Below are 288,358 nucleotides of genomic sequence, written 5' to 3'. Positions count from 1 at the left end.
ATGATGGAAAAACACAATAGGAATATGTACATTACCTAGTGATGTATATTACGAAAACTATAACCATATATATAGCCATGGTACAGGTCAAATATGAATGTATACATCTATCTGTAGAATGATATTTTTATAAAAAAGAACCAGTTCAATACCACTAGCTAACACTAACGCAAACTCCTATAGAATAAAAAAGGAGGTGGCACTTGAGAAATGAAAACAACTCACAATATATGAAAAAGTTTTTCTGGAGTGCTCACGGACAGCTGTGTAAATGCTGTGGCTGGTAGCGATCAATCACGGCGCGCAGAATAGGTTGTGTCAATATCCATGGAAAGTGTATAAGACCCCCTTGATAAGGGATAATCCATCAAAGCTCAAACAAAACAAAAGTAATTCAAGAAGAAACATGATATGACCAACACTGAATACAAGTATACGCCCATAGGGCCCATTTTACACATAAGGCAACACAATATTGACCCAAAATGAGAATGACCCATATATAGTACTATGGTGATGGGGAGCAACATGTCAAAAGCTGAAGAACATGTGTTTTGTCATTCAAACACGAAGACATCCTAATTTAAAATAACACCATGTGACAAAAAAAGGAGAAAGCAGAGGGCACACTGAAAAAAGGCTGCCAGATAGTTCCAATGTGTTTATGCCATAAAGGACAGTAGTCAGTAATACGGGTGGCTACAGCTCTAAAGGTTCAGGATAAATAAGAGCACGGTCACGGTATGTGTAATCATAACGCCACCCCCAATATAGCTCATTGGAGCAACAAGTCCTTCTCAGCCTACACATTGATTAGGGCGCCAGGAGGTCAAAAAGCCCATCTAAAACATGTAATATGTCGCAGTACAATGTACGCCTTTCCCCAGAGTCATAGTCAGCATACGGAAAGAGTCCAAATAAAACAAGGAGTATGGCAGTCACGATACGAGAATCCTGGGGACAATACTATAAACGTGGAGGCAGGCCATCATGGTAGTAACGACAGGGAGGCTGACAGAGATGGTACCAGAAGCTGACAGTCATGATACTGGAAACACTGAGGCTGACAGTCACGATCATACAGACAGGGAGGATCCTTCACTCTGGGATGATTCCATAGAAAAGGCAATAGTGAAGTACTGCCAGAGAGGGGTTGACTCTGCTTCACGCTGGAGGATGTGTGAGCTGGCAGTCAACAGTGTAGCGTGGACCCCACAAAGGGGGCAACTGGCAGTCAGGAGGGGTCCTGCACACCAGAGGAGCACGCAGTCGGATTCCCGAGACAACGGAAGCGGGCACTCGGGAGCCCAGAGACAAGGGATATGTTTGCATGCAATCAGGGTCCCAGAGACATTTGAACCTGATGGTCAGTTTCCATGGGGGCTGCATGCACGGAGTTGGTTTTTCTTCGAATCACACACTCACCGTTAATCTCCTGGTTCGGAACCTCGATCTGGTTAAAGCCCTTGGAAATGTAGGCTCTGCGGAACTCCGAGCAGCTCCTGGACTTCAGGTCCCCCAGGACAGAGGCGCTCATAGCCGCTAAAGTGCAAAGCAGGCGCAGGCAGACCATGGCGGAGGCGCTGGGACTGGCAGCCCGGTACACAACAACAGAGGAAACATTGGCCGCGCGGCCGTGAAAGTGAAAGTGATCTCAAAGCGAAAGACAAGCGGTCGAGTGGTGCTAATGAAAGACAGATGGCGGCTGCGCGCATGCACGCTCGCATGAACGCAAGGGCTAGGCCAGCCAGTAGCACTTTGAAAACTCACCTACTAAATGGCTGTCTGAGCAGCGCATGCGCTGGCTCATCGAGACCTAAAAAAGGATCACATTTATATAAGTTCAGGAAACGATTGAAAACCTGGCTGTTTTAACGGTGACTCCATCGTTAATTTCAACATCCCATCAACCTGAATCAGCGCCTAGACACCTTCGGGTATATGAAGCGCTTTACAAATATTTCATTTAATTTCATAAAAGGTGCCACTGAGTCACACCAAGTAACATAGCCAGTGTGTCCTGGGATCTAATGCAAGAAAGGAAGTGGACCCTTGGCTGCTGTCTGAATTGTAAATACAGTAAAAATCAGGATAGAGTGAGCGCCACAGGCCTCTAGGCCCTGGTGCCACATCACCTGCTGCACCAATGGAGGCTATGCCGCTGGTCATACCCCCAAAGAAAGGAGTGACGACACGCTTGTAATTGTGGCGATGCAATCTAAATTAGAGAGTAGGGAACGCGCAAGATCTGCATCCCCTTCTGTAATACTTTGATGCTTTAGGGGCTCAAAAAGCAGGCAGAAATGCCAATTGCACCTCTGGGGTACTATGTATAAATCAGCCCCCGGAGTATCAGCTAAGAAACTGGGTGATATCAAACTGAGGCCCAGTAAAGAGCAGGTCTTTTTAGGTCTCGACTATTCTATTCCGTAAGGAATAAATAGACGAGAGTATTGTGGGCCAAATAAGCTTTGAAACCATCGCGGATTACATCGAGTGCATGTGCACATGCACGCGCTTTTTACCATTTGCTCCCGAGCCGCCTGCCTCCCACTGCAAAGGGATCACCTCCCCCGCCAACTGCTTCACACTTCACGGCCGCCAGGCCGTGTCTCGCATTTCTCCTCCCCCCTCCCCACAGCAATGCCAAGAGCTTGTTTTACGAGCGTGGCCGCTCACTTCTAAAATGTTGGCTTCTTGTAAATATAACCTTTCTCATGCCACCTCCTCTGTGCGGTCCTTTCTTGAGGCATCTAAAAATATCTCCACAACTGCCGATAGCTGGCAAACTCTCCTGCCTGCTCAGCTTTCAGGCTTCAACTAGAGAGAGTAGAGGAAAAACATATCTGGCTGTTTCTTCTCTATGTGGGATTTAAAAGCTCCCTTGTTTTACTTTAAGCGCGAGGCGCGCATGCGGCCAATGCTTGTGTTAATTAGCGTGGCCTTAGCGCGATCGCTTTCACTTTCACGGCGGCCGCGCTTGTCTTTCAGCGCTTGTTTGTAAAGGGGAGAGTATGTCTTTTGCAACCTATACCAACTTCTGGGGTACATTGCCTTTTTCCCCAAAATCCCATCAGTGCCTGATTTCATTGAATGAGCAGAGCAAAGGGATTAACAAAGGTCACTTAATAGGCGTGGTTATGTATAGTGCAGGAAAGTGACTATCAGCTTTACTTTGAATGAGACAACGTCACTGCACCTTGGTGTAAAGGTCACTTCCGGGGTTGTGGTGATTTCTTTCGAACTTGTCGTGCCGCATACTTGGCTTTGGAATCTGCCAGAAAAGCTCTGGGTTGCGTGGAGTGAGTGGGTGTGCACGCCGAGTGCTTGTCTGCTGCTAGCGCTGCGGCCGCGCCATTTGATCTTGTGCATGCCCATCGCCCACTGTGCCTTATACCTTCAGGCACAACCCGCCTGAATTATATATGTATATATCCCCCGCTCCGCTTGGTTTCAAACTGTCGGTTTATTTATCTACTTTCAAGCTGGCAACCATCCTTCCTTGTCCTCTCACGCTTGACCGATCTGGACCGCGGTTCTCACTCTTCCTTGCCCTGGCCTATTGAACCTATATTTTCCGCTTCTGCCTTACCTCTTTAGGCACACCCGCTCCTTATTTTATATACTCCTCCATGCAGCCTAGGCTGGACAATCATGTGACACAGCGATTCCTCCTGTTCTGTTAAGCACCGTTGCTTCTCACATGCCCGGTCCTTTCTCTCCCGCCGTCCAACGAAACCACGAACGGTATGCACAGTTTTCATCCTCTTACACATTGCTTTTAGTCACCATCTCTGTTTTATCCCCTCTTTTTCTCTCCCTTTACCACCATTATAAATATACTAAGCATCCTGCCTTTAAAATTACTACCCTGCTCCTTTACATTTCCTGCAGTCATAGGCAGCACATTTCCTCCACTTGCAATAAAATTGAGTTCACCTAACGCCAAAGTTTACCACAAATGCAATCACGGCCTGGGGCTCTCCAACTAACATAAATTAACAAGTTGCTGTGACAAAGCTTCAGAGGAACCACACCAGCGATGCCATATAAACAGCAGGCAGCCACAACACATCTCCCCAACTTTGTGAGGAGGAACGTGGTTACAACTTCAGTGTGCGCTTCTTCGCAGCCATGCTTTTAAGGCAACTTTTCTGGGTGCGCAGGGCCCATCTGTTATTACAAAATGCTTTAAGTGCAACAGAAAACTACTACCAGGGCCGTGATGTCATTGAGTTCAGGGGCCTTCCATGTTATCACATGCTTTAGCATTATATTAAGCTACTGATTAACAGTGCCTACTCCTGCGTATTAATTTTGCGAGGGGGGACAGTGTTACGACTACAGTGTGCGCTCCTTCACCGCCATGCTTTAGTTGAAATTAGCTTTAAACTGGGTTATTGTGTACAGGAGGCTTACATAAAGGCGCTGTCACAATGTTTACACGCACTTAACTGACCTTGCGTTCCTGGCTTCCATTTACACTTACAATGTATATGTAACAGAGCACGGAACAACTTTGCGAGGTGGGACGGGGTTACGATTAAAACTGTTGAAAGTAGCTTTAAACTGGGATGTAATGTTATTGTCTAAAGTAGGCTTACATTAAGCCGTTGTAACAATGTTTACACACGCTTAACCAAGCAGTTAACATCTTTGCCAGCGGGGACGGGATTACGACTGGAGTGTGCGCTCCTTTGCTGCCATGCTTTTAGGGCAACTTTTATGGGCACGCAGGGCCCATCTGTTGTTAAAAAGTACTTTCAATTCAACAGAAAACTTCTACCAGGGCCCTTATGTTATCGCGTTCAGTGGCCTTACATGCTATCACATGCTGTGGCATTATATTAAGCTACTGTTGAACACTGGCTACTCCTGCGTATCAACTTTGCGAGGGTCATAGTGTTAGAGTTTGCGTTCTCTGGGCCCGGTATAACAGGAGGAGGGCATGTTCTTCACTATTGAAGTAAATTCTTGTGGGGCTCACATTTGATCTTAAATGTGGTGCACAAAGAACAGACTGGCCCATACTTTTAAATGCAATGTGAGATTAACCGTAGGGAGAAACCACATGTACATGTACATTTGTCTCAAGCTGCTAGGTGTGTGTAAGCCTAAATTTATTTTCTGCTTCTGAAAACTGGTACTCAGTGTCACCATGAGGGCTCCGAGATTCTGAAAACTGAGCTACACAATTTAATACCTCTGTGCGTTAATTATGTTCCTTCAACAAAGAGTTGTTTGTATTTGGGTTTTGTTGGTTAACAAAACAGTTTTTTAGGAGATACATTATAAGTTATACCTGTCATTTTTTCGGTGCCTTTTTTAGGTCTCGCCTGAGCCAGCACTTTCTTTGCAAGCCCTTCTTTGCCCTGGAATGATCTGCTAATGTGCATTTCTCTGTAAATCTCTTGGTTCTGATGCGTGTTACCTCTGTTTCTTTACTATTTCATCATGCTTTGCTGATCGTTAATCACTGTCATGTTATTTATCTAAGGCACATTGATGAATACAAAAATCAACAAACATTTCACACACCCTCACTCACCCTCACACACCCTCACACAACCTCACCCCCCTCACCCCATCACCCTCACACCCTCTCACCCCCTCACACACCCTCACCCTCACACCCCCTCACCCTCACTTACCCTCACTCACCCTCACACAACCTCACTAGCATAGCGGAACAAAGCATAGCATAATAAAACATAGCATAGCTTAACAAAAAAAGAGCATAGGATAGCAAAACAAAACATAGCAAAACAAAACATAGCAAAACAAAACATAGCATAACAAAACAAAACATAGCATAGCAAAACACAACAAAGCATAGCATAACATAACACAACAAAGCATAGCATAATATAACACAACAAAGCATAGCATAGCATAATATAACACAACAAAGCATAGCATAACAAAACAAAGCATAGCATAACATAACAATGCAAAACAAAACATAGCATAATATAACAAAACATGGCATAGCGTAACAAAACACAACAAAACATAGCAGAACAAAACATAGCATAACATATAAAAACATAGTATAACATAAAGCATAGCATAACAAAACATAGCAAAACACAACAAAACATAGCAAAGAATAACAAAACACAACATAGCATAGCATAACAAAACACAACATAGCAAAACAAAACAAAGCTTAGCATAACAAAATATTGCATAACAAAGCATAGCATAGCATAACAAAGCATAGCATAACAAAACATAGCATAGCAAAACAAAACATAGCATAACAAAACATAGCATAGCAAAACAAAGCATAGCATAATAAAACACAACAAAACATAGCATAACATAACAAAACATAGCATAACAAAACACAACACATAGCATAATAAAACATAGCAAAACATAGCATAGCTTAACAAAACACAACTAAACATAGCATAGCAAAACAAAACATATAATAGCATAGCAAAACATAGCATACCAAACACAACAAAACATATCATAGCATAGCATAACAAAACATAGCATAGCAAAACAAAGCATAGCATAATAAAGCACAACAAAACAAAGCATAGCGTAGCAAGAAATAGCATAACAAAACATAGCATAGCATAACAAATCAAAGCATAGGATAGCAAAATATAGTATAGCATAACAAAACAAAACATAGCATAGCAAAACAAAACATAGCGTAGAATACAGCATCACTCCGCACCACAACAGCATCACTCAGGGGCACCACAACATCACTATGCGCTACCACAGCATCACTGAAGGCCACAGCATCACTCGCTCGCCATCACAACATCACTCAGCGCCACCACAGCATCAATCTGTGCAACCATTCAACAACACCAGGTTCACATATGTTCTCTCAATGTTTAAAGCTTTATTACAAATGTAACAAAAAGATGTTAATATTTCACTTCTGTTCTTGGATTTTTGTCACAATAAAATACACTGAACATAATCTTCACAAAAGTTATTTACAAAACTTTAAGCTAGTGCCATTATAAATTACAATAACTTTCATTTAAGTATTAATTATTGAAGAAAAATTAAAAGCCATTGTTATTTGTAATATCAATACATGTAAGTCACGTAAATACAACACATATTGCATTACAAATGCTATATGTGTCACATTTGCGAAAGTTATAACTATTGGCATTGTAAATGACAAACCTATTAATTTCGCTATTTTCAAAAACAAAACATAAATAAAAAAATTGTCATTACAATACCTATAGCTCAAACTTTCCCAATGCGAGACCTATTGCATTGCAAATGCTTGTTGCTTTAGTGAGCATGAAACACATGGAGTGAGATCAGCAAGGAAAGGGAAACAGGGCAGTACAGTGGGGAAGGTAAGAAAGCAGGATATAGATCAAGGAAAGTGATGTGGAGGAGAGAATAAAAGGAGAAAAGAAGAAAACGAAAGGTAAGGAACGGAGTAAAGCAAGAGAGATGTAAATGAGAAGCGAAAAGGAAAAAACTGAAAAGGAGAAAGATATGTTCACATGAAGCCTCAATTTATATTTGGTGCAAACACACATTGAAAGGCACACATTCGCTCTCTAGTCTGAGCCCAGTGAGGACTGCCTGTTCAAAACCAAGGAGTGACTTTGTTTTAGGGCCATGTATTGGAGATATTGACAGTCACTGTATAGAAACGATTTTTTGTAAGAGCGTGACTTATACAAATATATAAAGAGAATATTTAGTCACTTACAGGTTTTCTTTTCATTGATTGTAAGAAGCTGCCTTCTTTTCAGAGGGGGATTGAATTGTGTTTTTTCTGGTTTGAAAATCATATAAGAAGCAAAAACTCTTGGATAAATAATTGTTGTTCGCACCCGATAGAACCAATTTATTTTGAACTTTGTTTTAGGGCCAGCTAGACAAAAATATGTCCTGACCCACCCCTTTAGGTCTGTGGAGAAGTACTTTTCAATTTGAGCCGGATATTGTAGGTGGGGCACTTTTTGTGGGGGAATTACACTTATGTTTACAGTATTTACCGTATTTGATATTTACTAAGTGTAAGAGAGGGAAAAACACACAGATCAGAAAGATGAGGGAAGAAAAGGACAGCAAAAACGTCACAATCGGAAAGCAGGATTTGCAAGTGTGAGAAAAAGGGACAGGGAGTGTCTGATAGTGGAATAAAGACTCCAAGCCTTCTTATTCGGAGCGTCAAGGGTTAATTGCTCCTGTCGCCAGCTTCCGAGCAGAGCTTCGGTTACTTGCACTCTTTGTTTCACAAATTAGGCACTGTCATGGGGGTTTGCCTTACTCCAAACCCAGCACCTTCCACCCCACCCGTGCGCAGGGACTGCAGGGCCTGCATTAAACCCCTGACAGCAGCCTTTTTAGTAGGGTGGCCAACTGGCTTGGGCACAAATTCAGGATGATGAGTGTAAAAAGTCAGGACAAGGGGTCAAAATTCAGGACAAAATTTCGGGGCAACAGGTATGCTTTGCAGATACATCTGTGGATAGTATATAAATAAATAGGCAAGGAACATAAGTACAAGTCACTGCTCCTGCCCTGTCACTTCTCCTACCCTGTCACCGCCCCTTCCTTGTCATTTCCCCTGCCCCGCCACTGCTCCTGCCCGTTCACTGCTCCTGCCCCTCTCCTGCCATGTCCCTTCTAGTGCCTGTCCCTTCTTCTGCCCTGTCCCTTCTCCTGCCTTGTCCCTTCTCCTGCCCTGTCACTTCTCCTAACCTGTCATTTCTCCTGTCCTGCTCACTGCTCCTGTCCGTTCACCGCTCCTGCCCGGTTACCGCTCCTGCTCATGCCTAATCATCGCTCCTGCCCCATCACTTCTCCTGCCCGTCACCTCTCCTGACCCGTCATCTCTCCTGCCCCATCACCTCTCCTGCCCATCACGTCACCTGCCCGTCATGTCGCCTTACCGTCACATCACCTGCCCGTCACTTTTCCTGCCCGGTCACTTCTCCTGCCCAGTCACTTCTCCTGCCCGGTCACCTCTGCTGCCCCAGCACCTCTCCATCCCCGTCACCTCTCCTTCCCTGTCACTTCTCCTGCCCCGTCACTTCTCCTGCCCCCTCACTTCTCCTGCTCCGTCACTTCACCTCCCCATCACCTCTCCTGCCCCGTCACTGTTCCTGCCTTGTTCACTGCTCCTGCCCCATTCACCGCTCCAGCCCCGTTCACCGCTCCTGTACTTTCACCGCTTCCGCCCGGTTACCGCTCCTGCTCATGCCTCATTACCGCTCCTGTCCCGTCACTTCTCCTGCTTTGTCACTTCTCCTGCCCCGTCACCTCTCCTGCCCCGTCACCTCTCCTGCCCCGTCACTTCTCCTGCCCAGTCACTTCTCCTGCCCGTCACTTCTCCTGCCCCGTCATCACTTCTCCTGCCCGTCACTTCTCCTGCCCAGTCACTACTCCTGCCCGGTCACCTCTCCTGCCCCGTCACCTCTTCCGCCCTGTCACCTCTCCTTTCCTGTTGCCTCTCCTGCCCCATTAGTTCTCCTGCCCTGTCACTTTTCCTGCCCCGACACCGATCCTGCCCGTTCACTGCTTCTGTCAGGTCAGCACTCCTGTTCATGCCCGATCACAGGTCCTGCCCCATCACTTTTTCTGCCCCGTTCACTGCTCTTATCCGTTCACTGCTCCTGCCCGGTTACCGCTCCTGCCCCATCACTTCTCCTGTCCCGTCCCTTCACCTGCCCCATCCCTTCAACTGCCACGTCACCTCTCCTTTCCTGTCACTTCTCCTGTCCCGTCACTGCTCGTGACCCGTCACCTCTCCTGCCCTATCACTTCTCCTGCCCTATCACTTCTTCTGCCACGCCACTTCTCCTGCCTATTACTTCTCCTGCCCGGTCACTACTCTTGCCCCATCACATCTCCTTTGTTCTCGCCTCTTCTGTCCCGTCACTGCTCCTGCCCTGTTCACTCTGTGTACAACATTGACAAATTATACAAGGGGGCAAGTTCCCCACAGTACTCTGTTTGGGGAAAGCACCTCTGTAATCATTAAGGTCTCACTGTCGTATGATATGCTAAAGGCAGAGGGTGGGCGCATTGTCATTTTGAAAGGGGATAATCGGCCTCAGTCCAATGACAATGGGCCTGTTTGTGAGAGCTCAGGGAGGGGCTGTTGCAGCCTCTGGAGTTCAACAGAGAAGTGCGAGCTGGCCCCTGAGAACTTTTAATCTCTTGGGGCTTCTCGCAGGGAAGGTTGTAATTAATGTCCAAAATTACGGACAAAAGGCATCCATAAAAGGAATGATTATGGACAACGAACATCACACCAAAATGACAGACGGTCCATGAAACTTACGGGCGGTTGGTCACTCTACTTTTAATTTCCATATATTTAGTATAAGGACGCCGATTTTAGCGGTAGCAGTGTATCCTTACAACTGCCTTAAATGTTTTTGGGGACACGCACTATCTGGGAGTGAAAGTGTGAAATGTGTTGCTACGTCATTGATGGCAGTGATGATGTGATATGTGAGGTCATAAGCAGTAGCACTCAGGAGGCATTATGGTTGCATAGTTAAAATAAATAGGGAATTTAAGTGGTCATTAGGGTTTGTATGGAAATTAAAATATCTCTTCAATACCACATTCTGATAAATTTTCTGGAATGCGCAAATGCTTAGTTACTTGGTGAGCGCCGATTAAATATTTCCCAGTTTTTATTTGATTTTTAAAGCCATAGCCCACCCACTTTTTTTTAACTCTTTCCCTGCCAGGGTGTGTGCGCATTCTCTCTCTCTCTCTCTCTCTCCCTCTCTCTCTCTCTCTCTCTCTCTCTCCCTCTTTATCTCTCTCTCTATCTCTCTCCCTCTCTCCCTCTCTTCCTCTCTTCTCTCTCTCACCCCCTCTCTTCTCTCTCTCTCCCCCTAACTTCCCTCTCTCTCTGCTCTCTCTCCCCCTCTCCCTCTGCTCTCTCTTCTCTCTCTCTCTCTCTCTCTCTCTCTCTCTCTCTCTCTCTCTCTCTATATATATATATATATATATATATATATATATATATATATGTGTGTGTATATGTACAATTATTTTTTTTATTTGCCTTGCTCCAGGCTTCACATCAGGACCTCAAGCAAGAAGCCAGTAGTGCACTATGCCCTTAAAAAAACGTTTGCTAACAAGAAATAACCTGGCAGATAACGGTGGGACGGAAAACCGCCCCAAAGGCAAACAAATTCTGAATGACTCACAGCGATTGCACTTGGGAGTGGACCCAATTGTGTCTGTAAAAGATGTGCAAACTATGAATAAGTTTAAACAAGCCTTGAGGGAAGTAAATTGTAACCTAAAATAAACAGACAGGAAGAACAGCCGAAAGGCATTGAAGAACACAGTGTTTTGAGAGAAGTTTTTGAAGGAATGCATGACATTGCATCACAGGAAAAGACATCTGGAGTGACTACATAGCGGCCACTACAGTGGGAATACTATTACTGTGCAAGTATGTTTTGATTCATTTCTATAGCTTAGATTCTTTAATATCCTTTAGACTGGATGGCTTGTATCCTTCTGTAACACCACACCAGGAAGCTTTTTTTAGGTCTTACCTAGCGACGCAGCGCATGCGTTGCTTTCCTTGGCGAGATCTATTGTTGTCGATTTCTTTGCCGAAGGGGGACATGTGCTCGCGTCCGGCAGACAGGAGATGTGCACGCGTACGGGTCGGCGTTTTAGCACAAATTGCGCATGGCGTGCTTTCGCTTTCCCTGTATGGGTCAGGTGCACACGTACAGGTCCAGGTCGCGGAGTTTCATCACAACGTGCTTTCGCTTTTGATTGTTGGATACTGTAAACAATGATGCCCGATTGATATAGGCTGGAAGGGTATTCCAAATCTTAAGACATTCACTGCATTGAGGTGGCTAGAGCATGATAAATCTTAGGGCATTCCTGGATAAGGAGGGTTGAGGGTATTCCAAACCTTAGGGCATTAACCCTGAGAGGTGGCTGGGTGGGCCTTTATAATTGAAGCAAGAATTTGAAGGCAAATAATTGTTTTGGTGTTGTGAATCTTTCTGGTGCTAGGTTTAGATTTTGTGACGAACATATAGGGATGTTCATATGTAGTGCTTTGTGACAGGCAATTTCATAGCTATTAAGTGATACAAAAGGTAACCATTTGACGGGAGCCAGAACAGGAGTGGTGTGAAGTAACTTCCATGGAGAGCTTGGGCCTGCAAAGACTGGGAGCTCCGGGTACTTTAAATGCTCCTTAAGCCTGAGGTAAACCGATCGCAGTGACGCCTCCTCCCTGGCAGATGGGAAAGCAGAGCCGTGTTAGTTAGTCTTACCTTAGCACCATGAGTGTCCGTTCCTAGAGTATTTAAGCAGCTCCACGAACTATCGCAATAAACCGCAACTTCTCTCTTTTGGAGCAAGGTCGTTCTTTCTGCAGGGCTGTCCCGGCGTAAGTCCAGATCTCCATGGTAACCAGGAAGCGTGCAGGCCTATAAAGTCCGGCCTGTCGGCCTCGAAACAAGAGGGTTTTATGAGGGTTGCTTTTGTTTTGTTTATGAGGGTCAATTTACACACGCACTCTATGATCCTTCCAAGAACTGTAACACGAGCAGCAGGAGTTTCACGTTTCGAAGAAGTCTTTCACCTTCTCACTTCCAATCTTTATTTTGTGCACCATTTTATCCTGGTACAACCTGTGGCTGTGGCGCAATCTCTTCCTGAGGTTGACTGGTCTTTAGGAAATCAAGAGATTCCACAGCAGGTCCTGACCCTAAAAGTCAGCTTGCACTTCAGTACTTTTCTATCGCTTAGACTGAATGAGTCGCGTCCTGGGGTAATATAGGTTTTTATTTATGTGCTCGGCTGAGCGTGTAAACACTAAACAATATATTCTACCAGCAAACAGTTCTTTGGCGTGACTGGAACCCATGCGACACTTCCATTGCATGTCAAACCTTGCCGAGGTCTCAAAGCAACCAGGAGTGATCGCTTGCCACAGCGCCATGTTAAATCCATTAGTAAACGCAATGAAAGGCTGTCACCACTTTCCGCTGGACCGCTCTTTTGTGAGTGGCTCACTAGATGACTTCAGTGTTTAGTTTGGATTATCGCATCTATGTAGCACTTTGTTCTTCAATGTAGTCCACTACAACGTGGGGGAGAGCGTGGTTAGCAGGTTGGTGTGTTTAATTTCTATTAAAGTAAGGGTCAGAGCCCTTCACAGGATGCCAGTGCAGCTAGCACCACCTTTTATGCACATGACATCGCTGCCAAAGACTGACTATTCCAGGCAGGGCCGGATGGGAACCCAAAGCAGCCCTGGCAAATGTTGCGAGACCACCCCTCTCCCCCCCATCCCCCACTACTGTGCATAGCGAGTGCAGCGAGGGAGCCTGAGAACTACAGATGGTGGCTGGGGAGTGGAGGGGTCTCCTCCCAAGAAAATCTGGGGAAAATTTTTTCATTCTACAACACATTTCATTATAGTAATAGTAAATGATGACCTGAATGTAGGGTGTCGGAGCACTTTACACCACACACATACAGAGACAGTGAATAATACATTTGTGTATCGGTGAATAGAAAATTTTAAATAAGTTAAATAAGGCAAAGGGGACTACAAGATGCAAAATACACATGCCATCCATACTGGTAGGCTTTTTTTTAAAGTGCTAGGTATGAAGTAGCACAAACTCAGAATTCAGCATATAATACTCGTTAGGGTTGACTTTAATAAACATTATTTATTTCTACACAAACAAACCTTTTTTTTAGCAACTTTAGGTTAATTAAAGTCTGGGGGAAAACAGGCCGTTCTAATCTGTACCATGAAGCTTGCATGCAGCTCTTTGATGGCAGTTCATAGATCACTGTGCTAAATTACGATTGTAACTTATGAACTGCACAGCAACTTTACACTTTTATTGTTGGACAAATACTTCTGAATACAGGGCCGGTCCCAGGATTTGCGGGGCCCTGGGTAGGATAGGAACATGCGAGGCCCCTCTAATTTACATAAGATGTAATGTCAAAAGGAGTGACGTCATAGGAAGTGTCAATTTTGGAAAAGGTGATGGACAGAGTTTCTGAATGATGCAGAATACTCCTACCCAGTTAAGAGATCAGGGCTTGATCCATCACCATTTTTTAGCTCACTGCACCATCCCAGCTCAGAACCTGGCTATATGCAAATTAGTCTGTTCCTGTCCCAGTGCATGATGGGAACAGGGCAGACCAAACTACCAAGCCAATTCTTCACCAGAAAGGAGACAAGCTACCGGGGACCGGTTTCTGGCATTTCAGCCGTCATCGGCCCGGCTTGCTTGAATCCTGATGGTGCAATGAGCTAGGGACTCACATCTGAGTATACCCTCCCACACTTAGTGTGGATAAAATCAATTTTGGAAAAGGTGATGGACAGAGTTTCTGAATGATGCAGAATACTCCTTCCCAGTCAAGAGATCAGGGCTTGATCCATCACCGTTTTTTAGCTCACTGCACCATCCCAGCTCAGAACCTGGCTATATGCAAATTAGTCTGTTCCTGTCCCAGTGCATGATGGGAACAGGGCAGACCAAACTACCAAGCCAATTCTTCACCAGAAAGGAGACAAGCTACCGGGGATGTATCAAGCCCTGATCTCTTGACTGGGTAAGAGTATTCTGCATCATTCAGAAACTCTGTCCATCACCACCCCCTTTTCCAAAATCGATTTTGTCCACACTAAGTGTGGGAGGGTATACTCAGACGTGAGTCCCTTGCTCATTGCACCATCAGGATTCAAGCAAGCCGGGCCGCCGACGGCTGAAATGCCAGAAACCGGTCCCCGGAAGCTTGTTTCCTTCCCAGTATAAGAATTGGCTTGGTAGTTTGGTTTGCCCAGTTCCCATCATGCACTGGGACAGGAACAGACTAATTTGCATGTAGCCAGGTTCTGAGCTGGGATGGTGCAGTGAGCTAAAAAACGGTGATGGATCAAGCCCTGATCTCTTGACTGGGTAAGAGTATTCTGCATCATTCAGAAACTCTGTCCATCACCACACCCTTTTCCAAAATCGTCATAGGAAGTGTCAACTGACTATTCATTTTCTGACAGTGTTGAAGCAGCTTTGCAAGAAGTGGATATCACTGAGACAGGTACCATTTGGGCAGCCATTATTGCGGTTTGCTAGCAGCATGACCACCACTTGTTAGTTTTAACACCATAAGCTTCACAGCGTCCGTTCAGCACATCCCATCTGTAAAATTAGCTTTAGAAGCCCCTCTGGGGATTGTAGTCCTAATGAGGTACATTGCCAGAAAGAGGAATTGTCCGGTGGACTACAACCCCTAAGAGAGAGAAGTGCGTTGAGTCTTCAATGCATGCGAGTCATTGGTGTCTGTTCCGTAATGGCAAGTGCCTACTAAACTGGGTATACCATCAGCCCAGCGTGATGCCAGTAACAGTACCCATGCTCCTCACCAGGGAAGGATACCACCATCGTCATAAATAAAACAGTATATAAAGGGCCCTATTGTGAATGTGTCACTAATCCGTGCAGAGTGCTCATTTAAACCTGCTTCACAGGAAGGGCCTTTCTCAGCTGACGCAGACTATAGTACTTTATTTCCCTGTCCCCTTGCCCCAGCCCTCTACTCCTCCCTGTTGCGAGAAAGTGGAGAGCCAAACCCGATAGAGAGATGGTTGCTTCCTGGTGCTTCACAGACGATCGCCTCGGCTTTATCGCATGGTCGAGGCGCATGGGTTTACGGTGAGTGACAACCAGTTTGTATACTAATAAGTGTATTGCTGCTCCTAAACATAATGATCCATAACTCCACTCCAACGCCCATGCACCTCTTCCTGCCTTACCTCTCCTGTTTCTTCTATTCCCCTGGTCTTTCTTCATTCTCCGGTACCCTCCTTTTTCTTATTTCTTGCTCCTCCTCTTTCTCACATTATCCTTCCACCCTCTGAAGTTGTCTTCCCGCCCTCCCACCAATGAGCTGCCTGCACCCCAATTCACACGTCTACAACTCCCATTAAAAGGCATTTTTTTCTTCCTTGTCTTATCTCCATCATTCCTCCCTATTGTTCCCATAATCCACCATGCCCTCTCCTGCTTTCATAACTCCCCCCACCTCCTTCCACTCACCCTCAGCCCCTCCTGCATTCTTTTTTTGATAAACAAATTTATTCATTTTACAAAAGGCATACACCAGCCAAATCACACCGTATTTCAATAGTCGTGAAGTACAGTCACAGAATCCCGCCACCCAGCGTACAGACATTAAAAAAGCAAAAATATATTGGAAACAATCAAAGCCCCCCATGATTAGACCACTCCCCCCACCCACTTCCCCCTAATTCTGCTGTATTTCTTGGGGCAACCACGTGCCGCATACATACATTTCTCCTGTGCGGCGCACCAGTCCACTCCAATTCGCCAACGCCCCACGGTTGGGGGGTCAGGACACTTCCAGGAGGCTGAAATGTCCCTTTTGGCTACAACCATGGCCATAGTGAGGAACAGTTTTTCATTGCGCGACCTGTCTAACCCATCAGTGATGCCCAGAATCGTGTGCTTAGGGTCGTGTGGAACCCCCCACTCCAGCACCTCAGAGAGTTCTTCCTCAATGCCCTTCCAGAATCCCACCAGGAGGGGACAGGTCCAAACCATGTGGAAGAAGTCAGCAGGATCTTGGCCACACTTGGTACAGGCTGAGGACGGACTAAGCCCCGCGCGATGAAGGCGTACAGGGGTGAGATATGCGGCATGTAAATAGTAGAGCTGCACTGAGCGCAGCCTACCGGAGGCGGTGACCATTCTAGGGGCCATAAGGGCATCCTGCCAGGCCTCTTCTTCCAAGGGGCCCACCCAGCCCTCCAATTGTGTCCGCAGTCGGTCCAGGGAAGTTGGGGTGTTGTTAATCAGTGTGCAGTAAATGCAGGAAAGGCCACCCTTCCCCAGGTCCACAAAACATAATCTGTGCTTTAGGCGGGCTATGATCTGGCAGCCGCGTGCCCGTTGCAAGGTGTGAGTGGAAGGCATGCCGCAGCTGGAGGTAGCTAAAGAATAGTGAATGATGCAACGAGTACCTGGTCTGAAGGTCTTCAAAGGAGTGCATATGATCTCCCACCCAAACGTCCCCAAGCTGTGCGATACCTATGCTTTCTTTTTTTTAATCTCCGAACACTTGCTCTCTTCTTGCTACTAAGGCTGCTTTTCTGGGCTGTATGTCATGACAACGCGGGCTTTACCCTGCGCTCCCATTACGACGCTGCTTTTACAACGCAAGTCGTTACAACGACTTGCGCTGTAGGCGCTGGATTGTGGAATAGTTTAATTTTCTATTCCAACTCCAGCCCAATTTACAGTAGGGAAGGTGTTGGAATAGAAAATTAAACTATTCCTTTAACAACAGCGCCCTCCAGCGCAAGTCGTGGTAATGACTTGCATTGTAATAGCAGTGCCGTAATGGCAGCGCGGGGTAAAGCCCGCGTTGTCATGGCTGTTTACCCTTTTCTGCATCCACTCTTGAAGGCCCTAAGCATTCTAAAATTCACGCATATGGTAAATCAGCAAGTAGCGTAATTCCGCTAAACAGTCATGTTTTGCTTGACAAGGTTATTTTATACAACGCCAATAGCTCTAAATCTTAAAAATGTGAGACCTGTTGCATTGCAAATGCTTGTTAAATTTAACTTTCAGCATTACCTAAGACTGCATGTGTCTTCTTGCTGTTGCCTCTGTGAGCTGCTTCTTCCTTCCCTGCCAACCTGAGCCCCTCAAGCTCATCTGTTGCAGCCCCTCCTCGTCCAACTCATGTTTTAAATTATTATTTAAACTCCCCCCCAACTTCTCTATTGCTCGCCCGCACTGATCCCGCCACTCATCCATATTTACTTCGCCCTAACCCCTTCTGCATCTGCTCGCTCCTCAATGGCTCTCCTACAGTTGGTTCTTTTTTTTTAAGCTATTTTTTTTAATCTCTTTTTCAAGAGCCCAGGAGTTGTAATTTGCTGCCAGACTGCCCCTTTCTAAAAAAAATGTGCTTTGAGCACTTTTTATAGTTTCTTAATTTGCTGCTCTTAGATGAGTCTATCAGCCTGATTCATCAAGCTGATTTGCACTCGCAAAGGGCCAGATTCTGAAAAACTGGCCCTTTGCGAGTGCGATTTTTGCATTTGGGATTCATCATCCCAAATGCAAAAATCGGTAATAGCGATTTCGCTATTTTGCGATGAATTACATTTAAGGAATCTCTATTTGAGATTCCTTAAATGCAATTCATCATCCATTTTGAAATAGCAATTTCGCTATTTCGGCCCGCTATTTACCGCGAGGTCAAACCTCGTGGTAAATAGCGAAAACTTAGAAAAATGCTTTTAAAAGCATTTTTCTAAGTTGCATGTTGCACACACACATGTCCTTTGGACATGTGTGTGCGCAACACCTGTTTAAATTTGCATTTAAGGGGTGCTACAGGGTGTCCTTTGGACACCCCTGGCACCCTTTAAATCGCTATTTTATTTGCGATTAGCAAATTGCTAATCGCAAATAAGGAATACTCCCCATTCATTCCTAAGGGCCTTTTGGCCCATAGGAATGAATGGGGAGTTATTCCTTATTTGCGATTAGCAATTTGCTAATCGCAAATAAGGAATATGTAGGAATCGCATTTTTTTTGCGATTCCTACATGAATCCCGTTTTGCGAGCCTGTAATAGCGATTCCTTATGAATCGATATGATAAACTCGCAAAACGGGTCGTTGATGAATCAGGCTGTATGTGTCCATCATAGCACAATAGCAGCCATTTTGATATTTTTTATTTACCGTTCCAACATGGTCAAAGGGAGCGCAGAGCAAAAAGGCATTGGCAAAGCCAATAGGTCATCGTATAAAAGGTGAGTTATGGCTTTACCAAAGCTTGTTACTCTCGCTATAACTGATCAAATATATTTATGGAAAATATTCTGCAAATAAAAAAAACATGCATGGGTGATGGTTGCTGAATCTAAGATATGCCTGTTGTCCCATACACATTGAATACACACTTGTGCAGCATTCAGATAATGTGAAACTCGCAATGAGACCAGCACACAGCTCAATGACCCTTCAGCACCATATGGATATAAGTGCAGCATTTATGCACCTACAGATAAGCATAAGTAACTACATGCAAACTACAGACCATTCTCCCCCATGGAACAAATACATGTGCAGCATTTATTTATAAAGTTTTGTATAGCGTTAGCTAGACCCATGGGTGTCAGAGCGCTTTACATACACAATGAAAAAGAAAAGATTGCATAACATCGCAGGACACGAGGATGCATAAAGATATAAGCAAAGACATAATACGTATGTATCCAGTGAGGGGAGAAGGACGCAGGTGGCTGACACAGTCGGAAAACCATCATCCTTGATGGTCAAAGTGAGTGGGGAGTCCATTAGGTTATTGATGCATAGCAAGGTTGCCTTGGTTAGTAAAGTATTGGTTGAGGAGAAAGAGTTTCAGGTCCTCATTTTTATTAAGGTATTATTGTCTCACAAACCCTTCTCCTTTAGCTCATTCATAATTTTCATTTCCCATATACTTATTGCTTCCATTTTTATAATACTTTCAATACAATCTTCATAGATGAGGGATACATCCATCTTCACTTTCCCATGTCTTCTGTCCTTGGTATCTGGCAGCTGTTCAGCTTTCCGGTCATCAGGTCACATTATGAATCCACTGAGCATGTGCAACTCATTGTCATCTAGCGCCATTTTCTCATTTTGTCATAGGCGTAACAGGCCCAAATGCACTCTATTAATAATAGAATCATAAACAAATGTTATTTTCTTGATCATGTAATTCTCACCATTCACCACCCACGTCTACTCTATGAGACCACATGTTAGTCCTTCTTGCGCATGTGTGAGATTTTTCCCTCTCAAAGCGAGTTAGTCACGTTATCTCCACGTAATTCTAGCTTACACATGCATGAAGCGTTTTACAAATTAAAGCGGGTTTTAGTCCCTTTGCGTTTTACTCTTTATTAATTAAGCATTCGTAAATCTTTCTTCCCATGTGTCTGGTGTGTATTAATTTCATCTCATCTACAGTTTTAACAGTTTTATCGGTTAATTAAAGTTAATGAAGGATTGCTCCGAGAAAGTTTCTTTTTCTCTAGCCCTTGCTCCATCAGTATCTGTGACTGTATGCCATGTTAAGGCCCCACAGACATATTATATAGTACACCCAGATCCTCACACTTGCCCATGCATTTGTTTCAAAGCACTCCTGCTTTTTGCTACCCCAAGCATGTTTCACACAATTAGAGTCAGGTTTACTCTAGTTCACCTGGTTCAGCATGTTGCGCCGCGGGCAATGGCTCAGCCCGTGGCGCTACCCCGTGGTGCCTTCCTCCTCCCAGGGGCTTTGCGGTGCTGCTCGGCTACCCGCTGTTTTCAGCATCGTGGTTACACTCTGCAACGCTTATGTCTAGTCAGGGACGCTGCAGCACCACGGGGTGGACTGTAAATGCTCATCAATACACAGTAGAACACCACAGCTCCAATTTTGGAGCTGGGGCTTCAAATACTTCTATGGTGCATATTTTCACTCACCATTTGTTTTGTTTTGCACGTTTCACTGTGGCTTCCAGTATATTCTCCTGGTGACATCTTGTTACTACTTCCCATGAGTCCTCAGGCTTGTTTCCCAGAGGGCCTTGGGAGGGTTTTTTTTTACCCTTTCCAAGATGGTGACCTTTCTTATTCCTTACATTTTCTTTTCCCTATCCAAGATGGCAACTGCTTATTTCCTGTTACCTCACTTCCTGTTACATCACTTCCTGCCTATGCGTATTTAAGGGGCTAAATCCTTCATTGCCTTGGGTTGCAACATACCTTGCTCCTGCTGGCATGTCCTTGCTCCTGGTGGTGACCTTTGCTCCTGCTTGGTGTATTTTTGCTTCCTGTTGGTGCACTTTTGTTTCAAGTTGCCGCTTCCTGTTCCAGTTTGGATTCCTTTAAACCTTCCACTCCTATTTGAATTCTTGTCTTTTTTTCTCCACTCCTTGCTGGTGTTTGCTCTTATTTGTGGGTTCTTTCCTTCCTTCCCACGCCTGGAGTCTGCTCTGGCTTTTGATTGTCGTCAGCACCGTGGCTACCAGAAAGGGTAGCCCTTACATCAAACAGAGCAGAGCCCTCAAGAACCAAAGTCGAGAACTTCTCTAACACGCCAGAACTGGTAAGAACATTACAAGTCGTGACACAGCATTCAGCTCAGCATTTACCCTTGCATCAACATGCAGTGAGTACAGGACACAGTTGGGTATCTTGTGGCTCCTCCTGTGAGTGAAGCAGATGCTGTAGTGCCTAGCCGTATGAACAACAAGCCATCGGTGGTGTGGGCCCTCCACTCTTAAGTCTATCTCCAGGAACTCGCCCTCCACTTCTTCGATAGCCAAGTTTGCCCTAGAGCCAGGTTGCCCCCTGAGCTGTAAGCACGTGGTCTCTCGTACCTTGACCACAAGGAGCTGCTGACAGGCAGAGAAGGTAGCACACAGGAGAGCAGTGGCAATGAGGATGTGGTGTAATGATCAGAGCCGCCGACTTTGGAACTGGGGAACCAGGTTCGAGCCTCGGCTCAATATACTGTGACTCTGGGCAAAACGCTTAACCTCCCACTGCCTACCAAAAAATGAATGTCATATATGCCAACTCTCTCAATTCAGGCAGAAGACTACGATTTTAAGGCTAGTCTCCCACCTCCCGATTCCAGCATCCAAAAACCTGATTCATTGTCAGGTTTCTGCAGACAGGGACAGGTCTTGTGTGACTCAGAGTATGCACTGCCAGTAACCTGCTCCTGCAGGACAGTGCACAACCATTTTGTCACGCTCTTTCTGCCTGCCATCGCACTTTCTCTTTGCTCCTGGCAGGTAAGGTAAAAAATCTTTTTTTTTTTTTATTTAGTCCAAGTATATGACAATGGACCTGATTCAGGCCTCAATAGAAGTCAATGGGAGATACACATTCTCCGGATTATTTTTAAAAAATGCCCCACTTTCCTCTTCTAAAATGTTGGCATATGTGGAATGCACCATTGTTTAATGTAACCGGTGCTTATGTAAATCGTTCCAAAACCTTCGGGTTGAGTTTGCGCTATATAAAAACTGCACAAACAAATGCTCTGTGTAAACCCAATGCGGCGAAACACGAATGCTGCATGGGGTTTGATACGGTGATATGCTTCTTCCTGGGAGTTCTTATGGGGCCAAATTCAAGATTTCACGAATTAACACAATTTATATTCCTATCTAGCATCAGTGCTGAAAAGTCGGCTGCTTGGAAGTAGCCTGTAGTAGTTAAAGATGACTCCACGGCTATGCAAGTGTTAATTTACACATTTATTTGGAGCTCAAGAGATAACGTTGGTGTTCCCTCTCCAGCCAGCAGGCAGCTTACTGGTATGGAACACGACTATGTCATTGAGGCATAGCAACGCTAGAACCATAACAGTAGAATGTAATACTTAAAGGTCAAGGTACCTTACATAGAAACTCATGTGAGGATAAACACGTCTTCTCTCCTTTACATAACAAAAAAAAAGAAAACAGTTAAAGATGAAGAATGACGAGATAAGAAATACAAATGAAATAATAAATACAATAAAATGCTAGATCACATAAACATGTGAAAATTTCCACAAACATAATCTTGGAGATATCTGGGTGGACACCAGGATCTTTGGGAAAAAGATCTAATAATAACACCTCTGAGACCATCACTAACCTCCCTTGATGGATCATTAAATGGTGTGCCAACAACTTCATCGTCACTCATGAACAAGTGAGGATTGAAGTTGTTATCAGTCTCCTTACATCCAAAACTCTCTCCACAACCTTTGTTTTTCTTGTAAAGAGCAACCCTCCTCAGGTTCCAATTTTCACCATTGTACAAAGTAACATATCCTTTATGAACAGTTTTCATCTTATATGGACCACGAAACTTGGTGAGCCCACCACTCACACAACCAGGTTTGACTTTTACAAAATCGTTTGGTTTTATGTTTCTCTCACACACTAAAGTTGTACCCTGGTCTTCTCTGTCCTGATTAAAAATGGCTAAACCCAGAAAGCCTGTCATCCAAGCTGGAATTAACTTGGTACTCGCAGAACATCCCCTCATTACATAAAAAGGAACCATCCCAGAAACTTTATTTTCAGTAGTGCGATAGGCCCACACAAGGTCACTGACCATACCCTTCACATCATGGAGAAGTGGAGAAGTGTGGCTCAATGCTTAGAGCGGCAGACCTTGATGCAGAACGCTGGCCAGGGACCAGGGTTCGATTCCTGCCTCAGCGGGTTTCTGGCTTAAATTCCTCTGACCGGATATTCTCGCCTCAGTGCCGATTCTAAGCATGGGTCCCACGCTGCAACTCTGGGCAATAGCTTGCTTAGTCTCCACAAAGGCCCCCTGATACACAAGGGATGCCTGGTTTCACCATGGGATGCCCAGGAGTGGACACCCCACAAGGAAAAGCCAGGAGGGGTTCCCTTGTGGTAGGAGTACAAGCGCCGGGATGCCTCCGGGTCACTGTTCGCGCTATACAAATACGCCACATTTACATTTACATCATCTTTATTTGTAACCGCCATCTGAATAACCCCTTTTACCATGCAGTTGGCCCTTTCCACAATGCAAAAAGAGATGTTCTTGTATGTACAATGCCACAGGATTTTAGATAATTGGTCACCTCATTAGAAATAAGTTGTGTACCATTATCAGTAATTAACTTAACTGGATAACCTTCTTCCCTGAAGATTTGTCAAGCACCTGAATAGTTTTTTTTTGTAGTGACTCACTTACGAATTTCACTATCAACCATTTTGATGTCACATCCACCATAACCACACCAAATTTCAAATCAATACTTAAGCAAGCTAATGGACCTATGAAATCTAAACAAACAGTGTGTCATGGTAAACCAGGATCATTGATCGTACCCCTTTCAGACTGGTTACCAACCTTCAACCTCTTCTCACTCTCAACACAATCAGCACACCTCTCCACCCATTCAGTCACCTGCTGGTCCATAGCAGGCCACCAGAAATGTTCTCTTAACCTTTTCTTTGTGAGTGACTAACCCATAGGACCTTCATGAGCCAGTTTGAACAAAATGAGTCTTAACTCCTGTGCGGGATCAAATTTGTCATCTTTCATTATAACATTTCCCTCCTTATCAGATATGGATAGATGATCCAAAACCTTTCCAAAAGGCCTCACTGCAATGGGCAAAGTACGTTCACGCCTGCCACCTTTAACAATTAGGTATTTAACAATTTGTAATCCCTCATCTCTGGACATACATTCTTTCTACCGATCTTTGTCAATTGCCCCATTGCACATTTCAACTAATTCTTAAATTGCAGCAACAGCGCCCTCACATTTAAAAGACTCAACTTGCATTTTATCAACTTCATACCAAGGCAAAGGCAATATGGATAACCCATCAGCTTGACAATTCTTCCATCCAGCAATGTATTCAACTTTATACACATATTCCTGCAGATGGGCAGCTAACCTTGCAAGTCCCGCGGAACCCTTCCCTGCACCAACAGGAGACAAGATCTTGATCAGAGGCTTATGATCAGTACGTAAAGTAAATCGTAAATCCCACAAATACATGCGGAAATACTCTGTTTCCCATACTGCAGCCAAAGCTTCTCTCTCTGTCATAGAGTAATTCCTCTCAGAATTAGTGAGAGATCTGGAAGCAAAGGCTACAGTATTTATACCTAAAGTGTGTACATGCGCCAGGACAGCACCTATGCCCACGTCACTAGCGTCAATAGTGAGAGCAGACTTCAGTCTGGTGTCAAATGGGGTCAGTACTTTTGCTTCACAAATTTCACTTTTGATTTTCTTCAATACACTCTGTTGATCATCAGACCATGTAAACTTACACCCTTTTCTAAGCAGTTTCTTAATGTGTTCAGTTTTTCCTGCAAAATTATATACAAATTTGGCATAGTACTTTATAAGTCCAAGAAAGGACCTGAGCTGGTCCTTATCTGTAGGCGCAGGGGCCTTCCTTATAGCTTCCAAAAGATCAGGTTTTGGTTTAATTCCACCTGCAGATAAAGTGTAGCCAAATACTCCACTTCTTCCACACAAAAGTTGCATGCTTCCTTCTTGAGAGTTATGCTAGCATCAGCCATATTATTCAAAACTTCTTTCAAAACTAAATTGTGATGGGGGCATGGCTTGGTAAGCCAGCATGGCGGACGTGTGCTGAGCGAGCTCCGTCCAGCCCGCCACAGAATCCTTGAAATATCCTTGCACTCCAATGCAGACTTAATCACACAACCGCCTCCGCAGCCCCGTGAAATGAGCGGCATCGCCCGGTGAGGTTTTGGATCTCCTTCGAGGCTCGAAAGGGCATAGCGGAGTGTCGGCTGAGATGGGACCGTAAGGGGGCGAGGCCTGGCCGGCTGAAGCGTCGCGCTGCCGAATCCCATCGCCGGAGTGAGAGAAGTGGTCTCAGCAGCGAGCATTGACGAGGGAGTGGAGGGGAGTGCCCGGAGGACGGCAGGCGTTCGGAGGCTCCGAGTAGAGAACTGAACACCGCTCTGTAGCGCATCCGGAGGCTGAGGAAGGAGGGGCAGCTCGGCTGCTAGTTCGAGCCACGGTGGTAAAACCCGAAGAGTGGAGCAGGCGTCACTGAGACGGGCCAACAACATATTGACCTTCAGGGAGTGCTCGTGCCGCGGGTGACTGCATCGGAGGCCCCCTTGGCAGTGCTGGGGGTTCGGGAGCTCACGGCCAACAGGACTGATGATACAAGGCCGACTTACCTAGACCCCTCTTGGCCTACAAACAACGTTGCTGCTCCGCATGTGCAGAGCTGTTCCACAGAGAGCCCCCTGGATGAAGCTGGGCCCCAGCAGGGGTTGACTTCTTTCCTGTTCCAAGGGTGCCCCCCAGGCCACAGGGGACACTCCTACCGGCAGTTGTTCGGACCACAGCGGTGAAATCTGGCCCTTCCTGATTGGTGCTGCAGGGGTGTGCAGACGGGTGGCAGGTGCCACGGATGAGATGCAATTCTGAGGGGACACAGGCGCTTGGGGGCCCCCCGTCAGGGACCCGGGGTGTAGTAGCTTTGGCAGTCAATCGGTGCTAGTACCACTGTGGGCCTTGGTTGGGTCTGGGGTGCAGTGGACTCCTGGCCTACGCGTTGACCCCCAGTCTAGGGGTAGCTCAGTGCAGGCTCCTCATCGGCCAGGTCTCACAGCTGGGCTGTTCATATTCCAGCGGCCTCCTCCGATCTTCAGAGGCTTGCGGGGGAGTCCCGAAGGCGGACATGACGCTTGACAAAGGTGGTAGTGGCCCGACCAAGCAAGGCCCCATCAATAAATATACTGGAGCGGGGGCAGTGGCTGGAGCGGCCGGAGAACAGCAGGGGTCAATGCCCGACAATGCAGCACTCATGGCGGCCATCACCCAATCCAGAGACATGCTGGATGCGAAAATTCGGGCGGTTGGTTCGGATGTTATGCTACTGAGGCAAAATGTGTGCAATGCAGTGACGCGCATTACGGAAGCTGAAACCCATATCTCTGGAGTAGACGATGATGTCACCACACTAAAAAAGAAAGTGGCTCCCATGGAGACCGTGCAGAAGGGGCTAGCGATGCGGGTGGAGGATACCGAAGGGAGGGCCCTACGCAACAACCTCCGATTTGTTGGGTTTCTGGAGGGCTGTGAGGGGGGCAACATGGAACGCTTCATTACACAGTGGCTGGAGAGCTGGCTCCCCCCAGAGACCCTGTATCGCTGCTTTCTTGTCGAGCGGGCCCACAGAGCGTTCATGCAGAAACCCCACCGGGAGCTCGCCCACGGCCAATTATTGCAAAACTACTGAACTACCTGGATCGTGATGCCATACTGAAGCAGGCCCGGGCCAAGGAGCCCTTGCTATATGACAACGCGCGCATCCTCATTTTCCCTGACTACACTAGGAAGGTACAGCGGCATTCATTTATGGCAGAGAAGGTCCGCTTGAGGGACCTCAAACTTTCCTATGCTCTCTTGTTTCCTGCCCGCCTACGGGTGGTTTACCGCTCCAGCACACACTTTTTCGATACTCCGGAGGAAGTATTCAAATGGACTGATGAGACGGTGCGGGTGCACACACCACCAGGAAAAGAATCTGATTCTTCTTCGAGCAAGATGGCCAAGAGGTGCCCCTGGGATCAGCTAAAAGTTACTGAATATTCATCGGAGAGACTATGATTTGGGGTGGACTCTTGGCCTGGCCCAAGCTGGCGGGGACGTGCCCAGGGGACATAGGCAGTGAGTTGGGGATCCATTTGACAGGGTGGCTCCCGTTCCCCCATTGGGGTTCAGGGCTCAGCCTCACCGCGACAGATGCTTCACTGTTTTTGAGGTGTACGGTTGGGGGTTTGTTGGGTGGTAGTTGTTCATGTTTGCAGATCTCACACTCGCTAAGGGTCCGAGTGTCTTCACATTTGTACCGTAAAGTCCCCATGTTGGCCACAGGGGTAGATGTCTGTCCTGATGGCTCATGCATCCCATAGGGGGCGGGAGACCCCAGGTACCCTTCGCATAGTTATTTGGAATGTGTTGGTGCTCTTGATAAAATTAAACGCTGTGCCATATTGCACCAAGCGAAGCGGGCTGGGGCTGATAGACTTCTGTTACAGGAAACACACCTCATGGCAAGAAGGTCCTCTGTCTTCAGAGATATGGGGTTCATCAGGTTTTCCACTCTGGTTTCACGGGGGTCGCTAAACTGATACACCGCAGAGTCCCCTATGTTCACGATAAACAATGGGCGGACACGCAAGGGCGCTATCTGTTTATTCGGGGCAGATCCCCTGGTGCTAGTTAGTGTGTATGCTCCCCCTCCCCTCAATGGAATCTAGTGAAGCGGCTTATGACCTTGTGGCCGGACATGCCGGATACACTATCTGTGGTTGGTGGGGACTGGAATGACGTTATGGAGGTGGCCAGAGATCGATGGCGGGCTGGGGGAGGTTCAGAGAGTGGTTGTCCCACAAAATTGCACTCCTTATCGAAGGGACTTGATTGGGTTGATACATGGCAATGTCTTCACGTCGATCGCCGGGAATTCAGCTACCTATTCGCGGTCCACGATTCCTATTCCAGACTCGACTATCTCTTTGTTCCCAGGGTGGTGGTGGGCAGGGTGATATCGCGTAGATTCTGCCCAGGGGCCTGTCAGACCACTCTCCGGTGGCCCTCACGCTCCTGATGGGTCATGGGCGCCAACCATTCAGATGGCGCCTTTCTGTATGAAATAGAACACTGTGTGTGATAGAGGTGGGACACCAGCCGATGTCCGACTAACACACTGGAAGAACATGAACAAAGAGAAAATCGTAGGCAATAACAGGTCATCTGATTATTTTGAATCATAAAACAGACAATCTTTTCTATACACATATGCATGAGAAATGTAAATCAAGTATGCATTTAGTGCATTCATGTCGACGACGTTTCGAACCACAGTAATAATCGGTTCATCCTCAGGACAGAGGGTAATTGCCTTAAAAGTTCAAATATACAGTAGTATCACTTTTATAGATATAAATATGCCATACCATAGAAAATTTACAAAATCAAAGGGAGACACAAAAAGAATGAGACATGTCATTAATACACTAATCCATTGATGCAGCTGCGTATAACATGCATGACAGATTGAATCATACCATGCCAGAGTGACGACGGCAGCGAAGTGTCTTCCATGCTACATGCACGCAGTGTGCAGAACTTGCGGAGTAACGTTAGAGGCTCTGCGTCCTACTAGTGAATCAGATGACTATGAATGGTCCAGGGGAAGATAGAAGGTGGTGCATAACTGTGTAAATAGCGGAGCGTCGGCGGAGTGCAGCGCCGTGGAAGTATGTAACAGTGCTAGGGGGGGGAAGTGCAGTGGTCACAAGGGACAATAATGCGCAGCTTACCGGTTGAGTGAAACTAGGGTGGCAAATGGACGGATGTTACCCAGAAAATTATATGCGGCAATGATCTGTAGAAAGATAATTAAGAGTCATCACTCTGGCATGGTATGATTCAATCTGTCATGCATGTTATACGCAGCTGCATCAATGGATTACTTGATTTACATTTCTCATGCATATGTGTATAGAAAAGATTGTCTGTTTTATGATTCAAAATAATCAGATGACCTGTTATTGCCTACTATTTTCTCTTTGTTCATGTTCTTCCAGTGTGTTAGTCGGACATCGGCTGGTGTCCCACCTCTATCACACACAGTGTTCTATTTTGTTGTGATTATTTTGTATTAGGGTAATAAACTGTCCGGCTGGACATTGCCCCAAAAAATATAGTTCCATCTGGTCTATATTCATCTTTGTCATAATTGTTCTTGCTTAAGGACCCTTGTTTCTGTAATAATAGTTCCTACCCATGGTCCTTAGCCTATTGCGTCCTGGGTTCCCTTGTTTTCGTTTAAATGCCTTTCTGTATGGCATCTGCAGAATGATGACTACAAGGAATACATGAGGGAAACTGTTGATCATAATCTGGAGGCCAATGTGGGGTCTGTCTCTAGCGCAGCGACTATGTGGGAAGCACTGAAGCTCACACTGAGAGAGGTGGTCATATCCTGGTGCGCGGCGGCTTATAAGGAACGTAGGGAGGAGCTGCTACGGGCAGAGGCAGGGATAGTAATACTTGAACGTTGGAGCCGGGAAGTGGAGGTAGGCCAATTCAGGAGGCAACTATTGCTGGCTCAACAGAACCATGCAGCCTTTTTTATGGACGAGGCCCGCCAGGCCTGGTTGGCGACGTGTAGCAGGGTGTATCAGTGGGGAGACAAGTCCAGCAAGATGCTGCATCGCCTCTGCCAGGGAACCTTCCATTCCCAGGCCCTTGGTGTCTTGAGTCCGATGGGTGAACCACTTACTGAACCCCTGGCCATCGTGGAAAGCTTTGCCACCTACTACGCAGACCTATATGCCCACAGAGAGTGCCTATTGGCCGCCGTCGTAGACAAATTTATAACTGACCTACCACCCAAAGCCGTATCAGATGAAGTGGGAAACAATTGGAGCTACCGCTGACGGACGAGGAACTGGGCACCGCCCTGGGGGAACTCAACCCCAGGAAGGCGCTGGGTCCCAATGGGTTCCCCAGTGAATTCTTCAGACACTACCTTATGCAGTTGGCCCCCCCACTTTAGACCCCTGGTAGAGGAAGCTCGGGAGCGGGGCACGCTTCTTTCAGATTGGAGACATGCGGAGGTAGTGGTGATCCATAAGCCGGGCAGGCCCCCGGAGCAACATGCCTTGTACCGCCCTATTTCCCTATTAAATGTGGAGGCTAAAGTACTGGCCAAGGCCTTGGCCAATCGCCTCTTACCTCACATCTCCACTTTGGTACACCCAGATCAGCCTGGGTTCATGCCCCAGAGGGCGACCAGGCACAACATTAGGCGAGCACACGTAGCACTGGCAGCTGTTTGACGGCTGGGGGAGCAAGTGGCGCTTTTATTGGCCGATATGTACAGGGCGTTTGACTCCCTGAGTTGGGTGTATCTATTTGCCCTCTTACACAGATTCAATTTGGGACCACGCTTTCTTTACTTTTTAGGTCCAGGACCGTAGGCTGCGCTTGCGCAGTCTCGGTCCGAGCTTTAATGTTTCTTAGTATGAGGGCTTGAACCCGCCCCTCTTCTCCATTGGCTGGCTTCCTACACGGAGGCCAGCCATTTGAGGAGAGGGGCGTCACTCCATTCAAGTCCCGTCTTTTTCCGATTCGGGGCGTCTTTTTTCGTTCTTTCTTGTTTTCTTTCTCTCCTCTTCCCATTGGCTGGAATTTTACCTTCCAGCCAATGGGAAGAGGAGAGAAAGAAAACCACGCCCCGAATCAGAAAATGACAATGCTTTCTCCGAGGCATTTCTGCCTTGCCTCGGAGAAACATGGTGGTTTCCCGCCCACCTCTCAGCCACAGAATTTCACACCGGCCGCCGTGGAAGTGTTCGAGCGACTCCCCCCACTGAGCCGGTAAGTTTTTATCTTGCCTCTGTTTCCCTGATTGTGCCCGTTTTCTTGTTTTCGTGCCTCTGTTTCCCTGCTTGTGATCCGGTTTTCGTGCCTCTGTTTCCCTGCTTGTGATCCTGTTTTTCGTGCATCTGTTTCCCTGATTGTGCCCGTTTTCTTGTTTTCGTGCCTCTGTTTCCCTGCTTGTGATCCGGTTTTCGTGCCTCTGTTTCCCTGCTTGTGATCCGGTTTTCGTGCCTCTGTTTCCCTACTTGTGATCCGGTTTTTCATGCCTCTGTTTCCCTGCTTGTGATCCATTTTTTCGTGCGTCTGTTCCCTGCTTGTCATCCCGATTTTTCTGTGCCTCTGTTCCCTGCTTGTTATCCCGGTTTTTCTGTGCCTCTGTTCCCTGCTTGTTATCCTGGTTTTTCTGTGCCTCTGTTCCCTGCTTGTCATCCCGGTTTTTCGTGCCTCTGTTCCCTGCTTGTCATCCCGGTTTTTCTGTGCCTCTGTTCCCCCGGTTTTTCTGCCTCTGTTCCCTGCTTGTCATCCCGGTTTTTCTGTGCCTCCGTTCCCTGCTTGTCATCCCGGTTTTTCTGTGCCTCTGTTCCCTGCTTGTCATCCCGGCCTGCTTGTCATCCCGGTTTTTCTGTGCCTCTGTTCCCTGCTTGTCATCCCAGTTTTTCTGTGCCTCTGTTCCCCCCTTGTCATCCCGGTTTTTCTGTGCCTCTGTTCCCTGCTTGTCATCCTGGTTTTTCTGTGCCTCTGTTCTCCCCTTGTCATCCCGGTTTTTCTGTGCCTCTGTTCCCTGCTTGTCATCCTGGTTTTCCTGTGCCTCTGTTCTCTGCTTGTCATCCCGGTTTTTCTGTGCCTCTGTTTCCTGCTTGTCATCCCGGATTTTCTGTGCCTCTGATCCTCCCAGTTTTTCTGTGCCTCTGTTCCCCCGGTTTTTCTGTGCCTCTGTTCCCTGCTTGTCATCCCGGTTTTTCTGTGCCTCTGTTCCCCCGGTTTTTCTGTGCCTTTGTTCCCCCGGTTTTTCTGTGCCTCTGTTCCCCCAGTTTTTCTGTGCCTCTGTTCCCCCAGTTTTTCTGTGCCTCTATTCCCTGCTTGTCATCCCGGTTTTTCTGTGCCTCTGTTCCCTGCTTGTCATCCCGGTTTTTCTGTGCCTCTGTTCCCTGCTTGTTATCCCGGCCTGCTTGTCATCCCGGTTTTTCTGTTCCTCTGTTCCTCTGTTCCCTGCTTGTCAACCCAGTTTTTCTGTGCCTCTGTTCCCCCCTTGTCATCCCGGTTTTTCTGTGCCTCTATTCTCCCCTTGTCATCCCGGTTTTTCTGTGCCTCTGTTCCCTGCTTGCTTGTCATCCTGGTTTTTCTGTGCCTCTGTTCCCTGCTTGTCATCCCGGTTTTTCTGTGCCTCTGTTCCCCCGGTTTTTCTGTGCCTCTGTTCCCTGCTTGTCATCCCAGTTTTTCTGTGCCTCTGTTCCCTGCTTGTCATCCCGGTTTTTCTGTTTCTCTGTTCCCTTGGTTTTTCTGTGCCTCTGTTCCACCGGTTTTTCTGTGCCTCTGTTTCCTGCTTGTCATCCCAGTTTTTCTGTGCCTCTGTTCCCTGCTTGTCATCCCGGTTTTTCTGTGCCTCTGTTCCCCCGGTTTTTCTGTGCCTCTGTTCCCCCGGTTTTTCTGTGCCTCTGTTCCCCCAGTTTTTCTGTGCCTCTGTTTCCTGCTTGTCATCCCGGTTTTTCTGTGCCTCTGTTCCCTGCTTGTCATCCCATTTTTTCTGTGCCTCTGTGTGTGTGGCTCTGTCTGTGTGTGTGGCTCTGTCTGTGTGTGTGGCTCTGTCTGTGTGTGCGTGGCTCTGTCTGTGTGTGCGTTGCTCTGTCTGTGTGTGCGTGGCTTTGTCTGTGTGTGTGCGTGGCTCTGTTTGTGTGTGTGTGTGGCTCTGTCTGTGTGTGTGTGCGTGGCTCTGTCTGTGTGTGTGTGCGTGGCTCTGTCTGTGTGTGTGTGTGCGCGGCTTTGTCTGTGTATGTGTGCGCGGCTCTGTGTGTGTGTGCGCGGCTCTGTCTGTGTGTGTGTGTGCGTGGCTCTGTATGTGTGTGTGGGTGGCTTTGTGTGTGTGGCTCTGTGTGTGGGTGCAAATGCAATAGGTCTCGCATTTGCGAGCGATTAAGCTATTGGCATTGTAAATGACAATGCCATTTATTTTGTAGTGTAGTTCCTATATACCCAATAGTAAGTAAGTAAGTAGTAAGTAAGTAAGTTTATTATGCATAGTTAATTAAAACCAGTGCAAAGCGTAGTACAAACAGTAAACATAAAAAAATAGACATTAAAAAATCATTAAGATTTGTACATTGTTATCGTCATTAAAAAGCATACACAGAAAACCCAGTCTGATTAGCAAGGAGCAATTGTCTTTAAGGCGGGGCAGCATATTCCTGTGAGTCCTGTAGGCCGCCTGCATGTTGTCTGTGTCAATGTTCAGAAGTTTTTTGCTTTGACAGTTTTTGCTCGATCATTGCAAGGAACTTAACGTATCTGCAATTCAGTTTCGTGTTCGAAGGGTTCAGGCAGGCGAGAACCGCTTGCCTTCTTGTGCGAGTTCCTAGCTGCTTAAGCTGGGCCTTTAAGAGCTGTTGACGGGCTGGCCGTAGCTCTTCGCAAAGGCAGGTCAGATGAAGTATATCGCCATTGTCTGTGTTGCAAAACGGACAAACCTCGTGCCCATTTCTCCTGAGCCGTGGAGGAAGATACTCTCCGCTGGGCAAAACCCCTAGTCTATATTTCAAGAACTTCAGTTTTGTTGTCTTAGGATAACCCTGGCTGAAGTAAGGTTGTGGTGTCAGCGTTTTATAAGAGTTTAATGACATCCAGGCATGGTTTCTTTTGGCGAATGAGGCCTTGTCCTCTAGTAAGGATAGTGTTTTAACAGTTTTCCAGACTAGTTTTTTAAATGGGTTGTGCCCGAGCTGCATGTCCCAAATCACAGTTAGATTAGTAGCCACCAGAGCAGTCTTCAGGTAGGATCTTGCCTGAGATGTATCCCTATTTTGGATGTCTTGCCATAGCAGCGAGTTTAGAGTGTTGGTGGGGGCCGAGCGGAGTTTGTGGCAGCAGTTGATGTACGCTCCCTGCCTGGCAAGGGCTTGCTTTTGCAATCCAAATTCCAGCCTAAGTTGGGCCGGCGATGTGTAGGACGGTAGGGAAAACATTGTTCTACAGGCTTTTGTCTGGATTGTATCCAGGTTCTTGGAGTCTCTCCCACGCAGCGCCTCACTGCCAGAGCAGATAGAGGGGAGTAGCTTAGCCTGGATAACTCTCAGATAGGGGGTTAGAATTGGCCCCATCAGTTGATTGGCTATGTTTTTTAGTGTAACGGCGATGCACGCCCCTCTCCTTTTTGCTTCCTGCTTTTGTTGTGCAAAGGTGCCATCTCTGCCTAAGTTGGGCCGGCGATGTGTAGGACGGTAGGGAAAACATTGTTCTACAGGCTTTTGTCTGGATTGTATCCAGGTTCTTGGAGTCTCTCCCACGCAGTGCCTCACTGCCATAGCAGATAGAGGGGAGTAGCTTAGCCTGGATAACTCTCAGATAGGGGGTTAGAATTGGCCCCATCAGTTGATTGGCTATGTTTTTTAGTGTAACGGCGATGCATGCCCCTCTCCTTTTTGCTTCCTGCTTTTGTTGTGCAAAGGTGCCATCTCTGTCAAAGAGAACTCCCAGGTATTTATAAACAAGTGCCGACTCTATTTTTTGACCGCCTAATGCCCATAACTTCTGAGACTTCTTCTTGGTGTTGATCGACATGGTGCGTGTCTTGCTCAGATTTATTTTAAGTTTGTTTCCGTGGCATAGCTGTGCATTTGGGTCAGAAGCTGCTGGAGGCCGATGTAGGTATGGCTAAGTAGCACAACGTCGTCCGCATACAGCAGGTTGCTCAAAGTTTTCCCCCCCAGCCTCGGGGAGTCGGAGTTGCATATGTTGAGTGTGTCTGATAACTCTGCCATAAACAGATTGAATAATATTGGGGCAGGCACGCACCCTTGCTTCAGGCCTTTGGTGGTACGAACTTTAGATGACAGGTGTGTGCCGCCTCCTAGCTTCACCGGCACCCAGGTACCAGAGTGTAGAAGCTTCATCATGCTTAGGATCGGCTGCGGTAATCCCCATTGTGTCAGTTTCCCCCAAAGTCTGCCTCTCTCAATGTTATCAAACGCTGCACTGAAATCGATGTAGCACATGTGCAGCGGCAGTTTTTTTGTTTTTGCTGCGTCGATCATTAGAGAGATGGCCAGAATATTGGTAGCTGTTCCAGTATTTTTCCGGAAACCGGTCTGGTTCAATGGTATTATCTGATTTGTGTCCGCCCATTGCGCAAATTTCCTCTAAGAGAGTTCCCGCAAAGTATTTTGCCTCATTATCGAGGAGGGCTACTAGTTGATAGTTATTAGGGTCCGTTTTGTCGCCTTTTTTTAATATGGGGACAATCGTCGACCCTCTCCAAGATTCTGGGATTTTGTTTAAGAGTCTTACTTCCGCAAATAGCGGTTGCATATTGGTAGCCCATTCTGTGATGTATTCCCAATAGGCTCTGCGCATTGGAATAACATAAACAATAGTGTAGACGTAGGACTGAGGTCGACTAGGTCTCTATTGAATATGTTAGACTTCAGTATGAATGCCAGCTAGCTCAGAGGTCACTAGAAACTTTCTCGAGTGAACAGGAAGGTATTAACTTTTCTGAATAGACAAGAAGGGATTAGTTTCTGACAACCGCATAAACATGACAACTTTGCTCCCCCAGAATAAGGAGTATATCTCCAGAGTCGCGGAAACAATAGATAGCTATTTCACTCAGTCAATCGTGCTTGCTTAGTTTCACCAGAAGTGCAGAGAAATAGAGAGACAGGCGTTTTCAATAAAAGTGGTTATTTATTGAGCAGTCTACTTTCTCAGGCAAGAGAAGTGAATTGCTACAATTGCAATACTTGTCATAAAGTAAAGTGCGTACAGTAAAATGAGTATTATGAAATAATACTGTAAAAGCATGTATATGGTTTCTAAGCCATAAGATACTTAAAATGGATAAAATACATAAAACGATAAAATAATGACTAAACGTACTCAACTGGTGTTTCTAAGATACGCCTTACCCAGTGTACCTAACCTAAGCCTAGTACAGGGAAGGAGTAGATGAGTTATAGTTTTTGCCAAGAATCTGAATCAAGAATTCTCTGTGGGTCTAATCAGCTCCGTACCTTGGTTATGGAACGAAGGAGTTCTTGTATCTCTCTCTCAGGACTCGATTTCACAGCAACCCGCAAGGGTGACCAGAAAAAACTGGAGCTGGATTTCTCGGCAGGAGAAAAGACAGCGTCTCTCTCAGTGCGTCAATGGGAGGGCGGCTTCCTTCGGCACTTGCATCAGCAGGGCGTCGGGCAAGTAGACAGCCGATCTGCTCCAAACCACCGTGTGTTGCTTAAGGCAGATGCTAGTATATTTATACCTGGAAGGTGCAGAGTTTGACGTAAGGTTGGACATAAGACATCACTAAGAACTCGCAGTTCTTTCAGGACTCCAGGAGTTCTTAGGACAAATCAATACAGAAGCAGGGGGAATTCCCGGGCTGCTGGTGGCTTGGTTTGTTTAAGAACGCGTTGTGCTTTCTAGGAGTCTATGGGAGTAGCCTTGCCGTATTTGGACTGCATTGGCTATGTCTTATTATGGGTAGGATTCTCTATGCCTATATAAGGGTATTATTTGATATAACCACATAAGGACATGAAATCGGGAATATTTACTAGAGTCCTAGAATCATCTACAACACCCACTCCACGTATAATGTCCATCATTACTAAATACTAAGCAATGTATAAGCATATCTAAGCATGTGTTTACCATCCCACCCCAAAATACATAAAATGCATTTGAAATGGTATATACACGAAAAATGAGTATTATTCTGTACGTTTTCAAGCAGTGGTATCATTCAGATAATGCATATATTGTACATTTTAGATTGTTGACTGAATGAATCACGAAATTTACATTTATGAAATGGCTCTTAATACAGAAGAGAAGGTCAAGACCATTTCATCACATAGTTATACAAGACTGTACATGTGCTAGAGACTAAGTATAAATATCGTCTCTAAAGTTTCTAAAATAGAAATCTTATTCTCTAAGAATAGTTCTACTTTAAGCAGATTATCATGTGCCAAAAAGGTAAATATTATGGGAACTGGAAAAAAATGAATTTCGCTCTCTGGGGAAAAATTAGTTCCAAAGTTTTTAGGTTCTGTTTACCAAAACTGAAGGCCGAATTCAGAGTTCACGGAACGCTGTGTGCTCGTATTTTCAAAAGTTATTCTCGTTGTTAGGAGAGAACATTAATTCGGATAGGCTGGCAAAAAATTTGTCTACAACAGTAGATGAAAGTTGGACCAAATCAGAAAAAGTGGAAATAGTGCATATGTGAGATGCATTACCGTCAGCGTTATCTGGATCAGCAATGTTCACAGAAGGTTGTACCTGTGTGCCGCTTTCATCTCGTACCTCACCGCCACCTAATCGTAATGGTGAGGTCTCAATGAATGCCATCATCAAAATGGGTAGCCGCTGGGGACAACACGTTGCATGAGCCGTTACCGAACCAAGCAAAGTATGGACATCCATAGGTACTGCTGATGGAAGTGTGAGACAGACGTCTAACACGCATTCTTCTCCGCATAGCAGGCATCGTAGAACAGCTAAGATGCAATCTTGCCAGATTGGTCTGAATGAAAGAAACCAAGTAGTATTCAGATCTCTTAGCCGAGCCAAGCCGAGGACTTTACTAATCCACTCTCGGTATTGTTTTTCTAGGATCGTGTCTTCCATTGTAGCCTGAGTTTTGTCTGTGACTTGACTTGCCATATCGGAGCAGAAGGAACAAAAATAAGATTCCTGCTACGAGTCCCAAGATGAGAGGCAGGCCGCTGAACACAGAGTGCACGAAATTCGGGAAGATGCTCAGGACTGCTTCAAAGGGTGCTAACAGTCCCGAAAAAATTGTCTTAAATACATGTACGATGCCACTGGTATCAGACATGTTTAAGATTTGGCTTAACATTTCTACGAAATGTACGGGGCAATTTGTTGATAATAATGTATGTATCTCTGCTGCTGTCCTTGCAACTTGAAGGTCATACGTTTCTCTAGGCGAGGTTAAAGGCACAGTTGTTTGTAAAAGAATAGACTTCATTCTGCTTAAAGTATCAATTTGAATAGAAGAGATATTCAAAGAAGACCATATTGCTGCATCCATGTCTAGCTTGTTGTTTGGATACAATACTTGCATACAACAAGTGACCCTGGAAGTAACGCTCACAAGTTAGGCCGTTCCTGGCACCACGTTGGAAAGCTGTCTGAAAAAAGATTCTATCTGTGTAGCAGGGGTGCCGTGAAGGTGGCATGAAAGGTTATTTGATGAACGTTCGCAGGCTCCGTGTAAGTTAATTCCTTGACACAGAAGTGTACTGCTTAGTGAATTTTTACAGTTGTTACCACTAAGGAATACCTCTTTCTTGCCCCCACTCCAACATCTATGTGTGTAAGGTAAATTCCAGGTTGACTTGATGTACATTTACCTAACCTTTCATACAGGCCTGCTGGTATATACTTTTGGCAATATAGAAACTGAAAAGTCGTTATCGGAATTGTAATGGTGCCATGTATTATCCATTCAATGACAGGTCTTTCGGAGACTGTCAATGGTAATCTTTCTAGTTTTTTAATGCTCAGCACCTTATAGTCTGCCCCTCTTTGTGCCAAAGAGATTTGTTTATCAGTAAGGTTATAGATAGAAAATAATGACGTTGTGTTTATCAGACGCCATGGCACGTAGCCTGAATGCAGATTTTGTAACGTCCAGCCTAACTGTACAATAGAACGTAATTGGGACTGGCCATGTTGTAACATTAACATATGTTGTTCTATTATATCAATAGCAGATGATACAATGCTGTCCACTGAATAAATTCTGGAGGACAGAGTCGTTAACCCATTGTCCACTACAGACAGTGATTTTTCCAAATTAATACGATCAATTTCTCGTATTTTTTCTGATGTTTCAATTTGCATTACTTTCCAAGCTTCGTTGTAAGCTGCGTATATACCGGCGTATATGAAACGTTTTTGACGCTGTTTGCGAGGTCCCAGTATGAAATCTCGCAAGTCGGCACCTTCTTTAAGTGAAGTCAAGTGTTGCTTAATTTCAGGTAGTGTGGATTTCTGTAGCCATTTGAGGCATAGTTTTCCTACACTATATGTTGTAATTATCCCTGGATGTTGTCTCTGGGAATATCTTGGGTCTGGCCTATTCTATTTGAACCCCTGTATAGGAGAGTGGGGTCTACAATCCTATGGTCACCCCCGATGTTTGCTTTTTGCTTCACTGGTTTACGACTTTCCCTGGCTGTGGTCCTGCTAATCAGACCCACAGCCTAGCTGTCTCTCTCTAAATTGACAACCATGTACCTTAGGTGCATATCTAATTGGATACTGAGTCACCTTATCAGTCCCTGTACAGTGTACCTTAGGTACCCAGGGCATAGGGGCACTCAGGGCCTACCAGATGCTGCAGCATGTATTATGCCACCCCTGGCTGGCCATCCAAATCTGACACAACTGGCTGATCAATCAGCTGGGGCAAGGTGGTGTAATCACCCTTTGCTTTAGATATAGTATCTCTATATCTAACCCCAAAATGGACACATATACTCCTATAAGTCACTCCTATGGCAGGCCTTAACAATCCTGGAGGCAGAGTGCTTGGAATTATGTGAGATAGTGCTCTGCCATGAGCTGGGCCTGTCTGCAGCTTTCCGAACCAAGTCCTTTAGCTGTTTCCATGATAACGCTATACCATATACTCTTAAGTGCATTATAATCCTCGCGGTTATTGCTAACTTTGGTATAGCATTATCAAAACATGTCAAGTAAGGTGTCATACGAATTGGAATACTACCCCCTCGCCAATTCTGGCGACGGAGGTAGCATTCCACCCTTCGAGAGAGACACGACATGTATGTAACTGTGAACCCCCGTTAAAGTTAACTGGAGCCTCAGCATCACAAAATGGATGCTGCCACCACAGAAACAAGTCTGACCTCCTGCTGCTGGGAGTCGTTCCAGCGAGGGAGGCTTGGACAAAGGGTTTCCTGCCTTGGGAGGTGCTAGCACCACCCCAGACAGGATTTTGTGTATTAGGTAGGACAGGGCTGAAAGGAATGAGACATGCCTGGGGCACACAAGGTGTCCCTGTGCATACACCGGTCTAAACCAGTTCCTGGGGCTCTCCAGCCCCAGCTCTGGCGCAAGACAGGACAAAGGATAGGGGATGTAACCACCCCCCTTCATGGTCCCATCCAGAGGAGGGACCTAGTCGTAGTACAGCTCCCTTTAGCCGGATAAAGGTAGGAGCTGGTCCCATTCCAGATTAGATTATCCTGAACAACTTTACAAGAAGAAACTCTGGACTTTGACGTTCTGCTCCACAGAAGACTGAAGAAATCTCCCTTGTGGGCAAGGAGTGTCCACCCTGCACAAGCAGGCACCATCAGCGTCTAGCGGCTTCCCTTTGTCGTCTTCCCTCGAGGATCCAGACTGCAGAGCCCGACGAGACCCAGATTCCCAGACCTCTCTGACCTCTACCTACATCTGTAGCACAGCTGAGATCCGTGGGTGTGACGAGACACGTGGGACCGGCCATCTTGAAAGAAGCAGCACTTCGCTCCAGCATGACTTCTGAGGTAACCTCGTCCAAGTGCTTTGGAGATTGAGAAGCCCCGACCCCGAGCAGCTCCTGCACCAAAGACCAGCCCTCCAGCATCCACGAGATCTGCGTGGGCCCTTCTGCCTGTTGGCTGCTCGAGGTGTTGTCTGGTCACTTGCCAACTGGCTAGTGACCTCCTAGACGACGAACCTTGAAATCTTCACTGCTGGTCTGGTTGCTCCAGACTGGCCCTTGCTCCCTTCCAAAAGAGGAGCCCCCCGGACCCTCTTGGTCCACTCCAGACGCCGTTTCCACTCACCGCGTGGGTTGCCTTTGCCAAGGCCTGTTGACCCCCAACTCCGGAGCCGACACCGCCAACAGCGAGAGCCTGCGTGGGACAGCTCGTGCCTCCATCCTGGTTGTCGAAGACACCACCTGGTCCACGTGGCTGCAGAGACAAGTGTCCACCCTCACCTGATCGCGACGACGAAATCTGGTTCCACTCCTGTTTCCACTCCAGTCACTGGCTAGTGACTTTGAAGATTGTCCCCTCTGCTTTTGGGTTCTCCTCTTCACTGATCCACCCTTGGATCACACCGGACATCTTCCTCCTGATCGCCTGCAGCATCTTTTCTTCTAGGCTCCATAGACTTCAACGCCGGAACCCGACACGACTTCGCACCTATGCACCCGCAGCCTGTGGGTGAGGTAACACGAGCATTTTCGGTGCTCAAGGGTAGCTTGACTCTCCTAGTGTCCAGTTCCACAGTCGTTTTTGTCTTACATAGTCAGGATTGTCCGTACTCACCTTTTACTTGAACTGTACTGTCCATAGACACTGTTAAGCATCTCGCGTGTGAGTACACACTCTGCACACGCGTTCCGTGGGCCTCCTATTACCTACCTAGAGTTAGTGTAGCGTGGTCCCAGCGATCCTACAGCCTCTGGACAGCTCCATTCCTTTTATCCACTTTCACATTCCACTTACTTGGTATATGGTTTGTCGTGCCCCTAGGGCACCATTGTAATTTGTGCAACTTAAACGTATTTTTTCTAAGAGATTGTCATGTGCTTAGCCCTCTGATCTCATAAAGAGTTCAGAGGTGTATGTTAGTTAATACATATATTGTTTATTTTCATAACAACCTGTGTGGTGTCCTTTCACTTGGTGTTCAATGGCATATATGTGGTAAAACAGCTGGCTTCACATGCCAAAAGAGTTTAGCCTAAGACTGCTTTGTCCATGCTACCATTAGGATAGCTGGTCTAGAAGGTTGACTTACAACCAATCACCATAAGGGTTGTTTGGACTGAAACAAGGTGATCACTAGCATTAGTGAGCATCATATATCAGGCCAACTTCTCACACCCTGTACTTTGTTCAGGAATCTATCGTGACAGTTATTAGTGTCTGTGAGCCAGATCAACCATTTGTTCCAATTAGGAAGTGTTCTGTTATGTTTTAAAATATGGGATACGTCTATCTCCACTTCTGTAGTGCTATTACTATCAGGTATGGGTATAGAGGGTTTGTTTAAGTCTTTTATCCTGGCTAGGCCAAGACAGGTCGTTTGTTGAATGGTGTCATTCAGGAACATTATTTGTTCTGGGATCATGAAGGCTCTGAATAATGATTCTAAACCTTGTACCTGCCATTCTATTGTACCCCAAACTGTTTTTGTCTCAATGTTGTTTTTCCAAAATTCAAAACCAAACGTAGACATTTTTTCATAAAAGTTTTCAGAATAAATCAGTTTAGTATTTGTCAACATGTTTTTCATTCCTGTCTTATTCATAATTTTAAAACAAAACGTTTCTGGATCAGTGATATTAAATCCTGAAAAGTATGGGAATTTTTCATAAAATGTTTTTGAGCTGCCTTTCGGCAGAGTTGGACAATGTTTCCCATTGATTATGCATTAAACCATTTCTAGGATTCGCTGATTTATGCAAATAATGATGCCCATAATGATTATAGCAATACATTTCTTCATAATTTGATGAACCTTGTAAATAATAATTTTCTGTATATTTAGCTGACATTTCTAAATCTGACATCATATTGTTAATATTTTCAAAGTCCCAATCATCAGAGAAAGTACTAGGTGATACAAAGTCACTTAAAGAAATCTTGAATTGATGTGGATATTTCAAGAGTTCAACTGGGCCATAGATGTCGTAATCAGTAGTGTCCCACGCTACACCACCAGATATAGGAATGGCTGTGATATTCACTGATGATAGTTCTCTTTTTTAATGTGAGATGATCTGTGAGGTTTTAGAATCAAGTTGATGTTCTGACTTGCTGTGTCCATAATACTGTATTTTCCATCAATCATTCTTCCAAAGCTTAGAACCAAAATGAGCCAGAGCAGGAGGAAAAGTACACCTAACACAATCCACAATTCAATCCACGGTGAAATCAGATATGTTTCCCCAAGTTGATGAAAGAGTTCTGTAATTTTGTCTTTGAAAGTTTTGTTTGCTGGCTTGTCTTCATGTTCACTTGGATCATCAGAAAAGTCATAAAAATTGATGAAGTAGCCAGATGCAGTTCTGTCAAGTGTTTGGATGGCATCAGGATTGTTAATAATCTTTGTAGTTGCTTCTTCCTTTTTCATATTAGCATAGTCCAAGGCTACATCATTGTAGACAGGCGTTTCTTGACGAACTGTTGCAATTTGAGTTTCAAGAGGCACAAGTTCCATGGCTTTATTGCACAGTCCTTTTATATTCTCTGCAGGTTTATCAAATGTGATTAGTCTCTCAGTTTGAACCTCTTGGATTGTAGCAAGATTTGGTCTTCTGCTACTTCTTGGGAGTCCACTGGGCCTACTACTTATTATTGGCCACATGGTTGTGGTTTTACCAGGTCGATTGATACAACTCTGTTTTCCCTTTTACCAGCAAGGGGCGGTAGTACGACTGATCTTGTTCCGCTGATAGCTAAGACAGGTACTGCTTTTCTGTAAGAAGGCCCAAATTTCTTCTTTTCCGCGACCTTTTCTCTGACCTGATCCCCAATCTTTGGAATCCAGACAGGTCTTGCTGGGACAGGTGGTTTTTCTTCAGTGGCCGTTGGCTTTAGCTTTGTGTTACTTAGACTTCTTCTCATTTAATTCAAGACCTGTAAAACAGCCAAACGATCTTTGATATCAAACGCTTTTTGTTCCACCACTGAAGTTTGACAATCGAGATCTTCGATTATCATTCTTGTACCAAATAAAAGTTCATACGGAGTGATTCCACCCAGAGAATTTCTTGGCAGATTATTAAGACTACGTTGGACACTTATTATATGCTTGACCCACCCATCATCCGAACCTAATACCCTCGCTGTTATATGCTATATGTCACGTTTTTTTCTCTCCACTACCGCATTTCCCTCAGGATGGAATGGACTAGAGTACCGCAATGCAATGCCCAAGCTGGTCATGGCCTCCTTGTAAGCTCGAGAGCTAAACGCAGGACCCTGGTCAGAATGTAGCATGCCAATTGCATATGTGCCGATAAAGACTCGCAAATCTTTTATAACAGTTCTGGCATCAGCCGAGTGCTGGGGCCACATCCAATTGAATCTCATGCAGGAATCCACTGTGACCATGATATATTTATAGTTGCCATCCTTTTGTAAGGGACCACAGTGGTCCAGGTAAACACACGCTAATGGTTTATCTGAGATCAGGAGGGGCGTCTGTGCTGGTCGTTTCACTGTTGATACTTTCATTCTTTGGCATATTTCACATTCTAGAACATAATTTCTAGTCTGTTTTCTCATACGTGGCCACCAATATCTTTGTTTTAATAATGATATTGTGGCGGAAACACCAGCATGTGCAGAAGCGAGCCCTTCATGTGCCGCTTAAATTAGTCCTAATCTGTGTTCCATGTTTGGAATTGCCCTATCCCCCACTCCAGGGATTACGGAAAAAGGAACATTATTCGCATCAGTTTTGTAAGAGTACTTTACTTGAAAGACTTTTGGGAGTGTCTTACTACTGTTTTTTATTGAAGCACTGACAGCTTGCATTATTTCGCTGTCTATTTTTGTTTTTGACCGAGTGATTGCAGCTACGGAAGCCGTTTGCACAGCCGCCTTCGCGGCCTCATCAGCCAATGAATTCCCTACAACGTGAACGCCATCACGCTGATGACTCAGTGTATGTATCACATGAGTCTTTTGTGGTTCTTTCTGTAAAAGAACTACTTGTTTCCAGAGCATTTTATGCTTTATTGTGCCACATTTTGCATCTTTGAAACCATTTAGAACCCAGTTCTGTAAGTATTCATTGTAAGACTGGACGCAGTAATATGAATCGCACACTATCAGTGTGGGAAATTCGCGATCGGCATTTTCAAGCGCCATTTTAAAAGCCTGTAGTTCAGCTCGCTGAGCTGTACAGTCTCCGAGTGATTACGTTTTTGTGACAATAGGTCGGAATTTACTATCGCACCAGCGACCTTTGACAATCGTGCACGCAGCACTATAGGCTTGTTTACCCCCAATTGAGGGCTGTGCTGATCCGTCTGTATATATTATACAGCCGTAATGTTCCAGAGGCAGAATTTCTGCTGGCAGAGGACATTCGTATTCGTATTGGAGGAATTCTTATGTTTTCAAGTTAGGATCAAATTCGTAAACTACATCTGATGCAGCAAGAGAATTAACCCATTGTATCCATCTCGGATGTAATGCTTTTGCATTCGGAATGCTTGCTCTTGTTACTGCTTCTAGTGCAGGTATCGGTGTAACGATTATTATGCGTTTACCTTGTGCCAGGGCTCTTTCTTTTGCTACAGCAGTTTGTACCGCAATTAGAATTTTTTTAGTGGAACTGAATTTCATTTCAGCTTGTGTGTACAAGTGTGATTTATAAGCTATTGGTACCGTTTCTCCCTCATTAGAGGTCAGGTATGTAAATCTGCATCTTCCTGGGATGACTCGGATTACAAGGTTGCGTTTGTTCGCGCGTGTTTGCAGTTTTGTTTTAGTTAACATTTCTTTTTTTAATGATCTTAAAATTTCTGTGTGTTTCCGAGTCCAATTAATTGGTTTGAAATCAGGTTTTATTAGTTCATAGAGCGGTTTAACCCTCTCTGCATAATTTAGAATGTAAGTTCTTCCGAAATTCAGGAAACCTAGAATTGATTGTAAGTTTTTCAGCGTTTTTGGGGCTTGGAGTACTGCACACTTCTCTATGCTTTTGCCTTCATATCCTAAAAATAGGACAGTGAGGTGGGCAATTCGTGACTTTTTAAAGTTAAATTTGTACCCTTCAGATGCGAACCCAAGTATTATGGTGTTCACTCTTTTCAAGTGTGTCTCCAGGTCATCGTCTGTTAGATAGATATCGGCGACATAGGATAATGCCTCATCATCATACATTTTTAGTAACTCTGTTACTCTGGCTGAAAATAATCCTGGGCTGTTCTTGAATCCCTGTGGGAGAAGACAAAATTGCTTTTGGGCCCCCATACTGGAGAAAGCGGTCAAATACCTGCTTTCTGGTGCTATGTTTTGACAGAAGAAACCATTTGAAATATCTAATGTCGTTTTATATTTTTTGCACACGATGTTATTCATCAGTGCTGCACTGTGTGAATTTTGTACTGCAAATGTTTTACAACAGGAGTTTAAGTGTCTGTAGTCCAATACTAGACGATATGAATTGTCTGGTTTGGATACAGGAAACAAAGGATTGTTCATTTGTGAGGTGCATGTTTCAATCACCCCCTGGTACTCAAGTTGATCTAAGATCTCCCTGACTTGTTTTTTAGCTTCTTGCTTAACAGGATACTGCCTTTGTGTAGTAGGTTGATTTTTTAACTGGATTTTATGGTGAGGAGAATCCTTATCCCATCCTACATGATTTTTATATAATGCAGGGGCTTGGGCTACTGCCCATTTTCTTGCATATGTGTATTTTTTATGAATTGGAATGTAATTTGAGAAGGCAGGCATAATCATTTCTTCGCCATGTGGGCACTCCCTGACAAACTCTGGTGGCCAGTCCTTTTCTGCTAGAAGGATATCATAACCTTTAGATAGGTTCTCCCAGAAGAGACCTCTTATTTTCGTAGTTTTGTTCCCCTCTATACGTAATGTTATTTCATATAATTTATGGGGTACACTGACTCTGGTGTCTGTAGTTTCCACTTGAATGTATTCATTCGTGTCCACTGTCTCCAGATTTTTCATCAGGATCTTGCGAGCTATGGTCACTTCTGCTGCGCTGTCTAGCATTGTCTGGGCCCATTCTCCGTTCTTGAGTTGTGTCCTCAGAATCCTCGGCATGTTTTACTTTAATACTGGCTTCCTTCTTTTTGGGAAACAGTAATTTTTTACTTTGATGAGCAGGTTCTTTGTTTTTGGACTTGACACGCTCTTTTTTATGTTCTGACCGTCCTCTTCTTTCCGATTTCTGTGAGGAAGTCTGAAAAGATTGAGAGGGACGTGTATTAATATCCTGATATCTGTCAGGTTTTCTCAAATTTTCCCTATTCCTAAGGCTATACCTTTTTTCAGAGGGCTCCCGTTGTGGAGACTTGCGCCCCCCGGTCTGGAGATCTACCTCTCCGTTGGGGAGACCTTCCTCTGGTCTGAAACTGGTTTTTCTCTGGAAGTGGTTTGCTTATTACCCTCCCACTTTTTTTAAGGAGTTATTAAGTTATTTTTAATGAAAGTATTTTCAGGATTTTCTGTTAGTTGTGGTTTTAGGGGTTTCCCATCCAAACTGTCTCTACCTAATTCTTCATAGGATTTTTCAATTATTCTGGCAAGTTCAAAAGGTTGTTCTGTTATATCTGTTTCTTTTAATTTTTGGCGGATTGCCACAGATGATGCTTCACCTTGTATGTTGGCTAGTAGTATAGCCTAAACTTGCTTAAAGTCTTTCAGTAATTTCATACCTAGATTTAAAGCAGGTTCTGGACCGTATTAATTTTGAATCTGTCTTAGTACGTCTGGTATAACTGCCATAGGCGGAACACCATGAGTTTTTGTGTAGATTGAAGCCAAGACTGTTCCCCAAGTGTCACAGTCCTCCACATGTGGTGCAATCCCCATTGGTAGGCAGATAGTCAGAATTCTGTGTTTTTCATGAGGGGTAGTATCAGGAAATACTGCCTCTATTTGAGTACTTTTTTTGAGCTAACCAGAACGGAATTTGTTTCCGTTTTGCGGGTAATTTACCAATGACTGATTGTATAGTCTGTGGTGTGATTTTATTTGTGTTCCCCTGGTGAGGGGTGTGCTGTGGAATTTTTATTGCTGGTTGGACTGTTAAAGTCCACATGACATACTGTACCAATTGTCTATGTATTTTAATAAGTTGTTTTAGTTCAACTAACAGTTCTCTGTCTAACATTTCTTCAATGTCCGGATGTGGTGTATAGCTGGCTAGAACCGGCCATGTGGCTCCTGGTCTACCTAGTGGACCGAGCCTGGTAATGTGATTTTGATGTTTTAGGGCGCCATTAAACCAGAGCTGATGCTCTTGGTAAGTTAGTGGAATTTCAACGTCCTTGAAAGGGACGTATTCCGCTGGTAGTTCCCCTGCTTTGTAGTAGTGGAACTCGTGTGTTACAGCATTTGCTGCTAGAAAATCTATCCATTAATAGAATACCTCTGTCTGCAGACATTTATGTGCCTCTACCACAAATATTACTGTACCACCTCTCGATGATACACCATTTCCTATAAATTTTATAGTTACACTCTTCCTTACATTTACCGGGATGTTTTTCGCATTCAGGTCATTTTCATTAAACCCTGTAACGTCAAACCCCAGTTGATTTGCATCTACTGCAGCTCCACCGGTTTCATTGTTGTCGCCGTTAGTTGACATTGTTTAATGAAAGTTTGCAGAGCAAGTTTCAAGGAAACAAAGATTAGGTGCACAATATTTTGGAACACTGTATCCTTCAACGTTGATTAAACCAAAAACTATTACATAGGAATCTTTTCCTACTAAGTTCTGGCGGATGTTACCTTTTTACCCACTCCAGACGTCTATCGGAGTTTTTGCAGGAAAAAGGGGTCTGTGTGAAAAGCACGACTGAGTTACTCTAGTATATTGCGTTACATTATCGCCTTACCAAACGTTGGGCGTCATGTAGTGTAGTTCCCATATTCCCAATAGGCTCTGCGCATTGGAATAACATAAACGATAGTGTAGACGTAGGACTGAGGTCGACTAGGTCTCTATTGAATATGTTAGACCTAAATATGAATGCCAGCTAGCTCAGAGGTCACTAGAAACTTTCTCGAGTGAACAGGAAGGTATTAACTTTCCTGAACAGACAAGAAGGGATTCGTTTCTGACAACCGCATAAACATGACAACTTTGCTCCCCCAGAATAAGGAGTATGTCTCCAGAGTCGCAGAAACAATAATAGCTATTTCACTCAGTCAATCGTGCATGCTTAGTTTCACCAGAAGTGCAGAGAAATAGAGAGACGGGCGTTTTCAATAAAAGTGGTTATTTATTGAGCAGTCTACTTTCTCATGCAAGAGAAGTGAATTGCTACAATTGCAATACTTGTCATGAAGTAAAGTGCATACAGTGAAATGAGTATTATGAAATAATACTGTAAAAGCATTTATATGGTTTCTAAGCCATAAGATACTTAAAATGGATAAAATACATACAACGATAAAATAATGACTAAACATACTCATATGGTGTTTCTAAGATACGCCTATCCTAGTGTACCTAACCTAAGCCTAGTACAGGGAAGGAGTAGATGAGTTATAGTTTGTGCCAAAATTCTGAATCAAGAATTCTCTGTGGGTCTAATCAGCTCCGTACCTTGGTTATAGAATGAAGGAGGTCTTGTATCTCTCTCTTAGGGCTCGATTTCCCAGCAACCCGCAAGGGTGACTGGAAAACACTGGAGCTGTATTTCTCGGCAGGAGAAAAAACAGCGTCTCTCTCAGTGCATCAATGGGAGGGTCGGCTTCCTTCGGCACTTGCATCAGCAGGGCGTCAGGCAAGTAGCTAGCCGATCTGCTCCAAACCACTGTGTGTTGCTTAAGGCAGATGCTGGTATATTTATACCTGGAAGGTGCCGAGTTTGACGTAAGTTTGGACATAAGACGTCACTAAGAACTCGCAGTTATTTCAGGACTCCAGGAGTTCTTAGGACAAATCAATACAGAAGCAGGGGGAATTTCCGGGCTGCTGGAGGCTTGGTTTGTTTAGGAACGCGTTGTGCTTTCTAGGAGTCTATGGGAGTAGCCTTGCCGTATTTGGACAGCATTGGCTATGTCTTAATATGGGTAGGATTCTCTATGCCTATATAAGGGTATTATTTGATGTAACCACATAAGGGCATGAAATCGGGAATATTTACTAGAGTCCTAGAATCATCTACAACAATTTATATGTTTTAAAAACAAAAACATAAATAAAAATAATGTCATGAGCAATGCCAATAGCTCTAACTTTAAAAATGCCGAGACCATTGCATTGTAAATGCTTGTTTTATTTTTTTATTCAAGCTTGAAGAAAACAACAACATAGTGACAAAAGGGAATAAACAATGGCTTCACATTATACATTCACACAACTTTGCAAAATAAAATCCATTCCAGCAAGACAAGAGGGAAGACAAAAAAAAAAGAAAAAAGGGAGCATGAAAGTAAGCAAAGCATAATTAAAACCAGAAGAGAAATAAAAAATAGGCCTAAGATTACATAAAACAATACTATCCTTTTACTTAGTTTCTAAGCCACTCCTACAGTGGAGCCCAGATCTTCTGGCCCAGCTTCCGCCTCCTTCTACCCCACCTCTGAAAGACAGCTGACTCTAAATTATGGAGAGCCAGAATTCTCGCTCTCCAATTTACAAACGTGGGAGCATCAGGACTAATCCACTCTGATGTTATGCAAAGCCGCACTACAGACATAGCAATGAACAGGAGGGCAGATGCATATCTTGTTCTTTCCAATGGACAATTATTCTCACAACCAAAAATAACAAGCTCTGGCGAGAGAACAGCTGAGATGTTAAATCTAGAATTAATAAACAATTCTACCTCCTGGAGAAATGTGGTGAGTTTAGGGCAATCAAAAAACATATGTACATCATTGGCGGCTGCCAGACCACATCTCGGACAATGATGACCCCCTCTACCTCCCCATTTAGAGATTTTGGTCAGTGTGTAGTAAAGATCAAATAATGCCATGTAGCATTGAGAGCGTAAGCTTCCTGATATTAAAACACTGTTTGACAATTCTAAAACCTGGGAAATATCCAACCCTGTCTTACCCAACTTTAACTCCCACTTAGCATTTTGAGAGAGAAGATCGTCGGGGAGGCCAGAGAGCAAGTGGTGATACAGTGTACCAATTCTTAATCGCTTCAAAATCAATTCCAACAGTAAATTCTTGCTAAATAAAATAGGTACTTGTTCCTTTAATTTATCTACATAACTTCGGATCTGTAAATATTTAAAGAATTCATGAATATTTAAAGAAAACTTGTCCTTTAAAAATAAAAAAGAGGCCTTAGACCCTTCACACCCTAAATTACCCAGAGATATTATTCCCTGTGACATCCACCTAAATGTAATCTGATCTTGAAAATTGTGGGGTAAGAGTCTGGCAGCGGTAAAAGGTGTATAGTAATTGATATTAGGAATCGACCATTTGCGCCAGATCTTACGCCAAACTGAGAACTTTGCTATGACGACCTTAAACTTGGTCTTCTTATAATAACTATGTTCCGGGACCCGCAACTAAATCCCCTTAGTATCTTCCCCAAGCCCTATTTCAAAAATGGAGGGTCTACAAAAAGATGGCAACAGTGCCCTACCACCAAATAATGGTGTGGCGAAATGCTGAAGAAAACCTGACCAGCAGTACAGCATTAGATTCGGCACAGCCCATCCTCCCCGATCACGCGAGAGGTGTATCCACTTGGCTGCTCTTCGAGGTTGTTGATACCCCCCAAAGGAATCTGTTACAGCATCTCTTAGCACGAGCAAGGCTAGATTGGGAGAATTCAAGCGGAATGGTTCTAAATAAATATAGGAACTTTGGTAGGACCAGCATTTTTAGAACATTTCCCCTACCATACAAAGACAAATGCAAATTATCTAGTCTTACCAAAGTAGAGTTAACAGAGTCAATAATAGGTACTATATTAAGGTCAGGAATATTTTCTACTGTGGCTGTAATTTTGACTCTGAGGTACAACGCACTTTAAACAACTGTAGCTTCAGAGGGGCCCATAGTTGCTGATTGGACACCATGAGTTTTGATAACATTAAGTTTATAACTTGAGAGCTGGCCGTATTGTTCTGCTAAGTTCTTAATAGCTAGAAAGGCTGCCGCTACATTGCTAATCAAGACTATAATATCATCAGCGTAAGCCAACACCTTTGAATTCTGATATATTGACCCTAACTGAAAGTAAGTTCAGGGAACTCTCGATTTTACTTATGAAGGGGTCAATATGAGGAGGAGCCAAGCTGGTGACCAAGATGGCTGCCTAGGCTCCCGGCTCCATCGACCTCCTTCTCCTGCCACAAGATCCTGCTAACTATCCTACGCCTACGCCCTGCCCCTGCATAGATGAGTCAAAACGACGCCTGACCGTGTGAACCCGAGTGATCCACCAGCTTTGTGGACGGAGAAACGTCGCCATTAAGATTGCGGCCTACACCAGTGTTATGGCTGGATTTTCTGATTAGATGGGATCAGCCCCTAGGGGCCCCTCCAACCCAGCCAGAACGTAACCACATCCCTCCTCAGGACCATCTATCCAGGCACCTGGGTACCTACCTGAGGATGGGGAACTCGCAATATACAAGCTCATATTATTAGAAACACCACTAAATCTATAGGGATACTAAAAATACTCACTGATTACTAAGGATATCCATGCCCTACACCACACTCATACCTTATAGTCTCGCGGCCACTCAGACCCAGACTAATCTACCCCAGGGCAGATATGACACACAATCCGGTGTGTCTACACATGGGCCTGCAGAACCCAATGCTCTCTTTTCCAAACGGTTTACAATCCGGCAAACCTAAACGCTGGTAATCCCCCTCAACGCTCTCACTTACACAAGCCACAATCCTGTGGGTATACGCGCTGGTAATCCACCCCAACGCTCTCACTAACGCCGTATATCAACGACAACCACATTCCTATGAGCACCTTCAGTTATATGTTGGGAAGTCTCTCTCTCCCTATTCACTAAGGGCTTGCTACTACAATATTAGGAGTTAGCCAATTAATATAATGTACCTCTTATCCTTGGCATCAAAGGTCCACTCGCTCCCTATTTATATGATTACCACTTACCTGATTGGGGTTACTCATCCATTCATATAAACAACAACCACCTAGAAGCTACATTTACCCTGATTGAACAAGAATACAAGGCACATTTCAGTTCACTAATAAACTGGGGTTTATTAACAATATAAACACCTACACAGATCTGTATTATAATAGACACATCCAGATGTAACTGACAAAGACTATAGATAGAACACACCGCTGCAAGGAAAAGGATTAGCAATACAATAGCTTAGGGAATAAAGACAAGATTAAGATGCAAGTGTAAAGTAAACTAATATGACAGGACCGATATCACCTGATTAGTGTGAAGTCTTGTTCTAGCTGTCATCTGGATTCCTCTCTCGTCTGTGCCTTGGCTCATCTCAGACTCTCTCTCCTGCACTCTTGGATACACCTCTGCGCTGATCACTTTGCACTGGACTCCTCTCCCCCACGAACTGTCTCCACCTTCCAGCTTCAATCTAATGGTTTCTGCCGCTCTAATGCTCTTCATTCCACTAGCTTGTTCCCTCTATTTTAAATGTCTCTGTACCAATGTCCAAATAACTCCAGCTGCTCCCACAGGTTAGTCCACGATCTCTCCTCCGTCTCTTCTAAAAGGCATTACTTCAGACTCCAGCTATTCACACCTCCTCCTGATAAGTAACTGCTTCTGACTGCTTCCTTCAGTTCCAGCTCACTGACTGTCTGTTTGTCTTCTCTCTGTTCCAAGCATGTCCTGTCTCTTCTCCTCTTGCAATTCCACTCCTCCAACTCTACCAACACTCTCTGCTCCTTCAATTCAACTCAGCTCTCTCTAGCTTGAACCCTCTCTCTCTCTCTCCTACTCCAACAGCTCCTCACTCTTCTACCACTCCAGCTTGACTCCTCTCCGCTCCGCCAACTCCACTCGACTGCTCACCACTCCTCCACCTCAACTCGACTGCCTGACTCCGCCTCTGCACTTCACTGATATAGAATGCTGTTTCCTCATGGAAAGTTCCAGCCAGCAGCTTCCTCCCACCAATCCCATGCACCAGGCTCCTTGCGCTAGACGCTCCCACAGTGACCAGTCTGCTTGTTTCGTCTAGAGACCTGAGCCCGGGAACAATTCCTGATTAGATTCAGCTCTGGCCGGTTCTCTCCGGTTCGCTTAGGGCGAACAACAGCTTTAACTATAAACTTTACCTTTACTCTAAAAAGCCTCTCAGCTCCCTCAAGATGGAGTCCCTCTAGTTCTAGGCCTGTAGGCCTGAAAGGGATGAAATACCCCTTAGCTCTGTCAGAGTACCTACATAAACCATACCAATGTGTCAAGTATGTCAAAGCCAATAGGCAATAGACAGGTTAGAGTCAAGAATAAGGGATCTATCATCATATTAAGCAGCTATCTTCTTCTAGGTCTGGAAAAAAGGGCTTAAAAGGGCCAACACAAGCTAAGAATACCTATCCTAGATGTGAGCAAGATTAAAGTCTATATCACTGCTAAATAGAGCCAAAAACCCTGCCAAGACAACCAGCTTCGGAGCCGGGGCCTCGAGTGATGGAGCAGCCGACTGCTAGTTGAACAACATCGGCCATGCGAGTCCGGGAGGGACTGGTCAGCCGGTATGGAAGTAAAGTTTTGCCCGATTTTAACGGTGGACCTCTAATCCGAATAGCAGCAACAGTGGAGCAAGATAATAACACAGCGGCTGCAGTCGGTGTGCCCTGAATGGAGGAACCCGGAGAGTGGACGGCCCGGACGTTGTCTGAAATTCGGCCCGATGGATACGGGCGTAAATCGGAGGCAACCCTAGAGTGTCCCCGCAAATCGGTGGGATCATACGCAGGTCGTTAATTTGCATCAGAGCGGGGACTTCACCTGCAGACGTGGGGCACAGAAGGAGGATGAGGTGAATGAAATGGCGCCTAAAACCGACCTGTGTACGACTCAAACCCGCTCCTTCAGAGGGACCGGAAAAGACCAAACGGACAAATTGGGACGATATATCCTGCCCGAGGGGTCTCCGGAGGAGGCGAAGATTGTCACTACCGGGGTAGAAGAGATGCCGCTGGCCAGGGTTGAAAGGACGCTCGGAGCTGTCATGGCGGCTATCGGTGGAATTCATTCTTCCCTGGGCTGGAGAGTGCAAGCCCTAGATAATAAACTGGTCGCCGTTACGCTTGAGCTGGGACTAATAAAAACGGACCTTGTTCAGTTGAATGACAAAACGAGAGCCATCGAACCCACAACAGCCAAACTAATTGATGGCGTCAACTCTATGAAACAGGAGGTGCGGGAGCTTCTGGATAACAAGTTAGCTGATTATGAAGGACGGGTACGGCGGAGTAATGTCCGAATACTGGGAGTCCCGGACGAGTCAGTGTGTCAAACATCGGCTCTGACTGCGGAAGAGCTTATCCGTGCTATCCTTCAGGCGGCTCATGCTGGGACTCAATTGCGGTTCGAAAGTGCGGCTCTAACTTCCTTCCCGGATTCAATTCAATTGGTTCGGAAACAACGCCAGGGGTTCTTGCCTGTGAAGAGGGAACTCATAGACAATGGGATTAAATTTGCTCTGTCATTTCCAGCTTGCCTCCGGGTGAAACTTGACAAAAACTTTTGGTTCTTTGACCCTCCTGAGGTGGCGGCAGATCGGCTGGGAAGTATCCATGCGCCTGATCGGGCGAGCCAAGGTTGAGAATGGTCGACCGTTTGATGACATTAGTGGACTTGGTGGCTGTGCGGGACTCACTTTATATTATCAGCAGCGGGAGGCGAGACAGGCGAACAATGATTCCCCTGATTTGAGGATTTTTAATATTTAGCTAAGTGGATCCGTAAACAAAGGGGAGGTTCAGATCTGGCGGGGGAGGGGGCCGGGGGCCTGAACGAGGGTCCTCCTCCACTTTCTATTTTTAGTTATTGTAGATTAGATGGGGCGACAGGCACACTGCTAGTTGGGGACGAGTGTAAGCTACATGCAGGGGTGCAGGGTGGGGGGAGGGGGTTTGCGTGCTTAGCCTTGTTTATTTTTTTGGTTTTATTTCATGCGTAGATATCCGAAGTTTATCCTGATTATGTCTTAGTATCTGGGGGCAATGCAACCTTTATTATCCTGATTTTATGGGTGGGCGGGGTCTGAGGGCTGTCACGCTTAGGGTGTATCGTAAATTGTTTCTGCCGCGTATTGTCGATTGATTATAAGCGTTGGGGTCTCAGCAATCCCACTTGTTGTCCTGCATATATCCTGATCTTTGAAATTGTTTGATTAAGTGTTCGTGACTGAATGTATTACACCTGATACGCCCTTATTATCTTTGTTTTTCTATTAATAAAAAGATTTATTAAAAAAAAGAAGGGGTCAATATATAGGGCAAACAGCAGGGGCGAACAGCAGGGGCGAGAAGGAACAACCCTGCCTAGTGCCCCTGCTGATGCTGAATGATCTTGATAGCGAACCTGAGACCGAAAGAGTAGCCTCTGGAGTGATATAAAGTGATTGGACTGCTTGAATAAATTCAGAACTGAACACCTTCTACTGTAGGACCTCCCATAAGAACCCCCAAGCGACCCTGTCGAAAGCTTTTTCGGCATCCAACAGGATCGCACCGAGGGGAGATTGTGTCGCTTGGGCCCAGTCCAAAAGTGCAATTACACGGCAGACATGGTCGCCGTCTCCCTGCCTGGAATGAAGCCGTGCTGGCGCTAGGAGACTAATGGAGAAATCACCGAAGCCAATCTAGTAGATAGAATTTTCGAATAGATTTTGCTATCTGTATTAATTAAAGATATTGGGCGAAATGAAGAAGGATCTAGCTCCGGTTTTCCTTTCTTTTTAACTAAAATAATGGTGGTTTGGCGCCATGTATCTGGTATACACCCGAGCTGTGCCCCTCTGAAAGTTGCTAAGAGATCGTCCCGAATCTCTGAACGAAACAAACTATAGAATTCCAAAGGAATGGAATCAGGGCCAGCAGCTTTACCATTAGCTAAGGAATTAATCGCCAACTCAACCTCATCCCAATCTATAGGGGCAGAAAGGACTTCGTTCTGCTGAACAGTAATCTGAAGAGTGTTGAGGTCCTGTAAGAAAGCCACGCTTTCTTTCCTACTTAACGCTCCTATACACAGATCTGACGGCGGCAGTGCGGGTGGCTAGGAAAATCTTGTCCACATTTTCTATCAGGCGGGGCACGAGGCAAGGCTGCCCCCTGTCCCCCTAGTTATTCGCATTAGCTCTGGAGGCTTTATCTGCATGGGTACGCATTGACGCGCAGATTCGGGGATTCGAGTGGGCACCGGGTCTGTCCGATAGGATCGCATTATATGCGGATGATGTCCTTTTCTTCCTTACAGTGGTGGACAGGACGGGGCCGTGACTACTGCACATCATGCAAATCTTTGGGGAAACATCAGGGCTACATATGAATCCTTGTAAGTCCACATTGTGAATTCTGGGGGACCAGACGGGTGTGGGAGCGTGGACGTTGTCAGTTCAATTGACGGTGGGAGAGGGCTGAAATACCTGGGTGTGTTCTTAATGGATGTCCCTGCAATCTCCTGGGAGCCTAATTTGGTCCCAGTGTGGGAACGTATCAGGGAGGATATTAAAACCTGCTCCCGGATGCCCCTTTCACTATATGGCAGAATGGCGATATTCAAGATGGTGGCGATTCCCTGGCTCCTCTATAAGCTGCAAAATCACCCTTATCGGATCCCGCCCCGATGGTTATGACAGGTGAATGCAGCGCTTGGGCAGTTTCTGTGGGAGGGGGGTAAGGTACGCGCGGCGCTGCACATCTGCCTCTTGTCCACCTACTGCGGTTGATTGGCGTTCTCTGACATTCTCTCGTACTACCAGGTCTCGCACTTGCTGATTCCTAATGAGTGGTAATATGGCGATAGGAGAGACCTGGCATATGCAGTCAAGCGACAGCTCATGGGGCGTCATTCGCTACATACCTTTCTATACTTGCCGCCTCTGCGGGGTTCACTGCCGCCGGTTACACAGGTGGTGTTCCTGATTTGAGGACAGGCCTTGAACCGGATGGGGTGGCGGAACACGCTGACTCAGGAGACCCCCCCCTGGAACAATGGGTGTCTACCCCAGCTGGCGGCTCTACAGGGGTTTCGGGGGTGGGACAATATAGGCATTTCAGTCCTGAGAGATGAGAGGCCAGATGCTCAAATCCTTCCAAGATCTCGAGAATGTTTTCCATATGCCACACTCCCAGTTTTATCGCTACTTCCAGTTTAGACATGCCCTGTCCCCTAGCCTGGAGAGTCTGGCATCACTACTGGAATTCAGCCCTCAGGAAGCAAAGGTCTTCGATACATGAGGGGCAAGATGGCGGACGCGATAGTGTCCGAGTGAGCAGCGCGGCAGGAGACTCTGCAAGACTCCGCAAGGCATCGAGATTAAAAGCGGCAGAATATAGCAGCGAATGTGTAACCAGAGATTGACCTCACTCTTGGGATTTCTGGAGAAAAAATAATTCAAATACTCACGGTTTGCAGACGGTTCTCGGACAGCTGCCGGTTCTGGCATGCGGCTAGATCCGTGGAAGAGCTACTCGCGTTTCCTGCAAGCAGCGTGGCAGCAGCGGGCTTACCCCTCCCCTTCCACCACACCTGGTCAGAGCGTTCGTCGAGAAGTGTCGGGGAACAGAGAACGCCAGCAACAACAGCGGTTACAATCGCTGCAGAAAAAGCTTCATCCTTGTGAACAGGCAATGGCACCAAAAAAACCCTATACTGCAGTACAAAGGCAGCAGAAGCCAAAGATAAGAGCAGCTACAGCGGCAACACAGGAGATTACCCAATCTATTGGGGAGTCGGCATCAACAGTGTTATCAGCAGCTGGTGCAGTGAGTACAACTGGCACAGCTTCTGTTGGAGCCTCATGTGAGAGTGTTTCTCAAAATATGAATAGCTGCTCTTTGCAACGAGGTTACCTCAGAAGCACTAATAGTAACAGATGCACAAAATTCGAATAAGGTGAATTCTGGGAGTTGTAGGCAAGGTGCAATTCCAAAAATACCAGGGATGTTTATAAAAAAAATCGGCAGTTCAACTAACTTCCCAAAAAGCCCTGATGTCACGAGTTCAATTAGAGATAAAGCGCCTGTTATGGATTCAGCTAATAATAATATAAATACTTTGATGAATGAAGAACTGAACCAACTTGAAGAGGCATCAGAACAAATGGGCTCAAGACTTCCTAACCAAGGGGAGGATATGGAATCTATAGATTCTGTGGGAAAATTCTATTCCATGACCGATCTTTCTCAAGCCTTAGACTCGGATGGTACAGAGGAACAGGAGGTGGAAAGAAGGGGTCAATCTCTGCAAGATTTTGAAAAATCTTTTTCTGATCCGGAGCAGAATGAGTTAAGTGAATCGGTAGATTCAGATCCAGAATAATCTCCTAACAGACTAAGACAGGATGACAATGGACCCAATTCATCTAGTATAAATAAAGAAGGACCTGAAACACCTGAAATAACATTGGAAATTCTATATCAGGTCATGTTACATCATAGGGAGGAGACAAGAACAGAGAACCTCCGTACGCAAGGGGCAGTAAGAAAACTGCAAAATAATCTGAGGACAGTAATGAAGGTATCTAATGATACAGTGGCAAGAGTTGCAGAGACAGAAACCAGGATATCTCAAATAGAAGACTCAATGGTTCAGCAAAATTCGAAAATAAAGGCTATGGAGGGGCTAAAAGAAGATATCAACTGGAAGATGGTTGATTTGGAAAATAGATCACGCCGGAACAACCTTCGAGTCCTTGGAGTACCTGAAGGAAATGAAGGGTCTAACCCCAGACAATATATGATAGAGCTCTTCACAGAATCCTTTCCTGATTTAAAACAATGGAGATGGGAGACGGAAATCCAGAGGGCTCATAGATTCCCTTTTCAAAAGAATCGACAAGATGCGGCTGCAAAACCTCGAGGTATCCTGATTTCATTGAATAACTTCCTAGCCAGGGAAGCCCTCTACGATCTGGCCAGGCCAAATAGAAAGCGCAAGGGCAAAGATATTGAATTTTTTGTGCGTCCTGACTTTTGTCACGCTACAGTTCAACTTCGCTGGCAACTACGCCAGCTTATACCCCAATTTCAGGAGAAAGGAGCACAGGCTTTTTTGTTGAACCCTGCAAAACTTAAAATAATTCATAAAGAACGCACTTATTTTCTAATCTCAGAGGAGCCAGCATAAGAGTTATTAACCTCGTTGTGAGCAGGAAGGGAAGGGAAGGGGGAAAGAAAAAGGTGGATAAAAATGGGGGAAAAAAACAAAAAAAAATCAGTTCTTTTTATTATGGTGGCTGGAAAAAGGGAAAAGAGGGGGGTCTGTAAGATAAAGATCTAACGTGTACTAGATAGTGTGGCGTATATAGCCCAGTGTATGTACAGGTACTATACTTAGTTAAAGGAGAAAATTTGACTTATTAGATTTATTTGGTATTGGTATTTGAGTTATCCCTCTATACTTCCCTATCAGTATCAAATTTGTTTGTTGAATCTTTCTATGATTATTCTATCACTATTACCTTTTTACAATGATTAGTACAAAAGAGGTATACTCTATGTTGATAATACAAGTATTTAAGATACTGGGCTAATGTGATTTCATTTTTTTTCTTTGGTTTTTTTCTTGTTATGATAGTCGAGTAGTAATAAACATGATGTGGAACCTAAGGTTGAGAGCCTCATAGCGCCTATCACATCATCAATGAGAGGGACTAATCAGTCCCTTTGCCCTGATAGCTTGGGGGAGGGAGAATGGGTGGGTGGGCTCAGGTTGAGCTCGGGGTGGGGAAGCTGGGTGGTAAAGGGGAAAAAAAGAGTTGCAAACAAAAACAGAAACTATCTAATATTGTATATATAGGAATTTTCCTTTCTTTTTTTGCTGAATTTGCTTGTTGTTTACATTTTTTGAAAGATATGAGACACATAGCGAGATCTGAGATGAACAGTGAAGTCTATGCTCTCACTAGCATTATATATAGGTTGTATGTGGTAGATGGAATGGAGAAAATATATCTATTAAATGGAAAAATTGAGAATCTATTCTTGGAACATATGTGGGATTAATAATAGAACAAAGAGGGGAGTTGCTGCACAGATTATACAGACTATGAAATTGGATATTTTATGTATACAAGAGTCACATATTACATGGAATGATAGAAAAATGTATGAGGATTTGGGGATGAAATTGTTAGTTTGTACTTCACAAGGTACAACGACCAAAGAAGTGGCAATCCTAATCAGAAAAGGTCTAGGGGTCCTAATCCGCAATAAGGCTGATCAACATGGGAGATGGGCAATAGTAGAGTTAAAAATTGATAGCAAATTTTGGACTATTTGTTCAGTATATGCCCCAAATTCAGATGATCCAGAGATATTGAACTTCCTAAATCTAGAATTAGCTAACTGGTCTCCATCACTAATATTTTGTGGAGATCTCAACCTTCATATAGATATAAAGATGAATGCACGAAACATTTTACATTATCAAGGGATAAAAAAAAATCCTTTAAATCTCTAAATACTCTGATAATGGATCATGGGTTGTTTGATGTTGCTCATGAAAAAAATCTCTTGATACCTGGATTCACATATTTTTCTTTTCCCCATAAAAAATCTGTACGCCTTGACTACTTTCTTATTAAAAAAATACTATTATGTGCAGACCCTCCAGGATATCGCGATTTCGCGATTTCGCGATTTGCCGCGAAATCGGCACTTTTTAAAAAATGCAGCGATTTTTGCAAAAGTGCCCGCGAAATCGGCACTTTTGTAGAAATCGCGGCATTTTGACAAAAGCCGCTATATCCTGGGGGGTCTGGCTTTTTGTGCCTAAACCAAATAGTAAGCAATAAATCGCCCCAGGAAAGAGGAGAGCTAGTAAAGGAAGGAGGTGAAGAAACGGGGGGGGGGCGTAAATCAGAGGGAAGAAAGCGCGACAGAAGAGGAAAGAAAATACTGGCGAGGGGGGGGGGGGAGGTGTTGGAGCCCAGGCAGCTCCGTCGCTCAGAGGCACAAGTAGGGGTGCAATCTTCACTAGCTCGTGGCCCACACACTGTAGGTCACGCAGGCATCAATGGTGTTCTGTTTTGCCCCCCCCCCCGCCCCCCCTCCTAGTGACGCCACTGCAATAACCCCCACCCCAGCCAGCCGATCGGAGTGCGGGGGGGGGCAGGAGAAGCTGCAGGCAGACGCTGGGCAGAATTAGAATAACATAACAATTAGCAAGTCAAAGGCTGACACTCAATTATCACCGGCCTCACTTCTCCCCTCACCCAGCTCGGCCCGGCCTGATCTATATCGGCCCCCGGGCAATCTTCTTACTGATATGCTAATACTGCCATTAGAGCACCGCTCCGGCCCATCAAAGGGCGCCGGGCTACAGGCCTCGGCCTGGCACATTTCAAAGCACCCCGCCCCCATCAAATGAGTGTCAGACATTGTGCATCAACCTGGAAACGCTCAGGTGGGCCATCCGTCTCAGTCCTGTCCATCGCCCCATGCGAGGCTTCCTTTACATGTAAGTGTTTTCAAAAGAAAATTGCCCCAGACTGACTTCACAGACTGCTGAAAGGCCACAAGAACAGCTTTTTCCAACCTTTCTGTCACAGGAGCACTGAGTCCCCCAAACCGCGCTGCAACAATCTGTGCAGTCCTCCTAGGAACAAAACAGCTGGTAAGTCACCTCATCTTGACACGATTGAGCTCCATCAGCGTTTTGCATGTCGGGATTCTGAGCTCATCCTTTTATTTAAAAAAAACTACAAGTCCCAGAATTCCTTTTCTTGAATTCTTAAGAGTCAGGGCTGACTGTATGTAAAAAAATAATTTCTTGAAAAAAACGCATCTTGTGCAGTTAATTCTGTCATTTTTCGTCTTCCAAAAATTCCCAATATATGCAAGTAGGAGTTCAGGAGGTTTTAATAAAAAGTAACCCCTAAACCAGAGCTTTACCACTACATTGTGGACATTCATTTCGTGTAACTGTCAAGCTGTAGGAAAAGGGAATTACTTAAACCCACAATCAAGAGTGTTTCTAAGGAGGAATGCTTACATTAGTATACATACACAGCTTCATGTTGTTAAATAACTAAAAAAACGAAGATATCTGTGTTTGTTGTAGGAAAAATTGACAAATAAAATGCCGCAAAATTGCCGCTAAATTTCCATATTTGTGCCGCTAAATTTCCATTTTTGTGCCGCTAAATTTGCTAATCCATGCCGCTATATCCTGGGGGGTCTGTATGTGACACCAAATTTGAGCTTTACCCGCGAATAATTTCGGATCATAATCCAATTCTAATTGAAATTAGAATCAATTCAACGACTCCCCAGGTTAGGACCTGGACTTTTGATAGAATATTGCTAGTGGACCCCCAGTATGTAGATATTATGACAAAATGGATAAAATAATTTTTTTATATAAATAGAGGAACGGCCTCGGTTCAAAATGTTTGGGATGCTTTTAAAGCAGGGATCAGAGGGGAGTCATTATCATATGTCATTAAAAAACAAAAAATAATGCGAGAAAGGGTAGATCAAGGTTTTAAAAATGTATTATTATGGGAAAAAAAATTATCAATTGCAATTATTCAAAAACATCCAACTGTAGACATTGAAACGAATTTAGCATTCTATAAAGCTGCTTTATACGAATCTTTTGCTTCAAAATTGGCAGGAATAATAGCGACTCATAGATCCCAATTGTACGAGATGGCTGAGAATGCAGGGAAAATTTTGGCTAAAAGAACTAGACAAAAAGAGGTATATAATACAATAGACGCAATCAAAGACGAAATGGGACATATACATAATAATCCTGAAGCAATTCTCGAAACTTTTCGACAATTTTATCAAAAACTATATAAATATAATGATGACTGTTATTCGTCACAGGAATGTATGAATTTTGCCAGAGCTAACACTTTACCACTCCTGTCTCATGATCAAATGTTAGCCCTAGAAGCAGTAATCTCTTGGGAAGAAATCGAAAATGCATTAACATCTTTAGCATTAGGAAAAGCCACGGGACCTGATGGCATCCCACTGGAATTTTATAGGGTTTTCAGAAATGTTATAAAACAAGACATACTTATCACTTTCCTCGAAGCACAGAGAGGCTCTCCACCGGACTCCTGGGCCCAGTCACTGATAATGACATTTCTTAAAAAAGATAAGGATCCACTAAACCCCGCGTCATATACATACAGCACGGAAACAGCGTTGCTGTCGATTACCGATGATCTACGCATGCTCCAGGACAAAGGAACATCAGCTGTCCTGCTGCTGCTAGATTTATCGGCAGCTTTTGACACCATCTCACATGAGATTTTGGTCGAGCGTCTGACTGGGAGTGGACTAGGGGGCATGGCACTGGCTTGGCTAAAGAGCTTTCTTTCGGATCGGACCCAATGTGTCACCATGGGCGATTTCCGATCCGAGGAGACCAGGATTACTAAGGGGGTGCCACAGGGCTCCTGTTTGAGCCCTACATTATTCAACATCTATGTGGCCCCCCTGGCTAATATCCTGAGAGCCTTTGGTTTTTGCCCAGTGTCATATGCTGACGATACCCAGCTGCTCTTTCCCTTTGACCATCTTACTCCAGAGGTATTACATTCTTTCTCTGAGGGGTTGAGAGCAGTTTCCCAGTGGATGTCTTTGAATATGTTGCAGTGCAATGTTTCAAAGACAGAGGTTATGCTTTTCGGTGAGGCTAAGATCTGCTGGGCTCCTGACTGGTGGCCTTTAGATCTAGGCCCAGTCCCCGAGCCTAAGCAGATAGTCAAGAACCTAGGGGTACGTCTGGAACAAGAACTCAGCTTGAAGCAGCATGTTACCAACATTGTTGGATCTTGCTTTCGGACCATTGGATTGCTGCGCAGAGTTTTTCCATTGCTTCCAGACACCATCAGAAAGACCCTGGTCCAGGCGTTGGTTATCAGCCGTCTCGACTATTGTAATGGTCTCTTGCTGTCAGCTAATGAGGAGGATCTGGATAGGTTACAGGTTGTGCAGAACACCGCAGCCAGGTTGGTTCTAAATGCCCCTCCGAGAACACCTTCAAAACCTCTACTTGCCAGGCTTCATTGGCTTTCCATCCGTCAGAGAGTTGTTTTTAAGATCTGTTGTACGGTCCACAAAGGACTTCATGGTTTGGGTCCCTCCTATCTGGCAGACAAGTTTGTGCCGCATGTTCCTTCTCGTGCTCTACGGTCCAGTGACCAAATGCTTCTCACGATTCCTAGGATCAAGCGGGTAAGGCAAGGGGGTAAGGCTCTGTCTGTGAGGGGACCGAGGATATGGAATGGTCTCCCTCTCCAGCTTAGGCAGCTTGAAAACCATCTGGCCTTCAGAAAAAAGCTGAAGACGTTCTTGTTCCAGGTCTAACCACACAGTTTAAGAACTAGATTGGAGCCAGGGAATTCGATCTCCTGCAGGTTCAGCAGTCAGATAGCGCGGAGATACTCCCTTGGGAGTTTATTCAAGCGCTCTACAAACCCGCAAAATAAATAAAAATAAATAAATAGAGACCAATATCTTTAATAAATACAGACAGTAAGATATATTCAAAAATATTAGCAACACGATTGTCAAAAATAATAGCAACAATTGTATCCTGGTGGCAACACGGGTTTATTCCAAATAGGGATACAGCAGATCATGTACGGAGGGTTGTAGCTATTATGGACTGGGCTGAGGGAACTAAGACATCAACGGGGATCACCCTATTGGATGCCGAAAAAGCATTCGATAGGGTGACATGGCCCTATCTCTCGGATCTGCTAATAATAAAGGGCTTTGGTCCGGGGATCACAACCGCTTTTAAAACTTTATATAGAAATCCAATGTCATCAGTTAAAATTGGGGCTATGAAATCAGCCGTATTTCCTATCCAACGTGGAACACGTCAAGGCTGCCCATCCTCCCCTCTCCTCTTTGCTATCTATATTGATATTTTTCTCAACCAACTAAACCAAGATGAACATATTGCTCCTGTGACTGTGGGTGGGATAAATTATAGAGCCCTTGCCTATGCAGATGATTTAATGGTACTTACTACGGATATTGAGAGGACGTTCCCTAGAATTGAAGAACTGGCAACAAATTTTGGTTCCTTTTCAGGATACAAATTAAATCTATCAAAGACGCAAATAATTTATGTGGGTCAAGATCCCCCGCCCCTTGATAACATAGTCTGTGAAGCAACATACTTGGGAATTAAATTAACTACTCCTATAACAAAAATTCCAGATCTCAATTTTGCCCCGATTTTGAGGAAAGCTAATTTAACGTTGGAGAGAATAGACCATCTGCATCTATCCCTATACGGCAGGAACAATGTGCTAAAAATGCTAATACTGCCAAAATTTATATATTTATTTAGAACAATTCCTTTGGAATTCCCGCTTGAATATTTCAAAGGAATTGAAAGAATGACAGGAAGATATTTATGGGGGTACAAGGGTATTAGAAGGGCATATAAAAAAATGATACTGCCAAGGGATAGAGGGGGATGGTCTGTCCCACATTTACTATTTTATTATCTCGCTACAATATTTCCGCGCATTGCACCACTAATTGTGGGCAAAAAAACTCCCATCTCAAACGCACATTCTCCCTCGATCTATGAATTAGTTCTAGGCTTGGATACTTATAATACATTTTTAAGAATAATAGAACCAAGCTACTACAAAAAAACAAAATTTAAGATTATATCGGCAGCTTTTAAAGCATGGAGAATTATTAAAAAATTGGTGGGGATTTCAAAGATTACAAGATACACTCCCCTAAATTCTCCGCATTGCTTCCCTCCCATATTCAGAGAGGCGGTGATGAAAAGGTGGAATAATAATGGTGTACATTATTTGAGTGATCTATACTCGGCCAATTCAAATACTGTAGTATCCCTTTCCGAACTACAACAGAAATTTAAAATTCCTCCACAAGACTACTTTAAATATCTACAGATATCTAGTTTTTTTAATTCATTGATGCCCAACGATTATCAAGGGTTAAAATCGATTTTGTTGATAGAGAGTCTGTTTGTTAAAAGAAAAATAGGTTATTTTTATAAACTTCTTATGACTTATCTATCAGATGATCTTTCTGTGATTCAACATAAATGGGAGGAAAAGCTGAGTGTAGATGATTTGATGTTGAAGGAATCAATTATAATGGCTAATAATATCTTGATTACAGGACGATCAAGAACCCAGCACTATATGGCAATGTTTGATCTTTATCATACACCGGAAAAAATCATGAAATGGGGGGGTACGGCAGGTATAATGTGTAACCGGTGTACGCATATGGGAGCAGATTCAATACACATGTTTTTCTCATGCACCAAATTACATGGTTTCATTGAAAGAATTACAGGGAAAATGATAACTCTTACACCAGAACTGATTTTATTTGGACTATCATCAGATACATTAATAAGTGAACAACAACATTTGATCTTTATCATATTAGCTGAATATCGAGCATGCATTACTCAGGAATGGATTAATTCAGTTCCACCATCGTTTTCTATGTGGAGAGCCTGCTTGCTAGCAAAATTTAATTTTGAATCAGCTATATATGCAACTAAGGGAAGGAAGAAGAGACAATTAGGGATGAAAATTTGGGCTCCGGTACAACAATGGATCCAAGGGGAAATGATTTAAAAAAAATATTCATTTGCGTAAATTTCTATAATATGATAATGTTGTTGTGTTGTGTCGATACATGTAACATGTAATTGTGTTATTTCTGTGTGTTTGCAACCTGAAAATTATTTAAAAAAAAAAAAAAAAAAAAAAGGAGGCAAAGGTCTAAATGACCAAAAAATCTCACAGATTTATCAATCCCTGGTTACGCATTGCTCCCCCACACTCCGGGGGACTGGGAGGGAGATGTAGGTACACTGGAGGAGGAGAACTGGACCGAGGCCCTGGCAGCCCCACTTGGGGCAGCCATAGCTATGAGACTCCGGCTGATCCAGATCAAGTATCTTCACAGGGTTTATTTCACTCGAGGACGCTGTGGATGGCAGGGCTGGCCACCTCTCCTATATGTCTTTGGTGTAGTCGAGAGGAGGGTACATTCATTCACACATTCTGGCACTGTACCTCTCTGGACCGCTTTTGGAGGGGGGTACTTACATGCCTGTCGGAGGTCCTGGGGTGAGAGCTCCTGTGCACGCCACAGCTGGCTATGTTACACGTCATGGAGGGGATAGGAGGCAACATTTACAAGCGACACCTCATGCAACTGGAGTTCACCCTGGCGAAACGGGACATTGCCAGGGCTTGGAAGGCGCCACGGGCCCCATCGGTGGCTGCATAGAAGAATGGACTGGACTGCTGTATGGGGCTGGAGCAACCCATATTTGTCGCTAGGGGTTGCCTGCGCAAACATTATAAGATCTGGAAACGGTGGGCGGACTAACGGGGACTGGTGCTGGACCCACCATCAGAGGCAGAGGTTCCTTCATTGGGATAGTTAATCTGTTTCGCCATGGACTATGGGGGTACTTTGAGTGGGGGCAGAGGGGGCCATCCTCCCCACTACACTTATAGGGCATGGACATGAATATGCGGACACTGTGCGATCAGGCGGGTGGGGTAGGGGTGGTGGGGAGTTGGGATATTCTTTTCAGTAATGCTTCTGTACGATTGGAGGTTATTGGGACAAGTTGAAGTCATCATATCTATATGGTTTGATTTCGCAACTGTCTCTGGGGTACCGAGCCTTACAATATATGTGTAACTTGACAAATAAAATGTGTTTAAAAAAATGTTTTAAACTAAATTGTGATGTTCTTTTGTGTCCCCAAATAGGAACACATCATCCTGAAAATGAACAACGTTCTTTGTACCTTTCAAAACTGAACCCATCATCCTCTGAAAAACTCCTGCAGTCGACGCCAACCCAAAAGGCATCTGGTGAACTGAAATACCCCCTCAGTAGTGATAAATGCCGTTAACGGTTTGGACTCTTTGTGAAGTTTAATCTGATGGTAATTGCTGCGTAAGTCTAATTTTGAGAAAAACTTCTAACCCTTCAAAGACAATATGAGATTGTTTATGTTAGTTAGGGGAAAATTGTCAACCACAATATTTTGGTTTAGGGTGCGCAAGTCCACATAGAACCTATAACTGCCATCAGGTTTGCCTGTGATCACAACTGGCAAAATCCAACTCAAAGTTTCAATTTGATCAATGATGCCTTGCTCTACCATTTCACCAAGCATGCGCTTCACCTCTTGTCTTGCGATAATGGGAACTTTTTGTACCTTATGCTGCATGGGAACTGCATCAGATTTTAGTATCATTTTGTGTACATAACCTTTAAGTACTCCAATTTCTTCAGAGAATAAATTGTTCATGCCATCCACAATTGCCTCTGTGGTAACCTCATCAACCACGATGACCTGGTGGGAAGCTCTAGAATTTATGATGATATTGATATCATATTGGTGTGCCCACCCTAAGATCGGTGGTCCACTTTGTGCCACATATGCTTTACCCTTCACACACCTGTCATGAAAAGCAATTTCAGTAAAAATATATCCTATTATAACTATTCTCTCACCCTGGTATCCCCCTGTGTTGATGTCTTAGGGGAGCAGGTTAATATCTGGCCACGTTCGTACAAACATTTCTTGAGGAATGATAGTGTAGAATGAACCAGAATCTACCATCAACTCAATTTCTTTTCCCTGTATAACAAAAATCGCTTTGGGTCTAGACCTCCTTCCAGGTGTAATCGTCATTTCATCTTCATCTATACATAGAATTGTATCTTCAACCTCAATGCCACTCATATTCATTGTATTCCTACAATCATTCTGTACTACAGCTACCTTGGGTCTGTTAAAGGTTTTACACATTTTAAAGAAGTGTCCCTTACGGCCACATTTTCTACATTACTTATCAATGGCATAAAAATTGCTTTACTAAGCAGTGTGATAAGTGCTACAACGTCTTGTACACATCTTCTCAGATGACTTGCCATTATCAGGATTTTTTGCAGGATTAATGTTGCACCTTTTATTAGGTACATTCTTCTTTCCTACTCCAATACTACTCTTACTGTTATTGATTGCTGCGACCTCATCTTGTTCTACACACGATACACTCGTAGCATTCTCTTTTTTTCCATTTCCTTCATACATACATCAGAATGCTCAACAACTTTGGCAATTTTTATGGCATTACTTAGGGTGGGGGGTTTTACAGCCCTTAACCTTTCATGCATTTTTTATTATGACATTGTACAATTAATTGATCTTTGATCATTTCATCCCTCATCCCACCAAACTGGCACTTGATGGACAATTCACGTTAACGTGCTACAAATTGATCAATAGTTTCATCACTTCTTTGGGGCTGGGTGTAAAACTTGTGCCTACACATAACAATGTTTACTTCTTTCGCAAACTGTTTTCTCAATCTAGCTTTTGCTTCTAGATATGCATTAGCTATAGACCTTCCCTCACAATCTGTTGCTGTTGGTAAATATTTAAATATGTGTTGTCCCTCTTTACCTAAAGTGCTTAAAAGTAATGCTTTCTTCCTTGCAGTCCTAAATTCCTTACCATCTAAGGCCCCAATATAATTTTCAAAAATCTCCACCCATTCATCCCACTCAAAGGTGGCTCTCCTAGTTGCTGAAGAAATAAGTGTGATGTGATTATGGACACCTTCATTTTGAAACGTTTCCACTATGCCTGTAAAGAAATGTAGTTAGAGACACACACAGGTATAACAATAGTATTCAATAAAAAGAAAAAAGAAAAATAATCACATATGTGATAGAAATGCCTATTTAAGAAAACATTTGAAGTATATCTGATACTGTTGACTCCAATGTTATCAAGCGTAGAAGTTCCCAAAGAAATCTGTTATTCCTGTTAGGTAATAAGAAAATACCTTTGTGCTCTGAATGTCAAACTTCTATTTCTTTAGGAAGTTACCGCACCAGTTCCATTACCGATGATGATCTTTATTTTAATTTGACAAACGGAGTCTGATGTGTAAATGTACATAGGAATTTACAATGTTTCCGACTTCCGCAAGATGGCCGCCAGGAGTGTCTTCATGTCTTAAGCATGTTATCTCAGAAGCCTATCCACAATACTGCATACGTCAGCACTAGCGTCAGCTTCTTCACTCTAATTGCTCAATGAAGATTCAATGACGGAATGCTGAGCTGCTCGCGCAACGGTAACAGGTAACGGCCTCAAAGCATTCAAATGTACACTTGCTTATCTTCAAGCTCCACAGAATGATTCAAAATATTTTCTTGAACTCCTGAATTATCCAAGTAACGCACATACGATCCAAAAGTCACTGACTGCACCCTTTTACGCTGAGAGACTATGACACTTCTCTATTCGTCAGCAATTGTGCGATGCAGTTAACACTTTTACGTGTATAATCCTTCACAAATCAACAATCCACAACTGGCCATGACAAAATTAAGTTAAACCTCAATGACATGCGTACTTTTAAGGTCGATTCCTTACTTTTTACATTGTACAGGTTTTTCTTCTGTACACGCATGGATTCTCAATATACCAACGAGACACTGATGGTCATTTTGCGCTCCGCTGGCTGATCGTCGCCATCTGTAGTAGTTAAAGATGACTCCACAACTTTGTAAGTGTTAATTAACACATTTATTTGGAGCGCAAGAGATGACGTTGGTGTTCCCTCTCTAGCCAGCAGACAACTGATTGGTAAGGAACACAGCTATATCATTGAGGCATAGCAACGCTAGAACGATAACAGTAGAATATAATACTTAAAGGCCAAGGTACCTTAACATAGAAACTCATGTGAGGATACACCATAGCCCCCCACTGTTCCACAACCTTCTGATGCAGAGCTTCAACTTTTTGGCTTTTGGATGTCGAACGAAGGACTGCGCAATTAAAAAAGAACAGATAATGCTGCCCCCCCCCCCCTTCTACCCAGCTCTATCACCATCTCCAATGAACTGACGAATAAAAACAACTATTTTCAGGTCTTTTTCTAAAAAAAGATTAGATTTGTTTTAATTTAAGATACCAGCACCCCAAACGTATCCAGTCTGTAATAATTTACGTTTGTTGTAATTGAATTACATTCTCTTTAGATAAAAGTCCTAAATAAAATGAAATATGTTGTTAGGTCAAGCTCGGGCAGCGTACGCGCTACTTTGCGAGGCTTGCTGTATGTGAGTATGGTCTACAAGCTCTTTCACTCTTCGCCATATTTTTCATTGGCTTGTATTATTGTCCTTTGTAAAGGCTGGTTTCTGATACATTAATAGGCTTGTTAGTCTCACCATAGTACCGCCTTATCTTCATTAGTAACCTCCCATGAGGATTGGCCCTTTTATTTCTGTTGTTACACATTATGTCTTATTTAGTCTGTAAGCATTATTTTCTTTAATGAATTTCTCCTACTGCGGGCATAACATGCTTTCCTGCAATATTCGGGGCACCATCCGCGCTTTCCCTATCCAAGCATCCCGAGACAATGGTGACTGCTTCTTTGAAATTAAATACGTCCCGCATTTACAAGAGTTTGAGCTATTGTCATTGTAAATGATGCCTTTTATTTATGTGTTAATTATCAAAACAGATAAAAGGCATTGTCATTTAGAATGCCTATAGTTTAAACTCTGGCAAGAGACCTATTGCATTGCAAATGCTTGTTTTAAAAGATGTGGGGCCAATGCAAGACAGTTTAGCTGCTCTGGGGATAATCAGGACAAATATCCCATTACATATTGGCTGCTGACCTCAAAGGCATTGACATAAAAGAAGGTTGAAAGACATATTAAGCAAAGAGCGGCCATTTTGGAATGGGTGACCATTCCTATATACATACAAGCACAAATAAAGTCCAGGGTCGCTACGGAAATAAAGCAAACGAACGTGTAAGAATAAAGATACAGTTCGAGTAAACGTGTTTAAATGTCACTAATCTGAATGTGAAACAAAATATTTACTTGTTCCAAAACTTCTTAGATTATAAATGGAAATTTTAACAAAACAAAAGGACAAAAGAGGTAGGGCTGATTTTACACTAGGACGTGCCTGAGGTTTATACGGCTTCCTCGTGCAAACTCTTACTGTGTACGGCAACTGCCTGTGACGTTCCCAAACTGGCTATTGTCCGTCCTCAGTGTCAGTGGTCATGCTGTCATTCAGAGGGGCGGGGTAGTTGTCTACTTCCGGTTGAAAGTTTCTCCCTTTTCTGCCCTCCCAGTCTGGACCGAGAGAGAAGCACCGGGGCGTAAAGAGGGCTGAGGTGCCAGGGTGGAGGTGAGGAGCAGGGGAGCAAATAGGGGAGGGGGATGGCATGAATCAATGTTATAGCAGTCCGGGCAGGGACAAACTGACAGGAGTAGAAGACAGGCTTGCATGACCACGGACTGACATGAAGAATTCGCTGAGGGATAGAGTGACAAACAGAAACAATTCACGGATGGACAGACTCAAAAACAAGAGAGGTCCAACCAGAATCAAACTCCGATATCCACCCAAAGCACAGCTGCAAAGTATTTAGATTCATTGCTTATGTATGACATTTCAATGCCTAGGTTCTCTGTGACAATGTAAGTGGCAGTTTATTGATAGTGGAACGAAGCAGACCTTCTCATAAAATGCGATACATTTCGGAAATGGCCAGCATAATTATGCAAAGCTCCGAATGCTCAGTAGTTCTAGAAAAATGTGGATCATAATTAACAATAATAAAGCCATTTGGCTACTTTTTCAAATGCATGTTGACTCGGTTTTCTTTTGATGGCTGCAAAAGGAAGTGCAAATGATCGCATCGGTGAAAAGCAATAACGCTCACCATTTAATACATTGTAAATATTAATGTGTTTTAGTGGTACAGATATCTAGAGAAAATTGTGCCTTGCCAGGATGCCTGTTATCAATGCCGAAAGCTAACTATGCCAATAAGCCAAAATCTATCAGGTGTTTGACCTAGCTGCATGGGCAACAAGCTCAACCAAGAGTTCTAAAGGTTTATTTATCATTCATAGTCACAAAGCCAGGATCATCATGCAGCTATGGCCTTCTGTTTAATAAAAGTCTCTGCAAGGCCTGGCTACACAACCTGTTTAATCAGAAAATGTGCCAAATCTAGTAGGAAAAATTGTATTTAATTAGCTTTGCAGACAGAAAATGTTAATTCAACCCCATTACAGCTCCCAGGAACTAAAATTAGCTTAACTAGAAGCGCCCCCCTCTCTCTCTCTACCCCCTGTTTTTAGAGCATGGCACATATCTGGTCACTGTCTGCCATGGACCGGATCCCACAAGACAGACTGTGTTTTAGCAGGATAGTCCATGAGCTTTAAGCAGTGTTGTCAGATTTTTAAAGCTTTCTATAGCCCAAAGCCAACAAAAAAGTAGCCTAATATTGCTACTTTAGGGAAGGAGGGGCAGGGACAGCGTCAAGCAGGCGGTGAATGCATTGGAATTGATGTTGCAGCAGTATGCCAAGTAAATATTTGTCTAATAAAGAGCTTTAACATACTACTTTGCTGGAGCGTTGTGTGTATATATTTATAATCTGGCAACTAGCACAAAGCAAAATTTTACCACAACCGGAAAAAATGTAGCCCTATTGTGAGTGGTCTAGCCCAATCTGGCAACACTGGCTCTTCCATCGTACACAGGCGTTGCGGAAGCAGCGAAAGTTAGAGCCCGGGAGCCTATGACCACGACAGCACCTCTGTGTGGTCTCTGAGCAGCAGCTAAATGCTAACAAAGTCGTGTTAGCTTCTGAAATAATTGAACTATATAAGGCCTAGCATTGAACTTTAGTAGTGCTGTCAATAATAATCGGAGCAGAAGGAAAGCTCATGTAGCATGCGTGATTATTTGGAAACCTGTGGCGATACAGGAAAATGACCTAATTTGCGTTAGTTTAACCCCTAATGCATTATACTTGACGGGGCTGCCAAAGACAGACAACAGACAGGACAAATCTTCTCAGAGACTGATGACAATAGTCCCATCAGACACAAATTGGTGGGAGCAATCCACTCTTGGAGCGAAATGCAAACATAAAGAACCACTAAAGACTGATACAGACATAGGAAAGCTCTGAAAGAAGCAATGCAGACAGACCAGAGCTATCTATCCAGGGACAAATTTATAGATAACAGTCTCTCCAGTGACGGGCAGGAACAGTTGAACCAGGAATAGGGGTGAGCATAATGTGTGTAATTTGCTGTTGCATTATTGCAGAATGTACACTAGATAATACAAAAATACACGAGGAGTATAATCCTACATTCAGCACAAAATGCACCTTTGTGTCCAAAAAGAACCACAGGATGCATTTGGCGCCAAGAAAATTGAGCTAATTGTAACATAACAGTAACACCAGTAGCTGCTTGCGCTGTGTTGCTGTGCTCTTGCCTGAGCATTTTTACCCAAAATTAAACAATCAGTGTAATCTAATAATTTTGGATACTTTTGCATCACAGGAGTAACACAGAATTACTCTAGTGTAAATAGAATTTCTCCCAGGCCTAACTAGGAACATACAGGAGTTATTCACCCACCGCCAAGCAGGAGCAATCTGCTTATGGGCAGGCATACAGAAACACGATCCCCACAGAGACGGAATGGCAGGCGCAAATAAGCCAGAAACAGGGTGACTGACCAAAGCAACCAAGAAATTCTAGCAGAGTAGAAGGGGGGTCCACCCAGGGACAGACCAACAGACTAGATCAATTCAAACAGACTGACATACAATTACAACCCACCCTGTAAAGACAAACATGAGCAAGCCATTCAGAGGCAGACTGGCAGGGAGCATTCCACATAAACTGGTTGATAGAGAGAGGCAAACCACCTGGTGACAAACTGAGAGTCAGGATCAGGCCACCCATAGACAGTAGGTGTCCCTGTAGGGGCAATCATTTTCCTGCCCTTCCAGGGGATGTGGTAGCTAAACGGTACTCTCTAACCTCCAAAATATGTCATTGCATGATCTGACCTTCACACTTTCCCCAGCATCACCCCAAGCCCCCCTGATACATCGGACATGAGGGTCTTTATGGGCTCTTCTGTCCTCTACTTGGCAGACAAAAGCTCATAATTTAATGCTATGGAGGAGTACCAGCACCATTTGGAGAGCAATCCGTATCGAGGAAGAAGGAAAGCTGGGTAGCTAGAAAGGGAAGGAAGAAATATTCAAGGGAAGGAAATGTTAAAGGAAGGATGGATGTCTGGTTGTTGAGTGGGGTAGATGGATGAGTAAGTGACAGGACATGGTCATGGATAGGTGAGTGGACAGCTGTAAGGATGGGAGAGTAAAGGGAAATCCGTGTGGAAGGATGGACGGATAGATAAGTCAAAGGGTGGGTATATGGGTGGATGGATGTATTGCAATTGAATATTTATTTAAAGATTTGGAACTCTAATGAGGTCCACAATAAAAAATACATTCAAATTATTACCTAAAATATCATAAAACATATACAGATTTTTCAACACATAGCAACTTCTGCAAATAGAATTTGGTATTAGCAGCAAAGTGATTGAAGTGACAATACATATCCCAGATTGTGCAAAAAAGCATCTAAGTAGCAGCCAATTCATATGCAACATACCATTAAAAAAAAAACCCATCTTCAGCTGAAGGTTAACTTGAAATTAGCATCAGGGAGAAAGGGATAGAAAAACATATCCTAAAATATGCTACAAAAAATAGTTGTTACATCAGATTCATGTGCAAAATACGCTCAGTAATCCAACTTCAATAGAGAAGAGAATTTTTTTAAGTTAGCAGCAAGAAAATGAACAAAAAGTGAGACATAATCCAGTTGAGCAGAAGGCAATTAGTAATCGAAACGTGTGCAAAATACTATCTGGAGAAGGAGAAAAATATTAGAATTCCACAACAGGGCAACAATCACGAGGGGAGCAGCCCAATTAAAATAGTATATATCGAATATTAAAACATATACAAAAATCCTTTGAAAAATTAAATAATTTTACACAGACTAATTGATTTTTCGAACAAAAGAGAAAATCACGGGCTGAAGCTACATCTTGAACACCATTTTGTATAAATATTGGCCTAAGCCAGCGACGCCGACTCAAAACCAATGCTGGGCATACAAACAAAACATGATCCAGGTCCTGAATACTCGGCTCACAAAAATGACACCTTTTTCCATTTTCTTGGACCAGTTTGCTGTTAAATCGTTTAAAGGTAAGAGATTCATGTGACATAGGATGAGCCAATGTCGAATTCCATGCTCTAGGTTCCATGGAATCCTACGTTGGCTCATGCTATGTTGCGTGAATCTCTTGCCTTTAAACGATTTAACAGCAAGAGATTCCGGGATGTATGGCTGGAGGCATGTATAGATAATGGATGGATGGATGGAGTGGGGAAAAATTGAATGAGGGATGAAAGATTGCACGGATGCCGGAAATTAGAAGTGAAATAATGGATACAAGTGGGAGCATAGAAGGGCAAAAGGATGAATAGATAGATGATTGGATGGAAGAGAGAAGGATACTCTTTTAGGGAGGGTTGGACCCACAGGTTTCACTTGTTTGGTACCATCAAATCTTTTGTTCAAAGTGGGGAATATTTTAATTTTCTTGCTACTCCCTGGAGTGACTCAGTAATTGTCACTTGCTCTCTCCCCACAGGCTTTGTTACTTGAGCAGCACCCCCAGTCCCTTCTGCAGGTGTCAATTTAAGAGCAGTCTTTAGCTGTCTTTCCAGGTGCTCTCTTATATCGGCAGCTTTACTACCCATGTGCAACAAGTTTCACCGTAAGAGCAGCGACTGACATTTGGAACATGCTGGACTGTATTTTTGTTTCATTGTTTGAGAACACAGCTTTCTTTGAAGGAAGGGTTAAGAATTTTTGGATCACTGTAAAGCCTGGTTATACAGATTTTTGCTCAATGACTCCAGATATTGTGTGCTTTGTTGTTGAGGGCCTCCATCACCTGCAAGGTGAGGGCACCTGCTCTTTCGTAGATTTTAGGAGTACAAACCCGTCCCCTAGAGCATTGGGGAACCTTTCAACAGAACAAGAGTTACTTATACTGATGTTCCAAAGTCAGAATCTTAAGCCTCTAGGCTATTTATACTCCCTTGTGAGATGTACAGCCGAGGGCCTCTGCTCTTGTGCGATGTGGAGCTCTGAGACCTCCTTTTGTGAGATTTTGTGGCGAGTGCCTTGGTTTACGTGAAAATATAGCACTGAAGTCCCCTTCTCTTGGGCGATCTGGTGTTTAGGACCCCTGTTTGTTAGATGGGGTTTTGAGGCCCCTTTTTAGGTCTCGCGCCTGCGATGCATATGGCGAAGCCATATGCCATCGCGCAGGCGCGATACTATAGTCACCGGCTCTGCTTCCCAGGAGATTCCCAATCTCCTGTCTCTCTGGGAAGCACACAAGCAAGCCCAGCAAGCCCCGCCAAGGCACCACGAGCCGAGAATGTGGAAGAAGGACCTGTTACAAGGCTCGCGCTATAATCGGCCACTGCTGCCGGCTCTGATTGTCTCATTACACAGGTGATTTACCCGCACTTCCTGCCGGCTCGAGGCGGCATATTGTTTACTCAGCGCATGTCACCGGCGCGCGTACATTTTGAAGCCTGGGTAAGGCAGCAGGAGATTCAAATGGGGAGAACTTAACATGCCGGTCCCAAAGTGAAATAAACGGAGCGCATTTACATTTTGTATGCATATCATGTTTGACCTCTCTTACTCATCTATAAAACATAAACTGTAATACAAACTGGGCATTGCATAACTCCAATATCCCTGGTCCTAAAGTCTGACATTTAACTATTAAACCATGTTTCCTACAAAATGGCATTCTCAAGCAATGAACAACGCCAGCCTTCAACATCTAGTGCAGGTTTGAAAACTCAAGGAGCGAGTCTGCTTTTTATGAGTCCAGTAGATAGTTGCTCTTCCTTGAAATCTCTGTTTTACTGGCCAGAATATAATTCGTGTTTCCTGAGCAGTCAGTGCTCAATTTATTAGCTTCAGGGGTGGAAAGAGAGATAGCATTAACATACATAAAGACAGACAGACACATACATACATGCGTGCACACGACTGAGAGAACTCCTCTGCTTTCTATGTGCAGTGCTGCTCTGCTAGGTGTCCTCTGCTGATAGTAGGAAGCATGCCAGTCTTGTCTTGCTCGGAGGTCTATTTAGCGATTTCATATGTACACTCTTTCAGGCCTTTTTCACAGCCCAAGCGCAGACATGAACAACCTCTGTTATCTGTAGAATACTACTTTTACGTTTTTTCAGAAATATATTTCAGGAAACACTGCACGAGCTGCATCTATGCAATGAACATTCATAAATTGTACAGAATGAATACCCATCGGTATATTGCATATAAATCCACTTCAAGACCCAGTCCTTTCGATCAGCTTCCTATTTAGCGATGAGCAAGGCAAAGTCAATAGTGGCTTACCCAAGATCACACAGTGGATACGAACTTGAATGTGCCTACAGCTCAGAATAAGCAGCTCTAAATTTCATACAGGGAACGTAAAATAGTTATTTTGCTTAATACGTACCTACCAAGAGATGCAAATGTAACCAGAAAGTTATAAAGTAAGAGAAATACACAATGTAATTCACTATCTCCTGTTTTCCAGAACATTACAAAGCAAAATGCGCTCAAAGTGAAGGTTTACCCTTTCTCTCCTTCTATATGAAATGTGGGCGACCCCCATTTTTTGCCTATCCTGCCTACTGTAGCATATAAGAGGCAAAGCAATTGTAAAAAGAAAAGTTTTCTTCTTTGCATACTAAATACAAACAACGATTTGTCTTTAAAAGGTGTCCGTTTGGGGAATATGTTTAGGCTTTTTTATGTTTTATTCAGGGCTCAAAATAAAAGCACAATACATTCCCTTTGCCGAAAAATGTTCTATACAGTGCAAAAAGAACAGTTGATGGACAGAATGCAGAGCAATGTCATACATTCAGCCCAGTACAGAGATCTGGGCCTAAATCCATCGTTTTTTTGCTCACCATGCAATTCCGGTTTGAACCCAGCCATATGCAAATCGGTCTTGACCCTGTGCCTCTTGGGAACAGTCCAGACCGAATTGCCAGGCCAGGCCCTCCCTGGACTAGAAACAAGCATCCTAGGACCGGTTTCGGGGTTTCACCCCTCATCATCCAGGACAGCTTGACTCCAGTGGCATGGGGAGCACAGGACCCACGTCTGGGCATACCCGTCCCAGTCGGGGTGACAAATGCAAAAAGTACAGTTGATGGACAGAATGCAGGTAGACTTACAGAGATTAGCATCCTCGTGTTGCTGTTGTCCCAGTTGTGGTGGCACCTTTGGCTACCATTGTGGTCCTTATAGTTACAGCTGGAAGTTATTGTAAAGGGTGTAGTCCTTTCTGAGCATGCAAATATTGTTGCAGTTGTTGTGTGTATGAAGGTACAAGGTTGCAGTTGTTGTGGCTAGTACTATGTGTTTTTACTGATTAGCAGCAGTTTGCTGCTGCCTGTGGGACTGGCTGTTGTGGCAGCTCAGCAAAGGGGCCAAATGTTGTTTCTGTTGTAGTCAAACAGGGCTGGCAGTTTTGTCACTGTTGTGATTTTTGCTATTGTGGCAGCTATTGTTGCTCCTGTCCTTGCTTTGGTTAGAACTGAGGATACAGATGTTGGTCCTGTTTACTGGAAACTGTAGTTGCTGCTGTTGTTTTCCATGTCGAGTTAGAACCTGTGGTAGCTTGCTGTGGTCTCTTCTACAGCTGAAGCCGTAGTTGCTGCGGTTGTATATGCCATGGTGGTAGCCATAATAACAGTTGTCAATGTTGTAGCAGCAGCTGTGGTCACTGCTCACTCCAAGGTTGTTGTTTCTGTAGCCCCTACTGTATTGGTAGATGTGGCTGTTGCTTTGGATGCACGCTGAAGTCAAGTGGAGTGTTGGAAGCAACAATTGAACCAGGAAATTCCCTAGTATGATCACGAGGGGCTACTTTCCTTTAGACCCTCTACTAATTCATAAACACAAATTTAATACCAGTTCTATCTCCATTCTGAGCTGGTGTCTGAAATGCTGAGAATAAATAATGGAATGGAATGTTAGGGTGTGCTCTGGTGTGGAAGGGAGGAGACAGCAACAGTTTGAGGGAGGAAATGAAAGCAACCCTGGCACACATGCTCAAACCCGTCCCACTGGTATTGTCTGCTCATGTGAGCTCTCTTTCCATCCATCCATTCTCTTTCTCCGCCCTCTCGCTATGATCACTTTCTCTTTACTTTCCCCCTCCCTTCTTCTCTTTTTGTCTCTTGAAGCCTCTCCACAGCTGCTGAAATTAACCTCTGGGAGCTGGAGAAAGTGAAAGGGGCACCAGGAGCTTTAAAAACAAGCATTTGCAATGCAATAGGTCTTGCCTTTGCAAACATTTTACCTATTGGCATTGCAAATGACAATGCCTTTTATTGATGTTGTAAAAACTAACACATAAATAAAAGGCCTTGCCATTTACAATGCCATTTACAATACCAATAGCTCCAAATCTCACAGTTGCGAGACCTATTGCATTGCAAATGCTTGTCATGAGAGCTGTTGCCTTAATGGTCCCTGCCCTTGTGCAATATGGTGATGAGGGTTCCTGCAAAATGTGGTATTGAATGATACTAAGAACTTGTGGGTTGTAGTTGGTGTTTAATGGCCCTTTTTAGGTCTCGCCTGTCAATGCGCATGCGCATTGAGCTTGCGAGACTATGGGGGCTTAAACAGACTTTAACCAACTTGCGATTCCATGGCGATTCCTTGCAGTGCCCGCCAAATTAGAAGCTCAATGCGCAAGTGCATTGACATTAAAAGCGCGTGCACATGAAAGCTACAAGGCTCCCTCCCACGGCAATCCCCAACCCCATCCGCCAGCACCTCCCCTCTCTCTCGCACCCACCCCCAGCCGCCAGCACCTCCCCTCTCTCTTCCCGCACACAGACAGGGTCGCATTCCTCCACAGCCAGGCTGCCATTTCTCATCCCCCTCCCCAGCCACCAGCTCCTCTGTCTCGTCTCCCTTAAACATGCACAACTCACACACTGAAACACACTATTTTTAAAACAAAATTCGACAGCCTTCGACATCTGTCCCCCAGCCCCCAGCCGCCAGAACCTCCCCTCTCTTTCCCCGGACACAGCCAGGCTCGCAATTCTCCTCCCCCTCCCCCTCTCTCTCCCCGGACACAGCCAGGCTCGCAATTCTCCTCCCCCAACCCCATCCGCCAGCACCTCCCCTCTCTCTCGCACCCACCCCCAGCCGCCAGCACCTCCCCTCTCTCTCCCTGCACACAGACAGGGTCGCATTCCTCCACAGCCAGGCTGCCATTTCTCATCCCCCTCCCCAGCCACCAGCTCCTCTGTCTCCTCTCCCTTAAACATGCACAACTCACACACTGAAACACACTATTTTTAAAATAAAACAAAATTCGGCAGCCTTCGACATCTGTTCACCAGCCCCGAGCCGCCAGAACCTCCCCTCTCTCTCCCCGGACACAGCCATGCTCGCAATTCTCCTCCCCCTCACCAGACGCCAGCACCTCCCCTTTCTCTCCCTGCACACAGCCAGCCTCGCATTTCTCCTCCCCCTCCCCATCCGCCAGAACCTCCCCTCTCTCTCCCTGCAGTATCACGGACGTGTCTTGTCTTAAACACGCATTTCACATCTTCGCATTGAATACTAAAACATGTTGGAAGCATCATGTTCTTAAAAGAATTTTTATTAACTAACACACATTAATTTGCATGGTACCCAAAAAAAAAAAAAAGATCTACATGTGTGGGAGTGAACGGCAGCGTTCAAATGCTGGTTGCAAGTTGCAGCCCGTTCCTTTCTGCTGATATTTAGTTTGTATCGAGTGCCAAGCCTGCGTACTTAAAACCAGGGCTTCAAACTGAGCCTGCAAAGGGAAGCCGCATTGAAAGCCCCCTCAGCCACCCACCCCCTCAAGCCACACGAAACAGATAGAGGGCTGCCATTGTTTTTTGATTTGGGTGGGCTCACCAGCATTTGAACGCTGGCTATTGGCATTGTAATTTATTGTTCATTATCAGACTCGCTAGAAATGTGGATCCTTTCGTACAACACACACTCCGTTCAGACCACTTCGCCACACCACAAATAACTTTTCAAAAACACATTCCCGGCAGCTTGCAACCACTCTGCAGCTTGCACGCATACACACAGGAAAACACAACTCACAGACGATACTTTACTGCTGATCAGATAACACAACTCACAGACAATACTTTACTGCTGATCAGTATTCATCCAGACTCACTAGAAATGTTGCTCGTTTAGCAACGGATCCTTACAACACACACTCCGTTCAGACCACTTCGCCACACCACAACAAAATTTTCATACACACATTCACGGATCAAGGGAACTTTCACACACACCCTCTATTACGTCTCCTTCAGTTGCATTTTTACGCACACACAACTAACAACACAGCTTCTGCTTACTTAACACTAACAACCTGCTAGACAGTGGCCACAGCTTCTAATTACACTTGGGACACAAATCTGGCACACAATCTCTGATTCATATGCATAGTAACAGACATCCCTATACACCAGGCGTACCTCCTCACCCACTCGGCATCTATCACCCACTAGGCATCTATCACCCACTCTGCATCTATCACCTCTGCCGCTTGCATCCACTCTGCAGCTTGCACCCACTCTGCAGCTTGCACCCACTCTGCAGCTTGCAACCACTCTGCAGCTTGCACCCACTCTGCAGCTTGCACACATACACACAGGAAAACACAACTCCCAGACAATACTTTACTGCTGATCAGATAACACAACTCACAGACAATACTTTACTGCTGATCAGTATACATCCAGACTCGCTACAAATGTTGCTCGTTTAGCAACAGATCCTTTCTTACAACACACACTCCGTTCAGACCACTTCGCCACACCACAACAAAATTTTCATACACACATTCACGGATCAAGGGGACTTTCACACACACCCTCTATTACGTCTCCTTCAGTTGCATTTTTACGCACACACAACTAACAACACATACTACATTACACGCAGAACTTATGGATTGCTAACACAGCTTCTGCTTACTTAACACTACCAACCTGCTAGACAGTGGCCACAGCTTCTAATTACACTTGGGAAACAAATCTGGCACACAATCTCTGATTCATATGCATAGTAACAGACATCCCTATACACCAGGCGTACCTCCTCACCCACTCGGCATCTATCACCCACTAGGCATCTATCACCCACTCTGCATCTATCACCTCTGCCGCTTTCACGCACTCTGCAGCTTGCACCCACTCTGCAGCTTGCACCCACTCTGCAGCTTGCAACCACTCTGCAGCTTGCACCCACTCTGCAGCTTGCACCCACTCTGCACCTTGCACCCACTCTGCAGCTTGCACCCACTCTGCACCTTGCACCCACTCTGCAGCTTGCACCCACTCTGCAGCTTGCACCCACTCTGCAGCTTGCACCCACTCTGCAGCTTGCACCCACTCTGCAGCTTGCACCCACTCTGCAGCTTGCACCCACTCTGCAGCTTGCACCCACTCTGCAGCTTGCACCCACTCTGCAGCTTGCACACATACACACAGGAAAACACAACTCACAGACAATACTTTACTGCTGATCAGTATACATCCAGACTCGCTACAAATGTTGCTCGTTTAACAACGGATCCTTTCTTACAACACACACTCCGTTCAGACCACTTCGCCACACCACAACAAAGTTTTCATACACACATTCCCGGATCAAGGGGACTTTCACACACACACTCTATTACGTCTCCTTGGGTTGCATTTTTACGCACACACAACACACTACACATACTAAATTACACGCACACCAAAACAAAGAAAAATGACAGCAAGTTCGAGGCACAGGAGGGATGGCTAGCTTTACTTTCAAAAGACTTGTGTCAAAACGAAAAAAAAAAAAAATCACCCCATTCAGCAGGCCTACTATTTCCCCAACTCCCTCTACAGCGCGATACGGAAATTTATGAGATTGTATCTATAGGCTTGCACCTAAAAAACTTTTCCTATTTTGACATCATTGGCATTACGTTATTAGAACCTTTACAATGCTTGGGAACAATAAATACATGCAAACATTTACTGTATGTCTCACACCGTCCAAGTCCACCCTCCAACTACACCCTATACCTACAATACCACCCTACAACTCTACCCTACAACTCCACTCTCCAAATCCACACATAAATAACGTCAGGCAACATTTATTTTAATACGTAAAAATCGGATTACACAATTGTAGCTATTAAAAAATTAAAACTTAATGCAACGCAAGGACAGTGCAGCAATTAATACACAAAAATAAAGAAAGGGATTGTAAAATAAAACAGTTCTTTCACAAAGATCATAAATGCACACAAAATAGCCAAACATATGAATACACAGCAAATAATACAACAGTTTTAAAGTGGACATAGTGAGCTAAAGGAAAAAAATTCACAACAGAAAGCACTTACTAAAGTAAGGTAAAATAAACAAGTAAACAATGCCAGAAATAATCAAAAACACAAACAAAATGCGTCACCACAAAAGCAAAAGACTCTGGTGTTGCTCTGACTGATGCTGCTGTTGCACGAAGTGTTTTGGCGGTGCTAAGTGCACAACCACAGGAACACCGTACACCAAAACAGCATCAAACAACATCAAAAGAGCACAACTCGACAACACAACAGCCAACGCACCTTGCCCACGCAGCTGTTCACAAAAATTTAGGGAAGTACAGAAAATACAAAAACATCCTAAGACGTCTACCCTTATGCCCATAAATTAGAAGCAACACCCTTATTCTCACTGTTGCATACATCAAAGATAGTTCACATACACATTTTGATCTAACACATACAAAGCTAAAAAACACAAAACACGTTTGGGAAAGAAAATAGACTGCATACAGTACTACAAATTCACACATACTGTGGCAAACTCCAAAAGGCTCACATGCACTCACCGTCACACTCACACCGTCAAAGTCCAGCCTCCAACTACACCCTATAACTACAATACCACTCTACAACTCTACACTCCAAATACAACTCCAGCCTCCAACTGTACACATAAATACCGTTAAGCAACTATTTGAATTATACGTAAAAAGCGGATTACACACTTGCAGCTATTCCAAAATGCGAACTTCAAGCAACGCAAGGAGAGTGCAGCTATTAATACACAAATATGCAAAAAGGGATTGGAAAATAAAACAATTCTTTCACAAAACGCATAAAATACACACATTACATCACTGTACATCCTCTTAATACATTGATAGGGAAAATAAATTCAGCAAATCCAAAAAGTTTCCTTTAATACATCGAGTACCTCAATAACATATAATCCGGCTACTTCAGCATCACAGGAAAAAAACAATGCAAACACAACATACATAAATATAATAGAAACTAAATAGCACTTCAAAGTTCAAACAACAGCTCTTGTACGTCAAATAACAAACACCAGCAAAAAATACATTACATTACAGTTTTCAAAAACATATACATTACATATCGACAATTGAAAACAAGACTTTAATTTACATTACATTATAAACATTTACAAATATTACGATCGAAAAAAAAATATCAACAGTTATAAAAATACACTCCTATTCATTCGTTAACTTAAAGATACTATAGATACTACATTACATTACATAAAAAAACACTTTGGAATAAATTCTTACCTGTCAAACGACGCAGCAACAGCACAGGAACAAGAACACGCCTTCCGCGCACCAACTTTCTCGATCTTCTGGGGAAGTCCACCGTTGACGTAAGCAAATCGGAACGCAACGTCAAAAACGTCGTGTTCCGATTGGCTACAAATAAACGTCAAGGAAACGTAAACACTCACAACACAAAAATAAACTAGAACGCTAACGTAGGGAACGTCAAGGTGACTCATTGCGTCGGCCATTTTTAAAATAATACATTTTAATACGGGACTCCACAGACACCAAAAACACACATAACACCACACAGTAATTAAAAAACACACACAGTTCTATTACATACAAAAATACACATAAGGCAGGACAATTACAAAGGGAAGATCTATCACGTTTTTTTTTTACACGACACATATTAAAAAATTATTATTAACATACACACTCATAACATCACCCTCACACCCCAAAACTCTCACTCCTTCACACACCTTCAATCACCCTCACACAAAATCACCCTCGCACACCATCACACACCTTCAGCCTCACACCCACTCACTCACCCTCACCCTCGCACACACTCACACCCCCTCACACTCACACACACTCACACACCCTCACTCCCCTCAAAAAATAACACCCCTCACAAAAAGCTCACACTCACTACACCGGACAGCCTCACCCACTCACCCCCCTCACACTCTCCCACCATCAACACCCCTCAGCCTCACACAGCCTTACCCTCATCCCCTCACCCTCACACACCCTAACTCTCAACCTCAACAACTCACACACACTCGCACTCCCTCGCTCACCCTCGCTCACCCTCACACACACTCACACCCCCTCACCCGCCATCACCCTCACTCCCATCACAACATCACACCCCTCACAACACTCTCACACTCACTACACCTCACACACTCACCCTCACACCCCCTCATACCCCCTCATACCCCCTCACTCACACTCACTCACACTCACTCACACTCACTCACAATGACTCACTCAGCCTCACACACCCTCACCCTCACACACCGTCACACACCCTCTGCCTAACACCTCTCACCCTCACTCACCCTCACACACACTCACACACCGTCACACACCCGAAGCCTCACACCCCCTCACTCACCCTCACCCTCACACACACACACACCCTCACCCTCAAACACCTTACACTCACACACACACACGCTCCCCTGACACCCATCACAACACTCTCACACTCACTACACCTCACACACTCTCAGCCGCAAACAACCTCACTCATCCTCACCCTCACACACTCACACCCCCTCACCCTCACACCCTATCACCCTCACACACGCTCACTCCCCTCACTCCCCTCACTCCCCTCACCCACCCTTACCCCCATCCCCTCAACCACATTCACCCTCAGTCACCCTCAAACACCCTAACTCTCAAACTCACCCACTCACACACCCTCACACTCCGTAACTCACCCTCGCACACCCTCACCCTCACACCATCACACACCCTCACACTCAATCATTCACCATCAAACACACACACTCGCCCTCACACACCGTCACACAACCTCATCCTCACAACAGCTCACTCACCCTCACCCACACTCACACCCCCTCACCCTCACACCCCTCACTACACTCTCACACTCACTACACCGCACACCCTCACCCTCACAGACTCACCCCACTCACCCTCTCTCAACATCAACTCCCTCAGACTCACACACCCTTACACTCATTCTGGCACCCTCACACACCCTCAGTCACCCTCACACACCCTCACTCCCACCCTCACCCACTCACACAACATCACACTCCCTCACTCACCCTCAGACACACTCACAATCACACAAACTCACACAACAACACCCTCACACCCCCTCACTCACACTCACTCACAATGACTCACACTCACCCTCACACACCGTCACACACCCTCTGTGTAACAACACCTCTCTCACCCTCACTCACCCTCACACACACTCACACTCACGCACCGTCACACACCCGAAGCCTCACACCCCCTCACTCACCCTCACACACACACCCCCTCACCCTCAAACACATGACATTCACACACACACGCTCCCCTGACACCCGTCACAACACTCTCACACTCACTACACCTCGCACACTCACCATCAAACACCCTCCCACACACTCACCCACCCTCAGCCTTGCAACTTGTCACAATCAACACGCCTCACACTCACACACCCTTACCATCATCCCCTCAGCCTCATTCACACTCAATCAACATCACAACACCTAACTCTCAGACTCACCCACTCACACACAATCACACTCCCTAACTCACACTCACACTCCCTCAATCAACATCAAACACCCTCACTCACCCTCACACACCCTCAACAACACACACCGTCACACACACTCAGCCTCACAAACACTCACTCAACTTCACCATCACACACACTCACACCCCCTCACACTCACACTCACACTCCCTCACACTCACAACACTCACGCTCACACCCCTCACACTCACATCCCTCACTCTCACACCACTCAAGCCACAGATACACTATGTCTCTCAATTTGAAGTTCGACTTCCAAAACATTCACTTCTGTAATCTTTAAGTGCCACATATGCAGATATCTATTCCTAGAACATACTGATCAACACACAAACATTTCATGAAGTTAATAGCCCTCCAATATTCATAGTTGATTGGTATTGTTCGATTTAGATTATAAGCGTAGACTGATATACTTCCGGCGTGAGGTTTATAATATTCAGGACTCGATGTTCTACTCAGATGATTAGCCATGAGTCATAAATTGTAGCTCACCACTTTTTGGGAGTTTATCAGGTACATATAAATGTTTTTATATCAGCGTCTATTGTTACATATGACTCGCAGTTAGATGCCTATGATTATTCCAGTTCTGCCATTCGAAATGAAACGAAGACGGTACTATGTACTCTATACATCCTAAAACGACATGTGGTACATATGTCACTCACAGTGTTATCTTCGTTGTGAGGTCCGTTTCTTATGGCGATTCTGTTAGCACAAACCGATTCCAAGATGGCGCCCATGATTACCCGTTTTAAGACTAGATTTGGGGGGAGGCGCATACCAAAACCGTTGCACTTCCGTCTTTTCAGACAGGAATTGTTTTAACCATTATACCCCACTCCCAATCCACGTGCCTTCGTGCGACTCGAACTTCATCGTTGAGTTCTAACATGTTAAGATCGAATAGGTAAGAACTCATTAGGATGGGGTCTCCAAACTCAATTTTCCGGAGCGATTGTACCAAAACTCCCCCAATGCCATTTTCTTGCAATGCAGTTCGCGGTCTGGATTTAGAAACTAGTTAACTTCTCCAGGAACGTGTAGTTTCTACGTATGGGTATGTGCGAATCTCCTTCAAATTCCTTAGACTGTCCTGCCTGTCAATGTTGTTGATTCCGGTCTCTTTTCATTCACATTGGATAGACTCATCGTATCGTCTACCAGGAAAACAGTTGTGTGCCTGCAGTAATTATTGCCAACCATTTGTGGATTTTGGTAGTTTTGGCATGCAGTTTTTATGTTGCACGTCTGTTTCTGCTTAGCATGGAGGGTTAACAATCATGGGGCAACCTTGAAGTGGTAATGGCAAGAAATTTTGCGTAAACTCTTGTTTGAGAGCAAGGGCGAAACAATGGTATCACGGTGTAGATAATCTTCACTTGGAGGTGTGCTGGAACATGTACACAATGCTTCAAATCATTTTCGACCTGGCATTTTACACCCCACATGGATACACAGCTACACATCTAAATTTCTTGTATAAAGATGGTTTGCATAACTGAATTTGATTTCTGCTCATTGAAGAAAAGTGCACATACCAAAAATATGTTAATCACTGGTTGAAATAAATGCGATGTACTCTGCAATAATAGTTTTGTGAAATACTGTCAAATTGTTGATATATTGTTTGATAGTTGTGCACGCCTTGTCCAAGTTGCCTACTGGGACTTGGCTTTTTCTCTCTTGTCACAAATTAATAACAAAAGGGGGATCGGCATTATATGTCAATGGCATTTTGATTGATCGGATCCAGAATAATTTATTCTATCCCCCAGTCAGAAGACTTGCATGTTCAACTAGGGCTGACTATTGTGCAATGGCATTGTCTGGGATTGGTGGTAAGTGGCCTTATTATAAGAGGGTTGACTTGACCTAACAGTGGGTGGACTTTAGTACCACTGGCAGTATGGGTGATGCACTTCCGGACTATCCCATTCCACATACAAATATAGGGAACCCATGGATCTGTATAAGTTGGAGGTGCATATGTGGGCCCTAATTTTAAGAATGTATGCTAATTTGGCCTCCAAGACTGGCCTGCCCAAATCGTGATGCTCGGCTATTATTGTTCCTGTCTTTCAAAAAAGGGAATAGGGCTTCCCCTTGCTATTATAGGCCCACATCTCTTCCGGACTCGATGGTCAAAATTGTTGGCAGGGTTGTAGTCAATAGGTTGATAACAATAAAAAAATGGGAGAGATGGAGGTACTGGTTAGGTTCACCCTCCAATCTACATGTAGTTCACAGAAAATCTCTAAATGTCAGATTCAAAAAACAGATTAAAAAACCTACCCAATGGAATAGGGATTCTCCACATTAGATGACACACGTTTTTACGTGAACAGTGTCTTATGAGAACTCTCAGGGATTCTGTTTTCACCATATCTCGCCAATCAGGACATATTCCACCCATCACCTGAATCAAGCACTGCAAAATTCTTCATAACCTCACTAATCAGGAAGGGACTCATTAACTTCCACCTTCCCTTCCTAACATATCCTGGCCTCACCCCATCACTTTGTCACCCACAGACCAATTGAAGGACTTCACAGCATTCTTATTATCATATCTAGACTTGTATTTCCATTGATGACACAAAGTTTGTGAGAAGGTGGCCTGGTATATGCTGTCCACTACTTAAAAGGGGCTCCTTGTACCAGTCCACACGACCCTTATGATGTATGAGGTCAAAGATAACCTTTAGAAAGCTATCCTAGTGGTAGCTGTGGAGAGCAGCCTTCAGGCTTAATCTTCAAGGAATGTAAAGCTGCTTGTTTAACCAGTATATCACATCCTGAATGACTAAATGAAAGGAGAACCATACAGTAGTTATATAAAAATATGTATTTATTAATTTAACACTCTCTATTAATCTCTACACGAGATTAGAACATTAAGCACAAAATACTTGATCAATAGAACATTCATAAGTAGCACAATACACAGTGGACTCCAGGGGTAGACCGAACCATATACTAAAACAAGCATTTGCAATGCAATAGGTCTCGCATTTATGTGAGTTTGAGCTATTGATATTGCAAATGACAATGCCTATTATTTTTGTTTCCGTTTCTAAAACATAAAAGGCATTGTTATTTTTAATGCCAATCGCTTAAACTCTCGTAAATGCGAGACCTATTGCATTGCAAATGCTTGTTATTCTTACCAACTAGAAAAATATTAGCTCACTAGCTAAGTATTTTTAACATCACTTTCACCACTCCACGAACTTTTCACTACACATTTCTTCACAAAAAGGGTCTCCTACGTAGTTCCGCAAGTCGCAGCACGCCCCAAGCACGAACAGCAAGTGCACCAGGAGTATTTTCCTGGTTCGAGGGGTCAGGCAGAGTTGCATTCTTGCCCCTAAACTTTTTTCTTTTGTACGTCAATGGCCTGGATGCTTCCCTGGTGGATAAGAGTAGGGACATGTTGATTGTGCGCGGATTGCGTGTCCCAGTTATTTTATATGCAGATGATCCGGTCTCAATGTCATGTGCATTGAACGGTCTTCGATCACGGTTGGATTTTCATTATGTCCTGTGACCTTAGGAATCCGAAATTATGCTGTTTGCTCATCAGGGAACGCCCATCAGTATAATTTTATTGTTTTCCTTATTTGAGCGGTAACTTTTGATGCCCTAGGGACTTGGGGCCCGTGTCCACAGCAGATATGTTCTAGGTTTTGTAATTTGGTGGTTGTTTTTGTTCAGCCTGGCCTCAAATATTGGCTCCAAGCCAGTAGTGGCTCTTGTTGAGATTTATTAAAGGTAGTGTGTACCAGTTCTTGCCAATTGGGATATAAGGCTGTCAAGCAACTACAAGACACATTCTTGGGGTGTTGCCAGGATCGCCGACTTATTCCATTTAGAAGGAACTTAGATTACCATATGTTGCTGATGCCATCAATCTGGCCCCTCTGATGTTATGGCGTTCCATCTGGCATAACCCAGAGGCTTCCCTGAACAGGAACATAATAAAGTACTGTCTTGCTTGTGACAGGGGCCTCCATATTCCCTGGCCTAGGTACATTAAGGTTTGTATGCCTCCTTGGAACATCTGGAGATTTTTTTGAAGGTCTAGTGACATCGCTGCAAGGGATACGAGCCGTCTTAAACTTGCATTTGAACCTTTTTGAGGCTGATTTCCGAAGGCATAAACGAGTATGTAAAAGAGTACCCCTGTAGTACTACTTCCCATCCTCATACATGCTTTTGTGACACCCTTCTTGGTGTGGAGCACCTGGGCGATGAACTTAGATTGGTATACAGGTATCTTTTAAGGGAGACGCGTGTCAAGTCATTGTGAGAGAAGTCCGCTTTGGGGTTGTGGATGCATCGGTCTGTCCGGCCACCTTCAGCTGATCTCCCATAAGACAGGCACTCGCTTCTTGGACTTTGTACCCAGTGCAGCACTCCTGTCCACTGCCCAAGGAATGCACACCCGAACAATGTAGTTTTGAGTTGAGAATTGTGGTGCTGTTTCCACCTTGTTTAAACAAGTATTATATACTTCTGTAGTTATTTATGCAGTTCAGACAGGTAGATGTGGGTACCTCCGCAGGGTTCTGCAGTATAGCTCAAATGAAGAGGAAGCCGCCCCAACTACTGCTTCAGAGAGAAGGGTATTTTAACCCACAGGGGGCACTAAAAAAGGCCCTATCCATGTAGTATACAAAAATCACTTAATCGCAGAATAGCACCATTGTTAGCCTTGGTCATAAGAATAGTTGTGACCGGACCAAATACAGTTGATGGGTAAAATGTCTGCAGGAGTTTGATAAGACAGAGACCCACAGAACAAGCATTAAAGAACAGAATAGTGACCGGCTGAGAATAGTGGTGGATATGAAACTGGAGTTGTTGGGAAGGTGGATTGTTAAGTGCGCCATCTCATTCGCTTTTTTTGTTTTTGCTTGAAACAGGATTCCCTCCTGCTCTCTCTCTCTGTAGACAATAGCATTACTTTCTATTTACAACTGCACACCTCTAGAGGACCTGCAAACATATTTTTTTCTGAATGTAACGCCACTCTTTCTCAAATTACATCAACAAAAAAGATGACTTTAAAAAGCTGTAAAACTGTATTCACCTAAACAAACTCACCCATCAATGCCCTAAAAAATTAAAGCCTATAGACCAGGCAGCACATAACAACTGAATGGCACAAGGAAATATAGTTTGGTTTTTAGTTGCTCATCAGTTCCGCCACGTATATTGCTGCATGAGACAGTCCATTGAAGCTTAAAACCCAAAGGCAGCAGGTAATCTCTGGTGACTGAGAATTTTGCTTGCTTTACACAGCTGTTGTCTGGCCCTTGTAAGAAAACAAGATGAGCCCCTCGTAGCATCCCAGGAATAGCATCCACTTACTTCACCCGGCTTCTCAACTACCAGCTGCTATCTATCCAACGATCTTAGGGTGAGCTGCCAGTGGGTTCTTTCGGAAGTCTGTGACATTGCTGAGGTACCAACTTTGGGTGGGTGAGGGTCCTGGTTTATGTGCCTCTTAACCACCCATTTACTCCTACCATGCTACTGAGTGGCATGTCCCAACTTCCCTGCTCTCCAGCTATATCCACCCTCCTGGGTTCTGGCTTAGTTGTCCTCATCTGGGTTCTCCTCTTGTGTTACCTCTTTGCCCTTCCAAGAGTCCCTTCACTCCAGCTCACAAGGAGATTAATATGACGTAGGATACAATAGTGATGCAGCCAAACCACATAGACTGCACCATGCAAGATATGCAGGACAATTGTGCTGAGCATTTTAGCATATCTCCTGCTAGAGTACAAAGCCCAATGTCACCTTGGAGCAGTCCATTACAAGCCTACATCGCCCTTTACAACTAGACCATAACAAAGTCTTAAGCCCCCCAAAAGCAATAGCTGTGGCAGTTTCAGTAGTTGAACAACGAGATGTCTTCCCTTTCAACTTCACAATCTCCTGTCTGACCTGAACAGTACTGCAAATCAAGACCCCACTTATGATTGAAATTGCCCAAAAAACTGCATTATTCACCTGGATAGGGGCTTGTGATCACAACACTACTCGGCTCGTGCGGGCTTCTGATGAATGGAGGCTGCTCATCCATGACCTTCCAGAACTTCAGGAGGCCCGCAGGATTAGTACACCAACTGCAAGGAATTGTGATGAACCTTGGTTGCCTTGGGGGGCGTGGCTAGACGCTGATGTAGAGAGCAGCAGACCTCCGAGCTCCTCCGTGGCCACCCTCCACAGCAAATTATCCTGTGAAGCTGGGGTGGCCACTGGCATTAATATAAGCAGCGGAAGCCCTGGTGCCTACCTGGGCGCAGTCTCGAAGCGCTGCAGAGCAGAGAAAAGAAGAAAACGGCGATTACTCTCCCTGCTCACACACCGTCTGGGACGCGGACAAAATGGCAGGCGCTAACGCCAAGGAGATCTCTGCTAGTAGGGGAGATACATGCGCTGCAGGAATCTGACGGGCAGCGGAGAGGAGTACGGGATCGAGAGAGCGGTGAGGGTCCATTGGTGAGGGGAAAACTGGACTGGAGGCGGAGACACGGTGAGGCTTAGGACGCGCTCCGCAGAGGTTGCCTAACTCTAAAATGGCAGCGCGGGCTGCTCCAGCCGGATCGCGAGGGTGATTGCGGCCGCTGCTCCCGAGTGGCGATCGCGACAACCTGGCCCTCTTTGTGCAGTCAGTGGTACCCTGCTTCTGATGCCTGGACTTGTGGCAGAGATCACACTGGTGAGGGCTCTTCAGGTGCAGGAGTAGCGCCCCGAGGAGGACCCAACCTAGCGGCAAAACCCAGAGGGCCTACCACGTGGAATCTACTATTCGCCACTGATGGTGCGGATTTATGTACTTCAAGGAGGCTGGTTGTGTGGCGCCTTGGGGGCTGAAGCTTGCTGATCTGAATGCTCATGGCGGATGTGCAGCTCCAGTGCTGAGCGCTGACCCAAGGTGCATTGCTGCCTTGCTACAGAGCCCTGAGAGGGTGCTGGAGACTTGCTACTGACCTGAGTGGAACTGCGGACTCGCTGAGAGACTGCTGCAGGACATGTGAACACCTTGCTGGGCATAGCACACACCTATCAAGTGAATGTGAGCCACTGAACCTGAACCCTTCCGATGTGAGACACCACAGAGATAGCGCTAAGTTACTGCTTAATTACTGATCCTCTGTTGGGGCTGAGACTGCGATCTTGACTGGACCGCCACTTTTGCGTCTCCTGCCCGGACCTCCTACAGACTGTGATTGCCTGGTCCACATATCTCCTGAGAAGGCACACAGGAACTGGAGGACTGACGGCACTGCTCCCACAGGTGTGCGTCCACACTCCACTTGCTGGCGTGCACTGTGTGGCTCTATCTTGGCGGTAGAAAAGGCACTGCGCCGCCTAACTGAGGAGGAGAGGACTCATAGACTCCCTTGGCATTGATAATCACTGCTGCCTGCGGACACCAGGATGGGTAGTGTCCAGGAGAAAGGGGTTTGAGGTCCTGCGGATAGAGTAGTCAGAGCAGCATACAGATGACAACGATGCTACCACCGGGGGGCGAGGGCCTGGACAATCCGGGGACCCTTCATTGGGAGACATCATGCAGGACATCATAGCTTCGCGGGAGGCGCTTGAGACTAGGATGGATGCCATCTGCTTGGATCTCACCCTATTGAAGGACGACCACCGAAAAACTCAGAGAGAGTGGCGACCAACGCAACCAACATTAAAGACATACCGGACATGGTAGCCACTCTGCGAAATTCGCTGAATGAAGTGGTGCATTGGGTCAAAGGGCCGGAGATGAGGGCTGAGGACAGTAAGGGGCCCTCAAGGCACAACAACCTCCGCATCGTAGGAGCTCCGGAACTCGAGGAGGGGGCTGATGGTCCAGTTCTTGGAAACCTGGCTGAAAACGGAGGTGGCACCGGAGGGTCTTTCTCCCTTCTGTGCCCTGGAACGTGCACACAGGGTCCCGGCTCATCCTCCTAAACCTGGGGCCCTGCCCCGCCCAATGGTGGTGAGACTGCTGCATTATCGAGGCCGCAATTTCATACTGCAGAGAGCCTGGGAGCAACAGTATCTGCAGATTGAGAACAGTAAGGTGATGATATTACCAGACTATACTAGGGAAGTGCAGCTCCAAAGAACCTCCTTACTGGCTGTTAAACGAAAGCTGCGCCATCTCAGTCTCCCCTACGCTATGCTGTTCCCGGCCCGCTTGAGGGTAACTGCAGATGCAAAAACACACTTCTTTCTCACCCCTCAGGCTGCTTGGGAATGGTTGGAAACCCGAGGCAGCAATGGCGCACGCTCGCCACAGGCAACCTTTCCTTGAGGACGGCTGTCCACCACATCGCCAGTACAGAGGCCCATCGCTCCAAATGATCGGCGCCAGGAACGAGACAGAGCAGTCTTCGCAGTGGCGGCCATCAGCCAAGGCAAAGTCAGTCCGACTAGCAACGACACTGACAACGAGAGAGGTGGAGCGGAGAGCTCAATATAGAGTAGAGCCCAGGGGCTCTCAGATACTGAATTCCGGACGTCGCTCCTCAGACAGCAGATGGAATGTTTGGTTGATCGGACTGCAGAGGGTATGTGGAAAAGATGGTAGGATGCCTGCTGTGACTCCTGGGCCTAGGGACCCAAATGATACAGTGTGGAGGGCTGAGTGGAGAATCTACAAGAATTACGGGGACCACATGGATGACTTACTTCTAATGGGGGGACGGGGGGGGGGGGGTTTGCGGGGGCATCGGATGTGAGTCACACGCCACCTTCTATTTATGGTTCTTTGTATGAATATTTTTGTTTGGTTAGGGGGCTTGTTCTTGTGTACCTGTCCTGGGGATTGGGAGTTGGGTAAAGTTTGAAGTTGGGGGTGGATGGGGAGGGTCAGACATTCACTAGGGAGTTCCTCTGGGGTCAGGACCTGGATTGGGAGCCATGGGTACCTCCGTAGGAATTAAAGTTATGTCTTGGAATGTAAGGGGGATGCACACTATTGGCCGGCGACACAAAATTCATGCCTACCTAGTGCGGAGAGGGGTGCAAATGGCACTGCTGCAAGAAACCCACCTGAGGAAGTTAGAAGGGGCGGCGCTACAGTGCCCATGGAGGGGGTAGGTGTTCCACACCAAATATTCGGCATATGCAAGAGGGCCCTTAGAATGGGTGCGAGCAGGGGTGCCATTCCAGTGCATTAGGCAGCTGGTCGATACAGAAGGCCGATTCACGGTAGTAACAGGGCGGCTTGATGGCCGGGACATTACGTTAGGAAGCATATACGCCCCTATTCTAGAGCAACCTGCTTTATTCACGCAGTTATCGCAGAAATTGGCGATGGTGTTGACGGGCCCTATACTTCTGGGGGGAGGGGGGGGTTTTATTGCATTACTGACATAGACCTGAACCGCTCTCACCCTCTGCTTCCTGACGCCCCCACTCATAGGATTGCAGAAGCTCAACTGGACTGGCAACAGCACTGGAGACTGACAGACACTTGGCTGGCCTATCACCCTGGGGAACGGGACTACTCTTATTTTTCAGCTATGCATGAGCTGCACGTCCGGTTGGATGCTATACTTTGCTCCCCTGATGTGCATCTGACGGTCCCATTGAGTGAATATTTAGCTAGCACAACCTCTGAATATAACCCATTACTGGTGTCCTTGAATTGGGTTCGAATTAGACCCGCACTCCCTAGCAGACGTCTCCGCCCCGAAACACTGGAAGACCATGTCTTCCGAACCACCATAGGTAATGCTATTGAGGAATACTTTCAACACAACACCAACACATCCACTAATCTACATAGCGAGTGGGATGCATTCAAAGTAGTGATACGAGGCAGTTGTATTGGGGAAGCAGTGGGAGTTCGTAAAACCCTATTGAATGATGTATAGCAGGCGTAACAACGGCTCAGGGAGATAGAAAAGGAAAGACCTGGACGGGAGGATAAACAGGAGGAACTTTTGGTGGCGAAAGAAGGGAGAGGCTGAGGTGTTTCGATTACAGGGCATATGCGGCAAGGGAGCACGCTGAGAGGGATAAATCTGGGGCACTCTTGGCTTGGCTGGCAAACCCAGCACGCAGAAGGTCACCGATTCTAGAGCTACACGGTGAAGGTGGTGCAGTATGCTATGGGCAGCACACTATCAACACACAGTTTCTAGAATACTACACTGCACTATATCACAGTCGGCTAGATCCTAGGGTTCTGGAGGAGGGGGTGTTTCTGGACATTGAACTGCCGCAGATTGAGGCGGAAGAGGCAGAGAGCTTGGGTTGGCCAGTCTGATCTGGGTGAGATCAGGGGAGCCATAAAACGTATGGCCAGGAACAAAACTCCGGGCACTGATGGGCTACCATCTGAGTTTTATGTCACGTATGTGGACCTGCTGGCCCCCCATATGTGACCGATCAAAGCAAGATGGCTATCTTCCTAGCTCAACAAGGGAAGCAGTAATTATACCCCTCCTCAAGCCGTACAAACCGGTGTGGGACCGCACAGCCTATCGCCCTCTTGCGATGCTCAATCTTGACTATAAGATTTTGAGCAGTGTCTTGCCCAGCCGACTGATGATTCATATGACAACTCTTGTGCATGGGGACCAGGCCGGGTTTATTCCTTCCTGGAATACGGCCATGAACACACGAAGGCTGTGCCAATTGGTACACGGGATGAGGGGGGAGAAGCATGCGTACTATCGATTGACATTGAAAAGGCCTTCGACAGTTTAGAGTGGCCATATCTGTTCAGGGTTTTGAGGGCATTTGGTCTGGCGAGGGATTTGTGGCCTGGACAAAGATTCTGTATAACCGCTCGACTGCCAGGGTTAGAACGTGGGGAGTGATTTCCGAAGCCTGCAGTGTGGGTAGGGGGACGAGGCGGGGCTGCCCACTGTCTCCGCTCCTGTTCGTCCTGGCAATTGAACCACTAGCTGTCTATGCACGGTCGGGGAGGTACTACAGGGGCTTGGCTGGGATTGGTCAGACACACTACATCGCTCTATATGCAGACGATCTTTTAATGTTCCTTGCCAATGCTGCTGAAGAGCTGCAGGGTGCCCGAGATTTGCTGGCTAGACTGGGGCAAGTGGGGGGGCTCAAAATTAACTGGAATAAGACGTGTCTATTTCCGGTCTATTTCCGGTATGAGGGGGTAGAGCTGAACCGCCTGAGGGGCTAGATGTGCGATGGAAAAGCAGCTGCTTGCCTTATTTTGGAGTCTGACTTCATCGTGAGCCTGCTGACTTATTCAAGGGCAACATAGGGCGTGCATTGAGAGCTACTAGGAGTAATTTTGATTTCTGGGGGACTTCTTACTTTATCAGTAGCGGGGAGAGTGGCGTTGTTAAAAATGATAACTCTGCCTCGTCTACTTTACAATTTTGGAGCACTACTACTCTGGGTACCTGGAAAATATTTTGTCCAACTAAACACTATGGGCACGAGTTTTCTGTGGGGTTCAGGGAGGCACAGAGTGGCGCTGAATACTATGATGCTCCCTAGACAGGAGGGAGGGTTCGCAGCCCCTGATTTTTAGGCATATAAAGCGACAGGATACCCTTAGGGTGACAGTTTTGCTCTATATAAATACACAAAACAATACAATATTACCATGCGGCCCAATTTCAATGGTTATCGTAGTGGATGGCGGGGAGGTTGAGGGTAGACACGGACCAGAGGGGTATGGACCTGGATCTTCGCCAACTTGCTTGGATTCTTCTCCAGCTGCTGTTGCGCGAAAGAGAGGTGCCGAGGGATCTGTGGGTAGTGCGACAATGCTGGAATAGAGCCAATATGAGAATTAAGGTGGGTCCCTCGTACGCGCCTGAGATTCCAGTATGGCTATGTGAGGCGTTACCACATGGAGGGGATTGGCAGAGGTTACGGGACTGGGAAGACCTGGGGATCTCCAATATTGGGGATCTCTATGAAGATGGTGTCCTCTACCATTTCAAGACCTCATGGAAAGATATGAATTGCCTGCCCAAGACTTTCTCTTGCATTGACGGCAGCCATTCGTAAACATTGGAAGAAAGGATTGGAGGAGCCACAGACCTTCCTCCCCTGTCAGTATGTGGTCACTTCAGCGGGGAAGATCAAGGCGGTTACCTGCCTGTTTGGAGAGTTACACAGGGGTCTAGAACTCCCTTAGAGGGGCTGCGTATTAAATGGGACCCGGAACGCGAGATTCCAGCTAATACAATTTTCTGTGTTCCATCGGGCGTTACTCACTCCTCTCAAAATCAATGAGTTTTTTGGATCCCACACAGCCTGTCCGCATTGCAAACTGGAAAATGCTGCTTTTGTGCACATGCTTTGGGAATGTCCACTGTTACACGGGTTTTGGGGGAGTTTCTGACCATACTAAAGGAGGTGACCGATAGGGATCTGCAGCTGTCTCCAGTTGTTTGCCTGCTACACTGGTTTCCCCACCCTACCCGTAACAAGATCACTAGTAAATTCTTAAATTTAGGATTAGTTCTAGCTAAAAGGGAGATTACTGGTCATTGGAAAGCGGTCACAACCCTTAATACAGCGCGATGGTTGCAGGAATTTATAAAGTGGGTGGATTGTGAGGGGATTTTCCGACTACAAATGGCCCGGAGAACCAACAATGATAAGTTACTGGAAACTGCTAGGGCTTGGGTAGCGATGGTGGCCCTGCTTAAGAGCCTGACTGATGAGGACGACTGACCTTCTGCAGGCGGGGGACTCACCCTCCAGACCTGGAAAATTGCCTCTGGTGCGCAGGTGGGACGGATGTTGGGTGAGGAGATAGATGTGAGAGCATCCCCCTGGCTGGAACCCTGATTAATGACTTTAGGATTTCAATAGGGTGGTAGGAATGCCTGCTGGGCGACAAGAGCGACATGGGGGAGAGCGACATGTCTGAGGGAAAGGGGTAGGAAGGGACAGATGGAGGAATAGGGAGGAGTTATTGTTTTTAGTGGCCTTAGTAGGGGAGAGGAGGAGTCAGAATATGAACAACCTTAGAGCAGCGTGGTCTTGACCTCCGTGATAGAGTTAAAGGTTGTAATGGCCTAGATAAATGTACTTTGTGGACAATACTACTGAAGAAGCTGGAGATGCAGACCTGGATTGAGTAGACCGGGATGCGACTATGACATACTATATCCTTGAACAGATACAAAGCTGTATACCTGAATGTAATCTGCAAAAGAAATATGGAAGCTCATGCGCTTTTGTAAAGGAAAACTGAATAAAGTTTTTTTTACAAAAAAATTAACCTTGGTTGCCTTCCACATGAGTCCTGCTTCCCGGGAACCCCCTGTGCCATTTTTTTTTATTGCTTAGCCAGGGCCAGACAGTTGACCCAAACCTTAATTTTCAATGCTTACTCTAGTAGTATTCCTGCTTTACACTTGAATTTCAGGGGACCCCCATAATAATTCGGCGGAATATCTTTGTGATACAGGCCCTATAGGTATAGACGATCCTAGAGAGGTGTTCGTCTAGCAATAGAGGACATATGTACCAGAAGTAAATGTACAAAACTGTTATTATGTAGTACGTGGTATTCCCTCGTTCTTAAACTCGTCCAAACATACCTCTTAAACAGAGGAGTCTCCTTTAGTTTCCAGTCTGCGCTATTTTTGAGTAGCTCTACTATTTAGACTTCTGTGTCAAAATCTGTGATGCTTTCTTGGGTTCATGGTAATTCGTTTATCAGTCCTGCATCTTGTGTGACATTCCAGGTCGTAGATGGTTTGTGTAATCAATGAACAGTGGTGCCAGCTTTGGCCTGTTAACGATGATGGATCAGAAAATAGCCTCACCTTCGCGTGGTGGTTTCCCTTCTGTGACTTAGAGATTTAAACTGAAGTAGTTTGCAGGAGAGGGCTCAGTGTATTTTAGCAATGTATGATATTTCATCACTCACAGGCTGTGGTTGAGTGTTTAATTTCATGTTTTCCTTCGTGTTCTGTGTCGTGACTGTGGTGCTTTCCGCGTGTCCGTAGTCTGCTACCTGTGGTCCTTTCTCCATGCTTGTGGTCAGATGTGTGTGTTGCTCTCCCTCTCTGGTTTGTGGTGTCCTGCTTGTGACTAGAGCCCATAGTGTAGGATTGGTGTCCTTGGTGCCATAGGAGGCAGGTTTGCCAAATTATTGACGGGCCTACTAGTTAAGAGCAGTGCCATGGAACAGGGGGGCAATATGACGAGCGTCCCTGCAGGGTGACCTTACACATAGGCATAATGGTCCATTGAAAAGCCTCTGGAATTAACCTGACTCACACCCAATAAATGAGCAACTTAACCCTTCATTGTGTATGGTGCCAGCCAACCAGTGCTGCACGCCCATGCTTGCCATCCCTTGAACTCCAAAAGCATAGACAAACTCCTAGTAAAAGGGGCGGGGGAATTAGTACAGGCACTGTGCATCAGTGTCACTTCACCACGAGAACTGTCACAATCATATTGTGTTCTTTATTACAGCCATAGGGTATGTAAAAACTTGGCAATGTGTATTATATATACATGTAAATATATATATGATTTACAGTGCATATTGTCATATATACACCACTTGCACGGGTCTAAGAGGTTTATGAGCATGTTTTGTTATTGGTTCTCTGAAGAGGCCTCATTACTATTTGAGCACTATAAAAAAGAAACTAGGTATTCTACCAAATAGAAAGGTGAAGAAAAGATTAAGTTGTTTTACTAATGGAAATCATTCCCATTTTTCACGTATTTAGCAGTTAACCTAATGAATTAATCAAATTGACGTTTTGAAACAAGATGTATCCTTGTTTTGTGCATTTAAAAAGAGCTGTTTTTCAATAATTAAATGTATTGTGCTTTGAATGTTATATATAATGCTTGAGTGCTAAAGGCAGGATAAATTAGAGATGACTTTAAATTGTAGTCTAGTATGTCTGTGAAACCATGTCTCCGTTCCCTTTGGAAATGCTTATCACTCTTTCAAATATTGTCTTTTTGAGAGAAGGCATCAGGCAATCCATCAGCCACACGCATGTTCACCCTCTAAACAAATTGAAATATCCTGGCCCACCTCTTGGGCACTTATCATACATTGCTGGTAGGCCCCAAATCTCACAAACAGTTGTAACCTGGCGCCTACTCCTGGTGCCCTCTGTTGTGCACTTCGTGTGCTCAGGTGCCCTGCCTTTGATGCTCTCTCTGTGCCCCTGGGGCCCTCTATGTGTGCATATGGTGTCCTGTCTGCCGATTGTGCAGGACGAGCGTTCATGGAATGGGTTACACAGTATGTGGTGCACTTCCTCTGTGAACCTGGTACCCACCAAGTTTACCTATGGGGCTCTGCCGGTCCTTGGTACTCTGCTTATGTCGTGTTGCACTTGTTGAAATGGATTGCCACTTGCCTATGTCTGTGGAGCACACGCTGTGCCTGTTGCATGCCAACTGTGGCGCTCTGCCTATGGTTGCGATGCACTGACTGCCACTATGGCAGGTTTAAGGTATTTGTGATATGTGTCTGGATTTCATCTCCTGCTCTTTGAAGATTTTTTGGTTATATTCAATGCTCACATCTCTCTCCTCCCTTCCTGTTTTTTTTAGTGTCCGGACATCTGTGGTGGCATGGCACGTAGCTGTACGTTCTCCTGGAGAAAGTGATTCAGGTGGGTATCTCTGCATAGCAGTGCTTTGAGTTGGGTGAAAAGGGTGGGGTTGGTCTCTAAACGTGGTATGGCTAACAAAGCGTAATGAGAAATCCTTTCTGGAAGCGTGGCCTATGTAACTAAGCATGTGGTTTCACACATGTGAACTAGAATCCCTGGCACCACACAGCATATCACCCAACCAGTATGTGGGGCCTCTCTGATTTTTATTTTATTACAAACAAGAAATATCACACAACAATGACGATCTGGTTTAAAGCAGCCGAACCTATTGTCTTTGACAGTGTTTATTAACAGTATGAGATAAAAGAGTGACTGCAGTGATTTTGTTGTGAATAATTTGAATGCAACCATTTCATTTCTGAAAGCCAGAGACCGTAAATGAAACACGACTCAAGTCTGTGGAAGGTATTTTGTTCTTCAGTGGCTCAGTCACTCCCGTTTTCGCCTTCACATTACTTCCAGTTCTCTTCTTCACATTGCTTTGCTCTGCAGTCTCTCACTCAGTTGGTCCCTCTTTCTGAAATCCTCAATCTCATACGTCACATAGTTCCCTTTCAAAAGTGACTTCTCACTCTGCCCTTCTGTGGCTTCTGCATGTCATTCCTTCTGTAACCTCTTCACCATCTCTCACTCTCTCCTCACCTGTAAATGTAGCCATTTATTTTCCTTTGGTTCTGTCAATGTTTTAACAGCTGTGCGCCTTCTTCACATATATTGGCAATCACAGTTGGCAAACCTGTGCCTATCTGTCTATGCTTTCTGCATATAGGCCAAGGATTGGATGCTCCAAGAGTCTGAACACCTCATTGACCAAGTGACAGACACTGTGGGAAATTCGTACTATCTTACGACCTAATCTCCAGAGCTCTCAATTGTGCCCCGTCATGAACACCCACTCACACTTTGCTCCGACACCTAGAGGCGAACAGTTCACAGTATGCGCCATAGAAAAGTTAGGCATGCAGTGCATGCAGAAGAACTACAAAACACAATATCAGGATTTTTTTTTATAAGGAACAAAAGGTGAAGTAAAAGATGTTAAATGTAAATTGGCATTGCATCGCTGATGTGAACTACCAGAAGGGTTTTTATAGTTAATGTTGATTAGTTGATCAATGCTTTTACAGTAAAGAGAAGGACATGAACACAGGGCCCTGTGTGGATGCGTTTAAAAATCAGTTTTTAGGTCGAGCCTAGCACAGCGCGCATGCGCTACTTTATGGAGAGGCCTCTTGGAATCATTCCAGACTTTGTCTAAACTTGTGCATGTGGTTTTTAGGTCTCCCACCTGCGAACCGGATCGCGAAGCGATCCGTCGCAGCGAGACTCTATTGCAATCATTTCAGCTTTCAAGGACTCAAGGGGAACAGACAGCGGACAAGCGATGTGAACGCGCAGCTCCTCGACTGGGATTAGGTCGCGCGCGTTAACTGTGAACAGCATTTCAGTTTCAGTTTTGCACAGACGCGCTTCTACAGTGTGCTACTTTGTTGCAGTTTTAAAGCCCCCCCCCCTTCTCCGCGCGTGCATCCCAGGCAGAGTGAGCTGCGCTGTCATGCGTTGCACGGCAGCAGCATGAGCAGAATGCTGCAAAGAGAGAACACGGGCAGCACAGCACTCCTCATTACTGTGATTCCACAAACCGCGCCCAGGGCAGAGGCATGCACCCAAACTGCAGACACCGCATACATGCACTCTGCACCCCACCGAGGCTCTAGCGCACAGTCTTTGCAGAGGCGTAGCTCCCTCCCTGCCCCCTCCTATCCCTGCCCCCTCCTATCCCCACCCCTCCTATCCTCGCCCCTGCCCCGATTTACCGCCCCAGCAGTAGTGACCAGAGAGTGCGGGTACCTTGCAGACACCATGGGAGGTCCTCTCGCCCCCAGCCCGCTCCGTTCCCCCGCCGACCGTGCAGCAGCTCCCTCTCTCCACTAGGCTGCGGCTCCTCCTCTCCGTGTTGTTCTCCTGGTCTCTGTCCAGGCGCTGAGGAGGGCGTCACTCACAGCTGAGGAAGGCGGCGACGTAGTCCACCTCTTAGCCCTGTAGGAACGAGGGGAGAGGAGCTGATGGGGATTGTAGTTTTTTACCGACACCATACCACGTGCAGCTTTTGAGGGCGTGGCCCGAAAAAACTACAATTCCCAGCAGAACTTTTCTGCGCGAGGAGTTTGCTTACACTTCGTGCGTGCCAACAAATTAGCCGGCAGAGCCAAGCCAAGTGTCTGGCGCGTACCTTCGTGAACTTGCAGAGCCTTGAAATTATTTGCTTTGTAAATCGTAAAACAAACATCACTTATATAAGATGTTTCTTCAAAATTCAAAAAAGATTATTTCTTTAGCAGGTGAAAGCGTTAATATTAATAGGGCACATAATTACACTGCAGTAAAACATAATTATGGAATGATCGTTTTGTTCAGATTTGAAAGTGCTTTCGAGATAATGAAGAATAATTCGTTTTGGTGAAATAAAATATTTGCCTAATATCATACAATTTAATTGGGAAAGCTGCAATTTATTCATGGTTTCCAGTTTCATTTTGTAAAAATCAGCCAGTAAAAGGGCCATGTGTAATCGGGTGCAGGAAGGTTCACTTTTCTAATTTTGAGTTGCCTTCTCCAGGCGGGTCGTGCACAGAACAGATGTTTAAAGGCTGGGCGTGCGGGATGAAGGCCCCTGACTAGCTTGGGGCCCCTGAGCTCGCATGGGGCCCCTGGGTGTCAACACTTTATGGTCTGGGCCCCTTTGGGTGAGAATGGCCTTCAGTGTAGGGATTCTTGGAGCCATTACTTGACTGTGTTGTGTCATCTGACTGCTTCAGAGTGGTCTGCGGGAGATGGCTTATGTTACTAGAGCATATAGATGCTATACATACAACACCTGTGCAGGCATTGAAACGGAATGGAACTCATTTTGAAAGTTCGTGGTTTTTCCCAGAAATTGACATGAATCCAGCTCTCCTGGGCCCACTATGGACACCACTCTTTGTTAGAGAGCCCTCAAGTGTTTTTGCTTAGATAAACCAGAAATCTCCAGGGCTTCATATACATTTTTTTCAGGATATCTTCTTTGTGTCTACATTGTGTATTGTATTATATATGCTGTTAATGTGAAAATGAGTAATAAGAAAAAGGAAAACACATATTTTCCCTGATCAGAAAATTGCGAATCCGTTTGTATTTATTGGTGCAAACAAGACACGTCCGGGCTGAAGGGCCCCTAATAACGTGTAAATAAAAGGGAACAATGCTTTGTCAAACAAGACATGTCCGGGTTGAAGGGCCCCTAATAACGGGTAAATAAAAGGGAACAATACTTTGTCTAAATGTGCTTGTTTTAAACTTAATCTTGGAACCATCAAAGGCAGATTTGAGAAACGTAGCAGTTCATGTGACTACTAATATTAGTAGAATAAATATATAAGAAGAGAGCGGCGTTACTAGGACAAGTGAGAAATGATTTGAGAATTCAGTGGCGTCATCCATGTTCAGGGTAGTGATGTCACAGCCGAAGCATCTTCTGTTCCTGTCGCCTTCCATACTTCCAGGGCACAGAGCGTACTCCCTTAGTGCTAAACAATGCATCACCACTAAACCCAAAGTCCGAGCAGTGCCTGAAAAACGTCTCCATGGAACAACTCGGGCTCTGACCTATGAGAAAACGCCAAAAGGACCCCAGAGAGCTGCCATATGGGTGACGGGTAGCTTGGTCTGTAAACATATACATAACACCACCAGCCATCAGTGCACGCTTTCACCAGGCACACACACACCAACAGCTGTCAGAGCACGCTTTCACCAGGCACACACACACCTCCAGCCGTCGGTGCACGCTTTTACCAGGCACACACACACCACCAGCCGTCAGTGCACGCTTTCACCAGGCACACACACACCACCAGCCGTCAGTGCACGCTTTCACCAGGCACACACACACACCACCAGCCGTCAGGGCACGCTTTCAACAGGCACACACCACCAGCCGTCAGGGCACGCTTTCAACAGGCACACACCACCAGCCATCAGTGCACGCTTTCACCAGGCACCTACAACACCAGCCATCAGTTCACGCTTCCACCAGGCACACACACACCACCAGCCATCAGTGCACGCTTCCACCAGGAACACACACCACCTGCCGTCAGTGCAGGTATCGGAGCGTTTTAAATCAGCATGCCTTTAACAAGCAAGACTAGCGCTCTATATTACTGCCAACTTTGCTTACAATAAGCAACAGCTAACCATTCACAAACTAGGTTTATATACCAATTGCAAATTTAAAAAAATGAATGCAAAGCTTTGTCATTTACAATGTCAGTAACTCAAACTTTAATACTGCGAGACCTATTGCATTGTAAATGCTTGTTTATTTTACACACATTCTATTGGCCTTTGCGTGTGGCTTTCAAAAATGAAAGTACCTAATTGGCCAAAGGCGGGTGCATGTCCCACCTTTTCTGTAAATGTTTACTCCCAAGGCATCCAGCTGTCGGGAGCGATCAGGGGCACGCAGGGTGCCATCTGTTGTGGATCATGTTACAAATTAGTGTGGTTGCTTTCACTTTCGCTGCCGCGCTTGTTGCATTTGTCACCCGCTAGCAGACATGTCTGTTTCTTTGTTTCTTTTTATATGTCAGCCTTTCACTGTCTCTGTATACTTATCTGTTTAGCCTGTCTCACTGCCCTTATCTCGCTCTGTCTCTGTCTATCCCTGTCTATGCTTCCGTATCTACCTATCCCTGTCTATGCTTCCGTATCTACCTATCCCTGTCTCACTGATCATGTCTCACTCCTTCTGTCTTTATACACAACTTTCTATGATGCTTATTTGTGTTTGCTTGTCCATACCGCCCAGCCACCTCTTGTTAAGATTGCAACTCCCAGAATACTTTATCAAAGGCCAGGTGTGGACAAAAGTGTCTTCGATGTCGTAAAGTAATCTTGTGGTAGTCTTGAATACATTTACTGCCTCTGTGCTTAAAATGAAGGCTTTGTATGGACGCTGGTTTAAATGTTCTGTGTTGTAACACGTAGGAAGCTGAAATTAAACGGTAAATGCATTCTTGTTTGGATTGATATCCGGATGTGCCCTCACAGGCTGTTGTTCTTGCTCTTCTTGTCAACGAGCTAACAGTACCGTACCTTTCTGCTTGTTTATTCAGTGATTAGCATGGTAAACTACCATTTTTGCTTTCATTTTGTCCCCATTTGGTTTTACTTCCTCCTGCTTTTGTTATTTTTTTGCTTTATTGGACTTCCGGTTCTAGGCATATCCTCGCCCTTGTCTATCATCAGGTTAAGCTTAATCGGAGGTGCTGGTCGGGCCTGTGAGGTCACATTGACCAAAAGCTGGTGCCCCCAGTCAGTAGCCCCTTGGTGCTTGAACTGTGTTTCACCCCACTGCAGGAAGCCAAATTAGGTCTTTTTTATGTGTCTGGTTGTGTTTGTATGTGCGCATTTCTGCAATTAAACATGTACCCTTCTCTTCGCTTCTTGTGACATGTGGACAGGCACACTCGTTTCAACATTACGTCTGTTACTATTACAAGTGCACTGCATGTTCCATCCGCCTTTCTATAGTGTAATACCTGACCTTTGCAGCTTCTTCCCTCTCTTGCGGCATGTAAAAGCCCCGCCTGGCTTGATTGGTGGCTCTGCTCCCCCATTCACCAGTGGCACATTAAGTATTAGTAGATGTTGTAGCACCCGGGATAATGTGCTGCATGGCTTAATACTTACAAGGTCCCAAAGGCGAGACCTTTTGGCTATGCCAATGCTTGTTAATAATTCCTGGGTCTGAGACTCGCTCCACTCTAAGCGCTGCTCGCAGCTCCATTTTGTCGTACTCATGTTTGTAAATTCGTACCAGTGACACGTTCCCAACTCGAGCATCTCCACACACCCTACTCCATCCCTTCCCTGAACAGCTCTCCACAGCCCCACTACTGTCCCTGGGTGTGTAAGTAATTCACGTTACACGACCTCTCCTACCGAGCCTGTCCCTTCATCTGAAAGGAATTTCCATTTTATAATAAAACGTGTGCACAGCCAAAGCTTGTCTTTCATCCAATTATTTAAAAAAAACACTCTTTAGGTCCCTCCCTAAGAAGGTAATTTTCCTTTGAACATACCTCCCCAGCGCCCTTCTTTCTGAAAAGAATTTCCATTATAATAAAGAATTTCCCCAGCTCGTCTGCCCTCCCAGTGAGAGAGCCTCCCTTCACAGCCCCATCCCACCACATGGTAGTAATTCTCCACCCGCAGCCCGAATACTTCACGTTATAAGAGCATGTCCTCAGAACCCGCGCCTGCCCGAACCCGGATATAGCTCTTGTTTTGAGCTGAGAACATTCTCTGATGACGTCACCCCGTAGCTTCAGGTGTTCTGCGTGCGGGTGCTACTCGTTCCAGACACCCTTACGGCGCTGCCAGCGTGCCCATGTCACCTCGCAGAGTAATGTCGTACAATGATGAAGGGCGGGGACGGACGGGACATTCCAAGCCTCGGGGGGAGTTACCTTTGCGTGTCCGGACAGGTACAGAGCTGAGCTGATGTTTTTAACGCTGTGCCTTCGCCTCACCCTCCTCTCCTGACTCCCTGTACTTTGTTGGGGGGAGGAGTGTGTGTGGTGGGGTGGGACAACCTTCCTGCCTCCATCCACACTTGGTCTATGCTTCAGTAAAGTGACTTTTTTTCTATACTTTTTCACACCTGTTTTTGCACCGTTTGTTGGCAAGGCGTTGGCAGGGTAAGCTGGAATGGGCAGCATTATATCAAAACTTCACAAAACAGACCAGTTAGTTTCCACAAAGTGGGTAACAACGCACACTGACGGCGAAAGTACCACGAAAAAGGATATTTTGCAGCAGTTTCTTAAAGAGAGTAAACAACATCAAAGACTACATGAAGAACGAGCATGCGAAAAAGAAAAATTCAGCTACTCTGGCGGGAAGCCAAAAAACGGTTGGGGAACGCCTCAAAATAGATTTGATAGCAAGACAATGGAAAAGGGTGCAAGGAAGGATAGGCAGTAAGAGGGAGGGCATTGGTACTACATGTATGGTGATCCAAATTCAATCATTCGTCGATACACTTACTGTAGTACTCGGTCTCAGTCGTAGTATTGGAATAGCCTGGTCAGCCTGAATACAGAATGCCAGAGGGTTTTTAATACGGCTCAGCATCTCCTTCCAAGACATTTGTAGTCGTGGACATGATCAAAACAACTTGCAGCACATCATTTCCCTTTCACTCTGCCTCCAACTTCGGTCTTATCTTTTCGGGTGCCTTTATCAGTGTTTTTCGGGGTCAAATACCAGTTGAACAGTATCTTGCATTACATAGCTCAGTTCGGAACCTGCCTCTGCTTTATGGGTTATTTTTGTGTAAATAATACATGCAGTACTCAAAGGTTATCAATGTTCTTGTGTGTGTGTTTTTAATATACCTTTTTTGTATTTACAGAATGGTGACTAAAAGAGTGAATACTAAAATTGGTGTAAGCGTCACATTGGTCATTGTAACGTGGGTAGTTGAGCAGCGCAGAAATTAAATGGAAAAAAAACCCCAACTCAAATAGTTCAACATAAACATGCAACATTACAGAGGTATTCGTTTTACACTAGTTTCACATAAAAAATCTGTTCAGGAAATATCATTGACGTTTCAACCCTTTAAAATCCCAACTGTGTGGGGTCGTCATCAGGGTCAGAGTTGGAGCTCATGCAAGTTGTCCTCATTCGATGCACGTAGTGGCAGTACTGTCATCGGAGAGGTGAATAATGGTTTCCATTAAAGACTGTCCGTATAGATTGCAAGGGGGACTGAAAACAGAACTTCACTTAGCTACAGTAACACTTTTAAGACAATAGTTACAAAAAGGGGCAAATGTACTGCTGACTCTTGCTGCGTGGTCTGCTTATGTATAGTTCTGGATGTGCTGGTCAGTGCGGGGTTACCCGCACCATAGGGCAGTCCTTAAACTTTCAAGTCTGAGTAGGGTTTTTAGCCCTGACCAGAATGTGGAGTATCAGGCCTCGGACAAGAGAGTAACAACACATTGTGACCTAAATGTACATTGCAAACCTTCCCAATACAAATAGGGTCATTTTGTGGAACCTTTTCTTGGGTCCCTAGTGGAGAGGAAGTGGCGTGACCCATTAATAGGTGAGTCGTTTGTTGTACCAGGCCTCAGTTTAAGGGGAACTGGACACTCTTTGTCCTGGAGTACATTGTGGGTTATCCTCTTGGAAGAGTGTCTCTTTGTGCCTCATAGGGGGCAGCTGACCCCAGTAGTGCAGAAGAGCCCTGACACATTATTAGGCCAGGCACACTCTGTTTCAAGGCATGTAGCCCATATACGCATTGCGGGTCTACCTGTAAGAGTTGGTCCCCTTTCCCCACAAGAGTCCTGGAACCACACTTTGGCATCCAGTGATGAGAAGGTAACACATGAAGATGAGCTGCCTCCTTGTGGTTACCCTTTTTTTTTTTTTTTAGGTCACATTCTACCTGATAGCACAGCTGGCTGGTTTGCTAAAGACCTCTTGGGACATCTTGAAAGTTGACCTAGGAATGCATTCCGCTCGTTGATTACCATTGTCTTTGTGGTGTGTAACTCACATTTTCTGGCTTTCTATGCTGGCTTTATTTGCTTTAGGCTCCTCAGGTTCAGCTAATCTGTCCTGTGCCTAAATTGTGCTTATGGTAGTCTTCCACATCTATAAACAAGCCTTTAAATCTTGTTCTCATCTTTTCACATTTGCTGTGCATTGAAACACAGAGGTCAGATGTCAAGCTGTGTATTCCAGGGAGCACTGGGTTTATTTTTCTTTCTCCGACTTCAAAGTGAGGGGATTTATGTGACAATCATGCTGGCTGTGGATAAGTGCATGAAAAAGGCTTCACTGTGCTATTTTTTTCTAGCACACATCAGAATGTAAATGTCTGTAAAGGAACTGCGCTGACTATCAAATCAATACACTAGATTATGACATTTCCACACATTTTGTGCCCAGTAAATGTTTTATCGGCTAAACTGTATGTGCGCGCAGATGTTTCAAATTTCTATTGAAGATGTGTTATCTGTAATGGCAGTACGCTACCAAACCATCCACACTCCACGTTACTCCACTCCACACCACTCCATTCCTGTCTACTCTTCACACTACACTACTCCAGACCGCGTCACTGCACTCTTCTCTTCACCACTCCATTCTACGCCTCTCTACTCTACAACACACCACTTTACTCTTTGCCAATTCACTCTACCCCACGCTACTCTACTATGTACCACTGGAACTGCAGACACGATGTGCATAAACAGAGAGCATAACTGCAGACACACATCGCAGAAACTGCTGACACTGCAGACATGCCAAGCAGGAACTGTAGATGAACCACGCAGTTATATCAGGTAAACATATAGGAACTGCAGCACTTGTCACATGAACTGAAGACGTACCAGACAGCAAGGCACAGAAACTGCTTTCAAACAACAGAAGATCCAGCCGTCTGCCCTGAACACTAACAGTAGACATGCAGCACAGGAGCAGCAGATATTAGATTAAGGGCGTGGCTTAAAAACACATTAGCTTAAAATCTGTTTAGCACAGTGTGCCGCCCGACTGGAATTTTGCTGCTTTTGTCATTGCATCCAGATATATAATATAACAAGTAACATTACACCCAGGGCTTTAAGTGGGCCGGGTCTCACCGATGCTGAGCACCTGCAGTTTTTGAAAGTGGGGCCTCTAAACGGGTCTCTATTGGGCTCTGATTTGTGCCCTGGCGCAGGCGGTCCTTTTTTTTCCGGACTGCTTGTGCCTGCTATATTACATACAAGCAGAGGCGCAACTAGAGCCAAATTTCGGGGGGGGGGGGCTAAGAAATTTTTTTGGGGGGGCTGAACCTTTAATCAGTATGCAGAGTGGTGCTGCAGGCGCTCTTAGAAGGGGGTGAAACAACTGGAAGGCCTAATTACCATGCAAATGGTCTTTTAAAGACCTGTGAAACGTTCGGGTGCGGCTCTGTGTGTTCCTGGGATCTGTCTCATCCCGGGCTGCCACACACGACGGGGGGGGGGGGGGGGGGGGGGGGGCTGAAGCCCGGTGAGTTCAATGGGTGTTGCGCGCCTGCATACAAGCCATAGTTGCTTCTTATTTATCTTATGCAACTAACTACCATTGACAAAGCCAATAGTCCTGACTTGTTGTAGGTATGATGTTTCTTGTTGTATCATATATCTGGATGCCATGACAGAAACAGCAAAATACAAGTCAGGCAGCACACTATGCTAAACACAGATTTTTAGCTTACAAGTTTTTAAGCCACGCCCTTAATTACACTGGCCACTCCCCTGTCAGCGTCCCCCCCCAAGTTTTTTCATCCCACTTAAAACCCTGTTCACACCTAGTACAAGCCAGGACTATTGGCTTTGTCAGTGGTTGTTACTTGCATATGATAAATAAACACCAACTATGGCTTTGTTGTATGTAATATTGAAAATGCTTCAGTTCTGACATGATGAGACTGTGAAAGAACTTAGTCGAATCTCTTTGAAGTTACCTCAAATGCAGTGAAGGGTGGCACTGCTGCAGAGTTTTAAAAAAAAATGTTTCACCCCGATGGTGAGGGTAACAATGGAGAGCCTTTCGGGGACCCGTCTTAGCACCTGCTTTTAAGAAAATCCGCTGCTGAGCACCGTCAGGACCCGGCCCACTTAAGCTCTGCATGTAGCGCAGGAAATGAAGACTCGTAGTGCAAGAACCTCTGATACACTAGCTAATAGACAGCATGCAGCCTTAGTAGAAAATTTGGACATGCTGTACAGGCAATGAGGACAGACAGTGGGCAGTAGGCGTACCACACGGGGGCTGCAGGCACAAGATGGAGGTACTGCACTAACGATTTCCCTGCACCCTGTCCTTCATGGACACTCCACCTTGAGCCTTTCTCACTCCTGCAGTCAAGCCCATTAGAAGTTTGAACAGGCCCAGGCAGGGTAAGCACCCAGCCCGAACATGGCAGCTAAGTGCTTGCATTCAAGATGAGACAGTAGCAATGGCATTCCCTGCACCACTGTGGACCAGATCCAGCCCATGGTACCCTGGAGGAACAGCACCTGGTGTGGAGCCAGTGACGGGCCCCAGCATGTGCAGGAAGCGCTATGTAACCCTAGGAAATAGCTGTACTTTCTATATTAAAAGAGTGTAACTCGAGAGATGGATATGTCTGTCCCTGTGTTACACCGTGGGTAGATCTACCACAGGGGTCTCCAACCTTTTCTGTAACAAGAGCTACTTATCTTCAATGAAAATCATTCTAAGCCTCTAATACTAGTGATGTAAAAGGGAACTTCCCATCCAAGCGTGTCAGCAGTAATCACATCAGTGCATTAGGCAGTGTTTGCAGCAAAAATGTCAAAAAAGGCTTTTACAATTTGAATTGAAATACTATATGGGTAAACCATACAAACCATAGCTGCAATCCCCTGGCACCAAGGTATAAATAAGAGTCGTAAATCTCTCCAACTCAAATATTAGCTTTAAACACATTTTAAAAATGCAACTATTTATCTACAGACATCCGCTTATGAGTTATGAAAATGCACATATTTGCGTCTTGAATACATGCTTTTTAATTTTGGTATGCATATAATAATTCAACAAAGCAAAAGGTTTGATAGTCCTAGGCTGGGCTGCACACAGAAGAGCTTCTCACAGGTAGCTGGAGAGCTACTCGTTGGAGACAACTGATCTACTATCTGTAGCTTTTAGGCTGGCATGTGAAGCCACATCCTGGTTGTCCACGCTCTAGCTGTGCTGTCTATCAGATTTTTTTTTCTCCTGAGGGACAGCTTTGCCCCTTTAAGATATGTGTAATCCCTGGGATAGCTCTGCTGTCTCTGTAAAGTTTTTGTAGTTTGAGGTTTAACGCCGCTGTCTGTAACCTCTTTGCAACGCAAGGGAAAGCTCAGCTTCTGGGTTTGTAAGATCTGATAAAATGACTGGATATATTTGTCTGTTTTTGGGGCCTGGATTATTTGTGTGCCTCCAGCTGTAGCTTTGCTGTCTGTGTGTCTCGAGGTGTAGATCTGCTGCCCAGACTGTATGCGCTTTTTAGGGCGAGCATTCGAGACCTCTTATATATACTTGAGGATATACTTATTCTATACTTATATGTCTATGTACTTTGTGGACTCTGGAGATCAGCCCTAGGACTTTTCTGCTTCCTCTTATGGACTTTTTTTCTGTTCAACTGCCTCTGTTTAACTGTCTTGATAGTTTACTGACCTCTGCTGGTCATTTTCTATCAGAATAGCTTTCTGCTGAGGGACTTTCTTTTTTAAAAATTTTCTGGCATCTGCCTCTATTTAACTTTCTTGATAGGAAACGATGAGGAGAGGTAAGTAAAATACCGTAATCACTTTAGAATTCTCTAGATTCCATTCCATAGAAGTAGTCTTCCACGAGCACCTGCAGACCATAATCGTTTTTCCAAATCTTGTATTTTTATTGATATGACAACCGGAGGCCCTGATTTTATATTCAAAACGGAGCTTTGGACTATACCCTTTTCCGCTGAAAGGCAATATTTCTCTCCATGTGTTCTCATACCTGGCGTGTCACACAGTTTGGTGCTTACTTTCCCTCCATGGTAAAGAACAGAAGATGTTTCAGCACTCAGGCTAATGTGCTGCATAGCTAAATACATATAAGATCCCAAAGGCGAGACCGATTGTATTGAAAATTCTGGTTAATCAAGCAATGCATCTGCTGCCTGAGAATATATAGTCTATGTGCCTTGAGGCCTAGCGCTGCTATCTGGGCTTGTGAGCACGCTGCAATTCAAGGGGTATATCTGTCTCTCTAAGCCAGCCTGAACTGTCATCCTGAGTGATAGATTTACTGTCTGTACCTGTGATATCTGTGCACTTTTTGTGTTGCCCGTTATATGATCATTCTCTCTCTCTCTCTCCAGGTCGCAGTCACGAAAGCCAGGGTGGATTTCTTGGGGGTGCAGCGGCGGCCCCCCTCTGCCTCCAGTGCGGAGTTGGAGGGGGGCAAAGCGAGAGAGACTGAGGTGGCACCCCTCGAGGCGCCTAGCCCTCAGAGTGAGGCCGTGGCCAACGAGCTGCAGGAGCTCTCGCTACAGCCAGTCATGGACCTGATGGCCACCCCGGGGGCACCAGAGCCACCCCTGAGCGAGAGGAAAAACGGTAAGTGTCTGCGCCTCACACTCGCACATCCCAGAGCATGCGGAGCCTTTGTCAAGGTTTGAGCCCCATCGCTAGCGGCAGCTCAGCACCCTGTGACTCTGGGCAATAGCTCACTTAATCTCCCCAACGGCCCCAGCGCCTTGAGACCCCTAAGGGTGATTAGTTTGCGCTTTACAAATACCAGATACATACATTGTGGCACCCAGGGCAAACTCACCTGCCTCGCGTGCTGGGAGAAGTCGACTCGCTTAGAGAGCGCGAGCATCTCTCGATCACGCGGATGGTACGGGTGCGCAACAGACACAAGCCGAGGGCATAAGTCACTGGGGCAGTGGCGCATCTGGAATTACATTTTATGGGGGAGCGGGTGCACACATGGGGCAACAGATCGAACTGGTTGGTCCTCCTACAAAGATTACATTTATAAATATGTGCACGCACACACACAGAACCCTCCCTGTCTGCGGTTTCAGGGCGTTGGGGCTCCGCCCATCATATTTTCTGCATTATTGTAACAGATATTGTATTGTCCTCTTTAACACTAATTTTTAAAGTAGAATTTTGTTAATGAGTGTTGAAGTTGGCAATCCACTGTTGTAGTGACAATGCCATATTGGCTGGCTTTCACTCTCTGATCCTTGCTTTGGCGTGGGCCATGGAGCACAGCACTTGGCTTTGACTACTGTATTTAGATCAGGCTAAGGGCTTCCCTGTTTCCAACCCAGGTCTGCTGTTTTAGTGGTCTTCAGACCCACCCCTTGATGACGTGCAGGAGTGTCCTTTTCGATTGCAGCCCTGGGCGCCTTTGGCCACTGGCACCTGAATAGCATATTCGCTAACCTGACATAATTCTGCATGTTAATCGCACAAGGATCACACAATTTAGTCAATATATGAATTCCCCTTTTTTTAAAATGACCAAAGAACAGTTCTTACTGCATTTTCAAAGAAATTGTGCTGGAAAATGTACCATTTCACACCAAGGTTTAAAAATATTCTCAGGAACAGAAACCCCAGCTTGCTCTCTCACCCAATTTCACAAATTGGTCTTACGCCCCACCATTTTCAAGCTCAAGCTGCTACCACTGATATCTGTCTACACACGCACACACTTATTTACTTATACACACACTTAAACATTTTAAGCGAACAACCTTGCTTTGTAATGAAAAAGGAGTTGAAGAAATCCATATGTACGGCAAAATGCAATGCCCGTTTTTCTGTGTCACCTGGCACATTCAGCTGTGTGGTGGTCGGGCACGGGTTGGGTCAGGACAACTTCCACCCTCTACAGATACCACTGCACAGAGGGAACTGGTTATCTCATCCTCACGAGGCTGAGCATCTCACGCAGAGCCTGTGCGTGCATCTCCCAGAGCCCCAGCGCCTCGCCTTCATACTGAAATACTCTACAGGGAGCATCAGCCTCTCACACTTTGACAGGCTCGGTGTCTCGCCCTCACACTCGGCGATAGTGTTCCACATTCACTCACGAGGACTGTGAGAGCTTCACCGTGGCACCCTCCTAGAGTGCTCCAGCGATTCACCCTCACACAGAAAGCCACTGCACGCCCCTACTCGCACACTACCGTCTCATTCCATAGGTACTCGCAGAACTGGGGCGTCTAACATCACACACAGGCGCAGCGTCCCCCTCACGCAGTTATTCTTCATTCTGACTTCTCACTTCCTCTTGTGGATAAACAGACACGGGCTGCGTTATTCTTGGACTTCTATAAAAAGTCCCCCGGCCACTGATCAGCGAAGGCTGTCACCCTGTGACTACTCGCACCCCGCACAGCAAGCCCCCGCCCGCCTCACCGCGCCTCGAAGCGAGCAGGCACCGCTGAAGCACTGACACCCAGTGTCCAGTCACAGTATGACAGCCTATGATCCTGGGGAGGGCGGGCACAGTCAGTGATCAGTCACTGGCGGTCCAGCAGTGAGCGGATACTAGAGCAGCAGTGACGCAGTATCCGGTCACAGTACAGCCCTGTCTGCTGTCCCCCAGAGAGAGCAGGCACCCCATGGGGACCCCAGGTGTCCAGTCACAGCGCAGCCCTGTCTGTCGCCCCATAGAGAGAGCAGGCACATCAAGGGGACCCCAAGTGACCAGTCACAGTGCAGCCCTGTCTGCCGTCCTGTAGAGCGAGCAGGCACCCCATGGGGGCCCAGGTGTCCAGTCACAGTGCAGCCCTGTCTGCTGTCCCCTAGGGAGCAGGCACCCCATGGGGGCCCAGGTGTCCAGTCACAGTGCAGCCCTGTCTGCTGTCCCCAAGAGAGCAGGCACCCCATGGGGTCCCAGGTGTCCAGTCACAGTGCAGCCCTGTCTGCCGTCCCCAAGAGAGCAGGCACCCCATGGGGGCCCAGGTGTCCAGTCACAGTACAGCCCTGCCTGCGCTCTACCAGAGAGCAGGCACCCCATGGGGGCCCAGGTGTCCAGTCACAGTACAGCCCTGTCTGCCGTCCTGTAGAGCGAGCAGGCACCCCATGGGGGCCCAGGTGTCCAGTCACAGTACAGCCCTGTCTGCCGTCCTGTAGAGCGAGCAGGCACCCCATGGGGGCCCAGGTGTCCAGTCACAGTGCAGCCCTGTCTGCTGTCCCCTAGGGAGCAGGCACCCCATGGGGGCCCAGGTGTCCAGTCACAGTGCAGCCCTGTCTGCTGTCCCCAAGAGAGCAGGCACCCCATGGGGGCCCAGGTGTCCAGTCACAGTGCAGCCCTGTCTGCCGTCCCCAAGAGAGCAGGCACCCCATGGGGGCCCAGGTGTCCAGTCACAGTGCAGCCCTGTCTGCTGTCCCCCAGAGAGCAGGCACCCCATGGGGGCCCAGGTGTCCAGTCACAGTGCAGCCCTGTCTGCTGTCCCCCAGAGAGCAGGCACCCCATGGGGGCCCAGGTGTCCAGTCACAGTGCAGCCCTGTCTGCTGTCCCCCAGAGAGCAGGCACCCCATGGGGGCCCAGGTGTCCAGTCACAGTGCAGCCCTGTCTGCTGTCCCCCAGAGAGCATGCACCCCATGGGGGCCCAGGTGTCCAGTCACAGTGCAGCCCTGTCTGCTGTCCCCCAGAGAGCAGGCACCCCATGGGGGCCCAGGTGTCCAGTCACAGTACAGCCCTGCCTGCGCTCTACCAGAGAGCAGGCACCCCATGGGGGCCCCGGGTGTCATGTCAGAGCGTGGCATTGGTTGATGCCCTGCAGTGAGCAGACACCGGTGCAGCGGTGATAAATGCCAAGGGGTCCCTAGCAGTATGGCCTTGCCTGCGGTTCTGGAGAGCGGACGCTGGTGTAGCAGTCACCCCTGGAGTTCAGTTATAGTAAGCTGTGGCCCTGAACATACTGTGCAGTAGTGACACCCAGTGGAAGGTCATGTTGAAGTAAACACTTGTGCAGCAGTTACGACAAATGTCATGTGCAGTGTGGTAGTGACTGCTGCCAGGGTGCAACTCTGCCCCCTTGTGGCAGTTCCTGTACCAATGCCCAAATAGGTATTTCTTGTGTATTCACATGGGTGCCACCTCACACCGCCCCAGCTAGGACTCTCACCGCTAGGCGCGGTCTCCTCTGCTGTTTCTTTATCGTCTTGCCTTCAGCGTTTGCAACTTCCTCCCCCCACTCCCGCCCCCCAGGATGCTGCGGCCTTTCGTCACTTCTGCTATTACGGCTGTCAGTTGGGGGAACTTCTGTTTTTGGGTCTCGCTCAGGCTACCGGCTGGGAGAGGATTTTATAATATGCTTAACATGGGCTGCAAACAGGATCAGAACCCCGCAGATCACACACGGCCCCGTGCAATGAGTGCAAGAACCACCTGAGCTACCGTACTGCGAGGGGCCCCTGTCACAACCACACGACCTCCCCGAACTGCCAAACCACGGGTTGCATCTGAAACCTGCAGGCTACTCGGGTGCACCCGCAGCAGGCGCATGAACCCCCAACGCACCCGTACTTCGATTGGCCCCGAGCGTTGCCGGTTGCACACAGGCCTCCGCTGCAGGCGCGCGAACCTGTGAGGGCGGGATGCCGCCTCTGACCCTCTCTTCTCCATCTTTGCAGTGCTCCAGCTGAGGCTGCAGCAGCGGCGGACCCGGGAGGAGCTGGTGAACCAGGGCATCATGCCACGTGAGTACTGTCGAGGGTTTCTATGTGTGGGGCGGGGTCGCAGTGTGCGGGTCTCAGTACAGAGCTGTGTGGGAGGCCTGGTTCTGGCGTAGCTACGGGTGCTGCAAGTTAGGATTGAGCTGTGCACAGGACTATAAAACGAGGTGCACTGCATGGCAGCAGTGAGGTGCATTGGCAGAGATGTGTGGGGGACCTAGTACTGGGACAGGCGCTGGTACTGCAGGATGGGGAGTCGGGTGCTGTGACTGAGCTGTGTGTTTCTTTCTGGTGTAACTAGCAAGGGCGCCGGAGGTCTGCACAGTTGCACCAGCAGTACTGGAATAGATGCTGCTACAGGTCGGTGCTGAGCTTGAGGTGCATTGGCAGAGCTGAGCTGGCGTGTCTTGTCCCAGTGACGGATGTCATGGGGTTTCTGCAGGTGTACTGACATATCAGCATGTTTCCATGAACTGCCATAGCCGGTCTGCTTTCATTTTTGTGTTGTGTTTTTGCCTTGTCTTCTTGTTTTCTCAGTCACTTCCTCTAACCAGGGGCGTTATCCTCCCCCCTGCGCTCCCATGTGGGGTCAACGCCACAGTCACTTTCAGTTCCTGAACTCTAGAAATCACCCCATTACGTATTTCTATAAAAGAGCCCACCCTGGAGTTCACTGCGCCCTGTCCCCCATTTGCTCCCCTCACGCTGTCTTTGGTATTCTTGAGAAATCGTGTTTTCTGCCCACTTCCATGCTCAATATGCCAATGACACTTTGTTTCTGTTTTTTTTAACCTTTAATATCTTATTGGAGGGGGTACAGCCGGACGCGAATCAAATGTGCTTGAGTTGTGTTGCTGCGTGCATCTAACATAGGAAGGTGAACATTTACAAATACGTGGGGGCGGGGACTGGAGAATGTCACCATAGTGGTAAAAGCAGGGGCATATTCAAACGAAGGGGTGCAGTTAAGGTTACTTGATGGCTGCTTGTCACCAGGGATCCAGTGCTTGATTTGTAAAAAAAAAACAGTGCTGGTGCCCACAGGTTTTTGCTCAGGAGGGCCGGTGCAATTAAATGTTGTCGCGCCAAATTCCAAGGCTGGTAGTCTTAAATCCACCTCTTGCCTGTTTAATCTGCTACCTCGCACTCCCTGCCCCCTCTCGCAGGCGCCTGCTGCAACCTTTATGACAGGTGTTTTCAGTTGGTATAGTTGACCTGGGATGCAACGCTCAGGTAGGTTGATAAAGGAAAGCCCAGGACTAAAAAAACGGTGTCCCTGGTGATATGGAGTCATGTGGTAAACATAGGTCCAGGAATACGAAGGTCTTGATAGTTTATTTGGCCTTTTTAGGTGTATAAATATATACTGTTTGTGGTGATGGGCTTTCGGTTTGTGAGTTACCTTGTTTATGGACTCAGGAGTGTAGGCCGTCATGTCACACACACATATTTTTATTGGTAAACTGTGGTAATCAAATATTTATACGGCAAACATTTTTCACCAATGTGCAATTTTGCAAAATGTCTATTTGTCCAGGGGACTGGATGCTTCAGAAATGTACTTGTCCTATAGATAATCCACCTGCCCTTTTGGTGCTATGCAGTGAAGTGACACATTATAGCAGCAATCTCAATACAGCAGAGCTCTGATAATTGTCCTTTGATAACCTAAGGGCCTATATTATATTAGGGTTTGGATTCAAGCAAAGCTCTGAATTTGCCGTCTTTCTGGAAACCCCTTTTACAGGAGCTGGAAGTAGGTTGGTCGCAGTAGTTCCAGGGATGAAATGCCTTGCGAGTCTGTGCACATCCACAAACTAACATGTTAGGGGGTGTTCACCAACTCTTCTCCAATCTCTTCACTTGCCGGAAAAGGATGGAAATTGTCTCCTGAAAAAGGCTGTATTAAAACTTTATCCAGGGAGGAAATAAAAACGGTGGTTGGGCAAGTGCATTGCTGTCGGTTTGCAGATTTTTGCACGAGTGTATAATCCCATGCATATTTACAAATGCAAAAATGAATTTCACAAGCTGTCACAGAAGTAGGCCTGGAAACCAAACTCTTAAACGTTTGTGAATTCCTGAAAGTGGTAAATCGGCACCAACGGTAGGCCACATACGTGCAGGTGCTTTTTTGTGCCTTTCTTTAAAAATTCGGCATGTCATTTATTTTTATTTTGTCTGTAATGGTTTTACATTGTGAGCATTAGTAATCTTTTTTTAATATTAGCAAATATCAAACACTATTTGCAAAATAAAGCCTCTGAGAAATTGTATATAAAGTTGCACAGTTCATTTAACCAAATGTTTTTTGTTTCAAGTTGCAATTTTTTATGTGCACATTTTATTAGAATGCAAACAACCACCAATGGCGCTTTCATGCTTGGGATTGTAATCTGAGAGCATTATGAATAGCCTCAAATTGTTAAATTTAACAAATCAGTGCAAGTTCAGCTCCCAACCCACTGCATTTCCTTGGAGCACTCACCCTAATAGTAAAAGTGTCGCATTAGTGAACAACATATACATGTTTGAACAATTTATACACATAGATGGAAACCTTGCCGGAGTGGCAGACAATCCTCTGTTACAGAGCTATACTGTGGTACTGTAAACTGACAGCCACATGGCATGTGCGCCAGAGGTTTGTGCTTTCGTTTCCAGTGGACAAAATAAAAATGAAAACGTGTTGCCCTTAACCTCAAACAATGTGTCCTGGGTGTCTGGCAGAAGGAATGCCACACCCCTGATGTTTACATGGTTATTTATAGAGGATGTGAATCATGGCTAGTTGAATACGGAAACAAGTGATGAGGTGTTTCCTAGTGAGTAGTTGTATGTAAGGTCGATTACAAGTCTACATGCAAAGGAATCCCTATGTGGCAGAATAGAAGCATGTGTGTGTTTGGTGACTGCGTCAGACAGGACATTACACTAGCGAAATGTGCAAAATTCCCTTTGAGGACATTTTAAAATATGCGGTTTTGCATATCTTTTCTGTAAGTAAGCGTGCACCTTGTGCAAAAATAAACCAATAAATCCCAAGCTACCATCCTGAGAATGGTTTATTGAAAATGTCTTGCCAAGAGACATGTTCTGCTCAAATCTGTCCCCTGCTGGCATCGCTGGATACTTTTTTTTGTATGCTATGTGCGTACTCACATAAAAACATTGTTGCTAAATACTGGAAAACCATATTTTGCTATGAAAACATAATTTTGTGCAATTTTCATAGACTTTCCCAATACAAATCTGCTCTGTTTTATACACTTGTAGTACCAATATAGTGCTACTAATAGACCTCCAAAGTGGGACAGGGAGGCTCAGCAGGTTACATTTAGCTGAGTGTAGATTTCGGTGTATCAGAAACTAAAGCGGTGCAGTGCTTGGATATATTTAAGGACGAGAACCGGACTATAATAGAGCCCCCTGTTTTTGCAGAAGGCCAACCTGCTTGGTGGTAGCAAAAGTGAATGGTTGGTGAAGGGTTATCTTTGGAAACTGAAGTGTGTGTGAGAAGCGAAGGTTACAACTTTGTCCAGAGATGCAAGAGCATACTGGGTATGCTGATCAATAAAATGTTTAATTGATCAGTTACATGGGAGTAGTCAGAAATTACCCCCCCCCCCCACACTGAGCGCCAAAGCTTGTATGTCTCAGAGCAAACGAAGCAAGTCATCAAGACTCTATCCAGAAGAGCTCTGTTGGCTGTTCCATCAAAGCATCTATCTATCCATTCATCCTTCCATCCACTCACTGATACCCATAATTTACCTTTACATTCTGTCATCCATTCATTCTTTCACCATTCCGTCCACCGATCTATGTCTACACCTATGCGTCCATCGCCATCCATCCTTTCACTAATCCATCTACCCTTTCACTCATCCATCCACCCTTTCACTCCATCTATCCTTACATGCCATCCAGCCTCCCTTTCACTTCTCCTTTCTTTCCCTCATCCTTCCTCCCAACCACTCATCCATCCATGCTTTCATTTATCCATCCATCCATCTGCACTCCCGTTCACTTATCCAGTCATTCTTTCACTCATCATCCTTCCTTTCACTCATCCATCCACCCGCCCTTTCACTTATCCATCCACCCGCCCTTTCACTTATCCATCCACCCGCCCTTTCACTTATCCATCCAGCCTTTCACTCGCCCATTCACCCACCCACCCTTTCACCCACACATCCATCCTTTCACTCACTCCTCTTTGTCTGCCAAGTTGAGACAGAAGAGGCCCATCAAGAATTCCACCCGAAGTAGCTGGTTCATGACGTCCCAACTTCCATCCTTTCGCTCATCCATCTATTCACCCTTTCATTCGTCCATCTACCCACCCTTTCATTCGTCCATCTACCCACCCTTTCATTCGTCCATCTACCCACCCTTTCACTAAACCCCTTTTAGGAAGCTGGCTTTTTATAAAACGATGTACACTGCATAAAGATTCCAGTCCAACCCCCAGTTGGTTTATAAAAGCACAAATGATATCCCAAATGCTCTCTCTAGTGGTAGTGTAGGCGAGCAGTTTGGCTTATCGGAGGGTAGTGCTACGCATTTGTTGCACTCAGAGGCAATAAATGAGACACACACTCCAGAATAAATCCAAGACCAATTAGCTGACAATCGGAAGCACAGGGGCTGGGGGGCTGTTGCATCGGACTGGCTGAGGAGCGGCAACTCTGTGGACCAGACTTTGCGTTTTAATGCCTGGCGACTGCAGGGGGGTAATTCTTCTACACCAAGCGAGATTTCTTGGCAATTTGTGAAGGGCTGGCAGTCTCCAGGGGCTCTAGGGAGCTGGTCAGCTGTAGAACGAGTCGCTGGTCACAAGTGTCGAGATTGGTGCAGGCAGGCAGGGGTTGGTGCCAAAAGTCAAAGGTAGTGTACAGTTTTCACTTTTCTCGCAGCTCTTCTTTATTCCTCATCTTGACCAATCTAATCTAAGTCCCTGATGTCAAGGCTGCCACCTTAATACTCAATTTAAGAGTGTTACAGGGAGTGACAGGAAGTAGCCAATGGGCTACTTACCTTTAGGGTGTCTGCACCCTCTATATTACCCCTTCCTTTGGGAAGTGGGCTTAACACTGACCCAGAGAGCCTAATTCCGCCAAAATGAATATGGTGGAATTCTAAAAGTCGTGTCCACTTCAGGTTGCCCACCTTATGGGTGGTACTATTTCCCACCTGCCCAATGAGCCAGAGCAGGGGATTGCATTTCCCCTGCCTGGGTAAGCCTTGGGTCGCATAACAAAGGCAGAAGAGGCCTTTGAAGCCTCCTGCCCTGATGTGCTGATTGCGTAGCCCTCCGACTTGGAGGAGGTGACAACACTTCTGGCCAGAACAGGCATTGTTTCTGCCCTCAAAGAGCGCAGGCTCTCACCAACAGGGGGGGGGGGGGGGGTAAAAAACCGGTCTGTGCCAGTCAGCCAGGACATAGGTAGTCGGTAGGTTTTCAGGGTGCACCTCCAAGGTGCCCTCTATGTGCATGTATTAATAAATCCATCTCTGGAATCATTTTGGGCTTTATTAGTTCGTGTTGTTTAATACCAAAAATCTCTGTTTTCAGTGAAGCCATTGTGTAGCTGGGGAACTCGTAAACACTAGTGTCCAGCACATGTACTCCAAATGTCTTCCCTGTTTACTTGTAATATCTAAGAATTGACTTAGACATCACAAGGGCACATCTGCTTATACAGATATGTCTACACATGTAGTATAGTACAACCTGCCTTAGGGCTGAAAGGCCTGCTGTATGGTTGACTTAACTACACAGCATCCAGTGTCTGCAGGCATGGCACACAGGAGGTGTGCCATGTCGTGTCTTCCCTTTTCTCTGCATCATGGCACGCAGCCTGCCATGGCAGTTTGCATGTTCTTGCCGAGGAGTCTCTTAGAGTGGCATAATGCATGTTGCTCCCCTTGGAGACCCTCTTTAGCTTGCCTGCCCTAAGTACCAGGTGTACCATTTACTAGGAACTCCCAGGCTGAGCTGATGGTATTGCTAATTGGGGGAACAATTACACAGTTTTAGGGAAACCGATCTGGCATTGGGGACCTGGATAATGGGAATCCAGTCTACTTCTGTCAAAATTGCATCAGATATGAGGCAAAAAGTGGGGGTGACTGTTGGAACTGGCACATTCTCGTTGGGTAAGTCCATAGCCAGGCAGAACCTACCACTCCCATCAGGGTTGGGTGATTACACTCATATATCCCGAGCTCACCCTTGGGTAGCTTGGCACTGAGCAGTCAGGCTTATCACAGGGGCAATATGTAAAGCATTGACCCAGGACTCACTCACGATAAATACACTGAGTGTGATGTATGTATGTATGTATGTATGTAAACACACACAAATAATCAACACAATATGAACATCTGGTAATTCTGGGCATTAATCACCCTTGGAAATACTACTAGCAGTACTAAGCCCACCCGTGTTAAAATGACAACAGCAATATGCACACTTGGAAAGATCCTATTCTACCCCTTCCTAGCACCCTTATGCTATGCAACACATCAACCCCAGGCCCACCCTAGCAATTGTTAAAGTTCAATACCACACCGTTAAAGGGTGCACTCAAGGTCACAATGATATTTTAATATACTTTTTATTAGCACTGCCGGCCGAGGCCACATAGGTAAAACCAATGTTAAACGTGCAGTTCTTCTAAGAAGAAATCAATGTGTAAAGTGCACCACCAGCCAGTGTTCTGAATCACAGGCGGTCTGCAGACTCAGACTCAGACTGAGACACACACACACACACAAAATCAGGCATGCCTGTATGGAATGCACCTGCACACATACAGCACCGGTAATGCGGTGCAACTGATACCCAGCAGGTCAATTTATAGCACACTGTAGACCCTGTGGCCCAAGCCTCCCTACAGCTCACTCTGACTTTCCTACACCCCCAGATTATAGATAATCAGCCCCCCCCCCGATACTAGGCCGCACGCGGCCGAAGTCACACTTAGGGTCCCATGGAAGCAGGTGGGGGTAGGTAGCAGGACTAATAAGAAGACAGTAGTCAAATGGGGTACTAGCCCCCACTCTTGAAGTTCACCCACAGGATGCTGAGCAGAAGTAGGATTAGGGCAATAGTCTGTCATTCAAAAGGGTTCCTCAAGGGCTTTCCGGCACCAGCCCAAGTTCTGCGAAGAACAAGGGAGGACATGCAGTCTCTTGACCCGCTTCCGATTGCTCTCTTAAGCGTTCCTTCAGCCCACTCTCACTACCCAAGCCCAAGCCGGGCAATACTACCTGGCAACACGATGTCATCGGGAGCCAGGTAAGGAGACGGCTGTTGATCCGCTGCACTGAAGGCTAAGAAGCGAGCAGGCGATGAATGGGTAATAAAGCAGGTGAGCCTATCGGATGACGGAGGCACCCTGTCAGGCACATGTCGAATGGAGTAGCACCCAGGCAATCCAGGTACTACATCTGCTTTACGGTAGTACAAGCTGCACCAGACAATTCCGGTCTCACATGATGTTGTGACTTAGTACATCCCTGGATATTAGGCACAACGTCGGGTGCGCATCGCTCCGAGTCGCACCAGACAGTTGCAGTCACCCACAACGAAGAGTGGCTAATTCCGTACCTCCCTGGAAATAAGGCACAACTTCTGGTGTGCACTGATAATGGTCGCACCAGACAATACTGGTCACACACAATGAAGAGTTGCAAATTCCGTGCCTCCCTGGAAATGAGGCACAACGTTTGAGTCGAGATGATACAGGTCGCGCCACACAATACAGGTTATACACACAGGCATAAGTTCAGCAGTTCCACATGCGATAGAATGAGGCACTGCTACGGTTGGGCACCCCCTCCGAGGGTCGCAACCTGTGAATCGGACACCCCACACAGCGAGCATGCAGTCGGCGTGTCGCACAAGAGAGATGCATGATCGACGAAGCAGGTCATGCTGGATCCCGCAACTGGCGAATCCGCTCACCACCAACAAAATGCTTGTGTGGCTCGGTCCCCATGATTCAGGGGCCACGCACCCTAGATGCGGGCAAGAGTTCTGGGGCTCAGCACTATGCAATCCGGTCTCCAGGCACAGCTCTTTGTTCCACACTCAAGCTGCACTACCAGTTGGGATCCAGCAGACGATGTGGGCACTTGAGAGGGCACCGCTCTCCAAGTGTCTCAAGTAGACGGTGTGGGTCCCTTGTAGGAGATGTTTGATGTCCCAGAGACCTCTGAAAGAACAGGGGCAAGCCACCAAGCCCTTAGAGAGCACACTTCAAGGTTGTCATAGCAGCAGGTAGTCAGTCCAGGCCATTCACTATTCAGAAAAGACGTGGTCCCTTTCAATGGCAGTAATCTTCCTTGTGCACATCAGATTCCTTTGGCAGTGTGCACCACGCAGTACCACTTTCTCTGGTCCTACTTCCTCACAAGTATATCTCTGCGCTGCTGAAGTATGGCACCAGTAGTTATACTGCAATGCGCCTTTGAAGTTTGGGGTGGTTCAGAGGGTTTTCCTTTGAACCACTTATGTCTCCCCTAAATTTTAGACCTGTCTGCCATGGGGCCGTGGAATGCAGATCTTAATCTTCATCGGGACCTTGTTTTGGCTCCAGAGGCCAATTGTCAAAACTTCTTTCTCCAATCTATGCAGCCAGGCCCTCAAATGGCAGAGGTCTGTCGTTCTCGTTGCATTCCCTATGTATTATAGCTGTTTCTGGGGAATACGAGGTGTTCTTTACCAGCCTCCCATGTAGGATGGAGTCAAATAAAAGTCACACAAAGAGTTTTAGAGCAGAGAACTACCCACTTGCTAAAAGTGGTATTTATAAGCTATTAATGATAAAACCACCTTTACCACAGGAAAGGGTTTGTCATTCTGATGCCAATGATCGGAAACATTATGAGGCTACTCCACTGCAATCCACTATTGCAGCCTGAAGTAATTTTCACCATTCTTGCATGTTAACCTATGGGAAGAGAAAACCTCATAGGTTGTGAAAACAACGTGAGTATCTGCACTACCTGTGCAGGGCCCTACCTTTCACCTGCCTCTTGCTTCACCCCGCAGGACATCCCTCAGGTGTGCTCTAGTGGTAGTGAAAGGTCCCCTCAGGATGGGCTAGTGATTTAGCAACCAGCCTGGGCATACGTGCAATTTCGGACACCCGGTCCATGTTGGCAGGCCAGACCCTGCTTAAAACCGTCATAGGTTCCAGTGCTTAGTCACCAGCCTGCAATGGCAGGCTGAACACCTGTTAAAAAAATTCTGTAAACACCCCTACCAAACAGGTGTAGGAAGGGTGCACACACTTTCACACGGTATGTACAATGGGAAAGTGCCCAGAGCCCTAGGCCACTACAAGAGAATCAGCAAAACCCAAGAGGAAAAACAAAAAGTATAGGGGAACACTAACTGAAGAGTATCGGATTTAACAGAGACCTTGTCACAAAGGGGCACTTTCCTACACCCATCCATCCACGCTTTCAGTAATCCATCCATCCTTTCTCATCATCCATCCACCCTTTGACTCATCCTTCCATTCACCCTTTCATTCATCCACCCAACCTCCCTTTCATCATCCATTCTTTCACTTATCCATCCACCCATACTCCCTGTCATCTATTCATTCTTTTATTCATCCATCCTTACAGCCATCTTTTCATTCATCCACGCTTTCACTCACCCATCCACACTTTCTCTCACCCTTTCACTCACTCACCTATTCATCAGTCTTTTCACTCACTCAAGCAACCGACCAGACACCCCCCCCCACCCTTAGTGGCCTGTTGTGTCCCTAGTAGGTTATTCTTATGATCCTTGGAGTCCACTTCTTTGTCCCAAGTACAGGAGGGGGAGCAGGTCCAGTCTTCTAGGCTGTTCTCATGTCTCAGATAGCAGGTGCAACTTCTTCTGATCTTCGACAGGTCCCGGAGTATTCTGAAGTGGATGCCTGGAGATGCCACATTTATGGGTGGCACGAGCTAGTGTGTGGTAATGACCCCATGCGACTCCCTAACCAATGGGATAAAGGATTCCGGTGCTAACCTTACTCACTCTGGGCATTTTCAAGCTGGCTGAAATCCCCGGCCCCGCTTAAAGTGGGCAGAGCGGTGTATGCAGGGAGTGTTCTTGTGTTATTCTAGTATTCTCCTACATCTAACACAAAAATCCAGTTGTAGTCGGTCCCTATACCCCCAACAAACATGGAGACAGAAGGTTGGTAGAATAAAGCTGATCTTTCAGCAACTGGACAGTGGATGCACACAAATTGTTTTGGCATTCCAAGTCCCTCCTCGCCCCAAATGTTCTATGTAAACCCAGCAAATCTGTAAAAACAAAAAAGAGGCCAGCTGTGATAGGGGCCTGTCTTGGGGAGGGGGCGGTGGGCATGTTCTCTCATCCCTCAAAAACGTCCTTGTCCCTTGAAGGAGATCCTAGCTGGCAAAGATGAGCCCTGTCACTCGAAGGAGAATAGCACTTCAAAGGAGAAGCCCACCCATTTAGACATAGCCATGCCCACGTTCTCAAAGAAGAGCCTCACCTAGCTGACCCTAGTTTTAGTACCAGTTTAGGGTGGACTGATTTGCAAAGAAGTACTACGTGTGCCTGCCCTAAATATATTAGCAACAGACCTTTCCTTCTCTTACACCCTTTAACACAACCTCTAATCAAGCACTCCTTTCCCACTCACCATCCCAGACGATCATCTCCCCAAACTCAATAATGCCAAGCCATCATGCATCTAAGTGACCTGTTTGGCCCTGAAATATAAACAAAATTACCCTTCTCCTGCTTGTTCACATGGGGGAGGGTGTTGAAGGTTAAATGGACAGAGCTCTCCTCAAAAAGGCAGAGAAAAGTCAACATGGGTTGGGCTTTTGTTTGAGGCTCGCCTTCCTAGTGCTGCACACTATTTAGATGGAAAGGAAAAATCAGATAATTCAACCTTCAGGGCAATCTGGAATGTATCCTTCAAAAACAGAGCCTCGGACGCCAAGTTCAGTTGTACAAGATAAATCCCCAGGTGGCTAGTTACCACCAAGATCTCTTTGGAAAGAATCCACATAAGCTGACTAGCACATGAGGCTAACATTCAGAGAGCAATGTTGATGAAACCCCACAGTAAACTGGGAAGCAAAATGTACCCAATAAGAGTAGTAAGCAGTGGGGCCTAACCTTTCATAAATTGTTCAGTAATCGCAAGTGGATTCTTCCGATACAGGCCCTGCATTTCAATGCAGGCTACTAATGAAGCTCTGAGTTGATAAGCACCCAGGTGTCTCCGCGTCAAAGTGTGTCACAGACTCCCAACATCCATTTTAAAAGAAGGGTTACATTTGAAAGGATAGAGATTATTAGTATGAAGAGCTTAACTATTTTGCGGGGAACTGTTATCTGACAGAATGTGCTCAATCCACTGATTTTTCTCGAGCATGGAGGTTACCATTTGAATTTCTGACATAGCAGGGGTATGTCTTGCGTGGACAGTGAAAGGACACCCCTGTGTAATTAGATTTCAATATATGTGCCCATGTGCTTCTCTCTCAGCAGACCAACCGGCTACTTCATTAGTTTTGTAAATCAGAACCTAGGAATCTGGAAACCCTGCCTTGTCCTCCCTGACCAACACAAATGCGTCTTCTATTTGTGCACACTTTGCAAGTGTACGAGCAGACAGGCTGTTCACCTACCTTACAAAACTCCTGAATCAGAAATAAAACCTTATCGAACTCCTCATTGGAGACAGAGTTTCTTCCAGTGAAGCTGGTGAAGTTTGAATCGTGTAAAACTACAAGCAGTTTCCACAGCCCGTTTTAGCACCCATGCCAGAAATTTGCAATGGCTGAGCGAGTTTCAGCAAGCAAAATATGACCAGGATTCATCTTGTTTCAGTTTTTGTAGCTGGAAGCGTAAATCTACTTTGTGTAACTAAGTGAATAGCAGTTGTCTTGTCGAATCTCTTTGAACCACTTTTCCAGTTGGCTCGTCATACGGGACCTAAGTCCAGGAAGCCTTTCAACATCCGCAATATCCTTATTTTCAGGTGCAAGTTTCCCTCATCGTAATTGGTTAAATTATTATTGTCCTCTGTGCCCCATCCACCCAAGCAAGCTCAACTTGACTAAGATGTGTGAATATTTCATCATCATCGTTCTAGAGTAGAGACCTAAAATCTTACCAAAAACCCCCCAAAAAACTACGTGTATTTTCACAATACTCTGCATCAATGGCCCATCCTCTGCCATGGTCTTCACACTTTCAGACTCTGGTTTTGCCGTAAAACAGGGTGTCCAGCATAGGCGCAGGAGGGCGTAATCCTTGACGGATTTCTCAGGATAACCACTACATAAAGGATTTAAATTTAAATTCCTTGTGTGTAAATGCATATTCTGTGGATATCCTGAAAATCGATATGAACAGCTCCTTCGCGAGTCTGTGTTAGAAATCAGGCCAGACGTTACACCCTGTACAATAACAGCCATGACAAAGTGAAGGAGTCAGTAACTTGAGCTGGTATTCAAAGGAGTTAGATATGTACTGTGTCTTGGGTGTTACACAGTGGATGGCCAGGGAGAGAGGATTCTACAATATGGAGTCAAGCTTCATCCTATATGCAGCCCTCATTCAGTAACGGTCACTAAGAGAAACATCTTTGCTGCAGAGCGACGAGCCCTGCCATACTCCTTAGATCTAGCAAGCTTAAAATGTAAGTCCTCTTTTCTGTGTACCTCCAGCATCTGTCTATTGTTGGATCATGTGAATTGCTCAACATTATCAAGCAGCCAACAGGAACTAGAGCACTCTCTTCTTTATCTGTAGTGTTCATGTTAATTTAAGATTTGAGCCCAGTAGATCATTGTAATTGCATCAAGGAATTCTCACCTAACCAGGAGTTCATGCCTCAAGGTGGCCTGAGTGAGGCCTTTAGCAGTGTAACTTCCTTAAATGACTTGGACAAGTACACAGATATCAGACAGAATTTTCCATGAATGTCTAGACCCTTAACATTCCGCACCATCGACTTCTAGACCCACCCGTTCTCACCTCTACCGAAGATAAAATGAACAGTCAAGTTGTTCAAAACCTATGCCCATGGCCCTCCGCATTTATAAGCAGAACATTAGTGGAACAACCAAATCCTTACCAAGAACAGCAGCCAAAACCACCATGCAACAACCACCCTAACTTAGTGACGAGAAATCCACCTTGACATATGACTGCAAACCCACGACTTGCACTGTTAAAGTAACTTTCAATCCTAGCTTTTCCCACATTGGGATAACGCTGTGCATTGACGGCTGCTATTCAGAGGCACTAATTAGTGTGTGATTCAGAAAAGGGGGTGGTGATGAACAGAGTGTCTGAATTAAGCAGACCACTCTTACCCAGTCAAGAGATCAGGGCTTAATCCATCACCGTTATTTATCTCACTGCACCATCCCAGCTCAGAACCTGGCTATATGCAAATCAGTCTGTCCCTGGCCCAGTGCATCATGGGAACAGGGCAGACTAAACTACCAAGCCAATTCTTCACCAGAAAGGAGACAAGCTACCGGGGACCGGTTTCTGGCATTTCAGCCGTCTTCGGCCCGGCTTGCTTGAATCCTGATGGTGCAGTGAGAAAGGGACTCATGTCTGAGTATACCCTGCCACACCTATAGTGGCCTTCCCAGTATAAGAATTGGCTTGGTAGTTTGGTCTGCCCTGTTCCCATGATGCACTGGGCCAGGGTCAGACTAATTTGCATATAGCCAAGTTCTGAGCTGGGATGGTGCAGTGAGCTAAAAAACGGTGATGGATCAAGCCCTGATCTTTGGACTGGGTAAGAGTGGTTTGCTTAATTCAGACACTCTGGTCATCACCACCCCCTTTTCTGAATCATTTTTGTCCACCCTAAGCATGGAAGGGTATACTCAGATGTGAGTCCCTTGCTCATTGCACCATCAGGATTCAAGCAAGCCGGGCCGAAGACGGCTGAAATGCCAGAAACCGGTCCCCGGTAGCTTGTTTCCTTCCCAGTATAAGAATTGGCTTGGTAGTTTGGTCTGCCCTGTTCCCATGATGCACTGGGCCAGGGTCAGACTAATTTGCATATAGCCAAGTTCTGAGCTGGGATGGTGCAGTGAGCTAAAAAACGGTGATGGATCAAGCCCTGATCTTTGGACTGGGTAAGAGTGGTCTGCTTAATTCAGACACTCTGTTCATCACCACCCCCTTTTCTGAATCTAATTAGTGTGTGAAGCACAACTATCTTGCAAGAGAGAGGTGTCGGTTGCAAATGGCTTGCACAAACGTTAAATGTGAATAGCAAGAGTGTTGCACGCATGACACCTATTAGAACTGTTAAAAACAAATTGAGACTGCTGTTTTAGATTGTGTAGAGATGTGGTGGCTGTGTAGCGGCTGGAGAGGTTCTGGTGTAAGACAACATTCATTGCATCCTCATGGGAAGTGAAGAAATGTGCTATCTCACTGTAGCTCGCTGCAGCTCGGAGGAGAACATCGTTCAGACATGTACACCACATCCTCATTATCTTTTTGAGTGCGGCTTTTTTACATACAGGACTCTGATCCTGAAGTATGAATAGATGGAAATTCTTTGACTTGCTATGACAGAGGAATTCTCAGTGCAGAAGATTTCCTCAACCTCTCTCCCCCACAGCAGTCAAGCCTGGAGCCACCCTCTGCCCTCCAGGCACTCCTCTGTCCATGATATTCACAAAGTGTTAGAATTGATTTAGCTGCAGATGGATTGAGTACAGTGGGATCCTTGATTTATTTAGCCTAAAAGTTGGTCTCTAGGACGGGGGCCATTACTCCAGTGTGTGCCATTTAGAGCAACCCCACCAGCGTCTTATTGTTTCTATTGAATCTATCCCTCAAGCCTTCTTTCTTACCGGCATCAAGCAAGCTGAAGGTGTTCTCTATTTTCTATTGGATGCAAGTTTACATACATTTAATAGGCTAGTTAGATTACCTACTAATATCCAATGCTTTCCCTTTCAGTCTAAGAGAGATTCTTTAGAGCTAGAGTATGTGAGTTTTAGCTTGTACGATGGATTGTATGCTAGCAACATCTTGGGGTGTTAGCTAGACGAAACCAGTTTGTAATTAAGGAAGCTTTCCTCTCCAGATAGTTCGTGTTGGAACTTCAGTGTGCCCTGAAACACACCTGAAGGAACTATTGGAACCTGAAAGCTTCTATGGAGTCTTGGATCCATACTTGCATCAGATTGAAGAGAGAGTGCCTGCACACCTATTTATTCAATCAGCTGGGCTGGGTGTGTTACCCTCTGCTTCAGGGTGCTCAGATTGGTTGACAGAGGTAAAATCGACAGGAGCCGCCCTGTAGACCACTTGTGAAACACGGGCAAACAATAGATAATAGCATCAATGTTTCAGCGAAGCATCTTTTTGTGTTACGTAAAGCAATTGTAATAATTGATACTGGGTATACTTAAGTAACCATGTTGACAATCAATTGTTAAAAGCAAATACTTATTGGGATCATTAAGAAATGTACCATGCAGGCGATCAACTGTTCGAATAGAGAGTGCAAAAAGCCATGTACATTGTAATTGTACCTCTTAATTTTAAGTGGTTCTACTGTATCACTTGCACCCTGTATGCAATAACATTTCTTTTTTTTAAAATGTGATGCAAAGGTATTATTTTGAATTTAACCTCTGAATGTCTGACTCTAGTTGATACCAAGACCCCCATGATGCACTTTGAGAATGTTGTGCTATATTTATGTAGTTTCCCCCTAGTGCTTCTTGTTGGTGTTGGGCTATAGTTGTCAAGCACCCATAAAATAGACTTTGTTTGTGTTGTTCTGTAGTTGACATCAAGTGCTCCCATAGTCCCTTAGATGAACAAGGTACCTATCTCCATTCCCTGAACAAATCCCCCTTGACCATATGAAAACTGCAATATATGCTGCACTTGCAGACATGTATTAGTCTTCGAAGCAAACGCAAGGAGATGATGGATGAAGCACTGAAACTTTTCAGACACTCACCCCCCCAGTCACAGACCTGGGTTGAATCCATCATCGTTCTTTAGTTCACTTTGCCACCCCAGGTTAGACTCGGCCATATGCAAATCAGTCTTCACCCTGGTCCTCTTGGCAACAGTCTAGCCCGAACTGCCACGCTAGGTCTTCGCTGGACCGGAACCAGCATCCTGGGCCCGGTTTTGGGGTAACACCCCTTATGAGCCAGGCTAGCTTGAATCCAGTGACAAAGTGAGCAAGGGACCCACATCTGGGTCCCTTGCCAACTTGGGGCGAACAAAGGAAACACAAGGAGATGATAAATGGAGCGCTGAAACTTTTCAGACATTCACCCCAGTCACAGAACAGGGATGAAGGGAAGTTGTTGAGGTGATGGATTCAATCCAGCTCTGTGACTGGGGTGAGTGTCTGAAAAGTTTCAGCTGTCTGTCCATTATCTCCTTACGTTTGCTATGTATTAGCTTACAAACTTGCAGCTGTAAACAGTTCTGCATTTTGCGCAAGGCTTGTCACCGCTTCAGGCACATTTTAGCACATTGCACCCATATTGTGCAGTTTATCCTTGCTTGCCATATTCTCAAGGATTCTGTTCAAGATCTGATTTCTCGTCTACAGAGCCATCGACCACAACAACCCTCCTTACCTAGCTGAATTGCTTCCCTTTCATAGTGGGTTGAGAGGTCTTAGAAGTAGAAATACTACCCAGCTTGAAGTATCCAAATTCAGGGCCGCGTCTTCCCAAAAACAATCCTTCACTGGCACCTGCCTAGAGACCCCTATCTCTCAAAACAAGAAAAAATCCCACTCTCACCTTTGCAAGACTTCCTATAGTTCCCAAATTAATACCTTTTGTACTTAAATGAACTTAAGAATTTATCTAGTTGAATGTCCCATTGTTATTCCTTATATGATCTACTGCTCTTATAGCCCGCCGTAGAGGGCTATACCGGCTATTAAAGGCCCTCTCCAGCGTTAAAGGACCCGAGCCGAAGGCGAGGGCCTTTAATAAGGGACAGGGACTTTAATAGCGGTATAGCCCATCTACGAAGGGCTATAAGGCTATTAGAACATTCTGTCACTAGAGGACAGAATGTTTTAACAAAAAAAAACAAAGCCTTTTGGGAGCGTGACGGGATTGGAATGCCCTGAGGCTCCATGAACCCTTTGTTCACAGCCAGAGCTTTGAACAAAGAAACATTGGAATGTTGGAGCTCCAGGCTTATACCAGCCATTATAAGCCCGGAGCACTCCATTGTTTTCAATGGAGCTCCCAACATTCCAATGTTCTAATTGTATTTAATTGTTCTTCACAATAGAGTTTTGCATGTTTTATTCAGTTTTTTGTGACTGATGCATCCAGGCGGCAAACCATCTCTGTATCGTTTATTTAGTTTTGTGTTAGTGTTTGGTTTTATGGTTTGGTGTAGTGTTAGGTTTTATTTTGTAATAGGAAGGTTTTTGTGATGTTTGATGTTTTAGACGTGTTTTTGAAAATAAGCTCTTTGACTGGTTTCTAGAGAAGGTTAATTTAATTATGTCTTTGCATGTAAGTGGTTTTACTAGAAGGAAAGTAAACTGACTGACATTCTTGCCTTTCACCTCCCTGAGGATTCCTTCACTACCTTGTCTTGGATGAGGCATAATACCTTAGTCCACACACTTTGCTTTGGATATCCCGTAACAGAGGCTACTCGCATCTTTTCTGGGGTCACTCCACTTCCTCTTTCAGGATGCCGAACCTTTAGAGGGCTCCATAAAAAGAGTTTGTCAAGTCCCTATTTTACACGTGGAGTTCATCTTTCTTCAGTCACATTTTAAAATAAGAAAAACAATTGACATTAATGTTTCTCACCTGAAAGATTATATTTGATCTTGTGAATACCTATTTTACTAACAATAGGAACAATAACACTAATACCTGCAACATTACGTTCCTTTTCGGCGATACTGTTCATCCAAATTAAATAAATATATCTCACCCCTAAGGTCTTTCATTACATTTGTTTATTACAGCACTTACTGATAATATTTGGTCTTTAATACACATTATGGTCGTCATATGTTGCTTTATACGATTATCAATGATCTCACTGAGTATCACCAATAATATAACATTTTTTATTTTTAGCACTTACTTTCCTTAAGAGGTAAAAAACCATAATATATCTGATGTGTAAAATTGGAATTATGTTTCCAGTACGAATATTTTAACTATCACTCCAAGTAACATAAAATACCCAAAATATGACCACCAAAAGATCATGCTTGATGAATTTGTTTTTGCATCTTCTTAGGGGGGCTTTAAATTGGCCTACTGGGGGCGGTTTATGTTAGTATGTTGTTTAAAAGATTTTACGGCTCAGAGTGGGCCTATAGGGCATTGAATCTCTATACACCTAGCGAGAGTACATTTCTAAACGCTGTAGTGAAGAAACGGCCTATCAGCCAATAATAAATGACATAACTTGCAAAGAGCATGGTAGCTGATCAGTTGATGTTGAGAATATATGGAGAGAAGGGTGCAAGGAGTAAGAATGGGAAGTTGAGATGATGAGGCAACTTCATTAGCGGACGCTTGAGATATAAATTGTCAATATATTGACAGATTACAGTTGTCTTTTATTGTTTTCTGAAGACCCACGTTGTGAGTTGCAGAACTTTAAGTAAAGTACACCGGATTGAGATAGCAAAACTGAACAAGGGATTTTGAAATTGTAAATTCAGGTGTTGCTTCTAGAATTAAGCCACTGCAGACCTTTTAAAATAGGGTTGATTTGCTCATTTTGTAAATTTATTTGTGTTTCTCTGACAGTCATCAAACTGCGTGAACTATTGCTTGTAGAGGCGCTACTGATTAAAGTAGGTAGAAGTGTGTTTACATTTTTCCATTGTCAGTGCAGGATATAATTCTCGCTTGAGTCACCATCTTGAAGCTTATGGGAGGAATTGGTATTTCATGTTCCAGAGGAGTTGTCATTGGAAGTGTGTGTGTATGCTAAATAGGTTTGGCTTAGAGACTGGTTTAGGTGTTCAACAGCCTCATGTTTTCCGAAACAATCATAATATACATACATACAAATAGGGGCTTTGGGTTAGCCATCTTCGTCTATTGGCCTGCTCAGCTGTCATTCACATTTTTCTTCCTCGCACAACATGCGTACCGCATAGATCGGGGTCAGCACATTCTATCCATTGGCTGTGTTGCACTGTGAATGACAACAGTTTGACTGATCATATGTGCAGAGCCGCTGGAAAAGGAGTGTACATCAGTGCCATGACTGATGTGCTTGGGCTGCTGGGTCACTCATTTTTTTAATTTTTATATATTCCTTATGTTTTGGTAGAGGGGAGAACAAAAAAAGGAAATTCCTGTTGGCTTTGCTAAAGCTTGTTTTGAGTTGGTAATCTAAATTGAAACCTATGATTTTACATGCAGACCAACGGTGATTGTTGAGTTTGTTGAAGGCAGGATCTCTGACCACTGATTTATGTTTATGGGGTAGCAGTTTTCCATATGTCGGTAGGAACTCTGTTTTTATGTGAATTCAGTCTCAAGAACATTTATGGCAGCCACGATTTGGTGTTTGTAAGACACAACTCGGTGACCATATTTAAGACAGATTATAGAGCCTTTGGATATTGTGTGCATGCTGATCGAAGGTACAAAAGGGGGTGGTAATGGACGAGCATCTGAACCAATCAAACACTCACACCCAGTCAAAAGATCTGGGTTTAATCCATCACCGTTCTTTTGCCCACTCTGCCACCCCAGTTCAGACATGGCTATATGCAAATCAGTCTGACCCTGTGCCTCATTGGAACAGTCCAGCCAGACACACACAGCCAGACACACACAGCCAGACACACACAGCCAGACACACACAGCCAGACACACTCAGCCAGACACACACAGCCAGACACACACACACACACCCCTACACACACACACACACACCCCTACACACACACACACACACCCCTACACACACACACACACCCCTACACACACACACACCCCTACACACACACACACCTACACACACACACACCCCTACACACACACACACACCTACACACACACACACACACCCCTACACACACACCCCTACACACACACCCCTACACACACACCCCTACACACACACACACCCCTACACACACACACCTCACCGCTGCTGTTTGGGACAATCATTCATGGAGCGCCGGGTCCTCGGCTTCCGATGGATGGGCTTGCGGGGGCTACGTGGCCAGGGGCTCCCGAGCAGGGACAGGCTGGCAACTTCCAGCCTGCTAACTTTCTGCTGCTCCGGCGGGACCTGCGGTGTGCTGCGGAAACGGCGGCTGCGGTGCATGGGCGGGGCAGGACGGCGGCTGCGCAGGATTCGTAGCCCCTGCCCTTCGGCCGCCTCTGGGACTCCGCCCTGCTAGCGCGCCATTGACTGAGCGCCCTTCCGCGCTGGCTCATTTGTGAATGTATGAGCCCCCGTTGTCGCCTGCCTGGCGCAGCCTGTTCCCCCCCTCACGGTGCGTACAAGGGGCAGTATATTCAGGGGGTATTAAACGCAGGTTCGCCTCCCCCCCCCCCCCCCACCACTGATAGCTCGTTTTTTACTGTAGTCTGTGGCCATGTGAATAGAACACAGACATTAACCTCGTTCACCTACATAATCCTTCCATTCCAGATCTGAGTGGAACTGGAGCTTGCAGTGATGTAGACGCCCACAAGTGGTTTAAGACCGAAAAAGACCTTTAAAAAAATGCACCGCAATATAGGTTTTAGGTTACCATTATTTTCTGTAGAATAGTTATGCCGCAGACCATGGACTCCATAGCTCAGTTGAGCAGTGGGAGTTCTACGGTGACGGATGTCTCCAGGAATGTATGTGTACGGAGGGAATTTAGTGGGAGGAAAAGAGTCTGCATTATGTGGCACATTCTGGTAGTGCATACAGCGAGGGTTTGAACGCTCAAATTAATCAGCCACTGGTACTTACTATGAGCTGCATTACATCCATTCTTCTTAGACTTCTAGACTGTCCTCGTCCCTTGGGGTGTATGACTGCTGTAGCTTTAGGCTGTCTTCGTCTCTCAGGGTGTCTGACTTCCGTAACTCCAAGGCTGTCCTTGGTTCTCAGGGTGTCTGAATTCCGTAGCTCCAGGCTGTCCTCATCCCTCGGGGTGTCTGGCTTCTGTAGCTCCTGGCTGTTTTTATCTCTAGGGGTGTTTGACGCTTCTGTAGCTCCAGGCTGTCCTTGTCACTCGGGGTGTCTGACTTCCGTAGCTCTTCGCCCATTAAAAGTATTGTACAAATACTGAGAAGTGCTGGTTGTCTCCCATTAAACGTATTCGACTAGTATTGAAAAACTTGGGTACTTGCATTGTACCAGTACTTTGAAGTGCTGCCACTCTCCCATTAAAAGTGTTATTCCGGGGGGGCGTGGCTAGCAGCCGATGATGGCGGCAGCAACCTAGAGAGGCTCCCGTAGCAAGGCGGCTTCCCGCAACAATCCGCATGCCAATCCGCGCACTACTCAGTCCGAAGAGGGTGTCCCGGGTGCGGTGACCGAGCGGCACCGGCACAGAAAATTTGGGAGTGCCTGGACCCCGGTTTCGGGGCGAAACTTCATCTCCGTCCCTTGGGCGAGACGGGCCTGGTGACACGAGGCGAGCATCGGTGTCAAGTGAATCCTGAGGCCGGGCGGAAGTTCATCCTCCCCGGCGTAACCATCCGGAAGTAGCCGACGACGCCATCGCCCGACACCTTTGGCTAGCGATCCTCCCCGCCGGCTGCTCTACCCCTCCTGTGGAGTACACGGTGCCGCTGGGCATCTGTGCCCCTTGGCTGCGCTCGACACGGAGGTCCTGCACGGCACCAGACGCCATTTTGCTGAACTTGCCGAGGCCGCCACAGCTCCGCGGCGGCCGGCGACACTTGTATAGCACCAGCGGACTTTGGCCTCCCACCAGTTCTGAACTCCCCCTGCATTCCTTTCCCCCCCCCCCGTGGACAGCGACGGACCTCCGGCCCGTTCCAGCCTAGACTTTGTCTCGTTGGACGGCAATGGCGGGGAAGGGACAACGGCAGAATGCTGCTCAGGCGAAGCTTGGGAAATATGCCTACGAGGGCCAGTCGGCCACACAAACTGAGCAGCGCAAATCATTGGGGAAGGGCGCTGACAATGACGGCGCTAAAAAGGCCACGCTGGACGACGTGCTAAGGACACTGGAGCAGGTGCAGGCCACGGTGGGTTCGACCGCGGCGGAGGTTACCCTGATCAGAGCCGACCTCCAGAAAATGAGCGAAAGGGTGAAGCAGGTGGAGGTGGTGACCAAATCTTTAATAGAAGACGTTTCGGACCTGCAAGTGGCAATGGAGAGGCTGCAGGCGGACAATAAACTTTTGAAAAGTAAGCTGGATGACCAGGAGGGGCGCTCCAGACGCAACAACGTCCGTATTTTGGGGGTCCCGGAGTCTGAAACAAAGGGGGCCATGGACCTGTATGTTGAAGACCTTATAAAGACCAAACTGGCCCCGAAGGGTCTATCCAACTTCTTCACAGTAGAACGGGCCCACCGGGTCCCGGGCGGGACGCCTACCCCGGGTGCCGCCCCGCGCCCCATCTTGGCGCGACTCTTCAACTTTCGAGACCGCGATGCAGTCCTCCAGGCCGCTAGGGTGGCACCGCCCATCCAAATCCAGAATTCAAGGATTTCATTCTTCCCCGACTACACGGCGGAGGTCACCCGTAAGAGGAGGACTTTCCTCGAAGTTAAAAAGTCGCTTCGCGACCAAGAACTGCCGTACTCCATGCTGTTTCCGGCCCGGCTACGAGTGGTAGCGGATAAGAAGGTCTGGTTTTTCGATTCAGCAGAGACTACCAGGGAATGGCTGGATGGCTGGCGCACAGTGGACCGCACCTCTAACCGTCGACGCAACAGATCGGGGGGGACGAGCCGACGGGGCTCCCGCTCCCCATCCAGGAACAGCGAGAATGGATCACCACCACAGGACCAATTGGGAGCGGCTGGCGGCAAATGAAGAGACCACAAGGGACTACCGAGTTACTCCTGAACTCTACTCCCACTGCTTTTCTATTGAGCCGTTAATGGACACTGGCCCGGACGCCCGAGGGCTGCAAAGGGACCGCCTGCTTTGGGGGACACTCTCCCCCGACGTGCAAGTACTCTGTTTCAGCTATGGGTTAAGCGCTCTGCTAAGTTGGGGTGGCGGGCAGTTTTGAGTCCGTTTGGCAGGGAGGCAGGGTGGGGGGTGTTGGGGGGGGGACTTGTTTGGTTTGACGGGAAATTCATGCTATCGATCGAACAATGTAGAATGTACGGTGCTGTTTACTGGAACGATGCTGGGAGGGTGGGCCATGTGCTGAGGGTTCTGGCCCCTGAGTTTCGATGGTGGTGGGTGAGCGGCTTAACGTGATGCAGGCGGGTGAGACGCGATTGGGCAGCTCCTCCCTCAAGCTTCTGGCATGGAACGTGCGTGGTTTGGGTGATAAAGTGAAGCGAGGCCTTGTTCTGTCCGAGGTCAAGCGACATAAACCTGACCTCATACTCCTTCAAGAGACCCATCTAATGGGTACTGCCACCAAGGCCCTGGACAGGCGAGGGTATTCAATGTTGGCCCACTCCGAATTCGCCACTGGGTCCCGGGGCACGGGTATCCTACTTAGAAAATCCTCAACTTTTATCACCATTAGCACAAAAACCGACTCACAGGGCTGTTTTGCGGCGGTGAGTGGTCAATGGGAGGGGCGCCCCCTGACAATAGTATCAGTGTACATCCCGCCGTCCTTGCACTCAGTGATGCTGCCTGCCCTGGGCGATTTCCTACTGTCCCTCCCCGAGGGTGACACCTTGTTAGGCGGGGACTTTAATTCCCCTGCCGACCCACTACTCGACAGGTTCCCCGCACCCGCCCTCCCCGGGGGTCCCTCCAGATTCCAAAGGTTCCTTGAGGCGTTGGGGCTGGTAGACATATGGCGGCACGTCCACCCTACATTACGACAGTACACCTTCCATTCCACCGTCCACAATAGCCTGTCCCGCATTGACCACTTTTTGGCGCTTGGGGATGGTTTGCAGCGCGTAGAAGAGGTGCTCATTCACCCAAGGGGCATCTCGGATCACTCCCCACTGACTCTCACCATCACTTCACAAACACGCTCACGCCACCGCATCTTCCCGATGCATGCCTCATATCTTAGGGTGCCGAAGGTCCGGAAGGCACTGCAGACCGCCACAACACATTACTTCATGGAGAACGAGCCTACCGCAGCCTCGGCTGAGGTGCTATGGGAGGCCTATAAGACTGTCCTGAGGGGGCAAGCTATTAGCTCTATAACCTCGTATAGGCGAGAACAGGCGGCGGAGCACTCGGCGCTCGAGCTACGACTGCGTGACGCAACCGCTGCCCATGAAACAGACCCCACTGACGACACACTGCATGCGCTCACGCTGGCCCAGCGTCTCTATACAGACCACGCTCGACACATTGCACAAGGTCACATCACTGACACACAAAACCGAGTGTATGATTTGGGGGACAAAGCAGGGAAAATGCTGGCCTGGCTAGACAAAAGAGGCGGGAGTGCCAAGGGGATTCAACAGGTTAGGGATGACCTGGGGAACATTCACACGGACCCAGCTCGGATAGCAGAAGAGTTGGCTGCCCACTTCGAGAAAGTCTACACCCCGGAGCGGGACGTCACGGCCATTGCGGCCCAAAGCACACTGTATGATCTGCCCATCCCGGCACTATTGCCCGAGGCGACGGCTGAGCTTGAGACGCCTTTCACTGCTGACGAACTGCGGATCGCCATTGGGGCCCTGCATACGGGCAAAGCGCTCGGACCAAACGGCATCCCAATTGAGTGGTTCCAGGACCGCACTGCCGTTCTTAGCCCATACCTGCTTCGAATGTATGAGGAGTGCCGTACTGCGGGGGTACTCCCGTTAGACCAACGAACGGCCACGATAGTGGCTATCCCCAAGCCTGGCAAACCTCCTGAGGATTGCTCCTCCTACCGCCCTATATCCTTACTTAACGCAGAAAGTAAAATTCTGGCGAAACTGCTGGCAAATCGTCTCCTGCCCCACCTCTCTGATCTAATTCACCCGGACCAGTCCGGGTTCATGCCCCACAGGAACACCTCACTCAATCTACGAAGGGTGCATGGGGTGTTGGCCAAAACGGATGAACTCGATGAACCAGCGGCCATCTTGGCCCTAGATGCCAAGATGGCCTTTGACATGGTGGAATGGGCTTATCTCTTCGAGGTTCTCCAGTACATGGGTTTCGGCCCTGTCTTTATATCTTGGGTTAAACTGCTGTACACCAGGCCGGTGGCGCATGTGGTGGCGAATGGCCACGTTTCACGCTCCTTCCCGCTCAAACGCGGCACTCGGCAGGGTTGCCCTCTTTCCCCCCTCCTATTTGCACTGTCGCTAGAGCCTTTGGCAATCCGCATTAGGACCACCCCCTTGCTCAAGGGGATTCAGTGGAGGGAGGGCTGGGAGGACCGCATTTCGCTCTACGCGGACGATATGCTTGTATACCTGACGGACCCGGACCATGGCATCCCGGCTCTCTTACGTATCTGCAATGCCCACGGGGAGGTGTCGGGCTACACCATTAATTGGACTAAATCTGAATTATACACCCTGGCGGGCAGCCCACCCGCGGTTGGCTCTGACTGCCCCCTGCGATTGGCCGGCCCGTCCTTTAAATATCTAGGTATTCATGTTACGAGTGACCCGACGGAATTCGGAAAGTTGAACTTGGAGCCGCCGCTGGATCGCCTCAGGCGAGATGCGAGCTTCTGGGCAGGGTTACCACTAACGATGCTGGGAAAAGCAGCCCTCTTTAAGATGAAATCCCTGCCCCGCTTTCTGTATATACTGGACAATACCCCCTTTGCGGTGCCCCCCAGGTATTTCAAAAAGGTGGCGGCGGTGGTCTCTGGTCTGCTATGGCACAATCGCCCGGCACGGATAGCTCACGCCAAGCTCTGTAAAGGTTGGTACGAGGGTGGCATCGCACTCCCTAACCTTCAACTTTACTATTGGGCGGCTCAGCTTAGGCCGATTAATCAATGGCTGCACGCATCACAGTCGGACCCTGCATTCCAGGCGGATCGGGCCCAGCTAGGGGCGGGTACCCTGCTGGCCCCGCTCTATGACAAGCGTAAACTCAGGTTGTTGAAGGGGCCCACTAAGATCACGGTGTCCGTCTGGCACGCAGCCACCGCTGCGCTGGGCTGGAAAGATACTATCACTAAGCTCACCCCGCTTTGGGATTCACGTGCTCTGGGCAACCTTCGGACCAGCAAGGGGTTCTCCCGCTGGGACGACATTGGCATATCAACAGTGGGAGACATGTGGGACCATGGGGCTGTCATCACGTTCGACCGCCTGAAGGAACTCTACGAAATGGGACCGCATGAAACCTATCGGTATGTTCAAGTGCGTCATGCTCTGCTGGCGGTTATTCCGGTGGGGTCAACTCTCCCAGAGTCGTCCCCGCTAGAGGATCGCCTCTTAACTGACTATATGGTGGAAAAGGCCACCTCCCTTACCTACTGGAAACTCCTGAATAATTCCCCAGACCCGCTAGTGCCTCTTAAGGGAAAATGGGAGCAGGAGGTGGGGGAGATGGATGAACACGAATGGAACGAGGCACTGGCATCCCCTAAAGAGGCGGGCATATCCTCTAGAATGAGACTCATCCAACTCAAGGTTCTGCACAGGACATACTACACCAGGACATTGCTTCACCACATACAGCGAGCCCCTGACCCCTTCTGCTTGCGCGGCTGCGGGGAGGAGGGCACACTACTCCATACACTCTGGGACTGCTCCCTTATACAAACATATTGGTGTCAGGTCATGCGTACCGTCTCACAAGTCCTAGAGGTCTCCGTGCTTCCAGAGCCACGTCGCTGTCTTCTTAATGTGTGGGAACCAACTGACCTGTCCCGACATGGCCGCCTCTGGGTGACGATTGGTATGATGATGGCGAAGAGGGACATTGCGCAGCGCTGGGGGGTGGCAGATCTGCCGAAGGCCTCCCAATGGTGTGTGAATATGGATAGGGCCATGGTCACGGAGCGGGCGGTGTATTTATCCAGGGGGTGCCCGGCCAAGTGGAATAAAGTTTGGTCCCCATGGAATGTTTACTGGGGTGAGATTTGTGAGCCACTCCCTGAAGGGGACACACTGGAGTCGGATGAGGACGAGTGAATGTGGGGGAAGGGCGTGATGGTGGGAGGGGGGGCTGCACTGGGTGGGGGCGGTATAACGGAATGGGGCGATTGCTACGGTATTTACCAAGATGTGCAAAGCGCTATTTGAATGGACTCAGAGGCACACTTCCACCTGAATGGCATTCAGTTTCCTGTGTCGATGGCAACGTGATTTCCCGAAGTTTTAATGTTTTCCTTTTTTTAGGTATAAAACAGAAAACGAAAACCTCATAATTTGGCATGGACCATTCGCAACTCCTTCTTCACAATTTCCCTTTGGTGCTTCATCCTCAAGTCCTCACGACCGCATGTACTGTGTTAATGCTTATTTATTGCTTATACGCTTTATTAGTGGCCGGCCCGGCTGGGTTGTAGGCGACGAGCTGTGTACTACTCTGTGAAGGCTCAATAAAGGTTTTCAAAAAAAAAAAAAAAAAAAAAAAGTGTTATTCCAGTACTAGGAACCGCTAGTACACATATTGCGCTGGTACTGAGAAGTGCTGATACATGTATTGCACCAGTAACTGGAAGGTTTAGAACCATCCCATTAAAAGTATTGCACTCGTGCTGTTGTACTCTCCCATTAAAAGTATTACACCCATGCTGAGGAGCACTGGTTCTCTACCATTAAAATGTAAGTATTAATTATTTTAAAAAAATAAGCCATTGTTATTTGTAATATCAATACATCTAACTCACGTAAATACAACACATATTGCATTAGAAATGCTATAGGTGTCACATTTGCGAAAGGTATAACTATTGGCATTGTAAATGACAAAGCTTTTAATTTCCCTATTCTCAAAACCAACACATAAATAAAAATATTGTCATTTACAATACCAATAGCTCAAACTTTCCTAATGCGAGACCTATTGCATTGCAAATGCTTATTGTAAATACAGTTGGGTAATTTAGGTGGCTCCTGGACAGGTCACAGCAGGTTCTTTTGGCATCTCAGGTATAATCACCCTTGGATCTCAAGAGGCTAACTCACGGGTCTCACCGGAGGGTCACTTTATTATCTCACGTGAAGGCCATTTGAGGATATAATGGGAGGGTCACTTTAAGAGCTAACGAGTGTTATTTTATTAAATGCTTTAGATTTCACAGGAGTGTCTCCATCAGCCAGCTGAATAATCAATGTACTGGTACACTGCTTCTTCCCAGTGGTGATAGATGCAAAGCAGAAGTGTGCCTGGGATTTATTGAGGTTTAACAGCAGTGCAAGGTATAACTCTGACCGACCGTCAAGGGGGAGCAGGGAGTCTGGAAACACATGCTTCAGAATATGAGCATAAACGGTGTGCTCCTCAGAGCTGACAACATTACGCTTATCTGCCCCCTCACCATTCCCACACACACACAACCACACACCACCACCACACACACCACCACCACACACACCACCACCACACACACCACCACCACACACACACACCACCACCACACACACCACCACCACACACACCACCACCACACACACCACCACCACACACACCACCACCACACACACCACCACACACCCCACCACACACAACCACAAACACAACTCACACAGAACCACAAACACAACACACAGAACCACACACACACACGACCACACACGAACAACCGTACACACACAACCACACACACGAACAACCACACACACACACGAACAACCACACACACACACGAACAACCACACACACACACACGAACAACCACACACACACACACGAACAACCACACACACACACACGAACAACCACACACACACACGAACAACCACACACACACACACGAACAACCACACACACACACACGAACAACCACACACACACACACACACGAACAACCACACACTCACACACACGAACAACCACACACACGAACAACCACACACACGAACAACCACACACACGCGAACAACCACACACACGCGAACAACCACACACACGCAAACAACCACACGCGACCATCCACACGCGACCAACCACACGCGACCAACCACACGCGACCATCCACACGCGACCATCCACACGCGACCATCCACACGCGACCATCCACACGCGACCATCCACACGCGACCATCCACACGCGACCATCCACACGCGACCATCCACACGCGACCATCCACACGCGACCATCCACACGCGACCATCCACACGCGACCATCCACACGCGACCATCCACACGCGACCATCCACACGCGACCATCCACACGCGACCATCCACACGCGACCATCCACACGCGACCATCCACACGCGACCATCCACACGCGACCATCCACACGCGACCATCCACACGCGACCATCCACACGCGACCATCCACACGCGACCATCCACACGCGACCATCCACACGCGACCATCCACACGCGACCATCCACACGCGACCATCCACACGCGACCATCCACACGCGACCATCCACACGCGACCATCCACACGCGACCATCCACACGCACACCCAACCGTCAATGCACGCTTTCACCAGGCACACACACACACACACGCGCGCACACGCACACGCACACACACACACACACGCGCACACACACGCACGCGCACACACACACGCACGCGCACCCACACACGCACGCGCACACACACGCACGCGCACACACACACGCACACACACACGCATACACACATACAACCAACCGTCAATGCACGCTTTCACCAAGCACAGACCCCATCAGTCATCAGTGCACGCTTTCACCGGGCACACACACACCACCAGCCGTCAGTGCACACTTTCTCCAGGCACACACACCACCAGCCGTCAGTGCACGCTTTCACCAGGCACACACACCACCAGCCGTCAGTGCACGCTTTCACCAGGCACACACACCACCAGCCGTCAGTGCACGCTTTCACCAGGCACACACACCACCAGCCGTCAGTGCACGCTTTCACCAGGCACAAACACCACCAGCCGTCAGTGCACGCTTTCACCAGGCACACACACACCACCAGCCGTCAGTGCACACTTTCTCCAGGCACACACACCACCAGCTGTCAGTGCACGCTTTCACCAGGCACAAACACCACCAGCCGTCAGTGCACGCTTTCACCAGGCACACACACACCACCAGCCGTCAGTGCACACTTTCTCCAGGCACACACACCACCAGCCGTCAGTGCACGCTTTCACCAGGCACACACACCACCAGCCGTCAGTGCACGCTTTCACCAGGCACACACACCACCAGCCGTCAGTGCACGCTTTCACCAGGCACACACACCACCAGCCGTCGGTGCACGCTTTCACCAGGCACAAACACCACCAGCCGTCGGTGCACGCTTTCACCAGGCACACACACACCACCAGCCGTCAGTGCACACTTTCTCCAGGCACACACACCACCAGCCGTCAGTGCACGCTTTCACCAGGCACACACACCACCAGCCGTCAGTGCACGCTTTCACCAGGCACACACACCACCAGCCGTCAGTGCGCGCTTTCACCAGGCACACACACCACCAGCTGTCAGTGCACGCTTTCACCAGGCACACACACCACCAGCCGTCAGTGCACGCTTTCACCAGGCACACACACCACCAGCCGTCAGTGCACGCTTTCACCAGGCACACACACCACCAGCCGTCAGTGCACGCTTTCACCAGGCACACACACCACCAGCCGTCAGTGCACGCTTTCACCAGGCACACACACCACCAGCCGTCAGTGCACGCTTTCACCAGGCACACACACAACGAGCCGTCAGTGCACGCTTTCACCAGGCACACACACCATCAGCCGTCAGTGCACACTTTCACCAGGCACACACACCATCAGCCGTCAGTGCACGCTTCCACCAGGCACACACACCACCAGCCGTCAGTGCACAATTTCTACAGAGACACACACCACAAGCCATCAGTGCACACATCAATTGTTAACACATCCACAATTAACTATTGTAACAATAGCAGTATGGCGCACTTTACTTTTAAACATATTCATTTAAAGCGCAGCATGCCACCACTGCTACAAAAATAAATACACATTTTTTTGGCCTACAATTTTTAAACTTTTGTTGCAATTGGTGTTGCAATATTTAGCAATGCCAAAAGCTTAAACTTAATTAATGCGAGACCTATTGCATTGTAGATGCTTGTTTCATAAAGCTTCGCTATCTGCTCGAATTTGTTCCTGAAGAATTTTAACACATCAGTGTGCTTTTGGTGTTGTGAAGAGTGAGCTTACTGAAGGCGACGTTCATTCTTTCATAACATGAAGGCGAGTCCTGGATTGGTTGTGATCGGATTATGTAGTTAACAAAACTTTTGAGCGTCTGATGTTTTTCTTGTATGTGGGTGCATTTTACCGAAGGCTGCTGAGGAATTCTGGTATTTTATATGCCCTCCATTGGCTGTCCAATAAATTGCTTTTGAAGTCTGTTGTGTTATCCTGTTATTTGATTTGTACCAAATGCTGACTCTGACCGAAACCCTTAACCCCAGAGCACTACTGACTTCGGGTGGAAGTGTTATCCTCATTCACAAAAATAGCTTTCCGAGTCAGTTTCCACCCATTGGGCTTTTGGCGATCATCTACGACTCATTGCTCCAGTTCTGTGGCACCAGGTTGAGTGGGGTCACTGTAGCCTCTGAAGATGCTGTAAACGGCAGTCACCCCACTTACTCAGTCTAAAAAAAGAGACCTACTCCAGTGAACTCAGTTGGTGCTCTAATCCCTGCACCTAGAATGATGCATGCTCAACGTAACCTTCCATGATTAGTTTTATCCCACCCTCAGCCTTGTAAAAGTTATAGTGAATCTAATCCACAAGCCTCGTCCCTGCTACTTCATAACCACGCAAAACCACAAATCATACCGAGTATATCGCAGGCTCTTATGAAAACATAAATTCTCCAGCGCTAAAATCCTTAGCTGCAGCCCCGTCCACTAATGGATTAAACAACTTGCTCCCACATCTCAGGGTCACGCTGACCAAACCTTTAAACAAATGAACGCCAAAGCCAAATGCCTTAAGAAATGGGCAATACGCCCTGATGTTGAAAAAACACTAACTCCGAGGTTTAGAAAATGACCTGCACAAGACCAACAGGATCATTGATAGATGTGTCTACAAACAAGCTGCAGCTGATTATCACAAGCTGTCATTTGGGCGCACCAGCCTTTCTTCACTCGCAAAATCTCCCAAGGCACAGCCAATCTGTCTTGGATTACACTCCACAGGGCTTTCTATACAGTTAGGCAAGAAAATAACACATTAGTTTAGTTTAATAGCTAAAGTAACAGTATTGCAATGTCATCCCCAAATTTACAACATTCTCTTATGGGCCTCGCCCCTTCACCAACACACCCCACCATACAGTATCCAGAGTTCATAATCCCCTTAGATGCACTACACTACATCTAAACACCCTAAAACATCTTAGATTCCTGCAGAATACCCTTAGATCTAATCCCAAATTAAGCCATAAAGCATTGCTCATGTACAAGAACTGAACATCCTACTATGCACACCCTTCAACCAAGACAGAGACGCTAACTCTGATGGCTGCTATGTGTTCCTAATAACAGCAGTCTTTCGAAATCGTCTATAAATGTTTGTGTCTCTGGTGCAAAGGTTCTGGAATCTCGGTGTCCCCAACAGAGATATCATAAGACATAAGATCCCATTTCCTTGATTACTGTGATAAAATAACATTGCAGCGTAGAAATTAAGGCAGATGCGCATCCCCCTCCTCCACCTTCATTGCAAAATTGACAAAGTAGTATAAACATTTTTTAAATTTTTTTTTAGAAAAGGTTGAATGTAATTTATTCTTGAAAAGCTAAAGGAATTGATTGAACAAACTTTCATAAAAGGCATGGCAATGTTTCAGCACCTCGCTGTTGTAGAGAGCCTGGTCTTTGATGCCTTGAAGGTCAAATTCATGACTCACTTTATTGAAGGAAAACTCGAAGGAGGGTCTTTCAAATGCCTCCCTTCCTTTTTAGTTCCTGGGCGAGGGAGCCAGCCTTACAATGTAGTTAATTTGCAGTGTCTCTCCTGCCCCATGCGTCACCGACAGTTTCACCACTATTGTGTAAGAGACAAAAATGAAAATAAAGGCAACTGGGAGCAAACCCATTGAAAGTGTTTTAAATGCAAGGCCGGATGAAATGTTTGGATGGCAACACATAGTCTGTTGTAAAGAGATAATCTTCCCAACTGAGGTAGACATCACCCCTATTCCCCCCAAAATCAAAAGAAATTAGTGTGCCCACATCTCAGGTTTGAAGCCCTCCCTAATATACAGAGCTTTGCAGAGTGTTCATATCTCACTCCATGGGCTGGGCACTGGATTATTCATTCTGTTTCTTTAATTCTTCATTTTTTTCTTCCTGCAGCTCTGAAGAGTCCAGCAGCATTTCATGAGCAGAGGCGGAGCCTAGAACGAGCCCGGGTAAGAAACAGTGGTAGTAATGTTTCCTCCCCCAGCAGAAGGTGTCACTTAAAAAGCTTTACTCATTTTCCATGTTGAGGGCTGGGTTACCTCATCGCACTCCCTGCCCTGGAGAGAAGGTGTAACTGTAATAGTATTTTTTTCTCATCCACGGTTGTTACTTGGGCAGAATTCCCTCCAGGAGGAGTCACTGTAAGAAGAGTACTTTCCTCCGTCCCAAGACCCACCACCCCCTTCTCTGGTTATTTCAACAGTACTCAACTCCTGGCTAGCAGGTGTCACTGGAACATCAGTACACGGCTCTCTTTCCCAGGGGATGTGTTCTTTCACCAGCACTCAAAGTTTCAGCGAGAAAGTGTCACTCTTAAGTATTCCACTAAAGGTTGTGGAACCTACATACGTTTGAAGAATTATAATGGTATATCAGTTGGGATAGAGGTGGTATTTGGAATTATGATTCATCTACTCACTCTGTCTTAATGATCCTCCTTCCTTGGAGCTATGTTATCTCCATCCAACCAGCCTTCTAATCAGACATATTTCCTTAACCCTTTGTTTCAAGCTCTAACCTTCCTCTTTATGCAATGTAATCCTTCGATTTACCATTTCAGTATAAAGTGTACTTATAGGACTTTCTCGGCTCCTCTGTAAAGGTTTAACATCTTCTTTAATGCAGACAGAGGATTATCTGAAGCGGAAGATCCGATCAAGGCCGCAGCGGGCTGAGCTGGTGAGGATGCACATCTTGGAAGGTACGTGATCTGCGGAACCAAATCCATCCTCAGAAGGGGCCAGGTTCACATGTTATAAGAATCAAATACCTACAACAAGATGCATGGGGAACTCGTTGAGCTAGTCTGACATGAATTCCCTGCTTCTCTAGCATGCAGGTGTGCTGGACGTTTCATTTTCCCCTTGACCCTGCACACAAACACACTCACCTATGTGGTGATTCTTCCTTGCAGACATTCACCACATCTAATTACCAGCAACCAACATTGATTTATTTTCACGCCAACTTCTACAAATCACATCTCACAAATACCAGTCATCGATCTGTGAAGTTTTTTTTTTTAACAAACTATTGAGCCGTTATGCAGGGTGCATTACCTCATGGCAAAGGGTCTTGGCATTTTACATTTATCATTGTAATGCAACATAACCCATTATTCACTATGATTGAACGTATATACTTTAAACCTTGTACCCATCAGTTCTATGGCATATAATGTACATTGCAATAAACACGGCATGCAGATTCACCGATCTGTGAAGTTAAGGGATCTTCAAAATCCGAGAGAAGCAAAACGAAGTCCATGCTAATTGCAGAATTATTTTTTTTTTGTTTCATCATGAAAGTGGGAGAAATTATAATTCATCATCATATGAGCAGATCATCATGTATATTTTTAAGTCTCGCCTATGCAGCTCGCATGCGCCGCATAGTAGACCTTTAGCCGTCGTTCAGCTCTTTTTCGAAGCACAAACTCGTGCTTGTGACAGCATACACCTTGCAGAGGCGAACAGGGGCGCGCCACAAGCACGAGTATGTGCTTTGAAAAAGAGCAGACTGCTCTACCTAGTGCGCTCGCACCACTCGCGGGTTCACCCCTCCGCCTCTCTCTCCCGCTGCAGCCTGCAAGTTCAAGCAACTTGCTTATAGTGTCAATCAAGTTACCTGCCTTTCCCACGCCACATCACGGAACCCAATGAAAACCGTTTGTTCCCTTAGCCCGCCTGCCCATCGGCCAACAGCCTCTGCTGAAAGACTACACGCGGTGCTCTTCAACATCCGAGTCATGGCGTCGCTCGTTTTCAGGATGGGACTTGCAAGTCGCAGGAGCTTCTCGTGCGTTTTCACGGAAGTGATGCTTTACTTTGCTCCTGATATTGGCCTCACCTCTCAAACTGTTAAATCCGCGAAATACAGTTGAAGCGCAGTGTAAAACGCAGATTACGACAATCTGTTTACACTGCACAGTGCTTCAAGGGGCCTGGTTCTAGTTTGACCTCCTCTACCCTACAGGCGGGGCTACGGCTCACGCAGGCTTCGTCAAAAGACCAATAGAACGACCTTTAATGTAGATGACGTGAAGTTGGTGTAATTTGCAGCCAATGGGTGCTTTCATGATGAATTACAGCTGTTTCTTCCACCTCCCCCGCACGAAGCATTAAACACTGTACTTTTTTAAGCACATGACTAAGTTATGTTGTGTTTTCTGTCACAGGTTTCACGGTTCATGGGTTAATTGGCTTTACCCATGGTGTCAAGAGTGAACAAGCATTGGCATAGCCAATAGGTCTCGCCTTTGGGAGCTTATAAGTGTTAAGCTATGCAACAGATGATGTTGTTGCACCAAGGATATTGTGCTTCATAACTAAATACTTATAAGGTCCCAAAGGCTAGACCTATTGGCTATGCCAATGCTTGTTTAATAATGTGACCGGCTAAGACCTTATCGTGCACTGGCTTTTGACCACCTGCGCGCAACCCTGCTGCGCACGGCTGACCTTACTGCACACTGATTTTGGCCATGCTCGCCAAACCCGCATTGCCTTCTCCCTTTTATTTTGAAATGTTTTTTCAGGTACTGCAGTACGTCTGCAGGTGCTGTCATGCAAGTTCCCACCTTTCCCCGAAAAGCTTGCATGGCAGTAAAATACCGGTGGGCTAATTTTTTATTTTACCTTTTGAAAACTTTTTCAAGACACCTGGGCCAAGTAAGAGTCCTGTAATAGCCCTTGCTATTTTGTATTGCACAGAAGGTACCTTGGTGCTGTTTAGGGTTCCACCTGGAGTACAGAAAAGTCCAGATATCACTAACATTTCCAGGAGATTCACCACTTCACGATCACCCCAAACCCCCTCTTTAAATGCAAATTTCTCCTAAACTACTGAGCTGGTTTATACCAAATAATGGAAAGCATGCTTTCTGAGTAAAGGTCAAACTTTCTGCCAAATTTGGTGTAATTCTATTCAACGTTTTTTGCTGTATTGTAGAGCAAAACTTTCTGTGGGAATTAACTTGTGAAATTGATGTTTTGGGGCCCCCTTTTTTCGAACTATAATTACAATGATGTTAGCATCACCATTGTTAATTGTTTATATATATATATATATATATATATATATAAAATATATATTCATATTCGAAAGGGCTCCCAGCAAGCATCCACGCCGGAACCACACAAAGAGACTCGCACTCCAGGGTCTGTGTTTCAAGAAGTTTTAATGGCGACGCGTTTCGACCAACCGGTCTTCTTCCAAAGCCAGAATACATACACACACACTGTCTCTTTTTCTTATGGATATTGCATTGGTTGAACTGTTAGTAATCTTCTCAACTATTGTATGCTAAGCTGTGTACCTGTACAGCTATACATCCGAAAGCTATCAGTAAGATAGTGCCTCTCTGACATGTTCCCTCTATCAATTAGTTTCCTTGTTTCCTTCTCCCAAACTCTCTATATACCTTTATCCCCAGTGTTGTCCTGTGGATGGGTGGAGCTGCTGTACAGCCTCTCGTTTGTTCACTTTGAAGCAGAAACTATGTCTTTGTCAGAGACTTGTTCGAAAGGCAATTAACTACAACCAGTACTGCTTCCTGCTTCCTTTCAGATTTGTTACAGGCGCAGCCAACAGGCTAGTTCTCCGGTCAGCACAATGGAAGATTCCTCTCCGCTGTGTTTCTCTAATTTTTGATGGTGTGACCGATGTCAACCTTCTTCTAAAACAATATGGCAATCTTACACCCTTATTGGCTAAAATTATCATTCAGATTATTAGTTCTCTAAGCCTTAACACTCTGAAAAGTTAGTGCACTTCGTGATGGCATACAATTTAGGTCTATTTTGTATGTAACCTGTATGTATTACCAGGCAAGCACTGCCACATAAAGCAAGGCGATTAACTGAAAGCAAAGAAAAAGTAACTTTAAGTGCGATGAAATTTAGCATTGTAATTTTGAGTTTCCTAGTAATATCAAGGTGTTTTTTTTTACTTTTTTGCTCTACCTTTCGACCTATATAAAGGAGTCTACAAATAATAACAAGCTGAATATGTAGACCACCATTGACAGACTGAAGGGGGATTGGGATTTAACCTATCCGCCGTTGCGCAAAGTTGTGCAACTACTGATGGTTATAGTCCAGTTGATCAATTCCTAGAAGAATAAGTTGGGCTGTGATAAGTGCTTGTGTTTGGAATATATTGCTGACTTTTTGCTTCATTGACTTCTGATACACTTTCAAAGTTGAATATTGTGAAAACATATGCAAAAAATGTATGTCTACTAATTGACATCTTGTACATTGGGAGTTATTTCAGTGACCCATCTTATACAAACTGGCTAGGCACAATACAGTTTAATAATGGTCTTGTACTGCTGAACCTTGAGAACAAAAGACCTCCTCAATTGATGACCAAATCAAATTGATTGTTGAAATGTATCCACAGTAACCTCAAGATTCAGCTTCACACTCCAAGATATGGATTGAGCTGCCAGACTATCAGGAGACTCTATTTACCCTTTCTCTGCTAGGCCTCACCCCACCACACCCCACCCTCCGTGCTAAGCCTTTTTTTCCGGCTATTTGGAATAGTTCAAACTTAGGCTTCCATAACATTTTTCTTTCTACATAATCTATGCATGCCAAATTTGCATCCTTTTTTCCAGTATCTTGGGGATCCTAAGGTACCCAGGGTTTGTGTATTCCCCTAGAGGAGTCTGAGAAATTAGCCAAAATGTCATTTCGTTTTTTAAAGAAAAAAGTGCTGCAGAAGAACATGAGTTAGAGAGGAAGAGAATTCCGTATTCTGGGTACAAACAAGGAAAATGTTCTTCCCCCCCCATTTGTCTCTTACAAATTTGGGAACCTCAAGAAGATTTTTCTTAGATAAGCGAAGGGGTCGACTAGGAGAGTAAAAATGAATGAGTGACTGAAGGCCCACAACACCCGAGCAATGAAGGGCCCCGTAGGCCAGACAAAGAATTTTAAAAGAGATCCTGGACTGAATGGGAAGCCAATGTTGACTTCTCCGGGCTGCCGTGGCCGAGGCATGTCTGGGGAGATTTAAAACCATCTTAGCCGCTGCGTTCTGGACCATCTGGAGACTATGGATGAGGCTCTTGTTTATGCCCACATAGAGGGCATTATGGTAGTCCAATCTTGAAGAGACTAAAGCCACAGTGGCCAGCTTGCGGGCATCAGGGGAAAGATAGTGGGCAATCTTTCTAAGAACCCTGATGATACCACAACAGGTGGAAACAGTCCTACTGACCTGACGGTCAAAGGAGAGATCCGTGTCCACCAGCACTCCTAGGTTTTTAGCAAACTGACGGGGAAGAGGGCAATCCCCTAGAGAGGCAGGCCACCCATCTTTAGACCAGATATCCTGACTGCCCCCGAAAATCAGCACCTCCGTTTTCTCCCCGTTTAGCGTCAGGAAGTTCTGGACCATCCACTGAGACACAGCCTCCATACAGTTCCTGAAGTTCAGGGCAGAATCCTTCAGGGGCTGCGTAAGGGAGACCATTATTTGCGTGTCATCAGCGTATGCGAGTACTTCCAACCTAAAAGATCGAACTACCCTGGCAAGTGGGGCCACATAGATGTTGAATAATGTAGGGCTCAATGAAGAGCCCTGGGGGACCCCACAATGCACAAGTTTAGGGGCAGAAAGAAACTGGCCCAGCTTCACTCTCTGCTCCCTTTCATTAAGAAAGGAGGCCAGGAGGTTCAATGCCAGATCTCCGACCCCTATGTCCCGGAGGCAGGTGACCATAATAGATGGAGACAAAGTATCAAACGCCGCCGTCAGGTCCTGCAGGACCAGGAGGGTGGTGTAGCCCTTATCGACCTGACAACGGATGTTATTAACAACGGCCGTAAATGCGGTCTCTGTACTATGAGATCTCCTAAATCCATGCAGGGAGAGGTCCAGAAGAGCCGAGTCCCCAAGGAAGGAGCTAAGGTGCCGATTTAGATGGGATTCCAGCATCTTTGCAGGGGCAGGGAGAAGTGAAATGGGGCGAAAGTTTTTCAATACCCCTGGATCTAAAGTAGACTTTTTAAGAAGGGGTTTAACAACCGCCATTTTCCATAAATAGGGGAACACTCCCTCCGAGAATGCCCGATTCATGATATTCATGAGGGGAGGGATAAGCACGTCCCGGCAGGCCTTCAGAACTTTAAGCGGGCTGTGATCTAAGGGAGAGCCCGATTTAGTGTTATCCAAAAGCTGTATCATCAGTTCAGGAGTAAGAAGGGGAAAGGACCGGAAACTCGGGGGGTGTCCATCAGACAAGCTCCCATCTCTGGAGGGAGCAAAGTCAATAGGGGAGGGAATACCCAGATTCAAGGATTCAAGAGAGCTGTAGATATCAACGATCTTTGAGTGGAAGAAGGCCGAGATGTTATCACATAACTCCTGAGAATCTGCAATTGAATCAACTACCGGGGGAGAGGATAAACAGTAAATGATTTTAAAAAGATCTCTAAGGGATTGAAAGAAACGGTGATCTTTGAAAAATAGAACCCTCTTCTCCTCCACAATGGCTAATTTATAATCCCTTAGACAAAGTTTATGTTGTTCCCTCTCAAGGGGATCCAGCCGGGCCCTCCAGAGCCTCTCCTGTTTCCGACATCCTTGTCTCAACAGCCTAAGTCTGTCCGAGAACCAAGGAGCCAACGGACTCTTTCTCGCAGAGTAATGTAATTTGAGGGGACACACAATTTGATACCACAATTGTTTATTGTCTGCATAGGCTACTGTCATCAACCCAAATGATTAAATGGGTTTCAAGAGATGGATAACGTACATGTTGAACAATGTGGGTGACCGAGATGATCCTTGTGGTACTTGGCAAGGTAGAGAAAAAGGATCGGATGTGGATTCTCCAAAGCAGACCCTTTGTTCTCAGTTAGACAAAAATGATCTTAGAATAGTAAGCGCTGCGCCTCTCAAAGCAACACTCTCCAACCCCCTGATAAGTGTAGGATGGTTCACCATATCTAATGCGGCTGGGGGGTAAAGAAGTATCCATGCAGCCCTATCTCACTAATCCACCAATTTGCATAACTCCTCTACGGCAATCACTAACGCTGACTCTGTGCAATGCTGAGATCAGATGTGGATGTCAATGTGGTGGAAACGTCTACAGCCCTTTCTGTAATACGAAAGTGCCAAGGGGGCGCACAAAGCAGGCACAAACGTCCATTGCTCCCCCAGGGTTCTTTGTGTAATATGGCCGTAGGGAAGTACGTTTCGAGTAATAGGTTTGAAAAATCAACAGTGCAGTTTCTGAAGCTGTAATGTTTTCCTCTGGAGGAAAGACATACACTGCATACAGGTACTTCACAACGACTTACTGGACCAGTCTCCTGCACTTAGGTAAGTATGGTGCAAGGTTCAAGGCAGCACCAAGAGGTTACAGATTTGGACTCCATTGGATTTGGACTGTCCTCCCAGTTGGTCTGAACCACTGGGAGGGCGTAGGTCTCACATTTTCCCCCCAAACATTTTATTTATTTTATTGTAGTGTATACATAGAACGGCATTTTGCATCCATGAAAACAATAGTACATTTTCATACCCTTAATACCTCAGACTCTGTCATGTATTCCGTACAGTTGTATCCTGAAAAGAAACATTTTTGTTATTACTGTGGACCCTATCATTACATATAAACTCCAGATGATAGTTTTTACGAGCAACGTGCTCAACACCAGCCCCCCTCCGAAACAAATAAAGTCTGCTTATGTGGTCCAGCCACCAGACGCGTGTTATATATGTGTAGGGTGATAGAGGAAGGTGGGGGGGGGGTTGGGAAGGGTACCTGGTCAATATGTCAGTGGCAACGAATCCACTGTGAGCCATTTCAAATACTGGGGTCAGGTGTGTTAGGGTGGGCCCCAGTGTTCACTCTGTCTGATCAGCTGTAGTATGTACTTTGAATTGTTCTAATAGGTGGGCTCATTCCATTGAGATACTTCCTCTGTAATACCTCTTTCTGCAGTGGCCCAACGGATGACTTCCTCCCCCATGCAGGGCTCAGGTCTCACAATGCTTGCGGATGTGGGGACACCTCTGGTCTTCTTCTCCTCGGGCCAGAGGTGAAGGGTGCAGAGGTACTTTGAGGCATAGGGTTTTAGTCACCGAAGACACTTGCTGTTGAGGGGGCCTCCCCCAGAGACTGCAGGCAGCATTGAGAAGTCCACAGTGTGCATGCCCAAGGTGGCCTTCTGCTCTATAGGGTCGGGGGCCACGCTAGCTCCGTTGGCCCACTTCAGCTCGGGCTAGGCGGCTCAGGTGCAGTGGTGCTTTCAGGTGTCGGGTTTTGGTGATCCAGAGTCCTCAAAGGTCTCGTTGGTACCTGCAGATGCCAGTAAAGCAGGAGTTACTGAGTCTTGGCAGAAGTGCTGGCGGTCCTCCCAGGCTTTTGGAAGCCCAACAGCTTACAGGGTGATTCTACTTTGGCACAATCGTCAGGAACAGCGAACAGGCTGGCAGTGCTGGTGCCAAGTCAGTTGCTTCTTCCACAGTTCTTGCTTTTCATGGCTCTTCAGTCCTCCTTCTTTTCGGTCGGCAGGATCTGATTTCCCTGTGCCAGGGGCACCCCTAAATATTGGATTTAGGGGCATTAGTGGACTGTAGGGTAGTAGCCCATGAGCTACTTACCCCTGGTCTCACTATGCCCCATATATGAACACTTTCTGTGGCAAGTGGGCATAATCCTGTCCCAGAGTTCCTATGTTTGCCATCACAAAGATGGCAGACTTCTGATTTTTGTATTCACTTCAGGTAGCCCACCTTGGACGAGGAACTAGCCTAAAGGTGAACAGCCCTCTCTGACTACTAATTTTCCCACTTGTACAGGCGCCAAATGGGCCCTGGACAGAGGTAATAAGCATCCTCTCCTGTGAGGTATGTCCGATTCGCATACTAAAGGCTGTGGGCTCTTTGAAGCTCCCTGCCTGGAAATGCTGATTTGCAGTCCCACTTGTTGGAGGGAGTGTGAACACTCTTTGTCATGGTAGGATTTGTGCCTGACCTCCTGAGAGCAAATGTTGTCACCCCTGTGGGTCAGAAACTAGTCTGTGGTGGCAGTCTGGTTAGGACCAGTCAGTCAGCATACTAGTAGTTGGTAGGTTTTCAGGGACACTTCTAAGGTGCCCCCCTGGGTGCGTGTATGAAGAAATCCATATCTGGAATCAGTGTGTGTTTATTAATACAAGTTGTTTAATAAGAAAAACATATCTAGTTTCAGTGAAGCCATCATGTTGCTGGATCACTCATTTTTACCAGCACGTATCCTTCAAATGGCTTCCCTGGTCACGTGTACTGGCAGTAATGGAACTGGTCAGTACCTGGGCACATCTGCTCATACAGATATGTTCAAACATGTAATATAATGCACCCTGCCTTAAAGCTGTAAGGCCTGCTGTGGGGGTGACTTATAAATATTGCATGCAGTGTTTAGGGTACATGGCACACAAGTGCCGTTCTGGTGGGTCAATAAACTAATGCGTCCACTGCAGGGGCCTATGTTCGACCTCATGGTCACAGATTCAAATCCCAGTGGGTCCATTCGGCCTTTCACCCACCTGAGGTCGATAAAATGAGTACCATTGAGTTGGGTAACAAAGATCTGTTGTTCCGTGCCAAGATGCCTCCGGGTGAACGTGCGCTTTACAAATACACATGTTATGTTATGTCACATTGTAGCGCTTTACAAATACACATGTTAAGTTATGTCACATTTTCACTTTTTAGAGCACCTTGTTACGCAGCCTGAGGTGGCAGTCTGTATGGGTTTGGAGCTGGGTCCCTTAGAATAGCACAAGATATGCTGGAGCGCTTAGGGGACCCTCTTTAGTACCTGTGCCCAGGTACCAGAGGTACCACTTACTAGGGACTTAGAGGTGCTAATTGTCTTGTTTTGGGGAAAGATCACTGGCACTGGGGACCTGCTTAGCAAAAACCTAGTGCACTTCAGTCAAGGTTGCATGAAATACCAGCCAGAAGTGGGGAGACTACTACATCAAAATCCTAGTTTCCTACAGTGACCTTTGTTTAACCCGTTCCGTGCTCCCGTCGGCCAGAACTACTCCGTGGTTGCTGCCGACGGAGCCCCGCCCACTCATTAGAACGCCCGCACCGCGACGGAGAAACCAACGCGGTTAAGGCGTTTAAAAGTCCTTTATCAAGTTTCAAAACCATTTTCTCACTGACTCAAAAAGTGGACGAAGAACCAAGGGGGTCAAAAGGAGAATCTCTACCAGTGTACACCTTGAAATTATCAACCCATCCAGTACTTCTCTCAGACATCCTATACATCTTAAATCCATAACGTGCCCTCTTGCTAGGAATGTACTGCCTAAAAACCAACAAGCCCTTGAACAGGACCAAAGACTCCTCTACAGCTATTTCAAAGGCGAAACGGGTTCGAGTCTCGGCAACGACGCTCACATCCTGTGATTCTGGGCAAATCACTTAATCTCCCTGTGCCTAATAAAAATGAATGTGCCCATCTGTAACAAAACAAACTAGCGCTCTGATGCCCGATGTCTCTGGTCTAGCTTGCGCTATATAAAACTCGTTAAAAAAAACAAAAGAAAAAAATCAGGATGATCCCGGGGCAACGCTGAAGCATTTTCAGCAAAATGCAGCATCTGAAACGGAAGCAAATACCGATCATGACTCATGCTTGCAGGAAATATAGCAGTTGCCATCAAGGGACCAAGTAGACCAATATGAATACAGCAACTGCTTCCTTATGAATCCCATCAAAAAAGTTAAACCCCAGAACTACTTCAACTCATCTAGATTTGTGGGAGTCTGTAGGAAGCTGGCCCTTTATATAGTGCACCAAAATGAGGTGCACTGTATAAAGTCCAGGTATCCCTTACTAGGGTACAGGGGCTTGCTTTAACAATCCCAAGGTGCTCTATTTGAGGTAGTGTGGTCGAGCAGTCTTAGGCTTATCAAAGGGGAGTGTTAGGCATTTGAAAAATAACACAAGGTTTTATATATTATTAGACACACAATATCTTTGGGATAAGGTAAGTACTTTTGTGTAAGCGATTTTCAGACACTTAGAAAATACTGCTGTCAGATTAGAGGCATGATCCTCGAACACGGTAATGTTCGCTTATGGGAGAAACATACACTGTATAGGGTCACTTGCAAACAATGTGCAGGGCTGTTCTTCTGGACTTAAGGTACGTAGGGTCTAAGTTCCAAGAAAGCACCAAGAGTTCAGTTTTACCTGCCTTGGGTATCCCGGGGCAGAGGTTCTTTCACCGGATTTAGCTTCGAACACTACACTTTAAAGTCAATGAGGAACAGTTCTTTCAAAGAAAGGCTGCTGGGAGGGGGCTGGAGACCAGTCCGGCAGAACTCTAAGGGGGACTCGGCTCTTGAGGGTCTCAGGACCACAGAGACACTGTCTGTTTCATTATACTCGAGCTGGGGAGTGTCAGGTGCATAGGTATTCGGCCCAACCGGTTATCGAGTATGATCACAGTTTTCAGTGCACCTGCAGAAGAGGGAGAAGACTCATAGCAAGGTGACTTTTGGTGTGAAGCTGGCCTCTGTTGGACAGAGGCAGCAGGTGAATTTAAAAAGTGGTGAGGGTAAAAAAGATTTTGACTGAGCAAGATAGCGAAGAAGATGACCTACTTTTCTTGGCTAAATATAGGGATAACATTACAACAGACTACTCTTTCAGTTCAGAAACCACACTGTCGTCAGATAGGGGGTTCTATATTAAAATTTTACTATTTTCCGGACGCCTTGTCATCGCAGCTTCCAACCATGCAACATTAGGAAGCTATTTTGAATCCTGGTGAATCTCCTTATTCTTAAAAAACGTAACTCAGTGTGTGATCCAAAATACAAAATAGGCTGATCTTGTTTGCTCGATGCTCAGTCTTATTCTAGCAGCTGTATGACCCAAAGAACTGCCTGATGTATGCTGTGTCTTATTTTTCACTCAACAGTAGTCGCAATACAACCTGGGGGAACCCTCTTCTGAAGTAAGATGATAGTGCAACTTTTACTTGTAAACAAATGATCAGTAAATTGTTTGCTTTCATGTGAAAGCTGTAATATGTAGTTAGCAAAATATAGAGTGAGACTTGATGGTTTGAAGGATCACCGCCCTGGTAGCCCCAATGGAGAATGTGCCACTGCTTTAGGAGTCCCTCAACTTGCAGGTCTTGTTTGGCAGTGGTGGTACTGACCACAAACAAGCCTTGGTGCTTACAACAGGCTCCAGTACCCCAGGTATTGGTGCAACAAGTCTCCGGTGTGGATCAGCATCTCGAAGACTGGATAGCTTGACTGGGCGGGCCTCCAGGACACTCTGTGACCTCCTCCTGGGCTGCTTCATCGGTGGACCCGGTGGTCAGAAGATCAGGGAACCAAACTGTGCGGTTGGTGGCTGCAGAGAAGTGGCTCCTCCGCTTCTAGGGAGATACTGGCTGGTTGCCCTCTGAAGCTTTCAGAGGATGCACAGCTGCAGGACAATTCAGGTCTTTGCAACTTTCGAGACAGGAGCAGGCAGGCAGGGTTTGGGGCCAAGTCCACAGCTATGTAAATGTAAATGTAAATGTGTAGGCATTTATATAGCGCACTGCTACCCGTAGGCGTCCTGGCGCTTCGACCGCCGCGAAACCCTTCCTGGCTTCCCTGAGAGATGATCCCTTAATGGGTATCTCCAGGGTGAGACCAGGCATCCCCGGCGGTCTGGGGGGCCGTTAGTGAAGATGAGGCAAGCTAATGCCCAGAGTTGCCGAGTGTGATCGCTGATCAGAGTGGGCACCGAGGCGAGAGAATTATCGAGTCCGCTGACCCTGGTCCAGAAACCTGCCGCACCGGGAATCGAACCCTGGTCCCGGGCCGTCCTCTGCTCTCGGGTCTGCCGCCTCTAACCAGTGAGCCACACTACTTCACTATGGCGCTCCTTGGCTCTTCTTTCTCCTTCTTCTTTAGTATGGTGAATCAGAGTTCCTGGGGGCCACTTAAATACTGAATTTAGGGGCGTTAAGAGGTCTGGACTTCCTTCTGGCTCAGCGCCTAGACACCTCCAGGTATTGAAGTGCTTTATGAATCTTCATTTTGTTAAGGAGAGTGACGGATAGTAGCCAATGGACTACTTATCCTTGGGGTCACTACCCTCCCCAAATGACCACTTTCTGTGGGGAGTGGCATAACCCTGTCCCAGAGTTACTAATTCCATCAAAAACAAGATGGTGGAATCCTTTCGTGACGCACATCCATAAAGCCCACTTTAGGGATGTGACTAGCCTGTTGGTGCAACACGCCTGCTGTCTGTCCTGGTGCCAAATGGGTCTCAGAGCGGGGGGTGGCATCTCCCAGATCTGGGGGAAACTGGGGTTGCATATCAAAAGCGGCAGGGGCTTTGAAGCCCCTGACTTTGATATGCTAAACACTAGCCATCCTGGTGGAGTAGGTGTGAATACCTCTCTCCAGAGCAGGCTTTGTTTCTGGCCTCAGAGAGCATCGGCTCAAACCTGCAGGGGGTCAGAAACGTGTGTGTTGAAAGGCTGGACGATACCAGTTAGACAGCACACTAGATAGTGGTAGGTTTTTCAGGGAGCACCTCTAAGTTGCCCTATGGTTGCATGTCATAATCTTATACTTGCAGCAGTACAGATTTATTAAGACAAGGTGTTTGATACTAAACAGTATAGCTTTCAGTAAAGCCATCATGTAGCTGGGGAACTCGTAATGACCAATGCCCAGTACATATGCTTAAGACTGCTTCCCTGTTCACTTGTATCATCTAGGAATCAAACTAAACAGCACAGGGTCATATCTGCTCATGAAGATATGACCTCACATGTAATATAATGCACCCAGCCTTAGGGCTACAAGACCTGCCGTAGGGGTGACTTGCATATATTACATGCAGTGACTTTGCCATGGCACACAGAGAGTGTGCCATGTGTTTTCACTCAAGGCAGGCTGCATGCAATTTGTATATGGGTCCCTTAGGTGGGCATAATACATGCTGAAGCTCTTAGGGATCCCTCTTTAGTACCCATGCCCTGGGTAACAGGGGTACCACTTGCAGGGTTGTCAAAGTGTGCGCTAATTGTGTTACAATTTGCCGGGTTCCAGTGCACATCAGTCGAAAAACATCAGTACCAGTGGCAAAACATGGGGTTGACCAAGACAAAAGGTTATGATGCAATTTGAGACCACCATGTAGCTCTAAAGTGGGGCTTAAGCCTGGCACTGTTGTCCCTCAAAAACTCTTCAGTATACAAATTAGTCTGGTGAGCAATCTCATCCCAAAAACACAGTCTGTAAGAAATTTTTAGGCAAAAACTTTTCAATATTGACTGTATACCCTACAACACCACTCAAGGCAGACAACACAGGCTGCGTCATGTTTAGGGCCATCCAGAGTTCAGCACTTCCGATGGGAAGCCTTTCAGTGCCGGCTGCAGTCCAGATTCCTCTTGCTGCACTATCGGCATATCGGTGTCATCTGTATAGAAGAGGCATGACATCAGCATTGAATGTGTCTTCATCATCAGATGAGTCCTTTGCGACAGAAAATTCACTGATAGAATCTTGGACCTTATTCCCTAGTGACTCATGTGTTACCATTCACAATGAGGCCCAAGCCACTCAAAAAAGCCCAAACACTAAAATAAATATGTGCCCCCCCCCCCCACAGGGGAGTGACCCTGGCCAAATGGGTAACTTCCCTACCGCACATAATTCCCTGGTGTCTATTTTCATAAAATCATATTCCTGGCATCCAGTGGGTTTCAAACCCTCACTCCTGGCAGACAGATCAGCTGTTAGAAAACGGTGTAACTAGCCCCGGGGGTGAGGGGGGCATTTGTAGGCATGAGTGAGAATTTTGAAGGTGATTCTCTCCTTTACGGGGAGCCAATGGAGCATCAGCAGTTGTTGACTGATGTGTTTGTGTCGGGGGATGCCGAGGACGAGTCTGGCCGCGGTGTTCTGTATCGTTTGGAGTTTGCGAGGAAGGGATTTGTTGCTGCCGGGGTAGAGATCATTTCCGTAGTCCAGTCTGCTGGTGATCAGTGCATGGGTGTCTGTCTTCCTTGACCCAGGAGGGATCCATTTGAAAGTCTTGCGAAGGATGCAGAGGGTTTTGAAGCAGCTGGAGGTGGCTGCTTTGACCTGTCTGTTCATAGCGAGTGATGAGTCGAATACGGTGCCGAGGTTCTTGGCCTGGTCTGAGGGGGTAGGTGGGCTACCGAGGGCGGTGGGCCACCAGGTGTTTTCCCATGCTGAAGGGGTGGTTCCCAGGACGGGGGCTTCTGTCTTTTTTGCATTGAGTTTGAGGCAGCTGTTGGTTATCCAGACTGCGACGTCTTACATTCCTCTCTGGAAGTTTTGCGGTGGAGGGGTCTCTGGTGAGGGAGAGGATGAGCTGGGTGCCGTCGGCATAGGATATTATGTTGAGGCTGTGTTGTCGGACGATGGCTGCGAGGGGGGCCATGTAGATGTTAGAGGGTCGGGCTCAGAGACGACCCCTGTGGGACTCTGCAGGTGATGTCCATGGGGGCGGAGAGGAAGGGCGGTATTCCGATCCTTTAGCTTCTTCCGGTGAGGAACGATCGGAAAATATATTGCCCTCAAGGGGAGCTACTCTAGCCCTAGGGGTCGCTCCCTGTAATTTCAAAACACTATCCCTGGCATTTAGTGGGTTTCGACCCTACTCTCCCTGGAAAGCCTTATGTGGCTAAACCCTGAACAAGAAAAAAAAGCCCTGCTGGTCTAGTGTATTGAATTTCTTCTCCACGATCGCAGCCCCACCCAGAGCAGGAATCCACTATATACAGACACAGGGGGAAAAGAAAACTCATATTCGAGGCATATGAGCTGCAGATTTTATACTTGTGCATAGATCGCCATCTGGTGTTGGATTTGGATGTTTGCACCTTGTTGTTGTCTTGGAAGAAGTCTTTGTAGTTACAAGATAGGTGACTCCTCCCTTGGACGATAGTGCGCATGGGTATCGACTCCATCCTTAGAAGTTTTTTTTCCGCCATCGAGTTCGGATGTGACTTGCTGCGTTCCCGGTCATTGTCGTTATCGAACCCACTTTCGACGCGGAATCACAGCTAACCAACAGTATTGTCTCGATCGCGTTTTCTTTCAACACGCACCCTCGACATCAGCTTCGAAAAACTAAGACGCCTGCGAACTTCAACGCGGGCCGTTGGGCCTACCCGCGCCAGTGAACACAGACGTCGATGGAACGGACTCCCTTTAAGAAATGTCCTCAGTGTGGTGCTAAATTCTCACACTCTGACCTCCATACTGTTTGTAACCTGTGCCTCTCTCCAGAACACAGAGAGGACGACTGTGAAGCTCGTTTATCCTTCAAGTCCAAGAAAACCATCCGGGATCGTCTAGCTCGACGCCACGAGATGTCGCGAGGCACATTCCAGACCTCTTCCATGCAGGCCCAAAAGCCTTCCCAAACCAGAACAGGATGAACAGGTCCCAGACTCCGATGCCGAAGATGACATCACCCCGGCTCAAAGGGACGTGATTACTGAGACCCCGCCGCTCTAGCCAGGCCCATAACAAAGGCTCCGGTGACACCTTCAGGTTCAGGTCCACACAATACAAAAACCTTGAGCGCCCCCGCCTTCCGGCCTGGCGTCGAAGGACAAACAAAAGCCTTCTGGCTCGAGCTAACCATCTTGTCCCGAAAAGCCATCTTTGGCACCGAAAAGAGGAGTAGAAGACCTCTGCACCGAAGCTGCCACAACAGCTCTCTGCACCGAAGCAGCCGGAGAACACCTCGGCACCGAAGGAGTTGGAAAAGCTCTCGACACTGAAGCACACGGAAATGCTTTTGGCACTGTAGTTGTAGCCAATGCAAGTGAAAGAGCAAACCCCCAAGGGTCAGGTGACACACCACCTCCTGATAAAGAATCTAAATTACTAGACGTGTCAGGCAAACGTGTAGCGTCTCAAACTCATGGAAAATAGCGAACACACAAGCCCTTCTGGCAAAATATGACAGGGCTCACTATGATGAGCTAGAAACCCTCATCCAACACATACCTCAAGAATATAAGGACAAAGCCAATGACCTTATACAAGAAGGCAAACTTATTACCAATACATCCATTAAATGCCCGCTCGACGCAGCAGACACAGCATCCAGCGCACTAAATACCAGTGTCTTGCTACGCAGACATGCTTGGCTCAGGGTATGTGTTTTTAAGCCAGAGGTACAAAATACCATCCTTAATCAACCTTTTGAACAGGAGCACCTCTTTGGCCATACAGTGGATACATCTTTAGAAAAGATAAAAAAGGACACAGATGCTGCCAAGTCTATGGGAGCTCTACAGCTATACAGTTACCTTATAACAGAGGCTCCTTTCGGTGTTCCTTCTCTAGGGCAGGCTCCAAAACAAATACAACAGAACACCCTTTCTCATCCTACAAAAGTCCCACCCAGAGCTCTTTTTCCAGAGGATACAATAGTTGAGGTTATATCGGGGGAACAACAAGGGGAGCAGAGACGGGGGTAATAACACCAGCAGCTCCCCTAATACCAAACAGTGAATTCCCCACACTTCCTCCTGATCATTCCACTCCTGTCAGGGGATGCCTCTCACAGTTCCTACCTGTTTGGGATTCAATCACAACATACAAGTGGGTACGACAAATTATCCAGTATGGTTACTGCCTGGAACTTACTGCAACTCCACCCAACATACCGCCCAAACAACGTCCAATGTCCACAGAACATCTGACGTTTCTCAAGCTGGAGGTTCTCACTGCTTCAAAAGCATGCAATAGAACCAGCCCCATATAGCATCAAGTAACAGGAGTTTACTCCCTGTATTTCCTAATTCCCAAAAAGGACTGTACTCTAAGACCAATACTGGACCTCAGACCTCTCAATTTCTACATACAGTCAGATCATTTTAACATGATCACTCTTCAATAAGTCCTTCCATTACTTCAACAAAAAGACTTCCTTGCCACATTAGTTCTGTAGTAGGGGATCTCTGTGTATAGTCATAATCTAGTGAATAGTCCCGCCCATGTGCGTGGACCCCGGAGCAATCAAAAATAATCTCTTAAGTGTCTTTGCAGTTCTGCAATTCTTTTGACAACTTAAGAGAGAATTTAAAGACAGATAATGCAGCCTATATCCACAGGCTACACTGTCCAGTACTTCAACTAGAAATGCCACCAAAAAAAACACACAAACAGCACAGCTTGCCCAGTTTCCTCCACAGAGAAACTTGCCCCTACCAGCAAAAGCCTCTGGAATGATAGAGAGGAAGACATGGACAGACGAGCCCCATAGGCTGCCATTATGTGGCTCAAACAGGATACTGTGCCTTTAAGAAAACTTTCCAGAACTCTCTCAGTATCCCAGAATGCACAGCAGGTCCCTTTTACTTTCAGTTCTTTATCCGTCTCCTACAAGCCGGACCCTGGAGCGTTGAGCACTCCCTTTCAAGGGTTTATTTGGTGATTTTTTCACTTTATCTTGTGTGTAGTGCTTGTGGTTAAGTACTAGGCACCCTTTTTACTCTCTGTATTGTCAAAATGCCTGACTTATTTGACAATTGCCCAGAGTGTAATAGAAAAAAGGCCAAATCCGACCCACATGGAGTGTGGATCGTCTGCCTCCCCTCTTCTCACATCCCAGAGGAGTGTGAAATCTGCAAAAACCTGTCTACCAGGACCCTGAGAGAGAGGATGAAGATCAGGCTCCAAGGCCTCGAGGAAAGACGTCAGAAGGCACAAGGTGGGTCAGGGCATGCTTCATCTGCCCATGCTGAGGCCTCTGGCTCCCCAGGGGCAGGAAGGCCAGCAAGCGTCCCCATACTCCGCCAGCGTCGATTGCGTCGACTGCGGCGTCGAGGGAGATGACGACGGTCTGTTCCCCATCTCCCCGGGGCTCTGGGGAGAAGCAGCGTCGACGTTCGGCGTCGAGGGAGCTGAACAGACCACCGTCGACAGCATAGTCATCGACATAGTCTACGTCATCATCGAGTCATCAACGTCAGGAAAAGGCCCGGCGTCTGCACTCGCCGTCGAGGCGACACCGCTGTTCGCCGTCGGCGAAAAGGAGAAGATCGGCTTCGAGGGGATCCTTGCCGTCGAGGGGATCCTTGCCGTCGAGGGGATCCTTGCCGTCGAGGAGGCATTCGCCGTCGAGGAGGCGATACCGGTCGACGTCGAGGAGGCGCCACTGGTCGACGTCGAGGAGGCGCCACTGGTCGATGCCGAGAAGACATTCCTCGACGTCGAGGCGACATTCTTTGACGCCAAGGAAGCGCAGGAGGAGTCCTGACGCTAGGAGGTCGCCGATTGGTTCGCCATCGTCGCCAAGGAAGAAGACTAAGTCACCGGGCTCGGTGTACTCAGTGGTGTATACGCCTACTAAACCTAGGATGCCTACCTCTCCTCCTTTGCCGAAGGGTCCGCCTCCTCCTCCACCACCGCCTCGTGGGCCGGCTCCTCGCCAGTCACCGCCGCTTCAACTCCCACCGCCTCTTCCCTCCGTCCCTCCACTGGTGCCTCCACCCAGGACTGCCTCGTTGCCACATTATCCAACGCCACCTAAGAGGACCCCTCAGCCGAGAGTCCCGGCTAGGCCGACATCGCCTGCTCCTGCGGATCGGCCGAGGCCGAGAAGATCGCGCTCCCGCCGGAGAGGGAGGTCGCGGAGCCGTGGCCGGTTGTCATCTCGATCTAGACGAAGCCACAGGAGGCGCAGATCCAGATCCCGCACCGGCTCTTCCACCAGGGATTATTCACTGACGCTGTCGAAGTCTCCAGGGACGAGGGTGTCGCCCGTTGACGATATCGTCTCCTTCCAGGAAGTGCTTTTGAAGGGTGCGGCTAAGCTAGGGATCACGGTGACGGTGCCAACACCTACGACGTCCGTGATCTTCGAGACACTTCACAAGAAGCATTTGTCTCGACCGCTGCTTCCGTTGGTACCAGGATTGGAGGAGCCCGTCAAGGAGTTGTTTCTCACTCCGGGGGTGACGAAGGCAGCTCCCTCCAGGCTCATAAAGAAATACCGGGCTCCGAAATCTGACCCGGCTTTTCTTCGAATGGACCCAACACCAGACTCTGTTATTGTAACAGCGGCTAAGAAGCAGCATGCCACCACTCCTTCTTCGACAGTACCGCCGGATAAGGACATCCGTTGGCTGGATTCGGCGGCCAGAAAGGTCTGTGGGACGGCATCTACCACCATGAAGGCTACAAGTGCCGGGGCTCTGATGAGGCGATATGATTGTGCCCTATGGGAGTCCCTCCAGCAGTACGCTGAGCTCCTCCCTCGTGACAAGAAAGAGGACTTTCTGGAGATATTAAGTGAGGGGATGATGTTGTCGAACCAGATCATCAGCAAACCGGAGCCGCAACAGCAGGTGGCCAACCTGCCTTTCTCGGGGTAAACCCTGTTCGGCATGCATGCGGACGATGAAATGGCCCGTATGAAAGCAGAAGCCGAAACCCTGACAGCTGTCGGGTTAGAGAAGCCTGAGAAGAAGAAGAACTACCGCCCGTTCCAGAGACAGTTCGGAACTTCAGGCAGAGGGCGAGGGCAGACTTCCGGACAGCAGCAACAACAACAGCAGCAGTTCCGGAAGCCCTTCAGTAACGCCAGAGGGGCAGAGGGGGCCAACAGTCCGCAACAGCGACCAAAGGCCCGGCCGGGTCTAGGCCCTGAGCGTTTACTTCCCCTTCATCCGTTACCCACTCCGGTGGGGGGGGAAGCGTTCAATTTTTTTCTGGCAGAGTGGAGAAAAATTACTCAAGACAAGTGGGTGCTGAATATTGTTTGCAATGGATACAGTCTTTGGTTCACCAGCCCGCCTCCAGCTATTCCGCCGGTGAGCTCGCAGTTTCAGCTGGGCGAGCTCCAGGCAGAGGCCAACATCCTATTAAGGAAAAGGGCGATAGAAGACGTACCTAATAATAGGTTTGTAGAGCGCATGGTGACGCCTCCCGGCGTATCCCCGCGCTGAGGAATAGAGTCAGAGATCAGAGGAGGGGAAGAGCCTAAAGGGTAAATAGGTGCGTTTTTAGAAGTTTCCTGAAGGTGGCTTCATTTTTTGCTAGCCTAATATTGATGGGAAGGGTGTTCCATTTGGTTGGTGCCAGGGAACGGAAAGACCGACCTCCCATTCTGGATTTTTTTGTACGGGGGATCATGAGGAGGCCCTTTTCCATCGAGTGAAGTGCTCTGTTAGGCTTGTATGGGACAGCTAGGTCAGACAAGTAGGACGGTGCACTGTGAGAGATAATTCTAAAGCATAAAAGAAGGGCTTTAAAAAGAATTCTCTTCCTAATGGGCAGCCAATGAAGGGTTGCCAAGGTGGATTTAGAAGCAACTCTTCTGGGTAATCTCAATACTAGCCGTGCTGCCGAGTTTTGTAGTACCTGCAGTCTCCTGATGTTCTTTTCCGAAGTACCAAGAAGAAGTACATTGCCATAGTCCATGCGAGAGGTTACTAGGGCCTGAGTCAAGGTACGCCTGGCCTCCAAAGGGAGAAGGGCCAGGGTACGGTTGAGAGTTTTCATGACCCCAAAGCACTTCCCTACAATTTTATTTACATGGCTGTCAAAGGAGAGTTTGGTATCCACCCAGACACCTAAATTCTTTGCTTCTCTGCCGGGAGTAGGCAGAGGCCCCAGACAGGATGGCCACCACTCCTTGGTCCAGCTAGTGTTCTTGCCTCCAATTATCAACACCTCAGTCTTCGAGCCGTTAAGTTTGAGGCAATGTTGGGTCATCCAATCTGCAAGATTGCTCATGCAGGTTTTAAAATTTTCAGCAGCCAAGGAGGGAGCTTGGGACAGGGAGATCAGCAGTTGAGTATCGTCGGCGTAAGAGACTAGCTCTACGCCGTACGATTGGACCACCCCTGCCAGTGGGGCCATATACAGGTTGAACAGGGTGGGACTCAGTCTCAAAGGGGAAGAGGTCTGTACTCGCGGTTCTTTCGGGTCCGCAAGAAGGACAAGAACGAGTTCAGGCCCATTCTGGACTTGCGGCAAGCAAACAAGTGAATTCGCAGAGAGAGATTTCGCATGCTGTCGTTGCAGCAGATTTACCCTCGGCTGCAGCAGGGAGACTGGCTTTGTGCTATAGACCTACAGGATGCGCACTTCCATGTGCCCATTGCACAGAAACACAGGAAGTTCCTGCGATTCCAAGTCGGCGCCAATCATTATCAATACACAGTACTGCCATTTGGTCTGAAATCTGCGCCCAGTATGTTCTCGAAGTGCATGGCAGTGGTAGCGGCACACCTGCGGAAGAACAAGGTGTTTGTCTACCCGTACCTGGACGACTGGTTGATCAAGGCCTCCTGCTTCTCGGAAGCTCAAGCACACTTCCAGAAGACGTGCGTTCTATTGAACAAGCTGGGGTTGCACATCAACATGTCCAAGTCTCTCCCGACTCCGGTCCAATGCATACAGTACTTGGGAGCCTCCATCAATACGCTGTCAGCAAGCGTGTCTCCTTCGGAGGAGCGACTGTTATCACTCCTTCGGATGGCTCAGGCTCTTAGTGGAGTGGTGTGGCTCACTGGTTAGAGGCGGCAGACCCGAAAGCAGAGAACGGCCCGGGACCAGGGTTCAATTCCCGACGCGGCAGGGTTGTGGACCAGGGTCAGCGGACTCGATAATTCTCGCCTCGGTGCCTACTCTAACCAGGGTCGATTTACAAAAGGGGGTGGTGATGAACAGAGTGTCTGAATTGAGCAGACCACTCTTACCCAGTCCAAAGATCAGGGCTTGATCCATCACCGTTATTTATCTCACTGCCCCATCCCAGCTCAGAATCTGGCTATATGCAAATCAGTCTGTCCCTGGCCCAGTGCATCATGGGAACAGGGCAGACTAAACTACCAAGCCAATTCTTTACCAGAAAGGAGACAAGCTACCGGGGACCGGTTTCTGGCATTTCAGCCTCTTCGGCCCGGCTTGCTTGAATCCTGATGGAGCAGTGAGAAAGGGACTCATGTCTGAGTATACCCTGCCACACCTATAGTGGCCAAAATCGATTTACAAAAGGGGGTGGTGATGAACAGAGTGTCTGAATTGAGCAGACCACTCTTACCCAGTCCAAAGATCAGGGCTTGATCCATCACCGTTATTTATCTCACTGCCCCATCCCAGCTCAGAATCTGGCTATATGCAAATCAGTCTGTCCCTGGCCCAGTGCATCATGGGAACAGGGCAGACTAAACTACCAAGCCAATTCTTTACCAGAAAGGAGACAAGCTACCGGGGACCGGTTTCTGGCATTTCAGCCTCTTCGGCCCGGCTTGCTTGAATCCTGATGGAGCAGTGAGAAAGGGACTCATGTCTGAGTATACCCTGCCACACCTATAGTGGCCAAAATCGATTTACAAAAGGGGGTGGTGATGAACAGAGTGTCTGAATTGAGCAGACCACTCTTACCCAGTCCAAAGATCAGGGCTTGATCCATCACCGTTATTTATCTCACTGCCCCATCCCAGCTCAGAATCTGGCTATATGCAAATCAGTCTGTCCCTGGCCCAGTGCATCATGGGAACAGGGCAGACTAAACTACCAAGCCAATTCTTTACCAGAAAGGAGACAAGCTACCGGGGACCGGTTTCTGGCATTTCAGCCTCTTCGGCCCGGCTTGCTTGAATCCCGATGGAGCAGTGAGAAAGGGACTCATGCCTGAGTATACCCTGCCACACCTATAGTGGCCAAAATCGATTTACAAAAGGGGCTGGTGATGAACAGAGTGTCTGAATTGAGCAGACCACTCTTACCCAGTCCAAAGATCAGGGCTTGATCCATCACCGTTATTTATCTCACTGCCCCATCCCAGCTCAGAATCTGGCTATATGCAAATCAGTCTGTCCCTGGCCCAGTGCATCATGGGAACAGGGCAGACTAAACTACCAAACCAATTCTTTACCAGAAAGGAGACAAGCTACCGGGGACCGGTGTCTGGCATTTCAGCCTCTTCGGCCCGGCTTGCTTGAATCCTGATGGAGCAGTGAGAAAGGGACTCATGTCTGAGTATACCCTGCCACACCTATAGTGGCCAAAATCGATTTACAAAAGGGGGTGGTGATGAACAGAGTGTCTGAATTGAGCAGACCACTCTTACCCAGTCCAAAGATCAGGGCTTGATCCATCACCGTTATTTATCTCACTGCCCCATCCCAGCTCAGAATCTGGCTATATGCAAATCAGTCTGTCCCTGGCCCAGTGCATCATGGGAACAGGGCAGACTAAACTACCAAGCCAATTCTTTACCAGAAAGGAGACAAGCTACCGGGGACCGGTTTCTGGCATTTCAGCCTCTTCGGCCCGGCTTGCTTGAATCCTGATGGAGCAGTGAGAAAGGGACTCATGTCTGAGTATACCCTGCCACACCTATAGTGGCCAAAATCGATTTACAAAAGGGGGTGGTGATGAACAGAGTGTCTGAATTGAGCAGACCACTCTTACCCAGTCCAAAGATCAGGGCTTGATCCATCACCGTTATTTATCTCACTGCCCCATCCCAGCTCAGAATCTGGCTATATGCAAATCAGTCTGTCCCTGGCCCAGTGCATCATGGGAACAGGGCAGACTAAACTACCAAGCCAATTCTTTACCAGAAAGGAGACAAGCTACCGGGGACCGGTTTCTGGCATTTCAGCCTCTTCGGCCCGGCTTGCTTGAATCCTGATGGAGCAGTGAGAAAGGGACTCATGTCTGAGTATACCCTGCCACACCTATAGTGGCCAAAATCGATTTACAAAAGGGGGTGGTGATGAACAGAGTGTCTGAATTGAGCAGACCACTCTTACCCAGTCCAAAGATCAGGGCTTGATCCATCACCGTTATTTATCTCACTGCCCCATCCCAGCTCAGAATCTGGCTATATGCAAATCAGTCTGTCCCTGGCCCAGTGCATCATGGGAACAGGGCAGACTAAACTACCAAGCCAATTCTTTACCAGAAAGGAGACAAGCTACCGGGGACCGGTTTCTGGCATTTCAGCCTCTTCGGCCCGGCTTGCTTGAATCCTGATGGAGCAGTGAGAAAGGGACTCATGTCTGAGTATACCCTGCCACACCTATAGTGGCCAAAATCGATTTACAAAAGGGGGTGGTGATGAACAGAGTGTCTGAATTGAGCAGACCACTCTTACCCAGTCCAAAGATCAGGGCTTGATCCATCACCGTTATTTATCTCACTGCCCCATCCCAGCTCAGAATCTGGCTATATGCAAATCAGTCTGTCCCTGGCCCAGTGCATCATGGGAACAGGGCAGACTAAACTACCAAGCCAATTCTTTACCAGAAAGGAGACAAGCTACCGGGGACCGGTTTCTGGCATTTCAGCCTCTTCGGCCCGGCTTGCTTGAATCCCGATGGAGCAGTGAGAAAGGGACTCATGTCTGAGTATACCCTGCCACACCTATAGTGGCCAAAATCGATTTACAAAAGGGGGTGGTGATGAACAGAGTGTCTGAATTGAGCAGACCACTCTTACCCAGTCCAAAGATCAGGGCTTGATCCATCACCGTTATTTATCTCACTGCCCCATCCCAGCTCAGAATCTGGCTATATGCAAATCAGTCTGTCCCTGGCCCAGTGCATCATGGGAACAGGGCAGACTAAACTACCAAGCCAATTCTTTACCAGAAAGGAGACAAGCTACCGGGGACCGGTTTCTGGCATTTCAGCCTCTTCGGCCCGGCTTGCTTGAATCCTGATGGAGCAGTGAGAAAGGGACTCATGTCTGAGTATACCCTGCCACACCTATAGTGGCCAAAATCGATTTACAAAAGGGGGTGGTGATGAACAGAGTGTCTGAATTGAGCAGACCACTCTTACCCAGTCCAAAGATCAGGGCTTGATCCATCACCGTTATTTATCTCACTGCCCCATCCCAGCTCAGAATCTGGCTATATGCAAATCAGTCTGTCCCTGGCCCAGTGCATCATGGGAACAGGGCAGACTAAACTACCAAGCCAATTCTTTACCAGAAAGGAGACAAGCTACCGGGGACCGGTTTCTGGCATTTCAGCCTCTTCGGCCCGGCTTGCTTGAATCCTGATGGAGCAGTGAGAAAGGGACTCATGTCTGAGTATACCCTGCCACACCTATAGTGGCCAAAATCGATTTACAAAAGGGGGTGGTGATGAACAGAGTGTCTGAATTGAGCAGACCACTCTTACCCAGTCCAAAGATCAGGGCTTGATCCATCACCGTTATTTATCTCACTGCCCCATCCCAGCTCAGAATCTGGCTATATGCAAATCAGTCTGTCCCTGGCCCAGTGCATCATGGGAACAGGGCAGACTAAACTACCAAGCCAATTCTTTACCAGAAAGGAGACAAGCTACCGGGGACCGGTTTCTGGCATTTCAGCCTCTTCGGCCCGGCTTGCTTGAATCCTGATGGAGCAGTGAGAAAGGGACTCATGTCTGAGTATACCCTGCCACACCTATAGTGGCCAAAATCGATTTACAAAAGGGGGTGGTGATGAACAGAGTGTCTGAATTGAGCAGACCACTCTTACCCAGTCCAAAGATCAGGGCTTGATCCATCACCGTTATTTATCTCACTGCCCCATCCCAGCTCAGAATCTGGCTATATGCAAATCAGTCTGTCCCTGGCCCAGTGCATCATGGGAACAGGGCAGACTAAACTACCAAGCCAATTCTTTACCAGAAAGGAGACAAGCTACCGGGGACCGGTTTCTGGCATTTCAGCCTCTTCGGCCCGGCTTGCTTGAATCCTGATGGAGCAGTGAGAAAGGGACTCATGTCTGAGTATACCCTGCCACACCTATAGTGGCCAAAATCGATTTACAAAAGGCCATGCCAGAAACCGGTCCCCGGTAGCTTGTTTCCTTCCCAGTGTAAGAATTGGCTTTTGTAGTTTGGTTTGCCCTGTTCCCATCATGCACTGGGACAGGAACAGACTAATTTGCATACAGCCAGGTTCTGAAACTGGGATGGTGCAGTGAGCTAAAAAAACGGTGTTGGATCTAGCCCTGATCTCTTGACTGGGTGAGAGCATTCTGTTTAATTCAGAGACTCTGTCCCTCACCACCCCTTGTTGTAAATATTTTTGTCCACCCTAAGCGTGGAAGGGTATACTCAGATGTGAGTCCCTTGCTCATTGCACCATCAGGATTCAAGCAAGCCGGGCCGAAGAGGCTGAAATGCCAGAAACCGGTCCCCGGTAGCTTGTTTCCTTCCCAGTGTAAGAATTGGCTTTTGTAGTTTGGTTTGCCCTGTTCCCATCATGCACTGGGACAGGAACAGACTAATTTGCATACAGCCAGGTTCTGAAACTGGGATGGTGCAGTGAGCTAAAAAACGGTGTTGGATCTAGCCCTGATCTCTTGACTGGGTGAGAGCATTCTGTTTAATTCAGAGACTCTGTCCCTCACCACCCCTTGTTGTAAATACTCTAACCAGGGATCACACTCGGCAACTCTGGGCATTAGCTTGCCTCATCTCTACAACGGCCCCCCACATTCGCCGGGGATGCCTGGTTTCACCTTGGAGATACCCAGTAGGGACCATCTCACAGGGATAGCCAGGACGGGTTCCCCAGCGGTCTACAGCGCCACGACGCCTCAGGGCAGCAGTGCGCTTTACAAGACCACATACATTACACATACATTACATTATGACCGCTCCATCTACAACAGTGAGGACGGTGTCGTCTCTCCTGGGGTTGATGGCCTCTTGTGTCTTCCTCACTCCTAACGCACGGCTGCACATGAGACCACTGAAAGAGTGCTTGGAGGATCAGTGGGATCAGAGGACTGGTTCTTGGGACGACATGATACGACTGTCTCTGCATGCTCTTCAGTCTCTGAAGTGGTGGTGTTCAGCGGAGAATCTCCTCAGAGGGGTTACCTCCCACAAGGACATTCCCGCACAGACTATCGTGACGGATGCGTCTCTCCACAGCTGGCGAGCACACTCTGGAGACTTACAGATTCAAGGGACGTGGTCTCCGTCGGAGTCCACGTACCACATCAATTTCCTGGAACTCAGAGCTGTTCATCCGTCCTTTCAGACCAACTCTCTGCTTGTACAGATGGACAATACTACCACGATGTATTACCTCAACAAGCAGGGGGGCTCGAGATTACGCACTCTTTCACAGGAGGCACAGGCGATCTGGCACTGGCTTCTGGCCAGAGGACTGACGATAACGGCTACCCATCTGCCAGGTGTGCAGAATGTTCAGGCGGACGCACTGAGCAGACTGATTCAGGAAAACCACGAATGGGTCATAAACGACGAAGTGCTAGGAGAAGTCTTCGCAAGGTGGGTGATTCCAGACGTAGATCTGTTCGCCACCCCCCGAAAACAGCAAATGCCGAGACATCGCCTCCAGGTACTACCAACAGGGGAAGTTGGGGAATGCCCTATGGATCGACTGGTCGAACAGCTTTCTGTACCCTTTTCCACCCCTTCCCCTGATTCCGGCGGTACTCATCAAGCTGTCCCGATCCAGGGCGCGGATAATATTGATCGCCCCGGAATGGCCCAGAAAGTGGTGGTTCACGGACCTGCTTCACCGGTCTCTCCTTCCTCACATACGGTTGCCGTGCAGGCAGGACCTTCTCACGAAGTTCGGGGGACAGATGGTGCAACCGAACCTCTCGTCTTTGAGTTTGGCGGCATGGCTCCTGAGATAGTGAAATATGGCCATTTGAATCTGCCCGAAGATTGTATGGACATACTGAAGGAGGCTAAGCGACCTTCCACTAGGACTTCTTATGCTTACAAGTGGAAGAGATTCTGCATCTGGTGCAAGTCCAAGAACTATGACCCTACGACGTGTATGGAGGATGTCATCCTTCCTTATCTTCTACATTTGGCGCAGTCTGGCCTTAATTTTCATTCCATTAAAGTTCATCTCGCTGCATTGACTGCCTACAGGAAATGCCCTTCACAGACTTCCTTCTTCCAGATCCTGGTGATCAAAGATTTTTTGGAAGGCTTGAAGAAAGTATTCCCTCCTGTCCGGCTTCCTTCGCCTTCATGGGAATTGAATGTGGTGCTGTCCAGATTGATAAAGGAGCCTTTTGAACCTATTCATAAGGCTTTGTTGCAGCACCTGTCCTGGAAGGTGGCGTTCCTCGTGGCCATTACATCGGCCCGCAGGGTGAGTGAAATTCAGGCGTTGTGTTGCCAAGAACCTTATACTGTATTTCATGCTGCTAAGGTTGTTATGCGTACTCACCCTAAATTTCTTCCCAAGGTTATTTCTAATTTTCATGTCAACCAGACCATAACTTTGCCTACGTTTTTTCAGAATCCTTCATCTCCAGCGGAAAGGTCTTTGCATTCCCTGTATGTTAGGAGGGTGTTGAAATTTCATCTGGATAAAACCATCTAAAACCCAAGATATTCGTAGGTCAGACCAATTGTTTATCAATTATGGATCAGTCAGGACCGGTCTTGCTACCTCCAAACAGTCCACTTCTAGGTGGAATGTGTCCTTTATACAATTGTGTTACCAAAAAGCTAATAAGACCGTAGGAGGTAAACCTAAGGCTCATTCCACCAGGGGCAAAGCTGCCACAACTGTTTTGCTACGTAATGTTCCAATTGCAGAAATCTGCAAGGCGGCCACTTGGAAGTCGGTCCATACCTTTGCTAAACATTACTGTCTGGACACTGATGCCAGAACAGACGCTCAGGTTGGGCTGGCTTCGCTGCGAAATCTGTTCGCACAGTAGTGGTGTTATGTCTTGATTCTCCACCGGCGCTTTGATTATGACTATACACAGAGATCCCCTACTACAGAAGGAGTAGTTTCTGTTCTGTAACTCCAGTTCTGTAGTAGGGGTATCTCTGTTATAGTCATAAGCGCCCGCCCTCCTCCCCGGTGGAGAAAGATATTCATGTAAGGAATGCTACAGGTCTGGCGTTTTACGCCTTCAAAAAGAACTGAAAGTAAAAGGGACCTGCTGTGCATTCTGGGATACTGAGAGAGTTCTGGAAAGTTTTCTTAAAGGCACAGTATCCTGTTTGAGCCACATAATGGCAGCCTATGGGGCTTTTCTGTCCATGTCTTCCTCTCTATCATTCAAGAGGCTTTTGCTGGTAGAGGCAAGTTTCTCTGTGGAGGAAACTGGGCAAGCTGTGCTGTTTGTTATTATTATTATTATTATTATTATTATTATTTATTTTTATAGAGCGCGTCACCCGGAGGTATCCCAGCGCTAAAGATCCTATCTCTTCAGGTCAGTGGGACAAGGGGGGAGGGGGGAGGGGAGGGAGGGGAGGGGGGAACAGAAGATCGGGGTTACGGACAAGCATGATTCATTAGGGAAAAAGGTGGGTTTTGAGCCGCTTCCTGAAGCGAAGGTATTGTGGTTCGAGTCTCAGGTCGCGGGGGAGTGAGTTCCAGAGACGTGCGGTGTGGACTGAGAAACGTCTTCCTCCTGAGCGAGCTTTCTTAAATCTGGGGATAATGATGAAATTTTCCATGTCCGAACGGAGGGGTCTTGGGGATTTGTAGGGTTTGAGTTTCCTGAGAACAGGGGGGCCTTGATTTTGTAGCAGTTTGTGGGCTAGGCACAGGGCCTTGAATTTGACCCGCTCCCTTATAGGAAGCCAGTGGAGGAGTTTTAGTGCAGGTTTGGCCGAAGCTCTGGCAGGGGTATTTGTGAGAATCCGGGCCGCGATGTTCTGAATTCTCTGAAGCTTGTTCAGCGTCGCTTCGGGGGCGCCCAGGTAGATCACATTGCTGTAATCAAGCCTCGAGAGTATTAGGCCTTGAATTAGCAGTTTTGGGGAGTTGGGGGGCAAGAGGGGCAGGATTTTCCTCAACGATTTCAGGAGCCCGAAGCAAGTCCCGGCTACTTTCTTTGCTTGCACGGTGAATGAAAGATCGGTATCGAGCCACACACCCAAGCTTTTTACTTCTTCTTTTGGGTCGGGGGGGGGACCCAGAGAAGCTGGCCAGATGTTCGGGGAGAGTGTGAGTCCTTTCTGGCCGAGGAGCAGAACCTCAGTTTTCGTCCCGTTCAGTTTTAAGGCTGAACTGTTCATCCAGCGTTGGACCTGCGTAAGGCAGTTGAATAAATCTGCTGGTTGTTGTCTGGGGTGGGATAGTGACACAACTAGTTGTGTGTCGTCGGCGTTTGTGTGTTTTTTTGGTTGTAATTTCTAGTTGAAGTAATGGACAGTGTAGCCTGTGGATATAGGCTGCATTATCTGTCGTTAAATTCTCTCTTGAGTGTCTTTGCAGTTCTGCAATTCTTTTGACAACTTAAGAGATTATTTTTGATTGCTCCGGGGTCCACTCACATGGGCGGGACTATTCTCTAGATTATGACTATAACAGAGATACCACTACTACAGAACTGGAGTTACAGGACAGAAACTACTCCATCTCAAGGACACCTACTTTCTTCCATATTCCCATACACCCTGCGCACAGGAAATATCTAAGGTTCACAATGGACGGCCAACATTATCAGTTCATAGTCCTCCCATTCGGGGTGACTACAGCACCCAGGGTATTCACAAAGTGTCTTGCGGTAGTAGCAGCACACTTGCGAAGGCAGCACATCCATGTACTTCCTTACCTAGACGACTGACTTATAAAAGCCAAGTCATACCACCAGTGTGTTCACCACTCTTTATCAAACAATCCAGCTGCTACACATCTTGGGGTTCACAGTAAACTACACCAAGTCACACCTGCAGCCCTCCTACCAACATCCATACCTAGGAGCCACAATAGACACTTCCAAAGCTCTAGCATACCCCAATCCAGCCAGGATAGCCAGTATGCAAACCCTCATCACCAAATTTCAACCACAACACTCTCTTCCAGCCAGAGTGTTTATGCAACTCATAGAAATGATGGCCTCTTGCATTTCCATTGTACCTTATGCAAGACTTTGTATGCGCCCTTTACAGGATTGCTTAGCATGTCAGTGGAACCAGGCTCAAGGTCAATTCACAGATCTGGTGTTGGTGGACAGCCGCACACATCGCTCTCTGCAGTGATGGAACACACAAACCTTTCCAAATGGCGGCCATTCCTAGAGCCAGTTCCACAAATAGTGCTAACAGCAGACGCATCACTCACCGGTTGGGGAACCCTTCTCCTAAATCATACAATTCAGGGCAAGTGTACCACCCAACAAAAAATGCTCCACATCAATCATCTAGAATTATTAGTAATATTTCTAGCATCATTCCAAGCACATCTCCTTCACCAAACTGTCCTAGTCCGCACTGACAATATGATAGCAATGTATTACTTAGAAAAACAAGGAGGAACACATTCTTTGCAGCTATCTCAACTGGCACAAAGCATGTGGTAGTGGGCCATTCCCAAAAATATACATCTTCTGGCAGTCCATCTTACAGTAGTGAACCATCAAATCCAGGATCTGTTGAGTAGTCGGACTCAGCAGATACACGAATGGGAACTTCATCCGCAAGTTCTTCAACCCTTTTTCCACATTTGGGGCCACCCAGACATAGATCTGTTCGCCACACACGCAAACGCAAAATGCCCAACCTTTGCTGTCAGGTTCCTATACCCGTTGTCCAAGGGCAATGTGATATGGATGAACAGGTCAAGCAGATTTGCGTACGCTTTTCCGTCATGCCCACTCATCCCGCTAGTAGTTCGCAAGCTCAAACAGCAGTCTCTCAAAATGATTCTAGTTGCTCCCACATGGGCATGGCAACCATGCTTCACAACACTCCTAGAACTCTCAGTAGTACCACACCAAAAACTACAACTCTCCCCAAACCTGCTGACGCAGAACCATTGAGACATAAGGCACCCAGATCCAGCACAACTGAATTTAGCGATCTGGCTCCTGAAATCCTAGAGTTCGGTTACCTCAACCTCCCACCTGACTGTATGAACATTATTAAAGAAGCCAGATGCCCAACTACTAGAGCTTGCTATGCAGCTAAATGGAAAAGATTCATCATTTACTGCAATAACAAAATTGACCCGCTAGATGCTTCAATTCAAAACATCATTTGCTATTTGCAGCATCTACAAAGATGCAACCTGGCATACTCCTCTATAAGATTACATCTAGCTGCACTTGCTGCCTAGCTACAAAATAGACAACATTTGTCATAATTTAGAGTACCTGCTATCAAAGCCTTTATGGAAGGCCCTTAAAGGATAATTCCACCCACACTGCCATCCTCTCCTGTGTGGAATGTAAACACTGTTCTTACTAGACTCATGGGTCCCCCATTTGAGCCTGTACACAATTGCAAATGACAGTTCCTTACATGGAAAGTAGCTTTCCTTGTCGCAATCAACCCTCTCAGGAGAGTAAGTGAGATCCAGCATTTAACCATACAAGAACCATTCTTACAAATAAATCCTACCAAAGTGATTCTCAGATCAAATCCAAAATTCCTTCCCAAAGTAATTTCTACTTTCCATCTTAATCAATCAGTAGAATTACCAGTTTTTTTCCAAAACCCTGATTCCGTAGCGGAGAGGGCTCTTCACATTCTTGATGTCAAAAGAGCTCTTCTTTATTATATTCAACAGGACTAAAGCCTCTTAAAAAACAAAACAACTGTTTGTAGCTTTCTCTCCACCTCATAAAGGCAATCCCATCTACAAAGCTGGAATTGCCAGGTGGATAGTCAGATGCATTCAAACATGCTATCACAAAGCAAAACACACATTAACAATTCCCCCTAGAGCACATTCAACACGCAAACTAGGAGCTTCCATGGCGTTTTAGGGAACATTCCCCTAGAAGATATATGTAAGTCAGCCACATGGTCTACTACACACACCTTCACCAAACACTATTGTGTAGATGTGTAGGCAAAACAACAAGCTTCTGTAGGTCAGACTGTTCTTAAAACACTTTTTCAAACTACTGCAATCGATACAGGTCACCACCGCTAAGGGAGAAACTGCTGTACAGTCGATGCACAAGAATGAATTCTGCAGCTCATATGCTTTGAACGGAAAATTATACTTACCAGTATGCATCTGTTCTTGGCATGTAGAGCTGCAGAGATTCATACACCCACCCACCTCCCGGTACCTGTATCTGTTCCAGTGTTGTCCTACTTGTATGCATTCACATCGACATCTTTTCTGTTTCTTACAAACTCCATCATTTCCCCATCATGGCGAAAAACAATCTAAGATGGAGTCCATGCCTATGCGCACTATCGTCCAAGGGCGGAGTCACCGATCTCGTGTCTACAAAGACTTCTTCCAGGACAACAACAAGGTGCAAACATCTCTGCCCAACACCAGATGGCGATCTATGCACAGGTATGAATCTCTGCAGCTCTACATGCCAACAACAGGTGCATACTGGTAAGTAGCATTTTCCTTCTTTCCCCCTGGGTCTGTACGGCTCCTAAACCACCACCTCCCTCGTCGTCCATGCGCTGACCTCATCAGATCACAGAAAAAGGGTCTGGGTGGCAGCACTTCCGCTGCCACCCCCAATGGATCCATATTGTGGTGGGGCTCGTGGGGGTGTGCCAGTGCTCCCAACATGGGTTGCTGCCAGGACAGCCTTGAGCCGTCCTCAGCACATGCTCACCATGGCTGAGGAATCCTCCAGGCCTCCCTCAGCACTGATGGGGTTAAAAACGTAAAATGCTTGGAGCCTAATGTTTATATTATCACTAAACGTAGCTCACAATAGGATCGAAGATAAGCTGGCTTTAAACTGACTAATCTTATACAAATACTAATCTGCAAAAATGTAAACGAAAATGCTAATTTCTAATAAGATAGCATGCTATCATTAGAAAAAATGCCTTAACTCTCTTCTACCAGCCTTTTCCCATATATGGTAATGGCAATTGTGAAAAATGGCTGTTAAATTGTATATTTCCAAATCAAGGTAGATCTGTTAATCTTGTGACAGGTCCTCCAGTTGTTGATTGCTGATCTCACCTTTTTGGGGTAGTTTTTTAAGTAGCTAGGTTCTATTAAACAGAGAAAATAACCTTGAGCATCCTAAACCCAGTTTATAAATTGATGATAGACCAGCTTCAAACAAGGTTGTGCACAATTTACCCTTTATGTGAATACTGATCTGTTTCAACATAGCATCATAGTAATAAAGTTTACAGTTAGGAAGAGCAAACCACCATTCTCTGTGGATGGTCTGAGAAATCTGGAGGACATTTTAAAGCCATATGCTTAATCGGCAAATCTGGCAATAAAATGGGCTACAAGTGCCTAACAATTAGATATTACTAATAAAGACTTATAACTCAGATCAAAAACTCGACCCGGCCTTTAGTGTTTGGCGTTAGGAACATTGCTAACGGCACAGATCACCTCTTTTTGTTGCTCGATGGTGTGTTATCCTCAGTAAACCTTAGATGTGTATACATTTAGTTTAATTCACTATTTGTTTAAATTACTGAACTGCCATCCAGTCGGGTTACAAATGTAAATCAATGTACAGCTTCTATTAAACTTGCTTCTAAAGTGTGCACATCTTTACCATTTATTAATGACTTAGATTTTGCATATTGATGGTGGGGGTGATGCTCCACACTCCTGGAAAACTTCTAATATTGCTATTTTTCTTGAAAAGGATAAACCTTTAGATGAGTGGATCCTACTGGCCCATTTCTCTGATCAATTCAGATGCTAAAATATTTGCTAAAGTTCTTGCTGCTAGACTGACTCCTCTGGTCCAATATATTGTCCCTCCACATCAGCATATATTTGTTCCTGGTAGGGACACTACCATTCATACGGACACTGTTGTGGCTGTGTTCAGTGTGGATTGAACAATGGGTAGCTATGTGGGTGTGATATTACTGGACACAGAGAAGGCCTTCGATGGGGTTTTATGACCCTTTCTATGGTCAGACCAGTCAGCTTTCGGCATTGGTAATAGGTGCCTCTCCCGGGTTAGGTCTTTATATAAAAGTCCCACAGCTAGGTTAATCTTAGCACGGTATAGCTCACCCTCTTTTGGTATCTGTAGGGGCACGCGCCAAAAGTGTCCGATATTCCCACTACTGTTCACCCTTTATATTGTACCATACATCCGGCTATTTATTAGCAATCCTTTTTTTTTTTATCCTCATTTGCATGCATAGCTCCAATCTATCAAAACAAAAATTGCCACAGAGCAGGAAATCAGGCTGTGCCTCTATACTGTCTCAGCGTCAGCTGGCAGGGATAGCATAGGAGAGGGTGGCGGCCAAGTCCTAGCAGTAGATACACGCAAGCCTTTAAAACTCAAGCACAGGGCAATTTGTTGGTACATAGTGCCCGAGATACCGAAGCCCCACAAGCGCCACGGCAACTTGCCATAGGACCAAGGGTGAGCGATGCCTGCATTAATCATAGGTCCTGGGGAAAAAAAAACCCAGGCTCAACATGACTGCTCCAACTGTGTCCAAAAAGCTCTCCTACTCAGATTCCCACTCCTTGCCAGGTCGAGTTTTGAGATCTGGAGGATTGAAGAACGCCATTCATGTAAGGTGGGTGGCAGGGCGTCCTTCCAGTGTCTACAAATTTCCCTACGCGCTGCCAGAATGGAATAAAACACCAGGTTGGAGGCAGCATTGCGGGATTTACCGCTCAGACCGAAGATGACAAGGCCAAGATCAATGGAAATGTGAGAGCCCATTGTCGAGGACAATTTGTTGCCTATGGAATCCCAAAATGAAGTTATTTGTGGGCATTCATAAAACATATGAATGTCAGATGCAGCCACTAATCCGCACCTTGGGCACGAGACCGGGCCTGTCAGAGAAAACTTTGACAGCCTCTGCGGGGAATAATAGGCCCTGTGTATTGTGAATAGATGGTTCCTACGGAGCCAGGCTGGTTTAACCAAGTCCCACAACACCCCGCAAGAAGCAGACCAAAGCTCCTCCACGTCTATGCCTGGCAATGAATCAGCCCACAATAATGTTGGAAGTCAAAATTTTCCGTCTGCTTCCTCTAAGATCTTATTGTACCAGAGCGATATTTCCTTCTTTGCAGGGGGATTGTCCAGCAGGCACGTCACTAATTTGCTGTTTCCACCAATAGGTAAACTGCTGTTCCGGGCTGACTGTGTACTATATGTCTGAGACCAGTTTGATATTTGTATGTATTTGAATCTTGACAGGCCTGGCCCGACTTTGTTGGTCAAATAGTCCCAAGGAAGTAAAGAACCATCCATGAACAAGTCTCCCCAGGAGGTGATTTCAGCCTCTTTTAGTGGTTGTGTTAATGCATCTTCTGCCCAAGCTGGAGGTGCAGGTAGGTCCCATATAGGAGCTCTCTCTGAGTAATACCCTAATTTGATCGTGTGCCTCACCTTATGCCACGTAGTAGCTATCCCCTGCAGTACCTTCAATTTTTTTTTTTTTTTTAAATTTGGGGTCTCCGAATTTAAAAACAAAAAGCTACCCTGTCCAACTCCCTCACAATTCAGCAAAGTAGAAAACATATGACCTACCCCTGTTACTGTTGGTGTTTTTAGTAACATACGTGTATGTGAAAGCTGAAATGCCCATGCTTAAACCTGGAGATCTGGTCCCGCCAGCCCGCCCTTCTCTCTGCGATGTTTTATTTTTTTCCAGGAAATTCTTGGATTCCTATTATTCCAAATACAAGTAGAAATCGAGCTCTGCAGCTTTGAAATTAACTTGGGATCAAAAAAGAGCGGAATTGAATTAAATAAAAACGAAATCTTTGGCAGAATAGACATTTTTACAAGATTAACCTTACCTAAGATAGTAAGCGGAAGGTGTGACCAGTCTCTCATATGTTTTCGGCACTGCGCAGCTACTTTAGCAAAATTTGAAGAGGCGATCAGATTAATGTCTTTAACTATATTTATCCCCAGATGTCGTAATTGAGGTCTTGATGTTTCATTGTGTATAATTGAGTTAACATTCCAAGACATTGACTCTGTTTTAGAGGCATTCACCTCATATCCTGAAATTTTACCAAATTTAAGAGCTAAGTCTATGACCTCTGGGTATGCTGAATTAATCTGTCGAAAAAATCATAATATCGTCCGCATAAAGTGCCACTTTTTTTTCCCAGTCGCCGAAAACAAAAGGTTTTATCAGTATGCTATCTCTTAATTTTTGCGCAAACGGCTCTATGTATAAATCGAAAAGGAGAGGAGACAGGGGGCAGCCCTGTCTAGTTCCCCTAGTTACCCTAAATGGCGCAGTAAGGCCCCCGTTGATCAAGATTGAGGCTGAAGGGCTGCGATATAGCAAGTTGATTGCTCTACGAAATTTGTCCCCGACGTTGAATTTTTGCAAGGCCTCCGACAGGTATAACCAATTCACCCTGTCGAAGGCCTTGGTGGCGTCCAACGTGAGAACCGATAGGGGGAGAGCTTCCTTTATGTCCACGTCTATAGCTCCTACTAGATCATAAGTGAGCTCATATAGCTGTCTCCCTCTTACAAAACCTTTTTGGTTGGAATGTAGTATGTCAGGCGCAACCTGGCCAAGCCTTTTGGCCAGTATGGTGGCAAAAGTTTTGTAGTCGGCATTTAAAATTGAAATTGGCCGATATGAGTCACAATCAGAGGGAGGCTTCCCTGGCTTCAAAATAAGTGTTATTGAGGCGTTGTCCCAGGAGGCAGGTGGTGCTTCTCCTTTGATTTGACTGATAGTATCTAACTAGGTAGAACTGAAAATCAGTGACTACTCCAGGTTTCTCCAACAAGTAGCTCACAGTAGCTCTCCTGTGTGCAGCCTTACCTATTAAATGTTAAGATTTTGCTTGGTTACATTAATATATGTATGCCAGGATTAAAAACTGTTTGAGACGTGAATGTGTGTATTTTCAGAGCTCATAGGATGATCTTTGCAAAAAATTAGTTTCCAAAACGTATTTAAAACTGATATTTCAGTGATAAATCATGCGGCTGCAGAGAAACTCGTTACTAACCTTATTAACTTGACACTCGGGGCATTGCAGCTATGGCTGCCATGTATTACCCATGTAAAGGCATTCTAAAGTGACAGTCTTTTTTTGCTGGCAACCTTCCTGATACACAAAGGTAACCACTGCTGGCAATCTTGCTATTAAGGTAATCTTGTCTGATGTGGTCAATATTACAATACTAGTAGTAGTAGCGCACAACTATCTTCACTGTGCATAAAGAAACATTTGGAGACTCATGGCCTCTGCAGATGATGTTGCAATCCTTCATTTAGTTTTCAGGTAGCTATTGATCATATCTTGGTAGAGGCAGAGAGGTTTGGGGTAGTCTCCGGTTACAAGCTCAATTTCTCTTAAACTCCGGTTCAGCTTAGTCATCTTGCAGAGATCCCAATTTCTGGAACCACTTAAGTTGCTACCTATGTAAGGGGTAAGATCTGCGCTAAAATGAATTGTATTATCGATCTGAATTATGAGTTTCTCCTAGTCTGTTAGTGTAAAGTTCTGATCCTGGTTTCATCTTCCTATTAGGCATATGCAACATAGTTAAGATGAACGTTCTCCCCGACTTTCTATATCTATTCCAGGCAATCCAACTTTGAGTCCCTGACTCATTTTTTTGGCACCTCTAGTGGGTTATTGGCAGTTTTATTTGGGGCTACAAGAGAGCTAGGCGGGCAATTCAATATCTGAAACTCATGCCTAATCAAAGTGGATTTCAACTACCTGATTTTAAGATGTAGTTCTGGACTGCATTTTGACGTCGTATTTGTAATTTGCTTACGGACTATGATCCAGATTTTTGAGTATTGAGGTATCAAATAGCTCAAGATCTGATTTTAGGATGTTTCTCAACAGACAATCTGATCACCAAGTATATTTACGGAATCTCAGGAGAAATTAGAGTTAATTTTGCTGTTCCATTTGTACGTTCATTCATGTCCCTGTATGGCGACACTAATTCCCCCCATATTTCATGATGATGAGGCTAAACCTGTGCATAAACAAGATTTATAAACTGTGGGTCAACTTTCCCATGCGATTTCGAATCTTCTCTACTTTTCAAACATGCTTTGGTCTCACCCGACCAGTGCTTAATTTGAGGCGGTGGTTTCTGGAGCTCAGCACCAGCACTTAATTGTCAACACCAGCACTTCGACAAACCGCACCACCATGTGGCAGACTGCCCCAATTTAGAGATCATTATTGTCAGAAACAGTGGTTCCTGTGGAATAATAGAATCAATATAGATAAGGTGCTCAATCGCAATGGAAGGCTTAAAAATTATGTCCGAGTGCGAAGAACCCACATACACCACGGTTTTAGTTTGATACAATCATATTTTACAAACATAATTCTATATACAATGAAAAAGAAAAATGTGCGTAGTGCGAAGTAATTCACTTTTGGTACATTTGCAGTTTTTCACGGTTTCATACAAACCAACACCACACTTATAAGAAATTTCAAAGCAAAGCAATCAATGCAATTCTATAGGAGGAAATTAAGTTATTGGTTTACAGGTAAGTAGTTGGGTGTGGGAGTTGGGTTTCTGGGGTTTGAACCAGAATTCCCCCAGGGTCGAGGATGCACTCTCAAAGCACCCTTAGCAGCACTAGGGCAGCCGGGTACAGAGTTCTAAGGCCCAATGTTATCCAATAGGGCAGCGGTCTTCAAACACAGTGGGGCGCGCCCCCCTGGGGGGGCGCAGCATCCCTTCGGGGGGGGCGCGCACTTCACCCCACCTTTATCTTTTTTTTGTTGATTCCAGGCGCGAGTCGAGCCGTGTGTCTCAGCCAGGCTGCTGCAGCTCCAGCTGCCTGGGTCCCGGCTGAGAGTGTCTGGGGTCACAGGTCTTAAAGGCCAGAGGTGCAACAATTTCAGGTGGGGAGCCTAATTCTTCCAGCAAATGAGGAGTGGAAATGCAGGGGCTCTAAGAAGGGCTGACAAAACAACAAAGCCTCTATTTAATGCGTAAATGGTCTTTTAAAGACCTGTGAAGAAGTACTCAGGTGCGGCTTGCAGCTCCAAAATCAGTCCGGGCTGACACAATATGCGGGGGAGGCTGTGCATATTTACATACCTTTGTAATCTGATTACAGAGGCTGTTTGTTTTCTGGTTCAAGTACCCCCTGTGCCCCCACTCTGCCTATCGTATCTTTACATTTTACTGCCTTATTGTGAGAATGCATTTCATTAACAGGGAATAGTAGGATTAGCAAAATAAAAATGCCAGCCATGTGTTTTTTAAAGAGCCTGCAAAGGTCTTGTCATGACACTAAATAGGGTTATACATAAAATAGTATGTATTCATTTGTAATGTGATGTTTCAAACTTTGTTCCTTTTGTTTATAAGTCATAGATCATTCAGGCAGCCTTAGAACACAATTAAAAATGTTTTCTATTTATTTTTGCTGTTCCAAGTATGCATAGATAAGTGCTGAAAATAAGCTTTAGTGGACTGCTTACTTTTGTACCATCTGGGACATCACTATAATGAGCTGGCAAGCCTAATCGCAAGACTGGGTTTGTTGCAGGATGAGCACAATATTTATTTACTCCTCCCTCGACCCCTGTACCCTGAATAATGCCATAAAAGCAATAGTTTAACTAATATCTGCAACCCTATGCCAGGCCTCAATGACATGCTGAGTTACTCCAACTGTGTCTGGAAATGCACCCTGCATTCAGACAACTCACTCCTCATACCCACCCTTCACTTTCACACTCACCCTGCACACACAGGAATCACAATGTACTCACACTGATCACTATGCACTCAACCCACCTGCTCACCCTGGGCTCTGCAGGAGGGAATAGCCATCAATGATGCAGAGTACCAGCTTCCAGAACTTTTTTGTCGGGTGGTGGTGGTGGCGGCTTGGCAGACCTCTGCAATAGGGGATAGGGGTCTCAGGTTGGTGGCTGCTCCCGAGCAGGCCACAAGGTTGTGGGAACAAAGCTCCTGGTGTTAGGCTCAGGGCATAGGGGGATCTGGAGACAGGGAGGGGGCCTGCTCCTGATAGCAGGAGAGGCTGGGGGTCATGTTCTAAAGGTGGCAAGACCTTAGAAGCTCCTCTGCCACAGATGACTCTTCCTGACCTGGGGGACATGTGAACACCACCGCCCAGGAAAGGCTTTGTTTCTGGGCTTAGGGAGCTCGGACTCCCACCCCAGGGGTCCAGAAATATGTCTTGTGGTGGCTATCTTGTGTTTTCTAGTCAGGGAACCCACCTGAGGCTGGTCGTTTTTCAGGGGGCATCTCTAAGATGCTCTCTGAGTGCATGGTATAATAAATCCCACACTGGCATTAGTGTGGGTTTATCCTACCAAACTTTGCAGAATTCAGAATAATGACGAACCATATACTACACAGACCATATACTCTTTATGGCTTTACTGCACTTGCAATGTCTAAGAATGGACTTAGATACTGTAGGGGTACAGTGCTCATGCAACTGTACCCCCACCAGCCGTATAGTGCACCAAGCTAGAGGGGTGTCTTACCTATACCATAGGCAGTGGGTTGCAGGCATGGCACACAAGGATGTGTGCCATGTCGACTCTTCACTTTTTTTCTGCACCACAATAAGCAGCCTGCATTTACTGTGTGTGTGTGTGTTAAGGTACAGGACCTCTAAGGGTGGCACAGCATGTGTTGCAGACCTTAGAGGCCTTCCCTGGTCACAGTGCCCTTGGTACCCATGGTACCTTTTAGAAGAGTCTGACATGTGGCCAGAGTGTTGCCAATTGGGGGTACAAGGTACAGTTTTGGGAAAGAACACAGGCGCTGGGAACCGGATTGGCTGGTACACAGGGCACATCAAGTCAACTTGCATCAGAAATCTGGGATAAAGTGGGGGGGTTACTGCAACAGAAACCCAGCTTCCTACATGAACTCCTTTAGATGAGTCAAAACTTCCAATAGACAAAATACCAATCTCTCTCCGGCAGTAAGATTAATCCCTAGCGATATCAATCTTGACACTTTTATTGTTGCCTGAAAACTGCGGGATATATAAGGAACTCTACAGTGAGAGAGAGAGAGAGAGAGAGAGAGAGAGAGAGAGAGAGAGAGAGAGAGAGAGAGAGAAAGAAAAGTGAGTGATTATGCTGGCCAGGCCTGCTTAATTTGCTCCTGGGTGCCCGGTACGCCATCCCGCTCTTGTCTATGCTCTGTCAGATCTGATTAACAGTAATACTGAAATTATTTGTTTGTTACTTATTATTGTATCTGCAGCGCTACCAAAAAAAAAAATTATACAACTAAAAATTCTGTACCATTTAATGCAGTGGTTTAATTAGCTCTCGGGGACATTGTAAAATACAAATTTCACACTGATTACTTACATGTGTTAGTGCCATCAAAAACCTTGGGTAGTACATTTTAATTTTCAGATGTTTACTGTTTTATGTCTCTAGAGGAACAGTGTTTTTTGTATTGGGCGCTAAAGGGATACCAGAATTATGGAACTCTTTATCAGCCTCTGTCAGTTGGAAGAATGAAATGTAGAATTTAGCAGAGCAAAGGTTTTGTGTAGATTTTGTCTTCCCAGGCATTAAAGGCTATGAAAGGTTCGCCTGGTGAGGGCTATCAATCCATACTAAGTCTAAACCAGGCTAGTGGCAAACAGAATAAAGGCAGCAGAGTTACAGCAGTTTGGAATTTTGGTTAAGGAAGCTTGGGATCGCATGAGTGGTGGATTAGAGAAACATGACCTGCCAGTTCGCATTTAAACAACTGTTCTTCTACCTTATCTTCCTCTCGGCACCACGCCTTTCCCTTCCTTAACTTAGATAAGCCTGGATCTAAACCTGCAGGGGGTTTGAATTTTTCCTCTACCATATCTCTGTTGTTTGGACATTTTGAGGGTGCGGGGAGTGCTGGGGAAAGCTAGTATGTGAAGGATCAATGAAACATTGTGCACAAAGGACCTTTGGATTATAACCAGTCCCTTTTTTACGGGGTTTGCATTTTTTCAACACAATGCCTTTTTATGAACTACAGGGAAGTTGAGGATTTCACAGAGTGGTGGAACAGTAATTGTGTCTTTAAGGGTCACAATCTGTCCCTGTGAAGGTCCCTGTGAAGCTCCCTGTGAAGGTGTGTCTTAATCAATGCAGAGGATGTCTAGAACTGATGACAGATTATCTGAGTTAGGGGACCTGAAATCCTGGGAAACGTGGGATGAAAGTGTTCATTTTGATGGAGCTCATTCGTGTCGAAGCCTGCATTGCATTCCAGCTTCTGTGTGTAAATTTGGTTCTGGATGTCTCTGCCCACACCGTACAGAGAATGTGGTCAACTTTGGAGTTTGAAGGGAGGCTTGTGCAAGGCCATTGTTGGTGGTGATGTTTGTCTGAGGTCTGACAGGTTTCTTCCTACCTTCCAGAGACCTCAGCGGAGCCGTCACTTCAGGCCAAACAGCTACAGCTGAAGCGTGCGCGCCTGGCTGACGACCTGAATGAGAAAATTGCACAGAGGCCTGGCCCCATGGAGCTGGTGGAAAAGAATATCCTCCCTGTGGAGACCAGTCTGAAGGAAGCAATTATTGGTAAGATGGGAAAGAAGAGTCTGTGGCATGCTTGGGATAATTGTCGTGGCCGTACTAGGTTCAAGTGGGTGAACTGGCTGGTCTTTGTCCGCTTTCGCTCCCAGTTCTAACATTCTCTGTTCTCAACTCTGCTACAGAGGGACAAGTGGATTACCTGCAAGTAGCAGACAGCTCCTCTTTTGATGAGGACAGCAGTGATGCCCTTTCCCCCGAGCAGCCTGCCAGCCAGGAGTCGCAGAGCTCTGTGCCATCACCCATCGAGCTTCCCAACAAGATGGCCATGGCGGTTAGCCCAGCCCAGGCACCAGGAGCAGAGACCCATCCCCTCACCACTGGTACCTGCCCTGCCCTTTGGACACTGGGCCAGGTGAGGTGCCAACCTTTCTACTTGCTTGACATACCAAGGTGTCAGTGTTTTTATCCAATGTGGTTTGATATCCAATAATCACCCATTTCAGCTGTGCATCATGTAACAACCACTCTATATTTATTTATTTTATTTATTTATTCAAAGTTTTATATAGCGCGAACAGGATCCTTACAGATATCAGAGCGCTTCACAAAGACAGGGGGGGGCAAAAGGAACAGTATAATAGTCAGTGGCATGGTAATAACATGGATAATAAAAACAAACATAAAACCAATCCATATATGATCATGTAAATAACATGGTAACATGGTAATAACATGATAATAACATGGTAATAACATGGTAAGTAACATGGTAATAACATGGATGATAAAAACAAACATAAAACCAATCCATATATGATAAGGTAAGGGAGTAGTATAGAGCAGCACAGGTCATTGGTCCGACTACACTGGCGTACAGGTGGATCAGTAAACCAACGTGTATCATATCTTGGTCGGTAGTAAGAGAGTAGCGTAATAGTGCCCCCAACAAGTCAAGTATAGTGCCAGGGGAAAGGCAGAGCAGCGGTACAAGCAATGCAGAGTCTCTGACCCAACATCTGTAGCGATCAGGAGATCTTGGCCAGAAGCATTGTTTTCACCTCTTTCTTGAAGAGTGCAGTGGAGGTGATTAGCCTTGTTTCAGGAGGGAGCGCATTCCAGATCCTGGGTGCCATTCCAGAGAAGGAGCGTTTGTAAGTTTTCGCTTTCCGAAATCTACGAGGTTTCAAGAGTAGATTTTTAGTACTCCTATTGGATCTCGAACCTCCTGATATAGACAGCTTTTGAGCGAGGTAGTTGGGTGCCTTGTGGTGCACGGCCGCGTGTGTCATAGTTGCAATTTTTAGCTGTATTCTGGCTTCAAAAGACAGCCATTTTAGAGACTTTAGGTCTGGGGATATGTGCGAGTGCTTTCTAGAGCCAGTAATGAGTCTCGCGGCAGCGTTCAGGGAGGCTCTTAAGGGTGCTGTTGTGGATAGTGGGAGACCGCTGAGGGTCGCAATTCCGTAGTCTATTCGAGGGATGACTAGAGCTTGTACAGCAGTACAAGTATATGGTCTCTTATACAACCTGTGTGTCCTTTACCACATGTACTCAGTCTTTTATGGCACCGCCTTTGTGTACATCATGAGACACCCTCTTATCATCTGCTACTTACCTACCCTTTGTATTTTGTGCCCCATACCATCTGTCTCCTTAAGCAACCACCATCTATGTGCTTGCCACATGCCACTGGCATAGACCTTCGACCATCTGTATCTGACCTGTGCTTACCCTGTATAGGTCACCTCTATCCACCTCCTGTGCCAGCTTCTCTTTGTGTCCTCTGTCATCCCCCGTGGCCTGTATCATCGATCTCTGTCCTGTGACAGTGACCTTCTGTATCCCTGGCCATGCCACCTCTCCTTTGCGTCCATTGTCTTATTTACTCCAACTTTTCAGGTGACCTGAAATCTATCTTGCTCTTTCTTTGCAGATTGTGCCTCAAGTACAGCTCAGTGTGGACCCCCCCGAACCACCTGTCCCTCCTGAGCCACCTCAACAGCGCCCACATCATCTCACCAATGGCGCACCAGTGGCCAAGCCACCACCAGCACTCATCAAAGTAAGTGTGCATACAAGTCCCCCAAACTCTGTTTTTACCTGAACCTCGAACAGCGTGTACTGGTGCAGATTACACCAAGATCATTGGAGCCGAAGGTTGGCCAGTCTTTTATCTTCCATGAGTGACATGTGAAAGTTATTGTGTTACTTTCTGCATCTATGCTTTACAGGCAGCTATGAGGCGTGTTGTTCGGCATGGATAATTCCATCTAATAGCCATGTACACGGGTCTACTCTTTAAGCGTCCTTACAGCACAGTTCGGTACCTGGTTTCAGTCCTGTTGATTGGCTGTACGTGAGCTGGGACCTCATGCTCTACCCATCCTGGTAGAAACACTGTCCTTGTCTGAGTCCAGCAACTCCTTGGGGGGGAAAGAGCAGCATTTTCAGGGTGAACTGTGAGTCTGAGCAGCTGTGCCTCTGACAAGGGAAAAAAGGTTGCACAGAAGATGCAGGGAGCAGGCGCTCTGGCAATCCATGGTTCTTGCATCGCTTGATGAAAATGTTGCTTGGTGAATGCAAACATCTCACATATGATTTGTCATAAATGAAACTAAGCACTTTAAGTTATTCACTTCATACTCAAAGAGAAAGTTGTCTAGAACTATAAGTGGTAAATGATTTTTATTCTGCTATTCAGCCTTTGAAATACAAACTTTGATCTTGGGTCTCGAGCCAATAAATATTTTACATTCTGCATGACATATAATTTCAGTATCCAGGTGGCACACGTTTCGCTTGGGCCTTGTAAGCCATCAAGTTTTCTCAAGTTGACCATTCAGTCCGTTGTGGTTTCATTGTCATTAGCATCACATGGGGGAGCTGTTAGACACTAAATGCAGTTTACAGGCACCCAAACCCCACACAGTCATCAGAACCTCACAGACGTGGTCTTTCATAATTGCAGTAGAAGAGAAACACACAGCGCCACTCACAAAAGAAGCGCAAGTCAGTTTGGGCAGCTGTTAAGAGTCCCCAGTCATGACCGGCTTTGCATTCTGAACTCCTCACACTCTGGCGCTCACTGAACAGGACATGTCCACACATTACTAAGCAGTCTCGGTCCTTGGCCATTTAGCAGCAGCAGAACATAGTTTCTTATGCATTCCATAGGGTATGGTCATTGCAAGGAAGAATGCAGATATTCCAGTCCCTGGTACTCTTCTTCCACTGCACAGTTGTCTGTCACCCCAGAAGTGTAAAGGTGAGCCCTGGATATGTGTATGGTTCAGTATATATCCAATTCTTGGGTTGTTGGCTTAACCTAGCATGAAGTTACATTGAAAGTTATCCCAAAGTTATCGGAACAGGCACCCCTTTCCCTTACACGTTATCGCTCACTCAACCACAGACCTTCAACACTACTCATGCTTTGAACCCTTGGTAGGGTCTGCTTCCCAGTAACCTCATTTCCTCTCCACCACTGAGCCCAGGGCCTCACAGTTGCGATAGTCCCTCAGCCCTCTGATGTAGGCCTGTCGACAACAATAGATAGTTCACTCAGTGCAGTGTGCCTGTTTTTATGGTTGTTTTTTTGGCTTTTATAGCATTGTGTTAATTTGTGTGTTTTTCTTTACTTCTTCTTTTTTTTCTGCCTAGTTGTTTCTTGTTTTCTTTTCTCTTCTTCTTCCCTGTCTTTCCTTCCCCTAGCCCCTACCCCTCTGTAGACTGCTGGTGAGACTTGAGTAACCTCTATACTCACTCAGTATCATTCTTGACATGTAGACTCACCCCATGGTTCTTGCAAACTTCACATCCATGCCTAAGCCTTGTCATATTTTTTCCTGCAATGTCGATGGTCTAACTCATTATATCAAACACAAAAAGTGCTCTTCTATTTCAATTCCAAACATGCTGATATTGCTCTCCGTCAGGAGACTCATCTCACTGAGGCAGAGGCTGAGAAGCTACGGCGTGAATGGGTGGGCAAAGAGATACACGGTTGCTGTCCTCTGCAACTGGCAGATGACCAATTGGTGCCTCCGAAACGTGGTGTAGCCATTTTGATTCTGAAAACACTGCCCCATGTTGTGCTTAAAACCTGGGTTGATCCAGAGGTTTGCTATGTATTCGCCAAACCAAAGATCAACAGTAACGTTTTATGCATAGGTTCAGTGTAGGCACCCACTGGTCCGAATCGTGCCTTTCCCCTTCAACTCACCAGTGTACTGATGGAAATAGATACAGCAAACATCCTGATAGGCAGGGATTGGAATCTGGCCTGAGCTGCAGTCTTAGACCGCACTGGTCCGATTGATGTATCCAATAATGTGAACTGAGCTCCCTTAGGAGATTTTGGTGCTGATCATAGCCTTCGCAACACATGGCATCTCTTAAATCCAACAGACCGGGAATACACGTACTTGTCCCCGGTTCATGGCACACAATCACGGCTGGATTTTTTGTTGATATCACAGCCCATGCTTTCCCCATCGTTGCAAGACTTAAATACTAGAGAGAGGACACTCTGCGACCACTCCCATATTTCCCTGCAGGTTCATATTGGCCTGTCATGCCCAGTTCATAAGCCTTGGCACCTTAATCTGTCCCGCTACAACCACCCAGTAGTTAAGAATCAGCTTAAAACCCACGTGCATACTTACTGAAAGAACCATGATGTCTTGGTTGACTCTAATTTGACATTATGAGCAGTTGCAAAGGCAACCATCTGGGGGCAGCTGATGAGGGATTCTGGCATGTCCAATAGTTAGAGGGAGAAGCGTCAGAAAACACTGGAGGCTGATAAAGTCGGCCTCACAGATCCTTACATGGCGCACCCGTCTGCTGTTGCCAGGCGTAACCATGAGAAGGCGCTTATTGACTGCAATACTTTTCCCCCCTCTAAAGCAGAGTATGCTCTACATAGGTAGAAATGCCGGCACTGCGAATGGGGAGAGAAGGCAGAACGGCTACTGGCGGAGCAGCTCAGGCAGAGGAAGGCGGGCATGGCCGTTCCTGCTATCATCACTGACTCAGGGGCGTTAGTCACCAAGCCACAGAAAATTGCAGACTTGTTCGCATCTTACTATAGGGTCATCTACTCCCCAGAAATTGTCCCGGGATCAGCGCAGATGAACTCCTTTTTAGATGGTCTTCACTTACCATGCCTCTCAGAGAAAGATAGGCAACTGCTTCAGGGCACGATTACTTAAGAGGAGATTGAGCAGACCATGTCTGATCTATTCTATCATAAATCCCCGGGGTAAGATGGCTTACCAGCAGGGTTTTACAAATAGACCAATTCCGAGGTGGTGGATCTTCTCCCTGATGCCTTTGCTGAGGCGGATTGCATGTGCTCCTTGGGTTTAGTTGACAAGAGGGCGCTGATTATCATCCTTCCTAAACCAGGAAAAGGCCCTCTTCTTCATGGCAGTTGTCGCCCCAGATCCCTGCTCAAAGCAAATGTCAAGATACTGGCCAGTATTCTATCTGCCCATCTCAAGTGGGTCCTCCACTCTCTTATTCATCATTCGCTTGTAGGCTTTGTCCCAGGCTGCTCATCATGTAATCATCTTTGCACATTAGCTCATGCATTTTGGCTAGCAATAGATCTTCCGGATGAGGTCTTGGCGCTGTCATTGGATGCCGAGAAAGCTTTTGATAGGATTGAATGGGACTACCTGTTTGCCACACTCTGGAAATTTGGCCTTAGTGACGACTTTGTCTCCATAGTGAGGTGGCTCTACTATTCCCCCTCAAGACAGGTCAATTGTGGGTGCTTTCTTTCTGATCCCTTCCCAGTCCGCAGTGGTACCCGTTAGGGTTGCCCACTCCCCCTCCCCCTCCCCCTTCTATTTCTCCAGGCAATGGAGCCTTTAGCGGCATCCCTATGCCAACCAGACCAGATCATAGGTATCCCCAAGCCCGGAGGTCTCTCTACACTGTTTTTATATGCAGATTACGTTTTACTCACCCTTTATCAGTCTTTCCTTTCTCCATTCCCGCTGTGCTGCAGATAATTGACGTTTTTGAGGCAATATCTGTGGCTGCAGGATGAACTGGGGAAAGAGCGAGGCCTGCCGCTGTTGTGAATCACCACATGTTCCACCATCACCAGTTATCTATTCCATTGGAAGAATTCCTGCATTAGGTACTTGGGCATTCTAGTTAACAGAGGCCTGAAGTGCATGGTAGTGGATAACCTGGACCCACTTATAGAGCGAATGCAGTTGTACTTCACAAAGTGGTCCGACCTGAATCTCTCTCTGGGGACGGACTGAAAATGGTTACCCCATACCTTTCTCTACCCTCCGATCAGGTAGACAAGACCAATAAGGCTTTCGTCTGGGGTTCAGCAATCAATCAATCATTTGTAAAGCGCACTACATACCCGCAGGGGTCTCAAGGCGCTGAGGGGGGTTGCGCTACTGATCGAACAGCCAGGCCTTGAGTATCCTCCTGAAGGTCAGCAGGTCTTGGGTCTGTCGTAGGCTCAGTGGGAGGTTGTTCCATGTCTTGGCGGCGAGGTGGGAGAAGGATCTCCCATCGGTGGTTGTTCTTCGGATGCACGGGACGGTGGCGAGTGAGAGGTCAGCAGAGGGTAGCTGGCGGTTGGGGATATAGAAGGAGAGCCGACTATTGAGGTAGGCTGGAATGTTCACTTAATCCGTATCCAATTATGAAAGACCGCCACCTCAAAAAATCGAGTCACGCTACTAGAACGCCGGTACCAGTGGCGTGACATCGCTATGGATTTATGATCACGTACTCGTAACAATACTGTGTGTGCTGGCTCATACGAACTAAGATTGGGATTATTAAGTAACGGACACGATTTTTTGAGGTGACGGTCTTTCATAATTAGATACGGATTAAGTGAACATTACATATAGTAAATACAGATAGATACTTTTTGTTTGATGTGAGGAACCTTGTCACCACGTGGATTTGGAGTTGTTTATCGATGTGAGGCAACATCGTAATATTCTAATGTGCAAGCCCTGAAGAAGTCAATTGCTGTGTACTAGCAAGATGAAACACGTGTTGGCTGTGTTTTATTTCTTTGGATACTGGAACTATTTTCTTTGGAGTTGGGAACTTTGGAATTAATAAATCTACCCTGCAATACGAAGTGCGGATAAGTTAAGTTCTTACCTCAGGAACTTGAATGCTGATTGGACCCAAGATTGGATGATAGACCGATTACACTGATTTATTGGATTTTGAGTGCTCGGAAGAATCTCTTTTGCATAATTTGTGTCACAACCTTTGTTGTGACTTTTCTGGGGTTGTGGTAACCAACTCCATATCTTCTTGGATGCACCACTGTTGGAATATTATTGCTTATTACGTTTTCTTTCCCCTACTTATCTGTGCGCCTATAACAGTCTACTGTTACCGTATCTTTGTCCATGTAAATGTTGAACAGCAAGACTTCGCCTGGCAATCCGGAAGCTTATCGCCCATATATCAGCGTGACAGCCTGCACTCTGTGGAGCATTGTTGTTTAGCCTTACACTTAGCACAAATGGCCTACATGCACCCTCCGGTCCAAGACCCCCCTTTTATGGGTTGTGATCGAATGCAGACTCCAAGAGGCCTTGCAAGTTCTCTTTCATCCTGAGCCAACTGTTGCATCCCCCAAACCCTATGCTTGAAAGCCATGTACACCAACTGGATACGGGCTCACAAGCTCTTGTCGGTTGATGCGGATCTGTATGACCAGGCTCCCATCTGGAACAATACTATTCGCATAGGGTCATGCTTGACTTGAGCTTCTGGTATAAAGCTGGGATTCTAACCCTCACACACCTGATTTCTAGCGGCAAACTCAAGTCCTTTGAGATTTTACAGGACGAATTTAGCCAGCTGCATACTCAACAATGGCGCTACACACAATTACATCATTGCCTGCTGAACAACCTGGGTCCTCACCTTGGACAACTCCTTGTTTCACGGTGCTCTCTTACCATAACACTTGGGGTCAGTTTAAAGGTGTGATGTCCAGGTTATATAATCTTCTGATTCGCCACCTCTACTCCCAGCCACGATTAGATAGCCTCTGGATGACCTGGCAAGCTTGCCTGTAGGTGGAATATGCTGATGATGAGGAGGACTGGGTAGAGCTCTTGTAAGCCTTGGAATGGGGAGTCTGGGAAGCACGGATGAGGTTCAGTCTATTTAAGTTTCTTCAGGGCTGGCACTGGACCCCCGCACGGCTTCAGGTTGCACCCTCACTATGCCTGCTGGTGATGCTAACGTTCGCTCTGTGATATAGTTCACATAGTACTGGAATGTCGGGACAGCAGTGGGGTCAACGCTCCAGGAGTCCTTGAATTTGCCACGCCACTTTTGGACTGACTAATTCTCCTCCATGGCTTATTGGACCTTTCTGAGCTGACCCGTCATGCCGGTCATCTACTTGTCACTGCCCTTACAGCTGCCAAGATCTGTATTCTACGGCATTCACATTCTCCATAACTGCCGTCTCATGAGTAATGCCCACACCCAAGCATTGCTGTACTTGGGCTTCATCTGAACGATCCATTTCCCTGTCCTTTTCACGCTGCTTTGTACTTTAGTTTTGTCTTCCTTCTCTCCATCTATGGCCTCGCTCCTTTCCAACTTTTCTCTTCTTTTCTTATATTTTAGTAACATTTGGTATTGGTGCAGGTATTGCACATCTTACTATGGTTTATGCTGGACTTGCATTTGTTTGAATTTGCAGATATTTCTTTTTTGATACTTAATTTTTTGCCAATAAAATAATTGAGAAACAATCAAAAAGTTTTCCCCAAGCATTGGGGGGGGGGCAGTGAAGTCAAAGCACATCTTCTGGTCAGTATGCCTCATCTCCATGGCGACCAATTTCAAGTGAAACTGCCTTCTGGGTTTTGTATATTCCCACTCAGGCAATCCCTGACAGCAACTCAAAGCCCAGGATAAAAGGTATGGGAGGCAGCCTCTCTTCATTGTAAAAGGTGTGCAGGCTGGTGTTGCCTTTTTGTCATTTCTTTGTGTAGGTGTTGCTCAAGACAGATCATAGGCTGGCCTAGTAGAACTGGTTTAGCCAGATGCCACGAGCCTTAAATTGTCTCCTTGCTGTAGGAATTATATTAGAAGCTAAACCTTGGACCTGGTTTTACAAAATACTTAGAGCAAGGGAGGAACTGAGAAGAGCAGCTGGGGCTGAAGATGTAAATGGTGGCTGGTTTGGCATGTAGGAAGAGGGGAAACTGCAAGTTCTAATGACCTCTAAAGGGTATTAAGTACCCTATAACTGTAGGAGTTAATTCCTATTGATGGTACCCCAAAGTGGTTATGCCACCTCCTGTTTCCTACAACACAGGTTTACCAGTGAGAGCCAGTAGGCAGTCTCCACATGGGGATGCTTGCAAATAGTGCCTGTACCACACTACAATAATGAGCTGCCACCAGTTACTACTTGTAGCATAGCCTTTTCAAGGGTTGGTAGGTAGCCACCAAGGTTAAAGAAGTTCTACTTTGGGTGGGCACCAAACACTGTACAGTCTAGTATTCTATTGCTAATCGACATATTACAGATATACAGAGCACCTGCAAGGAGACTTATGGCACAGGTCTCCTGTGTAAGAATTCCTACTAGGCCTCTCATAATATTAAAATCAGGTACTTGGGCAGAGTACAAGGAACTGTTGACCGTTTAGTGTCTGATGCGCTGTTAACTATTTGAGCCTCTGAGTTTGTTCCTGTATCTGGCACTATTAAGACAAACGGTGCATTGAAGTATTGGTAAAATGTCTTTGGTCAGACATCAAACCTTACAATGTAGTTTACCCTTGCCCCCCACCATTTTTCTCTTTCCTGTCAACAGCACAGCCAGCCCAAGTCAGCCAGCGAGAAGTCTCAGCGCAGCAAGAAGTCCAAGGACCCGAAACCGAAGGTGAAAAAACTCAAGTACCACCAATACATTCCCCCAGACCAGAAGCAGGATAAAGGGGAGCTGCCCATGGACTCGTCCTATGCCAAAATCCTCCAGCAGCAGCAGCTCTTCTTGCAGCTACAGATCCTGAACCAGCAGCAGCAGCATTACAACTACCAGACCATCTTGCCTGCTCCACCAAAGTAAGAAATGGTGTTTAAACATACATTAATAGAATGCACCCTTGCTATGCTCCTCCGGGGCTCTTTTAAAGATAATCTAAAACAGATATCCTCAGACCATAATATACTTCTTCAGTGGTTAGAGCCATTAATTTTCAGTCAAAATACCTGCACTAATTATATCTGACCATGCTGCGCTCCTTTAGTTTATGAAGGTGCAGTCGAAATACACCACTGACCATCTTAGACTATGCATCATGCTACAAAAGCATTAGAGCAACCTAGCTATACCGATAAAACCTTATCATGCTCCACTCTTGCAGTGCATGTACTTAATACACACATTCATAATATCAATGTATGCTCTGTCACTAAGAATTTCTATGTAAGCAACTACAAATGACAGACCCTGGTTTGCTTCTTCAGTGCATGAACTACTAACTGTCTACTTCACCAAGTGAGATCAGTCTTAATAGACCATGATCCATTCTACTAATGTTTGCGATCACACCTTTGATAACCGCAGACCCTGCCCCACTGCTGCAGTGCCTGGAATCTAGTCTAAAGATGCTACATTCAACAAAGTCATCAATTCTCCAATCTCGAGGAATCTAAATACAGACCTAATGAAATCCAACAATGCTTTGCTTTTTTAGTGTTTAAGATTCACTAACTTTGTTCTCTTATCAATCATGTGTCATCAGTGTACATACACATGCTAATATCAGACTACCCTCCGCTCCTCCAGTTTGAGATTTGGTTGCAATACACTTAAATATAGGGCCATGTTCATATTTACTTTGGTCTCCTTGTGACTATGCTGCTGTGTTTTTCTTTACAGACCCCCGGGTGAGCAGCAAAGTAGCAATGGCAGCAAAAGCACAACAGTCATGTGTACTCTCTCTACCACTCCTGCTGGTTCTGGCACGCTTTTGAGACAGAACAGCAATACAGCTCCTACAGCAAAGCCTGGACCACTCCCGGCTAACCTGGATGACCTAAAGGTGAGCACTCTCCTGGTACTGTGACAGGCTTCATTCCACACATTTTATACAGCTCCTATTTTGTATTTATTTTGTTTAGTTTTTTGACTTGGCAACAGCTATTACAGAGAACAGTTTTATTGCCACAGGAGTATTTCAGACACATGCTGTACTTTGAATAGTGTACTAACAATACTGATCTACACCATTTACAGCTGTTTTGTATATCACACAAAGTTACACAGTTTACTTATTTACATTGAGCATGTTCATAGCAGGGAGGTATTTCTTCAGAAATGTTGGTTAAACAATGAAACACCGTCTGATCAGCAAACCCTTCATAGGAGACACATCGTTGTCAACCCTTACTTTTAGTATCTTCAGAAAATAATGATTTACTTATGGAAAGTGTGAAGGGAGCTGTGGCAGTCTAATAGCCCATTCTGGAATATTTTATTCTGGTCCTGGGGGCTCCAGAACCCGCCACAATGTCCTCCCCAGCACCTAGACCTCTCCTTTGCCCTCCAATGGTAGCAGTGAATCATCTTTGATCCAAGGGGACAAGGTAGGTTTTCACACTTACCTCTTCTTTTGGCCAACTTATAAAATTATATTGTTGTTTTGCACCCAAAACCTTCTTTTAATGTAATCCTTTCCAGCAACTCTTCAATTTTAAGTTGTCTGCACTTAGGCTTTATTAGCGCCAACATAGCTGTTTCTTACTTGCGATGGTACTACCCCAAGAAATCTGTTGTCAAAAGTCTCCATTGCGCAATTGGTGTCCTGTTGTGTGGTAGTTTTATTGGCTAAAAGGCTCATTATTCCAGAGAGGATTCACACAGGGCTGTTAAGTGGTTTTCCAGGTACCTTTGGTCATGCTACAAAAGAGACTTGTAGATTTTGAAGCAAGCCTGCTCTCTCTATTAATAACGAGACCGCTAACATGCTGTACAAAAGTAGATTAATATTTAGATCGGACATGTGTCCACCATAAGCATAAGGCCACCACCTTCTAGATGTCCCACCAATTGAATAAAGTTAACCTGTACTCACTCCTGGTTACTTGACAGACCACTCAGGCTTAAGTCAAAGGCAATGTGTAAAGTATTTAAGCAGTGCATATAGTCACGCAAAACACAGGAAAACCCCACAACCACTTCTAAAATACAGAGAACCCGTTTTATGAGAAAAAGTAAGAGCAAAATGACCGAAATCCAATAAGAGGAATCAGATATGAGTTTTTAAAGATTCTAATGAAAACTGCACCAAAAAGCACCAATGATATAGTAAACAGGGGCCCAGGTGCAATTTGAGGCTGACCTCAGTGGAGTGGTTCGGTTACAAATGGATTGGTCCTGGTAAAAGTCATAAACGTTTCTAAGGCCCAACGCAGAAATGGTCTTTGTCACTTTTTAGAAGAAAAATCTGGTGCCTGTGAGTGAGGATCTCAGGGTGTCAGGCACAGACCAATGTAAAGGTCTAGTTGCCAGTGGTCAGCTGGGTATTTTAAGGAAAAGGCATCTTTGCAGCTTTTTGTCTTCCTATAGCCACACTGGAGGTCAGCCAATGTATCCTTGGAGTCCACTTCTTTGTCCTTGGTACAAGTGTTAGCAGGTCCATCCTTTGGGGCTTCTCTCAGGTCATAGGTAGCAGGTGTAGTGCTGTTGTAATCCTCTGCAAGTACAGAAAGTGTTTGAAAGATGGTGCAGCGGGATACCACATTTCTGCCACTTTATACCCCAGCCAGTGGGTGTGGGCGTGAGTGTGTCAAGTCTTCAGGATCCTCAGGAGCAGTACCTTCCAGAAGCCCACCTTCCAGCAGCTCCAACTCTGTTTGGAAATTCCACAGAGTATCCGAGTGGCTAGATGAAGGCAAGGTAATTGGAAAATGGTCTGTGGGGAAGGAGACCTGTAAAGTAAAATACACTTCACAGCTTATGACAGTAATGTATCATTTGAAATTGAGTAGCTTTTCTCTTAGTAGCACTTCTGTGAAACAGTGCATTTTCATTCATACACGTGAGCAGAAAAAGAAGAATACAACCCAATCAATACTTTTTGGCATAAACACATGTAATACGCTAAGAACGCAATACAATAAAGTCTTTTGTTCCTAGTTTTTAGTATGTGTAACTTCACCCTACCTTGCATGCTATCCACCCCCATGTTATATTACACTTGGGCTGGCACAATAATATTTACTGATGTCTGCATGTCCATGAAAAAAGATTCTCAAGAATGTGTGATAAACTTCTCACACTTTCGTAAATAGCAGCATTGGGTTGTCTTAACCACAGTTGACCCAATAAATGCAGTAGATGGATAGTAAAATCTGTCTGTGTCTGAAAGGTGGTCCTACTGCATTGCACACTAGCAATACTGTGGCCCATTGTTAGCATAAGCAACGTAGACTCTACCAGTCTTTACTCCAATCCACGGCTCAATCAGCCTGCCACTATGGCCTAGCCCGATGACCTGACTTACCTCCTTGCTGCCCAAAAACAGTGGGCAGTCTTTTTCTAGCCACATGGTCCTTTAAATAGAAACTTATCCAAGATGACCACTGAGAGTTCATGTAGTATTGCAAGCGTTTGGCGATGGCAGCTACCTTGAACTATTCATAACATATGGCGGCCATCTAAGTTTGTTCAAGAATGTTCCTAGAAGTATTCATAGACCGAAAAATGACTGCAGTTCCCACCACCAGCTGGTTCCTTGGAAATGTCACTTCCCACAGGTTTGCTGACAAGTTCTGTCAAACAGGTGAATGTTGCCCATTACTGTGAGGTTGACATGGGCAATAGACACTTTCAGGATAGGGTGACTCCTAGGCCCTCCTGAACCAATGGGGTAAAAGTTTCTGGGGAAAACCCTACCCACATTTTCCACAGTTTCCGTTTGCCCTTCTGCAAGCAATGCCCTTCTTCCTCAGAATCCAAGATGGGAAACACTTCTTCCCTTGGGCAGAGCCTGTGTACCCACCCAGAGGTGTGGCTAGGGTAATGATTAGTCCCCTCCTCTGGGTTACTCAAAACCAGTTCTAGGGGTGGCTTTCTTTCCACTGGCTTTAGTACCAGCCTGACTAGCGAAGGGGACAAAAGCTGGGGCCTTTCCAGGTGTCACCCAACATTTACTGTTCCATTACAGTTAGTTAAGCTCATGGACCCATCGTAACTGGTCTTTATGCCATGGGAATAAACACTTCCACTCCCAGGCCATTGTCTCTTTTCTGGGAGCAGTTTTCACATATCTTTCACTCCTAACTTAGGCGGAGTACAGGGTGAGCAAATTAGCCTGCAGCAACTTCAAGCGGAGTAAAGCTAACTTTTTAAAAGTACATTTCTAATATATTTAATATAAATTCGACTTCACCATTAGTTTAGATATTTATTAAATATGAAAATACGTTTTGAATGGAGTCTGTAGCTGGTACAAGTCAAAAGTTATAGATTTAAGAATATAATTTATATTTTGACTTTTTCTAGGGACAAGTTACTGCCTGACCAGTGACAGTGTTGTTTTAGGCCTAGTCTCTGGAGGAACATGTGTTTCCAATCTTACACATTCGGCTTTTAAATGTGATGCACCCAATTTTGTGGGCAGCAAGGTGTGCTTAGTAGTGACTATTTTATTTTTTAAATCTGATTTTCCCACCTGTCAAACTGGTGATTTTGACATGACTGGGCAGCAGGGTTCACTGCTGCCATCATGCTACACAGGGAAGGGTTTAAGCCATGTTTTCAATGCCACTGTAGTGGATGTTAAATTAGTTATTGCAGTCCTCGAGTGGCAATTACTTTGCCATGCCATGGAGGCATACTTTGGCCTTAGAGAAAATTTAAATGTGGCGATTAGGTTTTAAACGATTTCACTATGTTTTAGAGGTCAGAACATATACACTGGGTACTGGATAGGCATGCTCCCGTGTTGGAGTTCCAGATTACCAGCACGGTGATTCCACCCCCAAAAAATAAAAAACTGGGGATGACCACCCAAAAAGAGGTCAACTTGCAACAGCGGTCATGCCACTAAATTGCACTAGATTTTGAAGAGGCCATGTTTTCTTTTTGGCTGGAGGATTTGTTTTGTTTTTATACTTAAAAAAACTGTGCTTATTTTACTATCTGCCCTGCAAAAACGTAGCACATGCCTACATACACCCTTTGTTATGGCATCACTGACTTCATGTTTCATTGGTAGTTATAGGAAACTAGAATTATGCTGCAGTTTTCCCCCACTGTTTGACCCCTTTTAGAACTACTGGGTTCTGGTTTTCAACTCCGACAGTGCACTGAGGCATGCTGACAAGACGTCCGTGCCAATGCTCTTTCCCCTAAAACAAGTAAAGTCTAATTGTAATCCAGTTTGCATGGACTTTGGCACCCCTATAAGTCCCTAGTAAATGGAACCCCTGGAAACTAGGACATGAGTACTAAAGCGGGTCCCTAAGAGCTGCAGCATGTCTTATAACACCCTAAGGGACTCCTACACAAACTACATGCAGGGTGCTATTAAAAACTGCATGTCATGGTGCAAACCAAGAGTGAAAAGACAACATGGCCACTGGTCATTACTAGTTCCCCAGCTACATTATGGATTCACTGAAAATGCTTGTGTTTGGTATCAAAAACCTTGTCTTACTAAATCTAATATGGCATCAGTGTACAGGTTTATTATGACATGCATCCAGAGGGCACCTTATAGATGCCCTTGAAACCTTACTAGTCTTCTAGTGTGCTGACTGACTGAATTCTTTTGCCTGCCACCGCAGACACATTTCTGATCCCCTGCTGGTGAGAGCTCATGTTCTCAGGCGGTCAGGAACAATGCCTGCCCTGTCAGGAGGTGTTATCACCTCCTCCAGCAGGATGGCTTGTGAATCTGCATACCAAGGTCAGAGGCCTCAAAGACCTGCCGTCTTTGATATGCAACCCAGGCTTCCCCAAGATCTGGAAATGCCAACCCCCTGCCCTGAGGCCCATCTGGTACCAGGTCAGGTGGGAAATTAGTTACGCAAGGAGTCGTTTTACACCTCCAGGCTAGTCACACCGCTAAGGTGGGCCGCCCGGAGTAAACACAAAAATTAGGATTTCACTATCTTGGTTGTGGTGAAAATAGGACTCTGGTACAGGGTTCTGCCCACTCCCCACAGGAAGTAGTCATATATGGGGTGGAGTGACCACAAGGGTCAGTAGCCCATTGGCTACTATCCTTCACTTCCCTTAACACCCTTAAATTCCGTATTTAGGTGCCCCTTGGCAGCAGGAACTTAGATTCGCCTGACAAAAAGAGGAGGACTAAGAAGAGCCGAAGAAGCGAGAACTGGGCACTACCGGTGGACTTTGGCACCAAATCATGCCTGCCTGCTCCTCTCCCGACAGTCACGATAACCCAACTCATCCTGCAGCTGTGCATCCTCCAATAGCCTTGGAGGGCCACCTGCACTTCGCCAAACCGCCAAAATATCCCTTGAAGTGGAGGAGCCACTTCCTGCAACCTGCAGGCACTGGCTGCAATGTACGGTTAACCATTCTGCTGACCACCTAGTCCATCGGTACAGCAGCTATCCAGTAGGAGGTCACTGTGCTCCCCGAGGTCCGATCCTTCTCCCGACCAAGTTCGAAGATGCCAGGAGCCCGTTGTCAACAATACCCAGCGTACTGGACCCCTTGCAGCAATCAACCCTTGTTTGAAGTCCGATCAGGACTCCAACACTGCCAAGACCGACAATCTGATAAGGGACGTCCGCATCGCAGAGACAAGCACTGAAAGTGGCCCATCTGTCCTGTTTTGTCCCCTTCTGCAGGTCTGATCGAGAACCAAAAGCACATTTAATGTACAGGAACAGCTGACCAAAACCCTCTGCATCTGAGCGCCCCAACCCAGGTCCATGAACACCGATTGTGCCTCCCTGCTCCCAAGACCCTCATTAACTGAGGTTCCCCTTGGGAGCTCCCTGACTTGTCCCCAATCTTCCCAACACCCCCTTCAGCAGTCTGTTTCTAGGTGACCCCATCCCCTTTGGTGTACTGCACAAGGCTACCAATCCATCCAGCACCTCTGAACCTGGATACTACAGGGCAGATCAAGCCAATCTGCTTGTGGATCTTGTGACTTTGACCCCCTAACCCCTTAAATCCTAAAAGGGACCCCCGAAATACAATTAAAAGCACCTGTATGCAGTATATGTTTCTTTCTACATGGGAAAGCATTACCTCGTAAAAATGCATTTATGTGACAATTTTACTTGCCTGTACAACATGATAACTTGAAAAGTACTTACCCAATTATAAAATTCTTGGTGTTAAAAATTATATAAAAATACCTGTTATTCTTTCTAGAGTTGGTCTTGAGTTTCTTCTTGAGTGTTTGTCTCATTTATTGACTCTGTGTTCAACAAATGCTTAATACTACCCTCTGATAAGCCTAAACTCCTGGCCCACTCTATCACAAAAGAGAGCATTTAAGATTATTAATTTAAGCCATGTAAGCCTATAAGCGTTGTCTAGACTTTCTACCCAGTGTACCTCATTTTCGTACACTACATACAACGTCAACTTCCTACAGTAGAGATCTACTGAATTAACATTTGGTGCTAGGAAATGGCTACAGATTGGATGCTCAGTACAGTTAGGCCATTAAAGAAGGTTTCTTACTGTGCATCTGCAGTTTCTGTTAAAAAGGGTTCTCTGTTGCTTGATCTTTCTTTACAGGCTTGAATTATTATCTGATGCCTGGCAACTAATTGTTAGCAGAGTTTTAAACGTATACAACAAAATAAAATTGAAATAGCACTAAACTACAGGTAGCTTGTCCACCTCACTATATGACCCAAGCTCCAAAGAGGCTCGGAACTTCAAACCTCCTGAGAAGTTATGTAGCAAGCTGGCTCTGTATATACTATATCAAAATGAGATATAGTGTGCACAGAGTCCAGTAAGTCCCCAAAGGTAGAGCAGAGAATAAAGTAGATAATACCTTAATTTTAATTTAGTGGTAGCTGGGTGGAGCAGTTAGGCTTATCAGGCGGTATTGTGAATGCATTTGTTGTACATACTCATTCAAGGCAGGAACATACACTCAATGACTAACTCCAGGCCAATGTTTGTAAAAATATTACTTTAGTTACTTTTATTTTTAGGAACCAAGTAGAACTCCGTTACAGATAAGTAGGCTTTTTCAGAAATGCAATGCTTTCAAGATACAGTTGGCAAATGTTTGCATAAGCATTAAAAATACTTTACGTGTGCATAAAATACTTTTCAAGGTCAAAGACTTACTTTGTATTCTCAGAATCAACACTTAGTGCAATACATGGAGACACCAAAGCAATACTATGGGAGGAAAGACAGGTAAGTATTATCAGGTAAGCACTCTAGCAAGTTCAGTCTTCGAAGGGTTTCACCAACACTGGGCAAGGGTCAGACCAAGGTACATACGGCACCACCAGCGACACTAGGGCGGTCAGGTGCAGCGGTCACTGAGCCCAATGGTAGCCTATGGGAACGGGCCACCTCGAAGAGGCACCGGTTGCTAGTAAGTACCCGCAGTTCAGTGACACATGCTCTGGGGGTTAAGGTCAGCACTGTAGGGGCTAACATGTAGCATCAAGAGCGGCAGGGTACAAAAGAGGCATCGGGTGCCCTGTAAGAATAAATGGAGATCCTTGATCCGAGACAAAGATTGCAGGCTCTGTCCAGAAGGCTGGCTGAAGGAATCCAATGACTGGAGAGGTGATTTGGATAGTGGGAGGATGCCAGGACACAGTCTGTTTGGCACCCCAATGCCTGGGGGCGGCAGGTGCAAGGATGTCTTTAGGCGTTGGGTTTCACTCATTGGGTCCAGTTGCGGTCGGGGGAGGGGGGGTCTTCAGGATGAGGCTGCAGGTGTTGTGGCTAAGTTCAGGAGAGGTCGTCCAATGCTGGATCCCAGGTCAGTATCGCTGGGGAGAGGTCACTGGGTTGGTGAGCCACCTGGAGTCGGGCATGGGCGACTAGTGCAGAGTGCTGAGGTCTTGCGGTTCCGGGAGGCACTGGAGTCCTTGTTGAAGGTTGCTTTTGCTGGACAAATCCGATGTCCACTAGTCAAAGTCTGTATTGAAGATGGCTTTGCAGTTACTGAATAGTTGTTGGACACACAGATAGGGTCGCTGGATGAGGAGACATGCTGGTAGTGCTGGAGCCAAGTCCGTTTTCTACGTCCTCTCCACTGCTGCACTGCTCTTCGGTCCTTCTTCGCAGGTTGTCAAATCTGAGGAACAAGGTTCAAGGGAGCCCTTAAATACTACATTTAAGGGTGTTACTGAGGTTGGAGCGCTGTAGTCAATGACTACTGTCCTCTAGGGTGACTACACGCTTCAGGTGCCCCCTGCCTTTGGGGAGAGGGGCACATTCCTATTCCTATGGGGCCTATTTCTCCATCCAAGATGAAGAATTCTCAATAGAGGGGTTCACCTCCGCTCCTGGCCACCCCCTTGGTGTGCCAAGCTAAGTTGGACAGTCCTACTCAGCCTACTAATTTACCCACCTATCCTACCACCTAAAAGTGTGGCTGGGACAGGGGGAGGAGCATCTCCACTTGTTGATGCTGCTCAAATCAGCATAACACAAAGTTAGAGGCTTTGAGGCTCACCAAGTGTTGTTCCAGCAAGGGGGATTTGGAAAGTACCTCCACTCAGAGCAGGCTTTGTTCCTGACCTCCGAGAGCACAAAGGCTCTCACCCCATGAGGTAAGAAACCAGTCTGTTGGTGGCTGGCTGGCTGGAACCAGTCAGCCAATACACTAGAAGTTGGTTGTTTTTCAGGGGGCATCTCCAACATGCCCTCTGGGTGCATGCATTTTATAATAAATCCTACACTGGCATCAGTCTGGGTTTATTATGCTGAGACGTTTCATTCCAAACTTCTTAGCCTTTAGTGAAGCCATTATGGAGCTGTGGAATTTGTGTTGACAAACTTCCAGCCCATGTACTCAAAACGGCTTCACTGCACTTGCAGTGTACGAGAAAGGGCTCAGACACTGTAGCGGCCTACTGCTCATGCAGCTATGCCCTCACCTGTGGTATAGTGCGCCCTGCCTTAGGTCTGTAAGGCCTTCCAGAGAGGCGACTTACCTATGCCTCTGGCCTTGGTGTGTAGGAATGGCACACAGGAATGTGTGCCATGTTGACTCTTTTACTTTAACTACACCACAACACATAGCCTTCAATGGCAGGGTGCGTTTGTTTGTTGTGGGATCCTTGCTGGTGGCACAATACATGCTGAATTCCCAAATGGACCCTCGCTGGTCACTAGGCCCTTGGTACCACTGGTACCTTTTACACAGGACTTATATGTGGGTCAGAGGTGTGCCAATTGTGGAAACAATGGTACAGGTTGGAGAAAGGACACTGGCACTGGGAACCTGAGTGGCAGAGACTCAGTGCACATTCTGTCAAAGTGCATCAGAAATCTTGCAACAGTGTGTGTATGTGTGTGTGTGGGGGGGTACTGTAACAGAAACCCTCTTTCCTAATAGTTCAAACTCTGCTTTCATTCCACGGTTACTTGACAAGAAGAAATCTTGGGAGCTCTGTTCTCTTCTGCTCCAAGTTGTTTTTTGGTCAGTGGTCTACTGGGTACCTCTTGTCACCTTCAGTTGTTGGAGGTAGGCAGGTTGTGCCACTTTTGTGCGTGCGTGACTGAGCCATGGTGGCATCATGTGCAGTGGTTGGTGCTTCTTCTAACAATAGGTCTTTCTTCAACCTTTTTCTTCTTGTATAAGGAAGATTTATTCAGAAAACCCCAAACTAAATGTATTTACTGTGTGCACAAAAGATTACAAGGTCACAAATATTTCTAATACATTCAGCCCTGAGACTCTCATTGCAGGTAGGGTCCCCTTCTTCGTCCTATACAGTCTGTTTCCCTTGACGAGGAATCAGTTGATTGTCTTCATGCTTTATTCTACTAAGACAAGGAAGCGCGAATAAAAACTCATTAGGCCTAAGGAATTGATCAACTCCTTTTTAGAGACTATTATTACCCTCACTATAAAAATCTGTGTGCAGACTCCTCGTTGCTGTGTTTCTCTGATAGACAAATAATAATAAAGAATCCAGGCCTTCGGTAACCTTGGAGTCCTCTTCCTTCTCCACAGATCGTGTTCCTCTGTCGACGATGGCCCTGTTGATGACTTACTCAAACAAGGGTAAGCATCACTGATTATCAGCATCAATAATGAAGAATCTGCAGACATATAGTACACTGTTGTTGGCTTCTTCGATGATAAGTGCTTCGATGATTGACGAACAGCCCTCTTCGTCCACTAACTCTAGTCTGCCTCTGCTGACCCATCCATTGACATAGTCCATCCTATCAACAACGTCTCTTTTTGATCACACTTCTTCATCAGCAACCTTAGTTGACCACTTTGTGGTTGACCTTATAGTTGTCAGCCACATCAACAACTATTATCTGTGTTCTACTTTAGAGCCATTTTTCAGTAACTATGCCATTGTTGCCTTATGTGCCTTCCACCAGTATCACCCCAGCACCACTTCCACGAATTTGGGATGATTCTTCTTCATCATGTCGGAGTGAATGTGACTTCAGTGTCCTTGCCATTTAGGGCAGTTACAGCAGGTTCTTTTTTTTTTCCGAATATGACAACTTGTAATGTCACTCTTGTTCCAGCAGAGTGTCCTTATTATTAGGATATACATTATATACCTGATAGTTTCAAAGAGGAATCGAACTACAAAGAAACTTTTCAGTGTGACAGGTGGTGTCCCTGTAGGTAGCCACCCATATCCCCACAAGTACCAGCGGTGCTGGTCCCTATGGATTGATTGAACTTCATGAACGGACTGATAAACGTTCTGTAACCAATTGACTCCTTCAGCACAATCTATTTAACTGTCTCAAGCACATCTTTTGGCTATTCCTTCTCATCCAGATAAACCCCCAAATGGCAAGTCCGGAAGACTTGTCTACATTTCTCCACCAATTGTGGCACAACATTGCCTGTTTTGAAAAAGGTGCAAGGTGATTGTTGGTAACAGGCTAAATCTGTTCTTTAAGAGTAAACTTCTTCAGCCCCTGTATATGCGTTTCTTGATGCCTCATATAGTGGATTTCGCCATTTAGAGACATAAGCTGTTCCACGATGATGTGACTGTCTGCAAAGTGAATCCTCTTTCCTGAGGATCCAATTTAGACTGCTAAACGAGCCTTTTGATGGGCAACACTTATTTGAAAAGCATGCAGATGGTGGCAACCAAACAGTTATTGGTACTGCAAGGTCTTTTTATTTACTTCAATGTAAGCAGAATTATTCATACCACAAACACAAATTTGTTTTAAAAAGTTCCTATCAACTTGGATGGTCGGGAAATTTCCATCCATACTGACTAAATTTCTACTTACAATCCCAGTCCACATCACAGTACGGAAGACAACAAACAAGAGGCCTCTGCCAGTGCAGACATAAAGGTGCATCATTCAAGAGGGACTAGAATCAGGCCTGCACATATGACTTTTGAGGCAGCCTCATTTTCCATGCCAGCAGGGGAATATTGCTTGCTTTGTGGTGTCAAATTACATATGATCGCAGAGTATTTGGTATCATATCGCATGGAAACATGATAGAATTTTGTGTCTAAGCTACCATCAAAACCCAAAGGATGGAAGATCATCTGCAACTAGAATTTCTGCAATCAGAAATTAGAGTATTTTACAAGTCTGTGATAGTTCGCTCGAACATCCTATGACATTGATGCTTCTACTCTAAGTTTTTCCTTATTCACAAAATGTCAGCGGAGTGCCGTACAGTGTTGTACTGTCCAGTGCAGAATATGTTCTTGAACCAGCAAAGTTTCAGAATGGTTTTCACTTCTAGCCATCTTTCAGTTTATCAATCGCAAGACTTCCTGGCATCAATCGATATGTAGGATGCTTACTTCCTCATTCACAAGTACCTTTGAAGATACCTATTTTTTATTGTAGATGGCCAGCATTACCAATTCAGGCTAATGCCGTTTGTGAACACAAGGGGTGTTAATGTGAAGTCAAGGTTCCTAACAGCCGCAACACATCTGTGACCTCGAAGGGAGTGAGAGTTGTTCAATACCTGGATGACTGGCTTACCCATGCCACTTCATTTTAGCAAGCAACCAGATGGAGGAGCTTGCCAGTGAATTTGTTAAAATACTTAGACTTAGACTCAACAAAAAGAAATCAATTCCCTTTGCAGCAAGCTTTGTTGCTAGGACCCACTTTTTGTGCAGGCATTCTAAAAGCTTCATCTGAAGAAGAGTGAAAGGCGGATAAAGTGTGTGTAGTGAAACACAGTACAGGAAATACAAGATATTTTTTGAGGGGACGAATAGGTGATGTCCACTTGCGTCCCCTTGATTCCACAATTTCTCGTGTGGGTGAGGCTGCTCCAGGAACAGTTAAACTTACCGTAGAAGCAAGTCACAGGACAAAGGGACAAATCGTTTACAGGACCTTTCAACTCTTGATCTCTAGACTGCTCCAAAACAGTTTTCTATTTAAACATTCTGGAATTACCACTTTACCTGAAGACATTCTGGCCACTTTTCTGTCCTCAATATGACTGCTGATTGATAAAAATTTATAATGCGCAAAAACAATAACCCGCAGGTATCAAGGCGCCTAACAATAATATCAAAAGTCTGAATCAATCATCATTACACATAGGCCTGCAAGAAGAGGCGGGTTTTTAAGGCACCGCGAAATGTCTGCAGGGAGGGTAGGGACCTAAGATCCAGAGGAAGATCATTCCACCATTTGGGAGCTAAAGTGGAAAAAGCCCTGCCACCCCATTTAGCTCTTCGCACACGAGGGGCTGATAGAAGCAATTTCCCGGAGGAACGCAAATTCCTTCCAGGGATGTAGTGGGAGATGATGGAACCCACTCCAGAGTCACTGTTTCTTGCAATGGCTCTGTATGTCATGCACAGGACCTTGAACCGTACTCGGTACTCTACAGGGAGCCAGTGCAACGTTTTTCTGGCCAAGGTGGCCGAAGAGCGTCTAGGGACATCCAGGACAAATCTGGCCGCGGCATTCTGGACTACCTGCAAGCGCTGCAGGAGGGTCTTGTTTAGCCCCGCATACAGCGCATTGCAGTAGTCCAGGCGTGACCCAATAAGCGCGACAGCTATTTGCTTTCTGGACTGCACAGAAAGATATTTCCTGATCCTTCGCAGGGTATGGATAAGGCCCCAACAGGTGGAGATGGTCCTACTCACCTGTCTGCCCATATCCAAGGCAGGATCTATCATCGCCCCAAGATTTTTTGCAGATGTAGTGGGGGAGGGACACACTCCGAGCGAGTCAGGCCACCAGCTGGAAGACCAGATGTTTTCGTTCCCACCAAACACCATCACCTCAGTCTTCTCCCCATTCAGTTTGAGAGAGTTCTGAATCATCCAGTGACCAACCGCCTCCATACAAGATCTAAATTTGGAGACGGTCTGCACATCTGAATGGGAGAGAGAGACGAGTATTTGGGTGTCGTCAGCATAGGAAACTACCTCCATCCCGAAAGTTCTTATTAATCTGGCTAGTGGGGTCACATAGATGTTGAATAGGGTCGGGCTAAGAGCCGACCCTTGAGGGACCCCACATAGCACAGGCCGGGATGGAGATAGAAACTCACCCATCTTGACTCTTTGTTCCCTCCCAGTGAGGAAGGAGGGAACAAGTGTGTACTTTATCAGTTAACAAGACAGAACAAGACAGAACAAAATCTCAAAGGCTGTCTCCAGAAATCCAGATCCTTTAGCCACTGGGATCCAAAGCACAAAAACACAATGACATTGTGTAGGAAGCTGGCTCTGTGTATAATATTATCACTAGGGGGTAATACGATGCACAGAGTCCAGGGGTTCCTCAAAAGTGCACAGGGCTCAATGCAAAACCCAAAGTGCTCTATTAGTGGTAGTGTGGGCGAGCAGCCTTGGGCCTAACACAGAGGAATGTAAGACATTAATTGCACAAACATGATCAATAAAAGACACACAACTCAAGAAGGCGATCTTGTCCAATTTTATAAAATTATACTTGGTAATTTATATGAAGACCCATGTCTTCGTAATAAGGTAAGTATGTTTTTAATCAAAAATACTTTTCTCTTTCAAGAACCGACACTTAGAAACCTATTCACACTATCCAATGTAATCCTATAGGGAGACAATATTGCGGTTAAGCAGGTGAGTATCGAACGTAACAATTTCAGTCTTCTGAGCCTAAGGTCAGCAAGGGCCAGGGGTCAAGTAAAACGAGTGGCACATTGGGCAGCTGGGTGCAGAGGTCAAAATCAGAGGTCCACCCAATGCTTTCCGATGGAGACAGAGGTACCTGGTACCACACTGCTTGCAGGTAAATAAATCGGTAGCAGCGGGGCAAGTTGTGGGGGTTATCACAAGCATGTGGGGACACAAAGCAGCACCAAACATGCATCGCCGGCAGCACAGGGGAGGCTGGGTGCAGGGTACAAATTCGACGACAGGTGTCCAATACTTTTCATTGTGGGTTTTACTGACAGTAGGAGTATGCAGGCAATGGCACTGGAGATTGCAGGGGGAAGACCAACGACAGCAGAGGTGAGTTGGGATGGTGCGGGTCGTAGGGACACCGTCTGTTCAGCTCACCAAGGCTCAGGGATTTCGGCTGCAGGGATGCCTTTGGATGTCGGAATCTTCTTTCCAGAGCCGGTCACAGTTGGGAGAAGGTTCTGGATTCACACTGCAGGCGCTTTCGTGGAGGGCAGGAGAGGTCACCCAATGCTGGACACAAGGTCAGGATTGCCAAGGAGACTTCACTCCGCAGGTGAGCAACTCGGGCCATCGACGTCTCGTGCAGAGTGGGCTGGCGTTGGGGTTCTGCCGGGATCTGGAGTCTTTGCAGTCTGTTTCTTCTGGACAGGTCGACTGTCCTCGGGAGATTGGAGTCTCTATTGAAGACAACAGTCCTCCCAGGGGTTTTGGAAGTTGTGCTGCATGACAGGTCGCAAGTTCAGTCGACGCAAGAGACTGGTCGGTAGGGCTGGGGCCAAGGCAGTTGTCTTCTTCTGGCCTTTCTCCAGGATGTCTTCTTGCTTCTTAGGTCGTCACAGATCTGGGGGGGGGGGCACCTTATTACTAAATTTAGGAGGCGTTTTAGGGGAGTTGCAGTTCAGGCCAATGGGCACATCACCTGGGGTCACTACACCCTCTGTTATGCCACCCTCATGTGGAAGGGGACATAGACCTAGCCCCGATTGGAGGGGTCACCCATACTCAAGACGGCAGGGACTGAAAAGTGTGAATCACCTCGCTTCCTCCCACCTTAGGGGTGGGGTTGGCAATAGGCACACATCCTGTCTTTCTTAAGGTTCCCGCCCAAAGTGGGTGTGTAAACCAGGGGCTGCCATCTGTTGCTAGCAGCAAAGACTAGGTTTTGCTTTAAAAAGGCGGCAGGCCTTTGCAGCATCCCTCTTCGAGCACTGGCGTATCCAGGGGGAGGAGGCATGATACCTCTGCCCAAGATGTGCATTGTTTCTGGTCGCATAGAGCAAGGGCTCTCTGCCCAGTTGTCCAGAAACATGTCTGGTGGTGGCGGCTGGCAGTCTACAGCCGGTCAGAGACCACATCAGGGTTTGTAGGGATTCAGGGGGCACATCTGAGTTGCCCTCAGTGTACATGTTACAATAAATCCACACTGGCATCAGTGTGGGTTTATTGAAAGGAGTAGTTTGGCGCTAAACACTCCTGTATTCAGTGAAGCTATCATGATGCTGGGAAACTCGAGTTGCAGAGTTTTCAGCACTTGTACTCTCTATGGCTCCAATGGCACTTGCAATATTAGGAAATGGCGCCAAATATTGTAGGGGCATATCTGCTTATACAGATGTGCCCTCATCTGTAGTATAGTGCACCGTGCCTTAGTGCTGTGAGGCCTGCTAGAGGGGGACTTACCTATGCTGCCAGGCAGTGTTAGCTGGCATGGCACCCAGACCTTGTGCCATGTTGTGTTTGTCGGTTTTCTCCCTCACAGGGGCATGCAGGCTGCAAGAGCAGTGGCGTGGTCCTAGTAAGGGGAGTCCCAAGGGACCCTCTTCAGCTCTCAGGGCTTATTTACCCTGGGTACTAGTTACTAGGGATTTACAGGGGGCTAAAGTACCAATTACGAGTTTGTTTTAGGAAAGGAGCACTGGCACAAGGCACCTAGTTGGCAGGGACCGTGTGCACTACATTTGAAACCACGTAAAAACCAGGCAAAAAGCGAGGGGGCTAACAATGCAAAATGGGCACTTTCTCACCCTTGGGAACATTATCCATAATTGTAAAACATCAATCATGATTGATGCCCCAAGCAGAAGCCATACCGATTGTCATGAGGGAGAACTACATGCAGGATAGCTTCAGCTTCTGTTTTAAAGAAAACATATGCCTCTTCGAGTTCTTTTCATAACAAAGAGAACTCGAAGTGATGATTCCTTGCTATCTACTGGTGTTATTCCAGGACAGAAGGAGAAAGTCTTTCAAGTCCTTGGTCAGTGATATTGGCTTATACTGTTCCCCCAATTTCCCTTGTCCCAAGGGTATGTTGCAAGCTGAAGGGAGAATGATGTACGCCTATACTAATTTCAGAATGGTATGTTACGTTCAATAAAATATGTAATCTCTATGAACAGTATTAACGCCTTAATCGCGGCGGACTTTCCGCCGCTGGGCGTTCTATTGAGTGGGCGGGCCGCGGCTGCCAGCGGACATGCGCAGCACTACGGAGGTAGTGCTTGCGACTGCCGTTGGCCGACAGAAGCAGTGAAGCGGTTAAATCCTCATATGCTGGCCATAAGGTAGGTAATGTCACAAAATGTATTTCAACTATAGTCCAATGCGAATGAGATCACACTTTGTAATTTTCTTATAGGCAGCCCATATGTGTGGTCAATTCAGACTTTAAGACAAGTAAACATCTCAGTTGTTGAGTATGATAATCAATTAAAATTCAAGGACAGAACAGTATCCACAAGCACAAGACTTGAAACATTCTAGCAGCAGGGTGTGCAAAATCCACGATGGAGTGCTGTAGTCACTGACTTCTAATCCCAAGCATACTGAAGCACCTTGCATCATGGGCGCCTTACCTACATTACATTAGTCATCATCTGAGAATTTAATAATGTTGCTAGTGATTACGCAGTTTGAGTGTGCTACCTACTATTCTCATGCCAGAAAAGGTTAGGGCGGTAAAGAGCCAGCATCGGTGACTCATTCAGAAGTGGTTCATTGTAGATTCAGCAGCTGTTTGCCCTGTATTCGGGGAGTACAGCAAGAGGGATGTGCAGCATCCATCTCCCAGTTGTTGCATGTATACTCATACTAATTGCACCAATGTGGGCCAGGCAATTTTGCTACACAGGCCTTTGATATCTCTCAATAAAGACACCAAATAAGTTCAAACTAGCCAGGTATTTACTGTCTAGGACCCTCGGTCACATTCTACACCAAAAGTTCACAATCCCTGCACCTTACTGCTTAAGATCTAGGGTATGGTCTCTTCAACATTCCTCTACACCAACCGAAACTTATTCAGACAGCTAGTGCAGCTTTCACTATAAACACTTACTCCTTGAAAAGGAAACGTTTGTGCATCTGGACCACGTCTGTGCACATTGATTCACAATAAATTTGTTTTTCTTTATTACTGCCTTCTACATCTTGCTGAATTAGATTTAAAGTATTCATCTGTTCGATATCTCAGCGCCCTAAGCTGCTCTCTTTGTTCTACCAGATTGATAAAGGAATTTGAGTGGACTGCTTCACATTTTTCCACCTCTGACAAAAAGCACACCTGGTTGCAAGTTGAAGCCTGTGCTAGAGGCAGCCACTAAAGATTCATTTAAATATTTACACAAGGCCTCTCTTCCAAACTTTCATGGAAGACCAATCTTTCTTCTTACTATAACATTTGCAAGGCACAATAATGATGTCCATGTTTTTTCTGTTATCTGACATCCATTCAACTACGTTATTTGACATTTTTCATTTAAAATATTGTGGCTCTTTCTACAAATCCACTATTTATGCCTAACGTATTAGCGTCATTCCATCTTAACGAAGCTAAAAAAAAATTCTCAACCATCTTTTGCTGCATCTACTGCTGCAAGTCCCTTTCATCGATGGAACAAAAGACTTTCAAAATCAGATCAACTTTTCATCTCCTTTGCAAATTTCACCAATGGTCTCTCAAAACAAGGCACTGCAAGATCGCAGCTTGTATTTTCTTCTATCCTGCCAGAGCAGTCTACATCTCGGACACAGAAGGCATGCCAGACACACTCATGCCAACCATAGCTGCCCTCTTTGCTCGATGTCTCTAAGAATGTATGCAAGGGAGCAAAGTGACTTTCACCCTTACTTCACCAAACATCGATGCCTGGATATCTGATCAAACTCCAAATCTTTAGTTGTTTATGCTCAGCTTGTTTCACTGAGGTGAACCTCGTTTCCACCTTTGTTCAGTTTTTACCCATTTGTATCTTAGAAACATTTTAATGTAGCTGTTTTTGTACCCGTGCACGAGATTCCTTGCATTTTCTTTGAGGTACGACAATCTGACAGTTTGAGACTTTGCTGAAAATTTAAGCACTGAACATTCCCCCCCCCCCCTAATCTGCTGGAGTTCGGGTTATATTATAAGGTGGATTGGCTGCATGTTGCTTTTTAAATGTTTTTTTTGCATTGTTAACATTGTTTTGTATTGGCTATGAGGATTTCTAACCTAACATCTTGGAATTGTTCAAGCCTGTGGCTGTATGAAAGATGCCAATGCTGAACTAATTACAGGTACATACATTTTTCTTCTTTCCCGATCAAGATTCTAGATGCAGCGTAATCTGAAACAACTGTTTAGGATGGTGTGATTGTCTTGTATCTGTCAGGTGTGCGATTCAAAGATCAGACTAAAAAAGCAGTTTCTGAAGCACTACTTTGTCTTGAAATCATTTTGACTCCTAATGTCCAGTAGAAGGCAGGGAGCTTCAGAAGAATATCGCTAAATTGTCTGCAATTCAGACAGCAGAGTCAGAATTAAACTTTAGATGTGGTCTCCAGGGCAGGACTTGGGTATGTAGAATTGAAAATAAAACAACAGTGTTAACAGGCTCCAGACAAATGATCTACGCCTTTAGTGAGAGTCTTGAAAGCATGAGCCAAGTTTAATGTCTACCTATGCAATTATGTTAAAGATAATGCATCCGTACAAATGGAACACTCGCAGAACATCAAAACGCATACATATATGAATATTGAATTGGGTGGAAAGAGGTTTAATAACAGACAATCCACTAACATTTTTAATGTATGCAGCTGGATATACCCGGTTTAAGTACCTGCAGGTTACCCTGGGGAGACCTTTTTCTTGCTTACTACCGATGCTGGCCCCATGGACACTCTGTTTTTTTACAGCTCCTGGTGACCAATAGAAAGCTTCATCCTACTTTTTCCCAGCCCCTTCCATCGTTGGCTCCTCTTAATATGCTCTACGCTCCCCCTTCTCCGAAGAAATTGGTCACAAAGATCTATGCTTACACACTTGCGGCTTCCTCCATCTCCACCGATCGGGCGCGTATTACGTGGGGCGAGGACTTGGGAATCGTGATCTCCCAAGCAGATTGGCTGTACTGTTGCACTCAGACCAAGCGCCTTTCCCCCAACTATCATTTGCGTCTGTTTCCCTTTAAACATATACACAGATTATATCGCACCCCTGCTCAGCTCCACAGATTGGGTCTTGTGATGCTCTGCGCCCGCGGCTGACTTTGCTCATCTCGCCTGTTTATGCCCCTGAGTCTCAGCATTTTGGCGGGAGGTCTGTGCAATTATCTCAGACATCACTTCACTGCTCCACCCTGACCCCACGATCTGCCTTCTTGGCTTCGACACCTCCCGTCGTTTGACGGCCATGCTCCCTGGTTCTGGCAAAAAGCAGTGTTTCTATGTGTTGGGGCTGTGCCTCTGGCCGAGGGTGCCGCTCTGGCTTTAGGACGCATCTCACTGCCATACCCTGCTGTCTGAGTTCTGGGATCTCCTGCCAGCTAAAACCCGTCCACTGGATATATTGAACCCACTAGTCCCCTATCTCTCAAACCGCGACTCTCAGCAATCAGCGACCCCTCCCGCGCTCCCCGGCCGCGGTGGCCACCGGTGCTGGTCCATAAGCTGGTCCCTTTTGTTTCCTGGCTCCCCCACCCCCTTTGTGTTTGAGGCACCCCTCTGGATGCTTGTTCTTGCCCCCCCTGTCACTGAATCTCTGATACCTCTTCACTGCATTGTCTCTATTGACGCATGGACGTGCAAGTATCTCTGATGTATCGCATTGTATTGATATGTCCCATTTTATGCACTTTTGGCAATTGTGTAATTGCACTGTGCTTAATTTTTTTCTTAAATAAAGGTTTTCTGAAAATCAAATAAAAAGTAAGTAAGTAACTGACAAACTGTAGGCTAGTGGGGTCCTAAGCTCTAGTTAATGGACAGACTAGGTAGAACTTGATATCATGTGTACAGTTATTAGGCAGCTATGGCGAAAGGGATTTTTGGCCCTCTTGAATGGGCAGTCAGAATGGCTGCAGCCTTATCTTTACATGTGGGGACAGTAAAAGTGCCTGGGACTGTGTTTGCCATCACACTTAATATGCCCTTATTACTGCTTAATGTCAGTGGTTGTGCACAGCGACTTGCTGCTCTTGGGCTTTGCCGCACTGATTCCTCCACTTTGACTCAGACTGTGCCTCTGGTATTTACTATCCTCATCCTATTTTAAAACACTCACTTGTCTGTTTCCCTCCACAAGGTGGCAGAGCTGAAGCAAGAACTGAAGCTGCGGGGCCTTCCTGTGTCTGGTACAAAAACTGACCTAATAGAGAGGCTGAAATCCCACCAAGATGGAAGCACAATGCCCAAACCCAGTCCTACTCGACCCAAAACAGGAGAAGTGGTGGTGGCATTTTCTGCTGGGCGACAGAGCACTGCACCCTCAGAGGCCTCTATGATATTCGGCAGCACCAGCTCCTCTCCCCCACTGTCCCCAACACCCTCTGAACACTCCCTGCTCAGCCTGGATGATGTCTCGTGCAGTGACGCCTTTGGCGAAATGGTTTCCTCCCCACTGACTCAGCTGACCTTGCAGGCCTCACCAGCACCCACAGTAAAAGAGGAGCCACCAGCTGCCACTTCTCCAGCAAACTGCAGGGATTCTGATATGCTTGACAAGGACCAGATGCTGCAGGAGAAGGACAAGCAAATTGAGGAGCTGACACGTCGGCTGCTACAGAAGCAGCAGCTAGTGGAAATGCTGAGACAGCAGCTAGATCAGGAGAAGCGGGCACAGCAGCAAGGACTAGCAGGTGGCAGTGCCACCTCTTCATCAGTTGCAGCCCAGCCGGTGCCCATTCAGCAAATCAAGCAGGAGGCAGACTTTTCTCCCTGCCAAGCAGAAGAGCCCAGTACCCTTTTCCTTCCCAGCCAGGATGACCCAGGCCAAGACCATTTCGATTCGGCCAAGGAGTCCTCTTCTAGCCAAATGGACATTTCAGAAACTGGCTCATTGCCAAAGCCTGTGGTGGTGAAGCAGGAGCACCCACCCAAAGCAGACATGACGTGCCATGTGCCAGCAGTGCCACACGTGTTCCTCAGCCATCCGCCTGGTGGCCTAAGCCAGCTCCTGAAGGGGACCAGGTCACCTGCCATCATCACAGACTCCACTGGTGCCCACCTGCTTTTCACAGTAACCAATCAGAATGCAGAGGCACGGAGCCAGTCGCCCCAGACTGGTGCTCTGCAGGGACGAACAGGGCTACAAGTAAGTGCAATCTCAAGCTTACATAATCTGCAGTCGTACATTAATGGCTTTGAGACTGGTTGTTGATCAACGGAAAGTTTTGTTTGTGGCTGGTGTTGAAAGGTTAGCCAACATTGAATGTTAACAGATTTACATACCTTTATCTCCTGATAGCTACAGGGTGGACCTGAAGTCTTTTTCCTTTTTTCAATTCTGCATCCTTACTAAGAACTTTTTAAACAAAACTCTAATAATGATGAGGTGAACCCCACAATGCTACATCTTCTCTAATCTGTTTGCCCACTGTTGAGTAGATTAAGAAGGACTTTGCAAAGCATATGTACCTTAACCCTTTTCATGTTTGACACCACTGCCTTTTTGGGTTTAGAGAATTTCATTCACTGACTTTGTAAATGGAAATAAGGTTCTGGTATCTGGCAGGTTGGCATTTTTCATGTCTTTGGTCCCTTCCATGTTTTGGCTTATATGCTAGCGATGGGGCTGTTTCTCTTTAAGTTGTGCTGCCTCATCATGGTAAAGCTGCCAACTTCAACTTTGTGTGATCATTTTAATAGTATCTAATCTACCCCACCAAGACAAAAATAGGGGAGACCAGGAAGATAATCATTTTTGGAGTTTAGATTTTAGAACAGCGAAATTATCAACAAGTGTATCTGGTATAGTGTGAGAAAACCAGACTCCTAAATATTTAATCTTTTGGGGGCACCATGTGAAATTGGTCTTGTGGAACACATAATGAAAACAAGAGGAGTTTAGTGGTAGGACCGAACGAAGAATACATATGAGCCCGATGGCGGAAAGAAACAATCTAAGGATGGAGTCGATGCCCATGCGCACTACGATCTCAGGGAGGAGTCATCCAACAGACAAAGACTCTTCCAAGACAATAACAAATTGTAATCATCCGGGCCCACCACCAGATGTTGATCTAATGCTATAGTGTGTGGTTCTGCAGCCCTACATGTCAAGAACAGATGCATACTGGTAAGTAGCATTTTCCTTCTGTTGCAGTAACTCCTCCACTCTCTGCCAGACTACTGGTGCACTTTTTCTTGGCGTGCCCTGGGTCCCTGCCAATCAGGTTTTCGGGGCCTGTGTTCTTTCCCTAAAACTAACCCAATTGGCATCTCTGGCCACATGCCAGCCCCTGGTAAATGGTACCACAGGTACCCAGGGCGTTGTGACAAGAGAAGGCCTCTAAGGGCTGCAGCACTTATTGTGCCACCCTTAGAGGCCCTGTACCCTGACACTCACACACTGCCTTTGCAGGCTGCATGTCTTGGTGCAGAACAAAGTGAAGTGTCGACATGGCACACATCCCTATGTGCCATGCCCATAAACCACTGCCCTGGCACACATCAGTCACCCCTCTAGCTGGGTGCCCTATGCCAGTGGTGAGGGTACAGGTGCATGAACCCTGTACCCCTACAATGCCCAAGTCCATTCCTGGGCACTGTAAGTGCAGAGCTGCCATTAAGAGAATATGGTACTGGGAGTTTGTCATTTCGAACTCCACAGCACCATAATGGCTACACTGAAGACTAGGAAGTTTGTTATCAAAATTCTCACAATCTTCCCAGCACATTCAACCTACTCCGATGCCAGTGTGGGATTTAATGTAAAATCCGTAACAGAGGGCATCTTGGAGATCCCCCCTGAAACTCGACCAACTCCTAGTGACCTGAGTGGCTGCCTGGGCTGCCACCACCAGACCTGTTTCTGGAACACTGGGTCGAGTGCTGCTGGGGCCTGAAACAATGCACATCCTGGGACTAGGTGCCATGCTTCCTCCCCCAGGTGGGCAGGATTCACGAAAGAGAAGCTTCAAAGGCATGCCGCCTTTGTGAGCCTCTCCAGACCATTTGCTGCTTTCAGCAACTGGTCCCCACTGGTTCTAACCCCCACTTTTGGCGGGAGAACCACTGGGAAAAACAAGTGAGGAAGAGAGGTTTTCCTACCTCTGCCAACTCCACCCATAAGGTGGGGGAGGCGAGGTGAAGCACAACATCGAGCCCCCTCCATCTTGAGGATGGGGGGACACAGCCAACCAGGGACAGGCTCCTGCCCTCCTCCCACTGGAGTGTGGCAGAATAGGGGGTGTACCCACCCCAAGGAAGGGACCCATTGGTCCCTGCCCTTTACCTACCTGCAACGCCCCTAAATGTAGTATTTAGGGGGCACCCTGAACCTTCCTTCCTCAAATCCAGAAACGACAAGAAGATAAGATGGACGAAAAGCTGTGCAGAGCTAACAAGAGGACGACGCCCACTGACTTGGCCCTAGCCCTACAGGCCTGTCTCCCCTCGAACCTGCTCCTGCGAAATCCCAGTGTCCTTCAGCCAGCAACCTCATAAACCCCAGAGGACCTGCCTGCCTGCCTTCCTTCACTTCAAAGACTGAATCTCCTGTGAACACTGGACTTGTTGAAACTACAGCTTTTGGTACCAGCCAGAAACCCCGAATTCAGCCCACTCTGCACCCGCCGAACCCGGCCCGAGCAGAAAAACACCACAAGGAGGTCCCACCGGCGATCCTGACCCGAGATCCGGCGACCCTTGACGTGCCTCAAGCCCCACGGCCTTGTGTGCCCAAACCAACGGTGGCTAACCAACCCTCAACATCCCAACTTACACCTCGAAGTGGTGGTCGCACCTGGAAGATCCTTGTCCCCGAACCTGCAGTGTTTCTTTGTTCTGGAGGTTCTCCTTTGGAAACAGTTCACCGGACCTCAAAACAGCACCCTGCACCTGGTCGCCCTAGTGCTGCTGAGGGTGCACCTTTTGGTGCTACTTTGGTCCCCAACTTGCCCTGAGCTAAACCCTAGGAGCTTTGCTCCCGCAACCTCATGGCCTGCTTGCCAGCAGCCACCTACCGGAAACCCCCTATCCTCCATAGGATAACATTGGGCCTTAACACTCTGCACCTGGCCGCCCTAGTGATGCTGAGGGTGCAATTCCAGTTCACCACTGACCCTGGAAGACCCCTGAGTCTAACCCCAGAACCTTAACTCCCATAGTCGTTTACTTACCTGCAAACCGATAACCTGTTATTACTCCATAGGAAAACATTGACAACTTTCCCTCCCAAAAAACTACTAAGTGTGGAGTTTTGAAATCTGAAAATATTCTTTCAACATCGCACGAATAACAAAAATGCATTTACTCACCTATTTACAGGAAATGTCCCAGGGCTGAATCTAGGCATCCAGCACGGTGTTAGAAAAAGTAACGTAACAGTAACTTACTTGCTATTTATTGAAAAAGTCTATTCATTCCAATGTACTGTAATTGCTAAGTGTTGCATACTACTGCTCCCCTGTAAATCAAACAAAGTACAATTTCTATTGCATTTTCAAACTGTTCTATATCCAGTGACTCATTACTGAATATTATTTAGTGCCTACCTGTACCAGGCCTGCTTGGTTCTAAAAATAAACAGTATATTTTTATGCAAAAACAATTGGCCTAGAGTTCAGTTCTTGAGTGTGTGAATTCATTTGCTGACTGAGTGTGTACATCAAATGTTTAACACTGTCCTCTGATACTGCCTTACTGCTCGACCAAGCTACGACTATAGAGAGTCCGGTTCGATCTACGTTTAACCTCTGCCTACCTCTGGGGACACTTGGACTCTATACACACTATACCTCATTTTGGTATAGTATATATAGAAAAGGATCACGGGAAGTAGAGGGATTGGACCTAAAGAGTTTATTTTAAATCCAGTAATACCAGGGTTGCATCTTATACGCTCAAGAAAAGGCTACAAACAGAGGAGAAAGAGCAATGGAGATAAAGGGCAGCCTTGTCTAGTGCCTCTGTGGAGTTAAAAAAAAAGGGGGAAAATGTCCATTAACAAACACACAGGTTCAGTATATAACAATTTGAGTAAAGAAATAAATCTGTGACCAAAACCAAACCATCTAAGGGTAGAGAACATAAATTGACAATTTATACAATCAAATGCTTTCTCAGCATCAAGCAACAAGGCTGCTAAGGGTAAAGGATATATTTTCCCAAGGGCAAGAATATTAGAAATCGTTCTGGAATTATCAGATGCAAGCCTGCCCTTAATGAAACCTGATTGGTCAGGCTTAATCAAAAGGGGGATGATATCATTCAAATGGATGCTACGTTTTTTGCAAAGACCTTACAATTATAATTGATTGACGAAATGGGTCGCTAATTTTTACATAAGGTAGGGTTTTTATCAGGTTTGGGGATAATATTTAGAAGGGCTTCTAAAATAGAACCACTGGCTTTAGAATTCGATAAAAACGAAGTGTAGAGTTCAAGTAATTTGGGAGCAAAAATGGAAGAGAAAAATAGGAGAAGCTCAACATAGAAGCCGTCAGGGCCAGGGGCTTTGGCTTTTTTTTTTTTAGATTTAAGAGCATCAGTAATTTCCAGAAGGGAAATACATTTTTTGAGGGAGGAAAGAATTTCAGGAATGGAAGGGGGACTAGGGAGTCCCCCAAAAAAAGATTCAATATCATCCTCAGCGGAGTTCGTATCTTCAGTGTATAATTGTTCGTAATAAGACTGTAAGGCCTTAGTAATGTTAGAATCTGAGAACAGCAGCTTATTACTATGTTCACATCGAATAGGGCCAACAGTTTTCCTCTCTGATTTAATTTTTAAATAATTGGCTAACATTTTACCAAGAATCAAAAGGGGGAGTGAAGAGGTAGTGCTAAAAAGCACTTCGGTGGGCGCTCCCTCCTCCAGTTAATGGTATAAATAAACAACAAGGTCCACCTCTAGAAGGTATTCTGTGAGCCAGAGTATATCAGGCATACACAGTATTTGTTAAAATACCCCTCACACACCAAAAGGGCCCTTGGTGTCATGCTTCATCATCGGGGTCTTCCCGCCCCGCTGCGGGACGGGCGTGCTACGATTAGCGACTACGCTGGAGCACTTAGATATTGTAAGTGCTATGTGAAGTGTATTGAGTGAGTGTGAGTAGGGTCAGGAGTGATATAGAAAAGTGAGATTTAAAAAAATACCTGGCCTTATGAAAGCAAAAAATTCTTTTAGTCATAGGCTGGTACCGTTAAAAATAGTGTGGCGGAGACAATTTAGCTTAACAATGGGCTAGTTCTCCTGGTGTTGTCAACATGTTTCGAGGCTGACTGCCTCTTCGTCAGGAGAGGGTCAGATCCCTCTGTCACTCACTAAGGTTGGCAACAATGTGTTCTATGTGTATATACATGTGAATGGAAAATAGATTATAATACAACTGCAAAATGGCATTCAATATTGAACAGTTATAGCCCTGTCAGTATTTCTGAGTCGTGGGCTGGAATAAATAGGAGTCAGTGCCCCATGAGCCAGACTGGAAGAGGGGTACATGGAACTTTCATTAGTTCAAAAGCAGTCCTCGCATCCTCCCTCATCCGCGGCCGTGAAGCCGCGGATGAGGGAGGATGCGAGGACTCTGTGGTCACTCAAACATGGTTCTGGGGGTAGTTTTACTCCCTCTTGTTTTAGTGCCAGCCTGATGACGGGGACAAAAGCTAAGGCCCTTGCAGGGGTCACTTAACATTTACTTGCAACCAGAACGGTCTGTTTAAAGTAGATTAAGTTCCTGGTCCCACTCCAGCTAACTTTCCTGCCAGGTGAAGAAAGCACTTTCCCAGTCCATTGCCTCTACTACGGGAGCAGTTTTCACAACTCTTTCACACCTAATTCAGATCAAGTCTTGCTAGGCAGTTGCTTTAGAGCAAATGCAAATTAGCTTCCAGGTGTTTTCAGGCAGGACAAAGGTAACTTTCTAAATGTTAAATTTCCAATATATTTAATAAAAATCCAACGTCACTATTACATTGTATCTTTATTAAATATAAAATAAGTCTTTCAATGCAGTCTGTGGCTAGTACAGGTCAAACATTGTAGATTAAAGTGTATAATCTAAACTTTGACTTTTCCTATGTCCCAGCTACAGCCTGATTAGTGACCATGTCCTTTTGGGCCTAGTCACGGGGTAAACATGACATTTTTAATGTTACACATGTTCTACCCATAAATATTATGCACCTTCCCTTGTGGACTGCAAAGATGACTTGTTTATTCTTTAAAATCCGGTTTTCCTACCTGCTGCCATCTGGCTCCACAGGGTAGACCAGAAGCCACATTTCCCTGCCACTATAGTGAATGAGACAGTAGTTGATGCAGCCTACAAGTGGCATTCCATTCACCGGGCATCTATGTGCCAGTGAGGTTTTAATTTCAATATGTTTTAGGGGTCAGACCACATAAACTGGGCACTGAATTGCAGTGTCCTGTTGTTAGAGTTCCATATTGCCAGCAAACGAGTCCCCAAAAATGAACAACTAGGGTGTCTATCCAAAAAGTGCTCACTTCGCAACAAAGAGCAAAATGTTGCTTTTTCAGAAGCCTCGTAATTTTAGTATTTATAAATCAAATTGTCTGTTCTGTGTTTATGGGGGGAACTTAGTATTTCAACGTGGTCCTACTTTCAAGATTTTAAGATCCCCTCCATGCATTAATGCTTCTTTCTCTTTCTTCTTGTGTTGTGAGCCTCCGGATCTAAATTGATTACTGACTAGTTGGTATTGCCTTTTCAAATTTACTTCCAGGTACACAATTACAAATTACACCAGAAACTCAGTTCTGGAAAATACCAATTGCTCCGGTTCTTTTTTAGATTCCTGACCTCACAGCCCACCCCTAAAAACATAAAAGTACTATCACCCACCTCAGAAGTTACTTTTTGACACCAGCTGTAGTTTCTGGTGTGTATGTCGGGAATTAAGATGTGGTGGTGACTGTGCTTTTTAAGACCCCTTTTGTAAAACTTGCACAAATGTATTCAACGTCTAAATTTCTTCTTCACCAGGAGTTTCTGAAGTTTGCCGCTGTCATTAATTTTCTTTAACATATTCAAAATCATATATTTATCCTTAGGCCCATTAGTATGTGTAGTAATCCGGGGACTTTGTTTTCTAAGTGAGCCACATGAGTTATTTACTGTTCTCTGATATTGAGAATATTGCCATTTTTGAAAGAGGCTCTGCGAAGACACGTTCTTCCAGTAGAGAATAGTCTTCTATCTTCATGTCCTTTGGATACAGATTGATACCCTATGTCTTGACTGTAAATGCAGTACTGTTCAGTGTCAGTTCTTATTCCATATTAGGATGTTGAGGGGGATTAGTCTGTTGTCATCCCAGATATCTCCCAACTTGCTTATTCCAGCGAGATCACATTTTCAGTACCCATTAGGTTCCGAACCTCTCACAGTAAATCACTGTCCCACAATAGTGTCTGGTTCATTCTAAATCTTCTACCTCCATTGTTTAGGGTCTTGTTCCATGCTTTTGCAACGTAGTGTGTGCCGGCCCTTCACAGACGCGGTGGTCAAGACCACTCAGCTCCGATATCAGTGAAAGTATGGTTCTCACTTTTCAATTTTTTTAAAGCAGTGACTCATAGTTTTGTTCCTGAGGATTGCCATGACCTTGATGGTCTATGTAGGCAGAAACATGTCAACCAGATTATAGAATCCATATCCCTATATTGCAGTGCTTGTTTTTAATCCTTTCCGTTGAGGGTACCAGAATAAAAATTGTTCTCACCCACCAAGAGATAGTTTTAACTCGCACACTAGTTTTTTGTTTGCACTCTGCCCCTCCCTCCCCTACATAATAGAGAGCACTTGTAGTGTGGATAACAAAACAAAACAGCTCCTCTCCTACGGGAGAGTTGTAGCCCACAACTGGGTACCTTGTGGTCCAAGTGTGAAGAGGGGCATGTCACCCTTGGGTGAGTGAGAGTTCTCGCCTTACCACAGCAGTACTTCCCAGTTTACTTTTTGCTCTTTTCTGGTTTCTTTTCCTTGTTACCATCTCCGTACCTTAGTGAGATAGATTATGTGGAGTAGTACGTTGGGTGGCGTTTAAATTCTCCAGCAAGACCCTTCGGGTGAGATACCATTTTATTTGCTTAGTCATTTGACTAGAAGCACATTAATCTTTGAATAATATCAAACCGAAGTGCTGTGAGAGTCTTTCCTATTAAGTAGACTGGCATACATTTTCTGAAAGAATGTTCTGCTGCCATATAATATTGAAATTCTGTAGTTTTCAATTTCCACTGAAACATCTGCTATCTGTGCCAGTGGGTTTTAACCATCCATAACTGGTTGAAATCGAAAAACAGATAGCTTACTTTGGTTTTTACAGTCTGTAATCGGTTGAAATCGAAAACCAGCTAGCTTACATGCTTTCCTGCATGCTTGGAACACTTCTGCTATCAAGTGTTGGGCTCTGACCTTTGTATATTGTTTTTCTTCAAAGCAGTCTCTCTAGTTACAAGATGAGCTGTGACTCCTCTTTTTGATATGCATTACGCTTGGTTACCAACTCTGATTTTTTTTTCTGCCTTCTGGTTCGGACACGCACCAAGTGTACTCCGAGTTTGCCATGTTTCTACATATATTCATCAGGCCCTGTTGTTTTTTCTTCCTATACTAATGCATTGGGATCATTTGAGCTCCGTTAACATCTTAACTTCAGTGTGCTCTCACTTTGATGTCCAAGGACCACCATCCTCACTGAAAGCGTGAGAGCCTAGCCCTCTTTGGAGAACCAGCACTATTTCTGACCCACCATCTGTTGCGAATGCAGCACACCAGTCTAATATTGATCTTGTCGATGCCACACCTAATTTCTGTGGACTGCCTACCATAAGGTGTGTAACTTCCACTTGTCCCTGACCACGATGACACCACCTGCTTCTACTGCCTCGCCTTTCTCTCTAAGAAGATTCTTCAGTACCTGATGGAACTCTGTTCAGCACACGGTACCATGCAGCACCATGAACTATCTGGCACCTCAGTCATCTTAGAGGAGGAAGATCCCTTCGATGCCTAACAATAGGAGAAGTCAGGCCTTAGGATTTCACATGTCCAAACCACATCCAGCCCGGAGTCCGTGAAGTCCAACGATTCCGATGACTGGGTCTAGAAACAAAGCCCATCCTGGGTAGAGGTGTCATGCCTCCACCCCATGATGGGCTGGGTCCACGAAGGGGAAGCTTCAAAGGCCTGCCGCCTTTGGAAGCTGCCCTTGCCTTTTGCTCCCCCCAGCAACGGACTCCCAAAAGTTCTGGCCCCCACTTTGGGTGGGAGAATCGGAAGGAAACCAAGCTAGGAAGAGAGGTGTGCTCACGTTTGCCAACCCCAACCCTCAGATGGGGAGGCGAGGTGAAGCACACAGCTCAGTCCCCTCCATCTTGAAGATGGGGGAATTCAGTCAATTAGGGAGAGGCTCATGCCCCCTCCCACTAGAAAGGTGGCATAATAGGGGCATTGGTCCCGACCTGCACACTCCATTAACGCCCCTAAATTTAGTATTTAGTGGCAACCTGGAACCTAACCTCCTCAGATTTGAGAAGAAAGAAAAAGGATTGAAGAGCTGTGCCGACCCAGGAAGAAGAGGACACCTGCTTTGGCCCCAGCCTTTGCTGTCTGTCCTGACTCCGACCTGCCTACAGCAAAGAAACCGGTGTAGCAAGCAGCCACCCAGAGCCCGGAGGACGTGCCCTGCACTCACCTTACAGACTGTCTCCCGTGTGCACTGGATTTGCTTAATAAAGACTCCAAGACCAGAATCCGGATTTCAGCGTCTTTGTGATTCTGCAATCAACGCCCCCAGCCTGATTTTTAGTGGCCCAACACCACGTGGAGATCTCCCCAGCAATCCTGACCTGGGCTCTGGTGATTCTCGACCTCCTTTGAGCCTCAAGACGACGCCCGCAGTGAAGGGTCCTCCCGTCTGGAGCTAGTAAGAAGAACCTATCACCCAACCGACGGTGTCCAGGCACCCATCCCCCAAAGACCCCAACCTGCTTTCTTCAGACGATTGTCGCCTTCAGGAAGACTCCTTGCCCGAGCCTGCAGCAACTCTGCCAAACCGAATGTCTCCATTGAGAAGTAAAGGGTCCTGACGTCTCCTTGGCACCCTGCATCCGTGCCGCTGGTGGTGCAGCTCCTGTTCTGGTCGTTGCCCCTACAGTGCTGACGTAAATACCCCAAGAGCTTTGCTCCCAGACCCGGGTGGCCTTCTCGTAAGCAGTCCCTAACTTAAAGTTCCCTTAGCCCCATTGGCAAACATTGGGCCACTGCACTCTGCAGCCGGCCGCCCCAGTTCCGCCAGTGGTGCAACTTGAGTGCCTAAATAGACCTTGGGGAACCTTGGTCCTAACCCCTATATCTCCCAATTGTAAGACATTAACTTACCTGTGAAACCGATAACCATTTTTTCTCATAGGAACCTATGTTATTAGAGTCTGGGTCTAAAATGTTCTAAGGGTTGAACTGTTGTTTTCTATTGGGAAAACAGAAACTGTAACGCAAACAAGAACATTCTTACTTTACTTGTATTGTGAAATCCTTAGGTGTGGTATCTAGGCATACCACCCCCGGTAATCAAAGTAATCTAAAAGTAACTAAACCGTATTCTCAAGGTTATTATTGTGTAATGTAAACAGTTTTCTGAATCAATACCAACCTGTAACAATTGCAAATCCATCCTCGGATGCATTTCTGTGTGAAGGTTTATAATTGCAAGTATATTTTACCTACCTGTACCAAGTCCTACTTGGCTCTAGAAATAAAATACAAGTGTACCTTTTATTTATACTTACCTAATTGGTCTGGATGATTCAACCTCTGAGTGTGTGCATCAGTCTTGAATGAGTGAATGCAGTAAATGCTTTAACACACCCACTGGATAATCCTAACTGCTCGCCCACACTACCACAAAGAGAGCTGTTTGTACTTCCCTAATTTAGCCTCTGCTATACCTCTGGAGACTCCTTGGACTCTGTGCACACTGTACCTTATTTTGGTATAGTATGTACAGAGCCAGCTTCTTACCGGGCACCTCATGGATAGAGCCGTTCGCTAACCCAGAACATACATAATGTCCACCCTTCACTGCCACGTGCCCACATTTACAGCCCACGGGCAATACACTATGGATGAACTGGTCAAGGATATTAGCCTACTCGTTTGAACCTCTCCCATCTCTTGCCTTTGTGGTGAGGAGGCTCAGATAAGCGTCATTAACTCTCATCTTACTAACACCAAACTGGGCCAGAGTTGACATGGTACTTCACTCTCCTGGAGTTGTCACTCGGCTCCCACGAGAAGATTCCCCTTAGGCTGGGACTTTCTCACATTGAGGCACGGTCAGGTCCGTCACCAGGATCTCCGGCTGCTCAATCTTGGGATTTGGCACCTGAGGTCCTAGAGTGTGGATATATTCATTCTCAAGAGTACCTGGCCATCTTGAAGGAGGCCCGACAGCCACAATACAGGGTCGCAATTTAGGGGTCGCAATTCAGCTAAATGAGGTTTGCACAGTAAAGCATTTTAAACAAATAAGATCCTTTAACCAACGGTTTAGGAGGTTATCACCTACCTTTTGCACCTACAAAAGTCAGCTTGGGCTGAACAATGGCAGGTTCCTTAATGTTGCAGCCATGGCAATTTCAGGCAAGTCCTAAACTTTGAATAATGTCACCTTACCGTATTTGCATCTGAATTGAAAACCTTGTTTTGATTTTTTTTGTTTTTACTTGGAGATTCCCCCTTTCTCTATTCCCTACCTTGCTGCTTTGATTGAGCTCAACTTTTCACTGCTTTTCTGTCTCCAAAATTACCACCTATCTCCCTTCCTGTAGACCCTAACCTTCCATTGCCCATTGGATGTGTTGATTCCAATCTCACCACCCACTTCCCATACCCTTCCTCTGTACCTGTTAATCTTATCCGGTTGGATTCAACAGACCCATCCCTCTTTCCTTCCTCCTTAAATTTCAGTACGCGTCCCTTTCCAACCAACTTCTTCTTGCCAGCTTGGTGTGGTCCACGTTTTTTCCAGCTTCTCACCAGCTCCTCTTATATCCCCTGGCATGCTCTACAGCTCCCCTCCTCATTGTAATTGAAAATGGACTCCTGGCCAAACCCCCCTTTTTAGTTTTTGTTTTATATCGCTTGTTTTTTAGGAAACCTCTTATGTAAATTATTATGTCATTTTGTTTTACTTACTCATTACTGTTTGCATTCACACTGGTTTTTGAGTTTTGAGTTTTTGAGTGCACTTGTTGTGGTTTGGTATGTATCAGTGTAATGCTTGGTTCAGTCACAGTGTGGTTGGTGGTTGTCTCTGTGTGTAGTGGAGGTGTGTGTTACATTCTCCTGCACTAGTAATACCACTTATGTTACTTCTATTTTGTTACTGTGTTTTCAAAGATGTGGAGATCTGACACTGTCCTTATGTTTGATGGTTCTGTCACTGTCCATCTGTTCTGTATTTTTCCATGTGTTCAGTAGTTGTCACTTTTAGTGTGTTCGATCGTTCTGGTATAGTGGATATGTTAAGTTTGTCTGTCAGCGTGTTTAATTATTTTGTTGCTGTCGGTGTCTGATGATTTTTTTACCCTCCTTTCGTTGGAACTTCTTTCACTGTCCCTGATGTTAGATGGAGCTTTCCGTATATATGCGCTGTCGAGACGTTCTCACACAGTCTGCTGTCCTAGTCTAGCTGTCCTCCTATATCACCCCATTCTTCTTGCCCCACAGCGAGTTCAGTCTGCACCGAACAGCATTTCCAGCCAATCACCTGTTCAGGTCTCTACCAGTGATTCCCAGCCCTCAATACAGCTTCAGAATGGTGGACTTCTGCATCAACCAGCTTCTAAGGTAGGAATGACTGGCATTGTTCACAGCGTAACGCTTTGCCCTGACACAGTCAGTTACTCCTTTTCACTCAGACATATTCCAAATTGCTCCAGCTCCATCCTAGAGGCGAGCGAGTAGCTTCTCTTTGTAAGTTATTCATTCTGTTGTAGCTCCTTTGCTCTTTGCTGACTGAGGTCCCATGTGCACTGAGTTGGTTGGTAGCTTCTTTACAAGATCTCAATGTCCCCTCCTGCTTGATGGCCAGTAACTTTCTCACTGTGGTGAAACCTCTAAATGTTTGTTTCCCCCCAACCTCCATGCTGGGCACTTCATGCAATTCATCATCAGTTGGAGGCTCCTATTTGTGACCTGATGGAGGCACATAGTGTCCTTTCTTGGCTATTAGCTCACCCGATGCAGTGAGGACGTTTGATATCCCTTCCTCAGTTTCACAATGTATGAAAAGCTTCAAGTATGGCTCTTTGTTTATCATTTTTTATGGTTGATATGTCTACCTACAAATTTCTCACCCAACTGCTAGACTAGATCTGGAGATTTTTCTCAGTTGCTCCAGCGCAATAGCTGGCTGCATTCCTCAGGCTGTGCATTGAGTTTTTCCTGCCCCGGTAATGACTGGTGCCCTTATGCCCTGATCTCACTTCCTTCCAGCTGGCAGTCAAACTCCAAACCAGCTGGGAGAGGCTGCTGCTTTGAATTGTCTGGGCGGATTGGCACAGCGTTCAACATGCTAAATTAGCCTACCAGATTGATCCACAGCCTACTATAGGAAACAGTGGAACTTTAAATGCAAACGAACCACTGAATTTACTTAAATGAAATATTGATGCTCGTATTAGAGGATTCTATGTCCCATCAGGCATCAGTAAACTTGTGCACTTGCATACACCCACTGGGAGCTGGACTTAACTTAAATAAACCGTAAATGGAAAATGCAATGCGAGCCGGAGTTGTGAAGTTTGTGGCCTTGATGAAGAGGTTTTTCCTTGAAACGCGTTGGCCAGACTAATGCAAAGTAGAGAAGGAAGGAAGGCAGGCTGCATTACTCAGCCTGCTGGCAGAACGCTGTTCGTGAGCCCTCCCAATGCTTTAGGGCAATTTGGTTCACATATACATATGTGTATGTATGTGTGTGTGTGTGTGTGTGTGTATGTTGGAAATGGGGGTTGCCCAAGTCTCAAAGGGGGTAGCATGGCATCAAGCGGGCAGGCCAAACTTGGAGGACATGTGAAGCACTCACGCAGTACCCTCAGTCAACACACCAGGCACACTACAAAAGAGGCAGGACACCAATTTGAGTTGGAAAATTAAGCAGTTTAGTATCTCCAACCTGCAAGGCAAAAAGGAAAACAGTGTCGTCATAACACGGCGCCAACTGGCACCAGAGCCAAGTACTTCAAAGGGGGATTATTTACAGGGGATAAAAAGGGTTGAGTCCATAGTCCATAGCTGTAATAAAAAGGATGGGTTAAATGAACATTAGACCTGGAGCCCAATCTGGCGGGGCCAACTCAGGGTCTCATCCTTAGGGGTAGGCTGTAATTGCAAAATACAACTTTATGCATAAACACACCTCCTGTGTTATAACGCCAAACCCCACCTCTGTAAGGGAAAACAGAACATCACAGAACCTTTAATATTAGACAGGAGTACCTGTAATAAAACATCAGGTTTCTTCCCCCCTCCACCTAGGGAATTACACATCAGGCAGGGCCTACTCAGGCCTTCATCCTTGAGAGGTTGGCTGAAATTGTAAGCTGCATATTAGCATAACTACACCTCATGCGTGACAACGCCAACCCCACCCCTGTAAGGAATGACGTCATGGCATACCAGCATCCACTAGCAGGCGGGCATAATTATAGGACTATTAAACCACCTTCACAAGCTCTACAGGGCATACAGAACCCCAGTGCTATAGCCTTAGGAAAAAGACCTGGGGAACATGACTCCTTAGCTCCCAACCTGCAATACAGACATCAGGTAGTACATTGGCAACAACTCTTCCTGGGTCACCTTAGAGGAAACAGTACCCCCTGGGGCATAGACATTTCATCAGGGTAAATGCAAACATCTCCTCGCGCAATTAACACTTCCCTAGAGGAGTAGATAACATTTCACTGGGATCAGGAAACCTTTCCTTATGCCAGGGTACTCATTTCCCTAATCAGGAAGAACATTTCCTTGGACACTAGAGGAGGGCATGACATTCCTTTCCCTGTAAACAACTTTCCTTAAATGCAACTACGTACTCAAATGGAACACCTTTCAGTAGCCACCGCCTTAAGAGGGAATTACTCTTGCCTAGTCCAGGAGCTGACCCCTTTTAGCAGTCAGGCCACATTTCCCTAGGGCCTTTGCAGTCCCATTACAAATGTCCCCCCACGGGATCAGTCCGGGCCACCGCCGGGGTATCTGGGGCCAACAGGGCCCAATCCCAGGTTCCAACAGGGGGGGCGCCGAGCACCAACTTTGTGCCGCGTTGCCCTCTTCAACCCCCTACACAGTTTCATAGAGGCCCCACTCACCGGCCTCTTGCAGTCCTGCAGGCGTTCCCCAGATTTCGAAGGGGAGGGGGCAAGCACCGGCAATGTGCCTCGGGCCCCCTCTCCGTGTTCTGGCCACCTGTCGCAACACTTGCGGCACTCCTGGCATCGGCGGAGGCGGGGTGGCTCCCGCCCTCCGCTCTCCCTTGCAGTGACTTCTCCCGGGCCCCTCCGCTCCCTCTAGGGGTCTAAGAGCTTCGTTGGCAGGTGGGAGGCGGGGTAGGCTCCCGCCCTCCGCACTCCCCTCACGGCTACGCACTTTTCGTGGCGGCGGGGCTAGCACCGACAGAGTGCCCCGGCCCCGCCTCCTCCTCCGCTTCTCTCCGTGTCCGCAGACCGGCAGGGTAGGCTCCTGCTCCGGTCTTCCTACGCCCTCGGGGTTCCCCTCAGCTCACTGGGGGCCCCGCGACACCTTCGGCCGGCTTCTCCCTGTCACAGCTTCCGGCAGCCAATCCCTGCGCGGCCTTCTAGGGCACGGCCGCGCAGGCCAATCAGTGCACGGCGGGGCTGGGGTTGTGACCGGTGACGTCACCGGCGCCCCCGCCACGTGATGACGGCCTCCCCGGCTTCAGGGCCTAGTGTGGCCCGCTCCTCCTCATCGGCGGCCCCCTCCTGGCACCGGGGGTCGCCACAACGATGCCTCCCACGGCGGGGGAAGACCTCCTCACAGCGCCGGGCCGCGGCGGTGAATTCTGGCGGCCATAAGGGGTAGGCTCCCTTTTTAATTAATTAATTATATAGCGGACAGCGCGCCGAACCGAGGGTAGGCTCCTCAGCGCTAGTCCTCCTCACAGTTTCCTCAGCGCCCGCACAGCGCGATCCTCCTCAGCAGATGGCGCTATTTACAGCGCACTGCTCCTCCCTCTGCACGCAGCCAGAATAGAGACAGTTCAGTCAGGCTACACAGTACTTCGACGCTTCACCGTGGTCGCAGTTCTCCTCACACAGCTGGCAAAGGGGCCACAGCTTCCTTGGGGGCACCAACCTCCCCAAAACAGCGCTCCCACAACACAGCGTCCGGTAGGCACACCTCACAGGGGCTTAATCCTCCCCAGGCGGCTCCACCCGGCCCAGCACTTCCAAGGGGGGGCCACAGCTCCTCCAGAGGGGGTAGACAGTCCCACTGCAGTTCCTCAGGGGCAAACTCCTCACCTCCTGGGGGGAATCCAATTAACTCCTCTCCTTTCCCAGTGCTCTTTCAGCGCGGCGCTGGCAGGGTTCAAGATCCCAACTGTGACAGGGACCTAGTCAGAGGCCCTCCCTTGTCAGGGGCCCATGGGGACAGCAGCGGGGGGGGTTTATAGGGGTGCAGGGCCCAGCTCACAGGCCCATGTGGCGGTCGCACCTCACAGCAGGTCCCCCTCCCTTCCTTGTCCCAGCGCTGACTGACTCTCTGGTGACACTTCCCCCTATTTATATCCTCCTCCCAGGCAGTGCCAGGACCTTCTAGAATGTTGGCACATCTAGCCTAAACTGGTTCTAGGGGAGGGGGTGAGCACCCTGGGTGCCAGGCTTTCCCTCCAAAAGCTAGGGGTTGCTGGGTAATGTTATCTAGACAGCTGACCTATGTCAGTCAGGTGGCAAAACCCATGGCCATGGCATCCATTTTAAAAACAATACATTTCAGTCAGGTGCGTTTTCAAAATGGGGGATATTTACAAGTGTTCACATTATGTCAGGTAATTACATGTTTCAAAAGGGGTCTCACACCACTCATGGCCTATACAGGTTTAATCCCATGGGGGAGACATCCTAGGTAAGGGGGTCAAAAGCGAAAAATTTTGGGGGAAAAAGGCCAAGTCCAACAGTGTATATATATACACACACACACATTTGCGATTGCCTTACTACCTACTTGCAGTAGGAGGAAAACTACGTGTTTTGCGACCACAAATGCGATTGCAAAACAAAGGTACATACCATTCTGACTCACTATTAGGAAGGGATGCCCGTGGCACATCCCTTCCTAATAGCGACTCGCAAACACTATTTTGCAAGTCACTGACTTGCAAAATAGCGTTTGTACATACTAACACCCTCTTTTTGCAGTCGCAAACGGGCTGATTACCCGTTCGCGGCTGCAAAAAAACGTCTTACATCTGGCCCATTATATATTTTTCCAGTTTGCAAGGCAGCTGTCGCCTCCCAAAACTACAGGCTTTAAACCTTGTAGGGATTATCGCAAACAAAAGTATGTGACTGATCCCCACGAGGTGTGCCACTGGTATCTAGGGTAGGGCCACATCTTCAACTCATGCGGTGAATGAGCCCTGATGAACCTGAAAGCATTCCAAGACTCCGAAAACAAGCTATTACTTCGCCGAGCATTTTTAGAAATCACGAAAAAGGCCATTCCTAATCAAAGTCAAGGGCTCAGACCCAGTCACGTTCTCGGGCCACTTTTGAAACATTTCCTCATTGCATTCCAAGTCTTTGGTAAGTCCACATCTAAAAAAACCACAAGAAGTCGGAGTGAGCATTGTCACTGCCTCACCACTCCTTCTGAGAAGTCATGAGGACTTCAAGGTGCCCCACTGTCTTGCTTATTGTCTCTGGCCGAGGAACTGATTCTGCCACTTATTTCAATGCACCCCAAATTTCTGGGTCCATCAGTAGTGCTGCACCAAATTGCGGCATTTAAGGATGAACCAGGTGCAGGCCCAGCTCTGATTCGAGAACCAATTCCACACCCATGATCTATGCTGGTCTCGGCCACATAGATGCTGACACCGATGCGAAGTACAAAGTTTAGCCTTTAGTTCTATCCAATTCCAAACCAATTCCTTCCCTACCTCAAACGAAGACATGCTAGAGATTAACTTCTTTGTGACCAGCCCATTATTCCTTGTGACTCAGACAAGAACATGTCTTTGTCTAGAGGCCGCTCTCCAGTACTCCAGCAACTCTTTGGGTTGGCCTCTGATCAGTGCCAGCCGGCATATGGTAATGTTGGTTGTTAACGTGATGGTAGGTATGTTTTTTCCCACACCATATTATGAGGACACTTTTTATATGGACCTAAAAGAGGCCTGCTCAGATAGACATGTACCCCGACACAGTGGTTTTGTTCCCTGTGGCCATTCTATAGAAGAATCAGCGTTGTACGCCATGGTTATTAGACGGACAACCTAAGTGCTGGATCTGCAACTACCTTCTATTGAAGTGAAGGCTAATTTGCTCACAGAAGTCCTACAACCTGGCCAGTCTTTTACAGACGCTCTGCTTCCTTTTACTGAGGCACATACTGACACCCTTATAGGCACTTGGGGATAACCTTTTTCTTTGCCCCCCCCCCAGTGGATAGACTTATTGGCATGTCGCCATAGGTCAGTTCCTGGTGACACTGCCTTCCTTACATACCAGCCTACTCTGGAGCGCCTGGTGGTACAAGCCTCCACCAGCAGAGACCATCCTAATTCCATCCCTACAACTCTACCTGATAGGGAGTTGAAGAGGATCTAGACCTTTCGATGAATGTAATGTAAGGGCACTTATAGCGCACTGTTACTCCAAGGAATGTCCTGGCGCTATGCACCTCTATAGTCATTGACCAATATGATCAAAACCATTAATCCTGACTAAAGAGCCACGTTTTCAGTTTCTTCTAAACTGGGAGGTGGCTGTAATGACCCGTAGCTAAAGAGGCAATTTTTTTCATGCTGATGGTCCTAAGAAGAAAAAGGACTTGCCTCCAGCCGTAGAGTGCCGGATCCTAGGAATTTTGGCCATAAAAGCATTGGCTGAACAAAGGCACCTAGACGGAGCATAGAAATGAATCCTTTCCCTAACGTACCCTGCATCAGTCTGATGGAGGGTCCTATGCACCAAGCAAGGGTCTTAAACAGAATCCTCTTCTTTTAGAGAGCAAATGCCGGGACATGTGCTCTCAAAGGCAAACCCAAAAGGGTGCTGACTGCTGCGTTTTGGTCCACCTGCAATTTATTGGTAAGATAGTCTGGAAGGCCCAAATGCAAGGTATTACCATATTGCAGCCTTTATGTTATTAGAGCTTGATTGATCTGTTTCCTGGCTGACAAAGAAAGAAAATGTAAGAATTTTCTTAAAACATGCAACAGTCCAAAGCAAGTCCCTACCACAATATTAACTTGAGGTAAAAAAGAGAGACAGTCATCAAGGTTAATGCCTAGATTCTTTAATGAGCTAGCCTGATCCCTGTGAAGGGGTGGAGGGGGGGCTTCCTCTGGCCAAAAGGACTGCCATGTCTCAGGGGTCTTCACACCAAAGAAAAGCAATTCAGTCATTTCTGCATTTTATTTAAGCTGATGGTTTGTTAGCCACTGGAAGACCGCTGTCAGACGGGCTCCAATCTTTTCACCAGGGAACTCTTCATCCCTACCCCAAGAAAAAGTAAACGGGTGTCATCAGCATAGGAAATTATTTTAGCTCCCAAAGCCTCAGCAAGTAGGGCAAATCATGTAAGATGGATATTAAATAAGGTAGGGCACAAAGCAGAGCCGTGTGGCACTCACACTCTCAATTCACACAACCCCAGACGAGAAAGGAGGAGTTCTGACCTGTACCTCGGGGAACGAAGCCAGCCAGTCCAACGCATGCTCCACAATTCCAATAGATTGATGACTGGTTAGTAGTATGACTTGGGGTGTACATTGTCGAAGGCCGCTGTACAATCTAGCATATTTCACACTGCCCTCCCACCAATATCTAATGTACCACTGATGTAATCTGCCCCCTCCATTAGCGCCGTCTCAGTACTAAAATTGGAACGAAAGCCAGACTGGCTTAGATGTAAAAGCTCATTGTTTTCCAGGTACTGGGAGAGCTGGTGGTTGACATGCTTCTCCAGTACTTTATAAAAAACAGGAAGCAATGAAATAGGTCTGTAGTTAGATTGCTTGCCTGGGTCTGCCTGGGGTTTCTTCAGTAAAAGCAAAATATAGGCCTGCTTCCAGGCGTGAGGCACTATTGCCGATGATAAAGATTCATTCTTGAGTTTGTTGGCCATGGGGTTGATGGCATTTGCTCCTAGTGCCAGCATGTTAGAGGGGCAAGGGTAATTCGAGAGAACTGGGCTTAAAGCCGCATATAGGTATACACAATCCTTCCAGGGAAATAGATTTGAACCTGGAAAGTTAGTGGAATTCTGTGCTAAGCCACAGGGCCTACTTTCCGACATAGTCTCCTCAGGTTGCATACTAGGGGGAAGATTGGCCTAGATATTCATGATCTTGTTCTGGAATTAGAGTGCCAGCTGTTGACACCACTCAGCCATAGGTTCTTGACACCTAGAACTGGCCTCGGGGGACATAAAGATTTACACACTTAAAAAAAAGAATCTCTCTGTATTTGTTCCCAGCCCTTTCAATTCTACCTTCCAAGAAGGCTTTTTTTTTTTGCAATTTAAACCTCCCTGTAACATTTTTTTTAAAGCATCCTTATACCTAGCTTTAACAGTGGGGTTATATAATTTCATCCACTGTCTTTCTAAAATCTTACACAGTTTCTTGCCCCCTTTGAAGGTGAACCAGGGGCAAGATGACTTGACTCTATGTGAGGACCGCAGAAGTTCTGATGCCAGATCAATGGCAATTGCACCAATCTGTCCAGAAGACAGGCATCCGTTTTCAAATCATCCTAGAGAAAGAAAGCTCTCGCCTCCAGTGCTCTAATGAAGTCCTCTGGCTGTAGTTTATGAAAAGCTCTAGAAATACGAGAAGCTGTTGCAGCCTGCCATTGAACTTTTCCTACAGCTTCCCAGTAAAATTTCATCAAATAGTGGTCAGACCAGACTTTGAAATGGGAGTGTTGACTTTCAATATCTTGTTAGAAAATATCTGGCCCAACACATGGCCTCCTTGGTGCGTGGGGTTGAACACAAAGACTGTGCCAAGGAGGAAACATTTTCATATAAGGAAATCCCCCCTCTTTCTCTTCCTTTTTGTTCTTATGGAGGTTAAAGTATCCCAGTAGTATAAAATGAGCATACCTCAAGGCCAGATGGGCCAATGCGTTGCATAGGGTAATAAGAAATAGGCCGACCGGGCCTGGAGGTCTAAAGACTAAGATCCTAGTGTTGTGCTGCTGCCCAAAGTTAGTCAGTGAGCGGTAGCGCTTGGTTCTCCTCATCTGTAGGTTGCATGGCCTACAAAGTTAGAGAAGTTTCAGACCTGTGCTTCTCCGCTAAAACAACTCAAATTGTGGCCCGACTAGGGAAATTCACAGACGCAATCCGGGCCGCACTCAGACTGAAAACTGAGACATAAAAGCATTCCGTCGGCCATCAAGCTAGAGAGACTATGATAAAACTTTTCCTCAAGTCCCATGTACAGCACCTTACTGATAGATAGGATAATAGTTCTAGTAATAGTCCTTTTACTATTTTAATAGTTTTAAACGTCTTTTCATTCTTATCTAATTGTGTGAGATTTTAAACAAGCTTTTGCTCATTGATAGAATATTGTAACAATTTTAATAAATTGAACAATAAAGATTCAGTGACTAAGACCCCAGCCAAAGACTGATGTGGTGAGAGGGAGAGGCAAAGCCAAGTGTATTCGCACCTTCCAGACCCACTATCTGGATTGGTATGCAACCAAAATTATCTCTGTAAATCATGGCTACCACGCAAACAGTCATTATTATATATTTTGTACCCCGTTGGAATCACCAAGCTAATTGAAGGGTTGGAAGATTCAGATAGGCAATTTTCGATCACAAACAGCACATCTACTGATTCTTCATATAAAAAAATCAATGATTTTATCAGCGTGTTTTGGCAGTGACCGAACATTAATCAAGGCTGTGGAGTATCTGAAGTTCATGCTAGTTTCAGGCCTAGATGAAGAGTATGTTTATTAGTATGGGATGTGAGATTAGCATGACCACTACACTGTGAGCACGAATAGTCAGTTGAACCAGTAGGTAATACGGGCTTTGATGTACAATTCCGTGCAGGGGCTTAACTAATCAGTTCTTTAGAGCTATAACATAAATTCTTATTACCTTCTAAGGAACGCTGCACATAATGGCTGGCGATGGATCCATCGCCGGGGCGCAGAGAGGATCTTCTGTCGCAGCAGCAGGGCAGTGTCCTCCCTCCAGGGCGGCACAATCTACACCTCCATGCATGGAGATTAAGCCACAACAGTTGACAGCCTTTGATCACTTCTCAAAGTAGTGGACGTCATTCTGGCAGCCAGGCACTCATGTACAAAATCTATTCATGCTGGGACAAGTAAAAGTTGTCAGATTTTCTCACTTGTGTGCTGTATATAGCTCATGAAGGACTCAAAAGGTTATTTGTTGACTCCGTTTTTTTGCGATTGACAGACCATCTGTCCTTCTTTAAATTGCCTGTTGTGATGGTTTTTATTAAAGGTCTGAAGCACATGTTTCCACCCAAGCCTTTTATTATGCCACAGTGGGGCCTTAATTTTATTCTCAGTTTAGTAGTATGTACCCTGTTTGAGCCGACGCACGTTTGTTCCTTCTATCTACTGACTCTCAAAACAGCATTTTTCATAGCAATTAGTTAAGCTCGACACGTAATTGAGCTACAAGCTCTGTTCCTTCTTCCACCATGCAGTCTTTTTCATGGACAAACTAGTGTTATGGACAAGGATGACATTTCTGCTAAAGATTGTGGCACCTTTTCGTGTCAGACAATCCGTCACTCTTCTGGCATTTGTGCCCCTTGAAAGAGTGGGAGATGCTTCACTGTCTGGACCCCAAAAGAGCCTTGATCTTTTACGTTGATCGTTTCAAGGACCATCGTCTCTTTGTGGAGTTCGCTGAGGCAAAGTAGAGTAAAGTGGTACAGACAAGGACCAAATCAAGATAAGCACTCCTTTGTAATAACATCTGTTACGTATTGGCCAAGAAGCAACCTCTGAAAGGCCTGAAGGCTCCTTCAACCAGAGCCAAGGCTGCTACCACTGCATTGGCATGCAGAGTGCCTGTCTTGCACATTTGTCAAACCGCAACATGGGCATCATTTCATACGTTCACGAAGAATTACTGCCTTGATGGCTAGATGCAGTAGGAGAACTCCTGTGCCCGTTCTGTCTTTCAAGACTGTTTGGTTTGAACCTTTCCCAAGACGCACCATCTTGGAAGGTAGGGTTTTGATATATTTTCAGAAGGTAAAGAATCTAGGGTTTAAAGTATATATTAGTGCACTCTCTTGTGAATACTGTTTATAGCCACAGATACCTCACCGCAGTTCCTGCTCCCCTTTCTGTGAAATTGACTATTTTCGCAATCTATAAAGAGGTCTCTAATTGGAGAGCTGCACACTCACATTTGAGGACTTGTTCAGATATACGCCCAACTGGTCAGACAGAGTCAAGAAAGAAACTGGCGCTTGCACACAGAGGTGATGCTTATAAGTGGCTCTGGCATAATTTCCAGGGCAGGACAAAGTCTAAGTGGATCTGCACAACGCCACCTGCTGTCACACAGGAGGTGGCGTTGGAAAATATTTGGATCTACTCTAATGGTTAGGAGCATTCACAAGGTGAGGAATCTGTGGTTAGGAAGAAAGAAAGAGGGTTTTACCGAAGATAAGTAACTTGTTCTTCTGTGTAGGGCCAGAAGCCAGCGCTGCACAGCACCATGGGTGCAGGAGACCTACCCAACTCGGTCATCTCCTTCTCTGCACCGCCCAACCTCCAGCCTTTCTTCAACGGGCTCCACAAACGGTCTCCAAAGAGAAGCAAAGGCACCAACCAGCCAGGGGCCGGGAAGAAGGTAAGCACTATCGGCTAGGATCTTCAAGGCACTTGGAGAATCCAGGGAGAGGTCTTTGGGGTGCTGCAAGCGCCATGGTGCAGTGTGGGGCATGAAAAGGAAAGAGGACAGTGCGAGTGAACTCGGCAGAGCAATGAGGGAGGGATAATTGTGAGTGTAAGAGCTGAGGTTTACTGTATGGGAGAGGACTAAGACTTTTGGATTGCAATCGAAAAGGACAAGGCCAGGGATTCCAAGGACTTCTGGGACCGTTAAGGGGGCTGTATATTGGCCGGCCTGGTGGGGGCATTTGGGCAACAGAACTCACACGACCAATGAAGTGGCTGGTTGCACAAGCGAAACTGCTGTTTAGGAGCCAGTGAAACCTTGAAGGTTTTGGTGGAGTCTACAGAATGTTGGCCATACAGACAAAGAGGGCTGGGGGAAAGCTTTGGAGAATAGGAATAAGAGGCACAGTTGGTTCCAGGAAAATAGGTAATTTTGGCAAATGTAGGGTGTTAGGCATGGCAGCAGCATATGGCTTGGCTTAGGTGAGGGGAGGAAAGTGTACATCTAATTTGGATTTGTTTATTCATATTCTTCTTTGATCTGTCCCTCTCTCGCTGCCCATCTCTTGTGTACAGAACTCTTCCCATCCAGGATCCCCGGTGCTACCAGCCCCACAGACCGACTCTCCAACTTCCATATTTTTTACACCACCAGCAGTAGCACCCAGAGCCAATGAGCCACCAGGCTATGAGGAGGCAGTGAAGCAGCAGCCGAAATCGACAGAGGTGAGACTTAGTGGTCAGCAAAAGGGAGTGGGAACCTATCAGATCCATGGTCACCACAGATGGGAGTGACATCTTTATGCATCCTACTTATGTGTGTCAACAAACCTGAGAGCTGTAAATCTCTAATGCCCCTTCTTATACATGCTCCCATGTTGTTTTCATCCCATGTAGCATTGTGGCCCTTGAGGCTTCTTTTTCAAAATGTTCAACTATCCCATGAAATGTCCCTCTAAAGGCTTTTTGTCTCTGTGCCTCACATTCCCACCCAACAGATCATCTGAATGCTTACAGGTCCCTCACCCCTATAATTATGCAGCCGTGATCTCTCAAAGGTATTTTGCTTGGATCCGGAATTTCAACCGCCTGTGATCTTCACACAGGAGCCAGTCTAGAACAAGCTAGTGATGATCTGTACAGGAGCTCAGAGTACCGTTCTGATTCCACAGTCATCTTCCAGTTTCTGACCATCATCCAGTTGTGAATCAGTGTTTTTTTTTCGTTGCTTCAACAGAAATGTTCCTGAGATCAACTATTCAGGGATATTTTACAGGTTCCATATTGACGGCTTTTTTTGCCAAGTGGGTCTTGGCGCACTTTACATACATATGAACTGTTTTGGGGTCTGTTCAGGAAAGTAAGTGGACAATTATCGCCATGGGGAATTTGTCTGTTATTTAAGCTCTTGATGCAAGGAAGCTGAATCCAAGCTGTGTAAGAAGTCCTGGTCGGGAACCTTAAAGTACAGTTATTATTCCAGATCAGGCATACTGGCTGGGCATGATAAAGCAGCCACAGTTACTTCAGATTACTTTTATATATTCATATATAAATAAGGTTAGGCAAAGTGTTATCAATAGGAGGACCTAGGTTTTCATGCTGCCTTGGATCTTGAGTTGTTGAACATGCTTGTTTGCTAACAGAGGATGGGAATGTCCACTCCGGAAAATGAACAGGCTGAAAGTGGGATTTTGAGACAAACATCTGTTTCATATTCAAGGGTATTGGTCTTCAGATTCCCCTTTACAATAGCAACAGACATGTAGTGGATAGAAAACTTCTCCAACTCCTTGTGTTTGATTTAGGGGTGTCTTTGTCAAGTAGATTTACCAATTGCCTGCTGCAGCCAGCTCTAAAAGTAATATATGCAAAAGAAACAATTGATGGACGGAATGCTGGACAATAGAAACCTTCACCCACATTCACAAGGATCTGGGTTTAATCCATCATTCTTTTGCTCACCACACCACCCCAGTTTGGACCCAGCCATATGCCAATCAGTCTTGACCCTGTTCCTTGTGGGAACAGTCCAGCCCGAAGTGCCAAGCCAGGTCCTCGCTTGACCGAAAACAAGCATCCTGGGACCGAGCTCTAAAAGTAAGACATAGATGCAAATGATCAGTAAGTGGACTTTATATGCCGCCATCACTTGATTTGTGCACCATGACACTCTTTTAGTTTGGTAATGAAAGTAGAGAAGTCCAGTTTGATTCCCCTTCAAAATGTTGAAAGTCAATGAGCTGCAGGGAAGTCTTAAGATGACCAAGTGATTTATACAAAGTAATAACATCACATAATAACAAACCTTAAAATACAGTTTCGGACAATGGCTTCTTTCCTTCTCGTTCAAAAGAATATTGTTTTCAGCAAACCGCATTCGCAGTATTCAAGCTTTTGTGTCTCCGCTGGGGAGATTGTTGTTTTTCCCACTATAGCTTTCTATTTGTTTCTTTCTTTTCAAGAATGACGATGTGCATATTGCAGAAATTCGTCAGCAGCCACTAGACACAAGTTCTTGACATTTGGGAGTCCCAGGGCTCAGTGCCACAAAAAGCTGCTGATATTCAATAAGAAATGCACAGAGCAGGCAACCACACTTTGGTATAATAATGATGATAGGTGTACCTTGAGGTATAAGGAAAGCATAAACTTTAATAATCCAAAATCTGCATTGCTTAGCTGGAACTCTTGTCAGCGAATGTCTCTTTTCTTGTGTAGGCTTAAATCGAGGAAAAGACCAAATTGGTTCAGATAGAGTCCACCTCCACGGTGACAGCAGATAAAATAGCTCACTAAGCAAAGAGGGTGTGATACTAGCCCATGACTAGTCACACAGTTGAAGACATGGTGCCCTCTGAAGAACAAAAGAAGCTTATGTTGGATGTGGGCACCACTGTCTAAAATAATACCAAAGACTTCCGAAGGAAAATTACTTGTAATATTCTGAACACAAACCTAAATGGCAGGAGAGTGCACAGCTACATTTACCATATAAGCTATAAACCCAGCATTACATGCAAGGAGCGTTTTCCATACCAGGCTATATTTTCTTGAGGTAGTGTACTTCTTCAACAGATCTATTTGATAAAAGAAAAATTGATAAATGTTGGAAACTCAATCCGGGTTCTCTATGAAGATGTCTACGCAACATTCTTTCGAGCATATGGTCAAGGATAGTCAAGCTGTGCTCAAGTGTCAAGTGCCCTGTGGATAAGTTTGCATGTAAAGTCCAAACCACAACTAGGTCTGCCTTTGAAGGTTTTACCACTTGTTTATTTGTTTTATTGTAAACTTCTTATGTGGCCGGATGGCCATTTAGATTAACAGTGTAGTTAGGGGAGATGACAAGAAGGTCTGACAGAGTTGTTCCTGAACTTGGGATGTATATGCTAGGTGGAAAGATTAAAAAACATGTACTTCTATTTGAAAAGCTAATTGTAAGTTCCATTAGAATATAGGCAGCCACGGCTGCTTGCTGTAAAATTTCTTCCAGTTAATATGTGCAAAGTTGCAAATTAGTGCTCTGTCCACCTCTTTCCCAGGCTCGCTTGAGAATCTTTATTTTTTATTTTTAATATGTTTTAAGTTTTCACAAAAAAATGAACATAACATCATTCATTGACTCAAGCCATAACAGTGCGTGGTATCTACACAAGTCTATTCATTAAGTACATTGTAACAATAGAATCAGGATGTCGTTAGTGTCATACCTTATGAAAGTGGGGTGTGCTGGCATGCGGTTGGTCACGGTGGTCCTGCGGTGTGTTAGGTATCCCGGTCTCTACTCCCAATGACTACCTCCATCTAGCAGTCACTGGGGGGACCTGTCATGCTACATGTGACCTAACCCTGATGTCGGGGCTTTGAGTGTCAGCGCAGTGTTAGCTGCGGAACCTGGTGGTGGGACTGATGTGCCGTCCTCGCGCCTCGGGGTTGACATGAGGCCCGTTGCCGCCTTATCTTGGGACTAAACTTGTTTGCCCAGTGTGTCCGTTGCCTTGTCAGAGGTGCTATTGTGCATTCCCCCCGCTCAGATTATCCAATGTGCATGTATCATATGGCGGTCGTGTTCGAGCGAGACTGAAGTGCTATAGACACGTGTGTTTAAGGCTGATCATCCGATCAGCGTGCCTGCTAGTGTGTTAGCGGAACCGTCTCAGCTCTTTGGACCCAAGCTAGCTATTTAGTCAAGAAATCAAGGGAGAAAGGAGAGGGAAATTTGTAACGTGTGGGAGAAAAGGATTAGAAAATATAAAAGGAATAAAAGAAGGAGGGGGGGGGGAGTCAACTTGGAAGCGTGTGGTGTGTGATAAGGTGAGAGTGCGCCAGCGTAATGGGAGCTAAGAATGGTGGCTGCTTGCGGCCAGAGTCAGCGCGTCTGTGTATGGACAGTCAGTTCAGCACCTGGTGGGTGGGTCGTGGCGGAGTGGGGGGTAAAGTCGCGTAGGTCAGCCGTGTGCATAACTAGCAGGTTGCGGGCGCCCCAAACTGGTGTTTCATGCCTTTATTTAATGGGGCCTCGATGTCTATGGCTTATGGTTCCTGCACTGCAAATCACGTCAGGGTCGTATCGGGAGGGGTGCTAGTCGGGGGAATCCCATGGGTCAGGCATTCTCGGTGGAAGGAGCTCAGTATCTCATAACAAAGGTTCGCTATGGGGAATTTCCGAAGTCCCGCCGTCTCTTCGTTATGGAGTGTAATGCTCTCTGCCCTTGTCCAGTTGCTAAGAAAGGCGTGCCAATGTTCAACGAGTGGTGGCTCTTTGCGTTTCCAATGTTTGGTGAGGAGCCTCTAAGCTGTGATAAGGCCTCGGTCCCAGAAGCGGGAGGGGACTTTATTGTGTTTTGTCCTCTTGTAGAGGCCTAGTAAACATGCTTCCCACGTGTGTGGTATTTGCATGGTCGTGCCCTTCTCCAGTAGCGGCACTACTGCCTGCCAGTATGTCTGGATCCTTGGGCAGAGCCACAACATGTGAAGGAGATCCGCTCCCGTCAGTGTGCATCTCTGGCATCCTGCGGAGGTTCCTGGGAAGTACTGATTAATCTTATCCGGCGAAAGGTATGCCTTGTGCAATATGTAAGACTGTATTAGTTTAAAGCGTGCATTGCGTGGGATCTATCTAGGACTTTAAACTACCATCGCCCATTCCTTGTCCGTCCACTGCCTCCCCCTCTCCATCGCCCATTTATCACGCAGCGGCTGCAGAGTATGTTGTATGTGTGACAGTAGTGCCTGTGCTAACCAATGGATCACTTGTGAACCGTTCCCCATGACGTGTAAGTACTGCACAAGCTGATTCGTAGGTGGGTCCTCCGCGATGTTTCCCCATTTCTGCGTATATGCCCTTATAATGGAGGCATATTGTAAGAATCGTCCGGCTGGCAGTCCCGTATCCTCAGCGAGTGTCGCAAAAGGGATTAGGGCGCCATCAGCGTATAGATCTGCCATGGTGTCCACCCCTGACCGTGTCCATTGCTCCATCTCTGTCTCTGTTACTACGCCTGTGGCACTGGGAGTGCCCAGGAGTGGGAGTGCCGGGGCATACGGCTTTAGTGTCTTTGTAAGCCGAAGACTCTGGGAGTAGCACTTATTGGCTATCGCAATGTTTAGCTGTGTCTGGCGTGTTACTTTCGTCAGTAGCCGTATCTTCCAGATTCCTGCCACTGAGCCAGGCCGCCATCCACTGCAGCTGCGCTGCCAGGTAATAGAGCTCTAGGTTGGGCACGGCAAGGCCCCCGGCGTCAACAGGGGTATACAGTTTTCTCAGCGTTACTCTGGGCCTCCCGGTGTTCCAAATGAGATCTCTGACCATGATTTCCAGTTCCCTGAACATACGGGTCGGGACATAGGTCGGGATGTTAGCATAGTAATATAGCAGCCTTGGCAGCACAATCATTTTCACCAGTGTTACTCTGCTTGGTACATTGAGTTGGAGAGTCTTCCAAAAGGAGATTTGCAATCGTATGGACATGATGGCCCGTGTCAGGTTGCCATCCAGTACTTCCTGCGAGGTTCTATAGATGTTTACTCATAGATATTTAAATGTGGTGGGGTACCATGTTAGCCACACCACCGATCCCAATCTCGGGCTCCGGGGTGTCTGGGCCAAACGAGTACACCCCTGACTTGGCCCAGTTCACTCTAAGACCCGACATTGCCTCAAATGTTCGGAAGATGTCCGACAACCCTGGCGGTAGGAGGGTTAGGTCTCTGATGTATAGGAGCAGGTCGTCCGCATATAGCGAGACTGCGTGTGTTCCATCCGCCAACGGGATTCCCCAGTCTGCACCTCTGCCTCTCAGTATTTCTGCGAGGGGCTCTATCGCCAACGGAAAGAGCAAAGGAGATAACTGGCACCCCTGCCTGGTGCCACGCCTGACTTGAATGGCAGCAGACAGGAACTTGCCCGTGCGGACTCGTACCTCGGGTCTACTGTAGAGCAGACCGACCATCTCCATGTAATCATCGCCTAGGTTAAATTTATGCAGTACCGCCAATAAATAGGGCCACTCTACCGAATCGAAGGCTTTTTCCAGATCTAAAACTAAGCATCCCGACCGGGGCCATTGTCGCACTGCATATTCCTGCACCCGAAGCAACCTCCTTATGTTTTGGGAGGTGCTCCTAGTGGGTACAAAGCCATTCTGATCGCTGTGTATGAGGTTAGGCACCAATGGCGCTAGTCGTCGGGCTAGGGTTGATGCCAGTATCTTATAGTCTGTGTTTAAGAGTGCCAGAGGCCGGTACGAGCCGAAGTGTACGCCATCTCTGCCCGGTTTGAGGAGAGACACCAGGTTCGCCTCATTCATCGACTGGGGTAGGGACGAGTTCTCTAGTGCCGCAGAGTATGTCCGGAGGAGTTCGGGTATCAGTACGTCAGAGCATGCCTTGTAGTATTCGGCTGGGAGCCTTGCCATTCGAGAGGGCGAAAATGGTTTCGCGTAACTCGTCCGGCGTAAGCGGCATCTCTAAGTCATCCCGTTGGTCGTCAGTCAACTCAGGTAGTGTGATATTATCAAGGTAGTCAGCAATGTCTGGTTTGGGCGCCCGAATCCGTGACTCATATAGTGCTCGGTAGTGCACTATAAAGGCCTCATGTATCTCTTCCTGTGTATATATCACAGATCGTTGGGAGATAGTATTGCCGTCACAGGGGTTGTGCGCTCGCTTGAGAATCTTCTTGGGAATTAAAATCCAATGAGAATTCTGCTCAAATTAGGACTTTTTTTAAAGATGAAAACCCCATCCTTCAGGACATACCTAATCTGATAGTCACTAGTTGTAGATTCCTTCCCTTGTGAATTTCCCCAGGTGTCGGTCTGGATCCAAAGTCTTTCACCAGCAGTACCACGGAGCTTCGGTAGGACGCATCAGTCTACTCCGCATCCATTTCTCTGCCTTGTGCGCGCTGGAAAAATGAAGTTGCGGGACCTATATGGATGCGTCCCGGGCACTTCTTTCTTTTTCTGCGCCATCGCAAGCGCAGACCTGGAGAGAGCTACCCTTTAGCCATTTTATGGCCAGCCTTTTGTCGACTTTTGTCGAGATTTTTTCTGTGTCTTGGACTCTTGGTGTCGTCGAGATGTCCGAGCTTAGGACCGTATTCAAGCACTACAGATCCTGCCATCAAGTGATGTCTGTGATGGATTCTCACCTCGTGTGCCTTTGGTGCTTGGAGCACTACCATGACTCGAAGTCATGCTCCGACTGCTGCCCATGAATCTGAAGGCTATTCAGGAGGCTATTCAGGAGCGGTCCCGAAAGCTGCTGTAGGCCTGGCGGTTGGCTCTAAGTCACCCAGCCGACACAACGCAGTACATGGGGCGTCATCGCTTGAGGCCTCTGTACCCCAAGCCTATTTATGAGATGACTCTGTGCCTCCCTGCTTTTCTGGGAGCCGGCTCCACTGGTGCGCCTTCGAGCCTGCAGAGTTGGTTGGGGCCCCCAGGCCTTCAACTCCAGCGGCTTTGGCCTCTGCTTCAGAGGACCCCGTGGATCCGTTGTCGGATCCGGACTGACTTCGGTGGATCTAACTCAATCTTCCCCGACGTTGGTCCCGGAGGACACGCTCCCGGCGTCGACTGTGCCCCCGGTCGACGTCGACCCCCATCTTCATCCCTGATGTGGACACTCAGCTGGACCGACGTGTGCTCTGACACCGAAAGGGACTTTTGTGCCTGTGTTAATCCTTGGGGTTGATTTTGTGCCAGGGGGTGCTGAAGAGAAATGGGATTGGCAGCTGGATCATTTAACAGACCAGCTTGAAAATCCTATGGACTGGTGGATGGACCTGGGTGAGGCCAGTGGGTTGGACACTTCCCCCGACACTGGCTTGTTTTCGCTCCCTACTGTGGCTACGGAGGAGGAAGCCTCCTACGCAATGGTGGTGAGAAGGGCTGCCCAGGTCCTTGGCCTCAAGCACCCTTCGGTGGCATTCAGGACTAACCTCCTGACAGGTGCCTCAGCCTGCGGCTTCTACTTCCAGACCCCTTTTGCCCTTTAATGAAGCCCTCACTGATGTCCTTCTGGGCACTTGATCCAAGCCCAGCACAGGGGCTCCTGCGGAAAGGGTATTCGCCTGCCACCACCGCCTCTCGCAACCCAGCATTCCTTACGCAAAATCCTTTTGCTGAAAGTTTGGTTGTCCAGGCCTCATCTTCAAAAGGCGCATTCTCTTCTGCACCCCCGATAGGGAATCCAAGAAGCTGGATCATCTTGGGAGGAGGATGTTTTCATCCTCCAGATTGGTATTGCGGTCTGTGAATACCGATTGCCTCTTGAGCCGATACTCCCATACCATCTGGGATATGGTTGCGCAGGTGCTGCCTTGGTGGCGTAGGCCCTGGCTGTACTCTCCCAAGCAGTTGCAGATGGGAGAGAAGCTGCGAAATTCACCATTAGTTGTGGACTGGACACCACCTACTCACTGGGCAGAGCGGTTGCCTAGTAAGTAGCATTACCACGCTACGCCCGGTTCAGGACTTCTGGCTTTTCAGGGGGTGTCCATTGTACTTTGATAGTTATGCCCTTTGATGGCACTCACCTTTTTGGTGACAACACAGACTCAGGCTTGAGCGCTTCTAGGAATCTCAAGCTAAGGCCAGATCCTTGGGCCTCACAACTACCTTCCATCCCCGTCAGTCTGCCTTTCGGCCCTTTCATGATTATGATAGGGGCGTCCACCCATATCCTGTCCATACCAGCCACCAAGTCATGCAAACTGTCCAGTCTCTATGAGGCCTCGGATGTGGGATCCAGTGTCCTCGTGGGTCAGGGATCCAGCGGGTGGGCCAGTCCACCCTTCACCCCTCTGCCACTGCCTCCAGACCTTCTCACTCCAATGTTTCAAGCCCATCATCAGCCAGTCGGAGGCAGAGTTTGCCATCATCTTCTCTGGCAGTCCATCACGTCGGACAGGTGGGTTCTTTAGATAGTCAGAAGGGGCTACTCCTTCCCCTTTGAGACCACCCCTCTCTCCATTCCACCTTCTTAAGACTGCATGTCAGGGAATCATTTGGCACTTCTCAGCGAGTAAGGTACGGCTCTCTTGGTCAAACGATCCTGCCAGAAGTAGTTGTTATTCACACTACTTTCTGCTGCCCAAAAAGTACAAAGGCCTGCGTCCAATCCTGGACCTCTGGACCCTCAACTTCCTCTTCCAGAAGAAGTTCAAAATGCTCACTTTGGTCTGGTCAACCCAGGAGACTGGATGGTAGCATTGGACTTGCAGGACGCTTATTTCCATATTCCCGTCCTGCTAGTCCACAGATATTACTTATGATTCACTGTGGGCCATGAGCACTTTCAGTTCACTGTGCTCGCCTTTGGCCTTACCAATGCCCCTTGGGTATTCACAAATGGGATGGCGGTGGTCGCAGCTTATCTGTGCAGATCAGAGGTGCCAGCCTTCCTCTATATCTATGACTGGCAGTTGAAGGCGGGCTCGCCCTAAGCTGTCGTCTCCTACTTCCAGACTAGGGCGGCCCTCCTACACTCACTGGGGTTCACTGTCACCGTGCCAAAGTCACACCTGATTCCCTCTCAAACATTCCCTTTCATATGGGCTATTCTGGACACAGTACAGTTTCAGGCTATCCTCTCAAGCAGCGAGTCCCAGATATTCGGGCTGTGATTCTGATGTTTTAGCCTCTCGTCCGTATTTTGGTGAGAATGACTCTGAGGCTGCTGGGCCCCCGTGGCCTCCTGCATCCTTCTGGTGGAACATGGCAGGTGGCATATGTGGCTGTGCAGTGGGACCTGAAGTTTCGATGGGTGCAACATCAAGGGAATATATCCGACTATGTCCGGATCTCGGAGGGACTTGCGCACCAACTGCAGCAGTGACTAACAAACTAATATTGGGTCAGAGGAACCCTCTCCCTTCCCCAACCAGATCTGACAGTGGTGACTGATGCATCACTCCTGGGATGGGGCAGCCTCGTGGGAGAGGCGTGGATCAGAGGCGTTTGGTCTCTAGCGGAGTCCGGTCTCCATGTTAACCTTTTGGCACTCTGTGCGATCAAACTGGCACTGAATGTGTTCCTTCTCTCGCTCAAAGAGAAAGCGGTGCAGGTGTTCGCCGATAACACCACGCCCATGTGGTACTACAACAAAAAGTGCTGGGTTGGGTCGTGAACCCTTTTTCAGGAGGCTCTCCGCCTCTGTAAATGGTTGGAACACAAAGGCATATCCCTGGTACTCACCTCGTGGGTACTCTAAACGCCAGGGCAGACTAACTCAGCCGTCAGTGCCTGGTCAATCAGGAATTAAGTCTCCCTCCGGAGGTAGCGCAAAATATCTTTCAGCAGTGGGGAAGAGTCTTGGTTAGATCTGTTCACCTCCGTAGAGAATGTGCAATGTCCGCAGTATTGCACGCTGGGTTTCCAAGGCGGCACTCACTCAGCAATGCTTCGTGTCGCGAGTGGAGCTTCGGCCTCTACTCCTTTCCACCTATACCACTTCTGCCCAGAGTGCTCCAGAAGTCCTTCTTGTGGCTCAGGATTTTGCACCGAGTGTGGTATTCTGACATTCTCAGCATGGGCATCTATTCTCCGATCAGGCTGTCCCTCCGTCGGAACTTCTGTCGCAGCAGCAGGGGACGGTTCTTCACCCGAACCTTTCCAGCCTCCACCTCCTTGTGTGGTGATTGAGCAGTGGCAGTGGACAACTTTCGATCTTCCACCCGATGACTGCGATGTCATCTTGGCAGCCAGGCCTCTCTCCACTAAAACGGTATACGCCTGTAGATGGAACAAAGTGGTGGCATGGTGCACAGCAAAGGCTGTTGATCTCCTTTCTGCCTTTTTGTCGGAGGTTCTCTTGTATATAATCTTTCTGGGGCTCAGCAGGGGTCTGCTTTGGGCACCCTTAAGGGCTATTTTTCAGCTATTTCTGCCTTACTTAGACTTCCAGTTCAGCCTTCTTTGCTCAAATCTCCATTTGTGCACATATTCCTTAAGGACCTTACTCACTTGTTTCCTCTGTTTCCTTTTATAATGCCCCATGGAATTTAAATTTGGTCTTGACTTTCCTTATGTGTGCTCCCATCGAGCCTCTTCATAATTGCCCTGTTAAACTACTAACCCTTGAGGCTGCTTTCCTTATTGCCATCACCTCTGCTCACAGAGTTAGAGAACTCCAGGCTCTGTCTTCAAAGCCTCCCGATCTGTCTGTTCATCCAGATAAAGCGGTACTTTGTACAACAACTTTGTGCCTACCTAAAGTGGTCACACCCATTCATGTGAGACAGTCCATTACTCTGCCCACCTTTTCCCCACCCCAGCATCCCTCCAAGGAAGAAGGGAGACTACACCATCTGGGCTCAAAACGTGTAATGTCTTTTCATCTTGATAGTACAAAAGACTTCTGGTTGAATGAGTGCCAAGAAAGGTCGGACAGTACAGAGAAGGACCATCTCTAGATGGGTTGTTTTCTGCATTAAATTGTGCTACGCATTTGCAAAGAGGAACCTCCTGTAGGGTTGCGCGCTCACTCTAGTAGAGCAACAGCGGCAACTACTGTGTTAGCAATCTGAGTCCCAGTCTGGGATATTTGTCAGGCAGCAATGTGAGCATCCCTGTACACATTTACCAGACAATACTGCCTGGACAGCCAAGTCCAGAGGAACCCGTTCGGTCCTCCAGGACTTTCTTGTGTGATCTTGGTTTGCAGACCCTCCTCCGGGGTTGGTATTGCTGGAGTATCTATTCACAAGGTAAGGCATCTACAAATAGTGTCTCTATCAGATAAATAAGTTACTTACCTTCAGTAACAAAGTAGCTGGTAGAGACATGTTCTAGTTGTAGATTGCTTACTGGCCCACCCATCCTCCCCACTCTGGGAACTGATGTCTAGGTATAGCGACTCTCCTAAAGGGCCCTAGTTTTGACACATCAGTGGTCAGTGTCTGTCATGGCTCTGTGCTTCTGGCGTGGAAAGTCGCGTTAAGAACTGACGTCAGCACACCCTGGCAGCATCTATATAGGTCCTGCAACATCGTTTCCGGCGACAATAGCGGACGCTGAGTGGACAGATACCACCTGCTGACGCGTAGGGGTACTGCTGATGAAAAATCTCCAGATCCAGACTGACGTGGGGGAATTTCACTAGGTAAGGAATCTATAATTAGAATATGTCTCTACCAGATACACTGTTACAGAAGGTACGTAACTTATTCTTTAATACTCTTTTCTTAGCAGGCACATCTGTTACAGAAACATTTTGCAAATGGCGTGGCTTGCCTGCAGCTCTGGTTTTAGAGTTTAGCTCATAGATTAATGCTTCTCCACAACTAAAGGATTCAGACAGCCGCACCAAGGCCAAGAGGATTCTTGAGTTCTGGTTGACCATATCTGGTCTGTTTACAGAGATTCCCCTCTGATAATACCTACAGGAGTCTGTTTTTTTAATGTTTATTAAAGATCTGACCTCAAGGTTTCATGGATATGGAAAGTATGCTTACTCTATGACCTTTAGTTGTCTTCAGGTAAGTAATTGTTTGGTCTCCAGTATCCGCCCTAGACTAGAGAATAAATCCTTTCATCCATTGGATGGGGCTTTTCATTCTTTGTGAGCAAAATAAACAATACAGGGGGAAAATACTCATCCTCTTAAATTCCAGTGTCTATGCTTTGTTGATGCTCATTGTGGTTCTTCCTAAGCTGTGGCGCGGAGAGGGTGATTCCTCTGAGTGTTTTTCCCAGTATGTGTTGTCTGACTACTACGCACCAATTATGAAGAGCAATCCTCTGCTTTTCTTTCAGAACTCCATCTCTGTCCTCTGGGACACCCAAAATTCCAACATTCTTCCCTCAACATCTATTCTCCAACTCATCAACTCTATAAACCAAGTGAGTTACCTCTGTATTTTTCTAAAATTGGGCATTTCAACTACATGCTTAACTGCTCAGTTCTCCCATCTTGTGAGTCTGACACATGTTTGGGGAGCTTTTTTTGTGTTGTTCAGAATGTGTTGGAAGAGTGATGGGGCTTGGTAGTTTGGGAGGGTAGGGGATTCCATGTTCTGGTTAAACTCTGGGTTGTGCACACTGTTTGGGTTGAGGGCATGGTTGGGTGCACCCTTAATCAAGTACAGTAGTGCAATAACATCTGTGTTCTGCTTTCAGGAGAGTCGAACCTCCAGCCAGCAGATGGATGACTTGTTCGACATCCTGATACGGAGTGGAGGTGAGAGAGTTCTCAGGAGGAGAGGGAGGGTGGCTATGGACATTGAGAGGTGACGGTATGGTCTTCTATGGAAGTGGGCCTAGGTCTTGGGTTGAAGAGGTGCTGGTGAGTGGTTATATATGAATGTGGGGATACAGTGTTTAGGTTTCAGGTGGAGGAGGGGAGCGTGCCTCTGGGCATTCCGAGATGAAAGTCTGATAAAGAGTGTAGGGAAGCTTGAGTCTCAGCAGGAGTGTGCTGTAATCAATCTGAGGTGAAAGTGGAGTATGGAATGTAGGTAGACTAAGGGCCCAGGAGGAGGGTGCTGGTGGATGATGAGTGATAAGATGGAGCTGGGTTCTAAAGAGGCGTAACTAAAGACACCTTCTACAAGTACAGGTGAACATTAGGTTCAGATTATAGGTGAGCTTGTGTCTTGGCCAGAAAAGTGAAGTAACCTTTGTATGATGGAAGTTAAAAATGGCGTTTCGAATGTAGGGGAGCTGGAGTCTCAGGAGAAGTGATAGGGGATGGTACTGATGGGCAATCAGATGTGATGGTGGGATCTAGAGTGGAGGTGAGCTGTGGTCGCAGGAGGGCTGTTGGTGAGTGCAGTGGACAATCGCCACTAAACGTGGAGTCTGGAGTGAAAGTGAACATCGGTCTCAGGAGAAGGGTGCTGTAGACAATCTAAGGTGAAGGTAGGGTCTGGAGTGCCTGGTTCTTATGCGGAGTCAGGGAGGGTGCTGGAAGACAATAAGAGATGAACAAGGACAGGTGAGTTTGGCTGAGTCGGAGTCCTGTGCAGAGGTTTTACGTAGTGCAAGGGGACAATCTAAAATTATGGTAGGTTTTGGTGTGAAGTTGAGCAGAGGTTTGGAAAGGTTTGGAAGGGTGCTAGTGGAGGATCATTGCTCATAGTTAGGGCTGTAGTGACTGTGAGCCTGGGCTTTAGGAGCAGTAGTAGTGTTTTCAACAAGGATGGTTAAGAGCTACCTTGGATAAGGATATCAATTTTCTATCTCCCCAATCTACCCCATGCTCACCCTGTTTCACAGTCTGTCATCCCAAAGTTTGGTTACAATTATACTTACTGATATCCTTTGACTTGCCATAGTAAGTGGACAGCTATTCTTGAATTTCACATCCTCTAGCCTTCGCTGTTGTCTTGCTTACCACAACCATGAGAGATTTCCGACTGTAGACAGCTTCTGATCCCTGAGCCCACTAAACCCACATCTAGGCTAGAATTTGATAACTCCTGTCACTCACCCTCAGCATCTCACTTTGTATCCCATGAGAGATTACAGACTGTAAGCTGTTGAGGGCCCCTGAGGCCAATTTATCCTCATTTGAGCTGCAATTTATCATCTGGGCCACTTTGTTCCCATTTGAGCTGTAATTGGATCTCCTTGACAAACCACATTTAACATTCTCTTTTACCACCCTGAAACAGGAGGGAAGAGTAGAAAGAAACAGTTGATAGTGCAGATGTCTGAGAAATCAGAATTTCACTCTGCTTTTTAAGCTGCATCACCATCCCTCCTCGCCCTGTTTCATGACGCCAGTTAAGATTTCCAGCTCAAGGCCAAGCCTTGGTGACCTCAAAAAAACTTCTCTTAAACTGGAATTGTGAGCTCTCCAATCTGGATCGTGCCCCCAAACTCTCTTAAAAGAAAATGAGCTGTGGGAGAGGATGTAACAGCACGAAACCTAGTGCCCTCCCTCACCTTATTCACATGATTGTATCATGGAGAGAAATAACCACTGCGAAAAAAGGTAATGCCCAGGAGGCCTTCTTATGATCCTGGTGTTGGAATTTAACCGAGTCCTTCTCTCATCACCACTCTTCAACTCTTGAGTATTGCATCAGAAGTTTAAAACATATAGATTAAAAGACGTGAAGTTTGAACCTAAGTTGGAAAATGGAAAAAAATAACACCTCAACCTCCACTCTGAAATGCATAACAATTAGATTAATTGTAATCACTTGAGCTAAAAGTTTTGCACTGTTAATTTCAAACGTTATGCTTTTCCAAAATATAATTACATAGCTGTAACCTAGATTTCATTCCATTATCTCAGAGGAGGAGAATGTGAAAGTTGTCCTGCCCTTTGTTCCACACTTTCAAATCCCCATCCTTAACTGGGTCTGCCAGTCCCTTACCCCACCGCACCTCGACTAATTTGGCCCTCTAGAGTGAAGTGTGAAGATGTGTGCCAGTTTGAAACCGAAAACACAGGACCTGGTCAAGTGGGTTAACATTTCAACACTACAATTCCCAGGCTTCCCTCATGGTGATAGAGTTAGGATGACACATTTTGATACGATGATGCCTCACAAGATGCAATTATGTAGGGCGCAATGCAACTCACACACTACTGAGTAATCATCTTCCATAAGGAGCAAACTGTGTCCCCATCGTCAATTAACTAAGGCACCAAAGGAGGTGTATCCACAGGAGCAACTCTGAGAGCAGACTCCCTGCATTGGACAGATGGGTGATAGGTGGCTTCTATCCCTAGTCTCTTCTTTGTAGTTAAAGGATTAAATAATCTGAGTGAACCAGACTAGACTGTAGTCTTTTCACAACACATGCAGTTTACAGTGCTACAGAACTTCGGGTGATGTCTACTTGGGTTAATACATAATTTGTTGTGACCACTTGGGTGTTCACTCCACGTTTATTAGGATGATTGGATACTATAAACCTATAAATGTGGTCTTGAATGACTAAACCAATGTGTTTTGTTTCAACTCATAAATCTAGTGGTGCACCCAAGAAAAAAATATAAAGAAGTTCATGCAAGGTTTCTTTTTTCTTCTTTGTTATGTATTCCAGAAAGCTTTTATCTTTTCATTATTCATATACAACATGTTACAACCTCAGCCAACTTGTTTCGTTTACGAAGGTGAACTTCTTCGGGGCTTTTGAATCCATGTACCACAATAATTCATAGTTCTTCCACTAACACCATGATAAGGCCTCCTTTTCTTTATTTCGTGCAGAGTATTTAATCAATCTGTATTTTCAGAGTGCATCTGTTTTTCCCAAATCCTCATATTTAGGATTAGGCAAACCCCATAATGGACATCTGGGTGAATGTATGTTCTCTGCATAGCAGAGGTATCTAATAGCAGCAGATGCTAATGGGGTTTGACAGTGTATGAATTTCAAGGAGGGTTGAGGTGTGAGTTGGTTTACCTGCCGCTTTTTAAAGTTGTTCGAAGACAATGTGATAGTTTTAATGTTCTCTCCATAGGATAGTAGCCACTATACCTGACTAAACTTGCGAATAAGTTATATAACTTACATTATCCACACCACAATTAGGACTATATAGGTCAACGCAGGCCAGTTAGGAAGGTCCAGGGGTCCTGACAAAAGCCATGTCACATCACAATCAAGTAAGTTAGAAACAGGTTTCCCAATTGGTAAGAGATTAGGGAGGTGTCCTAAAATCCCCAGTCACCTTATCCCTGTGCTTGTAATTTTATAGTTAGTAAATATCAAACAAGTTGCCCACATTTGACCTAATTACAATTAACTCAGACCTATCTCATCCAAACAAAATGCTCAAGTGCTCTGGTTCAGCCTGCAAAGCAACAGTCACTGCTGACAGTGGATCACTCCATGTATGAAGCATGCCGCCATGTGTGGGTGAGAGGCGGTGTAAGAGTGGTAAGGGTTACACAGAACTGTCCCTTGCGTATGGTTGAAATACAACCTTAAACTAGAGGTAACCAGTCTTATGAGTAGGTTATGCCGAAGATACGTGTGCCATTGGTTGTGTTAGAGTAAATGCAGCCTGCTGATCCTCCCCTCTTTTTCTCCTCCCAGAGATTCCTGTTGACTTCAAGCAGCTCTCTTCATCAGCAACAAAGGGTCCTCTACCATCACACCCTGAGACATCAGAGGCCAGAGGGGACTTGCTACCATCTAGTCACCTCACTGGAGAACAGTATCCTGCTAGCCCAGCTGGCTCTGGTGAGCCCTCTTCCACCTCACCCCAAGGCCGGCTGGAGGACTTCCTAGAGAGCACAACGGGTGTGCCGCTGCTGACTGGGGACCAGGATGGCACAGCCCCCCTTTCTCTCATTGATGACTTGCATAGTGAGATGCTAAGCAGTACGGCCATCTTGGACCATCCGCCCTCCCCTATGGACACCTCAGACTTGCACTTTTCCCATGACGGGGTGGGCAGCCTAGGCCTTGGCCTAGGCCTGGACCTGGCTGATGCCAACTTGGACAGCATGGACTGGCTGGAGCTTTCCGGGGTGCCGGCCATGAGCCTGGCGCCACTCAGCACCACCACGCCCAGTGTCTTCTCCACAGACTTCCTGGACGGCCATGATCTGCAGCTACACTGGGACGCTTGTTTGTAGATAACCCTCTTCTCACTCCTGTCACAACATGGTCACTCTCCGTTAGCTCAATGAGAGACTGAAAGGAGACAACCCTTAGGGAGAGGTTGTGTTGTACTAAACCAAAGGATAAAGTGAACAACACCCGGTGGTGCTAGTGGAATCAAAGGAAACCAGGAATTGTTGTGAATTAAGTAGGTTGTCTGCTACGGGCCGAGGTGGTGGGGAAGAGAGATGGGGGTCTCTGAAGCTCCTTTGCTCCTTTCACTTTGAACTTAGATTCCCTTCCCCGTCCACGAAAAACCCAGCTTCCTTGAATGTACTCCCCACTACTTTCTAAAGCTCAGAAGTAGAACTCCATCTGCAACAAGAAGCCTCACGGCGTACAGGACATTATGAGCTGCCAGGAGGCAGTGCAACACCCGCAGTTCTTGGGTCCTTGTCCGAACCTTACTGAACCATTTTTTTCATTTGTGTTCATGACTATCTCTAACCAGCTAAGGTATTCTTTCCCCTTCTGAGGTGAGACTATCTAAAAGATGCACTATTCAGCAAGTTTTTTATTTTTTTATTTTAAATTGAGCAAACTTCTGGCTTAATCAAGGCTCAATGATGTCAGTGCTGGAATCCTCCCTCAAGCTACATTTGGTTGACAGATACCTCACCAGCAGTTCATAGGTCACGTTTCTCTTGCAGTACTCTGCTAGGCAGGTGTTTGTCTTATCTGGGGCAGGCCACAACTTTAAATCCAGCTATCTTGGCTCCAGTTTTAACTGAAGCTGAGACTTGCTGAACTGCTGATGTGGTCTTCAAAGTGAAATAAAAGGGAATACATTGTTTTCTTACCTTTCAGTTACTCAAACATTGATTGGATAGATTTCATTGGTGCCTCTGGTCCTCTTCCCCAAGTCAAGCACAGGGGCTAGAAAGCTCTCCTTTTCCACTAAAGTCGTGAAATGGTCATGGTAGCCCAGCTTACAACATGTATTTTTTGTGACTACAAGAGCAGGTTGATACCGCCTGACTAAATGAAAATCCTCAGCGATTCCAGTGCCTTGGTTGACACTGGCAGTCTATGCATCATCACCATTGCCTTCAGCATTCCTTTGAGATAAGGAATTCTCACTAGAAGCGGAGAGAGGATCCCTTTGAGATGTAGTGTGTTCCCTTGTCGTGTAGACAGGATCAGACTGAGAGGAGGCACGACCCCTCTCCACTGACAGATATGCTCTCAGCAGAGGTAAACCGTTGCCAGTAAACAGAGGTGAAGCGGACATCCGATCCATTGTTCTCAGACTCCAGTTTTGCTGAGACCAAAATTTCATATAGGGTTGGGGTCATACAGGATTTTAACTATCCGGACGCCGATGCCTGCTTTCATTCCCTCTTCCAGTCTGTCAACATACCCAGCTCTTCCAGATGGCAGGTGCATAACTGATGTTGCTTTTATTTGGTCCTCTGTGTAGGGCGAGGACTACCTGTCATGGCCTCTGAAGATGAATCATACGTTTCAGAACCCTCCTGCAATTCCCAAAATAAATGCAAGGCTGCCTTATTGCTCTCAGTCTGGCACATTTCCATAGTGTTTGCTTGATTCTAGTTACACAGGACAAGTGCAGACAAATTTGCAGCCCCACCAATGGAGATATTTGTTGAAGCACTCCTTCTTCCACTCTGGTAATATTAAGGGTTACAGATAGGTCCTTGGGGGCAGCCAGGGCTTCAGGAAATGACCATACCATAGCCCCTTCTGTAAGCAGTGTTAGTCTTTTGATCATGTATACCGCACTAGAGGTGATGTTTTTCTAAGACGTGTTAAAGTGCTGTTGGAGAAGGGGTATGTCTGTAGATACTGCTCAAGAGGAGGGAGGAGATTATTGACCCCTCAAATGAGCTCTTTATTACTCCACCATCATCCTGAACTTCAGGTCACTGCACCAACACTGCAAGAGTTAATGAAGTGCTGCTGTCCTCTCTTTCAAACATCTGTGATGCAGGGAAGTACGACTACTCACAGGCTCCTTTTGTGGGCTAAAGATTAGGGATTTCTTGAAAAAGTGTTTTCCAGGAGCAGGGAATATCTGGAGATGATCTGATCTCACCAAAGAAGCCCAAATGTCACTTGTGTCTACTCAAGTAAAAGGGAAGTGGAAGTGAAAGCTTGATGCTAGCCCCTTTGCAGTCTACTCCGGCTAGTTTAGAAAATGAAAATAATCAAAAAAGCAGTAGCCTTCGTAGCGTCATCTTGGCTTTGTTAGTTGTTATACTCACACCAAGTACTTCAGTTCCAACTCTCAGGACCTCTTGAGCCAGACCGAATGCTAAATTATTCATCAAGGTAGAGTGAAAGAATTTTACCAAGAAATCAAAGATTTTCCACTTTTGGTATTTTGGGAAATTGTGATGCCGTCAGGCTTGCAAAATGAAATGTGTTTGTTTTATCGCTACAGGTCAAGCCTCATTTACAGTGAAGTAGAGAAAGCCCCTATGTGCGATTTCTGGATTCAGGAATAGGATTGGAGGGGGGGGGGGCTAGGGGGGGGGAGAGTCTTAATAGCTTCTTTTGTCTTCAGTATTTGTCTTGAAATACAATTTCATTGGCATCTCATCTCGCTCTTGACTGCAGATTGTTCACCTCATCTAAGACAACTCCTCTATTAATCCAAATGGTGTTTCGGTTTTAGATTCCCTGAAACTGGCTTTCAAACTCGTTGGCAGGACCTGTCTCCAATTGATAACTTTCAGGCCCATTTTCGTGGGGTCTATTCCAAATGCTGAAAGGTTGGTGAATTTCAGGCTTTCTCTTCCAACCTTCAATGCAGTCTTTCAACATGAAGCTGAAGGAGATAGGACAAACTTTAATTTTGCTCCTAAAATTGTATAGTAATTTGAGCTACATCAGTCTGTATCTGCCAGGTCTCTGGATATCAAAGGCACTTTAACTCAAGAACCAAAGTACTACAGTCAAATCCTTGCGAAGCTTGTTGGGTCGCCTATTAGCTTACGTTTCAGTCTGCTACAAAGAAATGAAAGACAGTCTGCTAGTGGAGTTCTGTCAGGCAGCGACATAGGCCTCTGTACATAACTCTCACTAAGTACTATAGTGTGGACCCTGACACTAAAGTTGATGCCAGCTTTGCAAGCACAGGCTCAGGGTATTTTCATTGAAATTATCTTTGTGCATTTTTCTTAATCCTGCTTTACCTGAGTGGGTGCTGCTCGGTTTTGGATTTTTGATGTGTGGTTTTGAGTCTGAAGGAGATCGGAATACGGCATTCCTGTTGGAAGTTTTACCAGCCCACCTTTGAAGCATTTGTCAGCTTCACATTAGACACTCATGCCACGGTAGATAAGGAACAGAGGTACCACGTGTTGTGTTGAAGGAATTTGTGGGAGGATTCCTACTGTGGCGTCACTTTTCCCAGAGCAAATTTGCCCTGGAAACAGACTTAAAAAGGGCTAGGGTAGGTGAAGCCCCTTCTATAAACACTGCTTTGTAGGCAGGTAGTTAACAGGCTTAGGTATGTAGTATTTGCTCAGTTCTGTACAGCAAGAGAGATGAGGGATTTCCTATCCTGATTGTTCTTGGACTTGGCCCCCTTGTACCCATGGCCCATGTAATATCTACTCCACAAAGACGATGAAATAACATTGATCCATGGCATTTCCAGATTGGTGATAATTTGCTACCTGTAGTAACACAAGGCCTGATAATGAGTTCTCTTCCTGGGTATCATGTGGCTAGGTGGTGCTTCCTTTGCCAGAAGCATTCCTAAACCTGACAACATCTCTTCTGCTTCTGTCTGTGCAATCCCTGTGCTTGGCTATACCTTGTCAGCTTGGAATCTCCTGAGCTTGGCAATATCCTGCTCTTCCCATGGCACTCACTGCCCTGGCATTATCCTCCCAGTTGCTGCTACACCGCTTCTGCTCCTGCCATGTAAGACAGGGTATAAAGCTCCTACCTGCACCATGTCATAGGCCCATTCCCCTCCAACTGGCGGTCCAGGCTAGTGATACTTCCTCTCTTGTGACATCCCTAGGCACTTTGTACTTACTCTTCATGCAGCACTCTCAGACTTTTGATAGCTCATCTCCCTGTTGCATTCTTGGCTCAGTAATATCTCCTTCGTTTGCAGCTCCCTTGCTAAGGGGAACTTCCCTTTACTCCACGTATGGCGGTTTCCCCTTTAACCACACAGGAGTGAGAAAAGAGATCTTTGTTTCTTATATGGGCTCCTTAAGATTCTGCAAAACAATTGTTGGGCAGTAGCCCTCTGGATCGTGCTATGGAGTGGGCAGAAGAATACCAACCACTCGCAGTGCTGGGGTGACCCAGGTTGGTCTAGCTCTGGATAAGAAAGCAGTATAGATTAAACTAGTGTGGTCACTGGACTTTTATAGCTGGTGGTGGTAGGTTGCATGCACATCATGTTTCACATACTGCTGGACTACATGCAAGAACCTTGGCACCATGTAAATAGAGACTTCCTGCGCCTGAGGCCTGTACTGGAGTCTATAAATCGCAATGTGCTTGAGAAGAGGATCCTGAAGGACTCGGGTGAACCTCCATGGAATCTTACACAGTTTCTTCCCACCGGGAAGGGATCAGGGGGCGTAATACCACCCTGGTAGAGCCCAAAAGGTGAAGGGATTTTTATTGTGGGTGGGGAGAGGGTTAAGATCGGAACTGAATGAACTGTGGAATATAATTCTGTGCAAATCTTTTATAAGTAAGAAATAAGAAAAAATACAAAAAATAAAGAGCTGAATCTGTCAGCAAATGATGGTGTTTCCTGGATGTGTGTGTTTCCAGTTTAGAGGAGGGTTGCTTAATGTTCCATCCAGGGAGGGCATTGTTTGTGAGCCTGAATGGATGATTGCATGTGTGTGTTTGTGATTATTTATGTGTTTCTACAAATGTGTTTTTATGTGCCTTTTATGGTCTCACAGTCAGCTTTAGCAAGAGAGGACATGTTGCCAAATACCACACATAATATACACATTCTGGTGTATACCCCCACCCCACGCCCGGAGACAGAGAGATGAAAAGAATGAAGACATTCAGAAAGAAGATGATCTCATGACCTAGCCTAGACCTTCAGACAGTCAAGGCCACCTGTTTCCCATACAATATAAGACATGACTGCGGAAATCTTGCCCATAGTTCCAGAGGAACTGTGCTCCAACTTGGCACAGGCCTGAAAATGATCAGCTTTTTAGGCAGAGCATTCAGAACTAGTATGGTGCTCTGATGCTAAGCATGGATGAGACTCACAGGCTTCCTGGGTGACATTCAGGTGTCACTCATAAATATGCCTCTTGGCAGGTCGGCTCTGCCCTAGATCTCTTTAAAGAAAGGGGTTTCAATTACTTGCAAAACCAAGGCCCACAACCCCACCAACTGCCCCCCAGTTCTTTCAGGGTAGGAGATCCACAGACAGCATTGAGGGCTGCAGGGGCAGAAAACCTCCTAGTCACCCACCCAACCAGCAGCAGCCTCCAGGACTCTTAAGTTTACCTTTAGTTGCATGCAACCAACCTGAGAGTGGTAGAATCAGTAATTTTCTCAATGTGTGGCAGAGCGTATCATACTCATGGGTCCTGCAGATAGGTCAATCTAGCTACGCCTTGTCGTTCCTTTGCAACCCACTGCCTCTTCCACCTACCACAGAGCAGCTTGCGGACAAACACTTGTCCATTTTGCTACTAAAAGTACAGGTTCTTTTGGCGAAAGAATCCATAGAGAGTCCCAGCCTTGGTAATCAATACTGGATGTTATGTTCTTGTGCCTAAAAAGGGCAGAGGCCTTTGTCCTATTTTGGATATTCAGACTCTGTTTACTCCAGTATTGGAACTTTCATACATTCCCATAGCTTGTATCATTCCTCGTTGTAGGAATGGGAGTCTCGGTAACAAAATAACATAGCAGTAGGTACAAAAGAGAAAGAAAAAGGCCTAGGCCTCATTCCCTTTTGTAGCATATCCACCTCTTTTTGCAAAAGAGACCAAAGCAAAGCAACAGCCAATCAGATTAGTCTCACCGCCTAGAACCCTCCTGAGAGCACCTCAGAGCCTCAGATTTTCTACCGCATGTTGTGCTAAGGGAGTCTCCTTTGAGCTCTGCTCACTTCACCTCTAGTTGTCTGTTTTTCAGCATTTTTTCTTCAGAATTGTTTGGTGTTCCATCTGGAAATGTCTGGCAAGGAGAAGAAAGTCCTTTTCAAGGCCTGTTCCACCTGTGGCAAGAAAAGGCTGCCTGTAGAGGACAGGCATAAGGACTGCATTTATTTCCTGTATCCTGATCACAAGGCAGCGGACTGCAAGATCTGCCCCACCTTCTCTACAAAGACCCTCCGGGACCGTGAGGGTCGCCTCCTCACTTGGCTCCAGAAGCTGAAGTCAAGGAAGGAAACTCTGTCAAGTGACAGTGAGGATTCGTCATCTGTCACCTCATCTAGAAGGTCAGTGAAAAGGGGTAGGGCTTCCCCTTCACCATCCTCAGAACGCCCAGCCAAGGCCTCAAAAAAGACCCCCCATGAGTCTGAGAGCCGGAGTCCTAGCAAATCTCCTCACCACGGCGAAAAGGAGAGGGAAGGACTTTCTTCAGCTACAGCAGTGGTGGAGTCTGCTAAAGCTTTTAAGAAGCCCGCTTCTCTATCATCTAAGAAGTCAGAGAAAAATTCCAGATCGTCGACAACGCTGCAGAAGACTCCGTCGACGAAGGCTTCTAAATCTCAGGTGAAAAAAGTTACACCGTCGACTGGCTCGTCGACGATACCTTCTAGTCTTCACATGTCGACGGGAGCGTCAACGACGGTTCGGCGACGATGACTAGAGTGTCGACGAGAGCAACGATGACGACGGCGGCAGGAGTGTCAACGGCAGTGTTGAGCACACCCATCTCGTCGACGACTATTCAACCGACGACAGTGGATCTTCCGTCGACGACTCAGTCGACGACGGTTTCTCTGGCAACCCCATCGCCGACGGTACCGTCGACGACATCTTCGTCGGCGGGGAGGATTTCTATTTCCTTGAGGAGGATTACGCCGGAGATGACGTCTCCAAGGAGAGTTACTCCCTTGCCTCCCGCACTGTTACTGGAGGAAGAAGAGGATTCGGACGATGATCAGGACTCTTTTGGCTATTCCCATAGCCCATCACAATTGTTAGTGAAATGCCAAGACACTGATTCTGAGGGCGAATACCTTCATGAGTGCTCTTACCAGCAATCCTGTCATCGACAGGAAAGCGCGTGCCAGGAGATGGTTTCAGTGTCTTCTTTACTTTTGGCAGACCTTCAGGGCATGTTGCAAGATTATAAGACCAGGTTTTCCAAACTGCTCCTCCTGCTTCCTCTTTCTCTGTAGTACATGCTGTGCCTGCACCATCACTTTCTGCAGTGGTTTCTCTGGGGGAACCTTCCCAGATAGTTTCACAACAGCAGATACCTGTGCCAGGTATAACTCCAGGGGTCCAGGATGTACAAGATGATTCCTCGGACAAGGATCGGGAGGATGACAACAGGTCTAACCAACGTATAGAGTGGGATGATTATGTGATCCCGGATCCAGCTTCACCTACTCCAGACCCAGTGGACTCTCCCCCGGAAGACATTGGGGGTTTTCCCAAACTGATGGAAAGAGACTCCAGTAGATTCAAACTTCCGATGCCTTCTGTTTAAACAGAGTGCTTCCTTTATGATTTTAAGGAGCCCTACAGGAAGGTGGTCCGGTCCATTCCCACCGTCAGCCATGTCTGGGACGAGAGTTTAAAGGCAACGAAGAACACGGCTACAGTGATTTCTGTTTTGCCATACCTGGAAAAGAAGTACAAGGCCCCTGAGGAAAGTCTGGCGTCTTTGATTGGTTAGCCGAAGCCAGATTCGGTAATATCGCAGGCGGCACAGAGAAAGTCGCGCAATCTTTCTGCACCCCTGACAGCTCCTGATAAATAGGGCAGCGCCTTGATAATGCGGGGAAGAGATTTTGGTCTATGGCGAGTCTTTTGGTGCGAGCAGCAAATGCGTTGGCGATCCTGGGCAGATATGATCACCAAATGTGGTGCGATCACTCACCATATTTGGATCAACTCTCTCAGGAATCCACGGCGGAGGCCAAGAAGATCCTGCAGGAGGGAGAGGCTACATCGGCAGAGGTGAATGACTGTGCCATGGATATTACCACTACAGCTTATTGTTCGCTGGCTGGCGCAGCTGTTCTTCGTTTGCCAAGGCTGGCTCAGGGATACATGGTTCCAGCCGGAGGTCCAGAACAAGATCCTGGACCTTCCATTTGATGGTGAGGCATTGTTTGGCAAGCATATCGACGATGCTCCAGGGCATTGTATTGTATTGTATTGTAGGTGTACTTATATAGCGCGGTCCTGTCGCCCCAAGGGCATCCTGGCGCTTGAGATCCGGTCAACAACACTTCCACTGCTCAGACATCAGGCATTAAGAAGGAAACCGAGATGGCGAGATCTCTTGGTACTCTTCAGTATCAGAAGGTTCCTTTCCGGGGGCCAGAGGAAAGTGTACTACTTCCTACAGAGGCTCGTACCAACAACAATGGTATTCTTCTGATGGTTCAACGCCTCAATATTATTGGCCATCAAACCAGCAGAGACAAGGCCAGACCTCTTCTTTCTCTAAATCCAACGCTAGAGGAAAACAGAATCGCCAGGGACATTACAATTCCAAGAGGCAATAGCGGCGTTCTGGCTCTGCCTGCTGTATCCACCTCCCCATCAAAATCTGTGGAAGGCAGGGTGTCTCAATACTTCTGCAACTGGAAACGGATCACATCAGACCGTTGGGGGCTCAACATCATTCAAGATGGCCATACCCTGGAGTTTGTTCACATGCCACCTTCCAAGCCCCCTGCCGCCATACCTTCAAAACATCTGCGTCTCTTGCGGCTCGAAGTTCAACAGATGTTCCCCAAGGGAGCTGTAGAGCTGGTTCCCTTTTCTCAAAAAGGGGAAGGTTTCTATTCCAGGTTTTTCCTGGTCTAGAAGACGCTGGAGAAATGGCACCCCATTTTAGATCTCAGGGAGCTAAACACCTATCTCATATCTCAATCCTTTCAGATGGTTTCTCTCCAATGATATCTTACGTCTTCTCAATCCGGGAGATTTCATGGCCACTCTCGATCTCGAAGGTGCGTATTTTCACATACCCATTCATACAGCCCACAGGAGGTTTCTTCGATTCACAGTAGCCAAGAGCCACTTCCAATTCAAAGTTTTACCCTTTGGACTTCACTCTGCCCCGTGGGTCTTTACCAAGGTGCTGGCACCGGTGGCAGCTTTCCTAAGGAAACAGCATTTTCAAGTCTTCCCATACCTGGACGACTGGTTACTGAAGACCCCGTCCAGGGGGGCAGCGGAGAAAACCGTCAAGGCATGTACGACTCTGTTCAGCAATCTGGGCCTCACTCTCAACAGGGAGAAGTCGGAAAGCACGGTTCCTTGGGACAATCCTGGACACATCTCTAAGCAAGGCTTCTCCATCCTTCGAAAGGCAAGAAAAACTGAAGTCCATGGCTCATTTGTTCAGAAAAAGAAGGTGTCTTTCAGTACGCCGATACAAATCCCTTCTCGGAGTATTGTCATCATGCATCCCCTGGTACCCCACTGCAGGCTGCGGATGCGATCTCTGCAGGAGCAACTAGACATGCAATGGCAGCAAGTTCACGGCTCGTTCGAGTACAAAGTGGTGATTACTCCGGCAATGAGAAAAGCAGCCTTGTGGTGGACGAAGGAAGAGAATTTATCCCTAGGTCTATCCAGCTCCTCAGGTTGTAACAACGGATGCCTCGCTGGAAGGCTGGTGTGCGATGCTTCAGGACTTACATGTAAGCGGCCATTAGCTGCCCCGGCACTGTCTTCTTCACATTAACCTCCTGGAGCTCAGAGCAATCTGTCTGGCGCTACAAGCATTTCTCCCACGATTGCAGTGTTCAGCGGTTCTCGTCCGCATGGACAACACCACAGCCATGCACTACATAAACAAGGAAGGGGGTACCAGATCTCTTTCACTGTCACAGGAGGCCCAAAAAATTTGGGAATGACCATCTTACATGGAATATCACTACAGGCGGAAAACCTACCAGGTGTTCTTAACGAAAAGGCGGACAGGCTCAGCAGGGTTTCGTCAGTCAGCCACGAGTGGGAACTAAACCAGGTGGTCTTGGAGGAGATTTTCTATCGGTGGGGCAGACCTTCAATAGACCTCTTTGCCACACCAGTGAACAGAAAATGCCAATTTTACGCAAGCAAACTACACCATGGAGGATCGCTGGGGAATGCGCTTTCGATAGCCTGGTCCAAAGCATTTGTATACGCCTTTCCCCCCCATTCCATTAATTCCAGCACTGCTCAGGAAGATCAAGACAGAACCGTGCAGGATGATCCTAATAGCTCCAGCTTGGCCAAGACAGTTTTGGTTCACGGAGCTTCACCTTCTTTCTCTGGCCCCTCCACGTCCTTTGCGGGCGATCCCGGATCGTCTCACGATGCCCCAGGGCCAGATCTGGCATCCGGATCCTCGTTCCTTGCACCTGTCAGCATGGCTCCTGAGTAGCGAGAGTTGCTGAACCTTCATCCCTCGGATGAAATAAAAGCTGTTCTCTCTCAGGCTAGAGCTCCTTCCACAAACAAGACTTACCATTTAAAATGGAAACGATTTTGCATCTGGTGCCGGCAGAAAGGTGTGGACCCTTTCTCAATTCAATTCAATTCAATTTGACTTTATTCGGTTAAAAGAATAATAACCATAAAAGTACATAAAAAACTGTTCATAATAATACAGTGTCATACTCAATACATCATACAAACAGGAAGAAATATACAAGTTAAACATGAATTAAATTTAAGTGCAAATTGATTTACGTAATCTAAAAACATTGCTAAAAAATTCCGAGATACAGGCAACATTAAAAATAACATCTAATTTCTGGAGTTCCAGGAAGGCAACCCTACAACGTCTCACACCCATTTCCCTTAGAATTGGAATAATCAATCTTTTCCTGGGTAATGTATAATATTTACAGAAAAAAGTGACATGGATGTCAGACTGTTCCGATTGGTCATCACATGGGCATTTGGTGAGATTGCAGGACCAACAATTCATTGCGGGGAAGCTTAGGGCCCTAAAGAGGATGCCTTTCTCATCTCAACCTCATCAGGTTCTTCCTTATCTCCTGTCCTTGGCTAAGGCAGGACTGGCTCATTCATCCATAAAGGTACACTTAGCAGCAGTTTCTCGCTACAGACGCACTGCATCTTAACCTTCTCTCTGGTCATCCAGAATTGTGAAACAATTTCTCAAGGATCTGTTTCGAGTGTTTCCTCCAGTGAGGCCTCCGCCTCCCACATGGCATTTGAACTTGATTCTCACCCAGCTGATAAAGCATCCCTTTGAACCGATTCATCGAGCAGACATTAAATTCCTCTTGTGGAAACTGGCGCTCCTTCTTGCTCTCACTTCGGCAAGACTTATTGGAGAATTGCAAGCTCTCACAATACCGGAACCTTTTCTCCAATTCAAAAGAAATACAGTAATTCTAAGGACCAATCCAAAGTTCATACCTAAAGTGCCTTCAGACTTTCATTTAAACCAACCAGTGATTCTCAAGGCTTTCTTTCCTCAGCCTTCCATGCCGGTGGAAAGAACACTTCATTCACTGGATGTGCAACGGTGCTTAAAATTTTATCTGAACCGTACTAAAGGATTTCGAAAATCTTCTCAATTGTTCATCGCATTTAGTGCTCCCCGCAAGGGCTTATCCCTATCTAAGCAGGGTATTGCTAGATGGATCTCCAGTGCCATACAGTACTGTCACTCTGCAGCGGGCAAATCTCTGGAAGGCAGAGTTAGAGCACACTCAACAATGTCCATGGCTTCCTCTATGACTCTCTTTGCGGGAGTTCAGATTAAAGACATTTGCAGAGCTGCAACTTGGAGCAGCACCACACCTTCACAAGACATTACTGCCTGGAGACCTCGGCACAAGAAGACACGGCTGTAGGCTAACAGCCCTGAGGAACCTCTTCCATTGAGGGGTGAGCTTCCCTTTCTTCCCTCCTTCCTTTTTTACTGTTACTTGCACATTTTGCTATGTAGTCTTTGTGATTGCACTGTTGATTCAGGTTGGAAAAAAAAATAGTAATGGAGCAAGGGATGTCAAAGAGGGAGCAAAATGTACTCTCTGACTACTGGCTACTCTGATACAAGCTATGGGAATCTATGAAGGTTCCAATACTGGAATAAGAAAACAAGTTACTTACCTGTAACTTTGGTTCTCCAGTATTGGTAACTTTCATAGATTCCCATGCGCCCGCCCTCCTCCCCTGCGAAAGCTCAGCCCTCAGCAAATTTGGATATACTGTTACACAACGGCTACGAAAATCTGAGGCTCTGAGGTTCTCTCAGGAGGGTTCTAGGGGGTGAGGCTAATCTGATTGGCTGTTGCTTTTCTTTGGTCTCCTTTGCAAAAAGAGGTGGATATGCTACAAAAGGTAATGAGGCCTAGGCCTTTTTCTTTCTCTTTTGTACCTACTGCTATGTTATTTTGTTACCGGGACTCCATTTCGACGACGGGGAATGATACAAGCTATGGGAATCTATGAAAGTTACCAATACTGGAGAACCAAGGTTACAGGTAAGTAACTTGTTTTCTTCTTCATATGGGAGGACATATACCAGATGGTAATGCTGGCCCAGGTTCTATCTGCCCTAAATCTATAAGACTGGGTGGTAGTGCTGACCTGCAGGATGCCTACTTCCGTGTTGTGTTACGGTCTCTCAGGCTCACAGGCGCTACTTGCAGGTCAAGGTGGGCCACAAGCATTTTCAGTTTGCTGTGCTCTATTTCGGCTTCACCAGTGCCTCTTGGGTGTTTACCAAGGTGATGACGGTCGACCCAGCATACTTTCAAACATTGGGTGTACAAGTCTTCCCCCTTCGATGACAGATTGTTGAATATAGGCTTTGCACAGTCAGTTGTGGACCACCTCTAGATGCTGACGAAACCGCTTCACATCTGTGGGGTTCACGATCAATGTGCCAAAGTCTCACCTGACTCTTTTAGGGAGGCTACCTTTCATCCGAACCATCCTGGACTCGGCATGATACTGGGCTATTCTTCCAGATCGAAAA

General features: G+C 46.3%; 1 protein-coding gene across 1 annotated transcript; it reads left to right on the top strand.

Moving 5' to 3' along the window:
* The first annotated feature begins 73,268 nt into the window (after positions 1-73,268).
* Positions 73,269-279,977, top strand: MRTFA (myocardin related transcription factor A). The gene is made up of 18 exons (XM_086958422.1): positions 73,269-73,367; positions 104,688-104,749; positions 117,732-117,969; positions 122,017-122,082; positions 155,679-155,734; positions 156,411-156,486; positions 200,071-200,232; positions 200,370-200,599; positions 202,121-202,249; positions 210,041-210,291; positions 211,112-211,274; positions 232,103-233,110; positions 245,723-245,842; positions 256,951-257,112; positions 257,736-257,885; positions 270,425-270,511; positions 270,788-270,848; positions 274,670-279,977. The coding sequence occupies exons 3-18, from the start codon at positions 117,912-117,914 to the stop codon at positions 275,212-275,214; spliced, it is 3,324 nt and encodes a 1,107-aa protein (XP_086814548.1). The 5' UTR covers positions 73,269-73,367; positions 104,688-104,749; positions 117,732-117,911; the 3' UTR covers positions 275,215-279,977.
* Positions 279,978-288,358: the final 8,381 nt, after the last annotated feature.

This window comes from Lissotriton vulgaris, chromosome 1_1, assembly GCF_964263255.1.
Source record: "Lissotriton vulgaris chromosome 1_1, aLisVul1.2, whole genome shotgun sequence".
In the NCBI taxonomy this organism is placed as follows: Eukaryota; Metazoa; Chordata; class Amphibia; order Caudata; family Salamandridae; genus Lissotriton; species Lissotriton vulgaris.
The sequence above is the reverse complement of the archived record's forward strand: the minus strand, read 5'-3'. Positions and strand labels throughout refer to the sequence as shown.

Bases quoted from the DNA above. Each gene is read 5' to 3' on its own strand.
- MRTFA (XM_086958422.1), top strand. From the start codon at position 117,912: ATGGACCTGATGGCCACCCCGGGGGCACCAGAGCCACCCCTGAGCGAG. The intron at 233,111-245,722 runs GTAAGTGCAATC...CTTGCCCCACAG, and splicing joins AGGGACGAACAGGGCTACAA to CGAGTTCAGTCTGCACCGAA. The intron at 270,512-270,787 runs GTGAGTTACCTC...TTCTGCTTTCAG, and splicing joins TCATCAACTCTATAAACCAA to GAGAGTCGAACCTCCAGCCA.